General features: G+C 43.9%; 2 protein-coding genes across 4 annotated transcripts; both read right to left on the reverse strand.

Moving 5' to 3' along the window:
- Window positions 1-24,224: 24,224 nt before the first annotated feature.
- Window positions 24,225-28,389, reverse strand: NRARP (NOTCH regulated ankyrin repeat protein). 2 transcript variants are annotated; one of them, XM_063432994.1, is made up of 2 exons: window positions 28,117-28,389; window positions 24,225-27,896 (listed from the first exon to the last, which is right to left on the reverse strand). In XM_063432994.1, exon 2 carries the CDS (start codon window positions 27,840-27,842, stop codon window positions 27,498-27,500), a length of 345 nt encoding a protein of 114 aa, XP_063289064.1. In that variant the 5' UTR covers window positions 27,843-27,896; window positions 28,117-28,389; the 3' UTR covers window positions 24,225-27,497. The 2 variants fall into 2 exon arrangements, with proteins under 2 accessions (XP_063289064.1, XP_063289063.1); XM_063432993.1 differs by having other exon boundaries at window positions 24,225-27,951; window positions 28,083-28,389.
- A 29,950-nt stretch (window positions 28,390-58,339) lies between these two features.
- EXD3 (exonuclease 3'-5' domain containing 3) lies at window positions 58,340-217,868 on the reverse strand. 2 transcript variants are annotated; one of them, XM_063432996.1, is made up of 21 exons: window positions 217,719-217,868; window positions 181,373-181,462; window positions 179,140-179,201; window positions 173,142-173,309; window positions 172,444-172,605; window positions 164,861-164,914; window positions 161,426-161,565; window positions 161,150-161,250; window positions 158,120-158,193; window positions 157,307-157,345; window positions 156,694-156,860; window positions 151,148-151,289; window positions 149,756-149,975; window positions 149,424-149,530; window positions 148,596-148,806; window positions 148,049-148,206; window positions 146,654-146,809; window positions 145,890-145,943; window positions 144,073-144,204; window positions 67,218-67,314; window positions 58,340-58,947 (listed from the first exon to the last, which is right to left on the reverse strand). In XM_063432996.1, exons 2-21 carry the CDS (start codon window positions 181,410-181,412, stop codon window positions 58,640-58,642), a joined length of 2,592 nt encoding a protein of 863 aa, XP_063289066.1. In that variant the 5' UTR covers window positions 181,413-181,462; window positions 217,719-217,868; the 3' UTR covers window positions 58,340-58,639. The 2 variants fall into 2 exon arrangements, with proteins under 2 accessions (XP_063289066.1, XP_063289065.1); XM_063432995.1 differs by having other exon boundaries at window positions 148,043-148,206.
- Window positions 217,869-220,470: the final 2,602 nt, after the last annotated feature.

The raw sequence follows: 220,470 nt of genomic DNA on the forward strand, positions 1-220,470 counted from the left end.
GCTCACACTCCGGGTTGTTATTGCAGCTCACACTCCGGGTTGTTATTGCAGCTCACACTCCGGGTTGTTATTGCAGCTCATACTGCGGGTTGTTATTGCAGCTCATACTGCGGGTTGTTATTGCAGCTCACACTGCGGGTTGTTATTGCAGCTCACACTCCGGGTTGTTATTGCAGCTCACACTCCGGGTTGTTATTGCAGCTCACACTGCGGGTTGTTATTGCAGCTCACACTGCGGGTTGTTATTGCAGCTCACACTGCGGGTTGTTATTGCAGCTCATACTCCGGGTTGTTATTGCAGCTCATACTCCGGGTTGTTATTGCAGCTCATACTCCGGGTTGTTATTGCAGCTCATATTCCGGGATGTTATTGCAGCTCATACTGCGGGTTGTTATTGCAGCTCACACTGCGGGTTGTTATTGCAGCTCACACTGCGGGTTGTTATTGCAGCTCACACTCCGGGTTGTTATTGCAGCTCACACTCCGGGTTGTTATTGCAGCTCACACTGCGGGTTGTTATTGCAGCTCACACTGCGGGTTGTTATTGCAGCTCACACTGCGGGTTGTTATTGCAGCTCACACTGCGGGTTGTTATTGCAGCTCACACTCCGGGTTGTTATTGCAGCTCACACTCCGGGTTGTTATTGCAGCTCACACTCCGGGTTGTTATTGCAGCTCACACTGCGGGTTGTTATTGCAGCTCACACTGCGGGTTGTTATTGCAGCTCATACTCCGGGTTGTTATTGCAGCTCATACTCCGGGTTGTTATTGCAGCTCATATTCCGGGATGTTATTGCAGCTCATACTGCGGGTTGTTATTGCAGCTCACACTCCGGGTTGTTATTGCAGCTCACACTCCGGGTTGTTATTGCAGCTCATACTCCGGGTTGTTATTGCAGCTCACACTCCGGGTTGTTATTGCAGCTCACACTCCGGGTGGTTATTGCAGCTCACACTCCGGGTGGTTATTGCAGCTCACACTCCGGGTGGTTATTGCAGCTCACACTCCGGGTTGTTATTGCAGCTCACACTCCGGGTTGTTATTGCAGCTCACACTCCGGGTTGTTATTGCAGCTCATATTCCGGGATGTTATTGCAGCTCATACTCCGGGTTGTTATTGCAGCTCATACTGCGGGTTGTTATTGCAGCTCATACTGCGGGTTGTTATTGCAGCTCACACTCCGGGTTGTTATTGCAGCTCATATTCCGGGATGTTATTGCAGCTCATACTCCGGGTTGTTATTGCAGCTCATACTCTGGGTTGTTATTGTGTTAAAATGCCGCATTGTTCTACAAGTTTGGCTTTATAGTCTATAGTTATGGTTGGAGTTATTTCCTGTGCCAGTAACTCCATCCATAGAAGAGATTATTTTCTAATTGAAGAGATTTGGTGAATTGACAAGGGATTCCAAATTTCAGGAACAATTAGCTGATCAGGAAACGTAGCTGTGGCTTTTAGGCCACGTTCCAGTTCTGAAGACAAGACCTTTTCAGGGGTGCTCACAGGAATCAATCATCTCGTGTGAAGTGAACATCTGCACATACGGGGAGAGAACCAGGAGATCCCATCACAGCTGGATTACCCACCAGGTGGCCGACGGCTCAGACAGGGATCTGAAGCTCATGCTCTGACTGCAAGGAGGCTCTCCTTTAACTGGCAGGAAGATCAATAGAAGCTCTTTGTTTGGCCACTTGAATTGGTCATGGTGGTAGGAGTATGAATGTGCAGTGGTTCAGCTTGTAACATTGCACATATGGAAAGATTGGCACCTGGGTGCTGGGGGTTAGTTGCACCCCCCACACACAAGACTTAAGCAGCCCAGTACTCTACAAAGAATTGACTTTAGGCGGCCTGGAACAGATTTTATGTCTGCCGTCAGCATGCTGGAGAAAGATGTAAATCTTCTTGCTGGCAGGAAGAGAGCCTGCAAGAGGACTATGGCTCTTCACTCCCTCCCGCAATACTCTATGGCAGAAATAGGGGTTTGTAAAAACCAACAAACAAAAAAAATTTAAAATGAAATAAAATTAATTAAAATAAATCCTCACGGAATAAAGTGGAGAAGGAGTAGAGAGAGTGTGTCAGGTCGCTGGATTAGAACTGGGGGGTAACCCCTAATAGTAAATAAAGCAAAGCAAAGCAAAGCAAAGCAAAGAGTACTAGTGGTCCAAGAGGGGGGGGGAGAAAGAAATATATCTTATACAAGCCTCCCCAAAAGGTACTGGTACAATAGCAGCAACCCTCTCACTTCGTCAGAGTGCAAGGTTGTCCTAATGTTACAAAAAAGTGTTGAAAGAAGTGTCGGATTCCAGTATGTGTTAAAGGGACACTATAGACACCATAACAACTTTACTTTTTTTTTTGTTAATTCTTTATTTTCATTATTCATGTTTGATAAGGTGACATTAGGTAATGTGTGGTTCAAGACAAGATTACAGTAATATGCAGAGGTAAAAGTATTGAACAATACAGAACAGTTTAGGCCAAATCGCCTGTGTGAAGTAGGGGATATCGTTTACTCCGTAGGTGGAACAGAAGCCTCTGTGTTTATCAGAATCTATAGGCTGACCTAGCGTTTGGTGGTGAGTGGTTACCAGGCCAGTCTGGGGGAGATGGCGCTCGGGAGGACCTCCTCTGCTTTCTCTTGTGGAGTTTAGGTTCCTCCCTTGCCTGTTAGGTGTGAGTTTTGGCCTTCGAATGCCTGTGTCATGGGAGTGGGGTCCTGTCTTTTTAGTCATCCATTGGTTCCCCAGGGGTCTGTCATGTTCCTAGGGGGTTGTCCTTTCTCCATGGGTTGGGGCAGGCTGTCTGTTCACATTCGGTGTGCTTCCTTGTAGCGAATGGTTTTCCCCTGTGCTTTCATTAGGGAGTCGGGGATGTCATGGCTCTTTTGGGTCGAGGGCTATGGCCCAATAATGAGGTCAATGAGAGTGAGTAACTAGAGGTAGTAAGTAGAGGGGGTTGTAGTGAGGATGGAGAGGAGAAGGACGTGGTGGAGAGAATGGAGGGGCGTGTGAGCAAGCCCGGCCGCCAGGCCCCGCATCTTCCCCACCCCTCAGGGTAAGAGCGTTATTGGAAGGGTGTGGGGGGGGGGGAGGGGGGGGAGGTAGGAGAGGGGTGAGAAAGGGAGGGGGAGAGAGAAAAGGTGGTGAAAAAATGGGGGTTGGTGGTACAGGTGGAATTGGGGGAGTGAGTTGGTGCTTTAAGGTCGATAGAAGGTAGTGCTTAAATGCGTCTGGTTTCTGTTGGGGCCTTTATAGGGTACTGAGAGGTTGACTACCATGGTAGAGACGTGTCACCTTCCAGCCAGGGGTCCCATACTTTGTGGAAGGTTTTGGGTGTTTCGTTTAATTGTGCTGTGAGTCTATCCATGTCCATGCCATCTTGTATTTTCTTGGCTATCGCAGTCTGTGTGGGTACACCTGTGGTTGACCATACCTCTTCAATTGCCCTGCGTGTAGCAAGAGCCACTCAAGCGATCAACTTGTTTTCCGTTCTTGTGAAGGTTTCCAGGGGTTTGGATAATAATAGGGCCCAAGTGTCCAATGGGCAAGGTTTAGTTAGAATTATAGGGAGGAGGGATATGATGGATTTCCAGGTAGTTTTTAATTTAGGGCAGGTCCACCAGCAATGGTAGAATGTCCCTACTTCACCACATAGTTTCCAGGATAAGTTTGTAGGTAAGCAGTGCATGATGGCCAGTCTTCGGGGTGTTAAGTACCAGCGAAAAAGCATTTTATATGCTTGCTCCTTACAGGTCACGCAGATTGTAAGAGAGTATATTGCCTCCCATATTTCCGACCAGTCCATTGCATCAACAGGGGGCCCAGGTCTGCTTCCCAAGCTGTAATGAATGGTAGAGTAGTTTGTGTTGAATGTGTTACAATTGTAAGGTAGAGGTCAGATATTTGTCCTTTTCTGGTTGGGGCTGCCACGCAGTCACTTTCGATGCTAGTAAGGTGGGCTTTACCTGACTGTTGGATGCTAGGTGACGCCGCGAAGCTACGGAGTTGCATGTATCTGAAATAATCAAATATAGAGAGAGATGCAAGGATGTCTGTGTAGTCAATGATTTGGTGGTTGATGAACAGGTTGCACAGTAATCTCTCTCCTCTCAAATTGTCTGTGAACCAAGGTAGGAATAATCTGTTTTGGAGGATGGGGGTCATTGGAGATAGGTATAAGGATAGAATTTTAGGTGTAGTTTGTCCCACAAATCGAGGGAGTGAGTAATTGCAGGTGCTGTCAGGGGAGGGGGGGTAAGGGACGTAATTGCCATGCAAGCCACATGTATAGAAAAGGGTGATCCCACCCAAAGATTGAATCTTCTAGGTCCACCTGTCTTTTCTTGATGGTGGTAAGTGCCACATCTGTATTTGAGCGAAATGGGCTGCTTATAAATTGTGTAGGAGGTTGGGGAGGCCCAGGCCTTCAGATTTTCCAGGGACATATAGGGTTTCGCTCTGGGCTTGGAGCCATTCCATATGAATTTGTTTATAGCAGATTGTAAGGATGTGAGGTCCGATTTATGGAACGGGACAGGAAGGCCTGGAATACATATAAGCATCGGGGGAGGAGATTCATCTTAATGGAGGCGACACGGCCCATCCACAAGATCCCCAATGTTTCCCATGTTTTAAGATCTGTGTATGCTTTCTCCAGCATAGGAGCATAATTTGTTTGATATAGGGATGTTACATCAGGGGTAAGTCATATGCCAAGGTAGGCGATGGCAGATTTACTGGGCAGAAGTGTCCTGGTTCGTCATGGGGCTTATCGGGTTTTGGGAGGAGGTATATGTTGGCTGTGACCATGTCTGCTGGGAGTTTGTCCTCACACAGCATGGCATTGAATACTGCACATAGGTGTTTTAGTATGTGCGTGCCAAAGACCTTGTAGTACAGAGCCCAAAGCCATCGGGACCTGGGCTTTTTTAGGGCTCAAATGAGCGAAGGGCGATAGTCATTTCTTCTACCGTTACTTCTTCCGCTAGGGCATGGCTGGATGCAGTGGGCAGGGTTGGGAGTTTCAGGGCGTTCAAGAAAGACGACATAAGGTGTGGGGTGTCACGTGAGTTAGGCTGTGGTGTGGTAGAGTGGTTGTAGAGGTCATTGTAGTAGATCTGGAAGATGTCCCCTACCTGATCTGGGTGATCGCTCGCTCTTCCATCTGGTGAGCAGATGTGCAAGATCTTTTCCGATTCAATGCAGCGTTTCAAGCGACGAGCTTTCATGGAATTGGCTTTATTGCCCCTTTTTCGTAGAATTTCTGTTTGAGCCAAGTGAGGGAATTGAACGTGTCTTCCAGGGTTAAACGCTTTAGAAGACATTAATTGGGTGAGAAGGGAGGGTTGTGAATCCTGTTTATGCTGGGTTTCCGCTATGGTATCAGTAATCTGTTGGATCTGTCGCCAGGCTAATTAGTTTCCCGCGAATCATCACCTTATGGGCCGACAATTGGGTTATTGGGGATGTCATTGTGGGGTCGTTCAGCTCAAAGTAGTCTACAAGGTCTTTAGAAAGTGTCCCAGTTATTTCAATGTCGTGCAATAGCAAAGGGTTACGTTTCCAGGACAAGAGTCAGGTCAGTTTGTGGATATGCAATATGAAGGAAATGTCAGCGTGGTCTGACCAGGTAATAGAGCATATACTGGTGGAGGTAACCTGAGATAGGATGTTGGGGGCCACGAGGAAGTGGTCGATTCGAGAATACGTCTTGTGAGGGTGCGAATAAAATGTAAAGTCTTTGGAGGATGGGTGTTGTGCCCTCCAGATGTCTAGAAGGTTCAGAGAGTATAGTAATTGTTAAAACAATGTGTCACATCGTGAGGGTCGGGCCCTGCGTGTGAATAGTCCTGTTCAGTGTTGTGGAGTGGACTGCATTGCAGTCCCCCCCAAAGACTAGGCGGATCTTGGGCAGTGTCGTAAGGTGGGTGGAGAGCTGTTGCCAGAAGGCTGGGTCCAGAGAGGTAGGTGCGTACAGGGAGCAAAAGGAATAGCTATTGGAGCCTATCTTGCCTGTTATCGTCACAGACCGACCTTGTGGGTCGGCGGTTGAGGTGATACCAGTCAGCAGACACAAGGACTTAAAGATGATGGCCACCCCCTTAGTCTTAGTGTCAGGTGAATAAGAAGGGAAAAGCAGAATAAACAATATAACATTTAACTGAGCAAAAAACAGAATGGGTAAGAGCCCTCACCATACAATATATCCAATATATCCAAGTAAGATAGCAGTTTTCCGGGACTAACCAGAGATTAGATATATGGTGTCTGTCCCCCAGGATTAGTAGTATATACATGTGCTGAGAATTAACAGTATAAGGTACGAAAATCTTAGAGGACAAAGTGATTTAACTCCTAAAGGCAGAGCATTAAGCAGTGAGACTTCAGGGACATGATCTATACACCAAAACTGCTTTATTAAGCTGAAGTTGTTTTGGTGACTATAGTGTCCCTTTAAATTTATTTTTTAGCTGGGGGGTGGGAGGTACAAGGAGACCTAACATATAATGCTTAGTAGGACCTTATATATTGGAAAACTGAGCATGAAATTGAATCAAGTTAGTATAGCTATGCCCCAGTGAAGGCTTACAACATGCACTTGAAATGCAGATTTACCGCTTCAATAACCACTTTTTCTGTTTGAGAGTGAACTTAAAATACCTACCAAATGTGATGTACAACACCAAATCTGAAGCCTATTCTATGCCAAATGTATGTCTACTGCCTATGTAGTATTCACTTCTTACCACTAGATGGCAACACAAAGACACAAATGCAAACATCAGCTTCTGCAATGCTCCACAAAAGGAAATCTGTGCCCAAAATTGGGGTGGGGGTCTAACGCACAGGAACACCTGACATTACTAAACAGAGGTTGTAACCCTCTAAAAGTCATGGATCTCATTATTTGTAGCCAGAGCTTCCCCGGGCTATTCTGGGTTATTACACTTATCACTACAATAAGTGTGTGCATGTACACCGCGTGGCGACAGTGGTAGATATGTGGCTCACACCGTCCATTCGGACACCTCTGCCACCGCGAAAAAAGCTGAATACCTCACCTTTTATCGAATTATCCTCACTCCTCCTCCCATTCGTTTTACAGAAAAGAGGAAAAAACGAACACAGCAAAAAAAAAATACTGAAAAATTCTCCTCCTCTGCGATTTTTTGGCTTAAATTTGCAACTCCCATACCAATTCTCCACAATTCCCAGTGTAGTGACTAGAGCAGGCTTCCCCAAACTCCGGCCCTCCAGATGTTGCTGAACTACAACTCCCATGATTCTATGAATGAAATAGATATGCTGATGATACCGGAGAAACTGACGGAAGCCAAGCACAGAGAGATGGACACAGGTTTCTTCAGGAAGGAAGAGATTCTTTATTCGATTCACCGAACGGGACTCAGAGGGACTAATGTCACCAAAATACAACAAGGCTCCTTATATAGGCATGTAACTCCTCCCATAATAAGCTTATAAGCATAATATGTAACTGCCGCTATCAACAAATCATCTACATATTGCAATAGTACACACTCTCCTGGGATGGACTTGAAATCCAGTAAGTCTTGCCTTAAGGCTGATCCAAATAGGGTAGGTGAAGTTTTAAACCCTTGGGGCAGTCTTGTCCAAGTCATTTGGCGTTTCGAGCCCGTTACAGCATTTTCCCATTGGAATGCGAAGATACACTGGCTTTCCGCAGCAATTCGAAGGCAAAAGAAGGCATCTTTGAGATCTAAGACAGTAAAATAGGTAGCCCCGCCCGGAATTAAAGCAAGCAGGTTATATGGATTGGGCACAACTGGGTGTATACTTACGACCGCATCATTGACTGCTCTCAAGTCCTGCACAGGGCGATACTCATCTGTACCGGGCTTTTGAACAGGCAACAATGGGGTGTTCCAGGGGGAAGTACAGAATTTTAGGATACCATACCGTATGAACTTATCCAAATATGATTGTATGTTCTTCTTGGCCTTTTGTGGGATGTGGTATTGTCTTAAGCTCACTGGATAAACCCCAAGTTTCAGTTCGATTCGAATTGGTGGAATATTGCGAGCAAGTCCTGGTGGGTTGTTCTCTGCCCACACTCCTGGTATATTGAACAAGGATTCATCACTCTTAGGGTTTTGGCTAGTCAACACTGTATAAAGTTGCCACTCTTCTTCCTTTGGTACAGATATTGTCATTATACCTGAAGGTCCATTGAACTTTAAAGATGTTGTTCCATTAGGTAGAAACGTTATCTGTGCTTGTAATTTAGACAACAAATCACATCCTAGCAGTTGGACTGGACATTCAGGCATATAAAGGAATTGATGTTTCACTACGTGGCCTCCCAATGTACAGAGTCGACTTTTTAGAACCGGTTTAGCAGCACTCCTTCCAGTTGCTCCTATTACGGTGATAGTTCTTCCAGATGGAGGAGCAACTAGGTCAGTCACCACCGAATGTTCAGCACCAGTATCGATCATGAACGCACTCCTTTTCCCCCTATTGCTACATCGACCATAGGCTCCGCTCGGCCAAGGGGGATGGAGCCCGGTCGGTATCAATAGTCCTCCATGACTACAAAGTCCCTAGTCAGCCAGCCCTACAAAGTCCCTATCTTCTCTATCGCGGGGTCTCTGCGCTGCTGGATAGTACCTGTCTCCACTAACACTTCCTCTATTGCTACCACTATTCCCTCCAGGACCTCCTCTACCTCTCGCTCTGCCTCTATAATTACCATATCCTGCCCTAGGCCTGTCTCTCTCATACTGTTCCCTTTGTGGACACTCACTTCTCCAATGCCCTTCTTCCCTACAGTACGCGCATTGATTCCTACTCAGGGGTTCCCTATTCCATTTACTCTCGCCTTTATCCGTTCCCCTATACACTTCCTTTTCCCTTCTATCTACGCCTGCGATCGCTACCGCTAGCATATCTGCCTTTCTACGCATCTTGCGCTCTTCCTCCTTCTTTGTCTCGGTTTCCCTATTCATATATACCTTGTTTGCTACCTCCATTAGTTGGGTTATGGACATCCCTACAAACCCTTCTAACTTTTGTAGCTTGCGCTTTATATCTCCATAGGCTTAGCTGACAAAGGCAGAGTTAACCATCCGGGAATTCTCAGGAGCCTCCGGATAAAAGGGGGTATACAAACGGTATGCCTCCAATAATCGGTCATAAAAGACACTGGGCGATTCATCACATTTCTGTAATACCTCAGCCGTCTTAGACATGTTAATCGCCTTCTTTCCTCCAGCTTTCATGCCAGCAATAATAGCGTCCCTGTACGCTTTTAAATGGACCATGTCTGCGCCATTGACATTCCAATTTGGATCGTTGTTTGGATAATGGGCTGCGACCCATGCTGCTGGTTGGCCTGATTTTGTGTAAGGGCCTCTTCTTCCAGCGCTTTAATTGCCGCTTGATTTATCCTAGTCCTTTCCTCGTTATTAAACAATGTCATTAATAATTGCTGGCAATCAGCCCAAGTGGGATTGTGTGTCTGGACTATTGAGGTAAACAAATCCGTCATGGCTTGAGGCTTTTCAGTGTAAGAGGAGTTATGGGTTTTCCAATTAAAGAGATCGGTGGTTGTAAAAGGGACATAGACGAAGACTGGATCAGCATATTGTATCTGGCCGTCATCGTTAATGTGTGTCGGGCCAGGAGTCAATCGAAGAGGCATTTGATAATGTCGGGGTTGGAGGGTACCGGTCAGTTGTCGGGTTAGTATGGGGCTTCGTTGAGATGCGTCAGTTAGGGGTTCCGGTCGAGGGGTAGTAAGACAAGGGGATGGGGAAGTTTTACTAGGGGGAAGGTTGGTGAGTAGAATATTCCGGGCCGGGCTACGAAGAGCCTGACCGGAAACTAGATATGGCGCCAAATCTGGGCATGTGGAGTTAACGGAGGTAGGTACCGGAAGGGGAGGGTTTGAAACAAGGGGGCTGGACTCCCCTTCCGGAGGGAGTAGGTGGGGACAATGGGGCAAGGGGAGGAGCGTTTCCAACAGCACCTCCTCTTCCTCTTCCGGTGGAGGAGGAGTAAGGGGGCGGCAGTGGCGTACATACCAGGGTCGCAGGGGTCGCGGCTGCGACCGGGCCCGGCCCACCAGGTGGCCCGGCCGCCCCTGCGACCCGGTATGTATGTCACTTGGCCAGCCTCTTCTCCTGGGGGGCCCAGGAGCCGGCCACCTCCGGGCCCCCCGAGGCTGGCCCTGCTGTCACCTGGCTGGCCGGTCCTGCGGGCGCGCGAGGGAGCACTCTCCCCTGAGTGCTTCCTCTTCAGCTCCCTCGCGAACCGCAATGATACCGGAGCCGGAAGATGACGTCATCTTCCGGCGCCGGTATCAGTACGCGGCGCGCGAGGGAGCTGAAGAGGAAGCATTCAGGGGAGAGTGCTCCCTCGCGCACCCGCCTGCTTGCCTGCCTGCCCGCCGGGTGACCGGCCCCCCAGAAGCCCAGCAGCACCACTGGACCCCGGGGAATCCCCTCAGCTCTCCAAAAGGTAAGGAGGCTGGGGGGATTAAATTTTAAAAAAAAAAGTGTGTGTGTGTGTGTGTTAGTGTTAGTGTGTGTGTTAGTGTGTGTGTGTGTGTGTGTGTGTTAGTGTTACTGTGAGTGTTAGTGTTACTGTGAGTGTTAGCATGTGTGTTAGTGTTACTGTGAGTGTTAGCGTGTGTGTTAGTGTTACTGTGAGTGTTAGCGTGTGTGTTAGTGTTACTGTGAGTGTTAGTGTGTGTTTTACTGTGTGTTAGTGTGTGTGTTAGTGTTACTGTGAGTGTTAGTGTGTGTGTTAGTGTTACTGTGAGTGTTAGTGTGTGTGTTAGTGTTAGTGTGTGTGTTACTGTGAGTGTTAGTGTGTGTGTTAGTGTTACTGTGTGTGTTACTGTGAGTGTTAGTGTGTGTGTTAGTGTTACTGTGTGTGTTAGTGTGTTAGTGTTACTGTGAGTGTTAGTGTGTGTGTGTTAGTGTTAGTGTGTTAGTGTGTGTGTGTTAGTGTGTGTGTTAGTGTTACTGTGTGTGTTAGTGTGTTAGTGTGTGTGTTACTGTGAGTGTTAGTGTGTGTTTTACTGTGAGTGTTACTGTGTGTTAGTGTGAGTGTCAGTGTGTGTTGAGTGTGTCTGCTAGTGAGTGTCAGTGAGTGTGTTACTGTGTGTCTGTTACTGAGTGTGTTTGTATTAGTGAGTCTGTTTGATGTCTGTTAGTGAGTGTATGTTTTGTAAGTGAGTGTGTATGTATGTCTGTCGCTGAGTGTGTCTCTGTCAGTAAATGTGTGTGTCTGTTAGCTAGTGTGTATGCGTCTGTTCGTGAGAGTGTGTATGTGCGTGTCTTCAGCACTTACCTTTCTCCAGCGCCGGACTCCCTTGGCGCTGGGGATCCCTCCGCCTCTCAACTCCGAATGCGCATGCACAGCAAGAGCCATGCGCGCATTAAAACCGCCCATAGGAAAGCATTACTCAATGCTTTTCTATGGACGTTCAGTGTCTGAGAATCGCGGAAGCTCCTCTAGCGGCTGTCAGTGAGACAGCCACTAGAGGCTGGATTAACCCTCAGTGAAACATAGCTGCAGGGTTAAAACTAGAGGGACCTGACACCCAGACCACTTCATTGAGCTCATGTGATCTGGGTGTCTGTAGTGGTCCTTTAAGTGTGTGTGCATCTGCATGCACTGGTGTACATACCGCGGTCGCAGGGGTCGCAGCCCTGCAACCCCTGCGACACGGTGCCCGCCGCCATGTGTTGCGGCCCCGGCCCGCGCAGAGTAAGCGTGCGGGGGGGGCCCACGGATCAATTGTCGCACCGGGGCCCCATAGGTCATGTGTACGCCACTGGGGGGCGGCATGGGAATCTCAGACTCAGGGGGCGTGTCCAAAATGGGCGTGATTACGGCCTTAGTGGACAAGCGAGTCCTGGCCACCATGAGGCGACATTGTTCCTCGTGGCATACTCTGATCCATTTTGGCGAGTCATTTACAGCCTGCCTCCAACAATCAATATATGGAAACTGGCCGTAAAGTTCAGGCCTACCTGATACAGCCACATGTACACGCTGTACCAGATTAGGATCCAAACTGCCACGTGGTGGCCATGCGGCAACCAAAGTAGGCCATTCCCTACTACACAAATTAGTCAAGCGTGCTGGAGACATCTTTACCCCAAAATCACATGCAGTATATCCCTTTTTAAAGTTTTTTATCATACATCCTAAGGGATCCAAAATCGTCGAATCCGACGCACCCATACTTAACAATGGAGCGTCGTCTCCAACAGAAACTAAACACACACTCTTCCAACGGTCACACCCGTTCCCTCGGCAACAGCACCACGTGGTACAGTTACAAAGCGAAACGCACACAACAAAACACTCAGGGAATTCCCGTACACACACAGCTGTTACACCAGTCACTAAGTAACTAATACTGTGCCCTTTGGCGAAACTATACGGTCACCCACGCTATAATTCCCTATATCTGAATTACCCGTCTATAACATACCCCAGTAACATCGTCTTTACAAACAGTAGTCATAGTACGGTTAGCATTGGTTAGAATACAATTTAAAGTCACAGTTCAATTAGTAGTGATTATGGTATTAAACATGCAACATAGACGACAATTATTAGTACTTATTTACAGTGTCAGTAATTATACATGTGTGGCGAAACCAACTTCGCCACTGTGGGCTGGAGAAGCCTGGCTGCTAGCCTCCTGCCCGCTGACTATGGCCCCTGGACATATTGCACTTTAAAGACTATATTTGGGCATGTACTAATTTATATTGCTGCTACTGGCCCTTTAAAATCAGCAATGGACATTTTGGGACTACTGTCCCTTTAAGACTGTGAAGCATATCCTATTGTACTGCCTGTATATTGTATATGTATTTATGTATGCAGTTAACCTGGGTTATATATATATATGCAGCCTTCATCTGATTGTTCGGTAGAATCACTCCATTCATTATATTGAGTGAAACTACCGAACAACCAGACCACCCAGGATTAAGTGTGCCTCCAATTACCGTTTGCAACAATGTTGCAAACGGGTAATTGGCAATCATGTAATGTGTTCTGTGTCCTCTGGGTGGCCGCCATTCAGGAAACCAACACGTGGCGGCGGCCATCTTAAACTACCGAACAGCGGTGTTTTGCCGTCGAGTGTCTGGACCTAAAATCGGACACTTGACTAGGCAAACACCGCTGAGACCTCCATACTTCCAGAAATTCGTATGGACACTACCGAATGACCCCCCGTTCGGTAGAAAGAACCCCACAAACAAGGGAATTCATTCAAACCCTCTCCAGGCTCTATAACACAGGCAATTCGTCTGTTTTCATTCCCTTGTTTGTGACCGACCGCAGGGCCAAAATGCATGGAACTGTTTTCGGATACTTTACCCATGCGGTCGGTCAATACTTTAAAGTTCCATAACTCCTGAACCATTTATCCGACTGGGCTGATTCTTGCATATGTTGTCCCCCTGAATAAGGGCTATCAGGGGATACCTGTTTTGGAGGTGTAGCATATGTATTTGGGGTACATCCAGGAATTGGGGAAAAAGGTGTACGGTATAATTGTGTTAAGTGTTAATCTAAGGGGAGGAAATGTGTGGGAGGTACATCCATGTGATTGGTTAATTTCATCCTCCCCCTGGGAGTGTCCTGTATGTACTTGTTTGTAATAAAAGCCAGACTGGGTGTCCCAGTCCACAGTTCCTGCTTAACCCTCAAAATGAAGTGTCGTCTCGTTCTTGGGGGGGATTGGATTGTAAGCTGACTGCCAAGAGTGTAAGCCGATTGTATGCTTTTCTTGTTCAGCTGTTCCAGTTCGGAGTGTTATTTCGTATCCAGATCGGGAGTGTGATGTTCTGCAGTAGCTGTGCCTGTCTTTAGAAAAGGGGATTATCGCCTAAACGGATTTTTCCCCTTTTTTGCTGAAACGGTCCGTTACAACATGGTTATGGTACCGTGCGCTATAATACAATTACACACTACTCACACTCTCGCTAGACGGCAGAGCTCACGCTATCTAGCAAGATATACACGCTACTACAACAATCTTTAGCACATTTACAATTCCCAACTAATCCATTGGCCAGTACCTTGATGGACTACCTAAAACTATCTACATACGTTTTGGTTAGCCACACTCCCCAAGCACCACATATAGCGTACTAGAGGGCGGAATTTACAACAGAACCCTTTTAGTCTTTCTACTCTATCAATAGTCTAGTGGGTTACAAATTTACACGCCTTCCCACTTAGCCAAGATAGGTTGAGATCTAGCGAACCGAATTTACACAGGCGCCGCTTAGTCTCCCGGTCCCTCCGACCTAGCGAACAAAATATACACCCTAGAACGCTAGTCTAGACAAGACACCGGTGTCCGGCTAGGGCTATTTACACCAGAACCCCGCCTGACTCCAAACCAAAATTAAACGGGCTGACTACAGGGCGTTTAATTGAGCGGTGCGCCTTCGCTCCTTCCCTCCACTGGAGGGGGCTGATTCCAAATAACCCCTTATGGGCCTACCGCACAATCGGTATCCAATACCCCTAGTGGGTCCGCCGTCTAAAACAGCGGTTGTCTTACCTCCTCGTTCCTGAACCTGAGTTCACACTCATCGACGGGGACACCCCAGCACTTACTACGTAGAGGCCGATGATCTCCTGGACAACAGACCAGTGGCGCCGAGACGAAGGGAGGTCCACGCAGAAGTTCAGGGGTGCAGCCATAGAGAACGTGGGCAAAGATAGACCGTCTCACGCCTCTGCTTCTCAGCTACCGTTGAATGATGAGCTTCCCGGCCAATGCACCAAATGATACCGGAGAAACTGACGGAAGCCAAGCACAGAGAGATGGACACAGGTTTCTTCAGGAAGGAAGAGATTCTTTATTCGATTCACCGAACGGGACTCAGAGGGACTAATGTCACCAAAATACAACAAGATCTGAGCCCCGGACAATAGTGTAGGCTCCTTATATAGGCATGTAACTCCTCCCATAATAAGCTCCACCCACACATACTCTTACCCAATCAATCGAACAAGAACTAACTTCCTGTTTGACCGCATGGCTTGCCCAGCACAATGGAGGAGGGGAATACTACATCCGGTATTCTCGCACATGCTCCGTACACTACTGATCGTATCTTTGCCACGTGCATCCAACCGACCAATACAACAGTATATGCACGTACACATGCCACGTGGTAATCTCGGCCTACTAAATTTATTTTTACCGAGATTCCACCACACTGAGAATCATGGGAGTTGTAGTTCAGCAACATCTGGAGGGCGGGCGTTTGGGGAAGCCTGGACTAGAGGGTTCATGTCTATAGAATGTGAGCTCTTGAAATATATGTGTTTCTGTTTCTTGGCCACAGGGGGGAGCCAACAGTCTGATGCTTTCACTCACCGACGAGCTAAGATATATACGGTGATTCCGTAAAGTGTGAATCGTCAAATTTCAGGCCAAAGTAAAAACAGAAAAATTCAATAAGTCAGCTATGTGTTCAAACTCACTAGTTCTGATCATTTTTTAAAACGTACTTAAAATAACGCGGTTTTTAACCTTCCAGTGTTTTTCCCTGTACCACAGAGCTTACATTCTAGTAGTTACACATGGGATTTAGAACAATGTCGGCTACAGAAGGGTTTTTTTTCCGCTGCCAAATAGCAAACTTCAGGCCACGAAATAGCTTACCTGGGAAAATCTTCCAGCTCTTAAATAGTTATTTACTAAACTCAGAACTGTAGCAAATTGAAATCTGAATGGTACATTAGGGGAAAACATTCTTTAACTCCGCTACATTCCCAGCTTGGATATTTATGCCTGAATTAGGTCATTTGAATTTCAGTTCTCTATATTTTGATATTTAGGAAATGAACTCCTTGGGTCAGAATATTTGAACTTTCCCAGCAATTGATCACGGTTTAGTCCGTAAATTCCAGCAAAAAGTCACACGTATCTGAACCGAACAATACAGTTTGCTGCCACTTCGCTACAAAACACAAAGATAGAAAATAATTGGCGTTATTCCATAAACATCCAGTTTTATGGAACTGGAAACAGAATTGTAGCATTTAACTACAAACAGCCACGATGGGGCTCTAGCGGAATTGAAGACATCGTTCGCAACAACATTCCGTTTTCAATTCACTGCAATCTGTTGTTTAGTGAATAAATCCCAAAGTACTGAACACGAAGACGACAAAAGCTCTGTATTTGTAAAGATACTACAATAGTAGCACACCCATCTTAATTAACCCTTGTGAAGTTAGAGGGAAATAAAAATATTCATTAAATAAAACAAGCAACCCAGGACTTCTGTGACCCACAAAACATTAGAGAGCACATTTAAAATAGAAATTAGACACAATACAGAGATTTTAAAATGTTTTATTAAATATATTCCAGATTTGTAAAAGCATTCTAGGTAGTAAAGTTGAAGACGCCCCCCTAGACCTGATGCTGATGGGTTAGGGTTTAGTCGGCGGACCTAACTTTAAAACCTGCATTTTTCTGGACAAAATCGGCGATGGTAACCCTTGGGAAATGTCATAGTTTTGGAAACCCAACTTCACTAGTGACTCAGGGCTTTGCACATCTACAGAGGAGGGGGGTGCACACCCATTCTTGGCTCTTTATTTAAAAACACACAAAGCATCTTAAAGACTTTTTGGGGGAAGGGTGATTACAACATCAAAAAGCCTCCTCTCCCCCCAGCCCTCGCCCGCTCTCCACTAAGGGCCCATAGTAATACTTCTTCCTATAGACTTCACCCAGAGCCTGAGTTTTCTGTGTGGCTGCACAGTGTGAATGGGCCCTTTGAAAGGCGTGTTGGGGAGGGAGTAGGGGGGGAAGAGGGGTGAAGTGAAAGGTTTTGTGTTTAACCGATTCACCGCCAGAAACTTAACTACAACATTAAACATTATGTATATATCACTGGAGAGGAATATCCCTGTGTACGCTCTGCTGATTAATCCTGAGTTATTATTTTATTATATATTACAATTATTATACCACCAGCAAAGTCTGTAGTGCTGTAGAATGGGAGTTCATATAAAAACAGTGATGGGAGCACCTCACTCATAAAATGTAATAATTTGTGCAGTAATTATTCGCTAACTAGAACGGTCCGGAACTACAGCGAGTTTCGAATATCAGGCGGACATTGCCAAACTGGAAACACACGACTGTGAAAAATGGCCCAATTTCCCAAAACCTCACACTCCGTGAATAACCCAGCCCAGGGTCTCTCTGGTTCTCCCTATTGTGTTCTGTTCATGAATGTTTCATGTTCTTGTTTTGTGATAATACTGAAACCACCAGCTACAAAACTAGAACGTATTAGATTTAGGTTACAAAATTCACTGTTGGCCCGTGCAATGTAGTACTGCTAAACCCACCATTATCCTGGACACACAGTGCATTCAGACCCCCTTCATTTATTTATTGTTTTATGATCCAGCGTTATACTACAATTGTTTAATGAATTAATTTTACATCCACTCTCAATACCCTATAATTACAAACCAAAATACTACATTTAAACACCAGTGAAAATATATTAAACAGAAAATAGTGAACTATAACATTGGCATAAGAATTCAGACCCCGAACGCCACACTCGACACACATTTGGCTCCAGTTATAGCCACAAGTCTTTTCAGGTCTGATTCCACAAGCTTTGCACATCTGAGTTGGAAAGTTTCTGCCATTCATTTCTGTAGCTCTGTCATGTTGGATGGGGGCAGTCAGAGGACAGCCATTTTCAGGTCTTTCCAGAGATGTTCAGTTGGGTTCAAGTCTGGGCCCAGGACACTCACAGAGTAGTCTCTAAGCTGCTCTTGGCTGTGTGCTTCGGGTCATTCTCCTATTGAAAGATGAACCGTCGGCCCAGTCTGAGGTCCTGAGTGCTCTGGACCACATTTCCATTAAGGATATCTCCCATTTCCTGCTGCTGACAAACACCCCCAAAGCAGGATATTATCACCCAGCTTCACCTTTGGGATGGTATTGAACAGTTGGTGATTGGTGCCTGGTTTTCACCAGACATGACACTTTGAGTGGGAGTAAAAAAACGCAAAGAACTGAATAAAAAACAAAGTTTTAACTGTTTGGTGTGAATTCAGAGGATTTTAGGTGCTCCCATCTCCACACAGCTGAGAAGCTCACCCAGTGTGGTGACCATTGAGTTCTTAGTCACCGCTCTTACCAAGGTCCTTCTCCTCCAATTGCTCAGTTTGTCCGGGAGGCCAGCTCTAGGAAGAATCTAACAATTATGGAGCCACTGTACTCTTGTGGACCTTCACTGCAGCCAAAGTTTTTTGTACCCTTCCTAATATCTGTACCTTGACACAATCCAGTCTCTGTGTTCTGAAGACAGTTTGACCTCATGGCTTGGAGTTCGCTCTGATCTGCATTACAGTTGTGAGACCTTATACAGACAGGTGTCTGCCTTCCCAAATCATGTCTAATTAATGGACTTTGCGACAGATGGTCTCCAATCAGTCTAGAAACATCTCACAGGTAATCCAGAGAAATTGACATGCATCTGAACTACATTTTCATAGCAAAGGGTCTGAATAGTTGTGCCAATGTGATATTTGATTTTATTGTTGTTTACTATATTGGCAATGCTGTTAAAAAGCTGTTGTTGCTTTGTCATTATGATATATTGAGTTTATATTTATGTAGGGGGCATGGGGGGATGCACACAGATTGTAGCATAAGGCTGCAACAAAAATAAGTGAAACCATGAAGGGGTTTGAATACTTTCTGAATGCACAATTTATTTCAAAGTTGAACAGTACATGAAAAGTGTAGAAATAACAGGTTAGAGACAAGAAATAAACTCATGCATGTAGACTGTGGGATTTCTTATTAATTCTCAGCTTTTTTACATCAGACAGAAGCCAAATTCTGCCGGCGAAGACTTTACATACACTGACCAACAGCAGGGAGACCGTGTCCAGGAAAATACGATGGATATGGAAAATCCTCATAAGGCTAGTTACACAAAAATTAAATAAATAAAAAAAAACGAGAGATACAAAATCAAACCGCGAATAAAGAAAGATAAGGTGCATGCTGGGAACTGTAGGCTCCAAGCACACTTAACAGATAATGTAAAAATACTGAACAGTTACAATATATAACCTATGTTCCATTGGTACATAGAATGTAGGAAGCGTGTGCACTGGACATGTCCTCACTATAGGCCGTCACAGATTACAGAATGACTGTAGGAAAGCAGCATTTTAAGGGCTGCTGTGGCGATGTGATGCATTTTTTCCGAGGGTGCTGTGTCTGACATGGTGTTTAAAATTACACAGTTAATAGGTTGGAGAAGTTTAAGATGGAAATGTAAGGGTAGTGTTAGGGGGACTTGTGGGTGCAGATCCCCCAACAGTCCCTATTTCAGAGTCCTGTCCCACTGAAGCCAAATTAGTTCTAAGGCCTCTTCAGTCCTTCTGTGGGTGGACGAGCCTATCCATTATGGCCACCACCACATACTGGCAACGTAAGAGCCCAGGTTATTCACTAAAGGGAGAATTCAAAGTGAATTTTTAAATTTAAGGCCAGAGAAGCCAACTTGGAATCATAGCTCCAATTCAGCTACCTTGGCCTTAAATTTTAAATTCACTTTCGTAAATAACCCTGTCTGAAACCTAGGTCATGCCTACTGTAATGATGGGCAAGTCAATGTCCACTTTGAGATTTTTTTTTAAAAGTGAATTTGGGTCAGTGAGCGCTGGGGCGAGTGCGGCTGTGTTTTCTACCAAACCCAGACATCACCTCATCATCAATGACATCAAGCATTCATATCAATTTACGGAGGGATTCCCGGTACGGAGACCCACAATTTATGTGACATCTCCACGTTTTTCGCTTTCTGGTGGCCAGTCACAGCCGCCACTTCGCTTCGCCTACAAATATGGAGCAAGTGGGGTTTTGTAAACAAAATAAACCCGAAACCTAGATTTTTGGGAACCAGTATGTTCCGCTACAACGGGATCTGCGCTAGAAAGTGATCTGCGAGTCAGTGCGTGAGCCAATTGGTGTGCAATCGCCGTTGCACCATCAGGACTAGCTAGGATTGCCCACAGAGGGCAGGGCTTATAGCGTGCGATCATTAGGCTGTATTTATTAAATTAGGAATAGATATGAAGGATGCATTGGCTCCGAAATAATAAAACATAATATTTTATAAAATCACAATGGCTTTGATAAGTATATAGAGCACACAAAATAAAATGTATTTTTCAGTTCTCTGTAGACTTCACGCACATCATGCGATCGATAGATGGGGATTTCGTACAGACAGATGGAGATTATATTTTATAGGATATATTAGTGTGTGGATGGAGTGAGTAGGAGCAGTGAGGGGGAGGCATGCTGTGGCCACATTTTGCATTTACAAATTCCAAAGCAGACACAACAGTCTGTGAGTGTGCTGGGAGGGTTCGGGCTCTGTCTGGGAGTTGGGGGACTGCAGAGGGGGGGGCCTCCTTATGCAATGTATTTTATGCAGCCCGAACCTATTCTGCCTGCTGGTTAATCCATTTGAATGTGAATGGCAGCCAGCGCTGGGGTGAGATGCTGCCATTGTGTAGGCCTGCCGTGGCCCCGGCCTAGCTAGATTTATTCAGCCTTTAGAAAGGCGAGGGGGGCTATTCTCTGTCCTTCTCATTAACATAGCAGCTGCTTCATGCGGCCCCCAGAACAAGGGAAGGACTGCGGTGACCATGCCATGAATAGACTGAGGAGGCCTGACTGCGAGGCGACGAGGGCCACAGAAGAATGGGCTCTTGAATCAGGGTGTTGCAGAAAGGGAGGAGCAGGGTGCATATTTTGGCTGGCTTTAGTTTGATGAACTTGTGTATAGGTTTGCGTGGAGGGGGGGAGGGTGGTGGCAGGTGTGAGAACAGGCCTGCTGTGGACCCGTAGGGTTGGCTAGGCCTGTCGTGCTTTGTGGGTCCTGGCTAGATTTCTTGCCACAGTCTCTCGTGGGACAGCAACATGCGCCATACTGACCCCTCCGCAGGGAGACTGCGAGCCACCCCTAATCCGGGGGGCTTAATGAAACTGCAAGGTTATCCTCCTCCCACCACACAATTAATTTGTTATAAGATTTTCTGGTCAGAGTGAAAACTGCTTCACTGTTTGGCACATGGCAGTATCAAATACGGGTTTAATAGATCGTCTTCACAACCGGAAAACATTATAACAAGGGGTGAAAAGCCAATTAAAAAAAGTATCTCCGGAATAAAAGCCTTTCTTAGCGCACACCACTAAAAACCATTTTTACTGCATAGAACTTCTTATTTGAGAAACTGAAAACTACAAAAACATTTTTATTGTTTCTTTGTTTATGAATGGTTATACCCAGTTTACTTTTGCGCGGTCCCGTAACTACACAAGTTAAAGAGACGACTGAACGTAACTGATTCAATCTACACTCAGGGTTGGTATTGGACATGCGGTTTCTACATGTGGACACGTAATAAAGCAGATCTAACTGCAGTCTTATTGTGGATTATAATTCTAGGCAGAATTTTTAAATTTATTTATTACAAATCACACTGGCAGCTATTTCCTGAACAGCAGTTTCAAAAGCCAATTTCCGAATCCAACTATCAGTCTCTCACGGGGAGTTCAAAATAGTTTTACTGTTTTTATTGGGAAAATGTGTATTTTTGGGTGCAGTTAGTCCAAAACTTCATTCATTTTCCCAAAAAACATCATCATGGTTTCTTCCTAGCATGTGTATATTGGCACGACAGTATTCTCATGACCCCCACCAAACACACGGAGCAGACATGCCTCTCACAGACTGCTTCATTTCCAGTACCCCAGCTCCTGCGTGAGAGGGAGGGGGTCGCGACAGGAGAGAATCCATCTGTTTCACAGCCCCAGGCACAAACAAAGTAGCTATAACAATGCACGAAAATGCTTTAGAGATAGAATCCATGCAGCAGTCCTAAGAGAGAGTGCTCTGCATGGAGAGGGGTTCACAGAAGGTATAAAGACAGCTTTACGGTCACTTTCTGTGAATTCCAAACGTATGGGACGCCCGAAAAATAAAGATGTAAAATCCAAATTAGTCACCAAGGGATTGCACAGGAAGCAGAACGTTTTGCAAACTCTCCACCTGTGTCCAAGCACTGATTTTTGTTCTGGTTAGGACAGTCAGTCAGACAGTCAGGGGTTTCCCCAAAGGAAAATTAAATGCAAGATTTCCTCAACTTGATCATTTTTCCAAACTCTGCTATTTTCCCCTAAAATGTTATGTTTGTTAGTTAACTAATTGTTACTAATGTAAGCAACCACAATTAAATATTTAGCCACACCGTATTAAATATGGCCATCCTAGTAAAATAATAAAAGATTCCTTGCTTGAGTGCAGGTTTATTGAATAACCCCCCTCTGCGGAGATAGGCCATTGCAGGATGGGCTGTCTTTATATCCCTTGCACACAGAGTGTTTACTGATAGCTCAGTACAAGTCAGACCATCCTGAACTTTATTTGGGGGGTCTAGATTAGGGATTCCCAACCCCATACTCCGATTACTCCAACCGCCCATGACTTAAACATTTCCCAAGTTTATTGCCATGGAACTGGGCTAGGTAACACTGGCCTAAGGAACATAACCAAGGCTTTCATTTTGGGGTAATCACCATTAAAGCAAAAACGCACCCTTTAAAATGACAACAGGCTAAATATGACATTACCAGATAAAGTTCTATGGGGAGATTTACCAAGGCAAAACACAGCAATGTTCTGGAGTAAAGGGGGCTAAATAGAGAGCAATCACCATGATAATCAACAATATAAGCTCCGAGAATGGCTCAATCTTCATGAGGATTCCATGGCAACTGCTCCACTTGCTCCAGAATCGCTCATTGGATAGAATACACCATCACTTTCTCAAAGGAACTGGTAAAATATTTAACTTGTTGTCTTCTTAGGCCGTGAATCACACACGGGGACCTTGAACATATTCAAGGAAAATTAACCCTAAAAAAACGTTTTTGTGTAACGTGAAATTGAAATATGGTTCTGATTCAGAACTTTGCATGATTTCCCGGGTTCTGCGTAACAAGCACACAGTAGACCAGGATCTGTCGCTTTCTTGGACTAAGCCCGCTTTTTAAACAGATATGCGCTAAATCTGCCATATTGTATTTCTGAATACACCTGTCAGGATGTACAGAGACGCCAATGTAGTTAAACAGGATTGGATTGTCTGACTGCGTTAAATCGCCATATTGTGACGTGGAGAACAACAGGCATGAAGTCCTTGAGCAGTGGTTTTTACGTATACACTACTCATACATGCGCTGTGCCGTTACAAATTCTTCCACTGACCGTAGGCCAACCAATGGGAGTGCAGAAAACTCACGTTTTACATTTTAACGTAATACAGTGCACAAACGCCATACTTTGCTTCCAGTCTCGGGTGATGTCAGAGACATGGAAAAACAATGATTAGGACAATGTATTTCCGCCAATTATTACTTGGCATGGTATGATTTATAAACTGAATTGGTGTCTATAAGTATGTGCGGATAAAATGTGTGTCACAATTTTAAATAAACACTTTATTTTTAATACAGACAAGCAGGTTTTAAATTAAAAAAAAAATAACTCATGAGGTCTCCTAAAAAGCAAGATGGCTGCTGGTATCTAGCTATGCTAGACTTGTTTATTGGGTTGGGAGAGTGCTGCTGGGTTCATGATAGATAACAGGTTCACGGATGGCAATTTGCAAAGTTAATACAGGACAACATAATTCTGGGTGCGGAGTTTATCGATCTGGGGAAACTGAATATTTTCGTAACAGAAGATGCAGCACTGGACATCTGCTAAAATGAAAATGCTTTAATCCAGGGAGCCCTCCCCAGCTTTATAGACCTGCAACTCTCCCATGATGCTTTGCCATCATTAGAAACTACAAGTCCCATGATGCTGACAGGCATTGGAGAAATGTAAACCCTGCTCCATTCTATCACACAGCATATGCACTATAAATGCTCAATAAATATTAAAACCATTATTTTGTACACACAAATACCAATATGTCTCATAAAATATATATTTTGTTACCAAAATACAATGTATCACAGCAAAACCGTTACAATTCCCATAAACCCCCTCCCCTCAAAAACAAAACATAGAAACACAAAAACACAAAGAGAAGCAGACTTTTTTTTTTTTTTACTTTCTTTTTATATATAAAAAAAAAATCATTTATGGGGCTACAGGTGATATAATACAGTCCAAAATATGCCGTATTTTACAGATTTCATCCAGTTACAACATGGCGATCTCACACACAGCTTCAATATAAGCCTATAACTTTAATTAACATAATTAAAAAAAATGTCTCCGCATCTAGGATATAACTGATCACAGATGACTCCTTTCTGGAGCAAATTACAGCCACGTAGTCCTGTCATCCCAAGGATTCAAAAGGAGGGGGGGAAACAAAATTAGGAAAAATAAAATAAAATGGAATAAAAATGTGGAAATTGCATTCATAAGGCCGTCTGTGTGCACCTGCTGCCTGCATTCGAGAGCAGACGTAGTGATGGCATGTAGGGTCACCCAAAGTGGAGAGTGGGAGGGGCACGAACTGTATTAAGAGGACCATATGGTAGCCTCAAATATCTTAATCCCATACAGCTCGGGAAAGGAAAACGGCATTTCATGGGTGGGGGAGAAATCACATTTTGAATTAGATTTTTTTGTTTCAAAGGGGAAACTGTGTATGTCTTTTTTAAACCTGGGATTATAGATAGGGTGGCAAACAAAGAAGGAGGATTAACCTTGGGATGAAGATTCAGGATACTCATATCATAAATATTATGACATTTTATGGCAGTTTTATTTATTTGCAAACAAGAAAAATTAATAATTAAAAATAAAATTGTGCAACAAAACTGAAATTGTTTTGCTTTTTTTTTTTTGCTTTTTACACTCAATTCATTCTCCACCCTTCCCTCCAAACACATTTATTTCCATTTCCTACTGAAGACCACCAATCAAAACTAGCGCACGGGGAGGGGCTATTAAAAAAAAATAAAGTAAAAAAATTGGTGTTGGCTGCTACTTAATCCACCAGTCTGTTCGCACAGACAAGTTGAGGAGACAATGTAGAGCGGGGAAAAAAATACCAACAGAAACCATTTGAAATATGTTTAAACACCAAGCTTGTGTACATTGTACAAACTGCTAACAGCCAATACGGACCGACTGTGTGACACTTGGGGTCGCATTGTGATGGGCTCAACACTTGATAAAAATCTCTGACCAATAGTATATGTGGATCCACAATATAACCAATGCATCACACACAGTATATAAATACACTTATATCCAGATAGATACACACACACACACACACACAATTCCAATGGAATTTTCTGTAACCAAAGGGGTCATATTAATGACATTACGTGAGAATTTTAACAGGCCAGTAGGTAAAATACCATAGTGGAAAAAAAGAGGTGGGGGTAGAGAACAGGAAAAAAAATGCCAAATTAATTACAAAATGTTTATTTTTTAATCATGTTTTGTTTTTGTTTTTGGTGAAAAAAATGAAAATTAAAAAAAAAATAAAAGTGTACTTGTTTTCTCATTTAAAGTGAGAAATCAACCAGTAGCAAAGTTTCAGTGATCTAAAAAACAACCGAACCCAAGACACATTAAAACAGGAATGGTCACAAAATGACTACATTCATCAGATCACAAATACAGGGACAGGTTCTGGTATCCATGTTTTCGACAATTGTTGACATATCGGAAACACAGATCCTTCCCCACCTGGGAGACAAGCTGAAACATAATGTTTAATAAAGTTCCATATACATTTTACGTTACTATGTTGTATGGACTGTAATGAGTCCTCCAGCATTTTGGAAAAAGTCCCTTCATCACATTAACCCTTTGTGAATCAGACACATGTGCAACTTTCGGTCTCACACCACTGCCTCCCCAAAATCTATACAGGCTTTACAACAGTTTAACCCTTCCAGGACAAGACGCTGCTCCTGAAGGGGTTAAACCCACCACTAACATACCAATTAGAGTGCTTTCTGCTCCATGATTTATTTTTCTCTACAAAACAGCACAAAAAACAAACTCACAGAACTACCAGCCATCCCTTGCAGACAGACACAAGACTCACAGCTCACACTTCCTCTGCCTCCACACTGACCCTGGGAACTTTAAAAGCAGCATGGCATGTTAGTTATCCAAGCAGTCACCATTGAAACCAGCAAGCCACCCAGCCACTGGTCATCTGCTACTAAAAACTAGTGAGAATTCTGCAGCCCAATATCAAGTCAACTAACTTCAACAGGTCGCATAACAATCCCTGCAACTTTACTTTTTAGACAGTAGGTGGTGCCCTTGATCCTTTTTTTATTCTTCAAATCTGTACAAAACAGAATCCCTCATAGACCTGTATATGTGTGTATGCAGTATATATGTGTGTGTGTATATGTATGTGTATACACACACACACACACACACACCCATATATGGAATATATGTCTAAGAACCCCATGTTGTAAAATAATTAATTTGACTCCTCTAAATCTGTACAGAATTAATTAAAGTAGCAGATTTAGTTATAAACCTGTAAAAAGAAAAAAATTGGAGAGGAAGTGTGTGTGTGTGGTGGATACTATGGACAGGGTCTCCCAAATAAAGGGGTGATGGCGAGAACACCTTTGGGCTCTTGAGTAGAGTTCAAACATTGGTTTAATCCACAATTCCCAATTTGTTCTTTGAAATGTTTAGAATCGTCATTGCGTAAAAGTATGAAGATTGATTTGTGAATTGTGGAGACATAATATGATGGATTATAATCTGGTCAGTAAAATGAATTGGGAATAAACCAATTTGGAATATATTGGATGAAGTGCAATATAGTGTCTGGCCCTGTAGGTGAATACTGTGCTAAAGCTGAGGTAGATGACCAAAATAAAAAGGGGGGAAATTCTTATTTTTTTTTTTTTTAAAACCAAACCCACATATATACACACGCATATCTTTGTAGGCCACCAATCTTCCTATAAATGTGGCGACCAAAAGCAGCTTCATCATATCAGAGAGAGAAAAAAAATAAAAAATTAACAGGCAGGAGTAGTTTCATACAATCTCTCTGTTGTACCTTATACAAGAAACACACACAAATGACTTATTCAAGTGAGAAGACCATCGATAAAAAAAATCTAAGATCTGTTCAAAGTACAAAAAACAAAATAAAAATCTATATATAAAAAAAGGTCACGTGGATTAGTAACCAGCATTAAACAGAGGATCCCATGAAATGGATCAAGAATTGGGAAGGGGTGAGAGAACTCAATCTCCACCAAGACATCATGGACTTTGCTTGGTAAGATCAAGACAAGGAATTAAAACCCCCTAAATTAGGAAGCATTGGAATGTCTGTCCTGGGATGAGTTTCTGATGGAATTACCGACTGCTGGAGGAGTATTTGGCCTTGGTGATAAGGTAGAGGACAATGTCTTGGTGGCCTCCATAGGCCGCTATGTGTAGGGCACTCCATCCATCCCTGTTGGCCAACCTGATGTCTGCGCCAAACTTGACCAGAAGTTTCACCAGCTCCAGGTTCCCATCAATGACAGACTGGTGGAGGGCAGTCTGACCCTCAGGTCCAAAGGAGTTGACATTAAACTCACAGTTGGTCATGTTCTGTAGAAGGGACTGGAGCTCCTTGGTGTTCCCTTTCCTTACAGCCTCCTGGAATACCCTTTGTGTATGAGGGATGGAACAGGTGGACATCTCTGTCTGGCTCATGGCTTTGCAGGTACCTGCAGGTCTAAGAGGTCCAGGTGGACAGGGTACCTGCAGGTCTAGTTGGTCCAGTTGCAGGTCTAGAAGGTCCAGGTGGGCAGGGTACATGCAGGTCTAGTTGGTCCAGTTGCAGGGCTAGAAGGTCCAGGTGGACAGGGTACCTGCAGGTCTAGTTGGTCCAGTTGCAGGTCTAGTAGCTCCAGCTGGACAGGGTACCTGCAGGTCTAGTTGGTCCAGTTGCAGGGCTAGAAGGTCCAGGTGGGCAGGGTACATGCAGGAGTATACCTTCCAAGGGTAGCACAGTTGTCCCAGATCCACAGGGTCCAGATCTGCTGGATGAAAGCCCAAGGTAGGTCCAGAGGTTGGTGGTTCTCACTAGGTCCAGGCTGGGACCCCAATACACAGAGTGACCCCCAGAGCTGGGCTGCTGAGATGCTCTGCGGATCCAGGGATAGTGCTGAGATGAGCTGCAGGCAGGGGGGCTCAGCCAGGTCCTGGGGGTCCACACACTCCTAGAATCTCTCTGGCTGCTCTGTGGCCCCTGCTCTCGGCTCTCGGCTCTCAGGGTGCTGTGGCCCCGTGGCTGCTTTCTAAAGACTCCGTGCAGCTCCGTTCAGCGCGGCTCCTTTTAGACAGACCCCTGATTTGCATCACAATGCCTCCCAGCCCCGGCCGCTGATTGGCTGCTGACCCACGTGGGGGGCCGTCCCACCCCCCCCTCGCACCGAGTGGAACGTTGCGAATGTGGGCGTGGCCTGGGAGTTTAATTTGGGGAGAGAGGGGAAAGTTCTCACCGAGAGTCAGCCGCAAAGATCCAGGGATCAAATATAGGGATCAGATACAGGGAATCTGTCACAGGGAATCTGCTCCAGGGATCAGATACAGTGAATCTGCTACAGGGATCAGATACAGGTAATCTGCTACAGGGATCAGATACAGGTAATCTGCTACAGGGATCAGATACAGGGAATCTGCTACAGGGATCAGATACAGTGAAACTGCTACAGGGATCAGATACAGTGAAACTGCTACAGGGATCAGATACAGGTAATCTGCTACAGGGATCAGATACAGTGAATCTGCTACAGGGAATCTGCTACAGTCTGATACAGTGAATCTTTTACAGGGATCAGATCCAGTGAATCTGTCACAGGGATCAGATCCAGTGAATCTGTCACAGGGATCAGATCCAGTGAATCTGTCACAGGGATCAGATCCAGTGAATCTGTCACAGGGATCAGATCCAGTGAATCTGTCACAGGGATCAGATCCAGTGAATCTGTCACAGGGATCAGATCCAGTGAATCTGTCACAGGGATCAGATCCAGTGAATCTGTCACAGGGATCAGATCCAGTGAATCTGTCACAGGGATCAGATCCAGTGAATCTGTCACAGGGATCAGATCCAGTGAATCTGGTACAGGGATCAGATCCAGTGAATCTGGTACAGGGATCAGATATATTTAATCTGCTACAGGGATCAGATCCAGTGAATCTGCTACAGGGATCAGATCCAGTGAATCTGCTACAGGGATCAGATCCAGTGAATCTGCTACAGGGATCAGATCCAGTGAATCTGCTACAGGGATCAGTTCCAGTGAATCTGCTACAGGGATCAGATCCAGTGAATCTGCTACAGGGATCAGATCCAGTGAATCTGCTACAGGAATCATATACATTGAATCTGTTACGGGATCAGACACAGGGAGCTGGGAATCTGCTACAGGGATCAGATACAGGGAGCTGGGAATCTGCACAGGGATCAGATACATTATATCTGTTACGGGATCAGATACAGGGAGCTGGGAATCTGCACAGGGAGTTACCACTGCCCTTGGCACCACTAACATTTACCTGTTAATAAATCTGTTTCCCATAACCAAAACTTCGGAGAGATTGCTTAGTTTCACCTAAAAGCCTTTCAGGGTGCAAGCTATTCTGAGGAGCTTGCAATCATTTAGCTTAGTTGTCTATTGCTCGAAGTCCTATACACAGCAGGGACATCCCACTGGTTTCCATAATTATTGCTTCAATTTGACTCCGAATTCTTTTTTACTATTATGGTTTCCCACATTAAACAATAAAAAGATATGTTTTGCAATAAAATATTGGTCTGACAAACACTCCTTTTTGCTGTATGTTACTTCATGTGCAGTCCCATCCTGCAGGTGGTAATTACCACTACCAACTCTACTAGAAAGCCGGGCCGTGTATCCACAACTGCTTTTGTAAAATATGTCTACGAAATATACAACCCCGTGTACTTTTTTTTGTTCTAGCCACTCTGACAAATGACCATAACTGCTGCAGAACATCTCTGTCCTCTAATCTCCCATGGGCTGTTCTAAGCGCCTCTCAGTGAAGCCAAGATCCATTTCCATCTCCAACCCAGTTTAAAGGTCAGGTATGTGACTTGCTGTCACTTATCTGCACTTATCCCTTGTAAACTGTAAATAACAGGACTGCTCAAGGTCAGGAAATAAGGAGACTCAAGTCCACATTTTTTTTATAGATGTGCAAATAAAACCTTACTTGTATATAACCGCCCTGTCACCTAGTCCTTTATGTAGGGTGCGCCGCCCTGCACAAGAAGCGATAACAGAGTCAGGTGTTTTCTGATTCAAATCCCAGACTAACAAGGCAGCAAAACGACCCAAAAGTAGCATTCAGAGCGTTAATACAGGGCTGACCCATACCTAGGAGTATGGTCAGGGGACAGAGAATATTCATAATGGGTTATTCAGTAATGTGCGAATAGTCGAGAATTAATAAGGGCATTGCAAGTTTAATTGGACCAAAATAGTCAAATTGGAAGAACTCCTGCTCAGCGATGTCCTAAAACGTATAATTAACTCTTACAGCTTGAATGAATAAACTAAATTTCCCATAATGCTCTGCCTGCCCAATCTTTGGACTAACCTTAACCATCATTGCAATAGGGTCTAATTTAATTTCAGCTCGATTGTTGCCACCAATAGTGACACGAAGGCCACGTCTCCTCTGCGGCTCTCCTCTGCGGTAACATTGTCCTGTATGAAGGAAAAGTGGGGCAGAAATTCATTAAATGTTCAATTATTAATAATAAAATAAAATAAAATAATAAAACTGCTAACATTCTAGTATGGACAGGGTCAGTGACTGTTCTTCCACTGGGCGAAGATAGGGGGCAGTGGCGGATAGATTGCAATCCCACCCAAGCTATGGTCCCATCTGGGGGGAGAATGTGGGAAAAAAATAAAAAGTGCTCTCGAACAGAAGGCATTTCATAAGGCAAAAGGTGTTAAGGACAAGGAAAGGCAGAGAGAGCAGGATATGGCAAGGTCACCTGTCTGACCTACGACCTTTAGGGTACGAGATGCGATAAACATATTGTAAAGGAATTAACCCTTTTATTTCCAGAGGAGGGTCACAAGAGAACAAAGCAGGAACATGTTCTATTAGCAGTCTCTCTTTGAACATTATTTATTATTGCAATTTATATAGCGCCAACAGATTCCGTAGCGCTTTACAATATTATGAGAGGGGATTTAACTATAAATAGGACAATTACAAATAAACTTACAGGAACAATAGGTTGAAGAGGACCCTGCTCGATCGAGCTTACATTCTATAGGACATTAAATAGAACCTTAGCAATGTTATTTGTGTCTTGCGTCTGACAGCGCAAGTTGTGTGGATGGCGCTTAAATAGACATTGTATCGTTAAAATAAAGCACCAGACTCGGATGTATCAGTAAAACTATAAAATGAATTGTTCTATTCAAATTCTAGCGTAATCATTAAACATCGAATGCACTTCGTAAGTGTGTGAAGATAAGCATTGATCTCTAGATCTGGGGGGCCCAAAAGGTAGATCCCCAAATGGTTTAGCACTACAACTTCCATGATGCTTTGCATGCCTTTAGAATGCTTTAGAATGACAAAGCCTCCCGGAAGATGTCGTTTTAAGACATCTACCCTTTTGGGCACCTTGCTCGACTGTGAGGTAGTTTGACCAGGGTCCTGATCTACCCATTGATCTTGTAACATTTTGTAATTGTCTCATTTACTGTTAAATTATCCCCTTTAGAATATTGTAAAGCGCTGCGGAATGAGTTGGCGCTACATAAATACCAATAATAATTGTATTGATAATAATCACAAAAAGTGTGAATTGTTGGGAATGGGAACTCAAAGTTAATTTCTAATTTTTGGCCCCAATGGCTAAAAGTCATCTGTTCGCAGTTTAGCTAATTTGGGTTAAAATGTGCAAATCACTTTGAGTTCAAACAATTGGCACAGTAATGAAACGAAACAAAAAACAAAACAAATAAACATGATTTGTCAACGTGAGTTTTGAACTCAGTCTTTGTGTTTTCTGAAGGCCAGGGGTGTGTGTGCATTGGCCTGCTCGAAGCTTTCCCAGTAACAGAGATAATGAACATGATTAGTTATTAGGTTAAAAGGACACAACACACAAAATACTTTAACTTGCTGAAGTGCTCGGTGTGTGAAGTATGTGCCCTCTAGTTTTACAAAAAATTGCAGATTTCAGTAGACATGGGCAATTTTATAAATTATCCTTGTTACACCCTCATAGCTGCCAATCAGACAGCAGGTCCTATTACTTCCTGGTTTGGCTAGCTCAGTGAAGATACGCTGAAGAGGCAATTGCCAGCCACAGAAATTCTGGGCGAAGTTAGAAGGGAAGGGCTTGTAAAGGCAGCAGGCAAGAGAACTGTAGCTTTTACAAACTCCCAATGTAAAAAAAAAAAAAAAGCATAATCAGATGCATTCATGCTTTCATTGGGGTTTATCTATAAAATAGTGATTTTGTATTTGGAGTGTCTCTTTAACATGCAGGGGGAAAAAATGTCAAGAGACCAAAGCAAACCAAATCACAGTGTAGAGGGTGGCGTAACATTCCATAAAACAAAGGTTAAAGTGTAGTTCATACAGTATAAAAGATTGAGGGTGAACTAATATCCAATATATAAATATGACATGACATATAGAGGAGAAGAAAAGCTGGGCTAAACATTGACGAGGAATAGGAGAGCCTGGTTAGTCTATTATGTTCCAGTCTCTGACTAACCAACAATATACCCGCAGTGGTAGGGTCCACAGACTTACAGTACGTCCCAACGCTTGCTTTCCTTATTTCACTAAGCACTATCTAATGCATGGGTCGTCAACCTGGTCCCTACCGCCCACTAGTGGGCGTTTTAGGATTTCAGGTGGGCGGTAGGGATTTCCAGGTTGATCGGGCGGGCGGGTGCGAGCCGGCGGTACCCCTGCGACTGGGTACCGCCGTGACAAATTGCGGCTCCGGCCCGCGCGGCAAACCGCCGGGGCCGCATATGGAGGGGTCCATCGGGTGGCCCATGCTGTCAGGGCCACCCGATGGATGTGGATTGTAAGGGGGCCCGGTCAGCGCTGGGCGCTTTAACAGCGCGACCGGGCCCCCTGTGATGACATCGCAGAGCTGGGAGGAAGTGACTGCACATCACTCCTCCCAGCTAACACTGAGAGCCGCGCGGGAGGAAGACCAGGGAGTCAGAGTGGGAACTCTGACTCCCATCCACCTGAGCCACCACTGGACCCCAGGGAAAGTCACCCTCCTGAATCTAAAAGGTAGGAAACAGGAGGGTGACTTAAATATAATGTGTGTGTGTGTGTGTGTCTTTGTATGTATGTCTTGTGTGTGTGTGTGTCTGTATATATGTGTGTCTTGTGTGTGTGTGTATGTATGTGTGACTGTCTGTTGGTATGTGTGTCTTGTGTGTGTCTGTATGTATGTGTCTTGTGTGTATGTGTGTCTGTCTGTGTTCCTGTATGTGTCGTGTGTGTCTTGTGTATGTGTGTGTGTGTATGTATGTGTGTGTATGTGTCGTGTGTGTCTGTATGTGTCGTGTGTGTTTGTGTCTGTATGTGTGTTGTGTGTATGTGTGTGTGTGTGTGTGTGTGTGTATGTATGTGTCGTGTGTGTATGTGTCGTGTGTGTGTGTATGTATGTATGTGTCGTGTGTGTGTATCTATGTGTCTGTATTTGTGTATCTATGTGTCTGTATTTGTGTCTGTATTTGTGTCTGTATGTGTGTTGTGTGTGTGTATGTATGTGTCGTGTGTGTGTATGTATGTGTCGTGTGTGTGTATGTATGTGTCGTGTGTGTGTGTATGTATGTGTCGTGTGTGTGTATGTATGTGTCGTGTGTGTGTGTATGTATGTGTGTCGTGTGTGTGTCTGTATGTGTGTCTGTATGTGTGTCTTGTACGTGTGTCTGTCTGTTATAGTGGACTATATAGTAAGTGGGCTACCTAGCTCAGCCTTCCTACTGGGCATTGCTACAAGGAAGGTTAAAAAATAGAAAAAAGGGGGGAAAAAAAGGTGGGGAGGGGAATTGAGGAGGGAGAGGAGATGAGCTGACGCACAAGAAAAATCATAGAGAGATAATATGAGAAATCATATTATGCGCAAACAGAGAAGTCGTCTGAATATCACTGAAAGAGACTTTCATTTGTTCCTTACGAAAATCGAACCAGATATCAAATATTTAGTCTCGCAGCATCAACCTCAAGGATCTCATTAATCACTAGTAAAGGTAATTTCAATTTACTTTATTGTTTTCTCACTAAACTTTATAAAGTTAAAAACCTTATAAACCTGCATTAAGTAGAAATAAAAAGATAAATGTACGTACATTTATTTTTTGTAAAACACCCTCCTTTCTAAAAAATATTCTGCATTTGCGCGAAAACTGGTGGGCGGTAAGGAAATTTTTTCAACCAAAAAGTTGCATTAGTGGGCTGTAGGTAAAAAAAGGTTGACTACCACTGATCTAATGCAAGCATATGAGCACAGTATACTCTGGTAGGAAAAGGTAGAATGAAAAGTCGCACCAGGCATTTGTAATACTCTCCTTCCCCCCTCAAATTTCTGGGACATGTTGACATCAGCATTTCAAAGGCATATGCAGCGTTGTTTGGTGTGGTCCCCTGGTATGGCTCTATGATGGTGCATGATGCAGCAACATGGCATGGCTTTATATCACCGCATGGTGCAGAAACTTGGCATGGTTTTATATCGCTGCATGGCACAATAACGTGGCATCTCTACCGCTGCATGGTGCTGCAATTTTGATATGGCTCTATATTGCTGCATGGTGCAGGAACGTGGCAGTGCTGTATATTGCTGCATGGTGCAGCAACCTGGCATGGCCCTATAAAGCTGCATGGTGCAATAACTTGACATCTCCCTACAGCGCAGCATGGTGCAGCAACTTGACATGACTCTATATGGCTGCATAGCGCTGTAAATTGGCATGGCTCCACATGGATGCATGGCGCAGCAACACGGCACCACTCTACCTTTGCATGGTGCGGTAACTTGGTCTGGCTCTATATCGCTTCATGGTGCAGCAATGTGGTATGGCTCTATATCGCCATATGGCGCAGAACGTTGTATGACCCTATGTCGCGGCATGGTGCAGTAACGTGGCATGGCTCTATATCGCTGCATGGCGCAGTAACGTGGCATGGAGCAGCAACGCAAAATGGCTCTGTACCGCTGCATGGCGCAGCAGCGTGTCACGGCTCTATATAACCGCATGACGCAGCAGCATGGCATGGGTCCATACCGCTGCATGTGCAGCAATGTGGCACATCGCTGGAATGGCTCTACATCGTCGCATGGTGCAATGCGGCATTGCTCCATACCGTGGCATGGAGCAGCAACTATGCATGGCTCTATATTGCCGCATGGTGCAGCAAGGTGGCATGGCTCTATATCGCTGCATGGTGCAGCAAGATGGAATGGCTCTATATCGCTTCATGGTGCAGCAAGATGGAATGGCTCTATATCGCTTCATGGTGCAGCAAGGTGGCATGGCTCTATATCGCTTCATGGTGCAGCAAGGTGGCATGGCTCTATATCGCTGCATGGTGCAGCAAGGTGGCATGGCTCTATATCGCTGCATGGTACAGCAAGGTGGTATGGCTCTATATCGCTGCATGGCGCCGCAGTAACGTGGAATGGCTCTATATCGCTGCATGGAGCAGCAAGGTGGCATGGCTCTATATTGCTGTATGGTGCAGTAACGTGGCATGGCTCTACATCACTGCATGGTGCAGTAACATGGCATGGCTTTTTATCGCTGCATGGTGCAGTAACGTGGTATGGCTCTATATCGTTGCATGTTGCAGTAGCTTTGGATGTTTATGACATGATAACTAGGAATGGTAAGGCTGCGATCTTCGATGATTATCAAAACAGAGACCAGCTGAGATTCAAAGCAAAATAGCAATTCACCTCATGAAGCTTAAAAATTTGTTTTTCTGTTCCATGTCTACATCAATCCACCTCTTATTTTCTCTCCAAAGCCATTGATCCAGCTTGGAGCAGGATCTGCCCTGCAGGCTGGGAGTGGACAGCATAGCAAGGCACGCTGAGGCTTGCATCTAACAGACCCATTGCTGGGTTCGAACCTGGGAAGGACTGGGATATTGGGGAGACAGAACATGTATTCTCATATATGGAGGGGGCATTATGTTCAAAGACATACATGCATGTTTAGTGCAGGAGGGGCAGAGATAAAGATAAAATACAAAGAAAAGGAGAAAGAAAAACAAAGCAAAATAAATAAAATAAACAAAAAGGCATGAAAAAACACAACAAAAAGCAGAGATTTCAAGTGAATGACACAAAGCAGGAGGACACATATTTTTGAAGCAGTGGACTTTAGTCACATACAATGCACACACCCAAACCCACATTCACACGTATATACCACATACACAAACAGGTTATCATACACAAACAGAACCCACATACACACACTGATTATCATACACACACACTGATTATCATACACGCAGAACCCACATACACACACTGAGTATCATACACACGCAGAACCCACATACACACACTGATTATCATACACACACAGAACCCACATACACACACTGATTATCATACACGCAGAACCCACATACACACACTGAGTATCATACACACACAGAACCCACATACACACACTGATTATCATACACGCAGAACCCACATACACACACTGAGTATCATACACATGCAGAACCCACATACACACACTGATTATCATACACACGCAGAACCCACATACACACACAGAACCCACATACACACACTGATTATCATACACACGCAGAACCCACATGCACACAATGATTATCATGCATACACAGAACCCACATACACACACTGAGTATCATACACACTCAGAACCCACATACACACACTGATTATCATACACACGCAGAACCCACATACACACACTCACTATCATACACACACTGATTATCATACACACGCAGAACCCACATGCACACACAGGACCCACATACTCACACAGGACCCACATACTCACACAGGACCCACATACACACACAAGACCCACATACACACACAAGACCCACATACACACACTGATTATCATACACACGCAGAACCCACATACACACACTAATTATCATACACACGCAGAACCCACATACACACAATGATTATCATACACACGCAGAACCCACATACACACACTGATCATACACACGCAGAATCCACATACACACACGCAGAACCCACATGCACACACAGAACCCACATGCACACACAGAACCCACATGCACACACAGAACCCACATGCACACGCAGAACCCACATACACACACGCAGAACCCACATACACACACGCAGAACCCACATACACACACTGAGTATCATACACACGCAGAACCCACATACACACACTGAGTATCATACACACACAGAACCCACATACACACACTGAGTATCATACACACACTGATTATCATACACGCAGAACCCACATACACACACTGAGTATCATACACATGCAGAACCCACATACACACACTGATTATCATACACACGCAGAACCCACATACACACACAGAACCCACATACACACACTGATTATCATACACACGCAGAACCCACATGCACACAATGATTATCATGCATACACAGAATGCACATACACACACTGAGTATCATACACACACTGAGTATCATACACACTCAGAACCCACATACACACACTGATTATCATACACACGCAGAACCCACATGCACACAATGATTATCATGCATACACAGAACGCACATACACACACTGAGTATCATACACACTCAGAACCCACATACACACACTGATTATCATACACACGCAGAACCCACATACACACACTGATTATCATACACACGCAGAACCCACATACACACACTGATTATCATACACACGCAGAACCCACATACACACACTCATTATCATACACACGCAGAACCCACATGCACACACAGGACCCACATACACACACAAGACCCACATACACACACAAGACCCACATACGCACACCAGACCCACATACGCACACAAGACCCACATACGCACACAAGACCCACATACGCACACAAGACCCACATACGCACACAAGACCCACATACGCACACAAGACCCACATACACACACAAGACCCACATACACACACAAGACCCACATACACACACAAGACCCACATACACACACAAGACCCACATACACACACTGATCATACACACGCAGAACCCACATACACACACTAATTATCATACACACGCAGAACCCACATACACACAATGATCATACACACGCAGAACCCACATACACACAATGATCATACACACGCAGAACCCACATACACACACTGATCATACACACGCAGAATCCACATACACACACGCAGAACCCACATGCACACGCAGAACCCACATACACACACGCAGAACCCACATACACACACACGCAGAACCCACATGCACACACGCAGAACCCACATGCACACACGCAGAACCCACATGCACACACGCAGAACCCACATGCACACACGCAGAACCCACATGCACACACGCAGAACCCACATACTCCCCACATACACACACTGATTATCATACAGTCACTGATAGTCACTGATTATCATACACACACAGAACCCACATACACACACAGGTTATCACATATGAAAAAACACACAACAAAAAGCAGAGATTTCCAGTGAATGACACAAAGCAGGAGGACACATCTTTTTGAAGCAGTGGACTTTAGTCACATACAATGCACACGCATAACCCACATGCACACGCACAGCCCACATGCACACACAGATTATCATGCAGGCAGGGCTGGAAACAGGGTTCCCAGATGGTTTTTGGAATGCAGTTTTTCCAGCTAAGCTATTTTGATCTAATATTTCCTCGTGAATTTGCAATAATTGCAGTTTAATGAATAATCTTGTGTCCGTCTAATTAATTATAGATTACTGTGTGAAATCCCTCAAGTAATTCACAAGGAAACTAATGGGGAATAACAAAGTGTCTTTCCAAGTATGTCCTGGGGTCTAGGTTATATTACCCAATTTAATGTTAATTATTTCATGGAACTTGGCCCGAATAGAACCGGTGACTGTTCAGATGCTGCAGTTCTATCCCTTGAGACAATAGTTATGCCTAATCAATAATCCTTATACAGTGCTACGAATATGGGAGCTACAGATGTTAGAAGAAAACCTTACAAAGGAGAATTTCTATACGCCTCCGCTCTTCGAGATCGTCTCCCCAGCCATACCTCTGTTTTCCCAGTAATGAGAGAGGGAATAACATAATCTCTAAATTTTTGTTCTTGACCTCGAAGCAATGACGGATATTGTATTACAAGCATGTGAGATTTAGGGATTAACCCTCAAGCTGAAAACACAATGACGAGTATAGGATGTTCCAAACACACAGGTCTAGCACGGTAGTTCCCAATCCTCAGGGCACGCCAACAGTCTAGTATTTAAGAATTTTGCAGTTTTGTTCATATGGAGAACCAGACAAAATCAGGAGCCCAGGGCGCACCTCGAGGACCAATGTTCTAGAGAACCATCTGAGGTTGCTTTGGGTCTGTGACCCTAAGTAGACTTGCATCAAAGGCCAGGGATGGTTCTCGAGCAGAAGTGGGCACATGACTAATCCACACTGCAAGAAACACTTGCCACATAATGTAGAGGGGAGGTAGGTGTGGGTGCAATGCTCCTGGGAGAGAGCAGAATATACATTTTGATAATAAACATGCCCCTCATGTTCTACCAATCCACATTATCTTCTTTAGATTGGCCACCGTGGCCCAGGTGCAAGTACTTTGTATAAAATGGCTTCCAAGTTTAGTTAATGACTTGACGTGCAGGGGTTCTATTAGTTTTGTTTCTGTAGGCCTCTGTTACCTTTCTCTAATAAACCATCGCTACCTAATGAATTGGTGGACATTGAAAACAGACGTTAATGTGGTGGCTATAAGAAACGTTAATATAAACAAATAAAACAGGTCAGCATTATGTACAAACCAAGAAAGCAGAAATATTAAATATAACCAATTATCCTGAATATCAAACGGCTGAGAAAACCTGAACAGAACACAAACTGACCCATGTTTAAAGCAAGATATTTGGGATGTACTGTATCCATGGGCTCTGGCAAAACAAACCAAATACTAGTATTGTTTATAGACATTTTACTGGGATTTCTCCATGTTTAAATAGGTTTTATATAAATCTGTTCACAACTGGGTTTTCTCACGTTGACTCTCATATTGGTGTTAGATAAAACTAACACAATGTACATTAATAAGGTTTGTTAATCAGAATATCAGAATTTTAATCATCAGGAAGGACGTATGACAAACTATGGTAATTAAAAGGCCTGCACGGACTTCCTAAAACTTCCAAAACAGTTTATGCAAAATAACAGAGCATTACCCTTACATACTAAGATAGACAACGTAATCCTGCTTCTCAGAGACACCAAGACATGCCAAGTGTCGCTATTTAGCAGGGAAAGTCCCTATTTTGGACCCAAATCCCTCTGTCCGTCTTTTCTCTCCTAATGTCCCTCTTTTCTAGGAGCTCCATATTGTTGTTGTGTCTGAGTGTATAACAGAGCTCCACAGCAATAATACTCCCAGTAATGTGTCTGTGTGTATAACAGAGCTCCACAACAATAATACTCCCAGTAATGTGTCTGAGTGTATAACAGAGCTCCACAGCAATAATACTCCCAGTAATGTGTCTGAGTGTATAACAGAGCTCCACAGCAATAATACTCCCAGTAATGTGTCTGAGTGTATAACAGAGCTCCACAGTAATAATACTCCCAGTAATGTGTCTGAGTGTATAACAGAGCTCCACAGCAATAATACTCCCAGTAATGTGTCTGAGTGTATAACAGAGATCCACAGCAATAATACTCCCAGTAATGTGTCTGAGTGTATAACAGAGCTCCACGGTAATAATACTCCCAGTAATGTGTCTGAGTGTATAACAGAGCTCCACAGCAATAATACTCCCAGTAATGTCTCTGAGGGTATAACAGAGCTCCACAGCAATAATACTCCCAGTAATGTGTCTGAGTGTATAACAGAGCTCCACAGCAATAATACTCCCAGTAATGTGTCTGAGTGTATAACAGAGCTCCACAGCAATAATACTCCCAGTAATGTGTCTGAGTGTATAACAGAGCTCCACAGTAATAATACTCCCAGTAATGTGTCTGAGTGTATAACAGAGCTCCACAGCAATAATACTCCCAGTAATGTGTCTGAGTGTATAACAGAGCTCCACAGCAATAATACTCCCAGTAATGTGTCTGAGTGTATAACAGAGATCCACAGCAATAATACTCCCAGCAATGTGTCTTTAAACTACAATAAATGTGTTTAGAAATGTAAATCATGTACATTGTTCTTGTTATAAATAAAATTTTCAGCTCCATAAATAGTTAGCAGGAGATCATGAAAACAATTTAAATGAAATGTTCTTTAACAGCCCACAGCCAACCCCTACAATCAGAGTATTCGAACTGAGCGCATGGCTGACTGATCATTCTAGGACAAAATAGCAGAATTGGAAAAGTTGTCAGTCAGTCTGAATAAATGTCCCTCTCACACGGATCTTCAATGAATTTTACAGTTTAAATAGCTGACCAGAACGCTTCTGATTCAGCCATTATGTGCTTAATTCGAAATTCACTTAGAAATCCCGACCCTTTAGGGAATAACCCTTTCTTTGATGGTGCAACAGGTTGGAATACAAAGAGCGAGTCCCACATACATATAATACTCCATGTCAATCCATTAACATCCACACCTGCTTATTTTTGGAAATGTAGAGTTTTGGCAGCAGGACAGGTAAACAAATACCAGTCGTGTGAACCCAGGAGTATCACCCCTATTATTTAGAAATACTACCCCCTCCAATACTACCATCCCCCCACGTTGCTCTTCATCCTATCCATGGTGCCTTTTGCTACTGTCCAAATGTTCCTAGTCTAGGGCTAACCCAAATGGTGCATTTATGGTCCTCTTCCAAGCTCTTAACATTTGCTCACTAACCCAACCACCTGCTTCAAAAACAACTTCTCAACAGGAAACAAACTACAAAGAGAAGTCACTGTAAGAAGGTAAACTGCAAAACCAAAGATTCCCAAATAAACTGTGGGCAGATAAATCACCTAATCAGGTCACTCATTACAAGACCTCTGTCTAATCATATTTATTATTCCTTCACGATAGTCCGGTACACATCAAGCAATCCTTCATAAAGTGCCCACATATTCTGCTTTCAGCTTCACAGTTTTACAAAATTAAATAGTTTACAAGTTAATGTGGGTTGGCGAGGTCTGGATGCAGAACATTAGGTGTGAAACATGCGTCTAGGTGGGTCGAAAAAGTGAAGACAGGTATTACACCTGGAGGAAATGCTGTGGAACCATATAGAATGCTGCTGAAAAGACGGGTGCTTTCCAAATTGATTGCTTAATGCTGATAAATTTGCTGCCATTTTCTGCTTGGGACACTTTCATAAAACGTCCTTTAATAGTGATAAAATGCTGGCTGCGTCTCTTGGGATGCAGAGATTCAAGGCTCACTCAATGCTTCTCCTTGCTAGTCACGCAGAGAGTTTGTGAATTGTTCTAGCAGTGCAATAGTTACTCTGAGCAGAGTACACACTGTAATCATGATTTGAAGCGTCCGCTTAGCTCCTTCAGGCTCACGCGTTTGCAGCCAGAAGGCAGCAGCTGTCTGAGCGAGGCGATAGCGCGTCAGTTTGGTTTCACGGATCTGTGCTCCAGGGATCTTGCTCCAACCCCCTAACGGCCAGGTGACAGCAGGCCATAATAACGTGCACGATCTCGCACATGGCAAATAGCGATAGGTAGGGGCAATAAACTGCGGAGAGCTGAATTTCTCATCATTGCAAAATATCCTGCAATATCCAACAAATTAGCTATGCTGATAATAGAGAGCGCAATGATAACTTTACAGGCACAAGACGCCTGTAGTAATAGTTGTATTTACTTTCATTTGCTTGGGTGGTCTCCCTGCACACAGTGTATTATAACTGTAGCTATAAGGTTATGGTGTAAGGAGGTCCCCTGTCTCCCCGCACACAGTGTATTATAACTGCAGCTATAAGGTTATGGTGTAAGGAGGTCCCCTGTCTCCCCGCACACAGTGTATTATAACTGCAGCTATAAGGTTATGGTGTAAGGAGGTTCCCTGTCTCCCCGCACACAGTGTATTATAACTGCAGCTATAATGTTATGATGTAAGGAGGTCCCTGTCTCCCCGCACACAGTGTATTATAACTGCAGCTATAAGGTTATGGTGTAAGGAGGCCCTCTGTCTCCCCGCACACAGTGTATTATAACTGCAGCTATAAGGTTATTGTGTAAGGAGGTCCCCTGTCTCCCCGCACACAGTGTATTATAACTGCAGCTATAAGGTTATGGTGTAAGGAGGACCCCTGTCTCCCTGCACACAGTGTATTATAACTGCAGCTATAAGGTTATGGTATAAGGAGGTCCCCTGTCTACCCGCACACAGTGTATTATTAGAGCAGCTATAAGGTTATGGTGTAAGGAGGTCCCCTGTCTCCCCGCACACAGTGTTTTATAACTGCAGCTATAAGGTTATGGTGTAAGGAGATCCCCTGTCTCCCCGCACACAGTGGGTTATAACTGCAGCTATAAGGTTATGGTGTAAGGAGGTCCCCTGTCTCCCAGCACACAGTGTATTATAACTGCAGCTATAAGGTTATGGTGTAAGGAGGTCCCCTGTCTCCCCGCACACAGTGTATTATAACTGCAGCTATAAGGTTATGGTGTAAGGAGACTCCCTGTCTCCCCGCACACAGTGGGTTATAACTGCAGCTATAAGGTTATGGTGTAAGGAGACTCCCTGTCTCCCCGCACACAGTGTATTATAACTGCAGCTATAAGGTTATGGTGTAAGGAGGTCCACTGTCTCCCTGCACACAGTGTATTATAACTGCAGCTATAAGGTTATGGTGTAAGGAGGTCCACTGTCTCCCTGCACACAGTGTATTATAACTGCAGCTATAAGGTTATGGTGTAAGGAGGTCCCCTGTCTCCCTGCACACAGTGTATTATAACTGCAGCTATAAGGTTATGGTGTAAGGAGGTCCCCTGTCTCCCCGCACACAGTGTATTATAACTGCAGCTATAAGGTTATGGTGTAAGGAGGCCCCCTGTCTCCCCGCACACAGTGTATTATAACTGCAGCTATAAGGTTATGGTGTAAGGAGGTCCCCTGTCTCCCCGCACACAGTGTATTATAACTGCAGCTATAAGGTTATGGTGTAAGGAGGTCCCCTGTCTCCCACACACAGTGTATTATAACTGCAGCTATAAGGTTATGATGTAAGGAGGTCCCATGTCTCCCCGCACACAGGGAAAAGTTATGCTTCCCTATTCCCACAGACACTAACTATTCCAATAATCTGCACAGCCGAGGTTTCTGGGAGTTTTAGGTCTGCTTTCTTTCTGCAGTAATAATCCAACAAGTAAACTACAACTCCCAGAAATACCTGCTGTGCTGGATTCACTGGATATGCTCACTATGTCTGTTGCAAGCTATAGAAACATTGTGTCTGGCTGAGCACTTTCCTGGTTTTGGCAGGGCTCAATACAGAATCGGTACAGTGAGGAATTCAACATATATGAACTTCAAAATGCAGGCTGTATTTTGCATTCTCAGCACTCACATAAAAACATTCTGTTCTGTGAGTTAATTCCCCCGTGACGTTTCGCACACAATCAATAACAATCACAGAGCAGCACTACGCGCGCTCCATGTAAGCTTAACACCCCAAAATAGCCGAAATACACCAACGTCAATGGTCTACATGTGTCGATTTAATACGGGCAATGTTTTAATAGGAAAGGGAAACACAAACAGGTTTATTCAGTAAAGTGAGAAATCACAGTGCATTTAAATTGAATTTCAAATTTAAAGTTAAAATAGTAAATGTGGAAAAATTCTCTAAATCAGGTATACTTTCATTTTAGCTACTCTGGCCTTAAATGTGAAATGCCCATTAAATGATCACTTTCTGATAGCGGGGGTTGGGGTCTGTTTAGGTTGGTTAATGGCTCTGCATGTCCTCTTTCGCTCGGCAAACCACATATTTTTGTGCCTGTTAAATGGAGCTTATCTGATATTAACAGCTATTTTATAGGTTTTTGAAGCTGAACTTTTTGAAGTTCAGATTTTAAGATGAATCAATAGATCAGGCTAAATTCCTTATAACTGCACATCTATAGCAATAGTTACAAACCTCCCATGTCCTAAACCACCCAGAATCCAGACACTAATTACCCCTCACTCTCTCGGCTTTTAGGAATATTACTAAACCTGCTAATGAACCGCTTGCCTTCCTCCCACAATTTCCCTTCAAGCTGTAATGAAAAATCCATTAGGCTTTGTGATAGATTCCAGCTGCTCCGAGTCTTGGGGCGGAGAGGACATCGAAATATTCCTGCACCCCTGTTACACTGACATAGAGATCCAGAGGGGACATACTGCGGGCTCCCCAAGGGGTTCAATCCTGTTTAAAGAGACAAAGCCATAAAGCTATGTATAGGTATTCAGGACAATTACCAGGCAATATTACAGCAGATGTGACCAGTGAGGCAATATTAACACAATAATTACTGCCCTGACTGGCACTACGATTTAATTAGAAATTAATGACTGGGTTGGCAGTAAAGCTAACTGGTCGTCTGTGTTTTATTTATCTGTAAAACAGGTTTTATTTACTACACCAGGAAATGTGAAGAATAGGTAGGTTCTACTCCAAAACTGACAATCTGGATGGAATATGTCTGGGGCCAGTTCTTGGTTTTGCATAGTGTATTAGCAATGTATTAAATAGGTTCTATGTTCCCTTTTATAATGCCAGTCTTCACTAAATACATCACTCCTTTCTTTACCATGTAGACTGTACTGCCCTTATAATAGCATCCCAGTGGGAGCAGAAAAGGCTAACGGTGATATAGAAAGGGTAGTAGATACCTGGAATAGCCTTCCAGTGGAAGTAGTAACAGTGATATAGAAAGGGTAGTAGATACCTGGAATAGCCTTCCAGTGGGAGCAGTAACAGTGATATAGGAAGGGTAGTAGATACATGGAATAACCTTCCAGTGGGAGCAGAAAAGGCTAATAGTGATATAGAAAAGGTAGTAGATACCTGGAATAGTCTTCCAGTGGGAGCAGTAACAGTGATATAGAAAGAGTAGTAGATACATGGAATAGCCTTCCAGTGGTAGCAGTAAAAGTGATATAGAAAGGGTAGTAGATACCTGGAATAGCCTTCCAGTGGGAGCAGTAACTGTGATATAGAAAAGGTAGTAGATACCTGGAATAGCCTTCCAGTGGGAGCAGTAACAGTGACATAGAAAGGGAAGTAGATACCTGGAATAGCCTTCCAGTGGAAGCAGTAACAGTGATATAGAAAGGATAGTAGATAACTGGAATAGCCTTCCAGTGGAAGCAGTAAAGGCTAACAGTGATATAGAAAGGGTAGTAGATACCTGGAATAGTCTTCCAGTGGGAGCACTAACAGTGATGTAGAAAGGGTAGTAGATACCTGGAATAGCCTTCCAGTGGGAGCAGTAACAGTGATATAGAAAGGGTGGTAGATACCTGGAATAGCCTTCCAGTGGGAGCAGTAACAGTGATATATAAAGGGTAGTAGATACCTGGAATAGCCTTCCAGTGGGAGCAGTAACAGTGATATAGAAAGGGTAGTAGATACCAGGAACAGTCTTATTAGTAGAAGAAAGTACTGTATTTTTTAAAATTGTGTTAACATTAATTTTGCAATATATATATATATTTTCACAATGCTCTTCCAACCCATTATTAAAATACACTTTAGCTTATTTAGCACTATTTAATTTGTCTCCCACGTTTGAATTAGTGTAGGACCCACTGATATTGGGGTACTGTATAGTGTGGTGGGTTTATCACAATATGGCTGTATTGTGGAACTGAATCCCCATATTTGGTTTGTTGAGAGAGGTGATTTGAAGTAGCCAATTTTCCTTAATCTGTATTATGTATACATTTTGGTCACTACAGCAGCACCATTCCTGAATGCATATTTTGGGTGGGGTGGGGTGGGGTGCCCCCCCCGCCCCCCCATTCCCTTTTGTCTTTACCTTGATCTCCAGGTATCTGAATACAGTGACGCTTGGCAACACCTTATATTCTGATTAATTTTAAAGCAAAATCTTCCTATCCACCCATTTTCCATCCTTCCAACTAAATCAATAGTTTGCTATTCCCCCTCCCCTTCCCCACAAAAAATAATATCTATACCAAAATTTAGAAGAAATAAAATAAACATCTCAGTCTATACAGACGTGAGGGTTTCTCAAGCAGTAATGGCTAAACTTAGCACCCTAGATGTTCTGAACTACATTACCCATGATGCTCAGTCAGTAGTTAGTTATGTATCAGTCTTCCTGGTTTAAAAGCACCTGCTACAAATACTTTGTATCGAATGCTACATGACCTTTCTTCCCAAACACAAAATGCAGGAGATTAGGGAAGTTTTGGAAACCTTGACAATAAACCTCAATAAACCTGTTTCCTCTCTGACAGTGAAAGAGTTAAGCTGCTGGGTGACGATTAACCCCTCTGATGCCAGGGAGCTCTTGGAGAGCAGTCAGTGATGTGCCTGCTAGGGGCCCCTGACTCAGACTGCCAGACAGAGACACAGTCAGCTCCCTCAGGCTCCCCAGAGCCACACCAATGAGGAGGGGCGGGGCCGCTCCCAGCCAATCAGCTCAGGGTTCTGGGTTTAGATGAAGCAGGAGGAGGCGTGGCTCCCACTTAATTCATTAAAATGTGTCTGAGAGCGTGGGAACTCAGACAGCATTAATTCCCAGCACTGTCTAATATAAAGAAAAGAGACAGAGAGAGGGGGTGTGGAAGAGCCAAAAAATACAAAAATCAGTCACAGACTAGCACTGCGTAATGAGGCCAATGAATAGTTAAAGATTGTAAGCTCCAGCGTCATACTACTTACAGTAACTGCAGGTGAACTCTGCTCACTTCCTTCCTACCTGGAAAAAAACAAAACATAAACTGATTGTTTCATTGAAAATTGATTATTAGAAAAAGATTACCCCCCCTCTCCCTAATAATGTATTACGATGCTTGCCCCAATAATTAATGCATTGATCGCACAGCACGGCCCAGTGTTGGGGTACGATGACCGGGGACAGTCTGTCCGGGCATAGACTGCTGATGTACTATGACCAGGGACAGTCTGTCCGGAAATAGAGTGCTGGGGTATGGTGACTAAGGACAGTCTGTCCGGGAATAGACTGCGGATGTACTATGACCAGGGACAGTCTGTCCAGGAATAGAGGGCTGAGGAACGGTGACCAGGGACAGTCAGTCTGGGAATAGAGTGCTGGGATACGATAATCCAGGACAGTCTGTCCAGGAATAGAGGGCTGGGTAACGATGACCAGGGACACTGTCCAGGAATAGAGTGCTGAGGTACGATGACCAGGGACACTGTCCATGAATAGAGTGCTGGGGTACGATGACCAGGGACAGTCTGTCCAGGAAGAGTGTGCTGGGGTACAATGACCAAGGACAGTCTGTCTGGGAATAGTATGTTGGGGTACGATGACCAGGGACAGTCTGTCCAGGAAGACTGTACTGGGGTACAATGACCAAGGACAGTCTGTCCGGGAATAGTATGTTGGGGTACGATGACCAGGGACAGTCTGTCCAGGAAGACTGTACTGGGGTACAATGACCAAGGACAGTCTGTCCGGGAATAGAGTGTTGGGGTATGATGACCAGGGACAGTCTGTCCGGGAATAGAGTGTTGGGGTATGATGACCAGGGACGGTCTGTCCGGGAATAGAGGGCTGGGGTACGATGACCAGGGACAGTCTGTCCGGGAATAGAGGGCTGGGGTACGATGACCAGGGACAGTCTGTCCAGGAAGAGTGTACTGGGGTACAATGACCAAGGACAGTCTGTCCGGGAATAGAGTGTTGGGGTATGATGACCAGGGACAGTCTGTCCGGGAATAGAGTGTTGGGGTACGATGACCAGGGACGGTCTGTCCGGGAATAGAGGGCTGGGGTACGATGACCAGGGACAGTCTGTCCAGGAATAGAGCGCTGGGGAACGATGACCAGGGACACTGTCCATGAATAGAGTGCTGGGGTACAATGACCAGGGACAGTCTGTCTTGTAATAGAGTGTTGGGGTACGATGATCAGGGACAGTCTGTCCGGGAAGAGTGTACTGGGGTACAATGACCAGGGACAGTCTGTCCGGGAATAGAGGGCTGGGGTACGATGACCAGGGACAGTCTGTCCAGGAAGAGTGTACTGGGGTACAATGACCAAGGACAGTCTGTCCGGGAATAGTATGTTGGGGTACGATGACCAGGGACAGTCTGTCCAGGAAGACTGTACTGGGGTACAATGACCAAGGACAGTCTGTCCGGGAATAGAGTGTTGGGGTATGATGACCAGGGACAGTCTGTCCGGGAATAGAGTGTTGGGGTATGATGACCAGGGACGGTCTGTCCGGGAATAGAGGGCTGGGGTACGATGACCAGGGACAGTCTGTCCGGGAATAGAGGGCTGGGGTACGATGACCAGGGACAGTCTGTCCAGGAAGAGTGTACTGGGGTACAATGACCAAGGACAGTCTGTCCGGGAATAGAGTGTTGGGGTATGATGACCAGGGACAGTCTGTCCGGGAATAGAGTGTTGGGGTACGATGACCAGGGACGGTCTGTCCGGGAATAGAGGGCTGGGGTACGATGACCAGGGACAGTCTGTCCAGGAATAGAGCGCTGGGGAACGATGACCAGGGACACTGTCCATGAATAGAGTGCTGGGGTACAATGACCAGGGACAGTCTGTCTTGTAATAGAGTGTTGGGGTACGATGATCAGGGACAGTCTGTCCGGGAAGAGTGTACTGGGGTACAATGACCAGGGACAGTCTGTCCGGGAATAGAGGGCTGGGGTACGATGACCAGGGACAGTCTGTCCAGGAAGAGTGTACTGGGGTACAATGACCAAGGACAGTCTGTCCGGGAATAGAGTGTTGGGGTATGATGACCAGGGACGGTCTGTCCGGGAATAGAGGGCTGGGGTACGATGACCAGGGACAGTCTGTCCAGGAAGACTGTACTGGGGTACAATGACCAAGGACAGTCTGTCCGGGAATAGAGTGTTGGGGTATGATGACCAGGGACAGTCTGTCCGGGAATAGAGTGTTGGGGTATGATGACCAGGGACGGTCTGTCCGGGAATAGAGGGCTGGGGTACGATGACCAGGGACAGTCTGTCCGGGAATAGAGGGCTGGGGTACGATGACCAGGGACAGTCTGTCCAGGAAGAGTGTACTGGGGTACAATGACCAAGGACAGTCTGTCCGGGAATAGAGTGTTGGGGTATGATGACCAGGGACAGTCTGTCCGGGAATAGAGTGTTGGGGTACGATGACCAGGGACGGTCTGTCCGGGAATAGAGGGCTGGGGTACGATGACCAGGGACGGTCTGTCCGGGAATAGAGGGCTGGGGTACGATGACCAGGGACAGTCTGTCCAGGAATAGAGCGCTGGGGAACGATGACCAGGGACACTGTCCATGAATAGAGTGCTGGGGTACAATGACCAGGGACAGTCTGTCTTGTAATAGAGTGTTGGGGTACGATGATCAGGGACAGTCTGTCCGGGAAGAGTGTACTGGGGTACAATGACCAGGGACAGTCTGTCCGGGAATAGAGGGCTGGGGTACGATGACCAGGGACAGTCTGTCCAGGAAGAGTGTACTGGGGTACAATGACCAAGGACAGTCTGTCCGGGAATAGTATGTTGGGGTACGATGACCAGGGACAGTCTGTCCAGGAAGACTGTACTGGGGTACAATGACCAAGGACAGTCTGTCCGGGAATAGAGTGTTGGGGTATGATTACCAGGGACAGTCTGTCCGGGAATAGAGTGTTGGGGTATGATGACCAGGGACGGTCTGTCCGGGAATAGAGGGCTGGGGTACGATGACCAGGGACAGTCTGTCCGGGAATAGAGGGCTGGGGTACGATGACCAGGGACAGTCTGTCCAGGAAGAGTGTACTGGGGTACAATGACCAAGGACAGTCTGTCCGGGAATAGAGTGTTGGGGTACGATGACCAGGGACGGTCTGTCCGGGAATAGAGGGCTGGGGTACGATGACCAGGGACAGTCTGTCCAGGAATAGAGCGCTGGGGAACGATGACCAGGGACACTGTCCATGAATAGAGTGCTGGGGTACAATGACCAGGGACAGTCTGTCTTGTAATAGAGTGTTGGGGTACGATGATCAGGGACAGTCTGTCCGGGAAGAGTGTACTGGGGTACAATGACCAGGGACAGTCTGTCCGGGAATAGAGGGCTGGGGTACGATGACCAGGGACAGTCTGTCCAGGAAGAGTGTACTGGGGTACAATGACCAAGGACAGTCTGTCCGGGAATAGTATGTTGGGGTACGATGACCAGGGACAGTCTGTCCAGGAAGACTGTACTGGGGTACAATGACCAAGGACAGTCTGTCCGGGAATAGAGTGTTGGGGTATGATGACCAGGGACAGTCTGTCCGGGAATAGAGTGTTGGGGTATGATGACCAGGGACGGTCTGTCCGGGAATAGAGTGTTGGGGTATGATGACCAGGGACAGTCTGTCCGGGAATAGAGTGTTGGGGTACGATGACCAGGGACGGTCTGTCCGGGAATAGAGGGCTGGGGTACGATGACCAGGGACAGTCTGTCCAGGAATAGAGCGCTGGGGAACGATGACCAGGGACACTGTCCATGAATAGAGTGCTGGGGTACAATGACCAGGGACAGTCTGTCTTGTAATAGAGTGTTGGGGTACGATGATCAGGGACAGTCTGTCCGGGAAGAGTGTACTGGGGTACAATGACCAGGGACAGTCTGTCCGGGAATAGAGGGCTGGGGTACGATGACCAGGGACAGTCTGTCCAGGAAGAGTGTACTGGGGTACAATGACCAAGGACAGTCTGTCCGGGAATAGTATGTTGGGGTACGATGACCAGGGACAGTCTGTCCAGGAAGACTGTACTGGGGTACAATGACCAAGGACAGTCTGTCCGGGAATAGAGTGTTGGGGTATGATGACCAGGGACAGTCTGTCCGGGAATAGAGTGTTGGGGTATGATGACCAGGGACGGTCTGTCCGGGAATAGAGGGCTGGGGTACGATGACCAGGGACAGTCTGTCCGGGAATAGAGGGCTGGGGTACGATGACCAGGGACAGTCTGTCCAGGAAGAGTGTACTGGGGTACAATGACCAAGGACAGTCTGTCCGGGAATAGAGTGTTGGGGTATGATGACCAGGGACAGTCTGTCCGGGAATAGAGTGTTGGGGTACGATGACCAGGGACGGTCTGTCCGGGAATAGAGGGCTGGGGTACGATGACCAGGGACAGTCTGTCCAGGAATAGAGCGCTGGGGAACGATGACCAGGGACACTGTCCATGAATAGAGTGCTGGGGTACAATGACCAGGGACAGTCTGTCTTGTAATAGAGTGTTGGGGTACGATGATCAGGGACAGTCTGTCCGGGAAGAGTGTACTGGGGTACAATGACCAGGGACAGTCTGTCCGGGAATAGAGGGCTGGGGTACGATGACCAGGGACAGTCTGTCCAGGAAGAGTGTACTGGGGTACAATGACCAAGGACAGTCTGTCCGGGAATAGAGTGTTGGGGTATGATGACCAGGGACGGTCTGTCCGGGAATAGAGGGCTGGGGTACGATGACCAGGGACAGTCTGTCCAGGAAGACTGTACTGGGGTACAATGACCAAGGACAGTCTGTCCGGGAATAGAGTGTTGGGGTATGATGACCAGGGACAGTCTGTCCGGGAATAGAGTGTTGGGGTATGATGACCAGGGACGGTCTGTCCGGGAATAGAGGGCTGGGGTACGATGACCAGGGACAGTCTGTCCGGGAATAGAGGGCTGGGGTACGATGACCAGGGACAGTCTGTCCAGGAAGAGTGTACTGGGGTACAATGACCAAGGACAGTCTGTCCGGGAATAGAGTGTTGGGGTATGATGACCAGGGACAGTCTGTCCGGGAATAGAGTGTTGGGGTACGATGACCAGGGACGGTCTGTCCGGGAATAGAGGGCTGGGGTACGATGACCAGGGACGGTCTGTCCGGGAATAGAGGGCTGGGGTACGATGACCAGGGACAGTCTGTCCAGGAATAGAGCGCTGGGGAACGATGACCAGGGACACTGTCCATGAATAGAGTGCTGGGGTACAATGACCAGGGACAGTCTGTCTTGTAATAGAGTGTTGGGGTACGATGATCAGGGACAGTCTGTCCGGGAAGAGTGTACTGGGGTACAATGACCAGGGACAGTCTGTCCGGGAATAGAGGGCTGGGGTACGATGACCAGGGACAGTCTGTCCAGGAAGAGTGTACTGGGGTACAATGACCAAGGACAGTCTGTCCGGGAATAGTATGTTGGGGTACGATGACCAGGGACAGTCTGTCCAGGAAGACTGTACTGGGGTACAATGACCAAGGACAGTCTGTCCGGGAATAGAGTGTTGGGGTATGATTACCAGGGACAGTCTGTCCGGGAATAGAGTGTTGGGGTATGATGACCAGGGACGGTCTGTCCGGGAATAGAGGGCTGGGGTACGATGACCAGGGACAGTCTGTCCGGGAATAGAGGGCTGGGGTACGATGACCAGGGACAGTCTGTCCAGGAAGAGTGTACTGGGGTACAATGACCAAGGACAGTCTGTCCGGGAATAGAGTGTTGGGGTACGATGACCAGGGACGGTCTGTCCGGGAATAGAGGGCTGGGGTACGATGACCAGGGACAGTCTGTCCAGGAATAGAGCGCTGGGGAACGATGACCAGGGACACTGTCCATGAATAGAGTGCTGGGGTACAATGACCAGGGACAGTCTGTCTTGTAATAGAGTGTTGGGGTACGATGATCAGGGACAGTCTGTCCGGGAAGAGTGTACTGGGGTACAATGACCAGGGACAGTCTGTCCGGGAATAGAGGGCTGGGGTACGATGACCAGGGACAGTCTGTCCAGGAAGAGTGTACTGGGGTACAATGACCAAGGACAGTCTGTCCGGGAATAGTATGTTGGGGTACGATGACCAGGGACAGTCTGTCCAGGAAGACTGTACTGGGGTACAATGACCAAGGACAGTCTGTCCGGGAATAGAGTGTTGGGGTATGATGACCAGGGACAGTCTGTCCGGGAATAGAGTGTTGGGGTATGATGACCAGGGACGGTCTGTCCGGGAATAGAGGGCTGGGGTACGATGACCAGGGACAGTCTGTCCGGGAATAGAGGGCTGGGGTACGATGACCATGGACAGTCTGTCCAGGAAGAGTGTACTGGGGTACAATGACCAAGGACAGTCTGTCCGGGAATAGAGTGTTGGGGTATGATGACCAGGGACAGTCTGTCCGGGAATAGAGTGTTGGGGTACGATGACCAGGGACGGTCTGTCCGGGAATAGAGGGCTGGGGTACGATGACCAGGGACAGTCTGTCCAGGAATAGAGCGCTGGGGAACGATGACCAGGGACACTGTCCATGAATAGAGTGCTGGGGTACAATGACCAGGGACAGTCTGTCTTGTAATAGAGTGTTGGGGTACGATGATCAGGGACAGTCTGTCCGGGAAGAGTGTACTGGGGTACAATGACCAGGGACAGTCTGTCCGGGAATAGAGGGCTGGGGTACGATGACCAGGGACAGTCTGTCCAGGAAGAGTGTACTGGGGTACAATGACCAAGGACAGTCTGTCCGGGAATAGAGTGTTGGGGTATGATGACCAGGGACGGTCTGTCCGGGAATAGAGGGCTGGGGTACGATGACCAGGGACAGTCTGTCCAGGAAGAGTGTACTGGGGTACAATGACCAAGGACAGTCTGTCCGGGAATAGAGTGTTGGGGTACGATGACCAGGGACGGTCTGTCCGGGAATAGAGGGCTGGGGTACGATGACCAGGGACAGTCTGTCCATGAATAGAGCGCTGGGGAACGATGACCAGGGACACTGTCCATGAATAGAGTGCTGGGGTACAATGACCAGGGACAGTCTGTCTTGTAATAGAGTGTTGGGGTACGATGATCAGGGACAGTCTGTCCGGGAAGAGTGTACTGGGGTACAATGACCAGGGACAGTCTGTCCGGGAATAGAGTGTTGGGGTATGATGACCAGGGACAGTCTGTCCAGGAATAGAGCGCTGGGGAACGATGACCAGGGACACTGTCCATGAATAGAGTGCTGGGGTACAATGACCAGGGACAGTCTGTCTGGTAATAGAGTGTTGGGGTACGATGATCAGGGACAGTCTGTCCGGGAATAGAGTGTTGGGGTATAAAGACCAGGGACAGTCTGTCCAGGAAGAGTGTACTGGGGTACAATGACCAGGGACAGTCTGTCCGGGAATAGAGTGTTGGGGTATGATGACCAGGGACAGTCTGTCCGGGAATAGACAGTGTTGGGGTACAATGACCAGGGACACTGTACAGGAACAAAGGGCTGGGGTACGATGACCAGGGACAGTCTGTCGAGGAATAGAGGGCTGGGGTATGATGACCAGGGACACTGTCCAGGAATAGAGGGCTGGAGTACGATTACCAGGGACAGTCTGTCCAGGAATAGAGGGCTGGGGTACGATGACCAGGGACACTGTCCAGGAACAAAGGCCTGGGGTACGATGACCAGGGACACTGTCCAGGTACAAAGGGCTGGGGTACGATGACCAGGGACAGTCTGTCGAGGAATAGAGGGCTAGGGTATGATGACCTGGGACACTGTCCAGGAATAGAGGGCTGGAGTACGATTACCAGGGACAGTCTGTCCAGGAATAGAGGGCCGGGGTACGAAGACCAGGGACAGTCTGTCCAGGAATAGAGGGCTGGGGTACGATGACTAGGGGGGAATTTATGTTCGGCACTAGAGGCAGTCTTTGAGATTAAACCAATCCAGAATGGTTTAACTGTTTAAGGTAAGAGTGGCCAGGGGCCTCCTCACACCATAACAATTCCCTACATTTAACAGGGCAGCCCTTATCATGTTCTGCCCATCAGCATGAAGTAATGTGTCTAAGAAAACACTGGATTTAATCGAACGCACCTGCCCTCACTGTGAGGTCCAAGATGGAGGGCAGGAAACTCTGCTGTAGATTTATAAAGTTATCAAAACCCCATGTGTTCGTACATTACAACTCCTATAACCAGCAGCCAACTGTAAAATGGCAATGCAATGCTTGGTGTTCATGGCGAACGTTTGATGTGAAGAAAGGAATACACCAGTACACAGTGTCTCAGATGGCACCAGTGTTGAGTTTATAGTTATGGAGAAAGACAGCTCGTATATAGGCAGCTCTGTATATACTCAAATACTCATACTGACCGTGTTGGAAATTACCTGAAATTCTAAAATAATGAAAAAATACAAGACAAAGTTGGCCCTACTTTGACCACCGTCAAGAGATCCCAAGAGATGGTAATTGCTTTTAGCATCTCACATGGTGCTTCCTTTACACCCATTCCCAAATCACAGTCTATATCTTAGCGAGGTTTATCAGGGTAGTTGCAATGCTTAGCATGCAGGATGCTAAGAAAGGAACCTGTTAGCAATAAGACTGGCTTTGTTTGCACCCCAGCACAAGGAAGAGACAATAGGCATTTCAGCCTCGAGAATCCCTGCTTTAACATAGGTGCTCAGTAAAGGTTCCGTAACTCACCTGTGCCCAGGAGGATACATCTTTACCAAGACTTTGTTTTAAAATGTGTGGACACATGTAAATTGCTTTCATTAACAGGGATATTCACTAAAGGGTAAAATACCAGGAATCCAAAGTGAATTTGACATGTTAAGCCATAATAGCTACACCTGAAAATCCTCCACCATGGAAATTAACTTTCTAGGTTATTCAATAAAATGTCAATTGCAAGTGAATTCAAAGTGGATTTCAAATGTAAGGTCAAAATAGCCACACTTGGGGTAAAAAAATAAATACATGATAAAATCTCCAAGTACCCTCTGCTTTCAGTTTTATAATTTTGGCCTACAATTTCCAGTAAATTAACCCTGTAAATGTTCCCTTGCTTTTTACCCCAATTATTGCTGGGTCATTTTACAACCCTGTGCAAAAGCCAGTTTGCCACGAGAGTTACCCTCATAAATTATTTATTTTAAAATGCACATTATATGTTTAAAGGGAACCTGTGAGGACTTACCTGGCCATCCGCTCCCCTGCTATGATCCAATTAAAGAGGTGGGTGCTATAATTTAACACCCACCTCCGGCCCATCCAAGCTCCTCCCGCAGTCTTCATTGATTTGCCCCGTTTGGGGACCCTTACCATGATGCCGACAAGCTGGCTTTGTGGCCAGTGTTCCGGCGTCTGAGCAGAGTAACATCACTCTGTACTTATAGAGCTGATTCTTACCATTACCACTCTGATCATCTCTGCCTTAGAAAGGCACATGACCTCGCGTTCTAAAGAGGTAAGTACCCTTTTCCAAACACTGTGTAAGTTATGGGCTCTTTTAGAGGCTTCATTCCCCATAAATACTCTTCTAATAGACAGGAAGGTAGGTGATCAGCTGAATACTATGGAAACAAGTGGTCACATTATTTGGTGCGGAAAAATAAATAAATAAAAAATATTGTGCCGTATAACATAAGGGGTAACTTGTCCAATAGTGAACCCCTCTTCGTAAAGTAAACATAATGTTTGAAGCTGATGAAACATACAGGACAAAACCTCGAAAAAGGGATTGCGCTCTTTCAAACATTGTCATTCTGTGCTGGCTAATAACACTTCTATGATGTGAAATGCTGCACATACACGCTCCAGGCACCATAACCAATTTAAATCACTGAAGAAGCCATGATGCTTTGTGTAAGCTTTGAACTGCATTTCCTATGAAACTCAGCCAACCTAAACGGGTGCCAAGTTCAGGTATAAATAGTTTTAACAATGAGACTGAGGAACACGAATCTTCACATCACTTGTTAATTGAAGGAATACAAACAGACATCACTTAATTTCGTCCCAATTTTTATAAAAATGCTTAAAAATAAAGTGATTAAAAGGCCAAAATACAGTAGTAAATTGAAAAAGAAAACAAAATATAACATGCATGAAATGCAGTCTTTTTCCATGCTTGATGAGATGTGAGCAGTCAGGCTGCATGTGTTAGACTGTTCAGACACCTGTAAGGACAGCATAATCATGCTATCAAAATCACATTTCTTCAATAAAAAAAAAAAAAAAAAAAGATTTTTTTTGGCAAGTCTTGAGGGAGAAATTAAAAAAACTTTTTGTAAAATAAAATGAAAATTCAAACTTCCTGGTGGAACGGTACACTGGAGGTGGCATTCCAATGGTGGAAGTCTCCCGAGTTATGAAGGACCCCCCGGAACTGCAATGCAACTTGATCAAAATGCGACCCATCCCAGTAGACCTTGCCACACTGACTGCAGCAGTAGAACAGCTGGATCCTCTCCAAGAGCCCGACGGGGACGCGTTTGAGTTGGAGAAACGCCCCGCTAGGTAGTTTGAGGGAGTTTGCCGAAAGGCCAAGATCAGTCATCCACTGGGTACTGTCATTTTCTGTTGATCCTCTATGTAGTCCTGGGTCTAATGGACCTTTAGAGATAGTGAAGAGGAAAGGAAAAAAAAAATAAAGTTAAATAAGCCCCTTAATGGAAACAGGTCAATACGTAAAAAGTATGTGCACATATAAACGTCCAATACATAATTAAAAAAAAAAAATACATAATGTTGTTTAAAGGTTTGTTGGTCTCTTGTAAAAACAAAGCCAACATGTTTATCTTTAAGCCCGTCTCAGTTATAGTACCTGGAGTCCCCTGGCGCTGTCCCTCCATTCAGTGTTAAACCATTTTCGAGCAGTTTAACACGGAATAAAGCAGTGATTACACACTTCCTTCTAGCCGATTCATACCAGCAATGAGCTCTGTTATAGGGTGAACGCGATCAGCTGACACTCTCAACCAATAAAGCTGTCCATTGCTGCTCAGGTAAATTCTTCCTCATTAGCCCAAGCAGCACAGAGGGGAGGGGACTCCTTTATCATTAAAATCCATTAAACGTTGAATGGAAGGATTGCGCCAGGGAACTCTATGACCACTAACAATGAGATGAAGCAGTAATGGTGCCTACAATGTCCTTTTAAAGTCTTCCATTTACAGTCTCTCCAATTCCGTAAGATCCGTAAGAAAAGTGAAATTTGGTTCTGATACCGAGCCCCTTTAGGAAAACTCTGTGCAATATTCTTGCAGGTTGATCAGCTTACAAGATGCTCAGACCATGATCTATAGGAGTAAAGGAAGTATGGCAACGTAACTCTAAATCAACTTCTAGATTAAAAAAAATAAAAAAATATTACCAAACAAAGTATAAATAGTCTCTATACAACAATGGATAAAAATTCTAATTCAATAAAGTTTTAAGGTCGCGGCCATTACCTCCTAAACAATCAGTTGTCCCGGCCACACAAGTAATTAACGGAGCAGAGTAACTTTATGGCAAGCGCAGCCACTAAAAGCCTAAACCACAAATATTGCCCTTTACATTTAATTACAATCGCCTTGCGGCAGGAACATGGGCCGGCTTCTAGTGCCCAGCGTTTCAGCTACAGAGAGAATGTAAGGGCACAAGTGTTTAGATACCATCACAATGAGGCCAATTATACCGGCATAAATATCCTTGGTGTCTGGCAGTCTTGATATGGAGAAAAATAAGGAAAGAAAAGATGTAAAAAAGAAAGCTTAGCGAGTCATAAAAACAAGAGAGTGGGGGAAGGTGAAGGTAAGCAGGAAATTGTAGAATGTCGGGAGTCATGTTCACTGAGGGTGAGATGAGTACGGTAGGCAAAGGATTGCGGGAGATTAAACAAAAACTGTAAAGGTAACTGTAACTGAAACAGACACTGAGCACAGCTTCATCTCAGTGACTGGAGTCCCCTGGCGCCTTCCTTCCATTCAGCGTTTACCGGCTTTTCATGATAATCCCCTCTGTGCTGCCTGGACTAATGAGAAAGCATTGTGAATGTCAGCTGACCACTTTCAGCCTATCACAGTGCCCATTGCTGTATGAACATGTATGGCTACAAGGAAGTGTGTAATCTCTGCCCTAGCCACACCTCTAGTGGGGATTGGGCTATGGGAAGCCAGGGACCTGTTCACCCAGACCACTTCAGCTCAATTAAGTGGTCTGGGTGCCAGGTCCCCCAGGTTTTAACCCTTCAGATGTAAACATAGCAGTTTCAGAGAAACGGCTATGCTTGCATTTCAGGGTTAATCCAGCCTCTAGTGGCTGCCTTCCTGACAGCCGCTAGAGGCGCTTGTGCGACGCTGGATGCGAAAATCGCATTCAGCGTGCAGAACGTCCATAGGAAAGCATTGAGAAATGCTTTCCTATGGACTGTTTGAATGCGCGCGCGGATCTTGCCGCGCATGCGCATTCCGCTCCACTCGGGAGCTGACGTCGACAGGGGGAAGAGAGGTCACCAGCGCCGAGAGAGCCCGGCGCTGGATTAAAGTAAGTAGCTGAAGGGGTTTTAACCCCTTTAGTGCCAAGGGATGGGGCCCTGTGGGTGCTCTCATTAGGCACATTAAATTGGTCAGTATCTCTGCCCATTGACCATAAATCATAATGATGTCACAGTGTGTTTTTGGTAATTGCTCGGTCAGTGTTGTCTTGAGAAATACAGCTGAAACCCACAATTCTTGGATTGCCTTCAGTGATTTCAAGTTTATCGCGGTGGGGTTGGTAGGATTTGATGGGGTATCCATCTTGAACAAGTCTGCATCATTATTCTGTGTATTTTAAATTGATTTATTCCTTTGGTGCAAGGCCTATCCTGATAGGGCAGGAGAAGGAGTAAGAAGGGAGGCGAGCTCAAGATGGGAAGAACAATATGGCTGCAGCATTTTCCACCAAAGACACGATTACATAAGGTGGAAACCACTAGAACCTCGCCAAAATAGTATCCACTGACTAGACTAACCATTTATTTGTAAGACGTATGATTCCAGATTGATTTCAAGGAGTTTTGGAAGTAGATTAGGGGTTCCCATTGTTTTGTTAGTAACAAACTGCTGATCCACAAACCAATATCCCAAATTACTTTGTTTTAATTACATGCCAGATGGGAATTGCAACTACGAAGCGTTCAGTGTTTTCCATGGTATTTGGTAACCATTGGAAATGAATTGCACCTACAGGACTGCAGAATAGAAGATCCCTGCTCGCGTTGACCACATACGCAGCGGAATCACTCTAAAGTGGCTCCTCTCGCACTCTCCACTGTCCCATTGCAACAAAAACGTTGGGAACACGCCAGCAGAGTAAAATGCCAAGTATTGTTCTATGGTTACATTGTGTTTTGACCTTTTGCACACTTAAAGGAATGTTTGGTATTTGAGTCTCGTTCCAAAGGCATGGATGGTCACTTAGGCAGTCAGACTGCCACATGGACACGTCAAGATGGGATTGGAGCCTCCCTGGTTTCAAATCCAGTCAAGTACAAAATGAGGTGGCAAAAATCCACACCCATAACTTTAACCCAGAGCCTCATTAGGAGGTGTAAATGTCATCTCCCAAAATAGGGCCAACATACATGTCCGTTATTGAATGGATTAAAATTCTTAATTGTCAAAACAGTCTTCATGGAATCTGGCAAAAAAATAAATTGCATTATTCATGGTTATATAGGAGTATGCAGAAGGCACAGAAAGTAGAGGATACAATATCAGCTAGAATTATTAACGATGGGTCACTGGGAAGGAAGTTGGTAGAATGTAAGCCTCGATCATGTGACTTAACAGGTTACAGAACATAAGTGTATAATTACACACAGGCTGAAATATTGTGTGATTGTTTTGTTTTTTTTTGTTATTCAGCAAGGATTTGACTTAAGGATGAATCTATTTTCGCAATTCTGGAAGTTCGTTGTCAGAAAAGGCCAGTCTTTGGGTTCCATGTTCGTGGCCCGTTAGAGACCCAGTATAATCTGTAGACCAAACAACCCGATCATAATTTTTTTTTTTTTTAAGAAAAGCTTCATAATATTGGGTTTTAAATTAGCAACAGAATGCCCTTACAATCCATTACTTGAAAAATAACATTTTAGGTTGCAAGCACTCCCTGTAGGGAACTTGGACATTACTGCAGAAAACATTGAAGGGTTACACAAAAAATGAGTTAATTCGAGCAAGTCAAGTTTTCCCCCCTTCGATTTACAGACAACTATAAGTAATCTAATAGAAAACATCGTCCCTTTACAAATACAAGCTGGAATAGTGGAGAGAAGGCAAACGGAAAGTTCTGCAGGATGTTTTTTGGACCTCCCAATATCGTGGACCCTTTTATCACTGGACTTCAAAGAGTCCGAGAATAGAAAGGGACTTCAAAGTGGAAAAGTTCAATGGGGGCTTAAGAAGGGTCTCAAACCCCAGCCCCTCCACTAAAATTCCTCTCATTTAGAGATGCTTCTCGTGGCTTCACAAAGACCAATGTTCATGGACAAACCTAAGCCAAGAATTGGATGTAACTTTAGAATTTTTCTTTATTGGAAGTACAATCTTAGCTTTTCACTGCATTTCTTTAATTATAATTTTACATTTGGACACCACAGTAAACATTTTTGTTTCTGTAAATGAAATCTGACTGTTCCAGATTCTGTCAGTTTGGCCAAAAATCAATCACTGCCTATAGAATCTTGTTTTTGTTATTAACCCCTGGAAATATTGCATCATGCTGGCCTTTTACCTATGAAGTTGTGTCTTTAAGGGGTTAAATGAATTGCATAACTAACGGCACATTCTACCCAGGTGAAAACTTAAGCAAACTCGCTGTGTGGCATTTGTGACATAACACATGGAATATGCACACAGGAATGTTTTTTTTTCTCCTAAAACATCCGGGTCCCATGGTGGTCAAACTGCATCCACTTTGCCGGGAGATGAATGGCTGCTGCAGGGCTGATTACAAATCCCTGATTGAATAGAGGATGGCCGATCAATGAATCTGCATAAGAAGGGATATCCCATGGTCTTGATGGAAGGGAACATGCTGTGAATGGTCACATTAAACCTATGGCCAAATGATCCTTTTCAAATGGTCAATGGAACAGATCGCTTCTTTAGCTCTACAAGTGCTAATTAGAGCTGGTTATCTGCCTGTCCTATTGTGAATTAAAAAAGTCAGGGCTTATTCTATGACCAGAGGGGCTTTAACTCTGCAGCTGATAAGCAATTCTCCTGTAAAGCCCACGGGAAATCTGTTATTCAGAGACCGCTGATGAAATTATCTCTGCTCTTAAAAGCCTCACCAGGATCTTTTGTTCCCACCCTAAAACAGTCTACACAGAGTAAATTTCCCTTATTTTTAAAACCAAGATAATGGAAAATGAGCCCACTGCAGCCAGCCGATTGGCTGCCACGAGCATGGGTACGTTTCGTTGTGGTATAATGATTGGCTGCCATAATTTCATGGAATATTTCAGCCTTGGCAGATTCTAAAGTCTATTGATTTAAAGTGTGAATTGTCAGGAATTAAGCGGAATCTAAAATTTTAGCTCCTAGTCACTAAACAGAATATGAATATATCTGTATCTATAGCTCTGTATATCTCTGTATATCTATATATAAATAATGTTAGTAGGATTGGCACTCACCCCTTTACCAATATTTAGCAGATTTATTACCTTGGTGCAACCTTGGCGTGCAGATGTATATTAAAGAAAATTGCAGGTGCACTCACAGGTCTTGTATCAAGGGGATTCTTTTATTTTCGTAACATACAAATTAAATCTGCCCCAATCAATGTTTTGACCCCTATAGGATCTTTTTCAAGACCTGTGAGTGCACCCGCAATTTTCTTCAAAATATATATATATATATTTAAAAGAAATAAACTATATATCTATCACTATTTGTTTGCTCTACACTTATATAGACATATTTTTAATTTAAACATGTGAGCTTTGCGTACTTAAGAAGGACAATACTGGGAATGCTTATCCATTTCACAGCATTACTGTACATTTACAGCGCTTTGGTATTTTTATAAATGTGAAAGTCACCTATCCTTTAGAGAACATAATTTGAATTTGCCACGTTGTGCCCTGAAACAGTCAGAGAGGGAAAGACACAGCACATGCTGCACGTCTGAGATTCCAGCCATATGTCTTGTATCTGGACCAGCATGGCTCCAAAGTAACTGAACTCTGTGCGTGATGGTTAAGAAGTAAAATCGTTTTACCTACAATTAATCTAGAAAATTTAATTTTCAGAGTAATCTGATTAATATTCATTTTTAACTTATTTTACGTCACATGGGACGGACCAAAAATTCCATACAAAGTGGAGTCACCTAATGTAATTATTTTTTCTAGTTTCCCAAATTTCAAGTTACTTGGGGAGGGTGCGGTGGGTGCATCAAACCAAAATGAAATTTGAGGGCATGAAAGGAATTCCTGTACTTTCATTCCTGAGTAAATCCTGTCTCAGTCTAGGTATAAAGCCCCCAGCTTGTAACAAGGTGTGTGATCTGATCACAGACGCAGCTTGTGTGAGAAGCTAGGGGTAGGAATGTGACACCTTTAAGGAAGGCCTGTACTCCCCCCAGGGACAGGAAGAGCAATGACAGGATGCCTGGGAAAAGATAAGGAAATGGTAATGGTGTATGGAATTATTCAGCAGTGTGCGCAGGTTTTATCCAGGATAAAAACTTTGAAATGGGTGAGAATTCTCGCCTTGTGTGTGTTTTTCTCTTTTCCCTTCTGGTTTATACAACACTAGATCTGGTATTGCCATCCAAGAACATGTACGTTCCTTCTGGAAAAACTCACCAACACACTACGGCCACAAAGCGATCTGCAACACTCTCTGCTACAGATCTTCCATTCAACCAGTGTAATAGCAGTCTGTACAGAAAGATACAGTCTGGGAAGGGGGGGAGGGAGAGGGAATAAGTCGTTTGTAAGATGTAGTGTTGCCCTAAGCCCCCAAAAATTAATTTTTCATGAAGAAATCAACTTAAACCAAACCGCTTCTAAAAACCTGCCCCCCTGTAGGGATATAGAAAAGTATTCTAATAACGCTCTGTTAACGTGATTTAATAATGAGAACATTGAAATGCAGCAGATTTTTGTCAGATTAAATCAAGCAAATATGAATTTGGTTGCAAGGAAACTGGCGGTTTTCACCTCTTGGTCCGTTCATAAACAATAGATTCTAGTAAATCAGATACCCAGTTGTAGTCAATTAAAGTGTTACTCAAACCAAATGTTGGAGTTTCCATATAAGTAACCCTTATTACAAAATAGCTTGGGTTTTTTCCCAGCAGAGAGGCCGAGTTCTCCCTAAGTCCGATCCTCCTTTTCACCGGAGGGGGTGGAAGATTTGGGAGGGCAGCCTGGGGGGAGGAAGGGGCATGCTGACACCAGCATTCTGTTTTGCACAGATATGACATTAGTCAGCTTGGATCTTTGTCATGGGGTTACACCTTCAGCAGCTAATGGGTTAATCTCTGCATGTGCAGCATGTCAGAGCGAAAGGCACCATGAGCACTTCAAATTAATGAAATGGTTGCGGTGCTTGGAGTAACTCTTTAACCCCTTAAGGACCAAACTTCTGGAATAAAAGGGAATCATGACATGTCACACATGTCATGTGTCCTTAACCCCTTAAGGACACATGACGTGTCTGACATGTCATGATTCCCTTTTATTCCAGAAGTTTGGTCCTTAAGGGGTTAAGGGGTTAAACAATGAATTGCAAAAATCTGACTAAAATATCCAAGGTTTGACTATAGCAGAGTTGGTGAGATTTTTCCAAAACGTCCTCAATTAAATTTGGAACTCACTCCTTTTTGGTGTTTGGTGAATAAACAGTGAAGCAGGATAAGTGAGATAGTGCGTGTAAATCCGAGCGAGCAAGTGAGCCAAGGAGAGCGGCATCATAGGAGACACACCTTCACTGCGAGGCAAACTGCCTGCTTTCTCACACTTCTCTACAGACAGAACAAACAGAGGGGAGAAGGAGGGGGAGCTCTCAGCCAGCCAGGGATACACAGGAAGACTCACAAAGCACCCTTTAAGGTGCCAAAAAGAGACAGTATCCCCATCTGAACAACTGAAGTTACCCCAACAAGAAAGCACACAGCCATGCAATGGGGCCCGGGAAACTAAGCTGTGAATGTACACTCTGACATGTGGGACATAACCTTGGAATGACCTTCAATACTCCATTCACTAATGGGCCCTAATTACAGGGTAGAAAACACTCAGACTCTTTCCATGCTGGCCTGTTGTGACGCTCCATGTTTTACAGCAGACACCGCAAAACAAGCACCGCTTCATGAGAAATGTGCTTCACAAATACTTGCAGTTTACTTGCAAATTATAGTGAAATTAAAAACCACGTTGCAAAGTTTAAGGGGGGAACCAGGTGCAACTCTAGTGGAGTTGGAGAACTTTGCTAAATTGGCTATTTTGCAATTTTGGTTTTCAATTCACTACAAGGCGGTGTTTAGTGAATAATCCCCATGGTATGTCCTCACAGCTATTTAATGGCTCCCTTAGTAACGGAAAGCGCAGAATGCGTTAATGTCCAGTTAAAGTGATACATAACATATCATTGGCTAATTAAGGCCTTCTTGGGTACAGAATGGTTGATGGAATGTCAGCAGAGAGGGGAGGCACGCCATTTAACCCCCGTCTCTCCTCATCCCAAACGTACTGGGCACCTTTGAGGTTTACACAATTTTAAATACAGAGTTCTGTTAACCCTGCATTAAAATAGGAAGCTGAGGATCAATGTTTGGCATGAATATTTAAAATAACGGTTTGATTCCAGTCACAATGAGGATAATGTAAGTTTTTATCTCACCGATGGCCTTCTGCACGTCCTTTAGCAAACCGTGGATTGTCATCAAATGCCGCATCTGGTCGTTGGTGAGATGCAGGTACTTGTTACAGTTGCACACCTGAAAAAAAACGAAAAAAAGAGAATGGAATGGGGTTAGCATTGGATATCGGCAACTCGAACTGCATCAGATCCCCCTCCCAGAGCCTCAGCTTAGCCCTTCCATATCCTGCAAACCTAAAGCAAACATAAGGAGACAACATTCAATTACAACAACATGTACCCACCAACCAGAAACTCTGATAAGCGAGGCCTCAGACAAGAACAAGCTGGCAGCCAGAGGAGCTCTAAATACAGCCATGCTATTCTCAGGTTCACGAAGGGCACAGTTTGTCCGGGATCTTAATGTATCACACACCTTACAGGCAATCCTTTTATTAACCTTAGCAGAATGAAAGGCCGAGTTGCCTTTGTCAAGAATAAAGCAATAACCACTGACCAGTTACAATCTTTTATGTTGTACAAACAATGTATAAACACACACTCACATAAATGCTATTAAATAGACCACATCAGAGTGGGCAGTATACACACTGTGACTGAGCACACAGCGGGCAGTATACACACAGTGGGCAGTATATACAGTGTTACAGATCACACAGTGGGCAGTATACATGCAGTGACAGAGCCCACAGCTGGCAGTATAAACACAGTGGGCAGTACATACACAGTGTTACAGATCACACAGCGGGCAGTATACACGCAGTGACAGAGCCCACAGCTGGCAGTATACACACAGTGGGCAGTCCATACACAGTGTTACAGATCACACAGCGGGCAGTATACACAAAGTGACAGAGCCCACAGCGGGCAGTATATACACAGTGACCGAGCACACAGCGGGCAGTACATACACAGTGTTACAGATCACACAGCGGGCAGTATACACACAGTGACAGAGCCCACAGCGGGCAGTATATACACAGTGACCGAGCACACAGCGGGCAGTACATACACAGTGTTACAGATCACACAGCGGGCAGTATACACGCAGTGACAGAGCCCACAGCGGGCAGTATATACACAGTGACCGAGCACACAGCGGGCAGTACATACACAGTGTTACAGATCACACAGCGGGCAGTATATACACAGTGACCGAGCACACAGCGGGCAGTACATACACAGTGTTACAGATCACACAGCGGGCAGTATACACAAAGTGACAGAGCCCACAGCTGGCAGTATTCACACAGTGACCGAGCACACAGCGGGCAGTACATACACAGTGTTACAGATCACACAGCGGGCAGTATACACACAGTGACAGAGCCCACAGCGGGCAGTATATACACACTGAGTTGAGAGTGCAGCACATAGAAGGAATGTGCACTGGCTTGGTATAGATATTAAAGGCGTCAGTAGGAAATGTGAGTGAGCCCCGAGCGATGTATTCTGTACAATGAGCAACAAAAGAACTGAAGCAGACCGACCGGTTCTTCTATGCAAGGTGCAGGGAGGGTCAGGCCTGAGTGGTGGGGTGGAGAGAATTGTGGGCTATAGAGTGGGGACAGATGAGAGGGGAGTAGTGTGGGGAGGACTTTAGGACAGAGTTACAATGTTGGCAAAGAATCATTAACTCTTTACTTTGAAAGAAATGTAATGATATATATGCAACATGACAACATTTACCTTCCAGCCCTCCGGCGACTGAAAACTAAAACCAATCAGATCTGTGACTGAAAGCCAGGACCATCAGCGGGTTACTTAATACGCAATTTTCAGCTCAAGTAAAACCAGGTACAAACCTCCCCCCCACCCTCCATAGGCACAGACTACATTACGCTGAACTTTGCAATAATTAATGTGAATTATTAATGGGAGACTGCTGTGGTTTCAAGGTGTGTTCTCGCAGTTGGCTGGGAGAGATGTGACCGTCACACTGAGCGGCGTTTTCCAGACCGAGCGGATTAGCAGGAGAGTGGGGTTTTCAAGGATAATTTAATGTCAGACGTTTTCCTCTTCCGATTTGTAAAAGTAACTGCTGGGGATAAACGTATGCACTTTGGTATCCCAAATGCTTCATGGGAAATATAGTTCAGAGACATCTAAGCTGCCTCCTCTAATAACTGTGCTAGGCTAAACCAAACTGCACAACTGCTGCTATTAAAGAAGAAAAAAAAACTTTAACATATTCAAGAAATATTTATTAATATAATTTATTAAAGATGCCAATATGTGTAAAACATTGAGCGCCAGTAAGACCCACGAGGGCTGGATTTTATAAGGTTCTGCAAGTGTTCTGTCGGAAATGGGTTAGTGTACAATACCCTCCCCCCCCCTCCCAGGTCTATTTCTTACAGAGCTTTGCCCAATCCCAGGATAGCATCCCTCGTTTCTCACACATACAGCAGGGAGATCCCTGGCCACACCAGGTCAGCCGTGTGGGGGGAAGAGGAGGGAGCGACTGAGAATTCCTACTCCTTTGTCACTCTTTAAAATCTTAAACCCTTAGTGAACAGACAAGTGGTAGTGGAGGGGGAGCTCTATAGAGGCTGGGGACAGACCTTATTAACCCATTGCAATGCATGGCTATTATCCCCAGAGCTCAGGTGGCGAAGGCACCAATTCTGTTTGACTTATTAACCCATTGCATTGTGATTATAAAGTTTTAAAAGGTCCTGCAGTTCTGTAAAATGGGCAGAGAGAATGCAAGTAATTGGGTTGGGCCCTGGCTGTTATTTACTGCAAGTGTAAGGCTCACTTCCAGACTAATTCTATCCTACTTATTAATCCACTGCATGGCTCATCCCTCCAGCGCTTAGAGGGTTAAGAGACCGATTTTGCCCTATTGATCCCCTCAATGAAAACAAGGAATCCAAATTGATTGAGCCCTCAGGGTAATTCACCAGGAATCCAACAACAAATAGATGTGGGCTGAAAACCCCATGTTTCAGGGCTGCAGAGTAATGCTCAGGAATGTGCTGCAAAATATGTAAGTTTTAATGCTGTTCAAGTGAAAAACAACATTGCGCTGTTATTACAAGCCTGTGTTTGCATAAGACGAGTTATAAGAAGAACATTACCTTTAACACGCTATCATGGTTCTCCAACCTCTGTATTTTTACAAGTTTTTTTTCTTAGTCTGACAATGTTCTAACATAACACGAACGTCTGACTCTTGTTTGCTACACAGGGTTTTAACTTGGAACATTCACCCCTTTTTCTCATATATACGTGGGGTTCTAACGCAGAACACTTACCTCTTTCACGGTCATTGGCTACAAGGAGTTCTAACCTTGAACACTGACCCGCTTTACTCTCATCTACATGGAACTAGGTCAGCCAATGAGGGGCCAGCAGGTCAATAGGTTCCATGTGTTTCGAACACGGACTCACTTGGTGGTTTGCATTGGCTACTCATCATTGTTAATATGAAGCCCATGAAATCCATGAAAGTCAAGAAGGCAGGTGTTCTATTATTATTGCCATTTATATAGCACCAACAGATTCCGTAGCGCTTTACAATATTATGAGAGGGGATTTAACTATAAATAGGACAATTACAAATAAACTTACGGGAACAATAGGTTGAAGAGGACCCTGCTCAATCGAGCTTACATTCTATAGGAGGTGGGGTGTAAAACACATTAGGACAGGAATTTGCAATCAAATAAGGTGGGCTGCCCTTTAGGAGAGGGCAAGAGACAGGTATGTGAGGTATTGGTTAGTCTTGGAGGCCATAAGCTTTCCTAAAGAGATGGGTTTTAAGGCACTTCTTAAAAGATGCAAGACTAGGGGAGAGTCTGATGGCGGTAGGCAGGCTATTCCAAGGGAGCCGCCTGCGAGAAGTCCTGCAAGCGCGAGTTGGCCGTACGGGTGCGGACAACGGACAGGAGGTGGTCACGGGCAGAGCGGAGAGACCGAGAAGGGACATACCTATGGATCTGTGAGGAGATATAAGAGGGGCTACAGTTGTTCAGTGCTTTATAGGTGTGAGTTAGTACCTTGAATTGACTCCTATAGCATACAGGAAGCCAATGTAAGGACTGGCAGAGGGGTGAGGTGTGAGAGAAACGACTAGAGAGGAAAATCAATCTAGCAGCAGCGTTCATTACGGACTGTAGGGGTGCAGTACGGCTTTTGGGAAGACCAATCAGGAGAGGGTTACAATAATCCATGCGGGAAATTACTAGAGCATGGACAAGCTCCTTGGTAGTATCTGGTGCAAGAAAGGGGCGGATGCGGGCTATGTTTTTAAGATGGAATCTACAGGATTTGGTAACATGCTGGATGTGAGGCTCAAAGGTGAGACCAGAGTTAGAGACTAAGTTAGAACACCATATAGCCAATAAGAGTGAAGCGGGTCAGTGTTCTAAGTTAGAACACCATATAGCCAATAAGAGTTAAGCGGGTCAGTGTTCTAAGTTAGAACACCATATAGCCAATAAGAGTGAAGCGGGTCAGTGTTCTAAGTTAGAACACCATATAGCCAATAAGAGTGAAGCGGGTCAGTGTTCTAAGTTAGAACACCATGTAGCCAATAAGAGTGAAGCGGGTCAGTGTTCTAAGTTAGAACACCATGTAGCCAATAAGAGTGAAGCGGGTCAGTGTTCTAAGTTAGAACACCATGTAGCCAATAAGAGAGAAGCGGGTCAGTGTTCTAAGTTAGAACACCATATAGCCAATAAGAGTGAAGCGGGTCAGTGTTCTAAGTTAGAACACCATATAGCCAATAAAAGTGAAGCGGGTCAGTGTTCTAAGTCAGAACACCATATAGCCAATACGAGTGAAGCTGGTCAGTGTTCTAAGTTAGAACACCATATAGCCAATAAGAGTGAAGCTGGTCAGTGTTCTAAGTTAGAACACCATATAGCCAATAAGAGTGAAGCGGGTCAGTGTTCTAAGTTAGAACACCATATAGCCAATAAGAGTGAAGCGGGTCAGTGTTCTAAGTCAGAACACCATATAGCCAATAAGAGTGAAGCGGGTCAGTGTTCTAAGTTAAAACACCATATAGCCAATAAGAGTAAAGCCGGTCAGTGTTCTAAGTCAGAACACCATATAGCCAATAAAAGTGAAGCGGGTCAGTGTTCGAAGTTAGAACACCATATAGCCAATAAGAGTGAAGCGGGTCAGTGTTCGAAGTTAGAACACCATATAGCCAATAAGAGTGAAGCGGGTCAGTGTTCTAAGTTAAAACACCATATAGCCAATAAGCGTAAAGCCGGTCAGTGTTCTAAGTTAGAACACCATATAGCCAATAAGAGTGAAGCGGGTCAGCGTTCTAAGTCAGAACACCATATAGCCAATTAGAGTGAAGCGGGTCAGCGTTCTAAGTCAGAACACCATATAGCCAATAAGAGTGAAGCGGGTCAGCGTTCTAAGTCAGAACACCATATAGCCAATAAGAGTAAAAAGCGGGTGAAAACCCACTAACAGTTTAAATGATGTGCTTTCAAGGATTTTTTTGAAGGAGTGGAGACTGGGTGAAAGTCTAACGGAGAAGGGAAGCAAGTTCCACAGAAAAGGTGCAGCCCTGGAGGAGAAGTCTTGGAGGCCAGTTTGTGTTTTTTTAACCTGCAGCAGAATGTTACCACTTTAAAAATAAAGTAAATCGGGTTCAACGGTCTCAGCAGATTGTTTTTCACCTACTCTTAATATAAAAATACCACCACAAAAACATCCATTAAAACATTGCCATGAAGTGATTACTCTGTGTGTAACACTCTGCATGCTCCATCCTCTGGCACCGAAAGGCTAGTCATGGGAGATCCAGATGGAAACCACCTGCCAGCAACACGTTTAGGGATAGAGGTTCCATAATCTACAGAAAGCATTCCTACTGCACTCACTGCTCCAGCTGGGAAAGAGTTAATGGGAGGGGGCATGAAATGAGCTACTGTATTATAGGGAGGAATCAGACAAAGGGAACTTGGAAAGCCAGCAAGGTTCCCAAGGAATAGGTGTTAAGTGCTGCTGTCCCTGGGGTGTGAGGAATCATGCTATCCCCCTCCTCCTGTAGGAAGTAACAGGGATCTGGCTTTTCTCACATAAAGCTCCAGGGTCGGTGGCCCACTCACAGAGCTCCAGGAGTAACAAGTGCCAATATGAGAGAGGCATTGGGGGCCCAGAACAAACAGCGCATGAGACCCACTGGATGCAGGATAACCCGGTAACGCTCTCCGCAGCCCGCCAGAATGGGAACAAACAGCATTCAGTGTCAGAGTGATACAAGTTACCACACTTAATTATACAAATTACTAGTGAGGTGTCCTCAATCTACTGTGGTCCCCAGCACAGGGGATTTTAGGTTTACCCCATTCGTTACATTTCCTCAAACAGAGAGAGAGACTCGGTATTTCTAAAGCTAAACCCATTCTGTAAAGAGATTAGGAGACGCTGCTGAAACGTGAATAAAACGAACAGTCAAAGTCAGAATGTTTGTCAGCCGGCTACAAAAGGACAAACTATATACTGTACGCAACAATGAAAAACCAACACAAACTATTTGTAGGATTCATTCAAATCCTGGTTAGGAAATTATTAAAATGGGTTCCTGCGAGACGTGGCAGCTAGACAAATTCCCACTGAAATAAAGGAGGAGAAAACCCCCAAAACACACATTTCCACACAATAACAACAACACACTCTCTCTCTCTCAACCCATATATACGGTATATAGATTTAGAATAGTGTATGCTAACTTTACATCTTTATAATAGGCAATTTTATATAAAGCACTAACACAGTCAGTAGCGCAGTACAATTTAACAAACTGTGCATTATCTTTATTTTTGCCATCAGTGTTTTATTCACTGAGTTATTAACTCTGATAACAGGAAGTATATATCGGTGTCAATCTGCATAACTAGGGGTCTGGGCCCTTGATTATACATTCTCTACAATCGAGCAGTCAAAATAAATAAATAAAAATATTGTAAAACCCCAAGCAGTGACTTGCCACCCCATATCTTATAACTGAAAAATAAAAGGTTTGATTCTGCACCCCATTAAGACAGACTGCACCCCATTAAGACAGACTGTACCTCTTCACTGTCAGTTGATGACTGATTTTTTCATTTCCTAAACTTAACCTATGAAACAAAACAACCGACTTAGACTAAACATTTGTTGTGGATAATCAGACCCTAGATCAGGCATAGGCAACCTTCCATACTGCAGATATTTTGGACTACACCTCCCATGATGCTTTGCTAGCATTATGGGTGTAAGAGCATTATGGGGGATGTAGTCCTCAACATCTGGAGTGCCAAAGGTTGCCTACCCCTGCCCTAGATGGTGACAGGGTTGCCGTTTATGACACCAGAATTCCTTTGGATAAAGCAGCCGGCTGTGTCTCCCATTTGTCTCCAAGGTGGGAACAAGTATGGGTGTACAAAAGGCTGATCAGGCCATATGTTCAGTGTGCAATTTCCTAGCCTGAGCCGGGGGAAGAGACCTCAAATTAGTTTATGGTTTGTCTTTCAAAGGAACCATTTGGGATTCTCGGGAGAATGACATTTCTCACATTGAGCTCCCAAAAGACTGCATTTGGAGCCCCATCATTAAACTAAGAAACACTTCACAACTTGGTGACACTAACCAGGAACAGGACAAGACTTATGGGTTGCAATACCCCTCCGCCCCACAGACAGGTGACTGAACAGGTGCAGGAGCAATAGGACTTGGTTTGATGCTCATTATCTGACAGGTTTTGCGAGAAACAGGAAGTCTGCAGACCATTTTTGTAACACCAAAATCAATGTGACAAGTAGGAAAAATAACCTTATGGTCACAGGACATAAAAGCCATTTTTATTGAGGACAAATAAGCAAGTCTGCAAACAGGCTACAGTACAACCTCATAGTTTATAACACGTGACAATGCAGACACGCAGGATCCCATGCATCACAGCAATTACAGATCTATATGGGATGAGGAAAGGGGCTGAGGATGGGGGACATTTTGGCCATCAATCGTTTATACCAGAGAATTATAGGTCACATAATCATTTGCATGGGATGTATTGAAAACAGAGAGATAGAGAGATAGAGATAGAGAGAGAGAGAGAGATAGAGAGAGAGAGACACATTGAAGCAAATGAGCTACTGAATGATTTTCTTAAATTAAAGGAAACAGCCTTCCTAATTCCTTCACAAATACCCCGTAGCAGCATTTAACCGCAGGAGTGAAGTTAGAGCAGCAGCACACGCTCAGACATCCCCGCTAACTGCTGCAGGATTTGGTTAAATGAGTTGCATATGAAGTCGTGTTAGGGGCCCAGACTAGGCAGCCCTCATACACAGGCTCCCCTGGGAGCCCAGTGATTTACACTTTGTCTTCCGCTGTACTGGGATACAGACTACTGACTGAACATGCATTCAGAGCAACCTCTGGATCCGTTATTAGTAACTGTTACAAATGCAGCCAATACACTGGGGTCATATCACAGGACAGCTCGCGTGATAAAATGTATTCCACTACAAACTTTAATATACATAGCTTGCTGAGCTATATGCAGTATACGGCCAGGAATGAATTAAAATGCAGCACACAGAGTAGAAGGGGCTCTCACACCGCCCTCCAGGGGGTACGAATTTATTCTCTTTGTCAGAAAACGTTAACTTGCAGAGTTTATCCTGGAAACAGTTTGTGATTTTTTGTTTTTACACTTTACTTTTTAGTGCTTTTGTATTTGCACATAAATTCTTCAAATATAAAAAAACAAAACAACCAACCTCTTACAAAAAGATTTAAGAACCTTGACCCACTTTGAACAACTTTGTTCAGACCACACACTCACAAAAAAGGTTCTATCCACCATGTATAAAATAATAAGAGAAACACGGGACCTAACGTTGCCAAACTGCACAGGGAAATGGGTAGAGGAACTTCAAATAGACATCTCACAGAAAGAATGGGGCACTATCTTCCTAACTGCGCACAAATCTACCACATCTATTGTAGCTCAAGAAAGTAATTATAAACGCATCACCCGCTGGCATTACACCCCAGCTAAAATACAACAAATACACAGTTTGACCCCACAGACCTGCTGGAGATGCCGACACGAGAAAGCTCACCATGCCCACATATGGTGGCAATGTCCGATGATAGTAACCTATTGGAAAAGAATCCATGCCATGACCCAAATGTTGCTTCATGGTACCATTCCATTCGCACCGCAACACTACCTGTTCTCATTACCCCCCACCAGGTATAAGGAGAGAAAAAGCCACCCTCCTCCTCCCCCCCCCCCCCCCACTATATACCAGCCGCTCACTCTAGATATTTCCACATGCCGCTTCTAGCTATGACTAGACTAATGTGAAATATGCTCCATCAAATCCACTTAACCAACAACTCTGCCTATTTGGATTACATTTTGAAATGTTTTACCTGTTGAACTAGATCACACACGCTTTCTGAGTTAATTATTGTATTAACCAGCAACTTTGCAATAACAACGCTACGTTATTTCACCATGTTAATTAACACTTGACAGATTAAGTAATATTGTTTAATTATTCTGTTAACAAACGAAAAACTATAATCTATGTATATGTGTATTGTGACACATTGTTATGTTACTCTTTCTGATTACAAAATAAAAAACTTAAATAACAAACAAAAAAAACCAACAAAAAACAAACAAACTACAAAAAGCAAAGTGCAGCATATCTTGTCTTTTAACATGTACAACATCTGTCATATCATTCATCATTATTGCTTTGTGTAATTAAAGGGACACTAGTCACCGGAACAACTTTAGCTTAATGAAGCAGTTTTGGTGTATAGAACATGCCCCTGCACCCTCACTGCTCAATACTCTGCCATTTAGGAGTTAAATCCCTTTGTTTATGAACCTTAGTCACACCTCCCTGCATGTGACTTGCACAGCCTTCCATAAACACTTCCTGTAAAGAGAGCCCTATTTAGGCTTTCTTTATTGCAAGTTCTGTTTAATTAAGATTTTCTTATCCCCTGCTATGTTAATAGCTTGCTAGACCCTGCAAGAGCCTCCTGTATGTGATTAAAGTTCAATTTAGAGATTGAGATACAATTATTTAAGGTAAATTACATCTGTTTGAAAGGGAAACCAGTTTTTTTTTCATGCAGGCTCTGTCAATCATAGCCAGGGGAGGTGTGGCTAGGGCTGCATAAACAGAAACAAAGTGATTTAACTCCTAAATGGCAGTGAATTGAGCAGTGAAATTGCAGGGGAATCATCTATACACTAAAACTGCTTTATTTAGCTAAAGTAATTAAGGTGACTATAGTGTTCCTTTAACTCTGCACTTTGAAGAAGAAAAAAAAAGAATAAAAAAACAAAAAACAAAACAAAAAAAAAAACCCGATATATATATATATATTCTCTCTAACGCTAGTGACTGGCAAGATAGATATCTCAATATCACAGAATGATGAAGAAGTATTTCTCTTCTGTGTGCTGTGCTGTCCCTGACTGCAAGCTCTGTGGGTAAACGCAGCACGTACAGAGACGAAATCGATCCATCTGGGATTTACCTGACTGGCTGCTTTGGGGCATTAACCGGAATTTGATTAGTTTGTCGCAGGTGAGAAATTTATACTCAGAGTCTAGTTTATAGCAGACACACGTCCCATATAACGCAGACCACGGAGAAATCTTCTATCCAGACAAGAGTGGAATATCTGTCATAAAAGTGCAATCACAAAAGCCTCAGCTAAACCGAATTAAATAGTGGGTTTCTTTTTTTTTTATTCTGCCTTCTATGATTAGACAGATAATTGAGCGCCTCCTTTTAAGTTTAAAGGTGTCTGTTTCGAGTCTGGTAAATACCTTTTGACTCGAGACACAGCTGTGAGATTGGGTATGTGAACAGAAGGAGAGGCCTCTCCATTTCTCTCCAGTCACTTTCATCACCTGTGCATTGGCAATGTGACGGATCGGCCTTTCATCTTAAACACCAAAGATTTTTCAAAAAAAGTTACGCTTTTTTTTTTTGGACTGAGTTTGAGACATGAGAAGACTGAACAGCCTTAAAATCAATAAATGAGCACAAATGTCTATATATCATGGGACGCGAACAGCCTTAACCATGTACATAAAGAAGTCCTGGTTCACTTCCAGCTGTAACATATTAATTGACGCAGAACACAAACACAAAGCCGTCACTCAATATGCTGCTTGTGATGTCCAGAAACACTACGATCTTCAATGCAAAGAGAGAAAAGAAGAAACAAATTCCAAGAGAAGTAGCGATTCCCAATCCTTTAATTGTTCAGCTCTGTATAAAGAGATGCAGAGTTGCACACGAGGGCTGGAATGTACACAACAAGCACAAAGAAAGACATTTGAATAAAGTGTATATTACCCTAGACAGGGGGAAGGCAGGAATTCCAGTACACCAAAGGTAAACTGATAAAGCTTTTTATTTTACACACACAGCTAGAAAGAAAAGCAGACAGATAAAACACTTTTAAACTTAATGTTTAATGCAAGGAGACGAGAATCGTTAGAGATTGTGATTGTGTACTCTAACAGGACCTCTGCCCAGTTTCCGAGCCTTGCCTGTAGTTGACATGTACAGCAAAGCGTGACAAAAAGGATTACCAGACAGCTCTTCATTGCCACCTGAGCAGGAAATCAGGGTGTGAAATCAGTGTGTTCAGAACAGGATGATCCTGGGCCACTGGCATACAGGTCCAGGAAAAAGATCCCTATTGTTATACAGAATGGGCCCTGGGAAAAGAAAACCTCACCACTATGATCATCATCATCATCATACAGGCCAGGCACGAAGCATAGAGATCCCATCCCACTGCCATACAGGCCAGGCACGAAGCATAGAGATCCCACCCACTGCCATACAGGCCGGGCACTAAGCATAGAGATCCCATCCCACTGCCATACAGGCCGGGCACTAAGCAAAGAGATCCCATCCCACTTCCATACAGGTCGGGCACTAATCATAGAGATCCCATCCCACTGCCATACAGGCCGGGTACTAAGCATAGAGATCCCATCCCACTGCCATACAGGCCGGGCACTAAGCATAGAGATCCCATCCCACTGCCATACAGGCCGGGTACTAAGCATAGAGATCCCATCCCACTGCCATACAGGCCGGGCACTAAGCATAGAGATCCCATCCCACTGCCATACAGGCCGGGCACTAAGCATAGAGATCCCATCCCACTGCCATACAGGCCGGGCACTAAGCATAGAGATCCCATCCCACTGCCATACAGGCCGGGCACTAAGCAAAGAGATCCCATCCCACTGCCATACAGGCCGGGAACTAAGCATAGAGATCCCATCCCACTGCCATACAGGCCGGGCACGAAGCACAGAGATCCCATCCCACTGCCATACAGGCCGGGCACTAAGCATAGAGATCCCATCCCACTGCCATACAGGCCGGGCACTAAGCATAGAGATCCCATCCCACTGCCATACAGGCTGGGCACTAAGCATAGAGATCCCACCCACTGCCATACAGGCCGGGCACCAAGGATAGAGATCCCATCCCACTGCCATACAGGCCGGGCACGGAGCATAGAGATCCCATCCCACTGCCATACAGGCCGGGTACTAAGCATAGAGATCCCATCCCACTGCCATACAGGCCGGGCACTAAGCATAGAGATCCCATCCAACTGCCATACAGGCCGGGCACGAAGCACAGAGATCCCATCCCACTGCCATACAGGCCGGGCACTAAGCATAGAGATCCCATCCCACTGCCATACAGGCCGGGCACTAAGCATAGAGATCCCATCCCACTGCCATACAGGCTGGGCACTAAGCATAGAGATCCCACCCACTGCCATACAGGCCGGGCACCAAGGATAGAGATCCCATCCCACTGCCATACAGGCCGGGCACGGAGCATAGAGATCCCATCCCACTGCCATACAGGCCGGGTACTAAGCATAGAGATCCCATCCCACTGCCATACAGGCCGGGCACTAAGCATAGAGATCCCATCCAACTGCCATACAGGCCGGGCACGAAGCATAGAGATCCCATCCCACTGCCATACAGGCCGGGCACTAAGCATAGAGATCCCATCCCACTGCCATACAGGCTGGGCACTAAGCATAGAGATCCCATCCCACTGCCATACAGGCCGGGCACGAAGCATAGAGATCCCATCCCACTGCCATACAGGCCGGGCACGAAGCATAGAGATCCCATCCCACTGCCATACAGGCCGGGCACTAAGCATAGAGATCCCATCCCACTGCCATACAGGCCGGGCACGAAGCAAAGAGATCCCATCCCACTGCCATACAGGCCGGGCACTAAGCATAGAGATCCCATCCCACTGCCATACAGGCCGGGCACGAAGCATAGAGATCCCATCCCACTGCCATAAAGGCCGGGCACGAAGCATAGAGATCCCATCCCACTGCCATACAGGCCAGGCACTAAGCATAGAGATCCCATCCCACTGCCATACAGGCCAGGCACGAAGCATAGAGATCCCACCCACTGCCATACAGGCCGGGCACTAAGCATAGAGATCCCATCCCACTGCCATACAGGCCCTGCACTAAGCATAGAGATCCCACCCCACTGCCATACAGGCCGGGCACTTAGCATAGAGATCTCACCCACTGCCATACAGGCCTGGCACTAAGCATAGAGATCCCATCCCACTGCCATACAGGCCGGGCACTAAGCATAGAGATCCCATCCCACTGCCATACAGGCCGGGCACAAAGCATAGAGATCCCATCCCACTGCCATACAGGCCGGGCACTAAGCATAGAGATCCCATCCCACTGCCATACAGGCCGGGCACAAAGCATAGAGATCCCATCCCACTGCCATACAGGCCAGGCACTAAGCATAGAGATCCCATCCCACTGCCATACAGGCCAGGCACGAAGCATAGAGATCCCACCCACTGCCATACAGGCCGGGCACTAAGCATAGAGATCCCATCCCACTGCCATACAGGCCGGGCACTAAGCATAGAGATCCCACCCCACTGCCATACAGGCCGGGCACTTAGCATAGAGATCTCACCCACTGCCATACAGGCCTGGCACTAAGCATAGAGATCACACCCACTGCCATACAGGCCGGGTACTAAGCATAGAGATCCCACCCCACTGCCATACAGGCCGGGTACTAAGCATAGAGATCCCATCCCACTGCCATACAGGCCGGGCACTAAGCATAGAGATCCCACCCCACTGCCATACAGGCCAGGCACTTAGCATAGAGATCACACCCACTGCCATACAGGCCGGGTACTAAGCATAGAGATCCCATCCAACTGCCATACAGGCCGGGTACTAAGCATAGAGATCCCATCCCACTGCCATACAGGCCAGGCACTAAGCAAAGAGATCCCACCCCACTGCCATACAGGCCGGGCACTAAGCATAGAGATCCCATCCCACTGCCATACAGGCCGGGCACGAAGCATAGAGATCCCATCCCACTGCCATACAGGCCGGGCACGAAGCATAGAGATCCCATCCCACTGCCATACAGGCCGGGTACTAAGCATAGAGATCCCATCCCACTGCCATACAGGCCAGGCACTAAGCAAAGAGATCCCACCCCACTGCCATACAGGCCAGGCACTTAGCATAGAGATCACACCCCACTGTCATACAGACAAAAACTACAGGACACCAAACATAGCATCTTCAGTACTAAGCAGCAAGGTATTCTGGGAAATAAAAATGGAAGAATAGGTTGGATGCTATAGATACAAAGCAAGTTTTGTATACAGTGAGAGAGGACAGGCTGGTCCCAAAGGGCTCAGATCTGCATCACAAAAGCCTACAAGCAAGTCTCCTCAAAGGTCCCATTGGTTTCCCCCAGCCTGTTCTAGACCCCTTAACCCTCTCATAGCTTGAGAGTCCTGAAAAGGCCCTACATTGCCAAACATGTCTTGCAAGGCTTCCAGCTCTGCCACACACAGGCTGATTCATTGAAATTATCAGTTTTAATAAATCAAAACCCACACGGTAAAACTTAGGCAACATCCTCAAACTCCGTCTCTCCTTTTCTTCCTAGAGTCTGTCCCTCATTGCTGCAGAAATACAGAATGCCACGACTAATTTCAGAGGTTATAGTTCAGTTGTTTCAGTTAATATGTATAAATCTAACTTCCAGAAGCCTCTGCTGTTCCCATAAAGCACTGCTCTTTTAAGAGACAGGTAAAGCTGAAGGAGCCTTGTCATTGGCAGAGCCACTTCCTAGTCCGGAAGAACTCTATAAAGAAGCTGCAAAGCCTGGGGATTTGTGGCAAATGCATGCATGAGAAATATTAGTAGGTTTCAAAATTGTAAATATTTGTTTGTAGTTAAAGGATGGATCCACTCCTGCGTGGGAGTCAATTTAAACTGCAATAATAAATAGTGCATTGGTCACTGTATGTCACCAGGATTCCAGTGACTGGTACATAGACCACAGCTGGGCAGTGTTTGTAGCCTGCTAAAAGGGTGTCAATAAAAATAATAACGGTTTCAAATATGTGAAGACAGATTATTTTAAAATAATTAAAAACACAAACATTTTCTCAATGAATCGCTTGCCAGGCGTATACGCTGTTTACAAACTCGAGACCCCCTGACACACTGGTTTCATGTGTTAAATAAGCAAGTCTCATGCCATTAACGAACCTTGTCCCTACTCTATAGGGGAATTTGGGGAAGCTCCGCTACTGATCTGGGAGTGATACTGGCAGCCTCCCCACATGTAGACAGTCTGAGAATTTGGTAGCACAATGGAGCCTTCAGACCCAGCTTGGTTTGGCAGACCCATCCTCACAAATCATTTCTGTTTACATACCCATCATGCAGCGCTACGGAATATGTTGGAGCTTGATAAAATCATTACTGCAATAATTACAGAAATTGTTATGTAAATGCTCCAGGCTTCTTTATACTGTATCAAAAATCGTTCACTTTCACCAAAACAGGCATCTTTTAATTACAAGGGAAAATGTTACTTTATAATGTCAGGCATGCCCCCCAACATCACTATACACTACTCTCCCCCTCGGTGCCCATCTCCTGTATCCTTTGTTTCCCGGTTCATTAACCATTTCATCAGCCACAGGATTTTTCCAAATTGTAGTTGCCAGTTGCCCTGATGCCCAGAAACCTTTTTTTGGTGTAAGCAGCCGATTGCCATGCAAGCAAAGGGTTAACACCCAAAGTGTTGCAACCTGTGGCAGAGGTAGATTGATGAACCCACCTGTTCCCACGCTGGGGATACCCCAACCCTTCCTGTTCTGAGTGAATATAAACTATCCATCCATGTAGGGTACACACAGAGACACCGGAAGGGGCGTTCAATGCCAGCACGGATGGGACCAAGTGAAGGCTTGTTGCCTGGCTGTAGTCCTGATCCGGCCTCGTGAGAGAGCTCTGTGAGAACCTGCTGCCTGGAGCAGCACTGTGGGAAAATAGGAGGATGGGCAGACAGCTTAGTCACAGCATCGGCTCGTCAGGGAAGAGAGCGAGCGAGACAGTGTGATGGGAGGATGGAAACCACAGACACCAAGAGTTAAACTGGGAGGGGTGAGAAAGCCAGCAGGTGTAGTGAGAGTGGGTGAGATCTCTCCAGATAAGGCACGTTTCTCATGGAACAGGTGCTGCTATTAGCAGAACACTAAAAATAAATAGGTGGATTTTCATGGCATGGGTCATCGCGAAAAACTCTTCACGCATGGAGTTTCCCTACATCCTGCTTCCCAAATAACAGGAAGAAGGACAAACACACTCCATTAGAAGATGCACCGTGCATTAAAGAGCTTCGAGCAGGAGGCAGAATGTGCATTTTTTTTTAGAGCCTACAAATCTTTGTGTTTTTTTTTACCAATGGATTTATCCAAGAACCTGCTAGCAACCTCATACCAACAGGCTGCATAAACCAGACACCAGGCTCGAGCCGACCAAGTAGTATTAGAGAATTAAAAATATAAATACACTCATATTGGCATTTTGGACTAAAAATCACAGACAGTAAACTAGCGACAACCATTACTCAAACCAGAAAGAGGCTCAGCAAGTTAACTTTTTCATAGCTCGGCCAAACTCTCCCCATAAACAGTGCTTCTACGAGTGTTAGGTTAATGTCCGAGGACTACTGAAGAAAGCCAACAGCTGAACTACAACTCTCACAAACCCAAGCTGTGACATCACATACAGCAGTAATTTGGGACAAAAACAAACAAACACCTTTAGGTTGGAGGGCAGGGCTGGGAATGATGGTTTTATAAAAATACAAAAACCACCAGTCTAACCAACATAACCTACACCTGTGCCCCAATGTATGGGCCAACCTTGGCAGTCCTTGTGATGCTGAACGGAACGGAGCGCATATAATGTAACACTGCCCCAATGATCCCTTGTACATGGAGTGTGAAAGGATGAGATTTGGGAATAAGCCTCTCCCACTGTAGGGATTGATTTTGGACCTGGTGTTTCAATATAAAACCAATATGTACAGGCCACTGTTACTGCATCCCCACCATTTATGATTTATTATTTTCAATATATAAACTGGGCATAAATGAAGGAACCAAAATCACTCTGACAAGCTACAGTAGTTATGGTGCTTATAGTGTCAGCTGTAGCTTTCGCCTAGGACCCCTAACTATGCAGGAGGTACACGGATGACACAGGGATGATCACACTCCTCCCTTAGTACACCCAGCCCGGCCACGCTTGGCACAAAGTTTCTCCAATACCTAATCTTTGGCTGTTTGGGGAGAGCTCGATTTGCCACATCTCCGGGCGGACGACATGCATGTAGAGCACACAGAGTGGTCTTCTCTTCCAAATAGTGAGCAATGGGAGCAATTGATGGAGTCTTACTGGCTGACGGGAGGAATGTTTGCAAGTGATGGAGAGCTGTGAGAAAGGTGCTCGGTTTGTAATAAATGGGCAATGTACAAACAGGTGTAATATGCAGACCTCTTCTGAAACTGCAAGTTTAAACACAGGTGGTACGTTTTCATTAAACGTACCATTTTAGCAGCAGTCTATTGGGTACTTTATATAGAGGGATGTTCTAACCTTGTATTCAAGAAATTCCAGAATAAAAACAGGGGGGTGGGAAAATAAATAAATATCCACTCAAGTTTAAACAGGCATGTTACGTGCTTAAAGGAACACTAAAGGCACCCAAACTAGATCTCGTATCTGGGTGTCCTCCCCCACCCCCGTCTCTAAGAGAATGACATTTTGCTGCGCATGCGCACTAGCCTCCCAATGGGAAAGATTGGATTAGCTGGGATCTTCGAATCAACGATTTCTGCCAAAAACGTGGAGCAGCACGGCAGCGACCAGCGAGGGAGAATAAAATCACCTTTTTAACCCTGGCACCAGTTACCTAAACAGCAACTATGGCACTATAGTGTTGGGAATCCACAAAGACCTGTTTCTTTATACAATCTGGGGAAGCCTTTTGTTTGGTGTCCTCAATGTACTAGGACAGACAATATAGATGACCTAATGTCAGCCTCCAAGGTTTTAAACACCCAAAATTTTTTAGCAGGGCCCTCCGCACCTTCTGTTCCTGGATGTCCAACTTGTTAATTGTACAGCACTGTGGAACTTGTTGGTGCTTTATAAATATTAATTGTAAGGTAGGAAACAAGCTAACATCTAATTTTTTTTGCTTTGTCCTTCCAGCAATACTAAACGTGTTCTAACCTTGCGGGCCTTGAGAGAAGGGTGGGGGAAAGCCTATATTTTTAATGTTGGAGAGGAGGGAGCCACCTTATGACACCACCTGATCTAACCTGTCTTAAAACAAGATAATTATTAGATCTAAAGAATATATAAATATACTTATTTTAATTTGTCCTTCCAGGATCACATTCTGCAGCTATTTCTGCTGGGGGGGGGGGCGCATGTTTAGCTAAATCCCTGCGGGAGGCTTCCCTAATCTCCAGATGCAGCTATAACCATGCAGAGCGCTTACTATGCACTGGTGCAGCCGAGCAGCCAGGTAGCACGCCGGGCAGTGTTATTACCCAGCAGGGCTGTGTGCTGCGCAGTCAGAGAGCAGCCAAGCAGCCAGGTAGCATGCCGGGCAGTGTTAATACCCAGCAGGGCTGTGTGCTGCGCAGTTAGAGAGCAGCCGAGCAGCCAGGTAGCACGCCGGGCAGTGTTATTACCCAGCAGGGCTGTGTGCTGCGCAGTAAGAGAGCAGCCAAGCAGCCAGGTAGCATGCCGGGCAGTGTTAATACCCAGCAGGGCTGTGTGCTGCGCAGTTAGAGAGCAGCCGAGCAGCCAGGTAGCATGCTGGGCAGTGTTATTAACAAGCAGGGCTGTGTGCTGCGCAGTCAGAGAGCAGCTCGGGCAGCCAGGTAGCATGCCCGGCAGTGTTATTACCCAGCAGGGCTGTGTGCTGCGCAGTCAGAGAGCAGCCGAGCAGCCAGGTAGCATGCCGGGTAGTGTTATTAACCAGCAGGGCTGTGTGCTGCGCAGTCAGAGAGTCGCCGAGCAGCCAGGTAGCATGCCGGGCAGTATTATTAACCAGCAGGGCTGTGTGCTGCGCAGTCAGAGAGCAGCCGAGCAGCCAGGTAGCATGCCCGGCAGTGTTATTACCCAGCAGGGCTGTGTGCTGCGCAGTCAGAGAGCAGCCGAGCAGCCAGGTAGCATGCCGGGCAGTATTATTAACCAGCAGGGCTGTGTGCTGCGCAGTCAGAGAGCAGCCGAGCAGCCAGGTAGCATGCCGGGCAGTGTTATTAATTATTAACCAGCAGGGCTGTGCGCTGCGCAGTCAGAGAGCAGCCGAGCAGCCAGGTAGCATGCCGGGCAGTGTTATTACCCAGCAGGGCTGTGTGCTGCGCAGTCAGAGAGCAGCCGAGCAGCCAGGTAGCATGCCGGGCAGTGTTATTAACCAGCAGGGCTGTGTGCTGCGCAGTAAGAGAGCAGCTCGGGCAGCCAGGTAGCATGCCGGGCAGTGTTATTACCCAGCAGGGCTGTGTGCTGCGCAGTCAGAGAGCAGCCGAGCAGCCAGGTAGCATGCCGGGCAGTGTTATTAACCAGCAGGGCTGTGTGCTGCGCAGTAAGAGAGCAGCTCGGGCAGCCAGGTAGCACGCCGGGCAGTGTTATTACCCAGCAGGGCTGTGTGCTGCGCAGTCAGAGAGCAGCCAAGCAGCCAGGTAGCATGCCGGGCAGTGTTAATACCCAGCAGGGCTGTGTGCTGCGCAGTTAGAGAGCAGCCGAGCAGCCAGGTAGCATGCAGGGCAGTGTTATTAACCAGCAGGGCTGTGTGCTGAGCAGTCAGAGAGCAGCCAGGTAGCATGCTGGGCAGTGTTATTAACCAGCAGGGCTGTGTGCTGCGCAGTCAGAGAGCAGCCAGGTAGCATGCCGGGCAGTGTTATTAACCAGCAGGGCTGTGTGCTGCGCAGTCAGAGAGCAGCCAGGTAGCATGCCGGGCAGTGTTATTAACCAGCAGGGCTGTGTGCTGCGCAGTCAGAGAGCAGCCGAGCAGTCAGGTAGCATGCTGGGCAGTGTTATTAACCAGCAGGGCTGTGTGCTGCGCAGTCAGAGAGCAGCCGAGCAGCCAGGTAGCATGCCGGGCAGTATTATTAACCAGCAGGGCTGTGTGCTGCGCAGTCAGAGAGCAGCCGAGCAGCCAGGTAGCACGCTGGGCAGTGTTATTTACCAGCAGGGCTGTGTGCTGCGCAGTCAGAGAGCAGCTCGGGCAGCCAGGTAGCATGCCGGGCAGTGTTATTAACCAGCAGGGCTGTGTGCTGCGCAGTCAGAGAGCAGACCTGGAGGTTAGCACACAGCAGGGGCAGCAGAATCTCACTTCTTGTGTTTATGAAGAAGTGGAAGCCACAGGCTACAGAGAGCTTGTGGTCAAAAAAGTCAAGAAGTTGTCAGAATGTTAGCACTCAATAAACAAATCACTGATTCCACCTCCTGTCCCAGAAAACATTACTTCTCTCCCTTCAGAATGTTTGCCCATGACTGTGGCGTGTGCGATGTAAGTTGCTGTACAATGCTTTCTAGCTGGCTACCAAATTGCAGAACTGGCTCAGTAAGAACACTATAACTAAACCGTGCTTAGATTAACGCTTAACGAAAATACTGCCCACTTCATTACTAGATGTACCCCACATGTAAAAAAAAAAAGAAATAAACAAACTTAAAAATAAAAAAAAATTTGTTAAAGCAACCAGAGTCTGGAAAACCAAACAAGCTTTTTTCTTTATTTTTAAAAGTTATAAAAAATGTTAAGACCAAGATAATTATTCTTAAAAAAAAAGCCCAAAATACAAAACAAAATGGAGGAACCTTTTAAAAATGTTCTTTCACTTTTCACTTCATTACAATTATTTAAATCGCTCCAACATATTCCATTGTGCTGTACATCAGATAACAAGCCATGTAGGACACAGAGAGTAGGGTGCACGTTTAGTTAGTTGTTTCAGGAATATTTAACTTTTTCTCTTATTCGAGAATGTTTGATGGACTGTGAAGAGATATGTGGAAGATCTGAAGCAGAGGAAATGACCCCCATACAGTCATAGCCCATGACCCCCATGCAGAAATGACATATTACTGAATGGGGCATCATCTAATGGAATATTACTGTATGGGGCATCATCTAATGGTATATTACTGTATGGGGCCATGGGCCATCTAACGGAATATTACTGTATGGGGCCATGGGCCATCTAATGGAATATTACTGTATGGGGCCATGGGCCATCTAATGGAATATTACTGTATGGGACCATGGGCCATCTAATGGAATATTACTGTATGGGGCATCATCTAATGGTATATTACTGTATGGGGCCATGGGCCATCTAATGGAATATTACTGTATGGGGCATCATCTAACGGAATATTACTGTATGGGGCCATGGGCCATCTAATGGAATATTACTGTATGGGGCCATGGGCCATCTAATGGTATATTACTGTATGGGGCCATGGGCCATCTAATGGAATATTACTGTATGGGGCCATGGGCCATCTAATGGTATATTACTGTATGGGGCCATGGGCCATCTAATGGAATATTACTGTATGGGGCCATGGGCCATCTAATGGAATATTACTGTATGGGGCCATGGGCCATCTAATGGAATATTACTGTATGGGGCCATGGGCCATCTAATGGAATATTACTGTATGGGGCCATGGGCCATCTAATGGAATATTACTGTATGGGGCCATGGGCCATCTAATGGAATATTACTGTATGGGGCCATGGGCCATCTAATGGAATATTACTGTATGGGGCCATGGGCCATCTAATGGTATATTACTGTATGGGTCATGGGCCATCTAATGGAATATTACTGTATGGGACCATGGGCCATCTAATGGAATATTACTGTATGGGACCATGGGCCATCTAATGGAATATTACTGTATGGGGCCATGGGCCATCTAATGGTATATTACTGTATGGGGCCATGGGCCATCTAATGGAATATTACTGTATGGGGCCATGGGCCATCTAATGGAATATTACTGTATGGGGCATCATCTAATGGAATATTACTGTATGGGGCCATGGGCCATCTAATGGAATATTACTGTATGGGGCCATGGGCCATCTAATGGTATATTACTGTATGGGGCATCATCTAATGGAATATTACTGTATGGGGCCATGGGCCATCTAATGGAATATTACTGTATGGGGCCATGGGCCATCTAATGGTATATTACTGTATGGGGCATCATCTAATGGAATATTACTGTATGGGGCCATGGGCCATCTAATGGTATATTACTGTATGGGGCCATGGGCCATCTAATGGTATATTACTGTATGGGGCCATGGGCCATCTAATGGAATATTACTGTATGGGGCCATCTAATGGTATATTACTGTATGGGACCATGGGCCATCTAATGGTATATTACTGTATGGGGCCATGGGCCATCTAATGGAATATTACTGTATGGGGCCATGGGCCATCTAATGGAATATTACTGTATGGGGCCATGGGCCATCTAATGGAATATTACTGTATGGGGCCATGGGCCATCTAATGGTATATTACTGTATGGGGCATCATCTAATGGAATATTACTGTATGGGGCCATGGGCCATCTAATGGAATATTACTGTATGGGGCCATGGGCCATCTAATGGTATATTACTGTATGGGGCATCATCTAATGGAATATTACTGTATGGGGCCATGGGCCATCTAATGGTATATTACTGTATGGGGCCATGGGCCATCTAATGGTATATTACTGTATGGGGCCATGGGCCATCTAATGGAATATTACTGTATGGGGCCATCTAATGGTATATTACTGTATGGGACCATGGGCCATCTAATGGTATATTACTGTATGGGGCCATGGGCCATCTAATGGAATATTACTGTATGGGGCCATGGGCCATCTAATGGAATATTACTGTATGGGGCCATGGGCCATCTAATGGAATATTACTGTATGGGGCCATCTAATGGTATATTACTGTATGGGACCATGGGCCATCTAATGGTATATTACTGTATGGGGCCATGGGCCATCTAATGGAATATTACTGTATGGGGCCATGGGCCATCTAATGGTATATTACTGTATGGGGCCATGGGCCATCTAATGGTATATTACTGTATGGGGCCATCTAATGGTATATTACTGTATGGGACCATGGGCCATCTAATGGTATATTACTGTATGGGGCCATGGGCCATCTAATGGAATATTACTGTATGGGGCCATGGGCCATCTAATGGAATATTACTGTATGGGGCCATGGGCCATCTAATGGAATATTACTGTATGGGGCCATGGGCCATCTAATGGAATATTACTGTATGGGGCCATGGGCCATCTAATGGAATATTACTGTATGGGGCCATGGGCCATCTAATGGAATATTACTGTATGGGGCCATGGGCCATCTAATGGAATATTACTGTATGGGGCCATGGGCCATCTAATGGAATATTACTGTATGGGGCCATGGGCCATCTAATGGAATATTACTGTATGGGGCCATGGGCCATCTAATGGAATATTACTGTATGGGGCCATGGGCCATCTAATGGAATATTACTGTATGGGGCCATGGGCCATCTAATGGTATATTACTGTATGGGGCCATGGGCCATCTAATGGAATATTACTGTATGGGGCCATGGGCCATCTAATGGAATATTACTGTATGGGGCCATGGGCCATCTAATGGAATATTACTGTATGGGGCCATGGGCCATCTAATGGTATATTACTGTATGGGACCATGGGCCATCTAATGGAATATTACTGTATGGGGCCATGGGCCATCTAATGGAATATTACTGTATGGGGCCATGGGCCATCTAATGGAATATTACTGTATGGGGCCATGGGCCAACTAACGGTATAATACTGTATGGGGCCATGGGCCATCTAACGGTATATTACTGTATGGGGCCATGGGCCATCTAATGGAATATTACTGTATGGGGCCATGGGCCATCTAATGGAATATTACTGTATGGGACCATGGGCCATCTAATGGTATATTACTGTATGGGGCCATGGGCCATCTAATGGTATATTACTGTATGGGGCCATGGGCCATCTAATGGAATATTACTGTATGGGGCCATGGGCCATCTAATGGAATATTACTGTATGGGGCCATGGGCCATCTAATGGAATATTACTGTATGGGACCATGGGCCATCTAATGGTATATTACTGTATGGGGTCATGGGCCATCTAATGGTATACTACTGTATGGGACAATGGGCCATCTAATGGTATATTACTGTATGGGGCCATGGGCCATCTAATGGAATATTACTGTATGGGGCCATGGGCCATCTAATGGAATATTACTGTATGGGGCCATGGGCCATCTAATGGAATATTACTGTATGGGGCCATGGGCCATCTAATGGAATATTACTGTATGGGGCCATGGGCCATCTAATGGAATATTACTGTATGGGGCCATGGGCCATCTAATGGAATATTACTGTATGGGGCCATGGGCCATCTAATGGAATATTACTGTATGGGGCCATGGGCCATCTAATGGAATATTACTGTATGGGGCCATGGGCCATCTAATGGTATATTACTGTATGGGGCCATGGGCCATCTAATGGAATATTACTGTATGGGGCCATGGGCCATCTAATGGAATATTACTGTATGGGGCCATGGGCCATCTAATGGAATATTACTGTATGGGGCCATGGGCCATCTAATGGTATATTACTGTATGGGACCATGGGCCATCTAATGGAATATTACTGTATGGGGCCATGGGCCATCTAATGGAATATTACTGTATGGGGCCATGGGCCATCTAATGGAATATTACTGTATGGGGCCATGGGCCAACTAACGGTATAATACTGTATGGGGCCATGGGCCATCTAACGGTATATTACTGTATGGGGCCATGGGCCATCTAATGGAATATTACTGTATGGGGCCATGGGCCATCTAATGGAATATTACTGTATGGGACCATGGGCCATCTAATGGTATATTACTGTATGGGGCCATGGGCCATCTAATGGTATATTACTGTATGGGGCCATGGGCCATCTAATGGAATATTACTGTATGGGGCCATGGGCCATCTAATGGAATATTACTGTATGGGGCCATGGGCCATCTAATGGAATATTACTGTATGGGACCATGGGCCATCTAATGGTATATTACTGTATGGGGTCATGGGCCATCTAATGGTATACTACTGTATGGGACAATGGGCCATCTAATGGTATATTACTGTATGGGGCCATGGGCCATCTAATGGAATATTACTGTATGGGGCCATGGGCCATCTAATGGAAAATTACTGTATGGGGCCATGGGCCATCTAACGGTATATTACTGTATGGGACCATGGGCCATCTAACGGTATATTACTGTATGGGGCCATGGGCCATCTAACGGTATATTACTGTATGGGGCCATGGGCCATCTAACGGTATATTACTGTATGGGGCCATGGGCCATCTAACGGTATATTACTGTATGGGGCCATGGGCCATCTAATGGAATATTACTGTATGGGGCCATGGGCCATCTAATGGAAAATTACTGTATGGGGCCATGGGCCATCTAACGGTATATTACTGTATGGGACCATGGGCCATCTAACGGTATATTACTGTATGGGGCCATGGGCCATCTAACGGTATATTACTGTATGGGGCCATGGGCCATCTAACGGTATATTACTGTATGGGGCCATGGGCCATCTAATGGAATATTACTGTATGGGAACCATGGGCCATCTAATGGTATATTACTGTATGGGGCCATGGGCCATCTAACGGTATATTACTGTATGGGACCATGGGCCATCTAATGGTATATTATTGTATGGGGCCATGGGCCATCTAACAGTATATTACTGTATGGGGCCATGGGCCATCTAATGGAATATTACTGTATGGGGTCATGGGCCATCTAACGGTATATTACTGTATGGGGCCATGGGCCATCTAACGGTATATTACTGTATGGGACCATGGGCCATCTAATGGTATATTACTGTATGGGGTCATGGGCCATCTAACGGTATATTACTGTATGGGGCCATGGGCCATCTAATGGTATATTACTGTATGGAACCATGGGCCATCTAACGGTATATTACTGTATGGGACCATGGGCCATCTAATGGTATATTACTGTATGGGGCCATGGGCCATCTAAGGGTATATTACTGTATGGGAACCATGGGCCATCTAATGGAATATTACTGTATGGGGCCATGGGCCATCTAATGGTATATTACTGTATGGGTCATGGGCCATCTAATGGTATATTACTGTATGGGGCCATGGGCCATCTAATGGAAAATTACTGTATGGGGCCATGGGCCATCTAATGGAAAATTACTGTATGGGGCCATGGGCCATCTAACGGTATATTACTGTATGGGGCCATGGGCCATCTAATGGTATATTACTGTATGGGGCCATGGGCCATCTAATGGTATATTACTGTATGGAACCATGGGCCATCTAACGGTATATTACTGTATGGGACCATGGGCCATCTAATGGTATATTACTGTATGGGGCCATGGGCCATCTAAGGGTATATTACTGTATGGGGCCATGGGCCATCTAACGGTATATTACTGTATGGGACCATGGGCCATCTAATGGAATATTACTGTATGGGGCCATGGGCCATCTAATGGTATATTACTGTATGGGAACCATGGGCCATCTAATGGAATATTACTGTATGGGGCCATGGGCCATCTAATGGTATATTACTGTATGGGTCATGGGCCATCTAATGGTATATTACTGTATGGGGCCATGGGCCATCTAATGGTATATTACTGTATGGGGCCATGGGCCATCTAATGGTATATTACTGTATGGGGCCATGGGCCATCTAACGGTATATTACTGTATGGGGCCATGGGCCATCTAATGGAATATTACTGTATGGGAACCATGGGCCATCTAACGGTGTATTACTGTATGGGGCCATGGGCCATCTAATGGTATATTCTTGTATGGGACCATGGGCCATCTAACGGAATATTACTGTATGGGGCCATGGGCCATCTAATGGAATATTACTGTATGGGGCCATGGGCCATCTAACGTTATATTACTGTATGGGGCCATGGGCCATCTAATGGAATATTACTGTATGGGACCATGGGCCATCTAACGGTATATTACTGTATGGGGCCATGGGCCATCTAATGGAATATTACTGTATGGGGTCATGGGCCATCTAATGGTATATTACTGTATGGGGCCATGGGCCATCTAATGGAATATTACTGTATGGGACCAAGGGCCATCTAATGGTATACTACTGTATGGGACCATGGGCCATCTAATGGAATATTACTGTATGGGGTCATGGGCCATCTAATGGTATACTACTGTATGGGACCATGGGCCATCTAATGGAATATTACTGTATGGGACCATGGGACATCTAATGGAATATTACTGTATGGGACCAAGGGCCATCTAATGGTATATTACTGTATGGGGCCATGGGCCATCTAACGGTATATTACTGTATGGGACCATGGGCCATCTAACGGTATATTACTGTATGGGGCCATGGGCCATCTAATGGAATATTACTGTATGGGACCATGGGCCATCTAACGGTATATTACTGTATGGGGCCATGGGCCATCTAATGGAATATTACTGTATGGGACCATGGGCCATCTAACGGTATATTACTGTATGGGGCCATGGGCCATCTAATGGAATATTACTGTATGGGGTCATGGGCCATCTAATGGTATATTACTGTATGGGGCCATGGGCCATCTAATGGAATATTACTGTATGGGACCAAGGGCCATCTAATGGTATACTACTGTATGGGACCATGGGCCATCTAATGGAATATTACTGTATGGGGTCATGGGCCATCTAATGGTATACTACTGTATGGGACCATGGGCCATCTAATGGAATATTACTGTATGGGACCATGGGACATCTAATGGAATATTACTGTATGGGACCATGGGCCATCTAATGGAATATTACTGTATGGGGCCATCTAATTGTATATTACTGAATGGGGACAATGGGCCATCAAATAGTTAATAACTGTATGGGGACAATGGGCCATCAAATAGTTAATAACTGTATGGGGACAATGGGCCATTAAAAAATATATCACTAACTATAGGGAACAATGGCCATCTAATAGTATAACAATCAGATACAAGGCTAAAAAGTTCATGTTCTAAGCCACTAGCAAAACTTAAAGTTATTTGACACTGCAAGCCTGGTGGGTCTCACTCAGCAGGGGTGAATTTCTACTTGCCAATGGCTAGAGGCAAGATAGCTGTGCCACAGAGCTTGCAATCTGGAAGAATATATAAAGCAGATAGAGGTGTAAGGATAGGATATGCCTCTAGTCCAAACACAGGGGAGCAACTTGCAGGAAGAGTGCTGCCAAATTTCACTGTCTGTTCAGCAATACAAAGACTTGACTCATCCAGAGCCTTCCTGAGAGCAGAGCGAGTTAACTGAGAAAATTCCCACGGGGAGGAGGCCCGGATCTTATTACCAGCTTAAAAACACCCGCCCAAAGCCTACCACAAAACCACAGAGACAGATAGGCCTCCTGGTAGCACCTCAAGGTGAATCCTTCAAATGAGGTGGCGGCAGCATGAAAGCTTACCTTGCAGTGCTCTTCAGACAGGCATCAAATGGAGGGAACACAAAATATATAGGTTGCTAGCCCAGAGTCAGGAAAAAGTCAAAAAAATAGAACATGGATACAGCTGGCACCTTACAGCGTTAAAATGATTCAATGTAAAAATTGTACCACACAGGGGCAACATTCATAAGGGTGCAGTGTTTAGAATGGTGTAATGTCATTACAGAGTTAACTTTGTGTGTACCCAATGTGCTGTAGACCAACGCCACTCACTTACTGTGTAGTACAGGAGCATACGCTCTAATATCTTGGACACTGGAGAAATTGTGGACTTCAAACGGTCATCACTCATGTCCAAGCGAAGGCCAGAATGAGAGATATAGCCTTTGCCATACAATATAGAGTGCAGGTACCCCTAAACTAGTGTGAGAAGCTCCCAATGCCAAATATGGCATCATTAAAAGCACGCTTGGCAGTCTGAGCACAACATTTGTACTATGAGGTTTTAAATGATAACAGTTTGCTTTGAAATATGTTCAATGAGAACAAATGCAGGTTCCATGGGAGAACATTTTACACTATTAGGCGTATTCATCAAAAAGAGAATTCAAAGTAAATTTCAAATTTAAGATCAGAACTGAAAATATAAGTCCCCTGTGCTCCCAGTTCGGCTAAGTTGGCTGTAAATTTGAAAATCCTTGTACGCTGCTAGAATGCAGCTGCCCTGGGACAGACTGTACCACGAGCGGGGCCAATAGGCACCATTCTGCCAGAGCAAATAGCTGTAGACTGTTCGCACTATATGAAGTCCCATTACAAATATTTACAAAGAAAGCACTTCAACATGGGGTCACACACAAACAAACACTTACTTACATACAATGAGTTGCTGCATGGAGGTAAATCACATCTTAATAAAGGTTGGAATCGCAATTTTATAAAACTCTATGGATGTACCGGTTCCCTGGCTTACAGGAAATGTATGTTGGATAAATTAAGTGCGGCTCGAGAGAATCCATAATCATGACAAACTAATATAAATTATTCCTAATCTGTACACTTCTTCAATGGCTACGAGGACACCTAATCCTAAACCAATACATTAATATTTTATTGTATTGCGGGGGTTTAGAGAATTCTTCAATTGCATGAGTGGTAAAGCTTACAATGCATATATTTACAGAACTAAAATCCGGAAAACCCCCAGTAAAGGTCTATTATGCAAGTAGATATAATCTATTTCTAAATGTGACTTTGGGGAGCAATTTGTTTCCACGTCTTTGTAAGTGTTGTTGCCCCTTAATCTTTAGCGCCAAGGGTGGAGTTAAGCCTCCAGTTAATGACCAACCCCCAAAGCACAGCCGTTTTCAAACAGACAAAAAAAATAAAAATAAAATCTACATTCATGAACTCATTCCCTGACAGACGCACCTGTCTATCACAAGCCATAAAGTGGTTATAAAACCAAACATTACAGATTTAGAATCTTATTTACATATTCTGTATTCAAAAACTCCCTAATAGATCAATATACCTAACCAAATTCTGAAACCTTGATTTAGATTGCAAGCTTTTAGGTCCAGAGATGTTTTACATTTTCTCACCATCCACAGTCAAGCTGTCAGTCTGCTTACTCTCACATGTACCTTTATTTAGTTTCTCTCCTCCCTCCTGTTTATTTGTGCCATGCAGCCCCTGTCCCTGCCCCCCCCCCCCCCACCCCCCTTACTTCCCCTTTGGTCTGTGTGAATAAAGCTTTTCACCATTATCTGAACAAACAGGATGCCGTGTGGTCAAAAAATAGCAAGCGAGTGGAGCGCAGGGAACCCTGTAGCCTGGCTGTTCTCACCAGCCCCTCCGATGCTTCAATCTGCCTCCCAGAGGAGCAGAGACTGACCCAGGACAGAGAAAGGCTCCGGAAAACGTCCCTAATTAACCTCTTCGGTCTCAGAAGGACTTATCACTTTGCATAATTATTATTTAAAGTCAGGGTATGTGGAGGGCAGGGACAGTGTGCCCCCTCTATGTTCAATGTCAGGTTTGACACCGTGAGAAAGTTTAAACCTTTGGGTGCCAGGAGAGAGCAGAATTACAAGTCAAGAAGCTGCTCAATGGCACTTAAGCCGCTAATAAAAGATTCCCCTCTAAGCTGCACTTGTAGAGTCTCTAGGGGCCATTTTAAAAAATGATATACCCCATTAAAATAAAGCCACTGAACCAGTCAGGTAGCACTCACAGGTGCAGGCTGCACCCCATCCGGCAGAGAAGCAGGCTGCCCCATGTCTAAGCTATCCTGTCAAGACTGTGTCTGGATCGGGGGCAGCAGGGAAACTAATTGCCCCTCTTGGCACACAGACCAGGTAACGCACCTGTTGCCACGACAGACTATCACTGTCCAATACGCCTGGTTTAACATTCTCGCCAAGCTAGATTGCATTATCTGAATGCCACAAGTGATGCATTTACAGCGATTGAATTGTAAAAGCACCCCAAACTTTGGCAGAGATCCCCATAAAATTCACTCAGTTTAAGTTATTTTGTTGCAGCAATGATCGGAACGCTGTTTGCATCACACCTTTTATGTTACTCTGTTCTGCAGGTGCAAATTAAGTGGCCACCACAACTAAATATCCTCAGTACACGTCTGATACGTCCTGCAGATTGTGATCTGCAAACCATCCCTGGGGCTGTTACATATGTAAGGCTTCTGTTCTGACACAAAAAACCTAATGCGAGTGGGAATGGAAAGCCGGGGTCATGGTGCCTTAACCCCTTAGTGCCAGGAGGGGGTAAAGAGGCTGAGAAAACACTGGGGCCAGGTCAGATTTCAAGAAACCCTAAACCTGTTAAACACACCAGACAAAAGCTGGATTTTTACAGCTAGAAGCACAAGTTAGCACCAGCCCACCCAGCCTGCCAGATCAGCCTATGTGAAAACCTCAGGACCACTTTCATCATCTAAATCTAAGCCCCGACCCAAGGCTTACTGGCTGCATCATGACTATAAGCACTTACCATCTCTAAACACAGACCACCGCAGCTTGCCGTGCCCAGTCTGCAACTGGTTGCCCACCGTAACATTTGTATTTGATCTGTGGGAAGTTTTATCAATAATCTTTCTGCTGCTTAGCTATATGCTCTCAGAGAGACTTCAACTTCCAGACCAGAACCAGCGTCGTGCGGACGAGACCCATAAGGTAGAAATTATTCTCCATGTCTGGTGTCTGGTATCTATCTGGTCCTTCTGAAATCACAACCCATGCTAGGTTTATAAAAAATACAAATTAAAAAAAAAATATTTTGTATATAAAAAGCATCTATTAACAAGGGTATCAACAGAAATGCAAAGTAAAATCTGTAACACAATGCTGGTCTGCGATGCAATAATATATATAACATTTACTTTAATTTATTTTCCCTGATATTATGAAGTAACTACACATTTTCAGCAACCAGAGGGTAAAAATAGTATTATATATTAAAGATATACCCCTCCCATGTGGTTCTTACCATTTACGAAGGGCAAGTATATTCCATAGTACTGTACAATGAGTGGGACACATACACGACAATTGGACTATTAGTTGGATATTGGACTTTCACAGTGAAATCCCAAAAACTTCCATTTTATTAAATCTCAAAGAGAAATTCTACTCCAATTATGAACTACACAAACTGGGGAAATCTCCAGTTTGAAAAAATCACGATTTTCATTTCGTCGTTATAATTGAAATTCACTCTGAACTCCTGACAATTTACACATTATTTACTGACCTGTCAGAAAAAACAGGGTAACATTTCAAGAATTCATTCCACAGTGAATGTGTATTTTACTTAAAATTTTTGGAGACTGACACATTTAGAGGAGGAAGTGTTGACAGTCACAATTTATCACAGATAAAAGGTGTAAAATGTAAATCACAGGTCAGGTTTACCGAGCGACATACTGTCCCTTTAATGATCATGCTTTAAAAGTCCATATAGATTGTATCTACATACAGGCTGAGAGATCTATCCTCCTAGCTAAGCAGTATTAACCCCTGATCTCCCAGTTAAGGAAGGGACACATGTAGAAAGTCCAGAGGGAACATCTTCCCACGAGCTTTGTGTTGCACGCATCTCCCACCCCAGCCTGCCATCGAAGAGGAAGCTATTTTCCTGGGAAAAAAAATCTGTTCCAATTCTCATTGGGGACAAGGGGTAATAACCTTTTGGGAATGTTTATAATTGTCACACGGGCCATAGGCCATCCCTGCCAGCCTGTCCCAAGCTACAGGCCAACATGCAGACTAACTTTAAACTCTGTGAGGTAGAGTAGTGCAGGCAGATTTATAGACTTATACATGATAATCATAAAATAATATATAGATTTTCTGCACTACCGGAGTCTGCTGTAGTCACCATAAAGTTAGGGAAAGAATAGGGGGGTCCAATATGCACATAATTGACATCAGCTCTTCCAGGCTGGTTAATGCAGTTCCATTGACTCTGCTAGAGGTGGAGGGTAAGTTCGGTTTAAGGGATGACAGTCACCCTGATATACTTTTCTGTACAGATGGGTTTAAAGGGACTCATTAAAGGATTGCAGAGTTGGGGAGTTTGATAGGGGAAGGCAGTCTGTTCTACAAGAATGGAGCTGCCCGCGAGATGTCCTGTAAGTTCCATTTAGCTGTAAGGGTACGAGATGTCCTGTAAGTTCCATTTAGCTGTAAGGGTACGAGATGCCCTGTAAGTTCCATTTAGCTGTAAGGGTCCGAGATGTCCTGTAAGTTCCATTTAGCTGTAAGGGTCCGAGATGTCCTGTAAGTTCCATTTAGCTGTAAGGGTCCGAGATGTCCTGTAAGTTCCATTTAGCTGTAAGGGTCCGAGATGTCCTGTAAGTTCCATTTAGCTGTAAGGGTACGAGATGTCCTGTAAGTTCCATTTAGCTGTAAGGGTCCGAGATGTCCTGTAAGTTCCATTTAGCTGTAAGGGTACGAGATGTCCTGTAAGTTCCATTTAGCTGTAAGGGTACGAGATGTCCTGTAAGTTCCATTTAGCTGTAAGGGTACGAGATGTCCTGTAAGTTCCATTTAGCTGTAAGGGTACGAGATGTCCTGTAAGTTCCATTTAGCTGTAAGGGTACGAGATGTCCTGTAAGTTCTATTTAGCTGTAAGGGTACGAGATGTCCTGTAAGTTCCATTTAGCTGTAAGGGTCCGAGATGTCCTGTAAGTTCCATTTAGCTGTAAGGGTACGAGATGTCCTGTAAGTTCCATTTAGCTGTAAGGGTACGAGATGTCCTGTAAGTTCCATTTAGCTGTAAGGGTATGAGATGTCCTGTAAGTTCCATTTAGCTGTAAGGGTACGAGATGTCCTGAAAGTTCCATTTAGCTGTAAGGTTACGAGATGTCCTGTAAGTTCCATTTAGCTGTAAGGGTACAAGATGTCCTGTAAGTTCCATTTAGCTGTAAGGGTCCGAGATGTCCTGTAAGTTCCATTTAGCTGTAAGGGTACAAGATGTCCTGTAAGTTCCATTTAGCTGTAAGGGTACGAGATGTCCTGTAAGTTCCATTTAGCTGTAAGGGTCCGAGATGTCCTGTAAGTTCCATTTAGCTGTAAGGGTCCGAGATGTCCTGTAAGTTCCATTTAGCTGTAAGGGTCCGAGATGTCCTGTAAGTTCCATTTAGCTGTAAGGGTACGAGATGTCCTGTAAGTTCCATTTAGCTGTAAGGGTCCGAGATGTCCTGTAAGTTCCATTTAGCTGTAAGGGTACGAGATGTCCTGTAAGTTCCATTTAGCTGTAAGGGTACGAGATGTCCTGTAAGTTCCATTTAGCTGTAAGGGTACGAGATGTCCTGTAAGTTCCATTTAGCTGTAAGGGTACGAGATGTCCTGTAAGTTTTATTTAGCTGTAAGGGTACGAGCAGCACAAAGAGGGAGAAGGCCACCAGCAGAGTGGGGCTGAGAAGGCGCAAACATATTAGTCCGTGAAGAAATGTATGGCGATAGGGTTATAGAGGGCTTTGTAGACAAGAGTCAATAGTTTAAATTGGGGCACAGGATCCAATGTAACGACTGAGGGGGGTAATGTGTAGAGGCGATAGGATAAAAAATAAATAAGATAAGGCAGTAAAATTCATAACAGACTATAGGGAGGTAGCACGGTGTCTAAAGAGACCAACTGTAGAATTACAGTACTCAATGCAAGAAATTACAAGAGCACGAACAAGCTCCTTCGTAGCATAAAAAACTGGGGATGCAGGCAATATTTTTAAAGTGGGATTGGCAGGATTTGGCGCCAGACTGAATATGAGACATAAAGGTGAGGCCAGAATCAAAGATCCCACAAAGGCAGCAAGCTTGGAGGGATTGGCTGCTGTGCGTACATCCAGTCAGGTGGAAGAAAGGCAACTGGTGACAGCAGGAGAGGAACCAGGGGTGGAAAAGTAAATCTGGGTGTCTTCAGCATACAAGTGGTAGCGGAATCCAGAAGAATTAATATGTTTTGTACAAAGCAGTATAGAAAAAAAAAAGGACCGAGAACAGAGCTTTGGAGGAATTTGAATGAGACCGTGAGGTGAGGAAGTGTTAACAAAAATGGGGACACTGAGGATCGTTGGCAGAGATGAGAGGACATTTTCAAAAAGGCCAAGAGTGTAAAGAGTTTAGAGAGAGTGTGTCAACAGTGTCAAAGGCAGCAGAGAGGTCTAGAAGAGTTAGCATGGATTAGTGGCCTATGGGTTCCAAGATGACTAGTTCAGGATTTACTTTAGTCCAAGCAGTCTCCGTACAATGGAGGGGCAGAAGCCAGGTTGAAGAGGAAGTTAAGAGTTCTGAACATGTGTCAGACTGTTGCAGATAAGTTGTTTCACAAGTTAAGAAAGCATCAGAGGTGAATCTTCTGAGATGTAAACAGGCCCGGCACCATGTACCCTGGTGGAGCAGTAGGAGTTGCAATCTCTGAACACTTCCGGAACAGTGAGAAATTATAGTTTGTGGCTTTGAAGAGCGCAGTCTGGGTGGGGGTGCCCGTGTGTAGTTATGTTGTAAGTCTTTTCTATGCCCCCAGCTGAGGAAGTCCCCACCTATTCTGCTTGTGTTACAATACGGGGCTGTGAACCTTGCTGGCGGTTTCGTGGTGAGGACACCTGCACTCTGTGGGGTTTTTTCAAATGTGAAGACCGTGCCATTTCACATGTAGCCGGGGAACAATCACAGTCAACCGGATACTAGCCCCTTCCCTTCACAGGTGGCCCTTACCATACAGAAATGAATGATGTATTGTGGGAAAATGTGGCACAGTCTGTATGAGTACCGACATAATACAACTCCCTACAGCAGTAGCTTTCTCAGACTAGTGACTGGACCACTGGTGGTACCCAGCATATTGCCATGATTATTATATGAGGAGTGGATTGTCGTCTCCTTCCCATTTTTTTTGGCTTAAAAATTATAAATTCACTCTGAAATCTAAACAACACTCATTTTAGTGAATACGCTTGGTGAGTGATTTCAGTGTATTCACTAAATTAACTTTTTAATCAAGGCCAGTTATGAGACGATCCACTTCCTTTGTTGTTTACGGTTTTGTAAAAAGAAAAGAAAAAAAATTCTGAAAACAAAATTTAAAGCACAGCATTACCAAACTGGCTATAGAAGAGCGGCAAAACTTTCTGAAAATCCATTTAAAATGAGTAATTCTGTTTTCGATACAGTGCGACTCTGTGTTTAGTGAATAAAGTCTTAAATCTGCAGACGACAGAAAATGATTTTTTTTTTTAAATCTGCAACAAAAAACACTTTTGTAACAATTTCCCAATAATTATTTAAATCGGTTTTAGTAAATAGTATTATATACATAAAATAAAATGTGGATTCACGCTCACTGAGAATAAAATTAAAATGAGTTTTGGGGGTTTTCTTTTTGTAAATTTTAAGGAATTTATCTCTTAGCAGCCAAGCAATAAAGCCGAGAAAGAAATGAGAAAATGTTAGAGCAGGCAGGCTGGTCTACGGGCGAGCACTTTAATTGCTTTGCAAGCTGAACCGAAGTGGCACCTCTGCAAGTATAGTACAGATCTGTGTTCCCATGGCTCCGTGGGAACAGACTGCTTTTCATTTTCTAATAGAGGCAGAGGAAAGATAAGGATTGGAGGGTGAGAAAGAGGAAACGGAGACCTGCTCTCTCGCTCACTGTAAGGCTAACAGACTAGGCTCCCTGTGCAGTCAGAGCCTCATTAGGCTGATAGGACCTGAGTGACTGAACAGCAACTAATAGGAGAGTAATTGAGGTCCAGCGATGGGAAATTGTAGGAACTGAGCAGGAAAAATGGACAATTACGACTTTGCATACAAGACAGCTCGTGATGTCCAACCACCTCAGAAGTGGAGTTCTAGCAGCTGTGATCTGCCCCGCATTGTGAATCAAATCATAGAGGTCAGGAATTAATGATCTTTGGGAGCCGGTCACATTAAACAAAGGGGGAATTTCAGACTTTAAGAGAGCCAACTTGCAAGACGTACACAGTTGCACCCCAATATTGGTTAACGAACAGGTCCCCTCCCAGAACGCCAGACTGAATATTGTAGTGAAATTAATAAAAACCTAACATCACGTGATTACATATAGCAGCAGACTTTTTCCCTCCAAGATAAAAATGTTGTGCTAAAGACTTAGGATTGTAGATCATTTATAATGCACCACAGGCTTTAAGGTTATTTGTGGATAAATGGAGATTCGTTTTCCTGGTTTCACTACTTGGCTTCAAAAGTGAAGTAACGGACGTTTGAAGCCTATTAACATTCTGTCAGAGCTGTATCAAGCCCTCAGAAATAAGACTAAAAAGATAACGTAGGGATTTCTATAGTAAAAAAAAAAAAAACAAGAATGTTTAAAGAATAGTTTGAGAACCCCTAAAAAGACAGACCGCTAAAACCAAATACAATTTGATGCAGGTTATTCTAAGTTTTGGATACATCATACAAAACGCTATAAAGAAAATTTGCGCTTGGCATCAAAAATTGCTAATAGAAATCAAAACGTGTGGCAACAATTGCTACTTGCTTTTTGTATATTAATTTTCGCAATGTGGAAGAATGGTGTGTGTGTATATATCAGGGCTATTTACTAAAGTGCGACTGTTTGGCTACTTTGGACTTCCAAACTGGAAGCACAGCCAACTTGGAGACTGTTTCCAGCTCAGGTTATTTGGCCCTATAATGTGAAAAATGACTTTGAATGTAGGGGTGCTTGGAACGCTTACTTGGAGTAAAAGAACTGTCATTTGGCTAGCGTAACGAATTGAAAGAGTTTGCAACAGGTTTGCCAGGACAGCGTTCCTTAAAAATCCCCTTCCTGAAACAAACCTTGAACATTAATTTGTGTATTTTCAGGTACAAAGACCCAGAGATAAGCAAAATGACCTGCACTTCCTTAAACTTGGATCATCACTGGGACAATAAAAATAAAGCACAAGGAAAACCTCACATTGCCCGACAAGAATGATTTCAGCAGGTTTAGGGTTTTTGTTTAAGAGATATTGAGGAGACATGTGATACTACTCCAAATCCTTCACCAGATGAACAAGTTGCCAAGATTTATAAAGAGAGAATGGAGCAACGAATTGGGAAGGCAGTAAGATGAGCATAAGATGAAACGGTGTCTGGCTGCCAACTTGCTTACAGTCATTTCTATACTCTGCAACTTCAATGCAAATATTCTTCTCCAGGAGTCCTAAAAAACCCAAATAAGCGACAGAATGCTAGCATTATTTACAGTGGATAGCACGAACAAATGTTATCTCTAAGGATCTTGTGGGGAATCACAGTAACTACTAATCACAAGGAAAATACTTATAGCTGGAAAACTACAAAACACATTTCCACTGTTAGCCACTAAGGACACTTCACACAAACGCACCTGCCCTTATTCTATTTGCCAAATCAGTTTTCATTTTTAGATCTTTAGAACTAAAAATGAAAAATGCTGATTTAAAGTCTATACCTTGTGAACACAACCTACATGTTAAAGAAAAAAAAAATTGAATAAAATGATGAGTTTAGTGCAAGACATGTTGCCTACCTATTTCTCAAAGAGTTAAGAAACGTTTAGGCATCCCCCCCCCTCCCCCCCCCCCTCCCCCCCTCTGTATGGAGTCCCCGGGCTCCCAGTGGTTGCTTTGTGTCTCTGGTGACCCAGCAAATTATGAGTGTGGGAACTTCGTCCTCTGGGACAGGACAGGCTCTGCACTTGTAAGATGACTGCGATGCTGAGAGGCTGTATCTGGGAACGATGAGTTTTGGGGATAAAATACATTTTTAACAACCTTACAACATGTGAGCCTAAGAAAAGCAAGGTGCAAGTTATTTGTCCAGCTCAGCAAAGTGTGGGCTCATAAATAAAAGGATAAATTAAATATGACAAACGAGTCAAGGTAAGCAGGAAGAGAACTGGAGGACAGTCTGCAGGAATACAAATGAGAGTTCACCTGTAACCCTTTCCTGGCAAAAATAAAAATAAAACACTAAATAAAATATGCTTTAAATAATCTGAGTTTTCGGGAGTTAGATTGTTTGTGATGGGAATGGGACTGTCACCGTTAATGGGGTAATACACTGTAGAGATCAGTTATCAATGTCAAGCAGCAACAAAGGAGAGTCTGGCCCTTCAGGCTAAATGATGCCCGTTGTCTGTAGAAACCCATTTATCCTGGACAAGTTCAATCCGAGACAAATGGTGGTGTAGGTAGTCAGTGCTGCAAACATGAGGCAGAGCCAGGGGCAAATCAGCATGGGAACCTCTGGTTTAAGGAGAGAGAAGGTAAGTTAAACAGCACAGAGCAGCACCATGGCTGCCAAACCACTGGTTTAACCAGGACTTCTATTAGGAATGCATTCTTCAGGGCTGCATTGGATAAAGAGAGGATCTGCTATTACATCATACTCCTAACCCAAGCGCCCGAAGCATGCACTTTCAATAAAACCGCAATATGACAAGCTTGGGAACGGATAGCTCCAGCATGGCAGCTTTCTCCCACGTTAGCATGGCATAGGAGGAAGGCCTTAGCAGGAAGTGCAGCAGACGTGGGTCAGATTGAGTGATCTCCCTATATCCAGCCATCGCTGGGTCACCCAGTCACTGATACAGGAGGCTTCACGCTGAATTTTCAAGGCACATTTAGAATTAGTCATGGGAACACCACACCGTGTCATGGATAGCTTGTGTGCCAGACTCCACCAGCATCCTGTCCTGAGAACCACTCACACGGACCGTTTTCCCACAGGTTCAGGCTGTTTTAGGTCTGTGCCAGCCGGCAGTGTACTGCGCTCCAACTCTGGCAAGAGATAGTCCCACAGACACACACATTCCATTCATTCCAATGCAATTATTGGATTATGAGTAGAAGTGGGTGCAGATTATAGCTTAGGCGCAGAGCAGATTTGCAAGTTAAACACTTATCTGTTGTGCAACTGAGACAGAGAGCGGAAACATGATGCAAACCTGTGTATGAAGGAGCTGAACTTTGAGGATTTATGTATTGTGAGCACCAATAACCAATTTGGGAAAAGCTTAGGCAGTGTCACAGGGATATATACTTTACAAGGTAGATTTATTTATTTCAAGGAAAAAACGAAACCGTGTGTGGCAGTAATTGTATACACATACTGGTTCTGAATCTGGGTCTGGGCTGAGGAAATCACATGGCGTGAGGGGCTTTAATTCAATGTTTTACCTTTCCAAAAAGCATCCCATTTCATCACTTTGGGATCAGATGAGCAGACAACCATGGATTTAAAGAATAAAAAATGACAATGAGTAAAATAAACAGACAAATGACCTGTGATCATATCAAGCCATGCCAGGATAAAACGGTAAACTAAATCAATGTTTTATCTTATTTAATCATTTTGTCACACAACTGGATTTACTCGATCCGCTCACTGTTGCAAATATGAGTTCAAAACAGCAACAACTGAAATATAAGGAAGGCTCAAAAATTTACAGGTTGGAGATTTTGGCCCAAAATTTGCAAATCCTTCATCAAATATTTACAATGCCCAGTTAAGAGAAAAAAAACAAAAAAAACTCTCTTTCATTTTTTCTAATAATTTACCACTCATCACTAGCTATTGGCCAGAGAAAATGAATTAGAAGTTCGCCCCTGGTATTTGTCATGGATCCAGCAATCATGCAAGGACAAGTAACTTCAGGCCTGGCTAGTAGTGTTTCAGGTTAGAAATGTTTTAATACGGGGCTTAAAATTAGAATATATTGTTTATTACACACTTCCCAGGGCATTGGTGATTTTCTTGCTCATTTCAGTATGGGTTGCTGAAATGAACGACTGATAAATTAAGACACTGTTGAGGAATTTTGATTTCTGCCTTCTTACTAGTTTGTGTCTTTATGTCAGATCTTGACCTATTTTTAAGTCACGCAATATCTGCACCATGTGGTTGACAAATGTACCTTTAAAATGACAGAAAAGACGAAGGTAAATGTAGCACACTAGTAAAAGCTACACCGTCACCTCCGGTCAGTGACCACAGCCTCACCTCATTTTGTTACACAGATTTCCAATTCCTGAGCGCATATCACTTTACATGCAGATGGATAGCGCAAGAAAAGTGCTGCCCTATAGCATATACACAACATAACTGTGAAAAAATTTAATCTATTAAATCACAGGGACTGCAGCGTTGAATGCTGCATACAAGGCTTTTGTGCCTTTTGTATTTAGTCTTTGTAAAATTACCAATATTCGGTTATTAAAAAGTGTAGAGCTCTGGATAGGAGCTATATAAGAATGGTTTAAAAAACAAAAAAATAAAAATAAAAAAACCCTTAAAGGCACAGTACACGAGTCTCTCCATAGGAGCAATATTCAATGCACAGTTCATTTCCCCAATCACAAATGCAATCAGTAATCTTCAATATTAATGCATAGAGCAGCCTTAATGTGAGGTGTGCTGATCAGTTCATTACACGTCGACATCCAGTCATTATGGGGCCAGTTTTTTAGACCCAAAAAACAGGCATTTATATGCATCACCTAGCTCTCTTGCGCTTTAACAGTGGGTGGCAAAACAAACCCAACCACAAAGAATTCAACAAAAACAAAGTCTTGAAATATGTCAATTCACCCTCCCCCTTCTCCCCCCCACAAAAATACACAGCCCTTTCCGCATGTCATGTATAATACTGAGCAGTTAGCAGCAGCCCCTGTGCTGAGCTCTGCTGTGTGCGATAAGAGAGTTTCTCAAGCTGACAATGTCCAGGAATGTGGAAGCTGCTTTCTGTATTCATCTGATGGATGGCCGTAACCAGTCAGGCTCTCTCACACTCTGAGCTCCCTGCAGAGTACCATCCCCGGGCTCCCATTACACTTTAACATGGATGCCATCCAAATCAGAGATTCCTTGCTGCCTACATGGCTCCTAGACCGTGTGTGTGCAGGTTTTCAAAGAAAACAAAAAACAAATTGAAATTGTTTAAAGATACTTTTATATATTTTTCTCCTCTCCTCCAATCCTCAAATTCCTTGTATTGTACCTGGTTTATCGGTCTCCTTTACAATTAAATCAGATTTGGCTTTCATTACATTGACTTGTGTGTTACCCCCATTTTTTTGACATGGAGGGAGAACCTATTGTTGGTAGCTAGCACATTTTGTTTATAGTAATAGCTGATCAAAATCACAGGTACTGATCGGGGTTCAAGAAAACAAACAAACAAAAACACACAACACTTTGCCCCACTTCCCCCTGCCTCCGATAGACTTTACTTTGGTGGAGAATTTGGTCCATAGTTTTATGGAAACTAATAAATGCAACAAACATTCCATTGGACGAACTGGAAAGCAGTCTCCATGTCTCCAGCCTCCATGCCCTCATCTCTGACTGATCCACCTGTCTCTCCATAGAGCACATCATTCTCCACTTTGGGTTTATTCTCGTTACTGGTGTGTCGAGGAAACTGCTAATTGTACGGCACCATCCCCTTCACATTGAGACTTTTAGGCATAAGAAGAAAAAAGATCTCCATAATCCAGTCTAGTTATTGGATAGAGGTGAAGAAACTCAAGGTTTAACAATAAACTGGGATTTGTCCAAGGTGTTCCTTTTTCCAAAATACAGAGAATTAAGTCAATTATAGGGTTGCTTCAGACAAGGGCAGTAAAGACCCAAACTTGGCAAAGCAGAATGACCGGTGAAGTATGTCAAAGACCATTACTAGTCACTATCAGGAGGAGGTCACCAGCTCCTAAATGAATGGCAGGTACATTAATGACTATCTGCCAATGTTTGTAAATTAATGGAGTTCCTCCACATCTGGAAGCCCATTGAGAAAAATACATGGATATCAAACTGTCCATCCATATAAAGATAAATAAAAGAATAAACCCATTTTACACCGGTCATGTGAATTTGAAGGCAGACACGATCTTTGGAACAAGCTAGAATTTGCTAATACACCTTTACTTTGAAATATTAATAGCCTGACACAAAGCTTTCAGGAGTTGGGAAGCTTTTTAACCATGGGAACATTTTATTAAATTTATCTTGCTATGTTATATTTGTGGCTAATTGCTCAGTCTGTTGCACTGCGAGATGGGAAAGTGGTTGGTCCATGATGGCAAGTAAAGGCCAGCCGCAATAGTGGCGGCACAGAATACCCCCATGGCAATGTTAGGCTCGACACTTGAGTGTGAGAGAAAGTCAGATAAAAGCAACTGAGGTTGGTATTCAAAGCCAGCCAACACACAACAGATAAAGGCAGTCAGGATTGATGTCATCTCTGGGTTCCCAAAATAGGTTTGTGAACGTTCTGGTGGGAAACTATCCCGCTTTACCAGAGCCCTCCCATGCTCCAGCTAGGTCCCCCTCCAAATAAGGCTCTAGAGAGGAAGCAGAGTTAAAAGGGGACTTAATCCCCCTGGGATAAGAGAGACTTTCAGCTCCGACTTATGGGGATGGCTGCGAATTTGTGACAAGTAGCGTTGAGGTCAGAGGACACGTCATGTGAGCAGGAAATGGACATTCTCTGCAGGTTCACAAATCATTTATAAAACTGCAAAAATGCATCTACCTGCAGGGTATTACAGCCTCAATATTGGCAGCTATTTGGTTCTTATATTGTATACCTTTCTACTGTCATTTACCGCTGTTTTTTTTTTTTATACGTTTTTTGTTTTCTCCTATCTTTTCTTAACCTAAACCTATCCCCACATAATCACTAGTTCAGCCTGATTTAGTCAAGGGTTTATGAGTAACAGCCTGCAAGAAAAAACAAACAAACACAAACCCACACAAAGGATTGCAAGAGGCCGGGTGATCACGACATAATCGCCATCAGTCCATTGCGCACAGCAGCGCAGTCTGCAGAATGCCTAATGCTGAAACCAGGTGGATGGCTTGCACCCGAGGGTGCCGCTTCTATTGCACAGGGTAAATATTGACCGACATGCAAGGCTGAATGGGATCAGAGCCACACCGGAGGGAACATGGTGCTTTATTCAGTGCCACTTATTTGTATTGCACTCATTAATAAGGGGAGGATAGATATTGAGCAAACACATTTGTTTCAATGTCAAAAGACAGAGGGGAGAGTCTCTCTGGCTCAAAGAACTGGTCTCCCTCCCTAATATTAAATCATGTCTCCATTTATGTATGACAGCCCCCTCCCTATAGTGAACCCCACTGACAATAGTAGGTTTTTATCTGTGATAGATGGTTTGTCAGTCTGTGTGGTCGCTAACACGGGCAGGTTCCAATATCTGCTACAAACTCAAAGCCAATGGCATTGATATTGTGTTTACAGATAGATCATTTCTATACAAGGTGCTGCTTAGTGCTCATGGAATGAAAGGTGCTGCCCTGCAGTAAGCAGTGTTCACATGCTGCAAGAAGGCACGTGTACTAATCAGCCATTTCCTTAGATTTAAGTATTTGATGCAGCACATGAACTCCACATATTGCCGGGGAGCACTTTTCATATAGCAGATATCAGAAGGTACAAATTGTGTGTCCAGGCAAGCACAGCATATCTGGTAACGCCAGATCACATGCAGGATAAACTCCTGTTACAGACATTTTGTGAGGTCGTCTGACAGTCACAGATATAACCTTGCAGTATCTCCAGCACATATACCAGGAATTCATGCATCCACCACCACGTGACCTACAAAACCGGTCTCAGATGGAAACATGGACACATTTGTTCACATGACCACAATGCTTGAAATTAAACTATAATTCCTGCCCAAGCCAACACAGCCGTCATCTACCAAAGGGCAGTAAATGTTTATTTCCTAGTATATCTGTGGAGAATATGTACCTAAACTTTACCTTTCCTGGTTACTACATTGTTATAACATCATGAAGGTAGAGGAACCTGCACTGACAGGACCCTAACAGATTCTCTGATCGGCACCGACTTGAATCCTGAAATAATGCACAGAACTGCAGTCTGGAATGCGTGGATTATTGCCCAGGCATCTGGGCATTACAGGGGGCATCTACTCAGAATGAGTGCAATACAAGCATGGTCTGGGAGACTGGTGCGAGAGTAAAAAGGTAGCACATACAGAAGTATGGAGTATCTGGACTGATCTTCCCAGTCACTCGGGAAGTGACAGCATGGGTGACCCTGATAAAGGGTTAAGCTGATCTGCGTGGCGGTTGTGTGGGAACGCTCTCTCAGAGGGCACTGCTTGCCTCTCTGGGATATTTTCCCATTCCATTTATAACAGAGGCAGCCCTGGGGTCCCGTTTTTCCAACCGATTAAGGCTCGCTTGACGAATGACCCCAAGTTTAGCACAGAGATTTAACCTTGTACTTGCTGCAGTGACGTGGATAGCATAACTTTGCATGTAGACATGGCCTGATTGGCAAGGATGGGGTTAATGTCTAAACAAGGGACAAAAGTCACCAATGCAGTAGCACGATCCACACCAAATAAATGTCGCTGTGCATATACATTGAAACGTCCATGCCTAGATAGAGTGTGAGCTCTGTGGGCACTCATTCTGTGTAAGTAATAAACAAGATCAGGTTAAATGAGATTTTACAATTTTGTGAGGTTAGATAGCCTATTCATACAGATCTCTAGCAAACTCCTTTTTGAAATGGGATTTTTTTGCCATATTACTATGTGATTATATATTAGTTTAATCAGTTTTCAGCCCTTGCTGCTCTTCACAATGCTGTCTGTATCTACACTGATGATCCCAATGTTTCCCCATAGCCAAACATTGAGAGGCTATTGCGATGAAGTGGTCAGGGAGCCTATAGAGTCCCTTTAAGGGTACCAAATTAGGGAGCAATCTACTAAACAGGTGAAAGACCAAACTTGAGAAAGTGGCTTATTAATTTTGGTATGTCAGCTGGGAATTATATATACAAGAATAACACAATGAGGAGCTATTTACTAAACACAGCTCCCTCCCTAATTGTGACGATTCCACTTAAAGGTACCAAATAATAGCCTTATCTAGTTAACTAAAGAAATATTTGGCAGTGATTGAATTATTGTATTCTGCCAAATGGCAGTACCAAGCTGGATCATCCAAATATAAACAGAAGAAGACACATTTTCCCTAACGCCCAAGTCTAGTGAATAACATTAATTGTGATTGCTTATCATAAATTCAGCTTTGAGACTAGGTGGAATTTGCTAAACCATGATCATTTAGGGTTATTCAGTAACCAACGCTCTCATCAAACCAATTCAAATAAAGATCTTTTACTCTTTCAACACAAACTGCTCCGTATATTAACCAAGTTTGGCATGCAAATTCAGATTGATATATACACCAAAAAGACCATAAAACAAAGGCGCTTACCAGACGTCTAAACAATTTATAAAAAAAAATATGTAGGTACGTTAAAAACAACACCTACTATGTGAATAAAAGCAGCTCCCTTATTATTATTGGTTATTATTTAAATAGCGCCAGTTTATTCCGCAGCGCTTTACAATAAGATGGATAATAAGCTTACAAAACACAAATCTTATAAAAAAATTTTTTTTAAAGGGTGCACTGTGTCTTTAATACAAGAAGTGTTATAATGACGTATAGTCTCAATTAGTGATAAGAATTTCTAATAAAGTGTAATACAAAATTGCACTGTGCAAAATTGTGATACCTCAAATAAAGTGCAAAAAAATATTGGTGCTCGCAATAAAATAAATGAGCACTTACACTGTTAGACACACTTTGTTCCACTCAGCTGTGGGTAATTTCCTCTAACACTCGCAATATATGTAACAAACAAGAAGAAAAAAAAAAAGATATAGTGTAATACAGTTTAGGGAATATCTACGAAATACTTGAAAATAGAATGCAACGCACAAGTCAAGAGCAGAGATGTCTGCTCTAACTGTTAGCACTTGTGAAATCTCCTTAATCAAGGACCTGTGAGAATTCCCTAAACTGTATTACACTATATCTCTTTATTTCTTTTTTATGTTGCATATATTCCGAGTGTTGGAGGAAATTACCCACAGCTGAGTGGAACAAAGTGTGTCTAACAGTGTAAGTGCTCTTTTATTTTATTGCGAGCACCAATATTTTTTGCACTTTATTTAAGGTATCATAATTTTGCATTGCTCTTTAATAGAAATTCTTGTTATCACTAATTAAGAGTATAAGAAATTAGAACACTTCTTGTCTTAAAGACACAGCGCACCCTTTTTTATTTAAAAAATAAATAAATAAATAATTCAGATTGATGCCATAACCAGATGACAGTGTTGCAACACAAACTCTGCCCATGCAGATTATAATGCTAACAGACAGAGAGACGCGGTCCGTGTGGTTAATAATGCCAAAGCAGCCGCCCTGGCTCTGCCCATGCAGATTATAATGCTAAGAGACAGAGAGACGCGGTCCGCGTGGTTAATAATGCCAAAGCAGCCGCCCTGGCTCTGCCCATGCAGGTAAGAATGGGATTAGACATTACTTCAGTGTCCATTCCTAAAGTATTTTTTCCATTCAGTCGCTCGCTATGCCCACCTTATTGTGGAGGTGCCTGAGCTGTTTTGCTCTGCAGTAACCGGTATTGGAAGGGCAGAGTCTGGGGAACTCTAACTTGTGTTTAGTTTCTGTGGCTAATCAGTTAGATAACTGCTCAGCGTTCCATACAGACATCAGGAGCCCCCAAAAGGAGGTCTGGCGGGTTCTCTCTTCCTGTGAAAAGGGCAGCAGAAAAAATAAGAACGATTAAAAATAAATAAAGATAAAAATCTAAGTTGTAAGTGGGACAATGGCAGCTGTTAACCTTTGTGTTACTGTGTGACGTGAATCCAGCCTGGGAATCAGCAGCTCCTACAGACTGGCTGATATTTAACCTTTCAATTGCCAGAGTAAGACAAGCCCTATAATCCTCAGAGGATGCTCTCTAGACGGCACTAAGACAAACGTCCCCTTAATATGCACCACCATCACCCAAGGTGGCAAAATAAACATTTTAAAGACCACTTGAGGATTTTCCGGAAAGCAAGGCTTTCAGAGTGTAAAGCCAGTACATACATAATACAGTGCCTGCAGACAAAGAATTGGATCTAATCCAACTCCCATTACAGGCAGCCAGCCATCTATTATAGCACTGCCAGCTGACATTATCCTAACAGTCCAAGAGGAGCGGGGGTTATCAGGATTAAAATTTGGAGAGGGACTTTCATTTTTGGTGAAAACTCTGGGTTATTCTAAACCAAACTAATTCACTATGTAAAAATGACAGGAATTCCACAGTTAATACCTCCCTGTACAGTGAACACGCAGGGCTGTGGTGGTCAAACGATTGGTTTCTAGATTTAAGCTGGGAATCGACCACGTGATTACAGCCAGGGGGGAGGGATGGCAAACCCACATCTAGAGGGATGTTTAATTGGGTTCCACCGTGAAGCAACGTACGCAGCATCTGATAAAGGAATCACCCTATTTTGTTTAATTCCTCTGGGAATTATGAATAAATGCCAGTCAGGTTATAGAGGTGTATGCCCTGTTTAGATACTGTAAAATAATATGCCAAGCAAGACATGCGAGGATGGATCTAGGATGGAGAGAGGTTACCAAACGGCTAGACACTGTTGTTAAACTGTCAACTTCCAGCTTCCAGCTTCCATTAAACTACAACTCCTATCACGCACAAGCCAGCCCTGGTGGCAATGCATGGAATGCGTGCAGCGGTATAGAGTATGTAGCGTGGCCAGAATAAATTGCATACAGGCCTGTAGGGCTCATGATTTCCTGGAATCGAAGAGCACGCTGACAGGTAGTGGGGATTAAGGAAACTAGTCGAGCCGGTAGGAACATTCCTGGACTGAGGCCAGAGAGGTAACACACCCAAGGCAGTGCTGCTGATCAACGTCTTCAAGCACAGCACGCGGTCACTCCCTTTCGGGGAATGCAAATCAAGAATTTAGAGAATTGCACCTCCAGCCGATGCGCTACCTAAAACCAAAGGGGTCTGCGGGCTGTGTGAGACGCAGGTGGTGAGGGACAAGCAGAGGAGAGTCTACCTGAGAGAAACAGTAAAAGCACCCTTTAACGGATTACTCACCGCTCACTCCTAGATCTGTAGTTATAGGGTCACAGGATCACACAAGCAAGCTCACATCGCCACCCTCTGAAATATGTATTCACACATCACAATAACTATGCCATTAAATAAACTCCCTCACACCAGAAAAACAAACAGGCTGCTTTAATGTGTTACATGATGAGCCATCAACCCGCAGAACTACAATAGATCCACTCCGCAGCTACAAATCAAAGTAGGAACAAAAACAAAAACCACCACAACCACCTTTCAGTAACACAAGCTTTGAATATTATAGAGCTTCACAGCAATAAGACAGCCATGTGCAGCGTGTAGAATACTGTGAGTTGTATTGCTGTGGAGCTCTGTGATACAATCAAGCAGTGGACATTTTTATGTTCCTTTCAATGTGACAAGGAAGGCTGGTGAATGTCTGAGGGCACTAAGGACTTGGTTCTCCAGCTAGTGTTCACGTTTCACTAGTAGAATGGTGACTGAACTAAGCACATGATGACATTTTTGGCCATGCAAGTGGATATTTTTATTTTCTTTTTCAAATTGTGGCTATTTTCTAGCTCAGCTTTTTCAGTCTAAAATGTTCCTTTTTCCTGAAAGCTTTCCAGAATTTCCCATTTAGTGAATAAACCTGCAAGGGGAATAATTTAATCCCTAGCAGACTGGCTGCATGCCTTCTCTCTGCAGGAGACATGTGCTCACAGGATCAGCACACCTGGCTCTAGCCTCACCCCAGTCTCCCCCACCCGGAGGGGACCACACAGACCAGCCTGGTATATCCCCATACTATCACCTATCTGGCAAGGACAGTTATATTTCCCTTACCTAGCAGAAAGTCATTAACTAGTATAGAGAGCAGGAAGGCACACCCAGAGTGTGAGAAATTAGTCAGAGCCACCTACCTGCCAGAGTTTAATAGATTAGATAAGAACCTACTCAAGCAATTAACAATTTACTACAAATATCAGACAATTTGTATGCTGTGAAAACAGAAAACTTCCTGCATAGTCACGGAAGGGGAGATCATGGAGATTGCCACATCTGGTAAGACACTGCACCAGATTCCTGGCTAACCTAGTGACTGCCAGACACTGCACCAGATTCCTGGCTAACCTAGTGACTGCCAGACACTGCACCAGATTCCTGGCTAACCTAGTGACTGCCAGACACTGCACCAGATTCCTGGCTAACCTAGTGACTGCCAGACACTGCACCAGATTCCTGGCTAACCTAGTGACTGCCAGACACTGCACCAGATTCCTGGCTAACCTAGTGACTGCCAGACACGGCACCAGATTCCTGGCTAACCTAGTGACTGCCAGACACTGCACCAGATTCCTGGCTAACCTAGTGACTGCCAGACACTGCACCAGATTCCTGGCTAACCTAGTGACTGCCAGACACTGCACCAGATTCCTGGCTAACCTAGTGACTGCCAGACACTGCACCAGATTCCTGGCTAACCTAGTGACTGCCAGACACTGCACCAGATTCCTGGCTAACCTAGTGACTGCCAGACACTGCACCAGATTCCTGGCTAACCTAGTGACTGCCAGACACGGCACCAGATTCCTGGCTAACCTAGTGACTGCCAGACACTGCACCAGATTCCTGGCTAACCTAGTGACTGCCAGACACTGCACCAGATTCCTGGCTAACCTAGTGACTGCCAGACACTGCACCAGATTCCTGGCTAACCTAGTGACTGCCAGACACTGCACCAGATTCCTGGCTAACCTAGTGACTGCCAGACACTGCACCAGATTCCTGGCTAACCTAGTGACTGCCAGACACTGCACCAGATTCCTGGCTAACCTAGTGACTGCCAGACACTGCACCAGATTCCTGGCTAACCTAGTGACTGCCAGACACTGCACCAGATTCCTGGCTAACCTAGTGACTGCCAGACACTGCACCAGATTCCTGGCTAACCTAGTGACTGCCAGACACTGCACCAGATTCCTGGCTAACCTAGTGACTGCCAGACACGGCACCAGATTCCTGGCTAACCTAGTGACTGCCAGACACGGCACCAGATTCCTGGCTAACCTAGTGACTGCCAGACACTGCACCAGATTCCTGGCTAACCTAGTGACTGCCAGACACTGCACCAGATTCCTGGCTAACCTAGTGACTGCAAGACACGGCACCAGATTCCTGGCTAACCTAGTGACTGCCAGACACTGCACCAGATTCCTGGCTAACCTAGTGACTGCCAGACACTGCACCAGATTCCTGGCTAACCTAGTGACTGCCAGACACTGCACCAGATTCCTGGCTAACCTAGTGACTGCCAGACACTGCACCAGATTCCTGGCTAACCTAGTGACTGCCAGACACTGCACCAGATTCCTGGCTAACCTAGTGACTGCCAGACACTGCACCAGATTCCTGGCTAACCTAGTGACTGCCAGACACTGCACCAGATTCCTGGCTAACCTAGTGACTGCCAGACATTGCACCAGATTCCTGGCTAACCTAGTGACTGCCAGACACTGCACCAGATTCCTGGCTAACCTAGCGACTGCCAGACACTGCACCAGATTCCTGGCTAACCTAGCGACTGCCAGACACTGCACCAGATTCCTGGCTAACCTAGCGACTGCCAGACACTGCACCAGATTCCTGGCTAACCTAGCGACTGCCAGACACTGCACCAGATTCCTGGTTAACCTAGTGACGGCCAGACACTGCACCAGATTCATGGCTAACCTAGTGACTGCCAAACACTGCACCAGATTCCCGGCTAACCTAGTGACTGCCAGGCACTGCACCAGATTCCTGGCTAACCTAGTGACTGCCAAACACTGCACCAGATTCCCGACTAACCTAGTGACATCCAAACACTGCACCAGATTCCTGAGAATGCATCAATGAAATCATCAGGCAGGATGAAGCACACATCTGAAGCATTGCTGAGAGTTTTAGGAGTCAATGGCCAACACCAACTACCCCTAGATCTATATCACGGGCTGACTTCTGACGCTGCATCATTAAAGCACCGGATGCTGCAGTGTACCCGGCACTGAACTGACATCCATCAGTAACTAGTTTTTCACTCTAAAAATGTTGACATTCAAAGAGTTACCAGACACAGGCCACGAGACCTTATCCACATGTGAGAGATATTACCAATAAGCAAATAATTACCGATTCATCAGATCATGGCTCTCAAAGCTAGACTTGATCATACATGAAGATCTTGGCTCTCAAAGCTGGACTTGATCATACATGACCAAATTTTACATTCAAAATGGCAGAATTTTTTAAGTTTGCTCTGAATCGGCAACAATTAAGTGAATAATGCCGTAGGATTATTTCACTAAACCTCACAGTTTAGCAAATTGAAATTGGAATGTAAGCATGTGGGGAATGGGGGGGAGGGGGGTGGGTGGGAGTAATATAATCACTGAGCTGAAAATAGTGCCAAGTTAGGGAACATTCTACATCTGCTCTTGTAGCCTAAATCTGGTCATTCCGATATCAATTTGCTACAGTTTACTGTGAGTGTAATCTGATTACTATGGACAGTGGAGTCTCATACTCTCTCAGCATGAGGCATCACATGTGATTGAAGTGGTTATGGTGCTTGGAATATCCCTTTGGTCAGCATGGGTCCAAGTCACTGGAGCCTGCACATACAGAGATTAACCCCTTGACTGCTGGAGGTTTAACTCCCCCCTCTGGCCGTCTCAGAGCATCAGCCAGCCTGGAACAAGATTTCTGGGCTGGCCACGGTCAATTCCAGGCAGATTTTGATGCACAGATGCGGTATGTTGTAGCGTATAGCCCTATTACCGAGCCAGGCAAGAGGAACAAGCTGTGGACAATATAACACGTTGGTGATTTACTGTAGGAGCTGTTCCAGGTTAGTAAATACAATTTGCAACATAAATAGAGTTATTGGAGGGACCAGTTCTTTCTAATCCCAAGATTTACTAACCAGGTAAGTTCTGGCAGATCAGTGGCCAGTTACAGAGTTACAGAGTACCTTTTGCATAGATTGGTTTAAAATTAAAGTTGCACACAGGTCAGAATCGGCAATAACAAGGACGACCAATCTGGGATGTGAATCTGTGCTGGATTGAAAGAGAACTTGTGATGTATCCAGCCTTTGGGAAGACCGAATACCTGTGATGGTCAACCTCTGCACCCTAAATGTCTGAGCTAAATTCTGTATCACACTCGCTAGCAGTTAAAGTGTTCGCATAGATCATTATGTTTGCAGAATAGTGAAAATGACAGAGCTGTGCAGCATTGTAAACATGTCACACTGTCATGCTGAGGTACACAGACAGTGTCATCCCAAAAGTGTCTGTGTTTGTGTTACAGGCTGTTTGTGGGTAAGTGTGTGTGAGTATGTCCGTGTGTGGGTCACAGTGAGAGTTCATGTCACTGGCAGGAAGTGAAGGAAATGAGGTCTCTGGATCGGGCTCCTGCGGCCTGCCTCATCACTTCTCTGAGCTTTGCCGGTTCCCAGCTGCTGGGCTTCAGCCTGCACTGTTTACATTACTACCTTCCGCCGGAGGACGGGAAAAAGAACAGAGGCGTTAACGACCGGACGCACCCCACCAGGAAACACGTGGCTTGGATGAGAGAAGAGGATATCCCCCCAACAGAACTCTCCCTGGGTTGAGGAGGAGATGCGTCTGGTTATTTCTGACCTGCTTGTTCTTCTACAAAGTTCCAGAGTATAAGGTCCAGCCAGGTCTCTCAGGCCGAAACAAAGAGGTCACAGCCAGGGCCGGATTAAGAGCCCAGTGGGCCTGGTGCTGATAATTATGATGGGCCTAATTACAAAATCTTATTGACCAAAAACACTAAAACAGTCCTACCTCCTAAGCGTCATGTATCTGATGGAGATGATGCTGTAGGGAAACTCATAGGATGCAACTATGAGAAAACACATACCCTTTGCTAATCTCATGCTTTCATTTTTCAAGTAAACCCATACCCCCTAACAGCAGTGTCCAGTAAAGCAGGAAGTCTATGGATGCGGTAAAAGGGTGGGATACTGACACAAATCTCATAACCAGAACGGCCGAAAGGGCGAACATACACAAAAAGGGGGAATGTCTGTGTCCCTATGTCTCCTAGTCCCTTAGTGTTTGTGTCCTCATTTCTCCCAGTGTCCCCATGTCACTAGGGGACATTGGGAGACATTGGGACATTGAGAGACATTGGGACACTGGGAGACATGGGAAAAAGATACTAGGGAACACTGGGAGACCTAGGAAATCTGAGACTCTTGGGGACACTGGGTGACAGACACAAGGGGACACGGGGAGACATGGGGCACTGAGACACTGTGATATATAGGGGACACTGGAGACTTGATAAAAACCTGGGTACAGGTCAAAATGTTGTGGTGTCCAATAAACCTGCTTAAAGCTATCACAGTGAGTGCCTGAGATTTTTTTCTTTTATACTAGGGGACACTGAGACACTATGGGCACAGAGACACTACGGGCACAGAGACACTATGGGCAGAGAGACATGGGGCACTGAGAGACATGGGGCACAGAGACATGGGGCACTGAGACACTGATACATAGGGGACACTGATACATAGGGGACATTGGAGACTTGATAAAGACCTGGATACAAGTCAAAACGTTGCGGTGTCCAATAAACCTGCCTAAATCTATCACAGTGAGTGCCTGAGATTTTTTCTTTTATACTAGGGGACACTGAGACACTAGGAGACACGGGGACACAGAGACATTGGGAGACTGGCACACTACAGACACTGAGAGACACCAGGGACACATGGGGATACTGAGATACTAGGGACACTGGCTGGGAGACATGGGGACACTGCCATGTCTCCTATGTCTCAAAGTCGCCCAGTGTCCCCATGTCTCCCTGTGTCTCCATGCCTCTCAGTGTCCCCATGTCGCCCAGTGTCCCCTAGTGTTTGTATCCCCATGTCTTCCAGTGTCCCTTGGAGTCTGTGTCCTCATGTCTCCCAGTGTCCTGATGTCACTAGGACACTAGGGGACACTTAGAGACATGGGGACACTGGGAGACATGGGGCCACTGAGACACTAGGGACAGTGGCTGGGAGACATGGGGACACAGACTAGGGGCCACTGGGAGACATGGGGCCACTGTGTCCCTAGTGTCTCAGGGTCATGGGCATCCGAATGGGGGGGTAAAGGGAGGTACCCCCTCCCCCGGATTTTTCAGCTTGTGCTGCTATTTTTCGTTTTAGTGTGAGAATACAGTGCAGTAGGTGGCGCTGTGAATGGAGAAAGGCAGGAAGCTACAGCTTATGCCTGCCTCTCTCTCATGACTGAAACTGCAGGGGAGCAGCACAGAGGCAGCCTACAGAGCAGGTAAGTGAGGGATGGGGGTAAAGTAGAAGGAGCAGCAAGGAGCAGGAGGGGTCAGCAAGGAGTAGAAAGGGTCTGCAAGAGGCAGGAGGGGTCAGCAAGGAATAGGAAGGGGCAGCAGGAAGGGGTATGGACGGTCTGCAAGGAGCAGGAGGGGTCACCAAGGAGTAGGAAGGGTCTGCAAGGAGCAAGAGGGGTCAGCAAGGAGTAGAAAGAGGCAGCAAGGAGCAGGAAGGGGCAGCAAGGAGTAGGAAGAGAGAGCAGGAAGGGTCTGCAAGGAGCAGGAAGGGTCTGCAAGGAGCAGGAAGGGTCTGCAAGGAGCAGGAAGGGTCTGCAAGGAGCAGGAAGGGTCTGCAAGGAGCAGGAAGGGTCTGCAAGGAGCAGGAAGGGGCAGCATGGAGTAGGAAGGGGCAGCATGGATTAGGAAGAGGCAGCAAGGAGTAGGAAGAGGCAGCAAGGAGTAGGAAGAGGCAGCAAGGAGTAGGAAGAGGCAGCAAGGGGCAGGAGGGGTCAGCAAGGAGTAGAAAGGGTCTGCAAGGGGCAGGAGGGGTCAGCAAGGAGTAGTAAGGGTCTGCTAGGAGTAGGAAGGGGCAGCAAGGAGTAGGAAGGGTCTGTAAAAAGCAGGAAGGGTCTGCAAGGAGCAGGAAGGGGCAGCAATGAGCAGGAAGGGGCAGGAAGAATCAGAAGGGAAACTTTGGACCTTCTCATCTCCCCAGGTAAAAACAAACAATATCAGTGTTAATGTGTTCACTTTTATTTACTGAGTGTCAGGAAAGACAGAGGGCCGCTGGGTAGGGTTGCCGCTGATCGGCTAGATGGGTCAGCTAGCACTCTAAGCCAATCAGTAGCTCCCCATTCATAAAAACGTAAAACATTTTTATGAATCGGGAACTAACGATTGGCTTAGAGTGTCAGCTGACCACTCTAGCCAATCAGCGGCACCCATGCCCAACATCAATCTGCACTTCCTGACACTCTGTTTCAGAAGTTGAATACAACTGAGCGACCTGGAGATCTGGAGCTGAAGGAAGCCTTTGGGGGTAAACCATTTGAGAGCGGTTTCACCCCTTCAAAGAAAGAGCACCCAGGGGCCTCCTTGCATCACAGCATTTTCATTTAGATAAAGTTGTTATGGTGACCAGAATGTTCCTGTAATTTGATGAAAGGAACACTATAGTGTCAGGAATACAAACATATATTCCTGACACCATAGTTGTGAAAACGCTATTCATCCTTGCTTTATGTGAAAATGACTATGCTCCTTCCCTTTCATGACACTGTCAAAAAGGGGCCAAGCATGGATGTCATTACAATTATGCCCCCCCTCCCCCCCCGAAAAATTCCTGCGGACGTCCATGCTCAGGGTCCCCATGTTCCCCAGTGTCCCAATGTATCAGCGTCCCCATGTCTCGGAGCTGCTGTCTGGACTCTCTGTGCAAAGCTGCTCCCCCGCGGATCAGTGAGTAGAGAGAGGCAGGGAGGGAGATGCCGTAACTTCTTATCACTGCCTCTCTCCACACAAAGAGTGACCCCTACTGGCCGGCGCTGGTATTGCAGAATAATCTATGTTTATACTGAGACAGACATTTGTATTGCCGGTATTACTGCAATACCGGCACCGGCTAGGCAGCCTCAAATACCTGAGAAATACTTCTGAGAAATACCTGGCAACCCTAAGAAATACATGAGAAATACCTGGTAACCCTAAGAGTAGTGTGTAAAAAAAAAAAAAATTTTTTTTTTTTTTTTTTAAACCAATGGGCCTATTCCATGGGCCTGGGCCTGGAGCTGCAGCTCCATCAGCCCCTATGTTAATCCGGCCCTGGTCACAGCAATGCATAATGTAAGAGTGGGAAAACCACTGAATGTTTATGTAGGCAAGAAAGCAGTCTAAATATTGCTACTAGTTTGAGGAGGAAACCGTTGGTATGCAAATTTGGCATCGGGTATCACCAATCAAACCATGGAGCCACTGACAGCATGGTGACCAAGACCAAGAAACAAAGTTAAATTATTAGGCCAATTCTTGAACAAAAATGGTCAATCCCATTCTAGATCAAAGTAAAAAGTATTCTAGGTATTTGAGTTCAGCGTATAAGCTTCTATCAATGCTTGCATCTAATTTCTTTCCAGATATTCCAGGAATCAAAGAAAACTGCTCAAGGTTCTCAGAAATTAAATAGAACAAATAAGGTGAACCAGATTTAGAGTGAAAGCTAAATGGCCCCTATATGTTACATTTACAGAGTTATTCACTACAGTGAGAACTCAGAGTCATTTTCAAATTTCATGGCAAAACAGCTACTTTGGCCTAAAATTGCTTCAGATGTGGCTCAGTCTAGACCAGAGATGGCAAACTTTTTTGAGCCAGAGTTCCCAAAGTGCAACATTAAACCAACTTACGTATCTTAAAGTGCTGACACTGCAAACAAACCTGAAAACTGTGACCATGTCCATCCCATGAGGAGTCTATCTTCATCCAAATCTGCTCCACCTGTCTGTCCTACCTACTACTTCCTACCCTCCATCCCTGATTCAGTAATGCCCTCTGCACACTTGTGCTTTTTGAGCACTGTGGAAGCTTTGTTTGCAGCACAAGATGCACTACCTGGTGTACAGCAACATAGCGTGGATATTTTACATTCACAGGAGACTACGTCCCGTATAAGGTTATCCAGCATACAATACGAAGACAAGAAACGGAGTAACTCAATGTATAGACTTCATCACATGGTTACAATTAGAATAGGACATATGCACTGGATGCTTGTATCGGAGAGTTAATCAGGTGAGTAAGCAGATCAAAAGATTGGTAGTACCCCTGAAGGACCCCTCAATGCACAGGTAAGTAGCAAGACCCCAGGCAGTCAAGGCATTAGATGGAGGGATGTAAAGCAAAATAAAAGGTTAAAATAGGTGGCTTTAAACATAAACAAATCTAACAAGTGACAAGAATGCCTCAAAGCTTTAGTGGTTCTTCCATCAGGAGTCTCCTTCACTTAAATTTTCAAGCTGGACAAAAGTGGTGTCCCTCAGGGTTCTGTTTTGGGACTGCTTCTATTTAACATGTTTATAAATGATCTTGCAATGGGCATTGAAAGCCATGCATCAGTGTTTGCAGATGACACAAAACTTTGAAAAGTAATAAAATGTGAGCAGGATATTGCTTTGCTGCAGAGGGATTTGGATAGATTGGGGGACTGGGCACTAAAATGGCAGATGAAATTTAACATAGAGAAATGCAAAGTTATGCACTTCGGGGTTAAGAATGCACAAGCAATTTACACCCTTAATGGTAGTGAACTAGGGATAACCACACATGATAAGGATTTGGGAATTGTTATAGACAACAAATTAGGCAGCAATATGCAATGTCAATCTGCCGTTGCTAAGGCCAGTAAGGTTTTGTCATGTATAAATAGGGGCATAAATTCTCGAGATGAAAATATAATTTTGCCTCTTTATAAATCGCTGGTAAAACCACACCTTGAATATGCTGTGCAATTTTGGGCACCTGTTCTAAAGAAAGATATCATGGCACTAGAAAATGTGCAGAGACGAGCTACAAAATTGATAAAAGGAATGGAGCATTTTAGTTATGAAGAAAGGTTAAAAAATGTAAATCTCTTTAGTTTGGAAAAACGGCGCCTGAGAGGGGATATGATAATATTATACAAATATATTTCGGGGCCAGTACAAACCATTATCTTGAAATCTATTCATAAACAGGGCTATACATAGGACACAAGGTCACACATTTAGGCTGGAAGAAAGGAGATTTCATCTAAGGCAAAGAAAAGGTTTTTTTACAGTAAGAGCAATAAGGATATGGAATTCTCTGCCTGAATAGGTGGTTTTATCAGAGACTATACAGATGTTTAAACTGCAATTGAATAAATACTTACAAAAACATAACATACAGGGGGATATAATTTCTAATTAGTGGGGTAATAGCTGCGTGATCCAAGGAGACATCTGACTGCTATTTTGGGGTCAAGAAGGAATGTTTTCCTAGTTTGTTGCAAAATTGGAAGCGCATCAGACTGGGTTTTTTGCCTTCTTTTGGATCAACAGCAAAAGCATATGTGAGGAAGGCTGAACTTGATGGACGCAAGTCTCTTTTCAGCTATGTAACTATGTAACTATAGTGGCAGAGTAGGTGCCTGCTGTCCAGGTAAGCAGATGCCTACTCTGCCTTAGAGGATATATGCCCCTAACGTGGCCAGCTCATGGGTACCATGTGACCGTTAAAACACAGTGGGTCGATCGCATTCAGCAACCTCTGTACTTCCTCCACTGAGCACATATGGCTTATGTGCCATGGATTCGCCATCAGTGGTGCAGACACATATCGCGGCAGCACTTTCTATTTAACTAAACGGGGACCCACAAAAATGAATGGGACATCCTTGTAGGATATAGGTTTAACCAACGGATTATAAGCACTTTAGTGCTTCTCATTCTGACCCACACTGGGCATTATACACTAAGCCATGAATGTTGGGGAAACAGACTAAGGATTTTCCGTTTCAGACAAAAATAAAAACATAAATAAATTAAAAAAATAATAAAAAATAAATCGCAGAACTAGATCATTTTTCTCAATTGAGCTGTTGTAGCCTAAAACATGTAATTTCGTTGCCAATTATCCATTGATCTCTTGTTTACGGAATAATCCCCAAGGACATTAAAGCCGCCAGTCTGATCTTCACAACACATTTACTCCCAGGCACAAGAACATCGATTTGCCTTTAAGCAGCATTTAAAGAAACATGTAAAATACATTTATTTAAATGGCTGCAGGCAGAAAAATATTCATAAAAAAAGCCAAAAAAACAAAATAGGAAAATAATTTAAAAGAGAAAAACAAAAACAAAAGTGAAATAAAAGCAAGGACTACAAATCCAAGGGGAGGAAGATATTGAATATGGGAAAAACAGAAGCAGAAAGATGATTGAAAGGATAAAAACAGAGGCAGAGAGAAGGGGGGGGAGAAGGGGGGGCGGATGTTTCAGATAACTCTGTATATTTTGTTCAAATAGCCGTTCATGTCTTTGGTAACCTCAGAACCTGCACGCTTCCTGCCGGCCTGTACCGATCCTCCGCTCGCAGAGAATCTCTGTGCACAAAGAGCTGTCGGAACAAGAGAGGCCCAGAGAGGAAATACTTGCAGCGGCTGACGTATTTGTTATTGTGTCTGGACCCGGCTGCTCTCACGGTGCCTGAACCTGGGCCAAGAGCTGCAGAAAGACTAACCTTGACTGGCGATTTTTCCCAGGATCCAGGAGACGGGGGGGGGGGGGGGGGGGGGGGGAGATACTAGCAGCCAAGTGTGTTGAGAAATTAGTGATTAGCAACAACAAAATAACAAGCCTAAAAAGGATCTGCCTGAAAACAAAAATTAAACCCCAAAAAATCAAAATAAAAAATAGGACAGGAGGACACGGCGATAGACAGTTTTTACGCCATTTCATACATATGCTGGTTAACGAAAGCTGACATGTTGAGACAGTCAGTTACGAACACACAGTGCTAGTCACACTAGCAGGAATTAAAAGGTTGATGGATGGTTAGTCTGCTCATGTTATTAGTGGTGGTTATGTGCGTTTTCTCTCAGCTCGGAGTGCATACTGTGGTGTCCTGTAATCAAGGACACTTCTAGAATATGCAGCATGCAGGGCTCTACTGATTTCATTGTAACCCTGCTTATCGCCCAGGAACTCCTCAACTAACACTCAAACCATAATTCACATATTGAGAGAAAGGATCATACAGTCTGCTAAAAACGGGTTCTGATTTTCCACCAACAAGAGTGGAGGACACCCAGAGCTAGAATGTAACCCTTTCCAATAGTCAAAGGATCACCCTCTGCAAATAAAAAAAAATAAAAAAAAAAGATTTAAAATATAAATCTGTTCTCTACAATCCACACAAACACTCTAAAAATCTATTTGTATCAGACACTTGCGTGGTACCTGTATTTAAATCTAGACTATTGTGCCATGAAACGTTTCTTAACCCCTTAAGGACACATGATGTGTGACATGTCATGATTCCCTTTTATTCCAGAAGTTTGGTCCCTAAGGGGTTAATGTGTAGCAGTTTTCCCATATATCCCAACGGGACAACTGCTATTCAGTTCAGTCTGTCTCTTGTAAGAGAATCCAGTTCTTCATTGGATAAATGAAGAAACACCTGTGATATAATTCATAACCCGAATAAATTATTAGTTACCCCCTTAGTGACAATTCTTTGTCAATATGCATTCTTGAATAAAATACTTGCTGCGGCTGCAGTAATTCATAATATAAAGTTATATGTCGTTCCCATCCCATGAACTGGACCCCCAAGCAATGATAGTTACCCTCCTACAGTGCGTTATTAGCCACACAGTACAGTTAAGACAGGCTACAATGACATTTCCAGGGTTTGAAAGTGAATCGATCTCTTGTCCCTTCAGGCAATAGATTTGTACCTTTCTCACCATCAAAACAGGGTCTGATGGACAACTAACCTCTTAATTACCATATCTGTCACCAGGCCCCCTCACAATCACACCTCAGCTGTTCAGGATATCCCTCCAGCTCTTGTCCGTCCCCTCCCAATCTCTAGAAATCTCTAATCTCCCAGTCCTGCAGTGAAGGGTATTCCCACCCGCCCTTGGGAACTCTGATTCCCTCTACTGGGTTGTCTCTCAGCGACTCCCAGGGGAATATGCAGAAATAATGGTGTCCCATGGGGTCAGAGGGCTGACCTCTGGAGAAGTGGGAAAACTTCGGCCAAGTCAGAGAAAGAGAGACGGGTGGGAAAGGGGAGGAGATGGGAGGGAGAGCCGCACAGTAGCCCTATAGACTGGGATTCTTATTACCAACACAATAGCTCTCTGCGCCTTCATGTCAATGGCATGGGAGACGTGCAGCTACAGCCAGCGCATTAAATAAAGCATTAATATGGGAATTAAAGAAACAATCACACTTTACTGCAGCCGGGTTCTATTTTTCCCCCCCCCCAGATTTCACCTCTAACAGCGTAGGTTTCTGTGCATGGAATTGACCATCGCAGGCTGAATGAGGGCTTTGCCTTCTGGGTTACTTATTGGCGATTACGGGAGTATGACACCCGCCTCTCCAGGTCTGAGAGCTTGTTTCATACGAGACTCAGAGGTGACCTCACAGACCACGCAAGTTCCTCACCACAAAAAAAGATAGAAAGGAAAGGAGGGTAAAATGAAATGAAATTTAAAAATAAAAATAATAAAAGGCTAAATATTTTGAATTCACCTTTTACAGACTGCCTGATTATCCCAGGATCTATTTGAAAGCAGATTTTCTGTGTGTTTTTTTCTTTCTATTTATTGCCGGTGATTTTAAACAGTCACTCTATGAGTGGATACATTTTATTTCATGAAAATTAAAGTACCATTTGGGGAAGAATGTTGCAGATTGTTTCAATTTATTCTTCTGAAACAATTCTTGGACCAAACTGTAGAAGTGGAGACACAAGCTCAAACTTCCCACTGGTTTCCATGACTACTGCCACAGTTTTAGAGTTTGAAACAAAGATTTGGCAAATCCAGTCTTGTGGTTTTCCATTGAAGCCGTCGCAGAATCTGTCTTACATAGACAAGTGAAGATTAGGACAGGTAGCTATATGTTCCATATTAAACATAGCTTTCACAGGCATGCTGTCCAGCGCGTCTCTACTGCCCCCTGTTGTATGTTGCATTGTATGTCGCTCAGTACAGAGAACTGAAACCACTGCCACTATCCCTAACACCAATACTATTATTATTTATAAAGTGCCAACAAGTTCTGCAGCGCTGTACAATGGGTGGACTAACAGACACGTATTTGTTACCAGATGAGTTGGACGCACAGGAACAGAGGGATTGAGGGCCCTGCTCAGTGAGTTTACATGTTAGAGGGAGTGGGGTATAGTGACACAGTAACAGAGGGATTGAGGGCCCTGCTCAGTGAGTTTACATGTTAGAGGGAGTGGGGTATAGTGACACAGTAACAGAGGGATTGAGGGCCTGCTCATTGAGTTTACATGTTAGAGGGAGTGGGGTATAGTGACACAGTAACAGAGGGATTGAGGGCCTGCTCATTGAGTTTACATGTTAGAGGGAGTGGGGTATAGTGACACAGTAACAGAGGGATTGAGGGCCTGCTCATTGAGTTTACATGTTAGAGGGAGTGGGGTATAGTGACACAGTAACAGAGGGATTGAGGGCCTGCTCAGTGAGGTTACATGTTAGAGGGAGTGGGGTATAGTGACACAGTAACAGAGGGATTGAGGGCCTGCTCAGTGAGCTTACATGTTAGAGAGAGTGGGGTATAGTGACACAGTAACAGAGGGATTGAGGGCCCTGCTCAGTGAGTTTACATATTAGAGGGAGTGGGGTATAGTGACACAGTAACAGAGGGATTGAGGGCCTGCTCAGTGAGCTTACATGTTAGAGAGAGTGGGGTATAGTGACACAGTAACAGAGGCATTGAGGGCCCTGCTCAGTGAGTTTACATGTTAGAGGGAGTGGGGTATAGTGACACAGTATCAGAGGGATTGAGGGCCCTGCTCAGTGAGTTTACATGTTAGAGAGAGTGGGGTATAGTGACACAGTAACAGAGGGATTGAGGGCCCTGCTCAGTGAGTTTACATGTTAGAGGGAGTGGGGTATAGTGACACAGTAACAGAGGGATTGAGGGCCTGCTCAGTGAGCTTACATGTTAGAGAGAGTGGGGTATAGTGACACAGTAACAGAGGGATTGAGGGCCTGCTCAGTGAGCTTACATGTTAGAGAGAGTGGGGTATAGTGACACAGTAACAGAGGGATTGAGGGCCTGCTCAGTGAGTTTACATGTTAGAGGGAGTGGGGTATAGTGACACAGTAACAGAGGGATTGAGGGCCTGCTCAGTGAGTTTACATGTTAGAGGTAGTGGGGTATAGTGACACAGTAACAGAGGGATTGAGGGCCTGCTCAACGAGTTTACATATTAGAGGGAGTGGGGTATAGTGACACAGTAACAGAGGGATTGAGGGCCTGCTCAGTGATCTTACATGCTAGAGGGAGTGGGGTATAGTGACACAGTATCAGAGGGATTGAGGCCCTGCTCAGTGAGTTTACATGTTAGAGGGAGTGGGGTATAGTGACACAGTAACAGAGGGATTGAGGGCCCTGCTCAGTGAGTTTACATGTTAGAGGGAGTGGGGTATAGTGACACAGGAACAGAGGGATTGAGGGCCTGCTCAGTGAGTTTACATGTTAGAGAGAGTGGGGTATAGTGACAGTAACAGAGGGATTGAGGGTCCTGCTCAGTGAGCTTACATGTTAGAGGGAGTGGGGTATAGTGACACAGTAACAGAGGGATTGAGGGCCTGCTGAGCTTACATGTTAGAGGGAGTGGGGTATAGTGACACAGAAACAGAGGGATTGAGGGCCTGCTCAGTGAGTTTACATGTTAGAGGGATTTGGGTATAGTGACACAGTAACAGAGGCATTGAGGGCCCTGCTCAGTGAGCTTACATGTTAGAGGGAGTGGGGTACAGTGACAGTAACAGAGGGATTGAGGGCCCTGCTCAGTGAGTTTACATATTAGAGGGAGTGGGGTATAGTGACACAGTAACAGAGGGATTGAGGGCCCTGCTCAGTGAGTTTACATGCTAAAGGGAGTGGGGTATAGTGACACAGTAACAGAGGGATTGAGGCCCTGCTCAGTGAGTTTACATGTTAGAGGGAGTGGGGTATAGTGACACAGTAACAGAGGGATTGAGGGCCCTGCTCAGTGAGCTTACATGTTAGAGGGAGTGGGGTATAGTGACACAGTAACAGAGGAATTGAAGGCCCTGCTCAGTGAGCTTACATGTTAGAGGGAGTGGGGTATAGTGACACAGAGGGTAAGGGTAGGGTAGAAAAGTAGGTTGTTTGGATTAGTGGGGGTTTTGTTTTGTTTTTTTGATTACAGTTTCAGGAGAGGAATAAGAGAGTGGAGAGGGAAAGCTGTTGACAGTCTAATTGACATGCTTTCCTTAAGAAGTGGGTTTTCAATGATTTTTTGAAGGAATGGAGACTGGGTGAGCTTCTAACGGAGAAGTGAAGGGAGTTCCACAGGAGCGGTGCAGCTCTAGAGAAGTGTTGGAGGGTATGTATCAGAGGTGGAGTGTGAACAGGGGATATACGTAGGCCTTCGGCACAGTGCAGGGGCCTAGACGAGACATACTTGTATATTAGGGAGGGTAGGTAGCATTATGTAGAGATTTGCAAGCAAGTACCAGCTATAGCAAAGCAGCCAAGGGACAAAGAAGCAGGAATTGTAACTTTATTTTATTTAAGTACATACATAAAAACAATAAAGAGGACCTCTAGTGATTCGGACTGCCTGATCATAGCATACCCCCCATTTGGAATAGGACAACAATTTACACAGCACTTTGCAGAGCATGTAGGGTGTTTTGAGGCTTTGTCTGTTATGTGGATAATGTGAAGGGGAGCATGTAGTGGGAAAGCAGGGGGAGCAGAATCACCAGAGTCTGCCCTAGGTATTTACCAAGTGGAGGAGCAGCGAGAGAGAGAGAGAGAGAGAGAGAGAGAGAAGTTTTATCAAAGGAAAGAGAACTAGATATCTTTAAGTGAGGTATATATATAGGAAACAGCATGATATGGTGATTGAAAGTGTCTCGGTGTATAGGGGGTACACAATAGGTGTAACAGAACTGATAGAATACCGAGTTTTCTCACTCACTTTGTTGCATCAGATTATGTGTGGGCCACAAATCTCTAACGGGTTTACAATACGTCACAAAAATAAAGTTCATCAGCTAGCAGGGGCTTCAGTGAACCTCTCACAAATTACAGGCTTACACGACCAAGCAGGACTGTCTGAAAAGAAATATATGTGAAAAGGCACCTGCTACAAGGAAGTGCCAGACACCGGGCCCCAATGACACTCACGTTCCAAGCACCAGACCTAAAATAGCTTAACAGCCCTGGGAAGGGAGATGCACAGTGGCTTCTGAAACAGACATGGCTGGGTTAGGTGTGAAAGGCAAACGAAGACAGGCTGCCTGAGGGCTCCATTTGGGTGACATTATGAACTGTGATCGTGGCCCCCTGAGGGCAGTGGTTAAGGGTGGGAATACAATGTTTATGTGACATGTAGGTGGTGGAGACGAGAAGTTTCACGAGATGGAAGACTCTGTTCTGTGAATGGATGCAAGGACTGGCCTGCAGCTGTTGCACACATTAGAGGGAAGGACTGTTTAATGTCACACATGGGAACTTCGGCTCTGGCAAACTTTCTATTAAACTTCAGGGATCCTTCAATTCAACTTGCTGGATAGTTGGAGACCTAGACCTCCACCCCCAAAAGCCTTTATAAGAGCCCCGTTCCACACCAAGGGATTAACAAAGAGCCGCAATATATATAAAAACATCCTAAAGTTTATTCAATAAACTGTAGAACTGCAAAGGGTCAAAATGGCCAACTAACAAGTTTATCCTCAATTTCTGGTTAGTGAATAAGCCTGCTATTGCTTAAGACATATGACAAACTTGCTTTTAAAACCGTTTAAGGTTGGGCGCTAATGGTAACTGCTTTCCCTGGGATTTCTGTTTTTTTACGTAATAGATGTGCAAAACATTCACCGTCAATCTTACAACCCATCCCTAGCGATTTGAGGCGTTCTAGACAGAGAGTATCTTTCTTATCTGAAATGGAACCTCCCACAAGCCTACTTTTAACTGGAAAAATGATCAGCTGTGCTCCCAGTGTGGTTACTTTGACCCTAAAATTTTCATCTCACTTTGAATTTCAAACAATTCACACTTTTAAGTAGCAACTAATCTACCCCACTCTCGGGCAGTACATGATACTAGCAAACATTTGTTTCATGAAACTGTCAAAGGGAAACAAAATCCAATATCTGGGGTATATTCCAATCCCAAGTTTAACCATGGTAGAAATGCAAGAAATTCACAGGTGGGTCCCTAACAAGCAAGAGCTGTGATCCAACATCTTGGGACATTCGACTCCAGCACAAAGTGTACAGATTTTTAGGGTGGCAATACAATCAATACTGGAGGGGATAGACGTTTTGGCCATCCTTGTTCTGGGGGTTCACAGGGGACGTTCGATCCCCCATCCGTTCCTCCATGGATGTCACAGAATGCAGAACCATCACTAACAAGCATGGTAACTCTGAGTCCCGTGGAGACAATCCAGCTGCTGAGTTTATGACCTGCAGCTGTGAGACAGCCCTGACACATTCCCTTCCGATCTGGCCCTCCCCGGTGCCTCCATCCCAATTAAACTGTCTCCACAGCATATACTGCCTTACTCCAGGCTGCACTGTACCGGGAAACAGTTTTACTTATTGTAACAAAGGCTTGCAATAAAACCGCTTTGAAGATGGAGAATGTTTGACCTAATTCAGAAAGATCAGATGTAAGCTGGACATTGTGTCGTCACCCCCATGCCAGGATTCTGCAGGTTGTATACATTTGGCATGGTTGACATTGCCCATAATGGAGTTAGGATTTTACTTCTCAGTAACCCATGCGATTAATGCCAACATTTTTCTGTAATCTGTAAACAGGATAAAGACAGCATCACAGTGCATGGCTGATATATGTGGGTTATAGCCCAGGGATAGCACCTAACTCCTGACAGAGCAAGAGGATTAAAACTGAAAGCTTGACATTATAAATCCCAGCATGCGCAGACACTGCCTGATTTGTAGTGGTAGTCAGGACCTTCACTACAAGCCTACTTAGGAATGGGCTATCCAACGCGGTCATCAACGCTCTCACAGTATCAGTCTCTACCATCACCGCTGGAAGGCTGCTCCATGCATCTACAACTCCTTTTTAATTAACTGTCAAACCATCATAAACAGAAAAGGGATCTGTAAAGAATTGCATTTTTCTACCCTTTCCTTCTAAAGTTATAAACAATCCCACAGGAGGGATTCTACCCCAAGCTAGGAGCTACAAGCAGTCCTGTGTACTCTACTGCCATATCTAGCCATGAAGAGGTACTGCACTTTGATCCAGAAAATTGATTTGGGGTTAATTGTCTGAAGCTTCCAATCCAATTACAAACCAGTCACAATGTTGTTATGTATATTAAAAGATGCAGCCAGCATGTGAAATCTGAATACATTGATACGTAAGGGATTAGTGCTATCACGATTAAACACTCCATATCGGTCACTTGTTTAGATCAAAGATAATCCCAGGTTATGTAATGATGGATCGCTCAAAACTGTCTCTCTGGTAATAGAAGACTCAAAGACAGACCGAACTAAGCCAAGAATATAGTAAAACCCTGTGCTGTTTGGATTTAGATTACACCAGCACAGCACACTGAAATAGATAGACCAAGTGAAATTTATAGGATGAGAAAAGAAAAAAAAAAAAAACAGCTGATAATAAATGATATAAAAACCCTCTGATTGGACAGTGCGAGCCATCAATAAACTCATAACGGTCTATTAGTTCTATGCTATCCCTTACTAGGTGGAGCAAAAGGTTTTCCAAGTCTAACTTATAAGGCAGGGAGAAGATTGTTCTCCAATACAGTGTCTCAGTACATGGAGTTTTATCCATGGTTGGCTGAGCTAAATGGGATTGGAAGTCAGAAACATCAGGGGTGCAAAGTTCATCATCACAGGTTTAGAGCTTTTGAGTCCAACCGTTAAGTTTATATTGGTTACAATGAAAGTATTACTACCAATAACAAGCATTGGATGGTCTTTATTAGGGAAGATCTTGCAGTCTGAGCCTCGTTATTCTTGAATACAGAATTTTCTTAATTCATGAAGCGACACATTAAAACGCACATGGTGGTCATCACAATTTAAGGTTTATGGCTTCCAGGGCCCAGGCTGGCCTAGGTTAAACATAAAAAGGTCTCTAACATGGAGGGTAGAAATTGAAGATCAGAGAGGAATAGAGAGTGGTTACCCAATGTGGATGTAAATGAGAGGGCAGTCGTAAAACTGACCATAGGGCAGGAGATGGATTTAGAAACTGGAGGGGTCCAAGTGGGGAGGAGAAGGTTGCTGGAATGTGAAAAGGCCAGGAATTTATAACCTGTATTCATAGAGCAGCTCTTGAGGGCCAACAAAGGAGAGCCGGGGGAGGAGGGTCTATAGTGATTGAATGGTCGGGGTCTTATTATACCACTGGAATGTTCATTTCTATCAGTTCCTAAACTCTGCCTGAGCCGGAACATACCCATAGAATCAGATAAAGAAGTTTCCAGTCACCTCCGGTAATGTGTGGGGGCTTTACACTGAAGAATAGAAGGGGGAGGGAAGTGGGGGTCAGGTAACAACTTAAAAAGCCTTGAAATGTCTAAAGAGGCATTTACGAATTGATTATAAGTTTAGAAGTCAGAGGGGATAGGACAGGACATAACATAAGTGGTTACACAACAAGGGTACATGGAAACCATAACAAGGGGCACGAAGACCACTCTAGTATTTACCACAATCAGAGAAGCAAAATAAGCAAACAGACAGAAAAAGAAGATTTCTGTTTTAATAAAAGAAAAATAGTGTATTTGACCAGAGATGCTACATTTACCATTTGCTAGATTTCAGGTATATCTCAGACTGTTCTGGAGGTTTTAAAACTCAATAATACAGATGTTATTGATCTTGGAAAGATCTTGCCTAGAATCCAATGTGTCGGTAATATTCGACAGATAAAGACAAAAGACGTTGTTTTGGACACTGTGCAGAGTTCTGACACTGCAGAGTTTATCGCTTCACAATTCTCAGGAGTTAGCGGTCATCTGAGCCAGCCGAGCATCATGGGAACTTGGCAGGTTTGTAGCTTCGGGATGGAAATAAGTATTTTCTTAGAATAAAGAGAGATTTCCCTTGTTGTTATAAATGTGCAAACGCAAATTACATTCACACCGATTACACAGATTGAAGATAAAACCATACATTAAAATAATCTGTGGGTAATTCGCTAAAGCAGCACGGAAACCTAAAATGCAGAAACAGGTAAAAATATAGCGGGATTTGCACAATCCTTCAGTTCAGCCATTAGTATTCCATAATGTATGAAAGAATAGTTCAGTTAGCAATTCCTTGTTTAGCACAGGTTTTATTAATTGTGGGGAAATGCAGATCACACCTGGGCTGCTATTCAAAAGGAGAGCAGGGCAACAAAGAGAATACCTGGTCCAATTCTTACATTAGCTGAAACAGTCTGTACAAGCAGCACACCTGGAACAGTCAGGTATACACACAAAAAAAACCTGCCCCAAGGCCAATGATTTGAGTAGTCAGGTACACACAAAGAAAAACCTCCCCTGAGGACACTCATTTGAATTGCAGCTCAATGCACTGAAAGACTTTGACTGAGCTGAGTGTGAAAGGTTATCGGGAGGGGTGGGACATAGGAGGGGGCGAGGTAAAATTTGCATGCTACTGACAAGTCAATGAGAGCTTTTGCATGGGTGGAGGTGAATGAGAAAAGAGCTTATTCATTAACTAATTGGAAGGTAATTAAGCTTTCAGAAGAATTGCACTGGTCTACCATGAACAAGTCTCCGTCACAGTGAAAGTTAAAGCAGTAAGTGCAAGAATCCCACGTGGCCTCGGTTTAATCCTCTATAAAATGATCCATGAACACAAACCACATACCGAAAACATGGCGTCAGTGCAGCGAGCCCGCTTCAATGCAAGCAGAGAGAATGGGTAATGTGGGTGTACGGTCCTGACCCAGCATGCTTTGCAATCTCTCCTGTTTCTAGGTCCTGGTTCTAATTATTACTAACAATTATATATAGCCCCAACATCTTCTGCAGAGCTTTAAAATTATTTACTTGTCAAATACCCCCCCCCCCCCATGACATACACATATTATCTGAGCAGGGCCTCATTCACCTCTTGTCTGCAACGCGCTTAAAATCTACTTTACTCAAAGTCTTTAACCCCTTAAGGACCAAACTTCTGGAATAAAAGGGAATCATGACATGTCACACATGTCATGTGTCCTTAAGGGGTTAAAGTATGGGCCTTATGGCAAATTTGAGTGCAGGAATAGACGGAAGCTGATCACATACAACCACTAGGATTTTCAAGATAAAGCCCTCACTGCTGTATTACACACGTCACATGCGGCTTGTGTTCATGTCCATAGACCTGGTGCGTGCGTGTAAAGACAGGTAAAGTGCATCGGCAGTTATAATTCCAGCTTTGTACAGACCTTACTAAAAGAAGTCTACTGCGGATATAACATTTTTTGATTACGGAGGATTTTTTAAAAGGGCTACTCCAAGCACTATAACCACTTCTTGGAGTTTGTACATGCAGAGTTTAACCCCTCCACCTATGGTGGCTTCATTGGAGCCTTAACAAGTCATGAGCTGGCTAATGGCAATTCTGTGACTATTTTTATTCAGAGAATTGCAATCATTGGCTGAGAACGATCAGCTGATTCTCTCCACCAATGAATGGCCGGCAGGTTCAGCACCCAGATGCAGGTCACCAGCCATAGAGAGTTTAGCGGAGCCCAGATAAGAGGGCAACTTATTGCTAAACTGTTCCCCCATTGCTGGGAAACGGGGCCAGGGTACTCCTGGCATCATAACCACTACAGCAGGCTTGAAGCAACTCAACATTATATTTACTTATCCCAATATTTAATGAATATGCACTTGTTAGGTAGAATGCAGGGCTTGACAAATTTCTTTAGAATCTAGGTGCCAGCTAAAAAAGTTAGGAGTCAGTTTTTTTAAAACTAATTTTCATTTTCAACGAGAAAAATACAATTATAAAGGGACACTATAGACACAATGTAATTGTTCTGGTGTCTATAGCCTGTGCTTGCAGAGCATTCAATGTCAATTTCTGGAAAAGGCAGTGTTTACATTGCTGCCTAGTAACAGTCACTCAGATGGCCACTAGAGAGTCCTTGGTCAGTGTTGCACATTGTGCAGCACCTATGTTCAGTGTCTCCACGCTCTGCATGGAGGTGCTGAATGTTCCCCATAGAAATGCATTGATTCAATTCATCTCTATGAGGATATGCGGATTGGCACATTATTTTGCTGCGCATGCACAATATCCTCTCAGAGAGACGGAAAGGCAGGACCAGGACCTGGAGAAACGGGCACGGTGTTGGAAAAAAGCTGAGTAAAAACACCTCTCTCATGTGATGGGGCGGGGGGCATGTCTTATGTCTCCTCTTCTAACGCACCTTGTGCCCTGACTGTGCCAGGACTGAACTGGATTGCAATGTCATTTACTAAATCTTTAATATATATTTTTAGAAGAAAACAGACAACATGGCAGAAAAAAAAAATAGGCGATTTTCAATGTTTTATTGAATGGTGTCATTTGCAGAGACGCTGTTATAAAGCCCATTCTAGAGCGTTTAGACAGGACAGCAGCCGCAGCACATTCATTCAGTGCAATGTTCTGCTCACACAGGGTTAATTCAAGGTAAAGATATCAGTTCTTGGGAATGCAAATAACATTTATTGACAGATTAAACGTCAGTGAATTGGACGAGAGCCCATCTCCTCTGCAGCCCCTCGCCTGCCTTAAAGTTTTACAGCTGGAGGTTCAGATTTGTATCACTCCCCTCTGGGTTTTCAGTTGTTTTCCATGGTAGCAGAATGGAAAGGAAAATCAGAAAATAATCATTTAAAAACTAGGTGCACATTTGTTCTTTTAACTAGGGGAGTTTAGAACCCCAACTCTGGCTGGCTTCCCTAACCTTCACACCCTGTTGCCTTTCTGAAGATACCAAGATCTTGGCAGGGAAGAGGGGGACAGTTTGTGGGAACGGACCAGAACAGAGCTTGTTTGCGAGGAAGCGGCAGGGTCAGAACTGACAGATTTCACATCAGTGCAACTGCGGGGCAGGGGCTGGACCTGGCACTGGGGTTAGAAAGACGGGGGGGGGGGGGGGGGGGGGAGTGTCAGCATTAAGAAATTTTTTGAATCCATAAAACGCCGGTATGCACGGAAAGCTATTACAACCCACAGTACTATGACAACCATCATCACTACAGCTGATCATAGTCCATGGCTTTCTGCAAAGGAGCAAACACAGGGGAAATCCTAATGACTTGGGCAGGTCACCAAAAAAGCATTGGGTTCAAAGTGCAAATTGTGTAACAGTGATGATTTACAGAACGCCCACATGGTATATACAGACACATTATGGTCAGTTAGAATTCAGGAGCTGCAAACCTTTCTACCATGTCAGGGGGTGATCCAGAATGGGGTTAAAAAAAAAAAAATTAGACAATCATGTTTAACACTCAAAAACAGAACTGAAGCTGGACAACAAGTCAGCAGTTAAAGTTCATGCATAAAAAATAAATTATATACATATACACTGTCTAACTTTAAGGAACACTCCACTGCCCAAATACAAAATAAATAAAATTCACTATTCGTATATATACCCCAAATGAAAACACACATGCCTTTAAATTATGTATTTTTTTCCATTGAGGGTATATCTAAAACCAGCTTGTAAAAGCTACAGATCTCGTGTCTGCTGCTTTTGTAAGCCCTCCCCTTTTAACCCATCCCAGACATTCTGTTGCTGTCCAATCACAGACTTCCCAATGCAGCTTAATGATAAGTCTTTGCAAGGCAGGTAGTAAGCTAACCTAACCAGGAAGTAACAGGACTTGTCTGCTTGAAAGCCAAGGGGTGTAACCAGTATAATGTATAAAAGTGTAAATTTCTGTCGAAATCTACACTTTTTCCAAAATAAAAAATATAGCACACACTCTTCATACAAAGTTTTTCAGCAAGTTAACGTGCTTTAAGAGTCTGGAGTGTCCGTTTGAGAGGGGAGCTGGTGCCCATAGCCACCAATATTGGGACTCCCAAAACCTTATACACGAATATTATACCAAGGCTGCCTGACCACATAGCTCCTCAACAGCGCACAGTTTAACTCACGCACATAGCCACATTACCTAATATGAATGATACCTCATATGCTACAACCCTCGCTAAAAACACCAGAAATAAAATAATGCACCCAAGAAAAAAGAAAAAAATCCATGACACATTACAACCAAGTTCTATACCATAGTATCTGCATATCTTACTCCTTTTCTGTATCACTAAACTAGTGTTATATGAAATATGTTTGGCTTTTGCATAAGCCGTTACAATGCAGATAGATTGTTCTTTCATGGCAAAAATAAAGAACTTAAAAAAAAATAAAAAAAATAGAGGAAAGCTGGTGGTGGTGTGTCGCACCAAAACACGTAACTTGAAAGATGCTCACGTCTACTAGAACACTTAATATGCAAGAAGAATACACAATCAATTTGTGACCATTCTGAAGCAATACTCTTGCTACAGGAAAGACATGTTCAAAATATACACAATTTACAACATCGAGTGTCAGAACACCTGGACAGCTTGCAGACATCCCAATGGTCGTCATGCATCACTGCGATCGGGTTTAAATAAATACAAATACAACCAGAGCAGAGTTCCTTTGCTCTATACAATCTCTTTTATCTTGGGTTTCTCAAAAGGACCCAAACAGAGCAGTTTGGATTACAAACCAGAAAAACGTGTTCTGCAAAATATATTGTGCCGCGAGTGCGTTTCCGTGTGCATGGATTACATGAATTCCTCTCTACAAACCGTGTAAAGGAATGCTTTATAGCTGTGATGGCTAAGGCATGGCAATGCAGCTGCTGTGAAATACATTTCCCATAGTCCTCAGCTACTAGCAGGCTTAGAATTATGGGATAGCTGCGCTCAGTGCTAGAAAAGAAAATAATTAATTGATTACAAAGATCAATTTTTAAATCACCTTTGTGCTGCATTATGCCCCTTCATCAGGGTTGTCAGATCTAGCTTGTTTTCTATAAACGTATCAATCCTGGTGGGCTGTACATGAAAAGTGCAGCCCTACAGTATCTAGCATTAACCCCTTAAGGACCAAACATCTGGAATAAAAGGGAATCATGACATGTCACACATGTCATGTGTCCTTAAGGGGTTAATAGGACACTATAGTCACCAAAACAACTTTAGCTTAATGAAGTAGTTTTGGTGTATAGATCATGCCTCTGCAGTCTCGCTGCTCAATTCTCTGCCATTTGGGAGTTAAATCACTTTGTGTATACAGCCCTAGCCACACCTCCCTGCATGTGACTTGCACAGCCTTCCTAAACACTTCCTGTAAAAAGATTTAATGTTTAAACTTCCTGCACATTTTGTTTAATGTATAATTTCTCATCTCCTGCTCTGTTAATAGCCTGCTAGCCCTTGCAGGAGCTTCCTGTGTGTGAGTAAAGTTTAATTAACTGAGCAGGATATAAAAACATCTAAGACAAGTTAACATCTGATTGAAAATGTAACCTTTTTTCATGCAGTCTGTGTCAGTCACAGCCAGGGGAGGTGTGACTAGGACTGCATAAACAGAAGTGATTTAACTCCTAAATGGCATTGATTTGAGCAGTGAGACTGCAGGAGCATGATCTGTACACCAAAACTGCTTTATTAAACAAAAGTTGTTTTGGTGACTATAGTGTCATTTTAATATGCAGCAGAAAATAAATTATTTCATTAGATATGCACTAATAAAGGCAGTTCTTTTGTGATTCTTAAAGGGTCCCTCGAGGAGGCCACTGGTGTTGTACCATGGTATAGTCAAACCATTTTAAAGCTGACGGACACTTACCTGGATCCCTGGGAGCCTACTCTCCTGATAATGGTTAATGCAGAGGTTTCTACTTCCACTTTAGTGATGCCAAGTAAGTATTATTTGCTGAAATGTAATAATCTAGTTCGATATGTTAGGCGCTCCACTGAAAGCATTAAACCTGCAGAACCAACAAGTAGAGCAGGCTTGGATCCAGAAACAGTTTTAGGCCATAGGATGGACAGCATTTCTTACCTGGCATCGGCTAAAGATGTCTGCCATCGTGATGTGAACGTTGAAATGCTTCAGGACTTTAATGGCCTGTTCTCGGGCCTTCTCTGAACAGTCTACTTGGAAACATTTATTTTCACCAACTTGTGAGCGCAGCTGCATTAAAGAAATATAAACATTACATTTTATTACTTGCTGGCGTTTGGCATTTTAAATACAAATAAAGCTTAAAGGAACACTATAGTCACCTAAATTACTTTAGCTAAATAAAGCAGTTTTAGTGTATAGATCATTCCCCTGCAATTTCACTGCTCAATTCACTGTCATTTAGAAGTTAAATCACTTTGTTTCTGTTTGTGCAGCCCTAACCACACCTCCCCTGGCTATGATTGACAGAGCCTGCATGAAAAAAAAAAAACTGGTTTCACTTTCAAACAGATGTAATTTACCTTAAATAATTGTATCTCAATCTCTAAATTGAACTTTAATCACATACAGGAGGCTCTTGCAGGGTCTAGCAAGCTATTAACATAGCAGGGGATAAGACAATACATACAGACTATTTGTAGGTTTTATAGGCATGGATAGATCTGAAGGTCTAAACATCTTTAAAAGGACCATTATAGTGCCAGGAAAACATACTCCTTTTCCTGGCACTATAGGGTCTCTAGGTCTCCCCCACCCTTAGGGTCCCCCTCCCACCGGGCTGAAGGGGGAGGAACGGGTTAAACACTCTCCTTTTCTCCACCGCCGGGCTCCCTTGGCGGTGGGGACTCTTCGCCTCCTTTCCCCGTCATCGGCTGCATGCAAATGCGCGGCAAGAGCCGTGCGCGCATTCAGCCCGTCCATAGGAACGCATTCTCAATGCTTTCCTATGGATGCTGGCGTCTTCTCACTGTGAAAATCACAGTGAGAAGCGTGGAAGCGCCTCTAGCGGCTGTCAATGAGACAGCCACTAGAGGCGGGGTTAACCCTAATGTAAACACAGCAGTTTCTCTGAAACCTAGCTAAACCTAGCTGGACCTGGCACCCAGACCACTTCATTAAGCTAAAGTGGTCTGGGTGCCTATAGTGGTCCTTTAAGATCAGACAGAGCTAAAAACAAGATACGTATTTACACGTTATCACAATGCACTGTGAGAGAGGCTCAATGAGTTAAATGGGAATTTAGACCACTGGAAAAACATGTTTTTTTAGAAAAATCAACAAAAAACATTGGTTTTAACTTTTTTCTTGAAAACGCCTTACTTTCGCTAAGCTTTTTCTTTTAAATTTATATTAAAGATTTAGCAAATGATGTCATTATCCAGTCCAGAAAAGACAAAGCCCGGGCAAACATGGTAAATGAAGTGGAGAAACAGAAACATCATTTCATTTCTCCTCCTCTCTCTATGCTGACTGCCAGGTGTAAAGGGCGGAGCTTAAAACAATGATTGGCAGACAGCCAAGATGGAGGCGCCCATTTGCAGGATAAAAGTATGGATTTTTACATTTTAGTCTAGTTTTCATGCCTCACAAATATAAGAACACTAGAGTCACCAAGACCACCTCCTTATTTCAGTGAGGTGGCCTGGGTGCAGCGGCGCTGCCCTTTTAAGTTTGCTATTTTTTTTTTTTTTTTTTTATTACATTTTCTTATAAGACACTGCAATTTTCACATTGCAGAATTCAATCCACCTCTAGTGGCGGTCTTCCTGACAACCACTGAAGGCGCTTCCGTTGCACTGAGTAAAATCGTCACGTAATGTGGAATATCAGAAGCAGTTTAAATACAAGTGGTTGTGAGTGTGGGTGGGCTACTGTAGGGGTTAATGCCCTTTGTTCACATTGTTAATACTCACCGAATAATAAGGCTCGCCACATGTCAGAATGTATCGCCCATCTCGCCTGGCGATCTGTTGGATAATAAACACCATCCGTAAAGCTTAGAATGCAATACTGAAAGATTTAAACATTCCATCTCTGCGTGGTAACTAGGTGTGAGCAGGTGAACAGCTTGTCTTTTTGTTCAACTAACCAGTAAAGAGGCACGTGACGCAATCTGGGCACTATAGATTAATATAGTGAGGTAGCCAGAAACGTTTGCCATAAACAGAAGCTGAGTGATTATTAATGTGAAAGTCTTCCATATTGTTAATGTCAAGTTTGATCATGTGGAACCAGTAAATGATGCCCAGGTTGGATGAAACGTTTCCACTTGGCATTATGAATATGGCCAGGATTGGGCCGTCTCTGGGAGGAGCAAACCTTTACTTATGCCTTGTGTTCTTATTCAGAATATTGTGCGACTAACACTGTATTAACCTAGTTAACCAAACTGACATACTTGGATACTCTGTGTATCCTGCTGACGTCTCAATAAAAGAAATGACTGACAAAAATAAACTAACAGAGGAGTATATTGAGCAGTTGCATATAGTTTGTGTTAATTGGATAGAGACATCCCCAACAAAGACACTAGAGACTTTGTGAAGAAACCTTTCTACTCATACTTTGCTCGGATATTTATTTTGCTACACTGGGCATTCCAATTGATGGTCTGGCTCCATCATGGAAGCATCCACCAGCCCCTATCCTCTAACAGTCTGCAGTTATTCTGAATTACCTCAGCAGCTTTCCTGTGTCCATCATTGTTACCCAGGATCAAGGAATCTATCCCCAAACAGCGTAGGTATTTTCCAAGTCCATGCAGCATGTTATCGCAGACAACACTGAATTCACAGGGTGATAGGTGCTCAATGGCGGGAGGTGGTTTCCAATTCTAGGACAATAGATTTCAGGTTACATTTCGTACAGAGTGAGCAGATTCACACATTAAACTGAATTTGGTGGATTCAGACTAGGCAGTGACACGTATTCATCCACACGTAAAAATGTGGTTAATGGCATTTACTGTCAAGTTGTGCCGAGCAACGCTACTCTCCTGGCAGGAAAAGTTGTGCCGAGCAGCAATCAAATCCATAGGAGGGTTTGTGCTGAGCAGCAATCATGCACCTGGAAACCTGGTAACTGCCTTTGGGGTCAAAGGCCGGTTACAGCCAATCAGATCCACAGGATATTTAGGCCCAGTTCTCCTCTTGCTCATTGCCCTGTCGTGGTTTTATCCTTATGGTAATCCGAGAGTGCGTTCCTCATCTTGATTTTCTGGTATTTGACTTTGGCTTTGTTTTGACTTCCCTGATATCTGGTATCCTTGACTTTTGGCTTTCCCTCATCTTTGTGTCTGATTCTGTGTCCCTGACCTTGGCAAGTATTCGGTCTATTCTTAAAGTCCGGCCATTCTAAGGTCTGGTTATACGTTATCCTTAGTCCTAGGTGTGACACAGTACTGCGTGCTGGATCAACTTGTAATCTTGACAGGCAGCTATTGGAAGACACAAGCTTTCCAGTGATGTCATCACCCAGGTAGCAGGAAGTAGAAATATCAATAATTTTACCGCATCAGCGGAGACCGTTCAATTCTAAAAAGATTCATTAGGACAGAAAGTTTACCATTTCCGCTGGGGCTACAAATCGCTAGACAGTCTTTAAAGCAATGTGCAAAGTCTTTCTACTATAAATAAATTGTGCACCAAAAGCAGGATACGACAGAATCGAAATAAAATTCCACCGAATGCTGCAGCCACGCTGCACTCCCTCTGCTGTTCTGTATCAGCTAGCAACCAAAAGAAAAGATATAGAGCGCATTTAATAATAAATGTCCCACCTGTGCAAACCACATTTAATGAGGGACATATTACCTACACATGGTGTAAACACTCAACACAAGATATACATAAACAACGCTATACTTCCAAAAACAAGCAACAAGACACAGTGTCCAAACGTTTCCCGGAGGTGGAGGGAGCTGTATATTTAAAATAAAGTGGAAACATGCCTTCACATTATTCTAGCTCTTGACATGTGTAAAGAATCTGCTCTTTGAAGGATCAGAATTACCCCGGACCCCAAGGTTAAATGTTCTAATCTACTTAGGACTTAACAAGAGACTTACCCGTACCCTTTCATCAGGTTTGGGCAGTTCAATACGTTTGGCATTCCGTTTTGAACCTTTTTTACAGTTTGTAGAGGTTTCCTTGAAATCGGGGGGAAGGAAAAACTTCTTTGGGCACCGGCACAGAGTTTCAAACACCTCCAGCAGACAATAGGCATCAATGGCTAAGACAAGAAAGTAAAGAGTAATACAGATTCTAAAACCCTTCCTATACACTTCAACAGCACTTAAAAAAAATGTCACCTGTACCTAAAGCCCAGCTTCTTTGCCGTCACAAATAAAATATTTTGGCCAGACAGTGATGAAGAATTTTCAATATATTGAGCCACTCCCTGGATGGGACAGACTATTTTCTGCTAGCTTACCCCGCTCCCCCCCTTAATACAGCTCTAGTACCAAAGTGTGCAGAACATGAGCAGTGTTCTGGTGCAGAAGACATAAGGTGCCTACAGGAACTTCAGGTATTTTAGCAAAGACTAAACCCCCTTTAAAGACTAGAATTCAAAGCTGCAGTAATAGTTTTGGGCGACCCCCATCCAACATATATAGTTACCTGCATAAACAATCTGACTCTCCCGAAGGGGGCGCTTTCCCCAGTTTGAGATTTGTTCTGACTTGTCCAGTGGTTTGCCCACTGTGTCCATCACAAGGTGACTTAGACCTTTCTCCAAAGATCGAGGAGACTCTTCATCATCTTCACTTGAGCTCTCAGGATCGGCATTTCGCAACCGTCTTCTTTCGTCCCTAAACCGTGCACGCCGGATCTCAAAAACACAAAGAACATTCTGAGTATTACTGGGTTTTGTGCTCAAAGTAGATTATATACATATTGTATATTCTTTTTTAAAAGGCTAGTCTAAGTACCAAAATCACTTTGTATTTTAGAGCTTAGAGCCTTCCAAGCTCACTCATTGTTGAGTGGCTTATAGCAGCATTGATTTGGGGGGAACAGGGGAACAAAAAAAAAAAAAAAAAAAAAAAAAAAGGTATATAAATCAGCACACCAAAACAGACAGGCACCCATAGCACTTTGCTCCTGGTTGCCTTTTATAATTTTGCACAGTGAGGTAGTCCCTTTACACGGATAGCTGCTACTATTTTATAAGGCGTTTCAATCGTCCTCTGTGGATAAACCATTTGCTGGACAAGGGAGTGAGATGCTCCATTCCCATCTTGAAATTAACTCTGAAGGTCAATTTGTAATGACATTTACATTATTATTCCTTAAAGGGATTGTTTAGGTAAATAAAATGACAGATGGGTTCACAAGTTCTAGTTAAAGCAACTAAACAAAATTGAAGAATGCGTGGTATAACTTTTTGTAACGTGCCCCATTAAAATATTACGATGTAAACAACATAATCTAGCAATGAACCCTTACCTTCCTGTGTATCACATAAAGGTCCACAGTTTGTTTCATCTGGGTTTTTAGCTCTTGGCTTGCATCCTTGGAATCCAGGTACAGGAGATCTCCAAGCATATCGTAACCTAGTGAAGGAAAAAATAGGGCCGGCAGTTATTGTGTATTAAGGTACCACAGACACAATGGCAAATTATCTCTCTCCAGTTGTCATGCCGTTTAATTAACGTTACGTTGTAGTTTCTTTTATACTGTGGCAGTAAAGCATTTGTGGAACAGTAAACCCATTCCCAAAACCATGTACAGCTAGAATAGGATTATATCTATATTTTATAAAGACACAGGATATTTACCCAGCTTTGTCACTCTAGGACAAATAAACAGCTCTTTGATGAAGTCAATAAACTGCCTCCTTCGATCTTCCACATTGTCATGGTCCGTCAGTTTCATGGGCGATAGATCAAGCAGGAAAACCTTGTCTTTCACCGCCAGCTGTACCAGACACACTTGAGGCTTCCCTAGTACACCAAATGAGGGTCTCCACTCCATATCTACCCCAACGACCTGTCCATCCTAAAAATAAAACAAATCAGAGTATTCGGTACAATTCCACCAGGGATTGTCAACAGATTGCTGTATGGCTTTTGTGAAACTACAACACCCATGATGCTTTGCCAAGAATTCACAGGTCAGACAGTCAGATATTGTAGCATTTGACAGCTGGTTGTGTAGAATGCTTGACCATCTGCTGAACACGTGAAATCCACAATAACTTGAAGATTGAGGTGTGACAGCTAGAGGAGAGTTTGGGAGTTTACGTTAAAGCCTGAAAATGACACCACACAATACAGGGGATAAATCAACAACAGTAAACTGCAGGGAAATGGAAGTCAAAATAGTTCAGGCTAAAGTAGCAGAGCAAAAGGACTCTCCGATTCAAATATAATAGAGTTTCAATTCATTACAGTTTTTTTTTCAGGTAATAAAACCTGCATGGTTTGTGAAAACCGCGTGAAGGCGGCCTTTAACCCTTTAAGGACACATGACGTGTGACATGTCATGATTCCCTTTTATTCCAGAAGGTTGGTCCTTAAAGGGTTAAGGTAAATCCAGACAGGCAGGCAGATATTTAGTAGCTAAAACAGTTTTTAGATTTGGAAGGACTGCTATGTTTAAAGGAGTGCAGTAGTGCGGTCACTTTACCCCTGCCAAGTTTAAAGGTGGCTTTAACCTTGCAATGTAGTGTGCTGTCATACTGAAAGCCACTAGAGCGACATCTTCCTCCAGGACAGCAAAACTCTGTCTGGGAATCAAATGTTGCCGATGGCAGCCTTTGATTGGAGCAGCACGACGATGCCAGGTTCCATCCATTGGTTCTCAGTGAGAATCATTGGAGGAGATTGCGGGTGACATTACCCAGTTGCTAAGGTATTTGCTTATATTTGTACCTGTTTGGGCAAAGCTACAATACACTTCATTAAAAATGTTTGTTGGAGCAGCGACTTCACTTATAGTCTATAGCAGGGTTAGGCAACCTTCGGTACTCCAGATAGGACTACGTCTCCCGAAATGCTGGCAAAGCATCAGAGAAGATGTAGTCCACATCCAGGGGGCCGAAGGTTTAAAGAATTTCATTTGCACATACTTCATGCAGTTCTCATAATTAAACACCTCTCAAAAAATTCATCCTGAATTTGATAGCTTGCCACCATGGGCCATTTGTTAACCCCTGTACTCCCAGTTACCTGTAGAAGCACCTCCCTGCAGTGGGACAGCTCCTCCGTGTTTTGCAGACAGTGAATCTTGTCCCTGGGAATGGGAATTTGGTAACAGTCCCTTTCCTGGGTCTGCGTATTGTCAGCGCTATCCTCGTTATCAGTCGTCGGCCTGTGACATTGAGCAGAGATGGTTAATACAGAGGCACAGAGGGAGCAGAGTCATTAATAACCCCTGGGAATCAGGGAAGGTCAGTGACGGGAGGAAGTCCCTGACAAGGGGAAATATCCGACAGGTCGAAAAATGCATCAGATGAAACACAAATAAAATTCTGCAAAGAGCTACATTGATTTTAATGCAAGAGTTGACCAATAGCTTCATATTTAAAGCATGATCCAAAACATTGTAAGAAATGCCGAGCTTCTGTTGCAAGCTATCACCTAGTCAAACAATGATTTTATTTCTCCTCTCCATTAGTAATATGTGCCCTGGATTCGCCTTGTTGGAACCAAATTGTGATAAATATTTAATGCACACTTTCTTCCGTAGTAGCTAAACTTTCTTCATGTGATGCTACATTTTCTTTTAACTAATAAAAAGACATTTAAGAAAACAAAAATGGCTCCAAAGATTTAGTTTCCAGAAGAGTTCCCGTTCCCCTTTCTCAAAGTTGTCTTCAAGTTCTAATTGCTAAATGATCGTAGAGAAAGAATGTTTGCAGCGTATTACTGACCTGCACTGCAACTAAATGTCTCCTTGGGAGAACTCCTTGCTGGGAGTTGCTGTTAAGTATTACTTTAGGCTATTTAACAGCAAGTCCCAGCACACTCAGCTGGGCTCTTTAGAGCCAGAAGACCGTTAACCTGGCAGTAGGAGTGGATGCACAACTCAGAGCAATTTAAACTTTTGCACCAAATATTTGGCCAGAAAACAATTCTCCTCTAAATCCATCTCTGCTACTATAAATCAGTTCTCCTTCCATTCTGCAACCCCAGACAGTGTCCTGTTAATGGGAGGTGAAAAGTACACAGCAAACCATTAAAGGAAAACATAATGCCAAATCCTTATGGTGTTTTTATATGAATCTCTTGTGCTAGCTAGACAGACGCCAGCTATGAATAAACCCTGTGTGTGTTTCGCAAGGTATCACAAGAGGTTATAGCAGTATGGCGTGAGCGACTATCAGGGGACAAATGGGAACAAACTCAGGTCAAAGAATAAAATAGAAGAAAAAAAAAAAAAACCAATATATATATTTTTTACACATACATTTACAGAAAAAAAATAAAAGTCAAAAAATTATTTTTTATCAGACAGACTGGCCAATGGAACATTACCTACATACTGCTTCAGTTATTAACTAGAATATCCAATACACCCTTATTTTTAGGAAGTAAATAACTTGTTTATTTTACATAGAAACATAGAATGTGACGGCAGATAAGAACCATTCGGCCCATCTAGTCTGCCCAGTTTTCTAAATACTTTCATTAGTCCCTGGCCTTATCTTATAATTAGGATAGCCTTATGCCTATCCCACGCATGCTTAAACTCCTTTACTGTGTTAACCTCTACCACTTCAGCTGGAAGGCTATTCCATGCATCCACTACCCTCTCAGTAAAGTAATACTTCCTGATATTATTTTTAAACCTTTGTCCCTCTAATTTAAGACTATGTCCTCTTGTTGTGGTAGTTTTTCTTTATTTAAATATAGTCTCCTCCTTTACTGTGTTGATTCCCTTTATGTATTTAAATGTTTCTATCATATCCCCCCTGTCTCGTCTTTCCTCCAAGCTATACATGTTAAGATCCTTTAACCTTTCCTGGTAAGTTTTATCCTGCAATCCATGAACCAGTTTAGTAGCCCTTCTCTGAACTCTCTCTAAGGTATCAATATCCTTCTGAAGATACGGTCTCCAGTACTGCGTACAATACTCCAAGTGAGGTCTCACCAGTGTTCTGTACAATGGCATGAGCACTTCCCTCTTTCTACTGCTAATACCTCTCCCTATACAACCAAGCATTCTGCTAGCATTTCCTGCTGCTCTATTACATTGTCTGCCTACCTTTAAGTCCTCAGAAATAATCACCCCTAAATCCCTTTCCTCAGATGTTGAGGTTAGGACTCTATCAAATATTCTGTACTCTGCCCTTGGATTTTTACGTCCAAGATGCATTATCTTGCACTTATCCACATTAAATGTCAGTTGCCACAACTCTGACCATTTTTATAGTTTACCTAAATCATTTTCCATTTGGCTTATCCCTCCTGGAACATCAAACCTGTTACATATCTTAGTATCATCAGCAAAAAGACATACCTTACCATCAAGACCTTCTGCAATATCACTAATAAAATATTAAAGAGAATTGGTCCAAGTTCAGATCCCTGAGGTACCCCACTGGTGACAAGCCCAAGCTTCGAATATACTCCATTGACTACAACCCTCTGTTGCCTGTCACTCAGCCACTGCTTTACCCATTCAACAATATTGGAATCCAAACTTAAAGATTGCAGTTTATTGATAAGCCTTCTATGTGCAACAGTGTCAAAAGCCTTACTGAAATCTAGGTAAGCAATGTCTACAGCACCACCCTGATCTATAATTTTAGTTACCCAATCAAAAAAATCAATAAGATTAGTTTGGCATGATCTCCCTGAAGTAACCCCATGTTGTCTCTGATCTTGAAATCCATGTGTTTTTAGATGTTCAACAATCCTATCCTTTAACATGGTTTCCATTACTTTCCCCACTACTGAAGTAAGGCTTACTGGCCTATAGTTGCCCGACTCCTCCCTATTACCTTTCTTGTGAATGGGCACAACATTCGCCAACTTCCAATCTTCTGGGACTACTCCTGTTATCAATGATTGGTTAAATAAATCTGTTAATGGTTTTGCTAGTGCACCACTAAGCTCTTTTAATAGCTTTGGGTGTATTCCATCAGGTCCCATTGACTTATTTGGTATAGAGCTCAACAAATCAAACAGACCGCTAAAATAATAATAAAATTAGAGTACATTTTCTGATAGAAAAAGGGTTTTGTGTTAATGCTATATAAAGCAAGTTTCCTTTTTTTAGACGGGGAGGGTGGGGAACAATAATATTATGATTTATTATTCTTTGCTTTTGGTGAGCCTTTTCTTTATAAATTAGATATAAGAGGGCCCCAATCAAGGCCCGGGTGTAAAATCTAGGGACCAAAAACCCAATACTGTAAAATCTTTTAAAAACGGGCTTTCAATCTGAGCCAGGTAAACCATTAAGGGAAGAAAGGCCCTTCCCCGTAGTCTGATTCCCACACTGTCATGTACTAGGCAAGCCTTGTTCTGCAGATGCCAGCTCTCTCTCTCAGGTCTGTTGTGCAAACAGCATATTGCTCTGTTTGTGTCTGCCTGGAGAAGTCAATATTTGTGCAAACTATTTAGCGATGGTGTGCGTATTTCTTGGTGCACAGAGAGGATTCTGATCCGGACAAGCCCGGAGTACGAGGCAAAGGTGATGGCGCTTGTTTGTGCTGTGGCTTTCGAGCCTGGGAAACATGGCTATCACACGCCCTGACCCCGGAGCTGTGGCACCTGAGCAGTGGGAATGTGCTCGGTACACAGGATGTAGGCATCTTTCTCAGGTCGGTATCCTGAGCCCACAAGGCACTCATTCTTAGAATGTCATACTTTTCTCCCACACAATTTATACCTTAACAGATCTCTTGATTCCCATGGAATAAAATAGCAGCATTGTGGGCAACGTCGTAACACGTTAGGGGTGTGACTATAAGCCATGCAGCCAGGATCAGGGAAGCTATACTGCATCTGGGACATAGTGTCAGCCGTTACTAATAATTATTAATTAATGTAGACGATTAACGTGGGCACCGGACAGAATAATCCATAAGCTGCAGTTATGAATAACTACATGCAGGAGACCACGCGTTTCAGTAAGAAAAACCCTTTCACAATATCTTTTGTTCTTGATTGTGATACCTTGAGCTCACAATTCACACAAACCATGTCTAGCGAATTTGTTTATATATAATTTTGCCCCAAGTAATTAAATTGAGATCCAAGGTGATAAATCGCATGTTAAACTAAAATCTTATAAGAAATGTAAAACAAAGTCAATACAGACATCATGCTACTTGAAAAGCATCTCAAACCCAAACCTATCAAATTGTTTATACAGCCTGTACTGAGATTAAAGAGACAATAAAAATGATTTATATGAAATATTAAATAATCAGGATCTGGATATTAGTGTATTTGTCTGCCTGCGAAAAATCCTGCAGATTGATCTTGGTTTTCCAGCTCTAATACTTTGTACTTTGTACAGCAGCTAGGAGGGGATATAGCTATGTAACATATCAGATGCTGCAAATTAAATACAGACTATTGTTTATTGCAATGGGGTTAAGAGGAGACTAGCATGAATTCCCTTAACAGGATGAAAAGCAATCCAAAAATAAATACAAAATTAAATATATAAAATGTTTTCTTAAGCCTCTATATGGACACAAAAAAAACATCAGACAACCAGCAAAGTTGGGTATGTGCACAGCCTGGCATGGAGGCACCACCAAGCCATTGCTATGCCCATAGCAGCTGGCATTAGGGCTCATATAAGTCAGTAACAGCCTGGGTTCTGACACCATGGATGGAGCTATGTACTATACAAATAATTGAATATTCTTACAGAAAATCTGTATCCAGGCTTAACTTATACTTATAACGTATGTATTTTTTAATTTCCAGTTTACTATCCTTTTAAGCGATCTCCCTGAAATGACCCGAGTGAAAATCCAGAATGCTATAAGGCAGCAAAGAATTGTAAATCCCCAGCAGACTATTTGAGATTCTCTGAACTCTGCTGAGGTCCTGTTTACTAAACCGCTGAGGACAGATGTGGAGGGGAAGTTTGGAGAGCATTCAGCCTAATTCAGATGTTCGAGCCACTAATCTGGTCTCTTAATTACATGGCTGCAACCACAAGGAAATCTACAGACATTCAGGGATATATTCGGAGAGACCCTCGTCACTGCCTAAACAATTGCCATAACCTGCTACTAGGGCAAAAACGCTGAGAGACATACAATGCTGTAAGAAGAAAACAAGACAACAGGAGATCACCACGCATTAGCCAGCCTGCACAACCTGCCCAGAATGGAGTCATTCTGTACGGATAGCCTTATACGCAGCGCATGCATTCTTCCATTCCTGCACTGTGTTAGCCTTTGCTGCTTCCTCAGGAAGGCTATTCCAGGCATCTACTACCCTTTCTGTGTGACTTCACCTTTACTACTTCCACTGGAAGGTTATTCCAGATGCTTACATTAATGCAGAAAGGGTAGTAAATATTTGCTGAATGAGAAGAACATGTCTGGGGGAAGCAGTAAAGTAACCTTTCTTCAGTGGCAGATTGCCAAATCATTCATCAACGTAACCTGGAGGCTGTAAGGGAAATCTACAGAGCCTTCAAAGTGTTTTCTAAACATTAAAAAACACTCGTTTCCAGTTCTACGAACAAATTACTGACCAAGAGGGAGAAATAAATCTGAAAGTCCAACTTCTTTACTTACATTTCTTGGACGCCCAGATTCTGCAGGGCTTCTGAAACATCTCCGGAAAGGTACTCTTCAGGAAGCTGATATTTACGAGCCCAGAAGGCCGCAGTTTGAGCTCCACAGTAACGAACGAGTAGGGAAATCAGCTTTTCTTGCAACCAGCGGTTATCTCCCACCGTGCTCTGCAAAACAAACACTGGTCTTCAGATAGCTCCGAGTATAGCACCCATTTAACACTTTAATAGCTGGGGCCACATTTCATTATAAGACTAGATACAAGAGCACTCCAATCTATGCTTTATTCTTTAACACATATGTATAAAGAACTAGAGGACATCCACTAAGACTTGAAGAAAGGAGATTTTACCTACAGCGGTGTAAAGAATCCTTTAATAATAAAGACATTAGATTTTCTGCCAGAAGGCAAGAATTTATTCCTTAAACCTTCAGAATTTAACTCCTTCCAGTAACCAGAAGTAGGGAAGATTTAGTTATCTGTGAGCACAGCATGATGTGGGTCTATGCAAGAGAGAGTCTCCTATAAAAGAATGCTGTGACATTCCTTGTGCCCTTCCAGACAGATTCCTCTAAGTCCCAAAATGTGCAGATGTGATCACGATTAGGTTACCTCCACGTGGTCTGTCCAGTTTTCATGAGTCATGGTTTTCTGAAGGGGAAAACAACAAAAGAACAGTCTAATTGTAATTGAAGCCTTACTTTTAAGTAAAGGTCAGTAATTGGTCAATTTAGTAAATTTTATAAAGAACTAACATTTAAACATACAGCATTTTTAACAGATGAGATAGTTGCTTGATGAGGAATGCACCAAATAGTTTTCATTTACCAATAACAATAATCTGATTTTACCGCTTTTACTAGCACGTGATGCAATGTCTAGCAGGAATTTATGGTAAAAGAGACGGCAGCAGATTCTAACGCCAATGATGCTCAGTCAACAAGTGGACTATACTGTGAGATTCACAGAAAATATCTTGTGGTGGCTTACTTTATGATTTTGACATGTCCTCCCATCAAACAAAACAAGAGAAACCAGTACAGACAATGTGACACAAGCTCGGTGTGAATAGCTATTTATGTGAGAACATCAGACAGATATTTACAGTTAGACAAGTCATTTTAAGCCCTATAATATTCTCCCAAGTTGTGGGTGTCCAAGTTACATTTCAGGTCTTCCCACCTCTCCATTTAATACTTTTAGATAAACTTTTCACATGATTGAATATATTTGGATAACATTCAATATTGTGAGAAATATGTTAATATTTATTTAGGACATATTGTGATATTTTAATATTTTGAAAAACTATTTTTTTTTTTATATTTATTTAAAAAACAATCAAATATTCTTAAAAGCCTTTGTAAAGCTTTTCCAACAAGATTAAAAATCAAGAAGAACGACTGAGACGAAGACTATACATACCTCCACAAATCTCTTATTCATGAGGAATTTCAAAGTGCCCAGGTGCCGATGGTTGATTATGTTTGCACAGAGAGCTGGGAGGAAGGATAACAGATCTGGTTAACATGATAAAGGGTACAGTACACATCAATTACTCAGGCTCTGCAGAGTCATGAAGAGCAAGAAGCCAATGGCATTCAATTCACCTTGACCTCCAACCTTCACTGACATTCAATGGGGCAACATGCATCCTCTGCTCGCTATAAGTGATACACAAATTTCTTTTTAACCAGGGGGGCGGGGCCTGACCAGCATGGAGGATAGACGTGCCACTGCAGAGCTCCTCAGAAAATTGTGCTAAAAAAGACTATTTAACCCGCAAAGCCTCGTATATAGCGACCCAAATAGTCCCATCTGACTACTGACCGGAGACTACACCGACCAGGCAGTTTTTGAAGCACTCTGATGCCGGCTGGCAGACTGACTTGCGCCATGAGGCTTGACGACCGTAGAGCGGGAGAGGCGGCCGATCCCCCGGTCCGGTGTCAAGAGAAGCTGACACAACGCAAGCAGGAACCCCGCTATCCCCCCCCCTGGACCGTCGGGGGTTATCGCGGTCCGCATCTGAGAAACAAAGCGAGACCAGAACTGGAGCAGAGGGGGAATGCACTGAAACATATACAACACGAAGCTGCACCTAACATGGCGGACGCCACGTGTTCCCCCGAACCTACAGACCCACAACATGGGACCCGGCAAACTATAACGGCAATCTTTGAAAATTTCTGGCGCAAGCTGGAGGCTAAGCTAATCCAGACAGCCCCACCACGGAAGAGCAAGAGCCATACAAGCAATAAACATGGCGATGTTGCAAGGGCCGTCGAGCCGCATCCAACACAGAGCACCAAACCAGCATTTGAGGCCTCAGGCCGAAGACATGCGGCACACAGACTGCGCAACCCAGTACTAAGCTGGACACAACAATCGACAAGAACGCCCAAATGACCACCTAAACCGGAGAGACAAGCAGGAGAAGCACATGAGACTCCCACTTACAAAAGGGGCAGAAAAAATCGTACCTCACGACCCGTACCACAAGCCCCTCACACACGCGACAGCAGAGGGGTTCCATCCAAACAACCAAGGACGGCACAACGACCCCCAGTAAATGGGGCCCAAACTCCTCCACAGAAATACCACCAGGCATCCCCCAGAGTGACACTGACCTGCACACCACTCACTGAACATCGCTGTCACGGAACTATGGGCCCGATATCGGGAACTTCGGACTGGTGGATCCCCCACACAAAGCCAGCGGCCTACTCGCATTCCCAGAAGACCCACAGAGCAGGTGTTGGATGATTGCGGACTGAGAACGGAGATCTGAGAGCTGCACCCGAGTACGGGGGAAAGTTTCCAGAGCTGTAACAAGAACTCTCAGTCTGTAACTAAATGCTGTTTTGCTGTCTCCTTTTAACTATTCTCACACCCTCTCAATGCTTTAGACCAAATTGCTAGTAACTTTACTAATGTCAATGCTACTCCTAGCTTACCTCACCTGATAACAGCACAGCTTAAGATGTCTCTCATAGTTTATTTTGTCATACAAGTGGGGTACTAGGCTGGCATTTTTTATTTTTATTTTTTTTTGTCTGTTTTTATATCATGTGCTTTGAGCAGCAGAAATTCTCTGCAAGGTTTAAACTATACCCTGCAATGTATCACTATTTGCCCAGCTCATCTCAACTGTTTATTATTTGTTTTACCCTGTGAATTAACCGTTACTTTTGTTATTAACCCATATGCGACAGATAATGCTATAAATAAGCCTGTGCCTTTAAATCCATATGCGGTCAACACGTCACTTTTAAGGATTTAAGCATGTACTAACCAACATCCCTGCAATGGGAGACTAACCACTAGACTAAGCCTGTTCCCCTTAAATGTAAGGAGTGATAGAGAGTCATAAGCTCTGCCTTACTTCACCTGTTACTAACGTAATTCAGTTAAACTTCCATTTAAAAATGTAAAACGCGCAATTGTCTCCTTACTTAAGCACGGCAAACTACTGTTAAGCTTAGTTGAATCGTATACCTACCATGTTTTATAACGAAATGCCAATGTCAAACATACCGTTTAACATTTCATAATCTTTTATTAGCATTCCTTTGAGCCTGTCCTATGAGCCTGTTTTACCCGCGCAGAACGTAAGCCCTCCTACTAAAGCTGTCAATGTTCGTTAAACACTCTAATTTCCTAACAATATGCTAGACTAAACATGTACTTCCCTGTTTACACGCATTGCCTAACTGTTTCTTATAATGATCCTCGACATTTACTTTACTAACCAAGCTTGTATTCACGTAACCGTTTTACCACAATTTAAAACAAAAAATATGGCAATCTTTCTTTGGAGTGCACTATGTGTCTTACTGTTGCAATTACCTTATGTTACCCCACAATGCCTCCTCTTTCTCTTCTGTACCCCATAACGCATGTGCCATAATAAAAGAAAGATTTACAAAAAAAAAAAAAAAAAACATTTCTTTTTAACCAATCAATGTTATCAAGGAAGAACATTCTCGTGGTAGCGTTTATATTCCTCTTTCGTCCAAAAACTCAAAATTTACTGTGATTTCTTAAGCAGAGAAGGTAAAAAGAAAAACTAAACTGGCGCAACACTTTGCCAGACTTCCATGTAGAGTCCTTTTTGAAAGACTATGGAGTGGAGCTGGATTTAAATAAACGTGGCCGAAATTTGAGTTGACCCAAAAGTGCGCGTTATATTTTAAGGTAAAAACTACACTAAACGTTTACTCTGGTAAGCAGGATGGAGATCAGAGACAATATTTTGAAAGCTGGTCCGAACTCGTGAATGTCATCAGAGAAGGGCTGCAATTAATCATGAAATTAATTCAGTAAAAAAAAAAAAAAAAAAATACAACTACGTGGCTGTGCAGTGTACTTCCTCTGATATTGGAGATTAACAGTCTCAAAGAACATGGAAAGAGTGGACAGTTAAACAGCTTACAGAAAGACCGTGAGACCAACCTGGATCAAGGTTGTACTGTTCCAAGAGGCGGAAGGCGATTTTACTAAGCGTTTTCATGCTCAGCCGATCGGGCTTGGGCAGTGGAAGATTTTTATACTGCCTACAAAACATAAAAAGAAAATTAATAGCTATGAAAACAAAGTACCCTGTAGCAGATAATGTGCATAGAGTGACCAAAATTGTATTTTATGTTTTAAATATTCCACAAGTTTTAAAACAAAATGTGAAAAAAAATAAAAATAAAGCCAATCTGAATTCTACACATATTGCTTCACCTGCTTGCAATTCTGGGGTTGAAATTGGTGTCACTCCAACGGTCCAACATCTGAAGAAACTTCCTTTGCAGCTCTGGGTGGGGAGCCACGTAGCACTCGGCAAGATGGAATTGCTCAAGGAGCAACACAGGAGCACACATCTACAGAAACAGAGAACAAAATGCCTTCTATGTATTGGACTCGGAACACCGGAGGATTCTGGGAAGAGTTACCAGGTTAAACGCTCAATCCTGCTCCCAAGAGCAAACAAGGTGAAATTAAACTGCATGGTCCTGTAAGCAGATTTACTTGAGAAGGTTATGTCCAGCAACACGTCGGAATTTCCAACTCGGATTCGAAGAGGACAAAGAACAGATTCTGATGTGCCCAGTTATTTTACTAATCCTGCATTACAGCCACTGCAAAGGTGACATGGCAAAGATTTGACCCCTTGCAAGATCCAGAGGATTAAACACTGCCAGTTCACCTTTGCACTGGCGATAGTACGAGCTTATTCAAAATAAGTTTGTGAAAAATGTCTCTATTTATGAAGGTTGCCATCATTGCTGAGGCTAGATCACATTTAAATCAATAAATTCTGCCCTGGATTCGTTTTGATGCAGTGTGCACTGGGAGGCAGATCAGGGGCTGTAGGGATATATGTCTAACTAAGGAATGATGAGAGATCCAGTATACAGCATTTTGAATGCTGGTAAACTTGAATCCTCAGGTGTACGGCTCACTTTTAATACAACATAAAGTTGCCCTTCTAAATGCAGCAACATTACTGCATCACTAAGGCAATGTCAACACTAAAAATTTACGTTTAATTTGTGACAATTTAAATATATACCTTGTGACAATTTAAATCTATACCTTGTGTACATAAACACACATCGCTGTTGAGAAATGAGTTACTACACAACTCAGATATACAATGATTGGTCTGTGAATGATCGGTTTCCGTCCACTAGAACATCATCCTCAGTTTCTTACTGGACCCCGTGATACGGGAGGCCTTGCAAGTCACTGTGGGCTTGTGTTTCAGATTAGATGAAACCATGGCTCACGTGTGTGAGAGTCGCACTGGTCACAATAGCTCTGTTAATCCAGTTACTTCTAGAGATCTGGGAACAATTTGCTGTTCTGCAGAATTGAACCCCTGTAACTTCTAGAAAAAAAAGCATTTTTTCAAGTTGAATCATTGCCTGGGGCAGTATATGGTTCCTCTATTTGGGTCTTATTCAATGTGCATCATTTCCAGTTTGAGGATTCATTACCTTTTTATGGCTTTAACAGACTCACTGTTTGCTGAAAATTTCCTTTTTCATCCAAAACTCCTGTGGATTTTCCATAAATTTTTCAAACATAGTTTGTTATATTTGTTGGCAGCATTGAGTCCCTAATGTCCACACATTTCCACCCCTCCAACAGGGATCAGCCACTTTCCAGTTACCCCCAAGCATGCCACGGTTCCACTTTCCAGTTACCCCCAAGCATGCCACGGTTCCACTTTCCAGTTACCCCCAAGCATGCCACGGTTCCACTTTCCAGTTACTCCACTGTGCTTATAACACCATCTGGTCATTGCACCACCCATCATGAGAAAGATCTTCCACCTCCAGTTTCTCTATAGAATAACATTAACTAGGAAGTCCTGCCTACATTAGTTAGTTCAATATAGAAAAGGTAGAAATGTTTATATAAAAAGCTTTGATGGGGGGCGGGGCATGACTGTCATGGAGGGCAGACGTGTTTCATAGGAGCTCCTCCACAATCCTGGCATAGAAGGCGAAACACGGCCTCACTCAGACTAATTCCGGGACCATCTTGAGCCCACACCGAAGCCTGACACTGCAGGGCACGGTAGTAGGGGTCGGTGACCCGGTAAAACCCGAGCAGCCACACTTGCGACAGAATGCGGCCTTGTGTGCACCGGGCGGGGGAGGCGGCTGCTCTCCCGCTCCGGGGCTACCCAGCAACTGCAATGGTGGGGCAGGCATCCCATTACCCCCCCTGGGACCGTTGGGTCCAACCCAAGAGAGCTAAACCCAGTAGGGGAGAAGTGGAGGTGCAGGCAGGAAGGCAAGTGACTAACATAACTGCCGACTCATTCCTAATGGCGGACACCTCGTGCCTCCCTCGTACCCACGCTCACAACGCAGAGACCACGCTCCAAACAAAGCTAGAGGCAAACATCACCCCGGCATAAGAAGCAGCACAACCAAAGTCAGTCAAGCGTGAGACATACCTCTGCACCTCGTAGAGAGTCTCCTGTTCTCATGGCATTCAACATCTGGGGGACCGTCCGGCCCCACAAGACGAGACCGGAGCCCTGACATACTTCACTGAGCTGCCCAACACCGGGATACCCGTGACGGGAGTCGGCTGATAACAGACCAGGAGCCAGGGATGCTGGGACTTCCTCTTAAATGTATGTGCCCCTCTCAAACACACAACACATAAGGATGGCCCATGTCTTAATTTTGCTTTATAGTTCTACCATAGTAGCCTCCCTGCTTCAAGGACTTGGTCTGAGAGGGAGCCTCCTGGGACATTTCAGAGACCAACCTTGAGCATATTCTATAAGCTTATGACTGCATCACATTTTAATGCTAGTTAATGTAGCTCATTGAAGTATATACAGCAGGTTGTTAATCCCATACATAATCCAATGAGCCTGATTATAACGCCTACAAAATGTACACTAGCTTGGTAAATTAAGCATACACTCAGTTACCTAATGACACAGCAGAGCATAAACATGTCTAGAGAGACTAACGATGTGACTCTATAATGTAGGCAAATCTTAGTACTGTTAACCACTATCTAGCCTATAGACCTCCTAGCCTATACACTCACAGCATGACTACCATATTTTAATTAGCTACTGCTAAACTGCAAAACAGGTTCAAGCATTATAACTATGCTAGCATAGCAAAATTAGCACCGACGAGCAACTACTATGTTATTTTATTTCATTGTATTCTAGTTAAGCTTACTCTATCACTTTAGATGTTTAATCGATATACCTAGAAAATATAAAATTGTGCGACTTATCATGTCTCTGTCTAACTGATATGAAACTTGAAGTACGCTGTTGTGGCGTCCGTTGATAACATGTAACCACCTGCACAACAAAAATAAAGATGGCTAGATCTCGGCTTGTGGGCAAAGTACTTGGCCTATATCTTTAGATTGTAAGCTCATGGGCTATCAAGCTAATACTTCTCATGCACAGACATAACTCAACCTTTAGTTATAATTATTTCTAAGATTTTCAGTCTGAGTCTGCAGGGATCTAATAGATCGTGCATGTGGAATGTGTTGAAGGTACAGCAGTACAGGGGACGTTCAGTGCGAGATTAGAATAATGTGCCCTGAATCCTTCAGTAAACCAGCTGTAAAGCCCAGACTGGATCTATACAGAGCATTGCTGCACGAATCAATACTCACATCTTCCAGATCCAGGTCAAGCTGAAGGTTCAGCTTCGTACTCAGAATCACTGCCTGGAAGAAAAAGAAAACAAAGTCCATCAACTAGTCTGTTACAGCGGAGCAGAGGGGCCTGCATTGCATTATGCCCAGCCATACAGATGCCAGTAACAGGCATGTATAAAGGAGTTTGGGCACACGTTGCTGGAATGGAACCAATTACCATCTTTCTCCCAACACAAACAAAAACCATCAGAAATGTTGTGTAGATGCACCATAAATGCAAAATAAAGAATAAAATCAGGTGTTGGTATTAATGCAACATGTGTACGACATTCTGGCCAAGCAGATACTACCCATCACTTCATTAATGCCATTTAAGACTCGATGTTATTCAGTAAGCTAGTCACTGAATAATTCAGTAGGAATTGATGCAGATCTAACGAAAACACTTTACAGCTTTATTTTTTATTATATTTTCACCTAAAATGCAGAATTCCCTCGTTAATGCTCAGCAATTCTTAGTTTAGTGAATATGCTAAAATATAAAAATAAATAAAAGCTTGATTTATAGGTAACTGGCAAACCATTCTACGGTTTTGACACATTCTCCCATATCATCTCATGTAGTTAACTTAAAAATGTCAGTACGGTAGAAAGCGGTTATAAACATCTGTCTGCATTTTGTAAAAGGTGCCTGCAACGTGGTTTGTACTTCTTGTACAAGTAACCTGAATGCAAGCCAGCATGCGTGCAGCATCTAAAACAAGACATACACGTAAATACAGAACAAATGTTTATAGGTAGAACAAAGACATAAGAAGACATTGTCAAAGTTCGATTTTGCTTTTGCACATTTGACATGAGAAGAGACAGAACTGTCAATATTGGAAACTACTCCTTCCACAGTTGAGGCCGCTAGTAAAACACTGCCTCTGTCATGGTGCAAAGGTAGGTGGTAGTGCCCAGGGCCGGATTAACATAGGGGCTGATGGAGCTGCAGCTCCAGGCCCAGGCCCATGGAATAGGCCCATTTAAAAAAAAAAAAAAAAAAAAAAAAAAAAATTTTTTTTTTTTTTTTACACACTACTCTTAGGTTTGCCACCTGACTGGTATTTTACTGGCACAGCCGGTATTTGAGGCTGCCTTGCCATGCCGGTATTGCAGTAATACCGTCAAAACAAATGCAGGTATTTTTCTCAGAATAAATGGAGATTACTCTGCAATATCAGCACCGGCCAGTAGGGGTCACTGTGTTTGGAGAGAGGCAGGGATAGGAAGTTGCAGCATATCCCTGCCTCTCTCTACTACTCACTGATCCGTGGGGGAGCAGCAACACAGCACAGAGTCCAGACAGCAGCTCTACAGCTCAGGTAAGTGAGGGATGGTGGGAAAGGCAGCAGGGACACATAGGGACACTAAGACACTAGGGGACACTGAGACACTAGGGGACATATGGGGACACTGAGACACTAGGGGACACAGACACTAGGGGGCACATGGGGACACAGACACTAGGGGGCACATGGGGACACAGACACTAGGGGACACTAGGACACATGGCGACACAGACACTGGGAGACCTGGGAACACTGAAACACTTGGGGACACTGAAAAACATGGGGACACTGAGACACTAGGGGACACTGAGACACTAGGGGACACTGAGACACTAGGGGACACTGAGACACTAGGGGACACAGACATTAGGGGACACATGGGGACACAGACACTAGGGGACACTGAGACAATAGGACACATGTGGACACAGACACTGGGAGACCTGGGAACACTGAGACACTTGGGGACACTGGAAAACATGGGGCCACTGGGACACATGGGGATGCTGAGACACATGGGGACGCTGTGAGACATAGGGACATTGGGAGACACTGAGACATTGGGACACGGAGACACTATGTCTCCCAGTGTCCCCATGCCCCCAGCCAGTGTCTCTAGTGTCTCAGTGTCCCCATGTCTCTCAGTGTGCCTAGTGTCCTCGTGTGTCCCAGTGTCCCTATATGTCCCAGTGTCCCCATGTCTATGTCCACAACTGTCCCCATGTCTCCCAGTGTCCCCAAGTGTCTGTCTCCCAGCCAGTGTCCCCTAGTCTCCCAGTGTCCCCTAGTCTCCCAGTGTCTGTGTTCCCATGTCTCTGTGTCCCTAGTGTCTTAGTGTCCCCAAATGTTTCAGTGTACCCATGTTTCCCAGTGTCTGTGTTCCTAGTTTCTCAGTGTGCCTAGTGTCCCCATGTCTCCCAGTGTCCCTATATGTCCCAGTGTCCCCATGTCTATGTCCACAACTGTCCCCATATCTCCCAGTGTCCCCAAGTGTCTGTCTCCAAGCCAGTGTCCCCTAGTCTCCTAGTGTCCCCTAGTCTCCCAGTGTCTGTGTTTCCATGTTTCTGTGTCCCTAGTGTCTTTGTGTCCGCAAATGTTTAGGTGTCCCCATGTCTCCCAGTGTCTGTGTCCCCATTTCTCCCAGGTTACCTAAATGTATCTGTGCCCCCATGTCTCTGTGCCCCCATGTCTCTGTGCCCCCATGTCTCTGTGCCCCCATGTCTCTGTGCCCCCATGTCTCTGTGCCCCCATGTCTCTGTGCCCCCATGTCTCTGTGCCCCCATGTCTCTGTGCCCCCATGTCTCTGTGTCCCCATGTCTCTGTGTCCCCATGTCTCTGTGTCCCCATGTCTCTGTGTCCCCATGTCTCTGTGTCCCCATGTCTCTGTGTCCCCATGTCTCTGTGTCCCCATGTCTCTGTGTCCCCATGTCTCTGTGTCCCCATGTCTCTGTGTCCCCATGTCTCTGTGTCCCCATGTCTCTGTGTCCCCATGTCTCTGTGTCCCCATGTCTCTGTGTCCCCATGTCTCTGTGTCCCCATGTCTCTGTGTCCCCATGTCTCTGTGTCCCCATGTCTCTGTGTCCCCATGTCTCTGTGTCCCCATGTCTCTGTGTCCCCATGTCTCTGTGTCCCCATGTCTCTGTGTCCCCATGTCTCTGTGTCCCCATGTCTCTGTGTCCCCATGTCTCTGTGTCCCCATGTCTCTGTGTCCCCATGTCTCTGTGTCCCCATGTCTCTGTGTCCCCATGTCTCTGTGTCCCTGGATCTCTGTGTCCCTGGATCTCTGTGTCCCTGGATCTCTGTGTCCCCGGGTCTCTCAGTATCCCCATGTCTCACTGTGTCCCCAGTATCCTAGTGACATGGGGACACACTGAGACATTGGGACACTGGGAGAAATGGGGACACTGAGACACTGGGAGACTAGGGGACTGGGAGACATGGGGACACTGACACTGTGATACATAGGGACACTTAGACACTGGGTGACTTGCGAGACTGAAAAGATACACTGGGAGACAGGGAGACACTGGGAGCAATCCATCTATAGAGCAGAATCAAACTACCGTATATACTCGAGTATAAGCCGACCCGAATATAAGCCGAGGCCCCTAATTTTACCCCAAAAAACTGGGAAAACTTATTGACTCGAGTATAAGACTAGGGTGGAAAATGCAGCAGCTACTGGTAAATTTCTAAATAAAATTAGATCCTAAAAAGTTATATTAACTGAATATTTATTTACAGTGTGTGTATATAATGAATGCAGTGTGTGTGTGTGTATGAATGCAGTGTGTATATGAATGCTGTGTGTGTATGCAGTGTGTATATAATGAATGGAGTGCAGTGTGTGTATATGAGTGCAGTGTGTGTATATGAGTGCAGTGTGTGTATAATGAATGCAGTGCAGTGTGTATGCAGTGTGTATATAATGAATGCAGTGTGTGAGTGCAGTGTGTATATAATGAATGCAGTGTGTGTATGTATGAGTGCAGTGTGTATGTATGAGTGCAGTGTGTATGTATGAATGCAGTGTGTGTGTATGAATGCAGTGTGTGTGTATGAATGCAGTGTGTGTGTATGAATGCAGTGTGTATATAATGAATGGAGTGCAGTGTGTGTATATGAGTGCAGTGTGTATATAATGAATGCAGTGCAGTGTGTGTATATGAGTGCAGTGTGTATATAATGAATGCAGTGCAGTTTGTGTATGAGTGCAGTGTGAATGCAGTGTGTATGTATGAGTGCAGTGTGTATGTATGAATGCAGTGTGTATATAATGAATGCAGTGCAGTGTGTGTGTATGAGTGCAGTGTGAATGCAGTGTGTATGTTTGAGTGCAGTGTGTATGTATGAGTGCAGTGTGTATGTATGAGTGCAGTGTGTGTATGAATGCAGTGTGTGTATATAATGAATGCAGTGCAGTGTGTGTATGAGTGTGTGTATAAATGCAGTTTGTGTGAGTGAGAGTGCAGTGTGTGTGTGTGTGAGTGCAGAGCATTGGTGGGGGTGGGTATTTTATTAATTATTATTATTTAATTATTATTGTAATATATATATTTTTTTCATGTTGTTATTTTTTTTATTATTATTATTTTTTTAATTTTATTATTTTTTTTTTTATTTTTTTTTTCGTCCCCCCTCCCTGCTTGTTAGCTGGCCAGGGAGGGGGGCTCTCACTCCCTGGTGGTCCAGTGGATGGGCTGCAGGAGGGGGCTGTCAGGAAGCTGTAACTTACCTTCACCGCAGCTCCTGTCAGCTCCCTTCTCTCTCCTCCGTCCGTGCAGCTCCCAGGTCAGCTCCCTCTGCAACTCTCGCGGCCGCGCGGAGCATTGCCACGGTAACCCGTGAGAGTTGCAGAGGAAGCTGACCTGGGAGCTGCATGGACGGAGGAGAGAGAAGGGAGCTGACAGGAGCTGCGGTGAAGGTAAGTTACAGCTTCCTGACAGCCCCCGGTCCTTGTCTGTATTATGGCAATGAAAATTGCCATAATACAGACAACTGACTCGAGTATAAGACGAGTGAGTGTTTTTCAGCACAAAAAATGTGCTGAAAAACTCGTCTTATACTCGAGTATATACGGTATGTAGTTTTCTGGTGATTTTACAGAATTTTCTCTGATGTCACTCCTTGTGATGTCATGCATAACTAATTAATTATACAAATGATTAAGGCTGGTATTTTTTTCCAAGAAAGGTGGCAACCTTAACTACTCTCGACATACTCTTGCTTAAAGGAGCACTATAGGGTCAGGAACACAATCATGTATTTCGGACCCTATTATGTTAAAACCACCACCCTGGCCCCTTCTTGCCTCCCTAAATATAGTAAAATATTACTTGTATTCAAGTCTACAGCTGCTGGCTCTGCCTCTGAACTGACTGCCTGCTGACATCATCAGAAGTGGTGGTCTGAGCAAATTACAATACTTCCCCATAGGATTGGCTGAGACTGTCAGCTAGGCAGATCAGGGGGAGAGCCAGCACAAGTCCAACATAGCCCTGGCCAATCAGCATCTCCTCATAAAGATAAATTGAATCAATGCATCTCTGAGGAAAGTTCAGTGTCTGCATGCAGAGGGTGGAGACACTGAGTGGCAGTGCTGCACACTAGGCAGTACTTCCCCAGGAAGCACCTCTAGCAGCCATCTAAGGAGTGGCCAGTGGAGTTATTTTCTATGAAAAGACAATGTTTACTGCAAAAAGCCTGAATGGAATGATTCTACTTACCAGAACAAATACAATAAGCTGTAGTTGTTCTGGTGACTATAGAGTCCCTTTAAGTTTGGAAGCTTAAGAGGGATGTATGGGAACAAAACTTGTGTGGACTGGCTGACAATAAAATTAGTTTAGGTAATGCAGACGTTGGTCTCTCTAACACTGTGGCATGTCCCCTTTATTCTACACTCAATACATACACCTTTTCTCTGTCTCAGGAACTTGTGCCTGCTAGTAAGAAGGTAAGGAGACAAGTGGACCACCGAGTGCTAGGGGACAGTCCTTAGAAAGCATGGAGTGAGCGCATCATTAGATGCATTTATGTCAAGCTCAGGGTGCTGCCTGCATAGTATGCCCTTAGTTGGACAGCCTGCAGGATTGGCAGGGAGCCTGACATGCATTCATGCCAGGTTGACCTTTCAATTCTTTGGACAAACATGCCCCCTTTTTGGGCATGTTCACCCCTTTTGGCAGGTCTGGTCACGTGATTCGCGCCAGTGGCCCACCCTTTTACCCCGCCCATTGACTTTCTTCTTCACCGGACACTGCAGTTAGGGGTTATGGATTTACTTGAAAGATGAAAGCATAAATTATAGAGAGATTAGCATAGAGTATGTGTTTTCTTATAGCTGCATCCTATGAGTTTCCCTCCAGCACCATCTCCATCAGATACATGACGCTTGGGAGGAATGACTGTTTTAGTGTTTTTGGTCGATAAGATTCCGTAATTAGGCCCATCATAATTGTCAGCACCAGGCCCACTGTACTCTTAATCCGGCCCTGGTAGTGCCTATGGTATGAGATTTTCCATGAGGCAATGCTGGCTGAGAATCATGGGATATGCAATTGGCAGGGTTTATCATCACTGGCCCTAGCTGATCCCATCACAAGCAGACAGGGGCCACCCCGAAAAACAGAATATCACAGGCCATTAATTCACCAGGCTCGCTGCTAATCAAAGCTGACAAGACCCTGAATGCAGTTCTGCAGATTCAGGGAGCAGTATGGGAGGCAGTGAAGCATGCACAGACTGCCAGACAATAGCTTTTCACTGCTGGAGGGGCTTGCCTGTGACAAGAGGCACCATTGTCCTCTTCCCTCTGCCTTTTAGAGTGCAGGAGAGTCTCATTCAGCCTGCCACAGACACTCTTTCAAAAGGCTGAAGTGTAACACAAGACGGCCATGAAACAGTAGTCCGCCTTCTGCTCACCCTGTATTATTTTTTAGACACAGCCTGCCCCATTCAGGGGGCTTCGTGGAGTAGCAGCTCAGTGTATGAGCCTCTGAATTCCACCATTGTCTCAGCTTTAAATAAGGGTAAGATGGAAGTGGAGAGGGAGGAGGGTTCAGGCAGCATGGCCGCCATGTTGGTTTGTGGGCAGCCATTTATAACACATGGGCTACTTATACAGATAACATCTGAATTGTGCTGTGAGCAGTACATTGGACTTCTTACATTTTCCAATTCACAAATAACACAAAAAGTCACACGTCATCCTTCTGCATGTGTTCTACTCTCAATGACTGCGTCACAGGCTCTCCAGGAAGGAGATTTTATTAAACATTTACCATTATCTAGATAACAAGTAAAAGAAATAAAATTCCTCGTTATCCTTAGCCTTCCCGAATCAAGCTTTGGAAACCTATAATGCACGCTAGAACCAGTGATGCAATGAGTGCTCTGGGTGAAACATCGGATAATACCAGCAAGAAGTCACTAACGTCACTAACATCACATCTCACACAGAAAGTCACAAGTGCTCTAATCTTCTAAAGTGCTTTATTTTAGATTATTTAGTCCAACATTGTCAATGCCAGGGTATCCTTCATAACCAACACTTTAGTGAATTAACCCCTTAAATGTGTGAAAGACACAGGAAATACAGAAAGGGAAGCAGGAGTATAAGGCAGACAATCAAAAACAATATTCAATAAGTAATGGCTGTGGAGGATCAATTTCTCAGTGAGCCACCAATTATTTCATAGTTTAATAAAGGATGCTCCAGAAATAGCCACAAACCCCAATCAGGATGCCCATCGTGGCTCTCACCTCTTTGTACTTGCCCTGGCTGTGAAGGTGAGTCACGTGACCCAGTAAGAAATCCCTGTCTGCATTGTGGATGATGAATATATTGCACAGCAGTTCCAGGAGCGCTCCTTCTACGACTAGGGCAAACACGCGCACTTGCAGTTTCCGTAGCCTGATGCCGGTCTAACGCCATGACAGGGGAACAAAGTAAACATGGTTTAAACTTCAGCTCCTTCCTAAAGTTACAGGTTAATATCTTCTACAGACTGGACACTTTCTATGAAGTTAGTACACAGAGAGACACAGAAAATAAAAATAGTCTTTCTTTTATCAAAAGCCAAGAAAATAAAGTATGTTGAAATGTACTGTAGTTGAAAGAAAAGTTCCTTCTGCATATAAAAGTAAGGTACTTGATTAAACTTCAGCCAGCCAGTGAGAAGATTCTGATCTAAGATATGGGAGCCAGGCGGTGGCATTCAGTATGTACCAAGTCACTGGAATCCTTACACTATTTGGTAGAAGAATAATTACAGAACTAATCCCTACAGGTCTCTGCAGCACACATCAGAATATAGACTTAGAACGTATTCTATAGAGCAGGAGAATTGTTATCTGATGAATGTAGGTTAAAAGGTTTCCTATTCCAGTCCGTGCTCCAATGTATTGTGTCTTTAATGCCATCATCTAAGGAACAAGAGAAAAAACAAAATCCATCTGACCTGCCGGGGGACTGGGTGATCTTTAAGCCACTGTGAGAATAGGTCAGTAATGTAAAAAGCCATAGAGTTTGGCTTGCCCCGCGATATGTTGCATTTTTCCAGCAGTTTCACAAGTTTGGTGTATGGGTCAGCCAGAGTCGGGAGTAACTGATTTAGGATCTCTTTAATCTGCAACGACAAATGCATGCATCACAGTAAGAGTTAGCGCCAGCAGAACAGGTCACAGTTTTAGGAAGGAAGAAAGACTGACACTAAATACGGTATAATATGGGGTTCAGCTTTGAACACCTTAGCTTCAGCATGACAAACCGCAGACATGCAAAGGGACTGCTATGAGAAAGATGTAAATTCTGCTAATAGAAAATGGTATATCGAGAGACCCTAAATATGTGAACAGATACATAGCTCCAGGCATGATATTCTGTACAATGAGGGGCTCTTGAGTGGGGAGAGAAATACTGCTTAGAGATTTATATTTGTTAGAGTTGCTGGTTTGTTTGTTTTTAAGCCTGAAGAAGCTACACGTGGACATCAGGTAACCTATCTGATGAATGAAGGTTAAAAGGTTTCCTAACTGGCAACAGATTTCAAGTCATGGCTAGATTTAATGTACTGTGTACGAGTCATGCTGTATAGGTACCTATAACATGTGGCCAATTCATAAACAAAGCCAAAAACGAAACCCAACCACCCCGCTCTGTCCAACCTGCACCAGCTCTAAAAACAAAACAAAACAAAAACCCACTAGGTAGCAGGTTGTAGCACAGCAATAATCTCAGACACTGGAATACTTTTCAACATATACCTGGAACACAAACAGAAATGACTACTTTACACGGGCCAAAGAGGGACAGTTCAAGGGACAGTAAGGCCTGTGAACTCTCCATAACCCATGGGATATTTTCAATAATCTGACCTTAGAGATCAGTATAGACAGGTAAATAGAGTAACCACAGATTGGTACGAATACCTCCAGCAATGTAAAGGAAGAAAGAGTCACTGGGCGTAATGTGTTTATGGTTCTTTAGAGATTCTGGATGTTGTGGAGCACACTAAACATTAACTGAAATATCAGATAAGATATTTAAAAATCCATAGTTTTGCTGGTTTAAAATTAAAGTTAAAATGAGAAACTTCAGCATTTAACAATATCTATGCGGTGCTGAACTCTCCTGATAATCACAACTTAGCGATGGAAATAAGGTAAAGGGTTATAGCCCTGTATACATGTATGACTTTAAAGGGACACTATAAGCACCAAAACAACTTTAACTTAAAGGGAGACTCCAGGCACCCAGACCACTTCTGCCCATTGGAGTGGTCTGGGTGCCAACTCCCACTACTCCTAACCCTGCAAGTGTAATTATTGCAGTTTCTTATAAACTGCAATAATTACCTTGCAGGGTTAACCCCACCTCTAGTGGCGGTCTACTAGACAGCCACTAGAGGGAACTTCCTGCTCTATAGCACAGGAAACCTGTGCTAGAGCGTCGCTGGACGTCCTCACGCTGTGTGAGGACCTCCAGCGTCGCTCAAATCCCCATAGGAAAGCACTGAGATTCGTTTTCAATGCTTTCCTATGGGGAGACCATTGCCGCGCATGCGCATTAGGTCTCCTCGGCCGGTGGGCGGGATCAGTCTCGCCAACCGGCTGACGGAGTAAGAAGGAGGAGCGGCGCGGAGGAGGAGACAGCGACGAGGGACATCGCCGCTGCCTCAGGTAAGTGACTGAAGGGGTTTTCACCCCCTCAGTAACTGGGGATTGGGGGGTGGAAACAGATTGTTTTCCTGGCACTGGAGATTCCCTTTAATGAAGCTGTTTTAGTGAATAGATTAGCGATGGCAAACCCCTCTGTGGGCACGCAGCCATAGGTCGCCGGAAGGGTGCCTACATGTCTTTTCCCCTGGGCACACTGGGAAGTTGTCCGGGGGCCCCACAGGCATGGGGGCCCCACTGTGCTGCCCAGGTCAACAGGGTAGATCCTTTGATCTCCCCTGCCGGCCATGGAGAGCCGGCCCTGCTCTATTGCTGTGGGCCAGTGGGGAGATCAAAGAACTCCCACACTGACCCAAAGGGAGAGACTGCAGGCTATATAGACCACCCCCTCCCCCCTTCACTGAAAGGTAAGTAGAAAGGTTTTGGGGTGAGGGGGACATGCTGATTTTATTAATGTAGATTTAATATTAAAAAAAAAACAAGAAAACATTTGCTCTATGCACCCCTCACACTCTGCAACACATAAACACCACCCACCCACGCACAGCGCCCCTCCAACACACACAGCTCCACACACACACACAGCACACTTCACAAACCACCCCTCACACTTACAGCACCCCTCACACACACACAGCACCCCTCGTACACATCACACACAGCACCCCTCACTGCAGTCGGTGTGTATTTAGCAGTCTGTGTTTACTAAGCAGTCTCTGTGGGTGTGTGTGTGTGTGTGTGTGTATTCAGCGGAGTGAGTATGTATTTAGCAGTCTGTCTGTGTGTACTATGCAGTCTGTGTGTGTACTCAGCTGTCAGTGTGTGCATATTCAGCAGTCTGTATGTATGTATTGCATTTGTTGGAGGTACCAATAAATGTAAGCTTATTTTTATCGATAATTTAAATTTTTTTCCTGTAAGTTGTTGTGTAGGCAGGGGCCAGTGCACTGCTTTGCCCGGGGGCCCATAATGCGGTTAAGGTGGCACTGCACGTGTCCCGGATCACCCGGGACAGTCCCGCATTTTCAGAGCCTGTCCTGTGTCCCGGGCACCCTCATTCCGGGACAATGTAGTGTCCCGGAATGAGCTTAGCTGCACAACTGCCGCCACTGCAGTGGCAGACCCGGGGGGTGGCAACGGGCAATTTCCCCTCCAGTGAAATTAGTGCAGCTACCATAGGGGAACTACCTCATCAGGGGCCCGGTCGGGTACTGCAGCCCTTTTGCAGACCGCGCCCCTTTAATGTTGCAAAGAGTTCTGGTAGGAAGGGACTGTTACTTTCTCCCAGCATACAGACCACGCGGGCTGACAGGACACTGAAGAAGCAACTGAGAGAGGAGGAGGCAGGAGAGCGAGCTCTGCAGCTTCTCCTTCAGACTCTCATCATCATCAGTCAGCCCCAGGAATTAACTTTCCTGCAAACAAAAGGATGGTTAACAAATATATATTGCAATTTGTGTGTTTGCCCATGTGTATGTTTAGGTATGTGTATGTGTTTATCTGTATCTGTGTGTGTCAGTGAGTATATGTGAGTGTGTGTGTCAGTGAGTATATGTGAGTGTGTGTGTCAGTGAGTATATGTGAGTGTGTGTGTCAGTGAGTATATGTGAGTGTGTGTATCTGTGAGTATCAGTGTGTATATGTGAGTGTCAGTGTATATGTGTCAGTGTGTATCTGGGAGTATCAGTGTGTATCTGTGAGTATCAGTGTATATGTATGTGTATGTGAGTGTCAGTGTGCATCTGTGAGTGTCAGTGTGCATCTGAGTGTCAGTGTGCATCTGAGTGTCAGTGTGCATCTGAGTGTCAGTGTGTATCTGAGTGTCAGTGTGTATCTGAGTGTCAGTGTGTATCTGAGTGTCAGTGTGTATCTGAGTGTCAGTGTGTATCTGAGTGTCAGTGTGTATCTGAGTGTCAGTGTGTATCTGAGTGTCAGTGTGTATCTGAGTGTCAGTGTGTATCTGAGTGTCAGTGTGTATCTGAGTGTCAGTGTGTATCTGAGTGTCAGTGTGTATCTGAGTGTCAGTGTGTATCTGAGTGTCAGTGTGTATCTGAGTGTCAGTGTGTATCTGAGTGTCAGTGTGTATCTGAGTGTCAGTGTGTATCTGAGTGTCAGTGTGTATCTGAGTGTCAGTGTGTATCTGAGTGTCAGTGTGTATCTGAGTATCAGTGTGTATCTGAGTATCAGTGTGTATCTGAGTATCAGTGTGTGTATGTATGTGTCAGTGTGTGTATGTGAGTGTCAGTGTGTGTATGTGAGTGTCAGTGTGTGTATGTGAGTGTCAGTGTGTGTATGTGAGTGTCAGTGTGTGTATGTGAGTGTCAGTGTGTGTATGTGAGTGTCAGTGTGTGTATGTGAGTGTCAGTGTGTGTATGTGAGTGTCAGTGTGTGTATGTGAGTGTCAGTGTGTGTATGTGAGTGTCAGTGTGTGTATGTGAGTGTCAGTGTGTGTATGTGAGTGTCAGTGTGTGTATGTGAGTGTCAGTGTGTGTATGTGAGTGTCAGTGTGTGTATGTGAGTGTCAGTGTGTGTATGTGAGTGTCAGTGTGTGTATGTGAGTGTCAGTGTGTGTATGTGAGTGTCAGTGTGTGTATGTGAGTGTCAGTGTGTATATGTGAGTGTCAGTGTGTATATGTGAGTGTCAGTGTGTATATGTGAGTGTCAGTGTGTATATGTGAGTGTCAGTGTGTATATGTGAGTGTCAGTGTGTATATGTGAGTGTCAGTGTGTATCTGTGAGTGTCAGTGTGTATCTGTGAGTGTCAGTGTGTATCTGTGAGTATCAGTGTATATGTGTCAGTGTGTGTATGTGAGTGTCAGTGTATATGTGTCAGTGTGTGTATGTGAGTATCAGTGTGTATCTGTGAGTATCAGTGTATGTGTATGTGAGTGTCAGTGTGCATCTGTGAGTGTCAGTGTGTGTGTGTGAGTGTCAGTGTGTATATGTGAGTGTGTGTATCTGTAAGTATCAGTGTGTATCTGTGAGTATCAGTGTGTATATGTATGGGTCAGTGTGTGTATGTGAGTGTCAGTGTGTGTATCTGTGAGTGTGTGTATCTGTGAGTGTGTGTATCTGTAAGTATCAGTGTGTATCTGTGAGTATCAGTGTGTATATGTGAGTGTCGGTGTGGATCTATGTCTGTGTGTGTGTATCTGTGTCAGTGTATATATGTGTGTGTGTGTGTGTGTGTGTGTATATATGTGAGTGTCAGTGTGGATCTAATTGTGTGTGTGTGTCAGTGTGTGTGTATCTGTGAGTGTCAGTGTGTTTCAGTGAGTATGTGTGTGTCTAAGTAGCCAGTTAATGTTTGCAGAAAATATGAAATATGCACTGGCAGATATGTTTTTGCCAGTCTCAAGTATAGATTTGATGAAATGCACCCGTGAAAGTAAGTGTCCCTGAATGTCAGTTAGGAAATGTGGTCACCCTAGTCACCGGCGGGGCTCAGCTGGCGCCGGTCGGCGGCCTTAGGCCCCCGGCGGCAATGCAGAGTAGGCACCTGCCTGCCCAAAACATGGTTTCGTATCGTTGGTGGGTGGGAGGGCAACTGTATGAGTTGTTTTTCTAAACTCAAACCTCAGTATTCAGGTTTAATTTCCATGTTGGCACTTTGTGGAAAAAAAGTTGGTTTGTATTGCGGTTTAGGCACATGGGCTCATAAATGTTCGCCATCACTGGTATAGATCATGTCCCTACAGTCTCACTGCTCAATTCTCTGCCATTTATTAGTTAAATCACTTTTGTTTCTGTTTATGCAGCCCTAGCCACACCTCCCCTGGCTGTGACTAACACAGCCTGCATGAAATCAAAAGGGTTTCATTTTCAATCAGATATAACTTACTTTACATTGTTTCATCTCCTTCTCTGTAAATAGAACTTTAAATACATACAGGAGGGTCTAGGAAGCTATTAAAGAGTAGGAGAGAATACATTGTGAATGAAACCGAATTTGCAATAAAGGAAGTGTAGACATTAGAGGACTCTTTACAGGAAGGGTTTATGGAAGGCTGTGTAAGTCACACGCAGGGAAGTGTGACTAGGGCTGCATGAACAAATGCTTCATTAAGCTAAAGTTGTTTTGGTGACTATAGTGTCCCATTAAACATTTAAAGATCCTCATTTGGCAGCGATTTCCAAATCTTCACTTCACAGACTACTGTACATCTGCTCAAGAATTTGCATGCTCCCTGAAAGGGAAACGCTGAATAAAATGGAAAATTCAAGATAAGTCGATTCCCTGGACTTTGCTAATTTCTATTCAGACGGCCAAATGCTACTCACCTGAAACGCAAGTTTCTGCGCCCAAAGATCATGAAACACAGCTATAATTTCTGCAGCATCGTCTGAGGAAATAGAGAATACGCATAAACCATGCATTAGTTGTGTAACGGCGTTGGCGTATCACTTGACACATCTACTCAGGAAACAGGTTCACGGAGCCGCGGAATTTATACAGTTTGTGGCCAAAATAGAACAAAACATTAGGTCAGGGAGCTCCTGATTTGGGCTTTATGCATTTTGAAATAAATTTATTCTGCAAGAGTAAGAAATGTAAGCCTGAAACACTTGGCACTCAAACACCGTTATCCAAAATAAATGACTAGTGTCACTTATTCTGACAGAAATTGTTCACATTTGTCCAGTGATTAAGTCATCAAAGTGTAACACTATTCGCTATTAGACATCCATCTTTCCGATAGATTAATGGGGGTGGGGTATTGTAGCACACAGATCCACAGAAAGTGTAAGATAGGCAGAATAATAACTGCAGAGAAACTCAGAAGGAAAATTAACTTAATGAGAACAGAACTAGAGGATGAGCAAACCACTCTACTTTTAGAAATTGCGTCTACTTTAGGTTTAGATGTGAACGCCTGCAGTGTGGTCCATGACATCTAACGTGGTCACGAATACCGTATCAGACTGGGTTTGTTGAAAATCCAGCATATTTCTCTCCCCTAATCCTGAGTTCGTCACCCCACTCATCCTTTTTCCTCAAACGCCAGACATACAATTCACTTAAACCAAGAAGCCAAATAAATTAGGAGGAAGGAACCTCCAGATGTCCCTGTCTGCACTACCTCAGCCAGAGCACGGTCGGTACTAGTTCATTGGCCGACAACGATCAGCTGATGCTCTCAGCCAATGAGCTATCCCTGCACTGCAAAGCTTTAGCTCTCTGGCAGAGGTAGTGGAAGCAGGAAGTGGCATCTGGCAGAAGTGAAACCATTCTACAAAGGACGGATCTACTTAAAATTAAGGTAACCGCTAATGGTTATGGTGCTTGGCCTATCCCTTTAAGGAGTCTGCATGTATCTAATCCTGTTTCCTACCATCAACCTGTATTGCAAGAAGTTGGCTACAATGAAGCAGACTCCCAGTGACTTTGCTGAACTGCCTGCACGAGATGGCAGCGTTTATGGGGCAGGTAATTTGATGCAGGTCGAGGCCTATTATATGGCAAGCTCACAGATGTTTCTGCAGCATGTTATGTCCTACGTGCAAAACCTGTGTCTTGTATTTAGTTACAGGACAGAAACTAAATAAAATAACTCTGATTCTCAGCCGGAGGAGTCCTTTTCCAGGAGCTCTAACAAGCAGCGAATGGTTTAACATAACATGGGGTACTGTCCCAGGAAATCAGACCTGATAAAAAGAGGTGCTTCAGGCCCAAGCCGGAGGGAAGAGAGCTCCTTACTCATTGCTCCAACCTCAGTCTTGGAATGTGACCTCAGCCGGGGTCAGAACATTAGGAGAGATGATCCCTGACTGATTCAGTGAGAGAGCAAGAGGATGGGAAGAGGGGGGGTCGTAGAGTTTGGAAGCAGAGAGAAGGGAAAGAGGAACAAACATGAAGAATGGCAGGTGAAGAAATGGTATGGGGAGGTAGTGAGATCTCATACAAGATTGAAAACAGAAACATAGGGGAGATGAACCAGCAAGACCACACTTAAAGTAAAATAAACAAATAGAAATTAGAAGGAAAAAAAAGTCAATGAGCAATAATCGGCATATTGTTCATTTTAATATAAACAGTGCGGCACTCAGAGGCCATGAGGCTAGGAAACGGACAAGATGGGTAATTATTAGATAATAAATCCATACAATGCAGTGCACATCCAGACTCATACCACCATGAAAACTTCAAATCAAGTGGTTGGAGTAACCTTTAAATAAATAACATTTTATAAATATATATATATATATATATATATATATATATATATATATATATATATATATATATATATATATATTTCTCCTCAATCCGGTATGACAGTATCATGGTACAGCCAGGGCTTTACAGTTATTTTACAATGACTGTACCTTTCTAACCTGTGTTAGAGTCTGGGTGGTTTCAGCAGTTCAGGGCAGTTTCGTTACAATGTTGGGGAAAGACATATTTTATAAATTATACCAGCAACTCCCAGCACTCTGGATCAGACAGTTCTCTGGCTATTTCTAAATAAACAAAGCCAATCATAGAGCACGACCCGTACAGACCAGTGTGTACCTTCTGATGTGACAGTCAAAAACTCCTTGCGGTAATCCATTGCTGTCTATTATGTAACTGCACGCTGTCACGTAGCAAGTCTGAAGGTTCCTGTAAGGAAGAGATACACATAGCAGTTATTTTGTAATCCTGGTCAAAGTACCCTTCCCATAATAATCATCGCCGGCAAGCACACTTGTATAGCAATGCTCACTTTGACGAGCTGGCTGGTGAAAATCACAAGTGGAGTCTATGGAGGCACAGTATAGGAGAGACCACTAAAGGACATAGGCCAATAAAGGGGGATTCAAAGAAATTATTACAAGGGAAACATCACTTCTCTGGAAATTATACCATTCAAGTAATAAAATAAATAAATAGATCGATAGATAGATAAAACTGTATATAAAAACTACTTGCTGACATTTGTAATAGTTTATTTGTTCCAATGGAGCTGAAATAGCAATTGAAGAGGAGACATGTCCAAAGTCCGGCCCATGGGCCAATTGTGGAGAAGAGACAGAATAAAGAGTGAAGGGACAGAATAAAGAGTGAAATGAAAAGTATGCGGTTTGCAATAAACTTTGCATAAAATAGATAATTTGCATTCAATTTTAATGGATCAAAGAATGTCAGGCATCCCCCCCCTCCCCCTGCATTCACGTATGGTCACACAATGGACATGTGCCATCAGGGGCCAGGTACTTTAACAAAGTGAATGTACACCAGTAATATTGTATATAAATGAGAGGCAGTTATAGAGTCAGGTGGGGGAGCGGACCCGGAAAGAAAGCCCCTAACTACCAACAGCCTTAGCCAACAGAAGCCACTGTCCTGCACCAAAAAGGTAGAAAACTGGAGGGTGGCTATATTTGACAGCATTCACGTCTATATGTGTGTGTGTCTGTGCAAACATCTCAGTATTCAGTATTCAAACACTACACACTACAGTATTCACACACTACACACAAACACACACATACTCTAAATACAAACACACAAACACTGCTCAGTGCTAAATACAACCCTGCAACAATGGGCACATGGTAGTCCCCAGCTACCATTTACCTTTGGGCAACCCTTGCAAAATGGTTGGGGCAAAAAACATTTCTTGCACCAGGGCCTTCTCAATGTTGGTTCTGCCACTGCTTCTAGCATTTGGCTAAGGGCCCAATCCCTTCCCAGGGCAGTTAGTTATATCAGCATATCTGTCTATATAACAAGCAATTAACCAGGCAGGAAGCAACACCTATTCTGATACACGCACACTGGAGATTTGGCGCCCTCTTCTGGATGAAGAGATCTAGACAACGGGAAAGTAGAAATGTATATTGTGAGTGAATGTGTGAAACATGGTGCGGCGGAGAACACACGCTAAACACCACAACAACATGTGTGTACATTGTGTAAAGGGACCCTTTAACTGTCTTACTGCATGAAGTATGTCAAAACTACAGAAATTAGGGAATCAAAACACCCCACATTAACCTACAAGAAGGGTTATTAAGAAGTCCTGGCACTCTGACCTATTGGACCCCTGGAAAGCCATCTTCTCCTAAACGGAGCATTTCGGGCAGAGTTTAGTGAACAGAGAATACCGTTTTACCAGGTTTTTTGGTTTTTTTAATCAATCAGAGAGCAGTTATAAAATAAAATGCACCTTTAAACTCCTAAATAACTCAACCGACACGTTACTTGTCCAAAACACAGATTAATAAAGATACAGCATAAAGTGCTCTTCCTTTACAAACCAGACTCTACACGTGTACCGTCATTTCACACACGGCCTCGGAGCCAGGACACAGGTTTAGGTTTGTGGAATCGGTATAACCATCGGAGTCAGAAAACGAATCCAGGAAGATGTGAAGCAATGAGACCGAGCTGTGCTAAATATATTGCAAAGTGGAAAATTACAATAAACAAAATAAATTGAAAGAAATAAAACCCATTTCAAAATAAATACATAGCTTCTGAAACCAGAAGGACCTGGTGATACGCAAAAAAAGAAAAGCCAGGAAATGGTCAGTTCAGTAAAAACTGTTTAATTAGTGAATTGTGAAATATTTCAAAGAGGATAAGGTTTCTAGCTTGGCACCTTTCTCAATGCGCCACCATTCCCTGTCAAATCCCCAAAACCCACAATGCACGACGCCATCCATTCTAGTGAATGCCAAGAGTTAGCATTACTCCTGGGACTGACCACGATAGGTGAATCCACGTGAATGGCAGGGATGATACGCAGAAGGAAACGGCTGATTTTACCCAGATAATGAATGGGATTGAGGAGGGGGTCCTACTCAGTTATGTTAATGCAAGGCCCTCTCCTCTAGAAGGAGGAAGCAGGTGCCTTCATAACGCGCTATGTAAAGTAATCTCTTATTACACAGTGTCCCTGTCAATAGGACAGCCACGCTGGTGTGACTGATTCTTTGTAAATATTGGGAAGATGGGCTCCCCTCCTGCTGGAAGATGCTGTCCTGACCCCTCAGCATGCATTCATCTGTCACGCTCCCAGGCCTCCGGCTCAGGACAACCACACAAACAAATATAATTTTACACCGACGGCTTCTTCCCGGGGAACGTGGCTGTACATGGCTATGGATCAGAATCTCCTAGAAGAGGTTCCTTGGGACAGATTTCACAGGACACTTACACTGATACAACGGACCTGTGTGAAACTACAACTAGATGTCTGTATATAATTGCAGGGCAATTCCTGTGTTTTTGACCTGGAAAGTACAGAGATGAAACCAGTCCTGTCTTTTCGTCAATGCAATATGAGCCCTTATCTTTAGGATTGGTAATCAAGCTGAGTCCAGCAGATTTCAAATTATTACACAGAAAAGTCATCAAACAATGTACTCAGCGCTTCACAGGTTACATTACAGTAGAGGGAGGTACAGCAAGTGCGGTAGGTATTCAGTGTATGTATATTATATTTATATAGCGCTAACAGGTGTACTCAGCACTTTGCAGGTTACATTACAGTAGAGGGAGGTACAGTAAGTGCAGTAGGTATACAGTGTAAGTATATTTTATTTATATAGCACTAACAGGTGTACTCAGCACTTTACAGGTTACATTACAGTAGAGGGAGGTACAGTAAGTGCAGTAGGTATACAGTGTATGTATATTATATTTATATAGCGCTAACAGGTGTACTCAGCACGTTACAGGTTACATTACAGTAGAGGGAGGTACAGTAAGTGCAGTAGGTATACAGTGTATGTATATTTTATTTATGTGGCGCTAACAGGTGTACTCAGCACGTTGCAGGTTACATTACAGTAGAGGGAGGCACAGTAAGTGCAGTAGGTATACAGTGTATGTATATTATATTTATATAGCGCTAACAGGTGTACTCAGCACGTTACAGGTTACATTACAGTAGAGGGAGGTACAGTAAGTGCAGTAGGTATACAGTGTATGTATATTTTATTTATATAGCGCTAACAGGTGTACTCAGCACTTTACAGGTTACATTACAGTAGAGGGAGGTACAGTAAGTGCGGTAGGTATACAGTGTATGTATATTATATTTATATAGCGCTAACAGGTGTACTTAGCACTTTACAGGTTACATTACAGTAGAGGGAGGTACAGTAAGTGCGGTAGGTATACAGTGTATGTATTTTTTATTTATATAGCGCACAGGTTACATTACAGTAGAGGGAGGTACAGTAAGTGCAGTAGGTATACAGTGTATGTATATTATATTCATATAGCGCTAACAGGTGTACTCAGCACTTTACAGGTTACATTACAGTAGAGGGAGGTACGGTAAGTGCAGTAGGTATACAGTGTATGTATATTATATTTATATAGCGCTAACAGGTGTACTCAGCACTTTACAGGTTACATTACAGTAGAGGGAGGTACAGTAAGTGCAGTAGGTATACAGTGTATGTATATTTTATTTATATAGCGCCAACAGGTGTACGCAGCACTTTACAGGTTACATTACAGTAGAGGGAGGTACAGTAAGTGCAGTAGGTATACAGTGTATGTATATTATATTTATATAGCGCTAACAGGTGTACTTAGCACTTTACAGGTTACATTACAGTAGAGGGAGGTACAGTAAGTGCGGTAGGTATACAGTGTATGTATTTTTATTTATATAGCGCACAGGTTACATTACAGTAGAGGGAGGTACAGTAAGTGCAGTAGGTATACAGTGTATGTATATTATATTTATATAGCGCTAACAGGTGTACTCAGCACTTTACAGGTTACATTACAGTAGAGGGAGGTACGGTAAGTGCAGTAGGTATACAGTGTATGTATATTATATTTATATAGCGCTAACAGGTGTACTCAGCACTTTACAGGTTACATTACAGTAGTGGGAGGTACAGTAAGTGCAGTAGGTATACAGTGTATGTATATTATATTTATATAGCGCTAACAGGTGTACTGAGCACTTTACAGGTTACATTACAGTAGAGGGAGATACAGTAAGTGCAGTAGGTATACAGTGTATGTATATTATATTTATATAGCGCTAACAGGTGTACTCAGCACTTTACAGGTTACATTACAGTAGAGGGAGGTACAGTAAGTGCAGTAGGTATACAGTGTATGTATATTATATTTATATAGCGCTAACAGGTGTACTCAGCACTTTACAGGTTACATTACAGTAGAGGGAGGTACAGTAAGTGCAGTAGGTATACAGTGTATGTATATTATATTTATATATCGCTAACAGGTGCACTCAGCACTTTACAGGTTACATTACAGTAGAGGGAGGTACAGTAAGTGCAGTAGGTATACAGTGTATGTATATTATATTTATATAGCGCAAACAGGTGTACTCAGCACTTTACAGGTTACATTACAGTAGAGGGAGGTACGGTAAGTGCAGTAGGTATACAGTGTATGTATATTTTATTTACATAGCGCTAACAGGTGTACTCAGCACTTTACAGGTTACATTACAGTAGAGGGAGGTACAGTAAGTGCAGTAGGTATACAGTGTATGTATATTATATTTATATAGCGCAAACAGGTGTACTCAGCACTTTACAGGTTACATTACAGTAGAGGGAGGTACGGTAAGTGCAGTAGGTATACAGTGTATGTATATTATATTTATATAGCGCTAACAGGTGTACTCAGCACTTTACAGGTTACATTACAGTAGAGGGAGGTACGTCAAGTGCGGTAGGTATACAGTGTATGTATATTATATTTATATAGCGCTAACAGGTGTACTTAGCACTTTACAGGTTACATTACAGTAGAGGGAGGTACAGTAAGTGCGGTAGGTATACAGTGTATGTATTTTTTATTTATATAGCGCACAGGTTACATTACAGTAGAGGGAGGTACAGTAAGTGCAGTAGGTATACAGTGTATGTATATTATATTTATATAGCGCTAACAGGTGTACTCAGCACTTTACAGGTTACATTACAGTAGAGGGAGGTACGGTAAGTGCAGTAGGTATACAGTGTATGTATATTATATTTATATAGCGCTAACAGGTGTACTCAGCACTTTACAGGTTACATTACAGTAGAGGGAGGTACGGTAAGTGCAGTAGGTATACAGTGTATGTATATTATATTTATATAGCGCTAACAGGTGTACTCAGCACTTTACAGGTTACATTACAGTAGAGGGAGGTACAGTAAGTGCAGTAGGTATACAGTGTATGTATATTATATTTATATAGCGCTAACAGGTGTACTCAGCACTTTACAGGTTACATTACAGTAGAGGGAGGTACAGTAAGTGCAGTAGGTATACAGTGTATGTATATTATATTTATATAGCGCTAACAGGTGTACGCAGCACTTTACAGGTTACATTACAGTAGAGGGAGGTACAGTAAGTGCAGTAGGTATACAGTGTATGTATATTTTATTTATGTGGCGCTAACAGGTGTACAGCGGCAACACCTGAATACAGAGAAACGGTTAGCAGCTATTTGTGGATTAGTGCACTCAGGGACCTTTTTACAAACAAATAAAATGTAGACTTTGACATAAGCTTCAATGTGTGTTATTGGATGTGGACACCTTAGACGGCCAGATCTGACACGGCCTTATTGCAGGCTTTATGCTGCAGCCATAACGCACCTAATTAAAGGAGGAAAGTCTACAATGAGAAAGGGACATTTCAGCAGATCTGTAAATCTGGTGTATTGTAAGCCACACATATTCTGGTACCCTCCCTGCCCCCTCTCTCTACCGAAATGTGCATCATCTGCAGCCGATTGTAAAACAATAGGTTCAGGAGGCTGCTTCCAATCTGTCCCTGGAAGGGTCCAAATGGCATTCAGAGCCCCTGGGGGGAGCAGCCGGCTCAAACACTACTTGAATTTAGCCGTTTAGTTACAAACTCCAATGTGGTTTTTGATTGGCTATACATTCTGGCTGTTTTTACCCATTTTCACAAGTCCTTCAGCCCCTTTGTGAACAGCTAGGTACGCCAGATCCACCATGTTTTACTAAACAGATTTCATATGTACATGGTGGGCACACAAAAAGTTTCCTAGCCTCAAGCTTCTATAACATATCCTTTTAAAACTTGATAAAATAATTTGGAGGTTACAGTCTTTTAACACGGAAACATGTACCAGGCCATGCGAGTAAATAGAGGAAAGAGGACGGTTTGTTCCAGAGGAACCCCAGTTCTTGTCAATTTGTGGTGATGGTAATTCCTATACAATATAGACACAGAAGGGCCATCCCAGGGCCGTACAGGCCAGACGGGCCAGTAAGATTGGTGATTTTACCATTTCATACAAGAAGTGGGTTTTCAGAAACCTTGTATTTCTGGACACAGCAAGCCTTGGCGTGACACTAAAGTGTCAGACTCACACCCTGAGTGAACAAGTGTCTGCACAACAGAGCAGATGGCACGACAAAAGCACTCACTGGATACACTTCAAAAATGACAAAAATCTCAAAGCTTTCTTTCAGGAAAGAATGCTTTATCTAGTGATATGAGTGAGGAATAAATTAATAATGTATCCACCTCATCGCGATTACTAATCATAGACCTTCCACCATCAGACACAACCATACGGCCACAAGTGGGACTGGCTAATGTACTGTGCTTCCTGCACGGCGTGAATTTAGATGGAAGTCCCGCAGAAAATTCTAAATATATGGCTCAACGGATTAGATAATAAAATTAACTATTCTCCTCACGATGCCACATGGCAAATAGTTGCCTCGTCTGGACTAGCAGCGAGGCATCACAATGTGCAAGACGGTATGGACCTGAAAAATAGATTTTTTTTGTCTCTAAAGCAGCAAGGTAATTGTAAGGTATAATGTTATAAGGTACCAATAGTCTTATTAAATTGGGCTAAAAACCAGGAGATAAAAATCAATCTTTTAGCATTTCTAAAAGAATCCAATGAATCTTTAGAAAGGGGTGAAATGGTTTGGAGGAGCGAGAATAAGCATGTTTCTCTGCGAATCTTACTTGCAAACATTCACAGCAATGGTGCCAGTGATAGAAACAGCCATTTACCCCTCCTCCGGAAACTCTACAAACTATACTCAAAGTGAATAGTTTAAACAATTAAAATAAAAAAAAGCCTACGCACATTAAATCCTAATTGAAAGTGAATTGTGAGGCTGAAAGCTCTGTGCCTAGTGGTAATTTGAAGCCCTAGCCCCCAGCAGTCTTCAGATATAGATAGTGAACGCTATAAATGTAAGAATTTCCCTGCTGATTGGTCATGGATAGAGTGTCAGCCTCCAGTGTTACAGTCACGCTCTGCTTGCCACCTATTGGAGTGGGATATGCCAGGCCACAGATCCTGATTAAACTGCATTGGAATTCCACCCCTTAACCCTTTCACCATCAGATCCTGGCCAGGGAATCCCAACACAGACATTAACACACACACACGCCAGATAAGGAGAAAACATTACGTTTTAGACAAAATGTAATTTTGATGGAGAATTAATACTGGTAAAAGAAAAAACAGATTCTAAATTAATTAACTAAAAGGACTAAATGACAAGTGAAGGGTTTTAGCCAAAGTATAATAGCAACAATTAGGCATTTTAATGGGTTTTGTTGATGGACATTTATGACATACTCCGATAAGTTGGGGGTATCACCACCGACCATTCTCCACTCAAGACGATAAAGGATTGCTGATCAACCTCACACTACAATTCACAGTTTAGTTAATGATTCTAATCAGTGCAGAGAATACGACCACGACAGGGCTGAATGAAGACATATGGGGCAATACGACGGGGTACAGGAACTGACTGGTTATAGATGTGACTTTTTTGGCCAGTAATGTCAGAGTTCACATGATGGTCACCGCTTCATAATCTGGGAGGACTTGCACACCTATTGTATCCTGCCATTGAATCTGAATGTAATATCGGGACATTAAATACTACCATTCAGAAATCTGGGGCCACTTTAGTACTGCAGAGCTCTATCTGGATTTAAAATAGGAGTTTTGTACCTCTAGTTTTTCTTTTTGGATTTACACAGGCAGCTGGGGCTGTATTATAGGTACTCTGTATTATAGGTGACTTGGATCCCATCTTGAATTCTAGACTTTTATCCTGCCCTGCCTACCCCTGTACTATACCAATGGAGATCAGACTTCGGCTCATCTCCTCTACCACATCCTTCACACCAGACCTGGCTGAGATTTCTCTAATGGCAAGGGTTAGAGGGACCCCTGCTTCAAAGGCTATAGTGTAGGGGGAAGAAGAGGCAGGTGTATAGTAAAAACATCCAAAAATAGACCCTTGTTGCCCTGTGATTTGGAAAGGGCAAAACTATCAAAAAACATTTAAAAAAAAAAAAAAAACACACAACAACGTTATCTATGGAATAATGTCCACCTTAAACAATTTTTTGTACCATTTTCCACACCATCTGCTCAGTAAGGACGGCAAGCAGGTCAGGTTTGGAAGCATTTATCCAGTCTGTGCGTAGAAAGATCATTTGGATAGATTTGCATTTTTGCTTGAGGTATTTCTTTATACCGGGTAAGTGCACACAGAATGAGGGGAGGGAATGATCTCAATCTGGAATAGGTTAAAACTGAAACCATCTGTACAAAAAGTTAAAGCCAAACAGCTTCCTGCATATATCTGGCTCGCTCCTTCCCAAATAAATCCTCGGTTAACCCTGTCCCTTCTCCCAAACGAACACACAGCTACAACACTGGTTATACAAAATGGGATGGGGGAATGAATAAAACTCACCTGAACCCTAGTTTATTAGATTTGACAAGGTTATATTGAGAATGAAGCCAGGCAGATAGAATGCTTTACCAAAAACTTACATTAGCAGAACCATTCGTACGTACTTTGCCAAAATACGTCTACCCATTACATCTTTCACAAGAACACATCAGTGCATGACCAATGGCTAAATGAACAAACCCCATGTATGAAACTGACATGACTTGGCGGGGTGGTGGGGGGAGGAAATATTACCAAAATCCTATTATAGCATGTAGCTTCTGTTCCTAAACATGTGTGTTTCTCTGGCACAATACGCATGCCACTACCTCCTGTTAACGATTTAAAGGCACGAAAAAACAAGTTAACTTTAGGAATCACCGCCTCTTAATCCTGCAACCGAGTGCCTCCATCTTGGCTTCCTGTCAATCTCGGTTACAAGCCCTGCACCTGGCAGACAGCAGGTTTACAATGGTTGCCTTGGCTGTGATAGGACTGAATGGCAGCAACGTAATTTACCGAGCCTTTCATACAGGGTCAAAAGAAAAAACAGGAATATCGCAAATAAGTTAGAGAGACGGTCAATGGTTTCTTCAAATGATGTAACAGTTTACCAAATAAGCATCAGCATCACTTCATTAGTGTTCGAGAAGACACACACAGCCGTTGTCTTTACAAATTATGTATCAAGTTTGCTTAGCAATTCTTTTAGTGTTAGACTTCCTGAACCTTACGGGGCAATCTATCATGGAAGACTAAACATTTACTGCACACGCACAAAAAGACTGCCATATCACTAGCAATATCCAGGCACTGTTATTTGATGTAATGTAGTTATGGTGCCAGACAGACAAGGGCGGCTAAGCGTTTTTGAATGCGGTGGGGGCAGACCTGCACAGCACGGATTTATAAAAATTAAAAAAAAAAATACTCTTGGCTGACGTAACATTTTAACCACTCCCCCCCCCCACCACTATAATCAGTTTAAAAGTTATCATTCTTCTATTATCTTTTAAGCAAAATGTAAAAGTTGGCACCCTCGTAGCACGCAGTGACATTGTGTACCATTACATTGGTGTAAGATCCAGCGGTGGATTCCCACTGAGAATCTGCCGCTTACGATCAAACCGTGCTCAGCTGCCAGAGATCGGACATGATATGGTGGGGTGATCTGGAAAGAGTTAACAAATAAAAAACATCAGGAGCCTGTCCTAATTGCTCTTTACTGTAAAATGCTGTCTAGTCTGGAAAAACACAGCCTGGTCGTGTTCCAGACTCCCACCCGTCAACTTTAAACTCCCAGCGACTTTATTAAACACAGACATCCTCAACCGTGGCTGCCGATCGGGACCGCCAGCCTCAGATATAGGGGTGTAATCTATCAGATGGGGAAACCAGGTTGGGCGGGGGGGGAGAGGAGAAATACCCAGGAAACTATGATGGGATAATTATTATAAATGTGGATATCCCCGGTCATCATTAATCATATCAACCAAAGAACGCAGTGTAAGTATAGTCATCATTCAATGGCCACGGTTCTCCAGCATTAACAGCAGAACTATCAGGCGTTTTACGTGAGGGAGCATCCAATGATTAAAGACTCTGGCGTTTAAATCAGAAATGAAGACTGGTGTTATAAACGTGGAGCAATCGCCATGGCTACCACTGGATTCATGTCACTCGTGGCTGATCCACTGTTGCAACACTTCTACCAGTCTCCCCACATAGACCTATTACTAGCTCCAATAGAGCTCTGAAAAATCCCCTTTCAGTTTCTTTTGAAATGAATGTTAAAGATTTAGCAATTGACATCACAATCCAGATCATTCGTGGCACAGTTAGGGCACACAGGGCTGTACGCTGACTGCCAGGTGCAAGGGGCAGCGACTATAACAATGATGGACAGGGAGACGAGATGAAGGCTCTCAGTTACAGGGATAAGAGGGTTTTTTCAGACCTCAACCACACATATAAACATAAGAGAGTGTCCCTTTAATTATTGTTATTCTGTCATTCAGCTTTATGAAATAAATGTAAGATGGAGGATAAATTGTGTTCAACAGTTTGAAATCCATTTTAATGTGTCTTTACGTGGGGGAGTGGGGGAGTGGGGAAGGGGAGCAGGTTGCAAAATCAGAATCCAGAAAAAAGGTTTTGGCAGAATATGTATTAAAAAATTTTCAGATAAATTCTAGACTGTACAGGCACTTACAGGGCAGAATAAGCTCCAGAAAACCACAATCCAGATTCACAACTGGAGACAATTCTGCTGGACGGACCATGACAACATCTCATAGGACTGAAGGGTTGTGCGCTCAATGAACCCAATTACATTAAATTAGATCTGCGGTGTTAGAAAAAGTTTAATGCCAACTCATTCTGTATTACTGTGGGATGGGGACACAGGACGAAAATGACAAATAAGTAAAGTGGGCAGAAACAAGATGTGAGTTTACAATCTAAAACCCAATTACAAGGACATGCCACGAGTACAACTCCCGTCACACGCAAAACCCGAATGTGAGTACTTTAGCTGCAGTGTGTGCTTTGATGGAGGAAGGGTAAGAAATTCACTGAATTGTGAAATAAATGGTTTAATCCAGCTGCAGACAGGCTTTACTTGTAAGTGAGCTTTGGGTAAACATGCGGTTGTGTGTTTGTTTACTGGGGAGACACACTTCCGCAGACAGTAAGCAGATGGCGCAGTTGCCTCTAGCTGCCATCTTCACAGGACGCCGCCATACTGTCAATAACAGCACGATGCTACATTTCACATACACTGAACGTGTGTTTACAATTAAAACATCCCGAATGACTCCCCAGGCCCGTTGGAATACTGTTAGCTTGAGCACACAGCGGCCTGCACTGGCAAACATCTCCCAGCAAGAGGCAGGAGCAAATATTTATCAAAAGAAGTGGGGAGACTGTATGTTTCTCCGACTGCATAATGTATGTTTCTCCGACTGGAATAAGTTACAAATCTACCTCCAGCAAGGCATGTAGACCTGTCAATCGAAAGCCAAGAGCTAAACTACCCAGGCAATAAATGACTGCAGTGCAGAGATTTATCAGTTATCCACAGCACTGATATCTGTAACTGTATATATTTTTGCTCAATATCCTTTCAAACATATTCCTACGTGAAAGTGTTAAAGCGCACACAATGATTAAAATTGGCACCTTTTAAATTAAGTAGTAGGTCCTTTAAAGAAAAAAGATTCCTATATCACAAATTTAAAAAACACACACAGTGTAATCTGTTAAAATATCAGTCACAGTAGTGGAATAAAAAGTCACACTCACACGTTACAGAGCCCTTAAAGAATGGCTCCGAACTGTATCGGTTAAACAGTTTAGAGACATTCTTTAAGGGCTCTGTAAAGTGTGAGTGTGACTTTTTATTCCACTACTGTGATTGGTATTTTAACAGATTACATTGTGTGGTTTTTTTTTAATTTATGTTATATAGGACTCTTTTATATTTAAAGGACCTACTACTTAATTTAAAAAGTACGAATTTTAATCATTGGTTTGTTAGAATTTCTTGTTAAGCGCACTGGGTGACAATGCACTTTAAGCTGTTTAAGGCGGCACTGGATATCTTTGATTTGAGCGCCACATATCCCTTAAAAGTTTCTTTCCTGTATTCCTACAGGAGTCCTGGAGCATCTATTTTGAAAGGAAACACAAAACCCCTTTCCAGCCAGTTACACTAGCCAACATTGATAAGACTGGAGGAGGCCTGTTGTTTTAAAAAACAAACAAACAAAAAAAACTGAGCTCTAAAGATCGAGATACTTTTGTGATCTTTCTGTATTTGTTTTTGTAACCACTCAAGGGCCACATTCATAAAATCATAAAGATCAACATCTGAGCCCTCAGGATGCTGTGCCATTATCGATCATTCTTATTTTGCCTTTGAAGCGATATACAGCCTGGGCGTCGATAAGTGATCGGGAAATTCCATTCTGACAAAGGATCTTTAACAGTGGATTTGTTATGACAGAATTATTGCATCATTAATCCTCAACTGGTTAAACTAACTGATGCCTATCTCAATAGGCAGAAGACAACAACATCTAGGCATCGATTATATCAATTTTTAACATTATTAACATTTGTTCTACCTGAAAATATTACAGAATACAAAGACGGGCATGGGGGATGGATAGCACTTTAACCATTGGATAATGAAAATGAACCCTCTTGGCTGGATGTGCGGCTTTGCACCTCCTGGCATTATTAGTAGAGTGGTGGCAGATAAGTCTACTTACTCCATACTCTACACTATTCCAGGTGTGGGGAAATGAGGAATAGTTTTTAAAAAGAGTTGGGTGTTCCATGCTCTGACTTTCACTCATGTTGGATTAGAATGGCAAATTGTGCTGGTTCTGTTTATTTCAAATGGGTTCCTGGGAATTCCATTTCATTTTAGTCTCCACATGACAGTAGTGAATAAAAGAAGAGAGAAGGCCCACCTGCTCAGAAATATTACCCCTAAAACCCACAGTGTAATGGAATAGGGAATGGGTCTGCTCATAGACCGTGAGGTCAGGGTTATCTGTAACGTTCTACTTTTATTTCACCCTCCCCTTCATTCTGGATAAGAAAAGTCCTTAAAATGGGTCCCCAAATGTTTTTGGATGATTTTGTGGCTAAAGATGTCCAGAACAACATCCTCTATCGGAATATAGATTACCCAATTCTGGAAATAAACGCAGAAAGCAAATCACACTACCGACGCAAGTGTTAATGAGCCAGATATGGAATAAGTTTAAACCTTTTTTTTTTCTCAGAATCCCAGGAGGAATAAGATGCAATTTAAAACTCCTCAGCCAAAAATGAAAGTTGGCAAATACTAGTGGCTTGGGATCCTGGCAGCAGGGCTCATTTGGCCACCCCCTTCTTTGGACTTGCCAAATTCCCAGCATCAGTCCAATAGTAAGCTTCATTTGGAACCAACAAATCTCCCTCGCTTTGCTGCCATGACAGGAATTTGAAATACAACAGGCATTAGGATTTCCAGGGGAATCTGCATGGGAAGCGAACTCCAAGAGCCAGGGTTTAACCTTAAGTATAGTTCAAGGATGGTTTGGAAATACGTTAAAGGGACAGTCCAAGCACAAACCATTCCTGCACTGTGTACAGAGTGTGGTCCGACTGCACGAAACCGGAGGAAGATCATAACACAAAATAAGATTCGGAACATAAATCTGTTTGATAACTTTGTACAACAGTTTCATTCATATCTGGCCGAGTGACAGGCAACATAGGATTGTAGTCAATGGAGTATATTTGAAGCATGGTCTTGTTACCAGTGGGGTACCTCAGGGATCTGTACTTGGACCCATTCTCTTTAATGTTTTTATTAGTGATATTGCAGAAGGTCTTGATGGTAAGGTATGTATTTTTGCTGATGATACGAAAATATGCAACAGGGTTGATGTTCCAGGAGGGATAAGCCAAATGGCAAATGATTTAGGTAAACTAGAAAAATGGTCAGAGTTGTGGCAGCTGACTTTAATGTGGATAAGTGCAAGATAATGCATCTTGGACGTGCTCCCAACTTGCTCCGTTACAGTTCATAATGAATGCAGCAGCAAGGCTCACCTTCCTGTCCCCCCCGCACATCCCACGCCTCAACTTGTGTCAGTCCCTACATTGGCTTCCTGTAAGATATAGGGCTCAATTTAAAATTCTTTGAAATTCTTGCTTTCAAATCTCTACATAATGCTGCTCCCACCTATCTATCCTCCCTAATACACAAGTATGTCCCGTGTAGGTCCTTACGCTCTGCTGAAGTCTTACGTCTATCTTCTGTCCGTACTCCCACCTCTGATGCTTCAAGACTTCGAGGGCTGCACTGTCCCTGTGGAACTCGCTTCCCACCTCCGTTAGATGCTCACTCAGTCTCCACTCCTTCAAAAAATCATTGAAAACCCACTTCTTCATAAAAGCGTATCAATTAAACTGTTTTAATAGCTCCCGACTGATTCCTAGGGCAGCACAAAACCAGGATACACCACTGGTTGTATAGGGAGACGTATTAGCAGTAGAAAGAGGAAAGTGCTCATGCCATTGTACAGAACACTGGTGAGACCTCACGGAGTATTGTACGCAGTACTGGAGACCGCATCTCCAGAAGGATATTGATACCTTAGAGAGAGTTCAGAGAAGGGCTACTAAACTGGTTCATGGATTGCAGGATAAAGCTTACCAGGAAAGGTTAAAGGATCTTAACATGTATAGCTTGGAGGAAAGACGAGACAGGGGGGATATGATAGAAACATTTAAATACATGAAGGAAATCAACACAGTAAAGGAGGAGACTATATTTAAAAGAAGAAAAACTACCACAACAAGAGGACATCGTCTTAGAGGGACAAAGGTTAAAAATAATACCAGGAAGTATTACTTTACTGAGAGGGTAGTGGATGCATGGAATAGCCTTCCAGCTGAAGTGGTAGAGGTTAACACAGTAAAGGAGTTTAAGCATGCATGGGATAAGCATAAGGCTATCCTAACTATAAGATAAGGCCAGGGACTAATGAAAGTATTTAGAAAATTGGGCAGATTAGATGGGCCGAATGGTTCTTATCTGCCGTCACATTCTAGGTTTCTTTAAACTAATAAAACTGCTGCAGAATTCTGATCTACAAACCGCAGCTCGGCAGGGTCTGTCACACAAGCGGAGCAGTCCCCATTACATTCACTCCCCTCTCGTACCATCACAGGGTTTAATTGCAAGAAAACAGCAATAGCTTGATCCTTAGATGAGGCCCTCGTCAGTTAATTGTAGGCCACCCAGGGCAGGTGTTTATCTCTGTTCTTACGTTATAAGAAATCTCGCTACTATGCTCCATTAATTAGCTCTTCTAGTAAATATCAATAAAACAAATGCTTATTAGTGACTCTCCCCCGGCTTCATAATGCCAGTCAGCGCAGCAGCTCCTAGTATGCAGCTGACAGGTCAACATTCAGGGTGGAGGGGCAGGCACGATGCAGACTGTGTAGCCTGCTGCCATTCCTTTATTATTTAAATCCTCCCTTTGAAAGCACAATGGAAGTATGTGCAGGAGGAAAGCGACGCAGAGGCATGCACTCAAAAGCTCGCATAGCTTGGATACATTGCAGCTTCCCATATACAGACAGAGAGCCATCTGTTAGCATTACACACACAGAACGTGGGGGGTGGGGGAGTCCCAACTGCTGCACGGACTACACACAACCCGACAGAGCATGGAGATGGCTACCTTACAAAACAATTAAATAATGCTCATTGAATTGAAAAATAAAGTAAATATATTAATCCAGTCTTCTTGAGATTTACCAATTACCAATTACAAAGGAAAATGTTGTCATACCTATCGTACAGCGCTACGGAATTTTTTGGCTCTTTAAAAATAAAATAATAATAATAATAATAATAATAATAATATGAGGATCTCCTTAGAAGATCCAAGTGATGGTCATCGAGACATAGTCTCACCAGGGACTGAAGAGGACAAAATCGCAGTGTTTACTATGTAGGAATGTGCTGAACTCCTAGCAGTCTGTGATAACATGATAATATGGTTTAAGAACTCCGTGTCCACGTGTGGCCCATGCAAGAAACGTGAAAATGAAGCAGGTGCCATGGAATCGCTGCGCAAAATGGTTAACATTTTGGCTGACCAGGAGTAAACTCATCAGAATGTTTGCAGATAGACAGCACAGCTCCCTCAATCCATGCAATGTGTGATATTTAACAAGGGGTCAAACAGGTCAAGTCTATCCCATTGGATGGGATGTCCCATCGGCCTGAATGGCTCCACACCCCAGCAGCTGCCCCATGAGACCGCATTGTGCTGATATTACAGTTTTAATAGCAGCTCTAAGAAACCCACTAATTTTTGGATAATGCAATCTGTCCTTTAATAAAGACCTCTCGAATGACAATTTAATGATGCCGCTCTATAGCATATTACAGACTGCAAACATCCAAGATGAATTACGGCCAACTCTCACAGAGAGAGAGTCCTTCCATCTCACAAAACATGGCAGACGACAAATCCTTTATATGTTGACTGGAGCCCTGGTTCCTGGAATCAGTCTGGCCCAGGACACATCCAAAGCATTCTGTAAGATACCGATATTTTCCTATTTATCGGTAATCATCGGATTGCTTTCCACCAAGTGGTGTCACAGTATAACAATATATACTATTCATTTTTCGTAGTGTGCGTGAAGCAGAGCTAATGCCACACATTTATGTATCAGAATGTGGATTTTCTACGCGATAATTAAACATTAAAGGGGAACTACCAACAGCAGACTTGTATAAGTCTTATTTTAACATTTTTTAAAAGTCAGTCTCCCCCAGTTTTGGAAAGATCAGCTCAGCCATCATAATTTTCATTTTCCACATATTTATATGCATCTAGAATTAACCCAATCTGTACACCGATTTAAACACCAATATTGTAACCCAGAGTAGAGCGCTTGTACGATGTGTAGTACGCAGGCATTACTAGCGCCATTATTACGGACGCAGAGCTGACCGTGAAATATTTCCTGCAGTTTGAATGCAGCACAGGGTAAGAATGGGAACAGATTTAAGGATTAGGTTTGCAGGGACTTCTGGGATGAAATGCTTGTCTATTTCGCTCTTAACTGTGTCAGAGGAAGCGCCAAGCAGGAGGCGACCCCAGCAGATGGAAAAAACATTAGTCAACGGAAATATAGTATTACCCCTCCCCCCCCCCAAAAAAAAAATAGGAACGTATTTACGCAGAGATCATCACAGATCAACGTAACACTTTCACCATCACACTACTCAAAGTGCATAAAGCTATGGATCTCGGTCTTTATACATCCATAACCTGTTTGAACGCCAATCAATTACTATTTTTTATCAACTTCCCTTAAACTCATCGGCACAAACCCATCAGTAATCCAATATAACTGCAGGCGTAGGGCCGTATTCGATGATTCTGAATAGCTCTTACTCATTTGTAGGTCCAGGGTGTGCTTTTTATTAAAAAAAAATATATAACTAAAAATCTCCCTCTGAAAAGGAAAACAGATCTCTCCACACATACACCCTTTTCCCATAATCCGACCTTTATCCCGGGCAAACTCCCCTTCGTCTTAACTCACCTAGTGGTATTTTAAGAACTTTCCTTACAAGTATCGCAGTGTCTACACCATCTTGGCGTCATTTCAACTAGCACCTTGACACCATTAGCCATTCCCGGCTCCCATAGTAATGGTGAGCATCAGTCTTGCACCCATGTTGATGCAGTGTGTCATTCTAGCATAGATTGCATATTTTTTTAATGCCAAGGAATGCTGAATTGATCTGGCATCATTACCCAGATGTTTTGGCATTGAAGACATGGCGCTGACCAATACACTTATTGCAGGGTATAGAACGTCTGGGTTAACATGGATTCATCGCCTGGTTCATATACCAGAGAGTGTCTTCATTGTGTATTCAGTTTATTTGGCTCCCAACACCAGCTCGTTTGACTAATCTTGATTTCTGTAATGCTGACCTCTGCTTGTCCCTGGTATTGGAGTCTTCCTGTACTCCTTTTGACCTCTGCACCAACCTGGTTACTCTAAAGACCGGTACGTGCTTCTGTCCTTTGTCTACCTAGGTTTCCACGTTAGGCTGGCCCTACTGCTCCTTCTAGATGTCAATCTTCCCCTACTACAGGGATTCTTTACCAACGCCACTTATATTTAGTCTGATAATTTGCCATGCATTTCCTCTAAAGCTTTGAAAATACCCACTTTGGTCCCACCCTGGGGAAATCCGAGACCTTGTGTACTACAGCACATTATCCTGCCCACCACTCTTCTCCTTATTCTATAATCCTGACACAAGTCACACTAAGAGAGGGACATGGGACTCTCATTGACCACAGTCCAGTGAACAATGTTTTTCAAAAAATTAATTCCGGTTTCATTGATCAATAAAAAATCATGCCAGTTTCCCCAAGTTCCTAGACCAATGTTGGGTGTGTGAAGAGGACTCAGGATCTCTACTCCACCTATGGTGGTAATGTCAAAAACATAAATCACAAATAACACGTTTTGTACTTAACATTGCCTTAAATCATGTAAACTTTGTTACATCACAACAAAACTCAGGTCCGATATCTATTCGCATTGGCAAAAGCCTTCATCTCTGCTTTGGAAAGATTCATATTCTCCAGGAATACACCAGGAGGTCTGGACTATGGGCACACCAGGAGATTTGTACTATGGAATTCATGATGGCTTGCTTGAGAGGTACACATGCCAAGAGGACTTAAATATGTTTTCACAGAGACCAGCCCCTAGAGTCAGTCGCCTCTTTTCTTTAGACCAGTGGGCATATCACCATGATGTGCCTTGCAATGTTAATTGTGTGAAGGAAAACACAAGAGTAAGTGATTTTGTAAACAGTGGAGTTTTATCCTGTTACCTACTAGCGCATCATAGCAGTTTAAAGTGATTATCCTCAAACAAAAACCCAAAGACCCAGATGCAAAAGGACACGCAAGATGTTATGTATTGGGATGGTCCTTCAATACTAGGGGGATACACAAGGTGTTGTACAAGTTTCTGGAACTAGAAGGTTCACTGGGTTCTAACAATTTGTGGTCTTCATATCTGTTTTCACAAATGATTTAATCTCCAAAAGGGACTTTCTCAGAACCTAATCTCAGTCTTTTTAAGACCAGATCTACAAGAAAAAAACCACTGCTTGGTGAAAATGATCTTGCTCTAAAAGACCTATACAAGAAATAGATTTAATCTGCTCCAGCTGCTTTTATCTGTCATTTTTCATCGAGTGAAACGTAAATCTATCTAATCTGACGAAGGCTTATTACAGGGGTCAAAACGGTGGTTTCAGCTTCCTAAGAAATTGATCGTACTGTACATCTCCCTAATGGCTGGGAATTAAAAGTACTTTAATGTAAAGATATATTTTTCTTTGGGGCGTAGGAATGCAGAAATGTTCCTATTAAAATGGGAGAATGTGTAGGTTGATTGAGATGTCCTTAATATCATTTTAAGATTATAGCATATATAATAGGGGATTTTAAGACAAAAAAACTCCATGTACTACTACACTAGAATTTGCACTAAGTTACGCTAAAAGTGTAGCAATGCTAGTGCTCATGGCATCATAATAATGATCTTCAAGGTGTTATTTTGCTCGGTTCTAAGGTCCATACTAATTTAGTATAATATTCTGGGGTTTGTTATCAAAAAGTGAAGGTCTGTGTCCTCCTAAGCAGTCATATCAGGCTGCTGCCACTGATCCAAACAGACAGACCTACTGCTGTCTGTAGAATGAACTCCGGTAACACAGCAGCTTACACCAGAGGAGGCAATTAAAGGGATATGGACATTACAACTCTGCACAGCAGCAGATATTAACACATACTGCATATATTACAAGATATAAAAAGGTATTATTTTTTTTACTATAGTTTCCTTTTAAGTTGGTGATTCAGAAACAGCTGATAATACGGTGTGCGGTTTTCCTAGCGAGGAGGTAGTGGTGGAAGCCACCTTTCTATAAATCACCCTGTGCTGCAGTATTCACCAGAAAGGGTAAACTCCCAGCATCCAATCTCCATTTCCATTGAGCAGGCCCAGCTATGGTGTCATGGCGCATGGGGTGGAGGAGACCTGATGAAGAGCTGGGAATATTTTGTAAGTGCAAAGTAATTATAGTTTGAGAGTCCAGGGGATGGCTGCCAAGTTCTTGATGCGAGTGTATGAGATGCAGCTGGTGCTCTGACATGCGCGCCCTTTGTTTACATACTGCAAATGGGAGCCAGATCTGGGCCACATGGTGTCCCTGACCCAGCTTCTCACCGAACCCTTCTGACCCGGTGAAATTTAACCCTTCAGTGGGTTCAAGTCAGGTTGGTGTGAGCAAACTATTACAAGTTTGCTGAAGTTTTATTAAGTTTCACAGTCCCTTTCCCAGATTACTTCACAAGAGGAGGCTTCTTTTTATCAAACACCTTTTGTGGGAGTAAAAACGCCCCATTTATTTCATTACTTTCACTGATCACAATGGTGTTCACATGGCTGATATTTCATGGTACAGTCAGCCATCCTTTAGAGTTAGTTGGCCGCTGGTTATTGGGTCCAGGATGCTTTAGGGCTGATTTGGTAAGATAGCAGTGGATATTGCTCTACAGCCAACATTAAGCTCTTAGATCTCGCTTAAACACATACTTACTAGTACAAAATTGTGTCCATGGTAATAAGGGCAATTGGTAGGTTACTTGGTATTTGTTGATCCAGGTAACCAATAGTGAGCCATTTAGTTCTTTTCTTTTGATCCAGATGGTAATATAGGTCAGCTGGGGGATTTCTCTGTAGCCAAGGTATGGTAAGTGGATGACACTGCAAGCACATCTAGACTACAGTGAGTTAGGGCTGGGCGGTTACTGGGCTGGGAGCTACTGTTATCTATATTCATAGAGAGAGACTCTGTAGCAGTTTTATGGCTCTGTAGGCTGAATGGCCCCTTTTGCTGGTCCTAGTCACTATGGTATTAGAGAGAGGGACTAAGAATAACCTCCCATTTAGTAACTTTCCTACAATGGATGTAGTGACATTTACTTAATACTACTTTTTTTATAGTGGTTCTTACAATTGTGACGCTTTGTATGAACATCAAGGCCGACTTCTATTTGGGATTTGTGTTATTACCCAAATAGTAGTCACTAATAGAACTGCTTGTCCAGTATGGTTGTTTATGAAGCCTTTTATATTAACAATAACAGAATGATCTTTCCTGTACATACTCTGTGTAGTGTTTTCATTGCAGCATAGTGATACCTCTAGTGGTTGTCACTGGAAGATCAGTCACTCTGACAACCACTAGAGGGACTTCCTGGATATGGTCCTCCAAACATTGCAGGACCGATGCCGCCCCTCTCCCCCCCATCCCCCCATGAGGAGATGCCCATTCGCAGTGTGGTAATTTCAGCATGCACTAGTCTCCCAATCCTTCCCTTTGAGGATGCATTTGATTAGCTGCGATCATCAATATTGAGGACTCAAACCAGCAGAGAAAGGGGTGTGGGAGGTTGCTGAATCTAAACAGCTTTTACAACACTAGCATAATGACGCGTTCCACGGTACGTTCATGAATTATACAGCCAGGCCCGCTTGCTTGGTATTGGGATTTGAGTGCTGAATGCAGTCCAGTAGTGTTTTTTTTAATTAAGTGGAATTAATTTTTTTGATGTGTGAGGGTATGCTTATAGATGTCCCCCTAACCACACGCTTGTGAGCCTCCCATACTACTGCCGTGAGAGCCTTTTCCCAAACACATGCAAGATCACCTCTGGGTCATCTAAAAAGTGTGTTAGTCAAGTGACAGGTTCAAATTGCGTCGCAGGAGGCCGAATGTGGAAGACTTCACACATACAGATGTCAAATAAAAACAGTAATGTTTATTTTCCCGCCACTGCCCCTTTAAGTGAATATCCCAAAAAATATACATATAAAAATATTTGGAAGAGTCTTGTCTCCAGGATGAGAAGTAATAGGAAGTTCATATGCTAAGGGCAGTGTCACAGAGATAAATCTTAGCTGATGGCAGACAGGGACCATTTGGCTAGAAGAGTCGGCCAATATCCCCAATGCAAAAACATTCACAAACCAATAACCGTTTATAAGACCACCAGCACGAGAGACTGGTAGAACAATAAACCGCAGCGCCTGCAGGTCACGGTGTCATGGTATCATGGGACACAACAACACAGGGGGGCATTTATCACATATGGGGGGGGGGGGGGGGGGGGGAGTCACAGGGGAGTGCAAACTATCTATGCTTGCTACAAGTTAGCCATAAGAACTGGGAGATTGCTAAAGGTTCAGTCGTACAGACCAAACAGTATAAAAATCACATGGAGTCAGGGGTACCAAACTCCAGTAATTAATGTGTAAGGCTCTTTCCGAGTAGGCAGTGAGACCGTGTTGCTGCCAACCGCTCCGGATAAGCTTGTTTTCTAATTAAGCAAAACAATACAATAAATAAAAGAATTGTCAAGAAAAGAAAAGTACAAAAAGGTAGAAATGTAAAGGTACAAAAAGACGCAGTACGCACATTCCGCTTGTCAGAATGGTTATTTAAATGAGCCACAGCAAGCGAGCCCAAAAATTAAGGAAGTTTGGTGATTTCAAACATCAACAAATTGTTGAAATTTACAATGACATCATTGCATGTTACTAAGTAATTGCCAATTGTGTTTGATTCTTCAGATAATGTTTTTTTAAAACTGACAGTTCCCCTTTAAATAATCCAGGCCCCAGAGAAGACTGCAGTTCTTTATTTTTGCCAATGACCAGCACTCGTTAGGATTTTTAACTCTTGCCACATGTTCATGGTTGATATGTCCGCTGAGCCCAAACAACGCTGTGGAGTGAGAGGGGACAGCGCTAGACATTAGTACTCAGTTCAATAGTAAAAAGTTTAAAGCATCACAGATGCATGAGAAAATGCTCCCCAGGGGTCCCACATTACAGACTAAACAGAGGGAGAATTTCTCTTTTTTTAGCTTAAAAAAAATAATAAGTAAACAGACAACACCCCCCAGAAGTCAGGGAGAAGGTATTTTCAGACTGTGAGCAGAGGCCTTTTACTGGCATTAAAAAATAAATAAAAATTCTATATAAAACTGGAACCTTACATTAATGTAGCACAGGCTGCTGGCCAAAATGTTAAAAACCTGAATGTGAATTTATAATGCACCATAACAGCGTTCTCCACGAAAGCACAAATTGTCCAGATTGCTAAATTTGCTCAAAACCGAACAAACAGAAACCATTGAGGACTAGTAAAAAATGTCTCAGTTTGACTATTTTGGAATAAAGACATTTAAATCCACACAGATATTCTTGTAGATTGATTTGCTGCAAGTAGACAAGGTTATATAAAATGAGCATCTAATTAAAATATCTTCAGGGAATTGTACAATTAGACTTTTAATCTAATGGCCTCTGAACAAGGACTAGGGTCAATAATGTCAGGATCTAGGAATTCCTCGCAAAACAGAACCAGGAACTAAATACCATAACCACTTTGGATAATGGTGCAAGGATCATCACCCTGCTCTTTAGTTCTAGAGGTGACTCATTATTTTGCATGTTATCTTGGCAGCCATAGCTCGTCAGTAAATAAAGTGGAGTTTTATCTTTTTGACATTCAAAGTCGAAGTTGTGTGTACAACCTGTGACACATGCATGGATGGGGGGCTGCGGGGGATATACCAAGCACTGTACCATTCACAAACTGGGGGGTTAGCAGGCAGCATCTGAGGTAGAGGGGTGGAACTGCGGAGGTTAGTGGGATCAGAATAGACCTTCTGATTAGTGGAGCCTCGGTCACACAGGAAGAGAGGGGCTTGGTGTTGCTGAAACCTGCTTGTCAGACTAAACCTTAAAAGGACCCTATGCTTCGTTTTAGAATTTTCTAAATCTATACAATATATATATATATATAAAAATAAATAAGAGGCCAGGTCAATCCCAATGTGTCCCTCAAACAATACCATGACAGTGTACAGCCTTGGTGATCAGGAGTGAGGGAACACGGTCAATGTGTTATGAATGCCCTTCATTACGTTGTGGGCCTGTGCCCACTGTATGGGTGTGTGTTCCTCACATGCACAGTTCCAGCATAACTGGAAGGATTGTACATGCATTGCCAGTCAATGGGAAAGACACTTAATAAAAATCTTTCACACATTCAGGTTTCCTTCAAAACACATTAAAGAGGAAAAAAATAAATCTTTAAACTGGTCAGATTTTTATACCCGCTGTGTCCCCTTGAAAACTTTTCCCAATTAAGCAAGAAAATACATAACAGCGGAAAGAGTCCCCCCCCCCCACCCCCCCACCCCATTGTTCCAGCCACATGTGGATTGTATCGCACTACAAGACAGGCTCAGTGAACTTACAGCTCTCCGCAAGGGGAATTTGTCTAGATCAGACCCATAAATCAGACAGAGAGGATCTGCATTTGGCTCCATTAAAAAAAAAAAAAAAATTGTAGAAGAGCACAAAACCACACGCACAGAGCATGGAATTCCTATTAACCCTCCACCCCTGTCCATCTACAATGGGACACACCAACGCGAGACCTATTTTACCACAATTTGGGAATGTACAATTGGACTTTATCAAAATGAAACTTACTAACTAAAACATTTAAAAAATTAAACATTCATACACATACTTTATTTTAAACACAGAAGAAAGATTAGAAACATAGTACAAGGTTGGAAGAAGAGAATGAAAGGTTTAACCCCACAGTCTTGAATCCAGCGCCATTTAACTTTGATCGCGCCCTTCCGCTTCTCTGTAACCCCTTTCTTTCAAGCCGGTTTTATGAATGGGGAGTTACCGACTTGCTTAGAGCATCAACCAACTCTCAGCCAAGTATCGGCGCCCCTATTCGGGGCTTCGCGTTTCAAGAATTAAAAACAAGCAGAAGGGCAAAGCAGTGCATTCAAGACTTTCAGGAAAGGTAAGCCAGTAGCCGGTATCTCCTGGCACCAGAACATCTTCATTCCAAGGAAGTGGTTATGGTGTCTGGAGTTATTTTAGTTAATAGTCATCTTGCACATCCATCCTGGTTTGTTCCATAGAAAACTATTCAAATTGCATTTCCAGTGCTGTACTGCCCTCTAGTGGAGCAATGAAGGAGGACCTGAGACAGAGCATTAAAAAGTTATTTACAGAGTCACAGGACATTATTATTTTATTATTTATATGGCGCCAGCGAATTCCATAGCGCTGTACAATGGGTGGACTAACAGTCACATAATTGTAACCTGGCAAATGGACACACAGGAGGGGTTGAGGGCCCTGCTCAATGAGCTTACATGTTAGAGGGAGTGGGGTATAGTGACACAGAGTATAAGTAAGGGTAATGAAATAGGTTGGTATTCACACAGGTATTCACTCTGGGCTAAGTAGGTTTTTTTTTTTTACAGTTACATGAGAGGAGTCATGGGGGAGGAAGAGGAGGATGAAAACCCGCTAACAGTTTAGATGATATGCTTTCCTGAAGAAGTGAGTTTTCAAAGATTTTTTGAAGGAGTGGAGACTGGGTGAAAGTCTAACGGAGAAGCGAAGGGAGTTCCACAGAAAAGGTGCAGCCCTGGAGAAGTCTTGGAGGCGAGCATCAGATGTAGGAGTACGGACAGAGGATAGACGTAGGTCTTCGGCAGAGTGCAGGGGTCTCGACGGGACATACTTGTGTATAAGGGAGGATACATAGGTTGGAGCAGCATTGAGTAGGGACTTGTAAGCAAGCACCAGAATCTTAAATTGAGCCCTATATCTAACTGGAAGCCAATGTAGGGATTGACAGAGGGGGGAGGCGTGGGAGGTGCGAGCGGACAGGAAAATGTGTCTCGCTGCCACATTCATTATAGTTTGCAGCAGTGCAATCTGGGAACACATAAGACCACTGTGAAGGGGATTGCAGTAGTCAAGGCGAGAAAGAACAACGGCATGGACCAGCACCTTAGCTGCATCTAGTGTCAAATAAGGGCGGATGCGCGCAATGTTTTTGAGATGGAAGCGGCAGGATTTGGTGATCGACTGGACATGAGGGGTAAAGGAGAGTTCAGAGTCAAAGAAAACACCTAGGCAGCGAGCCTGCGAGGTAGAGCTGATGGTGGCGCTGTTGACTTGGAGGGAGACAAAGGAGTAGCGACATTTGAGGGAGAAAGACGAGTTCTGTTTTGGACAGGTTGAGTTTAAGTAAGTGAGCAGCCATCAAGATGGAAATTGCAGAGAGGTAGTCAGACACGAGTCAAGATGGGCGGAGAGAGATCAGGAGAGGACAGGTAGATTTGTGTGTCATCTGCATATAAATGATATTGGAAGCCAAGGCAGGCAGTATAGACAGCATGATTATTGCAAAGGTGTGCCTTTGGCTGACCACAATAAAAGGCCACTCTAGAATGTGCAGTTTTTTCACACAGCACAATGCCACAGATGTCGCAAGTTTTGAGGGAGCGTACAATTGCAGGAATGTTCACCAGAGCTGTTGCCCGTAAATTAAACGTTAATTTCTCTACAATAAGCCGTCTCCAAAAGGCATTTCAGAGAATTTGGCAGTGCATCCAACTGGCCTCATAACCGCAGACCACGTGTAACCACACCAGCCCAGGACCTCCACATCCAGCATCTTCACCTCCAAGATCGTCTGAGACCAGCCACCGGGACCGCTGCTGCAACAATCGGTTTGCATAACCAAAGAATTTCTGCACAAACTGTCAGAAACAGTCTCAGGGAAGCTCATCTGCATGCTCATCGTCCTCATCGGGGTCCTGCAGTTCATCGTTGTAACCGACTTGCTCACATTCAACGGCATCTGGCATTTTGGAGAGGTGTTCTCTTCACGGATGAATCCCGGTTTTCACTGTACAAGTCAGATGGCAGACAGCGTGTATGGCGTTGTGTGGGTAAGCAGTTTGCTGATGTCAACGTTGTGGATCGAGTGGCCCATGATGGCGGTGGGGTTATGGTATGGGTTGGCATATTTTATGGACAATTAACACAGGTGCATTTTATTTATGGCATTTTGAATGCACAGAGATACCGTGATGAGATCCTGAGGCCCATTGTTGTGCCATTCATCCATGACCGTCACCTCATGTTGCAGCATGATAATGCACGCCCCATGTTGCAAGAAGCTGTACACAATTCCTGGAAGCTGAAAACATCCCCAGCATACTCACTGGACATGTCACCCATTGAGCATTTGGGATGCTCTGGATCGGCGTATATGACAGTATGTTCCAGGTCCTGCCAATATCCAGCAACTTCGCACAGCCATTGACATTCCACAGGCCACAATCAACAACCTGATCAACTCTATGCAAAGGAGATGTGTTGCACTGTGTGAGGCAAATGGTGGTCACACCAGATACTGACAGGTTTTCGCCCTCTCCCCCCCCCCTGGCCTCCCCCGGAACCCCCCAATACAGTAAAAATGCACATTTTAGAGTTATAGTTGCATGCTTGAAGGGTGAGGGAAATGTGCAGGAGGAAAGGGAGAGAAAAAGCAAGAGAGGGAGACAGAGTGCGGATGAGATATGAGGGAATAGGATCGAGGGAATAGGTGGTGGGGCGGGAGGACCGGAGCAGAGCAGAAACCTCTTCCGTTGTAGTAGGTGCAAATGAGCAAAGAAAAGCGGAGGGAGTGGGGTTGGGTAATGTATTGCAAGGGGAGGGAGAGAGGTTAGATATCTCTTCCCTGATTGTAGAAATCTTCTCAGTGAAGTGAGTTGCAAAGTTTGAGGTGGACAGGGTGGTAGGAGGAGGGGGAGCAACAGGGCGAAGGAGAGCATTAAAAGTGTGAAATAGGGGGGGGCGGAGCTTACCAGCCGAGCAAGCCGGACGCTCATGGCGGGAGCTTCCGATACTGAAGCCTTGATTCGGGGAATTACGCCCGACCACCGGATCGTGCCGGCAGCGGACAATCACCCACGTATTCAGGAGGGAATGCCAACACGGAGACACCCGTTTCGGGGCTCCCCGCCGCGGAAAAGCCATTATCTCAACCCGCGGCCTGCACGGGTGGGAGCCGTGGAGAGACGGCCGCTCTCCCGGTTCTCAGGCTGAAGAGGAGACACTCACACGCCACTTCCCCCCCCCCCCCTTTGGACCGGTGGGGGATATCCCGGTCCCCACCAGCACGAGACACTGCAAGGCAAGCCAGCATAGCAGACGCCACTGACCTTCCAAGCAGAATGGACACGGTGGCGCCCAAGATGGCGGAGGAGCTCAGTATCACTACACGTGGCCTGCTACAGCCACGACACAGCGATGACATGCAAACAGCAGTAAGGAGAAAGGGGGCAAAACACGGTAAAAGCAATACCCTTGCCACCCCACCTAAAAGCACCCAGGAGTTTTTTGACCGACTCTGCTCTAGTTTATGGTCACAACTCCGGCATAAGATTCGGCCCTTTAACCGAGCGGTCCAGGCACTAGCACTATGGGTCCGACCAGCTACAAGGCGGCAACTATATAAGCACCCACAGCGAGCCCCCAAGGCAGCCTCCAGAAGGGGACGAAGGCAGAGAGCGAAGCAACAGGTGGCGGCGAATCGCCCCTCAGGCGCCAGCACTCTCCTTCCCAAGCGACCACAAGCGGCGGAGAAAGCCCCAGGACAAATGCCTGCCCAGCTCCAGCACGGCCAAGCCGCACACAGACAAGAGGGTAACCGAGCCCCAGCGACGGCGCACAGCCGGAACCGTACAGCCGCAGCGCAGGAGGTAACCCCTACACAGACAGCCACGGACGGCTCACAGACCTACACCGAAAGCCTACCGAACTCTGGTATCGGGTAAATGGGGACACTGGCAACAAAATGGCAGCCTGATAAGCCATTGTGCACAGTCAAAGGACTAACTTGCACCCCTGGTACAGTTCATGCTGACCTCCCAAATATTGCAATCACAGACTCGCCCAATTTGTCTTTGTGGTCATTGTTACTGCACCCTGTTTATTGCATATTTTAAATGTGTATAATTGAAAAATGTTGTGTTAGGCATTATAAGTTCCCTATCTTACTGCTTATTCTAATCACAAAATTTGAGCCTGTCGCTCTGCTGCCCCCTGGTGGATAAACTTAAGCCTACAGAAATCTTTTATTAATAGTGACCTTAACTCGCGTCTTCACGACAAAACGCAGCTTTTTGTTATGTTATTCACATTGGCCCAGCAAGAATGCCGACTTAGATGTGTTAAGCGACAGTTATCCAGATGCATGTCTAATAGTCTACTAGACCAATTTTAAATCTGCCAAGCTTAGCGTGTTTAAACCAATCTATTACTGTTCTAAAGCCTGAAATCTCTATGTATTTACACAAAATGTATATCGATGTATCAACGTTGCATTAATTATGCTGGATAACCGAGACATACATTATAACCTACCTGTTCGACTAACTCGTTGTTTTAAGCTTGTTTAAAAAATATAAAATGAGGCTGAAAATTCTAGGAGATTTTGTAACCTGTTATGACGATATTAGCCTGTATAACCCCTGCAAGTCTCCCTCTCTTTATTCTGTACCACCATAACCATATGCCTCAATAAAAGAAAGATTGACAAAAAAAAAAAGTGTGAAATAGTCCTTTGGGTTCGTAGGAGAGTGTGGTTATGAGGGTAAGTGCTTCTATATCCATTACTGTCAACACTGCCCAGCTCAGCACAGATGTTTAAATATCTATATATAGATATATAAATATCCCCCTCCTTAATTTCCATATAAACTCTGTGATTATAGTTAGGGGGGTTTTGAGGGTGTTTACAGAGAGAGGCTGATCATGAAGTTAAGGTGCCATTACTGTTTTTGGAGTTTTTATTTTTAGGACGATCGCTCTTTATGAAAACCTTACAGCCATTCCAATGCATTCAGAAGATAAACATCTTAAAGTAGGAATTATGCTTTTATGTAGGTGCTGATTTTTGACAAAAAGTGGCAAAGTATGTCATACCAAGCAGCTTCCACCATAAAACCGGATGTGTCATATTGGATGATAAATTAAAAAAAACACAAAAATTGCATAGACTCCCAACCCCTCCCCGTGACATGCAAAAACAGAAATTTTTACTTACCATAAATACTTTTTTTCCTTAATATGGTGGCAGTACCTGTGCCTCCTTAACTGGGACAAGCATCTACAAGATAGGAGTTAAAAGTCATTCCCCTTTATCCCATAAAGGGCTTCCCCCGGCAAACCCACCTCAGTCGTAGCAAGAAAACACACCACACAAGTCAAATACAACAAGTACATTTTTTAATTCAGAGGGAGGGAGTATTGTACTGCCACCATATTAAGAAAAAAGGAATTTACAGTAAGTAAAAATTTCTGTTTTTTCTGGCACATGGTGGCAGTACCTGTGGGATACAACTTTGAGGTGGAACGTCTGGTAGATTGAACGAGTAATTGGACCCTGTCTTCCTGAAAACCCTGATGACGAAGGATTAGCCTTGCAACAGCCATGCCGTCAATCTGAACATCTGTAGAATTTCCAGAGGTAACCCCCTGTTTTCTATCAGAGCTTTTGAGATTGGAAGTTCCCAATACGTTGAAGCCATCTCCTTCAAGTCCGAAAAGCAGCTCCTGTTTGGCCAGTATGGAATGATTGCTAGAACCAGAACCTGTGCTTATCTTTTGAAGAATTCTTGGGATCAGCTTTATTGGAGGAAAGGTGTACGCTAGGGAGAAATCCCATTGGTGTGATAGACCATCTATCCATTAAGGATGAGCTGTCCTGAACCGGGAGGCAAATTTGGGAACCTTGGTGTTCTCTCTTCTTGCTATAAGGTCTACGACGGGCATTCCAAATCTCTTTAGTAGAATGTCGAATATCCTTTGGTTTAGAGTCCACTCTTTCTGATCCCATTTCCCACTGCTGAGGTCGTCGGCGATGACATTGTCGATGCCCTTTATGTGGACCGCAGAGATGTCTTCTAAGTGAACCTGAGCCCTGCACATAATGTCGGCGCATAGCCGAAACAAACTTTCCACTCTGGTGCCACCTTGTCTGTTGATGTAAGAGACCACTGTGTTGTTGTCTGACTGTATTCTTACAGGCCTCTTTTCTATCCAAGATCTGAATCGGTGACGGGCGTGAAGAACTGCCTTTAATTCTCTGTAATTTTTTGACCTGTTTTTGTCTTCTGTGGAATAAGTACCTTGGCACATTAACAAATTTAAATAAGTGCCCCAGCCTGAGTTTGACGCATCTGTGGTGACCACGACCCGTCCTTTAGGTCTGAAGGTCAGACCTGCCGAAAGGAAACTTGAAGTTTTCCACCAGTTTAACCAAGCTTTCACCTGAGGAGATATCTTGAGGTACAAATTTAAAAAAGTCTTCCTCTCTTTTTGACCAAGAAGAGAGGATTTCCCGCTGAAGAGGCCCTATTTCTGATTTTGCCCATTTGACTGTAGGAATTGATGAGGTTAGATATCCCAGACCACTCGTTGCCTGTCTTATAGAGAGTAATAATCTCTTTTCTGTAAATCGGACACTTAGAGATAACGTTCTTGAGCTTATCTCAAATCCCAGGAATTCTATTTTTCTTGAAGGAATTAGAATCGACTTCTTTAAGTTTAGTATCCAACTGTGTTCCTGAAGCACTTGGATTGTGAACCGAACCTTTTCCAACAGCAAACTTCTGGAATTTGCTATAAGCAGCCAATTGTCCAAGTAGGGAATGAGTTTGACATCCCGCTCCCTTAGAGAAGCTGTTATGGGCGTAAGAACTTTTGTAAATATTCTTGGGGCTGATGACAACCCAAAGGGGAGGGCTTTGAACTGGCAATGTAGAATCTATTTTCTCCTTTTTATGGAGAATCTCAGGAACCTTCTTGAGGTAACTGCCATAGGGATATGAAGGTAAGCATACCAGAGATCCAGCTGCACCATAAAATCCCTTTTCTGAAGAATCTGAGTTACGGAAGTAATCGTTTCCATTCTGAACCTTTGGTAGGGAAGAAAGTCGTTCACATTTTTTTAAATCAGGATCGGCGAAAGGAATGGTCTGGTTTCGAGATTAGGAAAAGTCTTGAATTCATGGGTCACTGGAACCTTTTCTATGACCCCTTTTTTTTAATAGCAGAACCAGTTCTGCAAACAGAGCTTCTGATTTTCGGGAGGATGGAAAAAGGGAAATGAGGAATTTGGGTTTGGGCAGGTTTGGAAAGGGCAATCGGATTTAGAATCCATGGATTGCTTGCATCTTTTAAAGAAACGCTGGATTCTGCCTCCTACTCTCTTGGCATCAGAAACACCTACCCTTGTCAGATCTATCCCCTTTTTTCTCCTCAAACCTCTGATTTTTTCCTCTTTTTTGAAAGTAAGGACTATCCTGGAAATTTTTATTACCAGGCTTCCAAGAAAATTTATTGTCTTGAGGAAGGGCTGTAGCTTCATGAAGGCATCCCTGGGCCCACCCGTAATCACAAAGCTGGAACATACTCGGCACAAAATAATACCTGAAAGGGCTACAGGACCTCCATGGACAGAGCCATGCCGCTCAGCCTACCGTCTGGGCGGCTATCGGGCTTCCTCCCCAGACATCAACCAGTGTGCCTCACCTCAAGTAGATGCTTAATCCATCCCGTGCTGGGACAAGGAAGAACGGAGGTGGGTTTGCCGGGGGAAGTCCTTTATGGGATAAAGGGGAGGGACTTTTAATTAACTCCTATCTTGTAGATGCTTGTCCCAATTAAGGAGGCACAACCCATAGGTACTGCCACCATATGCCAGAAAAGAAAAAAAACAGTATTTTAAGAGCGAAAATAAACTATTTGATCCTCTATGGCAGAATCATATGCAGATCACAGTGAGCACCGCGCATGCACCTACCGTCTCCAATGTTTCTCTATGAGGGGCATTGGATTGGAATGTCATATCAGAGCCATGCCTCCACTGGGACATCGCAACTGTAGCATTAGAAATACATACCTGTATTCCCAAGATCACCAATTATAAAAAAGACGCACACATACAATTTTGTTACAGAGATGCAGCCTTTCAATTTTCTTGTAATCAGTCTTCCTCTTCCCCTTCCTAAACTATTAAATCTTTCCTTCTTCCTGGTTATTTTAACCTGCACAGTTTCTGCAATACCCATTGTCTAGGTAATCAGGAAGCACAGGAAAGGTTTGTGGGAGTTTTAGTGCACTACCTGGTTAACCAGCCAGCTGCACTACAGTTTCTAAGAACTTCTGCTCTGCCTATAAAACGCTCCTATGCCCTTTCAAGATGTACAGGGCCTTTTATATAGGGACTTTTTAATGGCACTAAAGTCACCTAGATCGCTTCATCTCTATGAAGTGGTCCTTTAGTTTTAGGCTTGCAGGTTAAATACACCTTCTGCTGCCCACACAGCCACTACAGGCGCTACCTCCTCTAGACCAAGTGAAACACTGTGTGGGAATCTAATGCTGTGGGTAGTAGCTTCTTGGATGCAAACACATGTAGTGTTATAGACGAGGATTCTGCTGTTACACCATAAAGATCTCTGCCAGCTGCAATAAAACTAAACAAATGATAGAAAGAAAAGGAGGGTCGACAGAAGACCTGTCCTACCATTATCATGCTTGAATTTAGAGACAATTTTACCACATTCACCAGCCAGCACAAGGAACCCATCACTTTACATCGTCTGACCATCCACCACCAAGAGGAGGGAACCCTTCATTTTACCTCGACTACCAGCCATGGCGACAAATCGAACATTTTACCTCGCCTTTCAGCCAGTAAGGGGAACACTTACCGCACCCACCAACAAATGCTGGGAGAGGATCCCATCACATCACTTTATCTTACATGACAAACATTCAGAGATGGAAATCCGGGTCCCTTCACTTCTAAGCGGAATCCAATCCTTTCACCTCACCCACCAGGGAGAGAAATCCAAAATACATCAAAACAAACTGCGCATTGCGCACCTGGGTTGCCCCAATAACCGCTCACTCTCCCAGTAGGTGTGCTGTATTACAGGATACCACAGTTCTGTATCATACAATAAGAGAAAACTGGCAACATTAAACTGGAGGATGTGATTATAGGATTATTAGAGGGGTTCTCTAGCTATTAAAGGGACACTGTAGGCACCATAACCGCTTCATCTCTTTGAAGTCGTTATGTCTAGAGTCCCCTGGCGCTGTCTTTTCATTCAGCTAAACAAGAGTCCCCAGCATCTCCTCTGTGCTGTTTGGACTAATGAGGGAATATTTACCCAAGTAACAATAGGCAGCTGTGATTGGCTGAGAATGTCAGCTGACCGCTTTCAGCCTAACACAGCACCCATTGCTTGTATGAACGGGTATGGTTAGAATAATAATAATAATAATAATAACACATTCAGCACCAGTTTAGTGTTCCTTTTTACACCCACTTGCCAGGATATGGAACTCAGCACTCTACCGCATCTGCCACACCCACCAGGGATGGGTACCCAACACTCTACCTCACCCGTGCCTCCCACCAGGGGTGGGAACCCAACACTCTACCTCACCCGCCACTGCACCCACCAGGAATGGGAACCCAACACACTACCTCGCCCGTCCCACCAACCTGGCTGGGAACCCAACACTTTACCTCACACGTGCCACCTGGGCTGAGAACCTAACACTCTTTCTCACCCAAGCACTCAACCGCACCACTGCACTCAGGCTGGGAACCCAACACTGTACCCGAGCCACACCTCCCTCCAGGGATGAAAACCCAGCACTCTACCTCACCCGCGCCTCCCACCAGGGATAGGAACCCAACACTCTACCTCACCTGCGCCTCCCACCAGGGATAGGAACCCAACACTCTACCTCACCCGCGCCTCCCACCAGGGATAGGAACCCAACACTCTACCTCACCCGCGCCTCCCACCAGGGATAGGAACCCAACCCTCTACCTCACCTCCCACCAGGGATAGGAACCTAAAACTCTACCTCACCCATCCCACCCGGGCTGGGAACCCAACACTCTACCTCACTCGCCCGTCGGCACAGACTGAGATTCCTCAGAATAAATGGATCCTTTAAAAGGCAGCATAATAAACACTATTACCCAAACTAAAACATAAACCCCCGAATAATAAAGTACAGGAAGGGCCAGATTACAGGACAGACAAACAGCCTGGGCTGTGCAGGGAGGACAGACAGACAGCCTGGGCTGTGCAGGGAGGACAGACAGACAGCCTGGGCTGTGCAGGGAGGACAGACAGACAGCCAGCCTGGGCTGTGCAGGGAGGACAGACAGACAGCCAGCCTGGGCTGTGCAGGGAGGACAGAGAGAGCCTGGGCTGTGCAGGGAGGACAGACAGACAGACAGCCTGGGCTGTGCAGGGAGGACAGACAGACAGACAGCCTGGGCTGTGCAGGGAGGACAGACAGACAGACAGCCTGGGCTGTGCAGGGAGGACAGAGACAGACAGCCTGGGCTGTGCAGGGAGGACAGACAGCCATGGCAGGTAAGAGGTTAATGTAAACTTCCTGACAGGACTCTAAACACTCCAACACTATACCCCCTGTAACCCCAATCCACCCCTCCGTGCCGCCACCAGGGGGATCCGGCACCCGCCTCTCAGGGGTACATACCGGGCAGCCCTGACCCTTCTCCCCCACCCCCACCGTACCTGGAAACCGAAAGCTCCTCCCGACACCGAGCCCGGAACTTATCTCCGCGGCCTCCGCGCGCCGCCCGGACATTTACCAGCGAGGGACTGAAGCCAGGAACCCCTCGTGGAAGCTGGCAGCGCTCAGGCTCTACGAGGTTTCCATGGCGACAGCCAGTGAGGTGAACGGATTTCTGCCCGCGCGAACTACATTTCCCGGCATGCCTTACTGGCCGCAGCTGGTGGTTTCCAGGGTCACGTGGCGCCCCATGAGCTGTCAGCTTTTCCTGGTGGAGGACACTTCCTCATAATGTCATGTGGGGGATTGGGCAATGAGTGGCCCTGAGTGGGCAACCTGGGAGGGGGGTCATTATCTGTAACACTGTATGAGAAAGCTGTTACTGGAAGGAATAAAGACTCTCTATTAAAAAAGGAATTGTAATAGTTTGCACTTATCTTTGTATTTAATAAAGATGTATTTGTAATGTGTGAAAAATAAAATAAAAATGTATAATTCCACCCGCTGTATCCACCTAGGTCCCTTTAACCGGGCGTGGCGGAAAGACGAGACAGGGGGGATATGATAGAAACATTTAAATACATAAAGGGAATCAACACAGTAAAGGAGGAGACTATATTTAAAAGAAGAAAAACTACCACAACAAGAGGACATAGTCTTAAATTAGAGGGGCAAAGGTTTAAAAATAATACCAGGAAGTATTACTTTACTGAGAGGGTAGTGGATGCATGGAATAGCCATCCAGCTGAAGTGGTAGAGGTTAACACAGTAAAGGAGTTTAAGCATGGGTGGGATAGGCATAAGGCTATCCTAACTATAAGATAAGGCCAGGGACTAATGAGAGTATTTAGAAAACTGGGCAGACTAGATGGGCCGAATGTTTCTTATCAGCCGTCACATTCTATGTCTCCATGTTGATTGTCTGTCAATCATTGTTATAAACTCAGCCCTCTCCATCTGTCTGTTAGCTTAGAGAGACATAGAGAAACAAAACAATATCTATTTTCTAATCCATCACTGCTATGTGCTCCATGAACGTGCCAAGAGTGAACTGGATTGTTATATGGAAACTCCACTGTCCAAATACAAAAACAAAACACTATATAGTAGATAAATTGCCAATGAGAACATAATTGCCTTTTCTTGTGCATTTTTTCTAATTGGGGTTACATCTGTAAACATATTGCAATAGCTGCAGACTCTTGTCTGCAGCCTTTGCAAGCCCTCCCCTTCTAACCCCGCCCAGACTTTCTGTGTCTGTCCAATCACAGACTTCCCAATGCAGCTCAGTGAGAAGTCTTTGCAAGGCAGGTGCTCTGAGCAATTGCTGCCTTTTCAGTTTATCTTCACTGAGCAAAACAAACCAGGAAGCAACAGGACCAGTTGTCTAATTGACAGTTGGGGGTGTAACCAGGTTGATTTATAAAAGTGCCAAATTCTATTGAAATCTACACTTTTTGTAAAATTAAAAAAAGAGATCACACTATTCACACATAAAACCCTTTAGCACATTGAAGTGCTTTACGGGTCTGGCATGTCCCTTTAAACATTTGTTACTATAGTTGTGAGGTAGGGGGGCATCAGTGTGATTGCTATCATGGTGAGGGAGTATTGTCTATCCTCCTGCCTCTTCATTATTGTTGGAACCCCTGTGATTAGTTCATTTCGTTCTGCGGGCGGATGATTTTCACATTCAGGTCACTCCCCCCCCCCCCCCCCAAAAAAAAAAAATTAAATATTGAAAAGTGGCAAACCAGCACCCATCTGACAGTGAAAGAAGGTTATAAACAGACAGCAAGTTGTGGGTAACATGCTTTTCTACACATTGTAATGCTATAAACATGTCATGGGAAATGCTTCCCAGCAGTGTATAGAATCCATGTACATAGGAACCAACCTGATTAATGAGCTTTGCATTCTGTTTATCTGTGGCGTTTACATACTGCCATAGGTAAACACACCGTGAAATAGCCAGAGGTGGGCTCACTTTGTCTTGGTTGGGCTTTCTTGAATGTGTTTGTGTTTTATTGAGAATTAAGGTGATTATTTTACCTATTCATTGCACTGATGCCTTCTCAATGGGGTAACACCAGTCTGCGTCTCAACAGATAAATGCTGATCAGTCTTTTGGCAAATAATCCCAATTTCTTCCTTCTGATCAAGGTATTTCTACGAACGATTGCTTTTTCCCAATGGGGAATAATTTTTCCAATATTGAGCGATATGTCACTGTATAAGGAAAAGCCACTGAGTGTCACATTCTTTAATCACACTTCTATAGTCACCCTTGCACAGACTGACTCATTGATTGATAATTACTAGCGAAACGCATGAACTTGTTCCAACCGAGTCATGGGAATGTCTAAATCTAAGCTTGTCTAAGAATACGCTGACAGGGTTTCCCCAACCCTTATAATAACTGGGTTTTTTTTATTTTTTAAAAACAGCACCCTTTGGGTCATTACTATTACCCCCGTCCCTCCCCCTCCCACACACACATCTTAAAACCTGTAAAAAGTTTTTTTAAACTTACCTGACATCCAGCTCTGGGCGAGACTCTGGAACAAGTCTCACGTGCTGGGGATGCTACTAGCCCCAGCACACAATTAAAACTAACCCTGCATGAACAGTACTTCTAGCAGAAGCTCTGCACATTCAGACTCCTACCACCATGAGCTCTTTGAATCACTAAAGTGGTCATGGTGATTGGAGTAACCCTTTAATCTGCCTAGACCAGTGACATGTTCATTACAG

The sequence above is a fragment of the Pelobates fuscus genome, chromosome 9, assembly GCF_036172605.1.
Source record: "Pelobates fuscus isolate aPelFus1 chromosome 9, aPelFus1.pri, whole genome shotgun sequence".
NCBI classification, from domain to species: Eukaryota; Metazoa; Chordata; class Amphibia; order Anura; family Pelobatidae; genus Pelobates; species Pelobates fuscus.

Bases quoted from the DNA above. Each gene is read 5' to 3' on its own strand.
- NRARP (XM_063432993.1), bottom strand. From the start codon at position 27,947: ATGTACCCTGCCCACCTGGACCTTCTAGACCTGCAACTGGACCAACTA.
- EXD3 (XM_063432995.1), bottom strand. From the start codon at position 181,412: ATGGATTACCGCAAGGAGTTTTTGACTGTCACATCAGAAG. The intron at 148,807-149,423 runs GTAAGGGTTCAT...TGTGTTTTTGAG, and splicing joins TTTATGTGATACACAGGAAG to ATCCGGCGTGCACGGTTTAG. The intron at 145,944-146,653 runs GTAATTCAGAAT...ATTATCCAACAG, and splicing joins GACACAGGAAAGCTGCTGAG to ATCGCCAGGCGAGATGGGCG.